The 268,454-nt window shown below is 39.8% G+C and overlaps 12 protein-coding genes across 78 annotated transcripts in view; 4 read left to right on the plus strand and 8 right to left on the minus strand.

Annotated features, from left to right (window-relative positions):
* LOC111246312 (chitin synthase chs-2-like) overlaps nt 1-13,954 on the minus strand; it is a 20,820-nt gene extending 6,866 nt beyond the window's left edge. For all 3 annotated transcript variants that reach the window (XM_022795683.2, XM_022795684.2, XM_086985351.1), the window contains exons 1-19: nt 13,858-13,954; nt 11,207-11,508; nt 10,854-11,035; nt 10,113-10,328; nt 9,792-9,935; nt 8,309-8,450; nt 7,438-7,568; nt 6,929-7,163; nt 6,216-6,405; nt 5,917-6,013; nt 5,406-5,495; nt 4,885-5,020; nt 4,418-4,517; nt 3,770-3,947; nt 2,696-2,906; nt 2,201-2,401; nt 957-1,211; nt 644-783; nt 109-273 (exon numbers count right to left, since the gene is read on the minus strand). In XM_022795683.2, the coding sequence (XP_022651418.2) occupies nt 109-273; nt 644-783; nt 957-1,211; nt 2,201-2,401; nt 2,696-2,906; nt 3,770-3,947; nt 4,418-4,517; nt 4,885-5,020; nt 5,406-5,495; nt 5,917-6,013; nt 6,216-6,405; nt 6,929-7,163; nt 7,438-7,568; nt 8,309-8,450; nt 9,792-9,935; nt 10,113-10,328; nt 10,854-11,035; nt 11,207-11,508; nt 13,858-13,889 (3,147 nt within the window). In that variant the 5' untranslated portion in view covers nt 13,890-13,954. The remainder of the gene's footprint in view (nt 1-108; nt 274-643; nt 784-956; nt 1,212-2,200; nt 2,402-2,695; nt 2,907-3,769; nt 3,948-4,417; nt 4,518-4,884; nt 5,021-5,405; nt 5,496-5,916; nt 6,014-6,215; nt 6,406-6,928; nt 7,164-7,437; nt 7,569-8,308; nt 8,451-9,791; nt 9,936-10,112; nt 10,329-10,853; nt 11,036-11,206; nt 11,509-13,857) is intronic.
* Nucleotides 13,955-16,119: 2,165 nt separating this feature from the next.
* Nucleotides 16,120-30,692, minus strand: LOC111248313 (uncharacterized). 2 transcript variants are annotated; one of them, XM_022800438.2, is made up of 2 exons: nt 29,586-30,692; nt 16,120-19,920 (listed from the first exon to the last, which is right to left on the minus strand). In XM_022800438.2, exons 1-2 carry the CDS (start codon nt 29,780-29,782, stop codon nt 19,419-19,421), a joined length of 699 nt encoding a protein of 232 aa, XP_022656173.1. In that variant the 5' UTR covers nt 29,783-30,692; the 3' UTR covers nt 16,120-19,418. The 2 variants fall into 2 exon arrangements, with proteins under 2 accessions (XP_022656173.1, XP_086841502.1); XM_086985376.1 differs by lacking the exon at nt 29,586-30,692 and adding an exon at nt 20,810-21,573.
* Nucleotides 30,693-32,060: 1,368 nt separating this feature from the next.
* Nucleotides 32,061-70,519, plus strand: Galphai (G protein alpha i subunit). 3 transcript variants are annotated; one of them, XR_002672522.2, is made up of 8 exons: nt 32,061-35,334; nt 54,161-54,203; nt 60,772-60,913; nt 63,057-63,251; nt 64,989-65,181; nt 66,338-66,606; nt 67,305-67,635; nt 67,739-70,519. XR_002672522.2 is itself a non-coding variant. In XM_022800435.2 (7 exons), the coding sequence occupies exons 1-7, from the start codon at nt 35,217-35,219 to the stop codon at nt 67,413-67,415; spliced, it is 1,071 nt and encodes a 356-aa protein (XP_022656170.1). In that variant the 5' UTR covers nt 32,061-35,216; the 3' UTR covers nt 67,416-70,519. The 3 variants fall into 3 exon arrangements, 1 of the variants encoding a protein (XP_022656170.1); XR_002672521.2 differs by having other exon boundaries at nt 67,305-67,514; XM_022800435.2 differs by having other exon boundaries at nt 67,305-70,519.
* A 5,546-nt stretch (nt 70,520-76,065) lies between these two features.
* LOC111246253 (uncharacterized) lies at nt 76,066-172,951 on the minus strand. Of its 13 annotated transcripts, none has more exons than XM_086985368.1 (11): nt 172,812-172,951; nt 115,083-115,196; nt 106,143-106,374; nt 80,997-81,230; nt 80,486-80,752; nt 79,871-80,256; nt 79,266-79,554; nt 78,816-79,012; nt 78,324-78,506; nt 77,744-77,919; nt 76,066-77,290 (listed from the first exon to the last, which is right to left on the minus strand). In XM_086985368.1, the coding sequence occupies exons 2-11, from the start codon at nt 115,137-115,139 to the stop codon at nt 77,077-77,079; spliced, it is 2,235 nt and encodes a 744-aa protein (XP_086841494.1). In that variant the 5' UTR covers nt 115,140-115,196; nt 172,812-172,951; the 3' UTR covers nt 76,066-77,076. The 13 variants fall into 13 exon arrangements, with proteins under 13 accessions (XP_086841494.1, XP_086841496.1, XP_086841493.1 ...); XM_086985370.1 differs by having other exon boundaries at nt 172,808-172,947; XM_086985367.1 differs by lacking the exon at nt 172,812-172,951 and adding an exon at nt 170,759-171,898.
* Nucleotides 82,291-102,783, plus strand: LOC111246254 (uncharacterized). The gene is made up of 10 exons (XM_086982585.1): nt 82,291-82,436; nt 83,459-83,612; nt 87,082-87,151; nt 89,010-89,291; nt 96,505-96,627; nt 97,000-97,193; nt 97,850-98,155; nt 101,002-101,092; nt 101,239-101,395; nt 101,638-102,783. Exons 1-10 carry the CDS (start codon nt 82,291-82,293, stop codon nt 101,936-101,938), a joined length of 1,824 nt encoding a protein of 607 aa, XP_086838711.1. The 3' UTR covers nt 101,939-102,783.
* LOC147756811 (uncharacterized) lies at nt 121,232-144,448 on the minus strand. 2 transcript variants are annotated; one of them, XM_086985377.1, is made up of 3 exons: nt 128,024-128,176; nt 124,961-125,130; nt 121,232-123,795 (listed from the first exon to the last, which is right to left on the minus strand). In XM_086985377.1, the coding sequence occupies exon 3, from the start codon at nt 122,619-122,621 to the stop codon at nt 122,022-122,024; it is 600 nt and encodes a 199-aa protein (XP_086841503.1). In that variant the 5' UTR covers nt 122,622-123,795; nt 124,961-125,130; nt 128,024-128,176; the 3' UTR covers nt 121,232-122,021. The 2 variants fall into 2 exon arrangements, with proteins under 2 accessions (XP_086841503.1, XP_086841504.1); XM_086985378.1 differs by lacking the exon at nt 124,961-125,130 and having other exon boundaries at nt 121,232-123,483; nt 128,024-144,448.
* A 355-nt stretch (nt 172,952-173,306) lies between the features above and the next one.
* LOC111246257 (uncharacterized) lies at nt 173,307-201,656 on the plus strand. 29 transcript variants are annotated; one of them, XM_086985381.1, is made up of 8 exons: nt 187,965-188,201; nt 188,328-188,397; nt 188,756-189,153; nt 189,314-189,672; nt 190,173-190,236; nt 190,486-190,601; nt 191,095-191,349; nt 191,596-193,846. In XM_086985381.1, the coding sequence occupies exons 3-4, from the start codon at nt 189,061-189,063 to the stop codon at nt 189,647-189,649; spliced, it is 429 nt and encodes a 142-aa protein (XP_086841507.1). In that variant the 5' UTR covers nt 187,965-188,201; nt 188,328-188,397; nt 188,756-189,060; the 3' UTR covers nt 189,650-189,672; nt 190,173-190,236; nt 190,486-190,601; nt 191,095-191,349; nt 191,596-193,846. The 29 variants fall into 29 exon arrangements, 18 of the variants coding, with proteins under 18 accessions (XP_086841522.1, XP_086841521.1, XP_086841514.1 ...); XM_086985383.1 differs by having other exon boundaries at nt 187,968-188,131; XM_086985388.1 differs by lacking the exon at nt 188,328-188,397 and having other exon boundaries at nt 187,964-188,262; nt 189,314-189,502; nt 190,956-191,349.
* Nucleotides 196,627-215,687, minus strand: LOC111246252 (PAN2-PAN3 deadenylation complex subunit PAN3-like). Of its 11 annotated transcripts, none has more exons than XM_086985358.1 (9): nt 211,554-215,687; nt 210,236-210,653; nt 207,509-207,582; nt 204,969-205,904; nt 203,170-203,468; nt 202,562-202,808; nt 201,313-201,582; nt 200,862-200,993; nt 196,627-199,666 (listed from the first exon to the last, which is right to left on the minus strand). In XM_086985358.1, exons 2-9 carry the CDS (start codon nt 210,459-210,461, stop codon nt 198,929-198,931), a joined length of 2,922 nt encoding a protein of 973 aa, XP_086841484.1. In that variant the 5' UTR covers nt 210,462-210,653; nt 211,554-215,687; the 3' UTR covers nt 196,627-198,928. The 11 variants fall into 11 exon arrangements, with proteins under 11 accessions (XP_086841484.1, XP_086841482.1, XP_086841483.1 ...); XM_086985356.1 differs by having other exon boundaries at nt 210,236-210,769; XM_086985357.1 differs by having other exon boundaries at nt 210,236-211,179.
* Nucleotides 215,688-216,455: 768 nt separating this feature from the next.
* LOC111246251 (uncharacterized) lies at nt 216,456-223,759 on the plus strand. The gene is made up of 9 exons (XM_022795541.2): nt 216,456-217,248; nt 218,004-218,194; nt 218,745-219,640; nt 219,954-220,341; nt 220,682-221,104; nt 221,320-221,880; nt 222,116-222,496; nt 222,795-222,935; nt 223,108-223,759. Exons 1-9 carry the CDS (start codon nt 217,044-217,046, stop codon nt 223,183-223,185), a joined length of 3,264 nt encoding a protein of 1,087 aa, XP_022651276.1. The 5' UTR covers nt 216,456-217,043; the 3' UTR covers nt 223,186-223,759.
* Nucleotides 223,760-227,972: 4,213 nt separating this feature from the next.
* LOC111246256 (BTB/POZ domain-containing protein KCTD5-like) lies at nt 227,973-242,135 on the minus strand. Its single transcript, XM_022795551.2, has 6 exons — nt 239,027-242,135; nt 233,704-233,812; nt 233,125-233,171; nt 232,610-232,769; nt 232,322-232,425; nt 227,973-231,982 (listed from the first exon to the last, which is right to left on the minus strand). The coding sequence occupies exons 1-6, from the start codon at nt 239,249-239,251 to the stop codon at nt 231,953-231,955; spliced, it is 675 nt and encodes a 224-aa protein (XP_022651286.1). The 5' UTR covers nt 239,252-242,135; the 3' UTR covers nt 227,973-231,952.
* Nucleotides 242,136-248,838: 6,703 nt separating this feature from the next.
* Nucleotides 248,839-251,261, minus strand: LOC111247907 (stress-associated endoplasmic reticulum protein 2). Of its 3 annotated transcripts, none has more exons than XR_015325022.1 (3): nt 251,101-251,261; nt 249,788-250,053; nt 248,839-249,441 (listed from the first exon to the last, which is right to left on the minus strand). XR_015325022.1 is itself a non-coding variant. In XM_086985398.1 (2 exons), the coding sequence occupies exons 1-2, from the start codon at nt 250,833-250,835 to the stop codon at nt 249,856-249,858; spliced, it is 213 nt and encodes a 70-aa protein (XP_086841524.1). In that variant the 5' UTR covers nt 250,836-251,004; the 3' UTR covers nt 249,786-249,855. The 3 variants fall into 3 exon arrangements, 1 of the variants encoding a protein (XP_086841524.1); XR_002672310.2 differs by lacking the exon at nt 251,101-251,261 and adding an exon at nt 250,821-250,973; XM_086985398.1 differs by lacking the exons at nt 248,839-249,441; nt 251,101-251,261 and adding an exon at nt 250,821-251,004 and having other exon boundaries at nt 249,786-250,053.
* Nucleotides 251,262-253,607: 2,346 nt separating this feature from the next.
* The window catches only part of CNBP (CCHC-type zinc finger nucleic acid binding protein), a 40,171-nt gene continuing 25,324 nt past the window's right edge, over nt 253,608-268,454 (minus strand). For 8 of the 9 annotated variants that reach the window (XM_022800872.2, XM_022800869.2, XM_086985281.1 and 5 more), the window contains exons 4-5: nt 261,648-261,832; nt 253,608-261,244 (exon numbers count right to left, since the gene is read on the minus strand). In XM_022800872.2, coding sequence (XP_022656607.1) covers nt 260,971-261,244; nt 261,648-261,832 — 459 coding nt within the window. In that variant the 3' untranslated portion in view covers nt 253,608-260,970. The remainder of the gene's footprint in view (nt 261,245-261,647; nt 261,833-268,454) is intronic. The other variant, XM_086985282.1, reaches the window with a different exon arrangement.

Here is a 268,454-nt window from a genome sequence, read left to right on the forward strand (position 1 = left end):
AAGCCTTACTATAATTTTGGAAAGGACGGAAAAAGGCTGTTGCTAATTTGGTAAGAATCATATCTGCTTGACTTGGAACAGATATCTCAAACAAAAGAACAGACAAACCCTAGGATGTAGCAATGCGGTAACAGTGAAGCTGATACAAAGTGTTACAAAGAACATAGCGGAGGGTGATCCCAGCCCTTCGTCATTAATCTGAATCACGATACCCATGAGTACGGCTGTCATCACCAACGCATACAGAAACGAGAGGACCTGTGCCAGAAAGATCTAGAAACAATATCAACTGAGGTGAGTTGTTAGAGTTTGAAAGGTAATGCTGTTAAACCATAGACTTGATGAATAGTCCATGCGATCGCTTCCTTATACACATGTACCAGGAAGCACGAAACTGTCGTTCAACAGTTTCAGAGTATGCATTTTCCGTCTATCAAGTGACCTTTTGTTTTAAATGGCCCAGGTACTTTTGCCCATCCTATATATATATATGTATATATGCAACTATTACATGTACAATAATGCTATTGCTGATATCGAGCTTCTCATCTGGCTAGCCGGATTGGAGATATTTTCGTGACTTCTGTTAAAAGTAGTTTTCAATTAAAGAAGAAGAAGAAGAAGAAGAAGAACTATATTGTACCTGCTTCTGATCTTTACAGAAGAAACATACGACAACGAAGAGTAATACGGGAACAAGGTTGATGAGCATTGCCTTATAGATGGCAATGGAGAACACTGTTACGAAAGAGCCGACCATCATCATAAAGATGTTACCTGGGCCTGCGGGTAAAGCACCAAAAAGCATCAGTTTAACTTGACCTACGTAACGTACACGCTTATCCGTAAGCCGTAACAAGCAGCGCAGAAACAGAAATCCAAATATGAATGTACTTCATTAATAAATCGCTTGTAAATCGCGCTTTTCAAGCGTAATTTTCGTCATGCATACTCACCGATAATATTTCCTATCAGAAGCATAAATTGGTACATAATATACAGAACGGAGATGTTCGCATTAATTTTGATGGTCTGCTTCGCTGATAACAAGAGGTCGACAATGTTAGCCAGGGTAGAAGGGCCCCAGCGGCGTCGTTGCCTGAAGAAATCTGAAAATGATTCGGGCGCGTATGTGTGGGCGTCGGAAGCTGCACTGTACTCGACGCCATATCCCCGCTGCAAGAGAAGCGTACACAACCATCTGTCCTCGCCTGCTCAGCGACAGCAGGTGGCAGCCGGAGCGAACGGCAGAAATACAATCAACTTAATAACATTTCATCCTTAGAATGCTTAGTAGTGTATAATAGAAAATACCTACCGTTTAGTTTGGAAAGCGATATAGGTATCTAGCCTTATTTAGTATATGTTTTGTGTGAAAGTAACCGGGAAGATGACAACCCCTCCTGGCCTAAAAACCCTCTAGAACCTCAAGCTTTTCTAAATGCCAAACGCGATATGCTATAGGGGGCACTCTGAATAGACATACGTAGCATGACTGAACTGCATACTCGCTCTTAAGCTGACCATGCGAAGTTGAGAACTGATTTTAAAGTTTAGACAATTAGACGCACATACAGATACTCAGCCTATAATTTCACTTATTTAGTGTTCACGATGTGAGAGAAAACGCTTTGAGATATAATGCGCTCCTTATTCGGGAATCGGTCAACATCTTCGAGTACTGTCTTTAGCCGTTCATCGCACGTATATCGTGATAACAATAACGTAAATAGGACATATGGGTACAAAACGCCTAAACCGTGCTACTGGCCTTTTACTCTTGTCAAATTAGCTAAGCAATATGACAGAAACAGAGAATTTATTACTTCGACTCGCTAACAAACATTTCGCTATGTTTCTAGAGTAAAAGCTTCACCTAGATAACAACCTACAGCGCGCACAGATAGTTCAAAATGTATAATTTCGGGCCCTATTGGATGAGAGTCCTCATGATGATGGATGAGAGTTCGGCTCCCTGAACAGTACGAAATAATACTATTTACAGATTGAAAAAAATCTGAGTAGGCCAATCTTGCATCGAGCTAAGCCTGTGGTTGTTACCACCGCACTAATTAGAAATTTTAGAGAATGCCCTATAGTCAACAGAAAATCCCGCATAATTCAAGCAATAAAAACCGAATGGTTACATTTGTTTTCTGCTGACCATAGCTTTGAGTAAATGCGCGTTTAATTTACGTACCTTGATCGTATTGCACGTAATGCTGAGGTTCCGTGCACTCTGTCGTGTAGGTTTGCATTACGCCATTAGCCATTAGAGCTTCCGCACGGAACAATGAAAAGCAGCCAGGACTACAAAGGACACAGCCGAAAATATGTTCGGTAGCCTTCTGGAGCCAATGGCCTACTGCGTACTCGAATTTTTGGTACCATACAATTGGTCCTGCTCAGAATAGAATCCAATTAGTCTATTAATCAGACGCATATTGCCTTCTTGTAGGTTTTTCTCCTATGCGTGCTTTATCATATGTATGTAATTAAATCTATTAGAAATTTAGCAATGATCATTTACTAATGCAATATTGTCGTATACCTTGTCTCGCTAACGTAAGAAAAAATGAGGTTCGATCCAATTTTAATCAGCTTATCCAAAAATTCTAGCCAACCACTTTTAGTATGACATCGATTGCGGTGTAACGGTTTTCTACGAAACGTTCCTAGTTTTTGTTTGACTTACCCGATCCTACGGGATGAATCCTTCCACAGGCAGCTCCAAGTGAGGGATTATTTTTCATCAAATCAACAAGCAGTTTGACGGCGTGAGGCCGAAAGTTAATGTCTCCATCCAATGCTAGTAGAAATGTATTTCTAGATCGAAGCTTCTTTTGATAGTCATTGAGACTTAACTTGTGGAAGCAATAGCCAAGTAAATAATACATGTACATCACCTGCGCAACACGACCAAAAGCACATCGATTACTTTATAGATCGCATCTTTGTATACGAACCAGCCATAATAGCTGAGTGGTAAAAATAGAATGTATAATGTTTTATTCCCGTTTCAGGCACCCCAGATCTATATAGGTTAAAAGATTACGTTAAACTTCTGCTACGCTTAGGATAACGTAGGTGAGATAAGGAGTCATACGCGCCCGATGTATTCATCTAATTCAAATGTTGGCGCTCTAAATCAGTTGCCGATACTAACGAAACGTCGTACAAAAGATCGAAAAAAAGATGTTTACCTAAATAGGGCTCATCGAGCCGTTTGACAAAAAAGATATAGCTAAGACCCAATTTCTAAGATAGTATTGTAAACGAAAATGCAGGGTGGGCATGCTGCGCTTCTCGGAGCTAATTTGCATTGTCGTACGGGAAAGTTTAAAACTATTGGATATGTATATGCTGCCCCAATCTTCAGGTGCCGACCGAGGGCCCGTACGGAAAAAGTCGTTTGCCTGAACATGTGAGGCAATTTGGACATTTCATCATCTTTCTGTCGTCATATTAAAACACTTTCTACGGCCGAAACTGGGCTTGACTGACAACAAGCCAACATTATATCTAGTTTTAAAAAACGGCGATGTTAGCCGCTACTGCGCGTTTGAAATTCTAAAGGTACTTATTTATTGAATGCGTCATTCTGGTGGGCTTCTGATGTCAGGGTTGTCCTGCAATCGCACCCCTTCACCACTTCTGTAAGGTTTTTCAACGCGCAAAATTTTATAGGTCGTTTACAATTGAAGAACTGAGAAAGTATACGTCGAAGGAAATCCTGTGTGCTATACGCGATTTCTGCAAACAGTATTACCTGACTCCAGCGCTTTCGAGCTCTAATGAGCGTCTTATCTTTAAGGTGAACGAAAAGACGTGTCTTGCCGCTCAGCTGATACGAATTCAGAGAGGGAAGATCCCACTCTAGGCGACCCCCATATGGCGTTGACACCTTTTTAGGCAGCTTGATCTTTGTGGCCGCGCCATATACCTTGCTGTGAATGACAAGTGTACACATCATATACAATGTTACGAATCAGACCTTCAACACCGTGTAAACCGCCGAATTTTATTAGAAATATTATTATTATAAACAACTAATCAAATTAGTTAAGTGTGGAATATACAATTTTTGTTCACATATTGAAGACCTGTAGAGTCACGTCGCCGACGACGACAACAAAAACAAGACTGGCGGATCTGGGTTTACGTTGTATCATCTGAACTCTCATTACGTGAAAGGATGTCGAAGGGGATAGTCTGAGCTTGATATAAATATCTTACAATCATTCATATGCGAGCGAGCAGTAGATGGTATACTGGCAAAAAGTATGTGCGTGCCGTAAATACTTGCAACTGTAAACCTAATTTTTCTTCTAACTCCACAGAAATTTTTAATCACATCGTGTTTTTGTTTAGGTTTTAACGAGTACGATTATACACAATGCAAAGCGGTTTGAAGCACCTGACTGCAACGTCCATGGCCGTAATGAGTGTCTTCACGTATCGATTCACCCTTCTCACACCGTCGGTAGTCTCAAAGGCATCGTCGAAAAGAATTTCCGCTAACGAGACAACATAAAAGCTAAATGTTATATTGACACTAAAAAAAAAATGCGGGTATTAACTCTTACTACGACTAACGAGTTAAAAACATATTAAAAATCATATAACAATCGTTGAACAATGGACAAAATTTTCGCAGAAAAATCCCATTTGAAGTAACCTATATTTCTACGTATCGTATAGTTGTGAATCTGTACGATGAGCAAATACTTTTAATCCGTAAGAGTGAAAACGTATTTACAACTGTCATTAAACCGATTTTTTTTTTTTTTAGCATTTGTGTATTTAAAGTTAGCGGTGTTAACTTTGAAATATTTGAAAGTTTTTTTTTTTCCAGATGTATGTGGTCGTCTGATCGATCAGTACCTTCAAGCTCGTAGTAGTCGGGATCGTTCCGTTGCATACTGCACTGATCAACACTCATCCTCAGCACGCTTTTTAGTAACTGTATCATTTCCGCCTCAGTTTCATGCCACATCGTCGCACACGCTATGATACGAACCTGTACGAAGTTCGTTCATGTATATTATATTATTGCGAACCATCTTGACAATACTGGTCATTACTTTAGTGAAAAACAGGTGATCGCTAGAAAATCAAAGAATCTCTCATTAAATGATAACAAGTCAAGTCAATCTAGCCGGCTAATACAAATAGGACATGTTAAATCCAGTGGGCACGTATCCTACTGATTTTCGGTGATGACAAACCTGGTCTTCTTGATTAATTACGCACAGATCTTCATAGGTCAACAATACATATATATATATTAGTACTCAATATAAAAATATTATTCCAGTCAATATAAGCAATGGCTTTCATACGATGCGCCCCACTACGAATAGTTATAGAACACTGAATTGTACAACAAATAAAAACGCTCTTACAATTGAGTGATCCGACACATCCGGAGAATCAGCTTCGACAAACTTGGAATATGAACATATAGATCTGTGTGACGGCTCTGGATCGGTCCTCTACCATTGCAATTAAACCGAATAAATATAATGAAAGATATCAGTACCTCGCTATCTGTCTCTGGAATTTTACTTATTTAATCTTATTAATAGCCTTAGCCTCACTGTGACATCAAAATTTTTGAAAAAATCTGTCCTGAAGGACAATAGTTTCGATCTGTTCTACCTTTTTACAGCTACTTGTAGTTAATGGTTGGGTTTTTGATCGTATCTTTGCTGATTAATATCGAATAGAAGGTCATTGTGTACAGAGAAAATTCAATTGTAGTATAATCTGTCCATTTGGAAATATGTTTGCTATCCGGCATTGTCGTTAAACCTTGCTACAAACGAATGACATCTTGCAACGCTAAGTGTTTTTAACTTAAACCACTAGTATCCAAAAAGACCCTATGCTTTTTAAACATTTTATTAGACACACCAAACCACTCTCTGTAGCCGTAGGGTCGTCTCTTCGTCGAAATGCCATTATTGATTGCTCCACGCACACCGGACAATAGTATGAATTCATAAATAATCTGCGGAAATACAAGAACAGAGCCATACATTTATATATATATATATATATATATATATATATAGTTAGTGAATATTCCTCAGTTTTATAAAATGCATTGCTCATATCACAGCCTTGAAGCTTGCCGTATATATAAATGTGTGACAAACACTTTTTGTACTCGATGACGAACTTCGATTTGATATCACTGGAACAGAACTTACTTGGAGACTTTTGCCATACGATGATGCGCCGATCTCCATATATATGATGTCATTTGCGTCTGGCTGAACAGCCACAAGAGCCACATCCAGGTGTATTTGTGAAGCAGAAACTTTTCGATGCTATCGTCGGGACCTTGTGGAAGGCAGTTGTAGAAGTGCGACCCGGGCAAGCCCATCGTGAAACACGAATCTGTTTGAATATACGATAGTAGCCAGTTAAGTTAGTTAAGGTGCCCCCTTTAGACTTTAGTTTAGGTGCATAGGAGATCGTTCCTATCCTAAAGACACTGAATTTGCAAACAGCGGGTAGCAAGTATTGCACTGGTGCTTCTGCCAATCAAGTATTCGATTCGGTTTGAAATCAGCTGTTGCAAGCAGCTTGGAGGTTCGAGCCTGCAGCTATAACCATACGGATCACTTAATGTACTAACCCGAACGTGTCACCATACTTTTGCATATATTGCTGGCCGATTTTCAATCATGAGCGTCTCACAGCTGCCAGCTCTGGAGTTATCGAGAGAGAGCAGTTATTGAAGCAGACAAATACAGAGGTTTGGTCTCGTAGACACGCAGTTCCCAGGCTTCTTATCATCTTCGTGGTTTGGAAATACCTTGTTATGCATAAAAATGCTTTGTACGAATGTCCAGAACTTTAGCGAAATTGGTTTTGAACACCAGGCTCGCTATTGTCTTTGTAGGGGAATTCAACTTACCATCCGCTTGTAACGCACAGAAGAACCCAAGGACTCCAGTTGTAAAGGGCACACCCAGCAAAAGTGGGAAGGCCATCGAAAAGTGTTGAATACCAACTTGACAAGCGAAGGTCGAAGCCGAGTAGCACAAGTACGAGGACAATACGTGAATCAGACCAACTAAAAGCGGGGTCCACTTTGGGCTTCGGATCTCGCCAACAAGCTTTAGGCTTGTTTTCACACGCACCGGAGAAGTCTTCGCTTAAATAGTTGTATGGCCTATATTAGATGAGTCGCATAAGCAAATTCCCCTGAATAAGGCTCATTTATAAGCGTCGTTTCAATTAATCATTTCAATAATATAATATAATAATCAATAGTATAATAATTCATAACTTTAACAACCTAAATAAACATGCTCCAGTGCCTAAACGGGACCTCTATACGGTTTTGTAGTGCATAAATAACATTACTCGACCCCTTGTAAAACACATCTGTATTAACATTGTATGTACCAAATCAAGACTAACCTCCTTTTGACCGAGGAGTGTAACATTTGAAACGTTGAATAAAGGTGCGAAAATCGATTCTTCTTCGTTTAACAACGAGTTTATATAGATGTCTGTTTCAAAAGCTGCTACCGAAAATCCGTGATACGCATCTAAAAATAACGGCAAAGCAATCTCATTTGGACCAGTCATGGTATAAAGCCTTCTAACTACTAGCGTGAGCATACGTAAGCCAATTATCATGTCGTTTAAATGTACCTAAGAAAATTGTCCATAGTAGAACAAAAATATATGCGAAACTTGGAACGGTTTGCGCCTGTCAAAGATTTTGTTGTTTTATGGTTATGGGTAGTAACAAAATAGTGAAATGATGCTCCTAGATCGGATCATTAGGCCTGGAATCTGGTGAAGCTCTATATCGTAAACTGGGGTCGAGGAAGTGACCTTTCCACTTTCTCAAAATTCTTAAAGGTAATTCGTTGTGATGTGGGGTTGCTAAACGCTAGAACTTACTGTCAAAGCTTTCGGGTTCGACCTCTAGCCTTCAGATAGGTAAAGTTTTATCAGTAATACCATGTATCTCACTGAGCAGCTAATTGTGCTCTGTATAAATGTTATTACATTCTTATTTTTTACCCAGGTATTGTATAATTACGAAGTTCCGTTAAGCCTTTGCTAGTTTGAAGCGAATAGGCAAAAGGTATGCATAGAAACTGGCCTGGTATGCACAGACATGGGGAACTACATTGTTAGTACTAATAGTAATAGCGTTGAACGGGTTAGTGTGTATTGACAGAAAAATGCTAGTTGACGATTTCACACAACAGCAGTAAAAAAGGTAGCTTCAACCACAAGAAGGTAAGTAGAAAAAACGATAATGACTGAGACATACCAGGAAGGTTCGAGAAGAGCGCCCCGTAATCCGGTTCCGGCTGCCAATACGAAACGCGCTGCCCGGTGATAGCTACGGCGACGATGAGAAAGATGAAGCTTTTCCAAATCGCCAAAAGAATATTTGTAATCGTTTTGCTAGCCTGAGAAAAGGCCCAGAACGAATGAAAGGAAGTTTTAATATGTTCTGATACTGCGTTTTTTTGTGTGGCCTTGCATACCGACAATAACTAGCAGACGTTTCTATGCTACGTGAGGGAACGTATGAAACAGTGAGAACTTCAAATCACTTACTTATTTAGCAGATATTTCGCAGACATGGGAAACACGCCACAAACTTTTTTCTTTTAAAAATTTCTTAGCATTATTAGTTATAATTCTTATGTGAACAAATCCTTGGAACCATTTATCTAGAGTATAGCAAAAACTAAGCTCCATCGGCACTCTACCCAGGGTCGCCTTTGTTAGATTTTTGTGGGACTGGTTGTAACTCCACAGGCAGTGGAAATAATTTCAGGCTGTTAGCCTGTTTAAAGGTCCTGCCTCCGGTAGAGGCTTAAGCTATTAGAAACCCAGTTGCAGGTCTAGCGGCATTCCTGTCGGCTTTTTTCCCATTTTGCTGAATCAGCTATGATACTTTATTCAATACATCGTAGATTGGCCTAGATTTTGCGAAAATTTTTACATGACCCTACAATACTTCTTTCACAACGGCTCAGCCTTTACAAAAGAGGTGTGACTACTTGACACCACTTTTACTAATATATTTTTTTTAGGATGTCATCACTTATAATCGAGCTGATTTTAGTTAACTCCAAAAGATGCTTGACCTAATAAACGAAGCAGAGGCCTGTCCTTCGACGGACCTCTGCAGTAATGATGAAGACGCTCTTTTTAGTAAGTCGTTCTTGAAGGCCTGATCATGTGTATAATTATTTTTAAAAATTAAGTGGTGAGAAGATCTCTCAACCTCCGCATCTTTAAAGATGATCTGTCTAACTTTAACGATATATGAAAAAGATCTGAGGTTTTTATAGGCTGTAAGACATCTGCGTCTTCAAAAAAATAGTTCTAAAAATCTAACTTGAGATTTCAGCGTGATAACATATGCATTTTCGCGCCTTTTTCGAAGAATATTTCTCGGGGCTTTTAAAAACCATATGCCGACTGACAACAATCGACTTCAAGTACCTAAAAAAATGAAGCACGTAAAATATTTTCGGCATAAAACCTTTTGTATAATAGCTCATTTTCTAGGACAGTGACAATGAGTAGCAACCTGACGAGTCTATGAGTTTGTTTTAAAAAGAGCCAACTTTCTTCTAAAAATAGCGGATGAATGCGTTCTTGCTTCGACACACATTACCAAACCGTGTTTTACATTTCATGTTGGTTAGCACCATCAGGCTCTAGATCATACTAGTTCCACCAGCGTTCCTCAAATACCATAAAAATATACCTGTGAAACTACAGCGTACACATACTTGTAGGTGTTCTTTGAACTCCAGTAAACGTGCGGTAGCTCCTATAAAGTTCTCCCACCATCCGCAGGATATTAGTATAAGAGAAAATGGCAGACCCCACAGGCGCTGTGGGTCTAATAGAGCCCACGCCAACAGGCCGGACAACTGCAAGAATATGCGTAAAATGAAAATAGACCTCGATTAGGCGTGAGGTAATCTTGTTATCATTTTTCTTACCATTTTTTTTTTTTTTTTACAAATTACTAATATGTATGTCATGCAAAATATACATTATGTTTAGTAAGCATATATTATTTATTTATCTACTTGGCAATCACTAACCTGAAATATCACTACGACAACTCGAACCACAATTTCCCAGACGGATTCTAACGTAAAAATCTTCTGAAAGCACTTGCTATGACAGAGCCGTATCATGGCTGGTACGAAGAACACACAGTTAGCCAGCATGGCTCCATGCACAACATTTAATTTCGGCAGAATCCCAAACGTTAGCCAGGCGCATCCGAATGCATGTAGACCCTCCATAAAGAGCGTCTGTGGCAGGTAAGGTTAAAGGTTGTCACATTTTTATTATCTCAGTCACTGGCAGTATCCGCGTTTTCGAACCGGAAAAAACTGTGCCGTAATAATATCAGAAAAATTTGGACAACTGATGTTTGTCGCAGTTGAATAAAAGCCTATCTCCAAAAGGCAAACACAAGTTTCGCAAACGTTCCGTCGTCATATCCAGCGCACACTCGAACACGATTTACGTTCATTTTTATTTTTTTCATTTTTCGCATGCATAAACTAATACGCGTACATCGCATTCTAAGTTACGCACGGATTGTCTTTAAAATATACCGTACACGACCCATTTTTTTGGCTTGCTCTGTTTTCAAGTAGTGGTAAGTCGTCAATGGCCTTTTGCTGTAACCAGAACAAGTAATTTCCTAAAAAACCTAGGTCAATGATATAACTTAAAATGAGATAGGCGTGTACCAAGGTAAAACTTTTTTACGCTAAAATTTAAATTAACCGAAACTGCGTTGGAAACTAGTCGCCATGGTATCTACCTACCAAACCGAGGGTTGTTGCAGAAGGCCAGATAATTGGTTTGAACAAGCATAGCTTCACCGAAACGAGTAGTTTCAAACATTCGGGAGTAATTAGACACAACAGTAGCACCCATGTCCATACAACTGCTTGAAATTTGTTGGTGCTGACCGAGAAGGAGTTATCCTTACTAGAAGGACTAAGCCCTAGTAAAGAAAATATACCGTTAAAATATATTTCAATTTAGGCGGGCAAATAGAAATATGGCTGATTCGATATCTTTGTTCACGAAATCCTTTATTGTGAAATTTTTCATTTAAAAATAGAATTTAACTTTTCAATGCGTAACTTAAGCTCACACATTGACACGCTCCTACCTAACACAGATTCGCTGCATACGACTCTCATGGGAAGTGAGCGGTTGAAACTTTGATTCGTTCGGTTGTAGTATACTACGTTCATCATATTCTCTCCATGAGGGATGTCAAGTTGCGAGACCATTAGCAAAAGAGACATTCGAGAGGTTATTGCCGAGCCAAGTATAATGACAAATGTGACAACAAAGCTAAGGGCTTTTATGACCCGTGTTGTAGCCTCAGCACAAGACGAATCTTCAGCTTCGTCAATTTCTACATGCGGTGCAGGCTTGAACGCGTCTACCACGTTTAGGGGTTTGTACCTGAAAAAAAAATAGGGCATTTTTAATTGCAGGATAAAAACGAACATTTTCTGTTTTAGACCTTTAGCCTTAGTCATTACTAGAGAACCAGGTTGTCAGGCTTTTTGTAAGATAACAAAATCGTATAATGACAGTTATTTTATTATCGTATATCCCTGATGTCGCTATTTTATCACATTTTCAAATATCTTTCAGCACATATCCGTATCTTTCCCTTTCGTTCCGTGCTGTTATTATTTTTTATTTGTACTTATTTTTTCATTGTACGGCTTATATCGTTACGTAAGAATAATTATGGTTCCTAACTTTATATGACAAATGTTTCACACTTTCCCGTTAAACTCTTTATATTTGTCCCCAAGGGGCAGTCATAAAGCGATTTGAGTCATCCTGCTTCTTTTAACAAACGAACGTTCGTTTTAAAAACGAACACCATCAAAGTTCAGGCATCTTTTTAGTCGCGCATGGATTAGAAATTCGACGGAATATCTAAAATAATAATAATAGATATGTAAAATAATTTTCGACAACAATTCCAAGCGCGTGTAGTGTCGGTCATCAGTAAATTCTATGGATTGGATGCTACTTCTAGGTACGCAAATATCATCCATCTAATACTTCCGCGAAGGTATCCGATACTTCTCGGATTGATTTGACAGTAGAGTAAAAGAAGATCGTAACGACTGAATTTTTATACCGCATCAACAAGATTACACTAGTCTTCAACTAATCTAGAGTATAACATATTTCTGAATGTATCAAACTTCAAAGTGCAAACAAGGATCCTTTTGCATAGCACGATTAGCTCTTCTTGCGGCAACCCGTAAACATGTCTTTTACATGAGCAACGGGTTCTCGCACAAGCAGCAGTCAAAGCTTTCTTGGGAAGCCATTCGAAAAGATCGTAAAGAGATCGAAAGTTGCCTTCAACTATAGTCATCATTGACCTTTGTTGCTACAGATATAATTTTTTTTTTATGGACAATTTGGATTTGGCGAAAAGGGTATTAGCATTGCTACATTTCCCTGCAGCGCAACTCGCGGATAAGTCAATATTTAGACTCTTCTAAACAACAAAAAAACTTTGAGACGGTATGCGGTCCAGGATCACACTCCGTGATAAAGCAGCACTGGCAAAAGATTCCAGCGAAACATAATTTCGTATTTAATTAACAAAAGTTTCGTTTGTGGGCTTTTCGAAGACACCTATTGCAGTGCGTAATTTTTGCCCTATAAAGCCCTACTATTCGCTGCATATTTTTTTATCAAGTTCATGATAAACAAAAGCGGGTAGCCGAAATCGACTTACACTATCGTGCTATGGAGTAACTAATTTTTCTCATGTAGATAGGTAAGGCTTGCTGGTTTATAGCCCATAAGTGTTTGCTGGTAAGTACTCAGCTTGCCAGATACGGCGCATTGCACGCCGCACATTGTCCGCCCTCTAGACTATTCATAATGTTAGAAATTCAATTTGTGTATTTGCTTATCTCTGAAACTTGTGAAACAGCAGAACAAAGCATTATTTGATAAGATGAATTTACAACTCTGCGATTTTCTAAACGTATGCTTTACTGACGTAAAGCATGCGCACGTAATCCTTGTTTTACTGCCGCAGTATGAGTACGTCACGCTTCACATCTCTCTAGAGTGGGAAATAATTTCGCAAGCTAAGTGACACAATACGTTTTAGAAGTGAAATTAAAAAATCGCGATAATTCTTACAAAAACATGGCTGAAGAGAGGAAAAAAAACGCGTATAAATATACCGAGCCAGTTAACCGCGTCAATCAGTGCGCGACTTGACCTTGTCCACGAACTGCTATTATTTTTTCACCAAACATTACCGTTTGCGTAATGCATGTTAGAACTTTCGACATGCTGATGCACTTAGCGGCGGTCTACAGTAACTAATTTTTGTGAAAGCCTTAATTAATAAGCCTTGGGTGGTGCCCAAATACTTGAATGTAAATTTGGTTGCCAACCTTTTCAAGGGCATAACCCTGATCCAAATTTATCGGCCACATCAGTGTCAATGATGTGATCGTTGCAACCCGTTTACACATGTCCGGCGAAAAGATTCTCCGCTAGGAGGACGCAGATCGCTGCGGCGCATGAAAAAGGATTTGTTGTCTCCAAGTTCGTACATAATCTTGCGCGTTTCTCGAATGACAGATGTTATCAATACAACATTCAGAACGCTATAAGCACCAACGCGATATTCTGCTTCATATAAAGCATTTGCAACAGTTAAGTCGATGAATAGCTATGCTTTTTTTGGTGATGATTATATTTTTAACAAAGTGAACTGGTGGGTGAGCTTTTAGATCAACGTAAAGGCTAACTTACCTCGAATTAGTCTTGCGTGCTACAGTCTCCATGGTGGTTTGCCAGCGATTAAGACACTGAAGCAAGCTTGTACGACGATTTAAGGAAAGGCCCAGCTTTGAAAGGGAAAAGATTAAGACTTTAAATGTCAGTCAATTGGCAGATTTGGAAGTTAGGCGTGCTACGTGTACATGCTCTTACATCGGATTTCGTAATATACAAAGCGTCGAAACAGGCTGCGTCATAATTGCAATTGACCACAGGACATTCGTCTACGAAGATCCTTCCTATGTACCATGAGTAAATGGGATTTCGGAGAAGTGTAAGATGCTCGTATGACAAAATCTCATTAGCTATTGAATGAGGCGCATGAAAAACAAAGTTACGTCCTTATTTGTTACTGTTAAAATCATCACCCAAGAATACATAATTTATCCGGTTTATAATTTCTATAGCGCAGAACCGTCCAGCGTTGTTCTCGTGCTTTTAATGAGCATATGCACGTACTGAACTTTGACACCTGGCTAAATAGCTCTGATCTAGTTTATTTACATACAAGTGGCTAATCAGATTCTGCAGCCCTCGTCAACAACAACAAGATTGTTGTCGGATCCTAATAACATAAGGTAACAGTCGACTCGACAAACACCTCTTATATATACGTATACCTGTTCAAAAAGTTGATTAATCAAGTTGATAATCAATACCTTTTAACGATCTAACTTGTGTTCAACTAGATTGAAAATGTATTATATAGTTCAAATAGTATGGTAACCTAGTAGTCCAATAAGGACTCGCAGTTGAAAGAAAATCCCATAACACGCTTTGCACAATATGTCTCAATAGTGGCATGCGTGTAGCGGTGAATTTTCGAGATGGGAGAAGTAATATTATGTAAGGTTTTTTTAACTTATGGTAGCTTGTCTGAATGTATGACGATATTGACGATTTCAAGTAGATTAAAACTCCACAGATGCGCAACCATCAATTTCGGATGAGAGAGCTTTAAGGTAATCTCGGTAGCACTTCATCGTAACTTCAAAAATAGTACTGTCCATTTTTGGAGATATATATACTTCAGAATCAAATTATTGTACGTTGGGTATGCTTTGTGTGTATTACTTACTGCAGGTTGTTTCAGCATAAGTTATTCTTTCGATTTTTTTTTGCGTTTTGTTTCTCTTTTTCGATGCTTCAATTGCTGATCATCAATGCCATTTACTCAAGAAAAGCTCCTGTGATCGTTTCGTTTACATGAGAAAATCTTACCTTATCCAAAAAATATCTATTTATTCTGCGTGTGACGATAACTCTATGTCTAAGAGGCATAGGACATCGAACCATTACTTTTTTATGAAGTTACTCGAAGCAATCCTCGTCGAAGTTGATAAGCAAAAGGCAATGTAAAGCTGAAGATGCCATCTTTGAAGTTAGCAAACTACGTTTGAGCAATAATCTCAGCCACTATTTTCGCCGCACACTACTTCTGTTCTCTCAACTGATGAAAAATAATAGGTCGAAAATTCTGCTTTTCCTTTTTTTTTTACATAATATACTCATCTTTTCCGTCTAAAATCAAAGTAAACTTGGCTAATCTAGACATACTGAAGGCCAATTTCCAACACTTAACTACACAGAAACAAACAAGCAGAGGACGAGAAATAATAAACAAAGACTGATTTATGAAACAGGAACAAACGGGTGACTAAATGGTTTCATTGCTTAGATTTTACAAGCCATAAACTTATTTATGCACTGTTTTTCGCGGATACAATATTCTTGCTCACTTCACATGTACGAAAAGCTCTTCATGGAACTGTTGAGATGTAAATAATAGGAACCAATTCAATAGAACTAATTATTTTCTAAGATACCTCTTATATTATTAAAAATCTTGATATCGTAAAATGTCTAGCAGTAAAACACAAGAAACAAATCTTCACGTAGACTAATGCGGTTCAGTGTTATACGTCAAATGTTAAAGTTTTAAATTGCCCTAAATAGTTTATTGATACTGATTACCTATGACCCTAATTCGAGCGCTTTTGTGAAATCTATATTTTAATAAAAACATGCTGTTTGTTTTTAGCTCTCATACTGATAGCGCTAAGACCTATTGTTACATAGAGAGGGTTTACTCTCAGCCTAGCAATAATGCGGAACGTGTGTTAACATTCGTTGAAAATTGACTAAGTTTGAAAACTTTAAGTAATTCATGTATGAATCTCAAGTATCATCACATACGTACGATAATCTAAACAAACGTACGAAAATACAACAAGCTTTGTTTACAGTTATCTATAAAATAACTTTATTTCGTCTTTGTTTGTTCCCCACTATAACTCAGGATTATACTTATATTGTTAGCGTAAGTCACAGTAATAGGTGTGGGTACACATGATTACTTTGTTACATGTCCGGCCATAGATAATGCACGCAAATTCCGAAAAAATCTAAAATTGCTCAAGAGAGTTAACGAACTTTTCGATATATATATATATATATATATATATAATGTATGTATTTACAAATATTCTCGTTCACTTCGAGAAATCCCCCTCAAACTATCGAGCCATAAGCGACTCATCTACACCGACGTTCGCTTGATCTTGTAAATCACTGTTATTCTTATTAGTAATATAGTTTATATAATAACATACTTGCGGTCTGTTTTCACCGGTACACAATATGATATTCTATTGTAAACCCTTGTATCATTAGTATGCTCGTATAATATAAGGTCTAATACGTTTACTACCTCAGAATTTGTCGCCCAGATAAATAAAATGATTGTGCGCCAAAATTTCATCGTTCACAGTGTCATATAATGTAATGACCTTAATTATGGTATAATTATTTCGGCACATGTCTCAATCGTACCTACGTAAGTACATATAAATATGAAATTAGTATTATCCATTGGTTCGAGCAGATATGTTGGCAAGCTCATCAATACCGTGTGTATTTTTTTGTAATGCCGCAAATGTACAGTTCGCCATGAACTCGAATTTCGTTATAAGGAAAATCTAGCATTTTGGATAACACATCTGTCCCGAATACTTTAACAGGACACTGATGTTGGCTAGTCGTATTCGAATTTCCTAAATGAAACATGGAAAAGCAGTATGATCCCGCTATCCAGAGTCCTATAGCCAGATATCGTGCCTTGCTCAGTAATTTTACCTGTAACATAAGGCATTTCACGGTAGGGCGACAAACAACTCATGTCTAGGCTGATGATGACTATTAACTGCAGAATAAATGCACTCCTAGACAACAGCTCATATCGAACCAACACATTTACTGGCCCGATCAATTATCTGGCGGCATTAATAGTTAATTAATAATTAATAGCTAGACCCCGGGGGAATTTTATTAGGAATGAAAGGAGACTGCAGTCTATAATCTTTACTATTATTTCAAGCGAACAAAAATCGACAACCGCAGTAATAGAAAAAAATAATTCCTTAACACGTAAAGTTTTTCATTTTCATACGCAACGGGTTGTTGCCCATTTATATGGCTTATCGTTTAGTTTTGGCTCAGACGTGCATTGAGAGACAGGCTTTTCCTACTTACATAGGCCACCTTATTCGAATAAGAATGGCCATCTTGACGTGACGCTACCGCCTCACACTTAGCTAAAGGCATATTGAACAAAGCGCGGTATTAATTGGCCCCGATTTGTTTCGAATGGGTTGTCTGTTTAGGTTCGAGGAGCGTCGCGCACTACGCCTCAAATCGATCAGTAAGTGATCAAGGGTTAGCACTGCTAACTGGCTGCAATGTCCGCAAGTTTACCAACCGATATTGTGCGCGCTTTGTATGTCTCTTCAGAAATCGGAAACAAAAGCAGACAAATTGTACTGATTCGTTTACGCTGTTATACTTCAATATCACTTATTTTTCAATGTAACGGTTATTCCCACGTTGCTGTGGCTAATTGCATACGAAGGTCAAAATTCTATGCCGCCAAAGCTGATGCTATCTATCCACCCATCCCGTCTGATGAAGGCCGTCACAGACATAGGTACCTGATCACTAGATCACAATCGGAATGAAAGTGTCACATTTTCAGGTATCTGACAACAGCTATAGTGCCGAATTGAAACCATGTGACCATGTGCTGCGTTTATATTGACTCCAAGGTGTGGCAATTTGCGGGTATCAACGCGGATATCAGTTCACATAAGCCTTAATCACCCAAATCCTGCTATACGGTAGTAGCCGAAGCTTACACGAGATGGCCGTACTGAAGCGGAAAGTAGTTCACGGCTGAGTTACACAATCGGCGTTACCGTCAGTGGAGTAACCCCCTTGACGCCTAACCCTAACAGTATCAGGTTGCTTTTGCGCTAAATACGTAGATACGAGATAGACGTGTAACATCATAGGAACGCATTGAATCGCGTTCCATGGCCACTGTTGCAGGTATAAGGAAGGATGCTCACGAAGGGTTCAAAAGCGTTCAAACCTCTGATGGCTCATGAGTCGATGAAGTTATTTATTGACAGTACAATACCGTTATGCACACTTGTCCGCCAATAACAAGACTTATACGTTGAAGCATAGTGCGCAGGGGGTTACGACAAGTGACGGATGACAATTCGAACAGCTTTTTTTTTTTTTAAAAGTCATACTGTTATTTATCTTAGGTCGGCCCGTGATACCAATGATGTATCTTTTCCCGTTGCCATGCACAGCTTTCAGTTGCTGGTAAGTAGTGCCACAATGTAAAGCACTTGAATGGGTGCAGCCAGGTCAAACAGCACAGCTGGCGGAATTTTGAAGCATTGTTCAAAGATGTAGAATCTCCAGGAATACTTCTTGATCCTAGCTAGCACTTACATGTTGAATCTACCATGGAAGAGTTATTGAAAAACTACAATGTACAATATCAAAAACAAATGGATTTAGCAAACACCTGACAACAAAGACCACGTCACGATAACGAAGTATTGTGTTCTAAGGGTTCGTCTCTAGAGTTACACATTATAACGTTATTATTATTCGCTTGTTTCATATTTTATCGTCCTGAATTCGAGCCCTTGAACGTCTAACTTAATTCCATATTATTATTGTTACGTTTCTCAAGGCCATCTATGTACATATAAACATACTTTGTGGTAAGGTAGGCCACAGTCGTACTTTCTTTTGCAGCGCTTTGCCAAATCTAGCTTATTAGTATTTATCAGCTACATTAACTATGAGTCGTATTCGTACTCATAATGTCCTGGCGTCTTCCATTACCAACATCTAAAATGTCATACCGGCTATTGGATTATCGCCTACATACGCCACTTTTTTTTTAGCTTCAGTGTCACTCATTATATAAGTATTGGGAGTAGAAAATTCCTCTCTTTATATACAAATATCCCTCTTCATGTACTTGATTATCTAGAGAAGCGCTTAATGGTCCAAAAAATTTCCTCGTCATGTTGGGCCAACTAGAGCAAGCAAACGCTTCGTTCAGAACAGTTTAACAGCTATGACATATCCCGGACAGACAAGAAATAGGCATATATATATATATATCATACGCAGTATCTCCAACTATGTAGATGATTTCAACAGTCGTCATTCTAAGCGATTGTCGTGATCTGAGGCCCATGATGACCTTGGGATTGGGTCCTTGGCGGCGATGGCTGCATCTGGAAGCTCTTGTTATCGGCTTCAATCTCCTTACGTAGATGTTTACCATCGACGAATAGAAGTACACCGGCAAAGTACTCGACCAGTGTACCAATGACACCGAGTACGAACGACCATGACAGGTAATTGTGGTCTGGATCGGGCATCCAATCGCGACCATCACCCAGAGCGCCAAACACAATAACAGCAACTGAGTCGAACACCGCCGAAACGAGAAGAAGGGCAGCTGTCAGCTGCGTTAAACGCAACTCGAGTTCGGCTGGCGCGCACAAATGTACGGCCATCAACACCAGCGACGCTAGAAGGAGCAAAGTGAAGCCAATGGTGAACAAGGTTTGTGTTGCAATGAAGAAAGGTGGCTCAAGAAGGTGACGAATAATACGATACTCGCGGTGAAAAATCCATCGGCATCCGCTGAACTCGTAGTCGTAACTGAAATTCAGACGAAAAATAGAAAAAATCAAGTTAGCAATAATAACCCACTATGATATTGGTATATATATTTTATGCTTCGCTTACGCCAGTGGAAAAAATGATACGTTTTCAGCTAAGTTTAGTACTCCCTCTTGATGGCAGAACTTTGTCCTCTGAGGTGATTAACTGCGTTTAAGATTCGCTTAAGATAGTCATGGCAATGTTGTCGAGGGCATCATCAACGTTAGAGTGTCCACAGTTCAACAACTTGATTCTATCTTGACACTATTACAATAATTTGTAAAAAAAAAAACATGGTATTTTTCTATTATTTACATAGACTTCAATCGTTTTGAATGACGCGTGTTGACATTAATTGCGGAAAGGCTTCTCTTCCTCCTTGTGGAGACCATCATATTTCGTTTCCTCAACGATCACAGTATAATTTTCAGTTTGAATAGCATTTGACGAGCATCGCTCTGTGCAAAAATGGCTATGTAGTTGGTGCGTATTGACGGTGTTAAGAAGACGCCTACGTTAGCGTGCTATAACTGAAATAGTAGACAGAAAAGCGTTCCCGAGCATTCTACCTTTAGACGTATTCCGTGTTCGTAAATCGACTGAGAAGGTTAGGGACAGACCAATACGTCAAAGAAGATTATCAGATATTGTGATGTTTTTTGGTAGACTAGAACGTGAAAAAATAGCATAAACCTAAACCTTTCTCCCTCCGTAGCCTACCATACGTTCGTTGTAAGGGGTGAATTCTCTGAGCGCCGAGACGTTCACGATTAACAATAATCCTTGTGACACGGTAGGAAGCTATTTCAACAGGGGATCGTGCGTTGATTAAAAGAAACTAGACGGTGAACTAAAATTAGAAATTAAAATGATTTGAAAAACTTACAAATGCTCGAATGTTCCATCCATATCGCAGTCGCCTTAGTAGACTACAGCGCATATATAATTTTTCGAAACGAATCTCGCAGTCAGTCTTCGTTCAAGATTGCTCGCATCGCACAAAACAACTCAGTGTGGACACTTTATGGACAACTGATGATACCTGCGCCTTATACTTAGAAGTACGCGTTTGTTTACAAAATCAACCCTGTTGTTTCGAAGCGCCACCACAACTCAACGCCATCACTGCACGATGTACTTATATATTACGCAAATAAAAGCAGTGCGAATTCATGGCCATAGCACATTGTATCGATCCAAAGATTGCTTGTGGTTGTGCGATTTGTTTATTATGGGAACGGCGCAATGTGATAACAACACGATTCAATAGCGTCAAATCTGCGGTCCAGCACGATGTCAACTAACGTGTAAAAAAAGGGTTGTGACGCTAAAATGCGACGGACGGAAGAATAGATCGCTCGGCCGCTTTTTTTGGAGGCATCTCTCATTCGGAGTGGAAAACATTGACTACCGTCTCACGGCAAAAACTGTTACGGTATGCTTGACAATCAGAACAAAGGCGCACCTCAATCCCAATGGACGGACCAGCTGACGAAACTGCGAATATGCGCGTACTGATTTCCTCCTGTTGTTGGAACGAATCCCACAAAAAGTTGACATTGCTTTTCTGTTGCATTTTCCTGCTAACTTCTTTATATACATGCAAGATAAGTGATGGATAAAATATGACTTTTTTTTTATAATGGCGCATTTTTACATATTTGTCGAAAAGCAACAAGCTCAACTCAGCTGCATACACTGTTTAAATTTGGCAGCCACTGATTTGATGCTTAAGCCTGAATCATATGGGTGTCTTACCAGAGGGAGGAAACGATGCAGAAGTGCAGAATTTAAACACCGTCTAATGTAATCATTTTGATGTTGCTGCTTATAGAGCCTTACAGAACTGAAGCCTAAATTGTCCCTAAAATGCTAGCCGCATTGACGATATTATTCGAATACTCCTGCTTAACGAACAGACACATATACATTCAGCAGACTTGGAAAGGGAAGCGTACAATTACTATATCTGGTCTGATGGGTGCTTATCCAAACAGGTCAATCAAGTTACTTGTCTTATGAAGTCAATATATGTAAGAGATGCCGGAATCATCTGAGCTCCAAAGCAGCCGATACATATTCGTTTATCAATACCTGTACAAGCATACGCAAGAAACTCACAGTGTACAACCAAGTCGCGGTGCCTATGTTCGTCGCAGTCTCATAGTGTTTTTTAAAAGGGTAATCAGATTAAGAACATACTGCTCTAAGACACGTTGTTAGTGATTAGCAAGACTAGAATTCATTGGCTAAACTTCATGCTTTTCATCATTCAAATAAGCGACCTACAAAGTATAGAAAGGCAAAATTGTCTAGCGAGCTAAGCACATATGCCCGAAACGGGCGTTAATTCCGTTACAATTAAGACCACCTTCAGACGTACCTCTTAAATGGACAAATGAAATCGTAAAGAAAGGAACAAATGTCCACCCACAAAAAAGTTTTTAGTTTAACTCATTCGAGTGCGCGCGAGCCATTATAATTAGAGGTTATTCACTAATGGCTAAACGTAATCTCTACAAATGCTAGGCACCGAGCGGTGTTTGACTTCATAAACAATGTTGGCAAGAACTAAATACATTAAAATGCCTTTTGAGGACCGTGAGAAAAGATCACAGGTAACTGTGCCCCGCCATCATAAATAGAGCTCTTCCTTAATACAGCCCAGTTTCTTTACGTCATATTTTTTTTCTATTCGTTATTTCCACTGAACATAAATCTGCGACAAAAAAACCGTTAGCACACAAACTATAATTTTATCAAGTTAAAGATAAGTTTTATCGACACCAAGTCTTTATACAATATAGTTCTTGCTTGAACTCCAAGACTTTTAACAGCTGATGTAATCATTCGAAGAGCTTGCGCAGCAGCGCGCGTAGAATCTGCTACATTGGATATAAAGGGGAAACTTGCAACCGAGCAGCCATTATTGTCTACGACATCGAACGCAACAAACGTTGCCTCATTGCCCATCTGTATGTTGCGTATATCTGCAGCAGTTGTACAGCCACAAATTTACTCTCTTTGATCCTCGTCGTAACCACCGGCGAACGCCGAGATTAGGGTATGGAGTAAAGCAAAAAAACGATTTTATGATCAAGCTCAGTCCAGGAAAAAAGTCTTCGATAGAAGTAGCGCGCGTATATTTATGATGGGGATTTATTTTGCGAGAGATCCTTTCAAAACCTAGAATTTAGTTTGGGACATAAGTCTACAAGGAAGGGAGCGATGAATAAATTCTAGGTCCCTACAAGAGTGATCGAGATTGCGGTCATGGATACCTTAAACGTTGATAGCTAATAATATAGTTTGGTGGCAGATAAGTTAGTGAATTGAGCACAAATTTAGATAAAAATAGATTAAAAACAAAAGCGTTAAATAGAAATAGTTAAGAAAATCCCGTCAGAACGACTGATGTAAATATAGATAAATTGTCAACAACCAAAAAATACAGAATTATCTAAGTAAGTTTGATTTGCCTCAGAACTTAACCTGCAACCTATTTCCTCAATTGCATTACTGAGACAAACTTGTCAAGTCCATTGTGTCTTTATTTGGCGCGTGATTCCACTCCAAGCGTAATTTTATAAAGAAGAATATATATGCAAAACTTAGGTGCAAGTATCTAATCATTGTGTTAGTATAGAAAATCCCATTGTAAGGCTCGTGAAAATATAGGAACCAAATTGTATGATCAGTTTCAGCTCATAAACTAAAGTGCTTTCGCAGATTCGGAACCGTTCAGAAACGGTTAATTGTGTTTATATATAAGATCCGTACAGTTACACCGACAACGAACTTATAATTTACGTTTTCACATGGACCGGTTCGAGCCTTGTCGAACCTAGAAAATATTAAAGCTCTATCGAGAGATCGTTATATATATAACAAGGCTCGATACCGATATCGATAATATCCTAAAAGTCTACAAACACGCAATAGCTGTCTGCATGTATAAAATTCAATCGGCATGTCTGTGATTTACTTACGCAGATCTCTATTTCTATCGAGATCGAGGGAGGCTGATGTAATATAAGCAATAGGTCAATTTAGTTTTATTCTTTTGGTACATAAGAGAACAATCCACTAATAATGAACAAGTATTTTCAATAGTCGAGTCAACATAGTTTTGTGCTCTTTACGGTTGATTTCATTTTTTCTGTTTAACACCCAGAAGAATATTACATTCAGTCTTCCTTAACGACCAAGTGAACCTTCCTAGCCTTGGCTGAAAACCACTTTGTTGCCAAAAATCCATTAGCATTACTTGTTTCATCTTATCTATTTCAGTATATTATTAGTAGAGGTACAATTAACTAAAGCGTTTTTTGACTAGCTAGCGTATTAACATTATAACTTTATCATTGAACATGCAATTTCGGTTCATCTGAAATTTTGTCGAGATTCGATATATATATATATATATATATATATATATATAGCATTATGTATACGGAGAAAGTGAAGTTTGAGAGAGGAGATTAATGAAAAAAGTTAGATTAGGGCAGGCTTTATTGGTAACCTTTGTTTCACTTACTGCACATGTTGCTAATTGCGAGTGAGACAAGGACAGATGTTCATGCGCTTTACGGAACATCTGGAGGTCTCTTGGGAGATTTAACCAAGACAAAAAAAAAGATAGCAAACCTTACTGAGGTGTATGATAGATGCATGAACGCCTCATAACTAAGACGCGCAGCTATTTAACTATTGTTAAGTATTGTTTTCCACTAAGAGTGGTAATTAAGGAATTCACTCCACTGATGAAGGTATATTACGCTTTGTTACCTTCATGCTCACTAGATAGATAAACGCCTGGGTTGCGTTCTCTTCCTTATGTTTTCATACGCATCCGTTGGTTAGGAAATGACTAAGAGATTGAGTCAATTCGTTTCGGAAAAGTGAATGGCATTTGCAGTATCTACAGTACGTCCAGTATTTTACTGATAAATAAATTAGTATTTCGTATATCCACATATATATTGCATAGTCTCAATGGGAGCTATCCAGGAAATCGCTGAAATATACTTGGTTGTCCACCACGGGAAACGCATTTGGCAATTGAGCGACCCTCGACATATATTTTATTCAAAGAACGAAAACGGAACCTTTTATCAGGCCAGTGAAACAAAATAGTATTATCCCACTTAAGCTTCTCCCTGAAGCTATCGTAACTAACTGAAGATCCTTCAAAGACTGAATCGCAAAAAGACACGGAAGAGATAAACTAAATTGTAGTTCCTTCTCTCTAAAGATCGTCGTTCTCTCTGCGGTCACCTGGATCTTTGACCAGCGAACAACTAGCTTTGAAAGCGCTAACCTCACACAGGAGTTCCAAGTGACAACCAGAGAGTTGTTACGCATTTGGGCTTATGTGCAAGTTTACTCCTAAGATACAGGGAGTTACAGCTAATCGAATCGGTATGCGCTAACTAGAGGTATGCTACTATGTTGGCTTGACTCAGTCTATCCGATGTGTAGAATTGCATTTCGTGGCTACAATCAAACCGAAGTAATGCATAGTTATAGCTGCCATCTAGCGCACAGCTTGCATTCCTCAAGAGAACAGGTAAAAACACAGGAAAAAATGTTCGCCAAGCGCTTAGCTGCTGCTTGACGAGGCAAACCTAAGGATTTTCTGAGCATTCGCGACCCCTGCGGAGCCGCTTGCTCCTCTTTCTACTCAACTCAACGGCTGCAAAAGGTGACAGACAGGAACACGGAGAGAACCTCTCTAAGAATGTGCACAGGACTGTGCCCCTTCACACACATTCAGATTGCATGAGGTTGTACACAAGCCTTATTGGCGCCACCAGATGGCGTGTAAGAATTTCGTTCGCCGAGGCAAACTCAGTCATCGAACAAAGAAATGAGCCTTCGATGTTTAAACGCTATTTCGCAAGGACATTTTGAATTCGTGGAATGTCTGAAACAAGTTAGCCTCAAGCCTAGTTAGTCCTATGCAGAAGCCGGACAAGAATCTTTCTTAGTTCATTCGTCTTACCGCTGGTGCAAGTAAGCCCCGTCGCTATACAGCTACTCTATTTTTTAAATAATCTGTATCTGCTTAGTAATATATCTAAGTTGTATTTGCTTTAGTAAATAACTTGAACGCAATTGCTGAGCACACTGTATCTTTAACGAAAAAATTGTGTTCTATTCTCGAAGGAATATACATACTAGAACTCTACTGCTTTCATGCGACCGAAACGTTAGCTTTATGCAACGAAACTCGTTGACCTAAATAATCAGGTTTCTTCTACTTATTCTTTCTGATATACGAAGTCGTTCACGTAGCTCGACTAAGACATATGAACTTCTTTTTTGTCGATCTAAGCGGGACACTAATAAACACAAGCTTATTTTGTCTTGAAGTAACAGCATTTATTCATCTATATTGCTGACTTAAATAAGTTGTGCGGACATGACAATAACCTAGATAACGCCTAAAAAGTGAGCAAAATCCAGGCTTTTAAAAAACAAACCTTCAACAGAATTTATTGGCTATGATTAATCTACATGGACTCATAGTGGATGCCAGCGTATTTTACTTTTTCATTTTCCTACATAAAAATGTCGAATTGGTCTCGGCTGCTTTATGGCACTGCAAGACATTTCGATGACGTGCTCCATTGCGCCCATAGGCTACCATACAGATCCACTTCCTTCGATCTGATCGGTACCAAAGTGTTGTCGATGCAAAAAAAAAAGGTATCGGCCAACAAATTCGCGCATCTAAGGAAACTACATATATTAATAACAACGTAAGGATGAGTTGCTGTTGGAGTCGCAGAAGCTCACTCGTTGCTGTTAGTGAAATATTGACATTTAATAATACAACTCGACACTAGCAAAACAACTGATTTTGAAAACAATTAGCTTCTTAGCTCCTAAATTAGTTTTGGTAGGATAAAAAATACTGGCATTTCCCCAAACGTGTAGAACTTCTTGTTTTCGTTGGAAAAAAAATTGAATATTGCAACATTATTTGTTGATATTGGTCTCAAAGGATTTGTTTGCACCCTATACATTTCAGGAAAGAGATCACAGTGTCAGTGACGTACGAAAACAGTATAGCTCCATATATGCGTATAGTGCAAAAGCAGTTGGCTAACAATTGTCCCAAGTCAAACCATAAGGTAGCATTACTTTTTCTAGGCGATAAAAACAACATCACGTCAAACGTTTAACAGATCAGGTGAAGGATTTAAAGATTCCTCAGTGGCATAATAGTCCATTTTAAATATGATTAATTGACCATTCCATAAACAATTATAGGAATATTAGCATCTGTCATTTTTTATTGCCATATTTTACCCTAAAGTCGGTTGTAGATACATATGTTTAAAGATAAGTTGGATAATAAAACCTTTACTATATAGCACGATCAAAGTGGATGATTTTGTGTTACAGTACAAAGAAATGTTTTGGATACTTTTCTTCAGAGCAAACTACTATCTTTGAATATATCGTCTACCTACGTGTCCTACCTAAGTCAGGCATCTACCTAAGTGCTGTCACAATACCAACTAAAATGGTATCTCCTTAGCTTAACTGTGGTTTAAGGTCAACGTGCTAAACCTAAAATAGAGAAATAACAATATGGAAATAGCACTTGTTGCCTATAAAGGATACGTGTTAACGAAGCAAGACGCAATACTCCATTGGTTTTTTTTTGTATAGAATTTGTATAGAATGCAAACGCTTCACCTATTTTGCTTCAATTATGTTCTAAACGCAGCTCACGTTACCATCGCCCTTATCACTGTCGGCACAAGGAAGTCGGAGATATTATCCACTTACTTATCGAAATTTATTCGTGTTATGTTGTATCTATAAGACGTCTGTCTACGAAAGTACAAAACAATTTGGAATGAAATAATAGTCAAAAAACGTTTGTGACCGGACTTTCACTTCAGCTTCGAACACCGAGGTAAGCATTAGTTGTCCCTGATAATATTTATATCCAAGGTACTTTTTGTTCGTTGCACTGTGTTTCTCCTTGAAACAGTGACCTGTTGTACGTGTAAATCATCCTATAGGTCATTGTCTGTACTTAATGGAGGTTATTATATTATATTAAACTATGACGACGATTTCCATTGAGTGCCCTGTTGAAACGAAGCACAGCTAATGCAGTTCGGATGTACCAAATATTACATCTATGCCACCAAATGCCCAACGTTCTCAAATTATATCAAATACCTATAAAAACAACGTCTACACAAGCCGAAGAAGATTGTTCCATATATATATATATATATATATATATATATATATATATATATATATATATATATATACATTGCATGTATTCCTCAACCTCAAACTACACATTTTTGTTCTGATCAACCCGTAAAGAATCGTTTTTCCGATAAACCCAATTCGCATCAGTAATTACTATACACAACAATGGAGCTGTTTGATTACTAAGTTTCATCTGTTCTCACTCTGGCGGGTCCAACATATAGTCTAACTAATGTCACAAAATTTCTGAGATTAAGACAGCCAAACGAGAATTGTTCGTGCTAGCCTCATACCTCAAACATCAATCAAAACATCATCAGGCAAGGCTTCACGATGATTCACACTTATCTCTCTATTAGACAGTTCAACCATCGAGTTGCTCTCTGTTCGCTATTTATATGAATACTGTTGGTATTAAATCGAATATATAAATTCTTCTATTTTTTTTTCTTAGCAATACATGTATCCTGTATTTCATCACCTAGATGAAAATATTTTAAAAAAGTTTTCCTCACCCTGTTGAATAATGCGATTCATATAATGCATATTAAATAATAACAATAATAATCAAATAATAATAAACACATTTAACCATCTGGAGCTTCTTTATATCAGCTTCGTTCGGCTTTGCCAATTTATAAAGAAAAACATTTTCGTTCAATACAGCACAAATACATTTGGGTGTTTACGCAATCTACACTACAGGCCTGGTGCCAGCAATGGTCGTATAACAAGACGAGGAAGTCTGCATAAACTGACGCCAGCCAGCGAGCCTGTACTGTAAGCCGAAAAAAAAAAACATGGGATGAAGGAACGACAGCTCTTGATTGCACTGCCACAAAATGCTGAAAAAAGTATTATATCTTTTAAAATTGCACAGGCTATCATTTTTTGTCTTGCTGGGCCTGCCTGCTTAAAAATAACGCTTCGACGTTTATTCGACTTGCTCAACTAGTGCTAGTTAGAGTTACAATATAGTTTACATAAGCTCCATAATTCACATGCTCTGCCGTTCTCTTTCGGCTTTTTTGTCGATTCTACGAAATTTATATAGATACGTATATATATATGCTAGGCGTTTCGTATGCAGGGATAGATATTGAAACTGGTGTCCGTTTATGAGGCAAAGAAAGTATGAGGGCATAAAAAAGATTACACATTTGCTTATGCTTTTCACCAATAGCGCTTACTGGGATCAACCTTTGTCTTCTTCAATTTATTTTTATGCTGCAATTAGAATAAGACTCATGAGTAAACAAGGAAACAATGCATATCACATTATATTGAGCAATCGAAGACTGCACTGACCAGATGACTCACAAGAACAACGCAAAAAATCAATTGCGAATTCAAAAATGATACTGTGTCTAAGTCGCAAATTTCAACAATAAGTTACCTCACTCGAAATTACTTACCGATAATGCTCATCGTAGAAATTGTCGAAGCATGCTTCCCACAAACCGAGCCTGCGGAACTTTTTCCCAGTAAGATTTAGGCCATCCGAGACCAACCAATAAGGCGTACAAAATGAGATTGTGATAAACACTAACGCCACTAACGCACATGATGAGCCTAATAGCGAATATTGCGATTTAGCACTGTGATACTTCATTCTGTCTCGATCCTGTTTACAAAGAAGTATATCTAATTGTTTTTGATTATATGTTGCAAATTACGACGCACTGGAACGCGTCGAATAGGAAAAATCGTCACCCGTTTTCACCAATTTGCTTCGGACAGTTTCGAGTTGATTTACTTATCGTTACATACAGCTAAGCATTCCACAGCGTGGCATACACAAAATTTAAACCACACTCACGAGATACGAAAGATTTCTGCTTCACACCGATCCACAATATGTGCTTATTTCTGCATTTATGCGATAGAAATCGGTAGAAATATTCAGTTGTAGATGGTTTACTAAGCCGCTTATGCGCTATGCACTTGTTCTCCCGGGGCCCTCAAAGTACGAGCGACAGTCCAGTCACTGACGAACGAGTCAGTTGGATCGACTTCCTAAACTAAAATGACGTTCCACAGTGAACACCTGAATTCGTTTAGGGTTTTGGATGCGTCGGGATATCATTCAGATCACGCTAGACTGAGAGAAATCTGTTGGTTAGCTAAGGCGCTCGCACACTCCGAACAAACTGCTACTAAACAGACAGCCTACAATGATAGCAACAGAACAAAAATTGAAGTCTATGTACCGATCTGTGTGCGGACTTTACAGATCTGAATAGACTGCTGTAACGGATTGGCCAGATAATGCTACGATTACAGTTTGTCGACCGTTGCCAACGTTACGGGAGGGTGAGATCCAACGAAACCTGTTGAACGGCGCAATCCTGCCCAACTGACTAAACGGTTTTGCTGAAATGAAGTAACGCATTTCTACACTACCCAAGAAAAACACGAAAAACCCACTTAGTTTTCAAAGCCCTTATTCATTATTAGCCACTCGACAAATTTAGCGCGTTCGCGAGCTCGCGTAGAGAGACATTCGGACTCGAATGACGATCTTGTTTTCGCCACGCAGGTCTGCCCTCTCTACTTGGCCGTGCCACGGCTGTACCACAGGCGTGCCACACTGCTAGATACATGCCATTCGGTCGGTGGCATCCCTTCGGACTATCACTGTTTACTGATATTGCGGTGCTGCCACAGTCATTAGGAATAATGGGGCAGCCATAAAAAGAAGTGTTGTTGGCAAAAAAAATGTAAATCAGCAATTCGAACGATTGCGTTTAGCGGCACTCTACCAAGGCAATGGAACGATGAAGCGGCTTTATGTCTAACACAGCGAGCTCTTTGACACTAGCAGAGATAGTCATTGTTGCCTGAGCGGTCTACATGGCCACGTGACGTTTTGAGCGCGTACTGCTACAACGTTTTTTTTTTGACCGATTATAAATTATTTCAATCTTTCAGTTTTGTTCGAATAGTACAAACTTTTGGGAAGTACTGACATTGCTAACTAATTTTCCTTTCCGTGATATTCCGCTATCGTTTGCCTTTCGGCTAACGAGGGAAATACACATCAAGTCGATACATCGATAGATATATCTTCAAACTCTTGCATCGCACGTTGGATCGCTTAGCCTTCGAGCTTTGTTATAAACAACTTTTTTCATTATTACTACCGATATTGTGCATAAACTGCCTTTTTTACCATTATGCATATGACTCAACGATTGCCAGTAATACTTTACCTTACCGCATTCCACACACAGTATTGCCTTTGTATGTTAGTCTCCGCGTGAACATTTACCAAGCTGAAAATTTTTATTTTCAAGCTACGCGCCCTTAGCAGAAGAAACCTGCCAGATATTCGCAGCAAGTCTTTGGTTACCTATGACTATAACCTGATTGAGTCTCATCTGAAAATAACGATAAATCGATGACGTAAAGGGTTTGTAAAGTGGTAAAACCAAGGTTAGTGATATAACCTCTATCTCTTGAACAAACGATTAATGTTGAGATTCTTGAAGAAGTTGGACAAATAGCACAGCGATCGACATGATTACCTGACGACAATGTACAGTGTCACCTTAATCCCGAGCCAGATCGAGGAAAGCACGATCGAGCGATCCATGTTTATATCCTCTAGATAAGTTTTTCGGCTTCAAACGATAAAGTTCACTGTGCAAATAATAAAAATAAGTACATCTATACTATAGTAAAATGTGATTGTTGTGCATTATATAATTTAAAAGACGCTCAAAATTTCCGATTTGCTCTGTAACTCCTGGTAACCTAATAAACGGTATAGCAAGCGCAGAACAGTTTAAACAAGGAACTTGCCAAACTTCAAACTGATTAAATTAATCTGGAAAAGATAAAGAATTATCGGTGATCAACTTCACGACGTTTATATATGCGTATATGTATATATAGACTCACGAATTATAACGATCTCATTTGTTTGTATTGTGTTGTCGGGATAAATAACATACTTCATGGAAAGTATACCCTACTCGATTGTTGTTCCTATTCATATCCTCAATTATATAACGAGGGTTTCACTGGTACAGAGATTTAACAATCCCTATCGATCATTTCTGATTAATGTGCGTTTTTTTGCTTAATGCATGGCACTAACTCATCATCACAAATTATAATAATCCTGCTCTAAAGCGTTTACGCAATTCTGGCCCCACCAACTTTTTGTTATCGCATTTTTGTCATTGCCAATGTTTAATTTCAATGTGACTGGTTTCCTGTTAGCCTCTATGCGTCCGATTTTTTCTAGGCGGAGAGACGTCCTGTACATGAATGAATACCATCACGTGTGTGGAAAATGACTGTGGATGGAAAAAGTCTCCATTCACCAAACGCACAAGCTTTGAAGCTTTCTTTAATTCATCCTATCAGCGTTTGTCGCTCTGGCCTCATTCAAGTGCTGTGCTGCAGCCGCTATTAGAGCGTCGTTCCTCGGGACGTACCATACTGTGGTACGCAGTTTTAGCGGCGGGCGGAGCGATACATGTGAGCCGGTTCCCCGGGCAAAATGGCGCGGGTAGGTAGGCGACTGCTATTCGCTCGAAGTTTTAAAGCAGAGTGATGGCGGGTTCGGCGGCGGCGGCAGCGGTTACGGTGGCAGTGGTAGCACTCGTCATAGCAGTAGCAACAGCAGTGGCCGGCGAGATCGGTGCTCATAGTGGCGATCGGTGGAACTACATCGAAGACAGAAACAGAGAGACGTTGAGAAAACGACCGGTAGGGCCTACTGCAACGACGAAACTTGCTTCTTGTCAGTGAACAGTGTGCCCCTCAAGCGAGCAACTAATCCAGCAACAACTGCGGCCACAACAACTATAACGAAGCAATCCTAACAGTAACGGCCCTTGCTGGCGATCAGTTGCCCCACGGGCAGCTGCAGTAAACACAGCAGCCGAACGAAGAGAGGGAGAAAAAGCCAGGCAGACACGCATTTGCGCACGCAAATATCCACACCGAAACGTAACTGCAAGCAATAGTTTCCAATCGTAGTCTGCAACAGTTTGCCGGTTGGTGACAGCAACACTGCCGCCGAGTCTATTGCGAAGTGTGTGCTTGGGGGCATTCATCGTAGCATGTAAGCTGTGATGACGGGCGACGTAAAATGTGTTTTTGCTGGTAGCTCGAGCAGCAACAGCTCAAGTCGTTGCAGTAGAAACAGTGACAACGGCTGCGGCAGCCCTTGGTGACGGTGATTAGCGCAAGGCGGTTTTTCGCTGGTGGCTGTTTCGCCGCTGATTTCCGCTTCTGTCGTTGTCGCTGTTGTTGCCGTTGTTGTCGTTGTTGTCTAGAGTGTTCTGTGCCGTTGAGCTGCGTTAATTCGTTTTTGCGCCTCGGCCAAGAGCGCTGCGTCGAGTTTACCGTTGCCAACTGGTCAGCGGCGCCTGCAGAGGGCTAGCAATCGTCTGATCGTTGACCAACACACAACGCTGCATGTTCATGTAATAGTCAGCAAAGCGCATGTTAATGTGGATGAAGTTAATTGCTGGCACAACAATATATGGTCTCTCCTGCCTGCTGACCGTTAGCTGCGTGAGGGTACGTCGGTGTGGAGGAGTCAGTCGTGGGTCTTCTGTCGTTTTGTTGTTGTTGTTGTCATCGCTTGCTCGCTTGTTGACCGCTTGAGAAAAACGCCAAAAAAGCAGCAGAACTTATTGAACATAGGTTACGAGTGAATGTTGAAGGTTGTTCCCCACAGTATGATGGTGTGAAGGCCGTTGTGAGATATCATCGGTACTCAGCAGAGGAGAAAGGGCGAAAGAAGAGGTGCTGTTCAGTTATTCGTCGCTCACATTGGCCACCGTCGTTCCATCAGCTCGACGAACATCCGTAGAGATCGGGTAGCAACGAAAAGTAAGAAAATCGTTAAACGGTAAACAGTATAAACGATTTACACTACCGTTACGATTGCTGTCCCCGTGGCCAATTCTACTTCTACTGAACGTCTACTGAAATAAAGCTGTGTGGCTTTTGTGAGTACTTTTCATTTGCATTTTGCCTTCCTTCTACCCGTTGTGTACGGGTTCGTTGCCTTTATCATATGACTATCCCGCTACCGTAACTACTCCAACGAACATCCCCTTCAACCTCCACGGCTATTACTCGTTGGAAAAGCTTTATCGGCTACAACAGCATAGGCCGTTGCACTGCAGCCTCGCGCATTGCTGTTTATTAGTAAAGCAACAGCAAAAAGGAAAAAAACGACAACGACGGCTGTTTCGAACAAAACAAAAAGTACGGGACTGTTCTTTCCCAAGTTAGCAGTCTCGGCCAGTAGTGACAGAACGAGAAGGAATAGGAAGTTTCGTTTTTTAGAAGATTAAAGATTTAGCTGTTATTTTTCGGACTGGAGTCGGCACAACGTGACCTATCGAGTCGCTCAGCGGTATCAGGAGACCATCACCCGGCAGATACTGGACACGAACGAAGTGTAGTTTCGCGATTTGCTAAAACTACGAATTCAGCAAATCAAACAGCAACAATGACAAAGAAAAACGAATATCTCAACAGGCTATAAGAAAAAACAATTCTATTAGACTTGTTGAATTAATTGTAGAACAAGGGCTGAAGATTATATGATTCTCCAATAATATAGAAAACAACACCAATGGTAAATTGAAAGATCCATCTCTCATTAAAACCCAACGAAATTATCTAAGATAACAGTGAGAACCGTCTCGTTCGATAAATTCCACATTGCTTTGTTGTAAAAGACGAATCAACGACTGAACAGAACATATTATTTGATGCTCCTCGTCCATCACCATAATACAAAACGTAACTGCACAATGTAACCGGTCAATTACGGAAGGCAACAATAAGAATCAGCAGTATATTTACTTAAGAACATATATGCAAGTGCGTGTGTCTGGAAGGGAAAACAAACGAATGTTCTAATCGGTCTCTCATACCATCTGAGTGTCTAATTATACTTCAGCAAGTTGGCAACGAGAAACATAATTTCACTTAGGGTAACCGTACTCTTCAATATACATCAAAGCTGTGACAGCCAGCAGCAAACTAATATCCCCTAGACAACAGCAACGATGGGTTGTGCGGTGAGCAGCGTGGACAAACAAGCGGCGGAGCGTTCGAAAAAAATTGATAAAGACCTCAGAGAGGACGGTGAACGACAAGCGCGAGAAGTGAAATTGCTGCTTTTGGGTGAGTATTTTTTCTCTCTCTAACTTTTTCAAACTGTTCGAATAAATATGTACCACGTGTTATAGAAAGATCATTTTCTTTTTATTCGAAAGCACTTGGTACACAGTCGAGTATCCGTGCGTATATACATATATCCATGGGTAGAAATATACACATAATACCGAATATCATATTTTTTTACGAATATACGAAATGGTAACTATATATGTGAGGGACTGTGTTACCCCGTCCACGTTCCGACCTAATAGTTGCTGTAGAGAATACATAAATCACGGCTGACTTTTAGCAGTTTTTCCGTATATATTGAACCATCTCGAATCTGAGGTGTGAGTTTTACAGAGTCTATCTTTGAAAAGGCCTACAGTACAAGTTGAGCCTATTTCAACCCCAGGCCGAAACCCGCAAAGAGTGGACTTACATTGCGGAGTACATTTTTAATGTTTTTCTCCATTAGTTTCTGATTGTCCGGTTTGTTGCATCAAACGATGATATGCACCTACGATGCGTGTGCTCCTGGTAAACATAGACACATGCAACACACGTGCTATTTTGACAAGACGCTTGCGGCCACCGTTACTACCATGCAAGTGTTGTTCCATGCGTGAGAATTTGCACACAGTTGCGGTAATCTGCCATTACCGTATTTAGTGGGATCAGAAATCAAAAGATATTACCAAAAATTGCTTTTACTTTTAATGTAAATTAACTCCACGCCGGAATTTGGCTGTTGTAATCTACAGAGCGCGCTACCGAGGCTGGCTTAATGCAGTTCGGCAATATTAACGGTAACCGATATCCGACGGTCCTCAGCGAACTAGAGGTTAACTAGTCTGCGTCCGCCGTGTCTGATTCTTGTGTTAAATCAAGGGCGACGCGCTAACCTAATCGATTACCGGGCACGCCGAATTATAAAACAGAATAAATTGTTATATTAAGTATATGCCCAGAGAGAAGTGTGCCTGTATTGAAGTAAAATAATTGAAACAGTCGCAAATTAAAACACAAGTAAGTGACACTTCATCCCTCCATTTTCAAGCATTTATATCGTAAACCATGTATGTCACATACTATTCCGTTTCTTTCCATTTTCTACCGTAATTAAGTAACTTGTATTCTCATTGTATCTACTCTTTCATAGACATACATAGTTATAATGACAAATTACAATTTTAGTAGCTATCGTAATTTTGATGATTTTCGGTTAGGCTTTGCTACAGAAATCCTAGTTGACAACTTCTCATGAGATGCACAGGCAAATCGTGAGAGGGAGGAGAGGAGAACGCGCAGTAAATGAAAATAAACCTAACGGAGGCTGACGACAGCTAGAGATAACGCCCAGATGTCACGTTACTTGGCTGTTATGGGCATTGATAATGTTGTTGTTGAGGGTAATAGCCGTAGAACGAGCAATGTATGCCGCCTGTTCGCCCACTAACCTGTTCAGTCCTGGCTGCCCCATGCGACCGCGACGATAGCGGTGGCGACCACATGTTGAGGCTAAATAGGTTTGCAACAAGAGATACTATATGGTTTGTGTTGTCGAAGTGGGTGACATATGCTTACAGTGCCTGCTGATCTTCTCATTTTGCCAACCATATCATTAGCGAAATTTCTCGTCGATTAAATAATATGTTCCAGCCCATTGTCATACACATATGTAAATACCAATAGTGTGATAGCAGCAATAGCACCAAATGCAGTCGCACATGAAACGATTCTACGTCACACTCGTAAACAAGGGTGAACATTGAATGTCGACGTCACACTACGCGTTTACGATGATCGCGATATGGTACGAAGACCACGAATTTTGATCACTAACATTAGGTTGCATAAAGTGTGTCTTGAGATGAATTTATCCTACCCTCCTCTTTAGGGGCCGAGCGGACGGAAGAGCGAGGCATTGTGAACGATAGTAGGGTATGCGCGACAAATAGTTTTTGAGTCGGCAGGAGTCTAATGGTACCGCTCGCTTAAAATGATTAAGGATCGGTGAGCAACCCCAGCCATTGGAGGGCGTGCGGATATGTGACAGTACCAGTAAAAACAGTATTGAAGAGGATAAAACTGGTACCTATTTAAGAAGTATTTAATGAACAGCGTGCAACAGAATTGCATTTAGCTCTATAAGTTAACGACTGATCAAGCAGGTCTTCTAAAATCGACACAGGCTACATACAATATTATTTTTTGTCGAGGTGATATAGAACAACTGAACTTTGCTGAAGTCCAGGACAGATTAACACAGATAGAAAATCTGTAATTTTAGGTTTACGCCAGCTGGCGTTCTTTATGGTATTAGGCTATGAGCCGATATATTCCAATAGAACGACTAGCGACATCAGCTCGAATTAAAATTCATACAACATGAATAATAACTGTATAAGTGGATGTGCCGTCATAAAACTAACGAAGTGCCGGTAAAAGTGGGCCGGCGAAGCTCACAGTTGATACGGTAATGTCTAGTAACATTAGGGAAAGGGCTACGTTGAACAGTTTATAGTAGAAAATGAATAATCAGTATAGTATGCACACCGCTGTTACGCAATCCAATCGATGATTTTTTTTTTATCACTGGCTCCTTAGTGTTGGTTTTAGTGAAAAAAAACTGATGCTGATGCTCATAACAGTATTGCTACCCAGATTGTTTTTGTGAAAAAAATTCTATTACCGTTTCAGCGGAATACAGTGGAAGTACAGATATCTAGGTTATTTTATATCTGCTCGCCATTTTGGCAAATACGCTACAAAAGCGGACCGTTTAAATCTAGAAACGTACATGCATACTGAATCATTGTCGTTTAAAGTCTGAAATAAGAATGTATAGCAATAGAGGCACAGTGCATAACCTAAAATCCAGCAGAATGTTTTTTGCTCCATCTCGGCCGTAACGTGAGCATTATTTTCTATTTTTGCGCGAATTTTTTTTCAATTATTGCAACTTTTTATCAGCGTTTACGTTACTTAGTATGTTTTCGTATTTTTCTGCATTGCTACTAAGGCAAATTTCTAAAAAAATCTAGAAATTGAGGTTTCGTTAGAGCATGTAATAATATCGACGAGCTGATAATCATCATTTGGTATACCGTTTTGGGGGAAAATGCTTTTAAAATTTTTTTATGCTTAGTTCTCAGTCTACAGAAATCACACCGAAAAACAAGAAAAAAGTTTCTGCACGTTTGGTAGTCACAGTTTAAGCAAAACATTCTCGCTCTTCATCATTTGTTCAACTCTGCGCCTATTTATACGTTGACGTTGGTTTCCACTACATTTATGTGGTCAGGGTGACTTAGCGATTTTGTTCTTGTTAATGCTGTTTAGGAGGCATTGAGCAGAGATGGACATAAATACTGAAGTGATTACGTTGAAAAGGCCATTGGTTATGCTCACTCGTACGAAAGAATGAAAGGAAAAAATACGCGTGTAGCGGTTTCCTTTTGTTTTTTTAACGAGTAGCAGCGTTCAGATAATGTTCCTATCAGTTGTTCGCATTGCGCTTTATTCATTACGCTTCATTCGTTGTCCGTCTCCACGCACTATGGTTCTTAAAAACGAAAGTCTCTCAGTTTTTTTTTCAGCTAGTGGGTCATGTGAACCGCTTAGTTTGCTGGCTAGTACCGCAGCAAAACGGCAGCCATGACAGAAATGTACTAGTGCATAGGGCGATGATGTTGGAGGAATTTGCCCGCGCCTAAAACGCTGGGTGGGCAGAACTTGGGAGGCCATTTAGACCGAGTTCGCTGCTAATCACTGAATCTTTTTTACTGGCCATACTTTCTCTGTAGGTGGCGCCATTCTTCAGACGAGTAACCGAAGACATGACTGCGCTGAAGGCACCACCAATAAAATTACTCTTCGCTTTACGTTAAATCCCTTCAACACGTTCCGCATAAGCAGTCATTATTATATGATTCACCTGATGCCGTATCGCTTTCTTTTTCACGCAGCCATTCAATTACTCGCACGCAGTATGTTTAGCGGTTCGGCATTGGCTTGCCACAAGTATAGGCTTAATAATAAAAAGAAAGAGGATCAACTAAATCAGTTGTCTACCTTTAGTCTACCTCGAAGACCTATTTCCACACTCCATTAGTCTCTACGGCGTTTACCGTCCTGGAAATTTTAGAATTACCGTACGGACAAAGAAATAAACTGAATATTGTAACTAGTAGACATTCTGAAATCCTTGAAGACACATATGAATTAATCATTGTATTGTGAAATAGATAGTGAATAAAGTAATGCTAGTTTGCTCATACTACAGCCTCTACCGTCGGGAACTTAAAATAAAAAATACGAAAAATATATGTAAACTATACAAATGAATTACTAACAGAGTTACACAGGTTAAAATAAAACATTTATTGGCATGATAGAGTATTTCTAAAAGCGGGTTTTTAGAATCGAAACTTGCTAAGACTACTCATGTAGAAATAAAAGAGCTGACGGCAGAAACCTTGTCCACGTCTGTATTAGGGAGATACGATTTCTGTACCAAATACGGGAACATCTATATATTTGTAAAAAAAGTGACCAAAAATATAGTAAGGGCTGTAACAACGAAAATGGAACGCTGGATTTATTCATATATTGTAGATTTATTTTCCAAATTTAAAAAAATATTACATTATCAAGCATGTAAGTTTTTTTTACAAAAATTATAGCAACTTCCTTTAAAAAAAAGTTAAATAAGCCATAGCCCATTAGATTACAAGTGATTCTGAGACCATGAGAGAATTTGAAGTGTCCTACGGGAAAACCTTAGCCTTGCCGATAACAGACGCTCTGTAGGATAAACATCTGTTGGCCAGTGTACATATAGAGCATTTTCGTCAGGGTTCTAAAGCTCTTGCTAATTTTGGCGTTTATTTATACTTTCTTAAAATCTAAATCCGGATGAATTTGGGAATATGAAATTTTATACTCTAATTCCTATTATCTTAAAGCAAGACCTGACCGAGCAGGACTCGAGACAATAATACTAACAATAATAACTAGAAGAAAAGCGTTTTTCTCTAGATTCTGCTGAGAAATCAAAATAAACTGAGTTTCTACAATCATGCTTATCCAAGCGTATTTATTGGGCGGCGCTTTACGCCGTCAAAGCCCTTCGTTGTTTATTTTACATAGTAATTCAAGTACTTTGATTGCTAGCCACTACTAGCCAGTGCGGTTTCGTATAACTACTGCGTGTCACTCCTGGTGCGCCTATATCTTGGCAAAAGGCTATGGTAGGAGTTATACTCGTAGTGGGGTACATGTTCGATGAGTCAAGTGAAATAGTTAGCTCCCACAAGGGACGTAGGGCATGGGGAGATTTCGGTGCAGGTGTTGCAAGTGTAGCAGAAACAAAGTCGTTGCAAGCTTTGCACATTGGTAGCGGCTGTCTGCCTTAGAATTCCATATGGCAGTACCACGCACCAGGAATCGTCGGGATACCTTTTGACAAGCTGAGAAGGTTCCACGTCTGCAGGTGCACTCTGTTGCAGATTGGCTGCATGACTCTATCGGGCAAGTCCTATCGAGGTGAAAACACAACTTGCACAGGCAACACCGGCTGCATAGTCAATAGTGATATGCCAGCAGGTCTGCATTTAGACGTAGCCAGTTTCACATAGCTTCTTCGAGTTCTGCGCATTCTTCGATGGTTCGTTGCCATTCGCTTAACTTCGTGTTACCTTTACCCGTTTAGCTTAGTGGCAGGCGAAAAAAACTAAGCTAACGTACACTGGGTATCCCTTTGTTGCTGTAATAGCCGCATGGCAAGCATTGCGTTTGTGGTCTTAGCAGGGGCTGTGCATTGGCTCATGTACATTGACGTGTCCTTCTACGCTCCGTCTGGCTGTGTATGCTGCGTAGTGTTCGCTGCACTTCTAACAGTTTACCGCGAAAAAAAAATTACGAAGTTTGCGTCTTGTAGGAGCGAGCACGGCATTAAAGGCCAGTTGGTTAACTGGGGAATGCTACTTTGCGTCGCGCGGGTCCGAACTCTGTGCAGCGATATCTCCTCCCCATCGTCCATATTTAGCATCATACATGGTTAGGTACACATGTACGCTCGCACCTATAGAAGCAACTGGCTGCAAACAGACAAGCGCATACACTCGAACCGTCTTCAGCTGGTTATCGTGGGGCGAGCCTGCGATACAGATCGATGAAAGGACTCTGGGGTCTGCAAAAAGGCGAAACACGAGAGGGGCACCGAAACAGCACGAAAGATAGAAACTTGCTACAGACCGTATCTTCGGAGTGAAGCAGCAATAGCACAGCCAATGGTAGCCAACAAGCAGGATCGGGGTGCTAGTGGTGGATGGAGTGGTATAGTTCCCCTTAGCGCCTGTCACTATTTGTATTAATACTACGATTAATAGATAGTGCCAATCCGCTGCCGGAATTGTATGCCAGTGATTGGAACGAAAACTATTGTAGACGCCCTTCAAAGTAGCAGGCGATAGAGCGAAGCCGGCGCCAGGGCTTCGAGAACAACAACACTAATAATAACAACAACAACAGAAGCAGTCGAACCAGTGAATAATAACACGATAACCGAGGACAGGTGGCTTGGACATATTTGCTTCCATCCCATTTCGAAATGAACGGAGCTACGATACATTGCATTCACGAAGTGAGAACGCTTGGCACCTTGCCGCTTTTATCAACGTCAGCTTGATTGCGACCGTTTAGGCTTTTTCCTATTTAGATTCATCTGTCAACATTAGCATAGGTGATTATATTTGGCAACCTTTCACAGTATCGTCGATTTTACTTTACTCGTCGGCAAAAAGTGAAACAAAGCTTGAATTGTGAATGACGTTTTAATGATAAAACGTCATTCACAATTACAGGCGTGCCGCTGCTGGTAGCAGAATGATGTGTTTTTGCTGTATATTATTATTATTATATACTGAGGCGAAACTTTTATATAGATACAAGCAGGGATATGGTACGTAGGAAAGAAGACATTACGACGAGTCCCTTTAAGACGTCGATCCAGTGGAGGTCGAATGTGTTCTGTTAATTGAAAGGCATCGAACTCTTCTCGGGTCGCTACTTAACCAATCGTAACGACAGTATGACTCTAAATTGAGACCATATTGTTCCTTGAAGTGAGATCATCGTGCCTTATTGGCTGGCGATTAATGTCAAAAGAGTGAACCAGAGGCAGCAAAAGGTTGACGTCTCAATATTTTTATGAGCCCTCAGTATATTTCACAACAGTGTTTTCAAAAGCCAAGTTTCATTTCCATCAAATAAAAGTGCGCCAGCGCCTGTCTTTATGTTTATACTCGTCTAAGCGGTATATGCTTATCTAGAATTACAACTAATGGCTACATGTTGTAGCAACATGTATTCAATTAACTGTCATCATTAAACGTTAAACAGGGAAGTTGAGAAATGTTCAGTCTTGCCGAGAGAAAATTTGACATAAATTAGACTAGCCGATAGTTACTGATTCTAAGAGGAGGTGCGCGCTTTCTGTGGAGGCTTAAATATGCTGTTTTAGAAGTTGGTATAGGGCCGAATTTGATAATTGTGCGGTTTACCACAAGGCTGTGGACGATTTCGTTGAGTCTTGTCTCGTCATGGTGATATACAACGTTCTTTTGGTGTTATTTGCATTAATGTTATTCATGTAACGAATAACTAGTGTATTTGCTAACGTTGTTTATGCTAATAATTCGCAAAGCTATTATTCAATCCTAAAGCTAATTATACCTGCTAATTTAGTTTCTATGTAGAGAGTCAGACAATTTCATTTATCACGCTTACGGGAGCTTTACAATATTTCGTAATAAAATAAGAATGGGGCATGCAACATACGTGAGTGTTAGAATTATTAGTGTCTGCGTTTGTTATGTTATGTTAAGGCATGGATATTTTGGAAATTCTGCTGTATAGGATCAGGACAGTATGGTTCACCACATCTTCGAAGAAAGGGAAGTTCGCTTTAACCTGTAAAATTTACCTGTTCTTAAGGTGTACACGGATCTGAAATTTGACATAATTTGCGAACTGTAATGAGCAATACATGAATGAGTTAATTTTTTTTTTATAACAACTAGTTAATTTCGCATTTTATCGAGTGTTTTTTTTTTTGAACTATAGTTAAGCCAAATAACCGCAGCTTGTTCTACCACAGCTTGGTCTGCCGCAGACTTGCATTTTCTTAAACAAACTGAAAGCAGATTGCGTTTTGTAAAAGTTACCGCATTAGGTCGGCCTACGTGATTGCTCTAGGGGGTATGCGGGCCAGGGTGACGCGATGCTATATAGGATTGCATCATGTAAAGTAAGGACAATGCTGTCAATTGTATATTCGATAGGCAGATTTAATGAACCTTTGTCTCATATCGTTGTCAACCTAGTATTTATCTTCGTATGCATACATATATCAATGTTAACGAAGATTTTATATTTTTGCCCATAATGCCACGTGTTGTTATCAATAACGCACCATAGATGGTTGCTTTTAAAAGAAATTGCCATAACAGACTTCGTATAGCTCATCATTTACGCTAAACAGTATCGATGACCTCATTGAATGTAATCAAAGTATACAGATAGAAATGGTTATGGATCATAACAGACGCTGGATTATTTTTTGCATCATAAGCATACATAGGCAAGAAAGTTGCACAAATTTTAGTACGTTCACATTGGCTTTGGAAAACGGGGCGCGCACACAGAGTTCCCTACTCACTTTTCTGACAAAATGTATTCTGAGTATGGCGGTATTCACCTCATTTAAAACCCAGCCACTCATAATACTACGTATTATGAAGTTTTATTACGTAAAACTTCATGTGAATCTTTTAACTAGCTGTTAGATAGTTTAACAGTTAGTGATTACGACGTATCGTTTTCTTTAGCCATAATCTTAACCCTTTCTGGAAAGACAAGCATTTTCTCTCTGGCTTTGTTCATTATATATTGGTTCAAGAAATGGTCGCTGTTCAGTATAATAGATGATTCTATAAGTAGGAATAGTTAACAGGGACCTTACTGACGATACGTTTGTTATAACATGTGTTGTTAAGGGATAAACAGTATTGATGTGTAGATATTAGAACTTCAAAGAGACCTATTAAAAGATTCGATCGCAGTTGACATAAGATGGAAAACGAATTCATATCGGGTAACCTGCGCCGTGTGTAAAACAACGAAGTTGTCGAACAAAACTGATTGTAAATGCCCGCGAGTAGAAATCCAACTTACGTTAAAGAATTCGAGACATCTCTGATTGACGAAAAAGCGAGCAAACTATATTCTCATAAAATATACAAAATAGAATCTATCTGATGGATTTTGATGCATTAAATGAACGCACATAAAGATACTTGGCTGTATGTTCTACTCATAAGAAAACTATATCTCAGTTAAGCTGGACTCAGTTTTTGCAGCGGGGCGCTGTGGGTCCCGATGCTAAAATGGTTTTAAATCGGGGTAACGAATTTGGAATAGAAATGATTATGTAAATCAAAGGTAGATTTCGGACTGGGCTCAAAGCGAGGTGTGACCTCGGATATACGTACCTACAAGCGGTCGATAATTTGTACTTCCACTAACCTTAAGATTGTTTTTCTTTGAATCAATGGTTCTGCTATTTCGTTGGAGCTCAGAAACACACTTGGGATTGCAGTATCATAAATCCGTCGTCGACCGTGGGCGTTGTTCGTTATGTAGATTGTCTAGTGTACCATCTGCTCGTCAATTTAATAGAGCTAGTAAATTTAGGTTTTGGAATTTGTAGCGGGTACTGTATCAAAAACTGAGCAACTGTAAAGCAAAACGCAATAAACAGACGACATAGGACCGTGTGTGTGAATAATAGCAACAGAAACGAGAAAGTTTTAGATGAGTCAACCAAAATTCGACGAATTTATATAGAGCATACGTCCAAATATATACTACAAGTACGCGTATTGTTCTTTGTTATATTGAAACGTGCTTCGTAGTTCTATGCGCCTTTTCACGTCGCAAATGGCTCTTATTTAATTATTCTTTGTTTCATCGATGACAAACAAACAGTCAAAATGCAGCTTAAAAAACGATGTTTTCGTTTTGCTTACCGACAACCGGCTCGCTTTCGACCGTTATGGACCAATTTGGAGACTGGCGTTGCCCGGAAAATGCTTGCAGTCACGGTGCTAACCAACCATCCCTTCAGAAAAAGCTCGTAAAATGTGCGTCTCGCTCTCGATCGTTGCAATGAGCAAATTTCATGCGGCCAGCACGTGTTTCTGAACAAGGCCGTGGAACGGAGCACTCCGGTGGAGATGAGCAACGACTGTATCGGGCAACGGTCGCCGCTCGCTGCTCGTTTGACAATTACCGCAGTCAAGGGCAGTAGCACAAGCGACAGCACTCCTTAAAGCAGTCGCTGTAGCTCATTCTTGTACAAGTATCATTTTGAAATTGAAAACATACTATCGATCGCGTTAGTCAGCGTTTCTTTCGCAGTAAGAGCATGTCTATTAGTGATTCTGAAGAACAAAAGCACAACCAGAAATCGCAGACCACTTTAGTCGTTTTGCAAATGCATTGTAAAGATGCCGTTGATGATGGGAACGGCAATAATGGAAGGTGAACTGTTTTATTCGTCGTCTTGATATCGGATACTATCGATTCAAGTAGCTATACGTTTGGTAGCTGATCGTGAGGAAATGTCGGATTACTTGCCCACACCATGTCACTGGCATTTCCTATATCGATTTGTTGCCTACCGCATCAACGGGCCTAAATTGAGGAAAGTACTTAAAGGCCTAGAACCGAAAATTACGAAATTTATACACCTGATATTTTCATTGATCGCGGACATAGTGTAAGTTATAATTACAAGGTGATACAATGAAGCTTTAGAAGTTTAAGCAGCTTCAGAAAGACTGGAGAGTTTTCAGATTATTATCTTTAGATAGAGCCGACAATCGAATATTTCGAGTGGTGGGTGACTTGAGCAGCTATGTCACGACAAAAGCTTAAGCAACGTCAGCAAAAAGGGGATTACGAGGAAGCCAATGAGCGGCGGTGTTTCTTCGAATATCACCAGGCAGCATCCTTTCAAGCAACGTTGACGTTTTTTTTTATGATAAAATATTGTTTGCTAGTTTAAAAATAGGCATGCGGCGCACACAAATGTTTCGATCGTTTCATTGTAGAAGTACCTGTATCGGTATATTTTCTGGGATCCCCCTAATAAGAGTACATGCGGTCAATTGCGTTAACCCGTTGCAGTTCACGCTAACACCATGCGTTTCGAAAATGTAGAGTTTTTTGAGCTATATAAATATCACGCTTACACAAAGCGTGCTTGCTAGGTGTGATCATTTACATAAAAATCGATCCGGGACGGCGTGAAACGCAAGATAAATATTTCATGTTCGCTTATAACGATTGAAGCTGATAGCTTTATTGAAACGTTGCCCATATCAAAGAATTTCACTTATTATAACATTTGTAGGAAAGCCTCTAGGCTTTTACAAAAATCTCATGACAGGTACCATCGAGTTCTCGATTGTTTTTGAGGAGCTTTGTGTACAAGCGTTAATGTACTCATTATACTTTGTCAAGTTCTTTCTCGATGACAGATGTTGCAAAAGAGTTACCGCCAAAGGCGTTAGCCCTTTCACATGTAATCGGGCTATCCATTTTGATTTACAAGCACACTATCTATACTATCTGGATATGGCGCATCAAGCCAGGTTTAGCGTTAGGCACGATGAAGCTTGCCTTGAATTTTATAGATCGGTGGTATCATAATGACTATTTTAGGTATTTGGGCGACGAATACATTCGTAATAATTTTGTACCGATGGCTTAATTGCAATACAGGTTTCAGCGATGCTACTTATTCCTCCTTATTCTGAGCATCGTATATTTACATCAGTATACGTTTTTCTAAATTTGATTGTGTCCATGAAACTCGTTAGCTGTTTTCTGATTATGCTGACAACAACTGTAGTCACAATCCCGTTGATATATTTTGATCATTCGGAAGGTGTGCTGGAAAAGTGTTAGCGTGTATATGCTCGCGATTCGCTAAGCACCGCCAGTCGGTAACGATCCGTACTGGTATTTAAAATCACGGTTGGAAAGCTCAACCTGTCGGCCGGTTCAGCGAAGCTGGGCGGTTGCCGAACTCCGAGACTATTTGTAATTTCTATACCATCGGCAGTAGCTGCGTATGCCCAGTTGTAATCTGCTACTATTATATCTAGAGCATTGGCACGCGTGTTCCGACTGCTTTTCCATGCGCATTAACCGTTCTGCATCGATGTGCTTATTAGAGTAAGGGCCACGAGGTTTTTTGCACATAAAAGAGCGGCACCTGAGTTTCTTTGCGTACCGGTTACGGGGCATGGCACACTTTCCATCTAACCCAAACGTCGGTAATGGTTATGGCTAAGGGATTTATGGTGGTAAGGATGCTGCTTCCTCAAATTCCGCTTTGAAGTGACGTTCACCACAGTACTATATTTATCTCGAAAACCGATCTGTTTTCACAGGCGGGAGAGAAAGAAGGGAAGCGTGGGGTCTGTTGGCGCTTTCTGGCCGCAACCAGTCTCTTGCTTCTCGATTGGCAGATGTCCTTAGTGGGGCCTGGTACCTTTTGGATTTGTCCCAGCATCCAAACCCAGCACACAGTGCCTCTCACCCCTCTCCTGCGCATCTTGGTCAAGAAGCAGCAACGGCAACAATCTCAGAATCAGTGCCATTTTAACGGCTTTTTTTTAATTTTAGGTGGATAGCATAGAGCCTAACGTCGAATAGACACCTTTTATACAACATCAAAGCGCGGGTCCCTCGGTGATTACTTGGTAAAACCAGTGACTGAGGTGTGATGGAGGTTTATGATGTTCTTTATATCGGGATCTGCAAATTTTAGCATTTCGGTTTTCGCCGATTAATCATAAATAGAAATTTCATAGTGGAAATAGGAATATCCGCAGGCCGAGAAATCATTCGTAATGCATATTCGGCCTCAACTTGATTATCAAATAAAACTTAGCATTTCTATTGTCTAGGATTTAGTCTAATAAGCCTATTACTTACAACCAGGTTCAGTTCAGAATAAACAGACTGATGTTATGCTGCCTGAGCGATTCCTTTGAGTTAAGTATAAGTTTAACATCTACCCGTGCCCCTCCCCGTAATAGCTTAGTCGGTAACGTATTTATCATTACATGTTATAATTTAAGTTTGAACCTGGTCATAGACAGATTTCGTTTGGTTCCACGAGCCGCCGTCCGATGGATGCCTAACGGCGATGCCGGACGTAAAATTCGAAACATAAAAGAAGTCTACTACATGCTCGAAAATGCAGCAGGCCTTTTTTAGACGTTCTCTCTTCATACCTGTAATCGTACTAAGAAACGATAGATTCAAAATATTACTTTGACAAAACTTTTTATAGGTTCTACTGCATCGGAAAATACGAAGGAAAACGCAATGAAAAATGTTTAGTTGCCTGTGACTAATGTGGTCGCGTCCGCATGTGCTCCTTGGCCTATGTGCATGTTTAGGGGATCCCACTAAGCCTTCCGAAACGTCTTAGGCACCAACCGAGCCATCTTTGTCCCGTGCACTCGAGACATCCGGTATTTGCAGGGAGTTATAAGCAAACGGTCTTTCCCCCGAAGAACGTCTTAATCGATATCGCGAGAGCACTTACGCACATAATTTTGGGTTAGAAGAGCGAACGCTAATGCTGAGACTTACGTCCCGTTGATTATGCGCAATTAACAGAGGAACACGTACTCGGATGATCTCGGGCGCACCTTAGACGACGAAATGGTGGAAGTCATGTCAGCCCGCGCGCAACTTCAACCAAACTGACAACAAACACAGGTGTTCCATTGAATTGATAAAGAATAATAGCAACAAACGATGAATCTTCGTTTGCACCCCTACCCCAAAACAGTCGCATTTCTAGTCTTCATCATCGCGACCAAAAAAATCGCGGCTAAGCAGTGTAAACGTCTGCTCGAGGTGCAAGGAGCGTATGCAAGGAAATGCTTCTGTGTTGTTCGAAGTGCAATGGAATAATAGAGGTCCCTTGTAAGACTAGCAACGAAGCCGATTCGACAACCGACCAAGAAGGCAAGTGGCATTCTAGGGGTACGCTCAATGTTAATATTAGGCTGATCGTCAAAAAACAGTTTACGAAATGTTTGGATATGTGTGCTCTGGAGAATGAACAACTGGCTACTGTGACGCTCCTACGTTATAGAGTAGTGGTGCACGAAGAGCAGATATCGAACTTAAAAACGATAAAAAACATAGGGACCGGTGACGGGAATAACAGTAAAACGCAAAATATTTCTGAAAACCGACAGCGTTGTGCAGCCTCTCGGCCCCGCCCTGAGAACGATTCTTCTTGGGAAGAAGTCAACAGTTAACCGTGCGGCGTCGAAAACGGACATCGATAGTGTCATGCGTGAAGCGGAGAAGCATATTAACAGCACCGACGGGCCGGTTGCGGCGTTTTTACAGGCTGGTTCCCATGCACGCATAGAGTTTGAAAAGAACAAATAGTTATTCAGAAACATCGCGTCCTGGATCAGAAGTGTATTCAGATATGTGCTCTTCTTTTTCCTCTTATACCCAGATAGCGAAAAACGATATTATCGCGAAAAAAGGAAGTCAATAAAAGGTGCCATTTTAAGCTTTTTCACTTTCTATATTATAGCGCTCGGTCGTCGAAGGTAATGTGGCCAGAAAGATTGCCTAGAAAATTGCTAGAAGGATAATGCCTTTTCGAGCCATGAGAATCCTATCAAAAGAGAGAAACAGAGGCTAGAAGATGTTCATGCAAGGTACATAGATCGCAAAAAAAACATGAGGAAACCTGAACAGCAAATCCAGCCAGTTCAACCAGACTCTCGGAGCCGAACGTTCCAGTAGCTTCAAAAAAACGCCAGAAGAATCTCTCGTTGATGAACCACCTCGGTAAGCTAGGAAAAGACAGCCAAGCCGAGCAGGCGGACTACGGTTTTTTACCTTCTTCCCAATGGTCGAGAACTTTGTAACGCAAGTCCTAGCAGCGCTGAAACTGACGACTGAAACGCTGGTCCTTATACGCCAAACTGTGAGTCACCGCAGCCGCTGCCAAGGTCAATCATCGAGCTTAGAGGGAGGCCGAATCTTAAGGAAACGCTAATGATTATACAGTGGAACTGTAAGGGGCTGTTGTTTATGTTATTACTATTATAACTATGATGTTTCTTACCTTGGAAGCCCTTAACAGTATACACATGCTTATGATAGCAGACTTGGGCAGTTAGGTTTTTGAACTCACCGCGTTTCTATTTTGTGCATAGCCCGCTAATGAAGAGAAACAGATTAGGCCGCTATAGTGGAGGCATCTCCGTTTTCTACAATAATATATAATAGCAACTAAGTCCCGTAATAACCTATGTTCGGTCGGTCGATTCGGAACGTATGCACTGGTGTGGAAGTTCGTCAGTAGACTGGAAGCACTCTTTTTTCTTTTTGCCTCTGTTTCTGCTCTCGTCATTGATTTCAATGCCCACCTCAACCAGTTGAAATCAAGGCGCATTATGACCCTTTTAGACATGCTTGTAAACTTTGGTTGTTGGATAGTCAATTCTGTTTCGAGACCGTATCTCCTAGGACATGCAGGAATTTCTGTATCATCAATATATTTACGACTAAAGTAACTACGGGTAGGGTGAAGTCTCGGGGTGAGAATCATTTGTTGTTAGAGTGCGCAGGCATTCGTACTCACAAACCAATGGCAACAGATTTCACTGATCAAGCCGCACGAGCTCGGGCTGTCAAATGCTAGGCTTCATCACGACATCTGGATGCAAACAAGCTCCCGGCAGGCACCCACGAAGTTCTTCCTGTCGCTGAAGTGAAAAATGCAGAAACTTATACGCATTTTCTCGTTGAAATTCCCTAGTCTGTAGTACAACCGTTCCGTCTCTCTCGAAGCATAGGGCGTTGTTTAATTACAACTGCAGCCTTGCCCGGAGGGCATAAAAGACCTTCAAGTCGAAGCCTAAGTTCTGCCTTTTAACTTCGTTTTTAGACGAAAGATGTGTGCATTACAAAAGTAACAGTATTTTGAACGGTTGGAGACTTATTTGACCACCGATGTGGAATGTCAATTACACAAGTGGTTGACGCACCCGGAAATTCGGCAGCTTATCCATTAGCTCCTCGTCCCTTATAAGCTACTTCTTGAAGATGTTTGTATCAAGAGATATGATAAAATGCGCGGTGGCCTTTTTTGCCGCAGCGTGGTGGCGAAGAGGGTGTTTCAATATGATTCAATATCCTTCAACAAGACTTCATGGTGCGGAAACTAATGCAAGGCCTTGGCAGCCTACGCAACAAAAAAGTCAGCGGTTTAGATAGGGCATGCAACGCATATTTCAAATGCGCTGTCATTCTGGCCCCCTGCTGGACGGCACTATGTAGTAAATGCTTACATACCGGTGCACTGTCAGCTCAGTGGAGAAGTGTCATCCTATTAGTGACTCCAAAAAAAGGGCGATTCTACTGCCGTCATGATGATGGAGAATAGCAAAGAAGTGTTTTTCCGGCCTGCTGATTAAAAGACCACACAGCTAACTAGAAGGCATACATGCGATACAAGCAAAGTAACTTGGGTTTCGTGGAGAATGTTCCAACGAAACGGCGCGCAGGATCATGGTGTTGGACGTCAAGAAAGCACCAGTCACGCCGCGCAGTGTGCTTTACGCGGCGTTCGTCGACTTTAAGGTAGCTTTTGATTTGGCATCCAGGAACAAGCTTGTGCTCACGCTGACCAAGATGGGTGCCCCTATGACTGAACGAAACTTCTTGCTGTGATTCTACAAGAAAAAAGTCACTATCAACGATGAAACAGCTGAACTCTCACCGCTCACACAGACAACCGACCTGGCTCAGGGAAGTAACCTAGGCCCACTTCTAATCTCTATTTTACTGAAAAGCCTCACTGATCAACTACGAGAACCGACAAAATCGGTCGAAGGCATTTCGTATGCAGATTTTAGTAATATAGGAGTTGAAGAAGTTCCAAGCTCCATGTGGCTCCATGCGGCAGTTACAAATTCGGGCTGACCGTAAATCTGATTAAAATGGAAGCAGTGAAATTCAATAGAGCAAGGTAGACAGCAGCCATTTACACCTTGTAACTCGTCAGGTTGCCTCACCCTATGTAAACCAAAAACCGTGCTTGGAGTTGCTCTTACCCACGAACTGCAGGAGTTTTGCTGTGTACGTCATCGAAGGATGCAGGGAAGCAATGTTGGCCGCATGGGCGATCAGATGGCTTCATGGCTTGTCTCTCGCAACCGCTCTCGACTTGTTCAATCTTAAAGTAGCTTCGATCACGACGTATCGACTAAGCGAAGATCTTACATTGAAGAACTTCAAACAACTAAATCATGTTAAAAGCTTCGTCCTCGAAAGAGAATTGGGATTACATATAGGGACTCGAAATCGCCTTGCATGTCTCCTCATTGATTCGCCGCTACTCTTCGAAAATTTACATTGTTAAAAACTGAAGTTCGTGGGGACCTCGTATGCGATAAGAAATAACGAACAGAAAGGGACGAATTTGCTAAACAAACACTTCGTTATTCACTTTGCCGTTACATCATGGACTTTGCAGTACTACTAAATTTCCACGATACATGTAAGTGCTCCTGATGTGGGGTAGATATCATTATGGTAGGACACCTGGCAAATTTTTCAAACTAGTTTTATAGGCTCAACCTAATTTTTATAATGCAGACTCTTTATAAATAAATATAAAATAAAATATAAAAATAAAAAAAAATAAGTCTGATACTGGCATATTGTGGTGTTGAGTTGTATTTACAAAATTTTGTATGTTGCTTTTGATTACTACAGAAATTAATAAAAAAAAAGTTTCCTTGATAAATAAATGCGAGAGATAAAAAAACTCCACTATTTTATCCAACTAAATTAGTAAAAAATTTGCTTGCGTAATGTGCAAATATTTGCCCTTAGCGCTGTTAGAACGACATATGTTAAAGAAGCAAAACAATGCGTTGACTTTGTTCTGCTTCGTCTTTAATTTCGATCCAACCGGCTTAAAAGACAGCCCCTCTCACGCATTCTCTATTTGAAAAATCCAACCTTTTTGACAGCCTTCATAGTCACTATATGTTATATATATCGATGTGACTCCGCAGCGGTATACCCTCTTTCAAAAGCAAAGGCGGTAAGCGGTAGGCCGAAAAGACGTCGGTAGAAAAAGAAATCTCGCAATTTAGTAGTTTATTTTATCATCAACAAACTACTGGATGTGCTAATTTACTTTGGCGAGGGCGGTCGGCAAATGTTGTTTTAGGGTACGCTAATATTACCTGGTAGTCATTTGTCCTGCGCAGCGTAAAAGTTGGCCAGTGATAATTATGCGATTCGCGGTCTCGCGATCGAGTTTTCAAAATTTGATAACGAAAGAAAATAAGACAGGGCTTTTCTCATTTTAAAAATAAAGCAATATCAACCCTGCATTGATGCATAACATTTTTGGAGGCGATTTGGTGGTTTGTCTGCAGACGTACTTCTGAGTTTATAAAATGACAAAGCTTATATTAATTGAAAGGCAACAATTACGTATGCTTTTCGATTACAGGTTGAAGCTTTCATTACAGATGGCGAGGATATCACGTACCTCATAAGTATTTTGTGTAACGCTATGTTTACTTACGAGTCCTATACTACCAAAACGTGGATGGATAACATAACTTATCTACATAAGCCTTTAGATATTCGTACAGTACATGCATACTTGATAACCTAAATCTTACTTACGCTTTGTTTACAGGCGCTGGCGAGTCGGGTAAAAGCACAATAGTAAAGCAAATGAAGTAAGTACTATGTTAGCCCACAGGCTAACATTTATTGATCATAAACAATGAATATTTTGTACCACGATCTATGCACTACTATGTATCTTACGATGATAAAGGTCCTGTAATCGATAATAAACATAATAATAGTAATAAAGAAAGACTAGTTAAACAGCATATCTCTTCGCTCAATGGGACGTATTTTCTTCTCATTTACAAACGTTTCTTCTTAGTGCGTTAGGAGAGTTCCTCATATTCAAGCTATCTTAAAGCTCTTTATCCAAGATTCATCTATCAGTAAGTGTTACAATTTACAGCCTGCAAAGATCGTAAGGACGGTGCTAGGTGTAGGTGATGATGCCGATGACTAGCTGGGTAGTCAATGAGGCTCTTAGCTCCCACGCTAAATAGAAGAACCTAACGTCAATCGTTTGTTGTTGACCGTTGCTGCTAGTCAGGGCTTGGTCGTCGCTTCCTGATTGATACCAATTGATGGATGGCTAATCGTTCGTGTTGCCTCATGGCTCAAGCCAAGCCGCAAGAGATTTCGTGTTAAGCCCTCCCGTATGGAAACACTTCACACCAACTAGCCACAACCGCTAGCTGATTCGGTGGCTGGGCGTCAAAGCCGCGCTCGGCATGAGCTGCATGTTTGGTTAGTGATTGATATCGAAAAGCGACTATAGCCGTTTCGGAGGAAAGCAAGCGTGTGGGGTAACCGGATAAAGGGAGGATGAGACACTATGGTTTCGGCCGTTGAATATGTTCTGTTTGACAGACTTGATCATGCAGCCGACGGCGGCGTAATGCGTACGAGCATACACAACCATCATTATTTTTCTCGCTGTTTGTTAGTTAGCCCACTCGTATTCGTGTGGGCGATGAGTAAATTCACCTAGCGCCTATCTGCTATTTGCACGACTCTACTATAACATCGCTTATAGATGAGCGATAACGGGCGCCTCCGTTAAGCTTGGCCATTTGGTAGTGAGTTTTACCGGTAGTAGTACGAGGACGATGTAAGCTGTACAAAACTTGAGGTTTATGTTTGAAAGCTTCAATGTGGATATTTGGGAGTGGTCGGATAGAATAAAAAGGATGCAAAACAAATAAATTCGATTCTGTCTTTTGCAGAAGGGGAATCCTTTACAGTGGAAGTTTTCGATGAAGAGAGCAATAATGATTCGCAGTTCTTCAATATTAGTGATATGTTGTAATAGTTTCGATTGATAAGCGATTTCTTCGGAGGCGACACAATGGAATCTAAAGCAACAGATTGACGATAGCTCCAGTGGGAGCATGATCTTAGCTGAAGTCTTTGTGGAACTTCAAAGACCTATACGTACCTTAGCAGGTATAGGTTTAGCAAAATGTTTCGACTTCATTTCTTCAACTAAATGCGATCAAATTTCTTATACAACCAAAAAACATCTTTCTCTTACATGTTTCGGTGCGCTTTAATGGTCCATTGCTGAGAGGAGACTTCTAACATCGTCTCGTTTGTAGCCTAATTGGTTATGATTGGCAGAAGCAAACTATTTTTATCCATGCTAATGTACCTAGTCCGAAGATCAGTGTAGTTTACTGACTGACTGACTTTATCAGGAATATCACTTCCAATTGCTCAAGGGTGGAAGAGTCGAAGTGGTGGTCAAACCTTAGCCTCTACGAAGACAATCGTGCGCCTCTGTTAAAATCTTACCAAGCTGATAGCTGGTATCTTGTCGAAATCTGCTGTTGCACTTAGTTGTCTGAATACAAGCTTGTTCCTAATAATCGGATGCACACAGCTGTGAAAAATCATTATTCATTCAATGCAGTTGAAATTCTACTGCTTGGAGTTGATCACGAGAGAATGAGTACTGTCGCCGTGCAGTTTTTCATCCTTCAGATGAAATTTACCCGTTGTCTTTGCCTGTAACAACTTACTTCAAATGGAGTCCGGCACAGATTCGCCTTCATTACTTCTATAGATACACCTTTTTTGTACGAAGGGATCAGTGAAGCGCACGACGGGGTGTACTGTATGCAGCTAATCAAAGTAAGGTAAATGCACAGTAGAACGAAGCCTCGTTATTGATAAAGACGGTCACTCCTAGCACTTATTAATTGCAGTAGTTTGCTGTGTAAAGGTCTTACATATGGAAAAAAATTCTACATTAGAGGTTTTTGTTCGCAGCAGTAGCAGTTATGCCGTCGCAACAGTTATTAAATACGGACACCTATGTTGAAATCGTTTCGACTTTTCTTGCTAAGAATTACTTGGCCTTTAGTTGCACTCAGTCATGCTTCAGAAGCTTGCCAATTGGCAAAGCCAATAGTATAACTTCATTGATTTTCCCTAAGTCCAAGATTGTGGATGCAGCCAGTTTATCCAAAGACACGCTAACAGCAGCTGTACAGTTCTGGACGTCCCAAGAATAACGCTCTAATGGTCTCAACTAGCTACAACCCGCGCCGTCGCATCAGTGAATACCTCCACGCATCCGTTCAGTAACAACCGCTTATTCAGCAGAATCCTAAATCTGGTGAAATTTTCTCGATCGCGAGACAGCGAGCGAATTGGATCCAGTGCTGAGCCGTAGAAAGAGACGATAGAGTTCAAAAAGATGAAACGCCTGATTGCCGGCGCTGCTATCCGATTTCGCAACAACGGTATCAGGCATATGCGGAGTCCTCGGATAGAAGCCTAGTGGAGAGGCCTTGGGAAAAGCACGCGAGCGAGAAGTCCACCTGTACAGGGAAAACACAAATCTCGAACAGGGTGACTCAGTGTATGGCTGCTTATGGCGACTCTTAGTTGAATGCGAGAGGTCGAACACTATTATCTACATGGGTCGTTTGTTTGAACCTCATTCGAGGGTTAAAAAGGCTTAGGAGGGTTACTACGTCAGTGAAGAACATTGTGCCCTTCTGACTGATTTCAACATTGGTCGAATTTGTCCTGTGCACCATAACTAATTTATGCAGGCACTGAAAATGTATTAGATATAATGTGCACTTGAAAGGGTATAGGTGAAATGTTGGAAAATAAACATTTCTTTTCGGATAATAGCCTTAATATAATAAATGAGATTAGCATTCTGTTCTAAGATTTTCCCTATCTCATAAGCCAGGCCTGGATACTTAATAATACACTTCAATTCCTTTAATGATATCGGGAATTAAAGCCATAGTGACGTCCGTGCTATCAATAAAATATTATTTATCACTTTTTTCTTTCTGGTAGTTGTTCAGAACTCCGACTTATGCTGCTCATTTCCGCGGGCCGTCGGGGCTTTTCGGTTTAGTTCACTTCTGATCAACTATAAATTACAGTTAGTCATTAAAACCGTTAATGATAATAACGAATAAATCACCCAGTCAAAATATCTTCTGACTTAGATGAGAAAATGGCTTTGAAACGCTGTTAAATTCTCATGCTATGGACATATTTGAAGGCATCCTCTCTTCGAAGGCAACAGTTAAACGGTTTTATAATATCATTGCATAATAACAAACAGATTCGCGCAGAAACAAGAAAGAGTACAACAGTATTTGCTAGAGCGAACATATCGTTCCGTCTCTGTTCGGTACCGCCGTTCTGATCGAGTTGGCGCGTCATCAACATCGTCGAAAAACGAAAATCTTTTACGAATATTCACACTACGTTGCTGCCGACGGCCGCCGCTGCAACGGCGCTAAATAGCCACGAGCTCCGTAGTTGTAACAGTGATAAGGATGACTATTTCAACATAATGGTGGCGGCAGTCATGACTCTAAAAATGATGTAGTTTGTGACGATTTCGATCTATTATTAGTTGTTGTAATAGAGCAGGTGGTGGCAGCTGTATTGTGACAAGGTTAGATATAGAAGAATATCGAATTAAGTATTCGAAGCATTACTTCGAACCACCGCCGTAGGCGCTGACCTACTAGAAACTGACGGTTGCGACCTCTACTGACCTGATTGAGCAAAGGGGTTTACGATACGTTACAAAATCGATGAGCGAGATCAGACAAATCGATACCACCGACGGTAAGGTGGAAAAAAAAAGGTCACTTTAAATGGAAGATTATTGCTATCATTATTGTAGCGTTTTGGTACCGTCATATTTATCACTGTTGCTGTTTCTTCGGAGCAAACAAAATATACGTGCGCATCAGAAGGCTTTTCTGATCGACTATCCGTCACAAGTGAAAGATTACAATCCTCTTGGGGAGTACATCGCGATGATAGTTAGTACAACTGGACTATTTTTGATGGTGATAATGGTCTCTGGGGTTAGATCGTCGTCTGCCTCAGTTGTATCGGGCTGTCGGTGTTCTTCTTGCTGTTGCCGTTAAGCTCCGTTCTCGCGGACAACTATTAGTTCCACCATTGGTTGAAATAATAAGACGAATGCAGTACCGATGCTTACCTTCAGTTTGCGTCACGTTATAGAAGTTCGAAATAGGAAGTATCAGGCTATACGTAAGATAATTTAGCTGCCTGTAGACCAGTCAGTAATACCACATTTGAAATAATAAGGAAACCTGAGGCGATAAAGCATCTCTGAGATCATATGGATGCAAGCAATACTATAAGTATAAATAGATCTCAATCAGATCAGAGCGATCGATAGGTGATACTCGACAGTCTATCATCAGTGTAATAGTACTATAGTCGGTATTATTATTAGCTTTTTGCGTAAATGTACAATGGATCATATTATTACGTTCAAGTGGCGGGCGGGGAGGCTAGCATAGGCGAGTTTGACCATGAATGGCTATTGAACACTTAGACATAGGATCGTGGCGCGAACAATCGAAATCCTTAAGGAAACTAGTGATCAGACGTGTTCAATTGAATCTGCTTGGGTGCATTGAAGGCAACCATAAAAACAGACGCCGGAATCGAGGCAGCAGCAGCGTACCCGCCTACGGCTCACCTGGAAGACCGAATTCGAAAACTGCGGATGTTGTTAGCATATATAGAAGGTTGATGTTTTAGGGCGTAATAAGTAATTATAGTTACTGAATTCGAATACCATGCCTCATATTATCGCCATTAACTTTGCAGGTCTACTCAATTTATTTCCTCATCATATATGGAACAGAGGTTTTCAGAAGCTAGAATTGACATTTTCTTTTACGACCGAGCCTCTCACCTGGTCCTTCTACGGTAGCGAAGTATGAAAAAGGTTTGCGCGACACCGACTTCATCATCTGCCCCGGCGAGGCTTGCTGTCATAATTGAGCTGTACATTGTCCCGGGCGATTGCAACAAAAGCAGCCCTGACATGATTGAGCGTGGTCTTTGAGATCTACTTGATACCAGCCTGATCTCGATATCCCCCAAAATACCTCTGTAATCAGAAAGTGCTTTAGTCAGCAACAGGGGTTGCGTTATGGCCACGAATTTTGTAACAGGGCTACGAGTCGCATGAACTAAAATAGTTCTTCTCTCGGCTTAAAGACGGGTGGGCGGTAAATGGTCGCGTTTGTGTTAAACGAGGCTCGTTGGTTTTGCTTAATTGGTACTAATGGCTGATCAAGCAGACCTGCTTGAGGACAGCGAAAGCGGCTGGAGCTAATCGAGAGAATTGGGTATTTAGGCCGACGAAGCTACAACAGCAGGCAGCACAACGACTGCGATAACAGCAGTGGAAGTCACGGCGATGCGTCGCTGGTGATCTGAAGCGACTGTCGAATGCTATTCGTCTGTTAGATCGTAACGTGAACACGTAAAGGTAGTTCCTTCATTCAGCCGCACTCTGTTTCTCTTAACGCTTGCCAAATAAACGATCGTGTAGTGAAACGGTTACCTGACGATTTCGACTACCGTTCAAAGACTTGTAACAACATTGTCATCTTTCATCACTGGAAAAGCCAGTTACGACATGGAGAAATCCATTTCTGTGTGCAAAAAATGTTTTGAAAATTTTGTCTTGCAGATCATAGTCATCAAATGGGTTATGGAAGTACAAAAATATGTGGGACAAAGCTTAGCGTACTTGTTTACTGAAGCAGCTCAAAGGGGTACATTGTTGGTTATAAGGTTGGGGGTGTTTTTTAGGTAGGCACTGTGCGACGTGTCTTATATTTGTAAAAGTATATGCTTTCTTCTTGAATAATACAGCTAAGGGTAAACTCGTTGGTGGATATTAAGAATTAGTAAGACTGTGTGACGAATCACGATACTTGTTATTTACTATAGGACATATTTAACCTAATTAAGTTTCATGATAGTTCAAAATAGGTATACATAAATAGGTAGGTATATATAAATCCATTTTAGGTGAACTGACTCGCGCAGAGACGTTTAGTCGATTGTTCAGCCGAACAACAGACCTTAAAGGAAAAAGCTGCTGTATTTTAGATAGGAACTGTTTGTCTGGAAAAATAAGTAATAGCTTCTCTCCGCCTCACGTGAATCTACTCAATCTAGTTTGCCCGTAGCTGTTTTTTTTTTCATTTTTGCCGCGAAGCCATTGGGCACACGGCACTGCATAGGAATAGCAGCCGTAATGTTTGGAGACTTTGCTGAACGGTACTGGCGTACGATTCTGGTTACATGCCCAGTTTCACATATTGACCTATGCCGCCTTTTTCTCTTCTTTTTTAGAATTATCCATGAACAGGGTTACACAATCGAGGAGTGCAAGCTCTATCGTCCAGTGGTGCACTCGAACACAATCCAGTCATTGGTTGCCATTCTTCGCGGCATGGCGCAACTCAGGATCGACTTCCGGGACCCCGCACGCGAGGTATACCTTAACACTGATGTACGGCTTATTGCAACTGAGTAGTTAGCGAGTAAGTAGTTCTTATTTACCGCTGCTCGTCGTTACTTTTCTGAAGCCGTCCATGATGCTGGACCCGCTCTCATGTACGGTTTAATCACGTAGATGTGAGTGTACTTAACCTCAAAATCAGTCTAACACTACAATGGACTAGGTAACTCATATGATGGTGTTATACTAAACGAATAAACATAAAGTGATCGAAGTGGGTTCACAGTTTAACTCCACCACTGTTGGTTAAGTACTTCGTGACATTTGACGTCTGCTCTCATATACCGTTAAGCGAAGATCTAGCTAAGTAGAAATTACCATTGGAATTTCTGCAGTCTCTGAAGAGATATCTGGACAGTTATGGTAGGTTAAGGCAGCTGGCTCATTCGATCACTTAATGGATGATCACAGCAGCATAATATGACGATTTTGTCCTTTGATGGTAATTCAGATACAGAATGTAGATGCGGCAGTGCAATTTTATGGGGCCCGATTTAGATAGCGAACGACCGATCGATGCTGCCGTTAGATCTCATAGCTGAAATCCTCCACCGTCGCCGTCAACAGAGACATCAGACTAGGTAGGATTTTTATAGTCGTAATCTGACGCAATAAGTTTAGTCTTCGAACGAGACGAGCTAACCTGATGGTAAATCAATTGAATAAATAAATGACTCTCACAGTACGTTCTTTTTACTGGACTCACAATTGATAATTATAATACAGATCTCTGAAACTAGCAGAACCGTCCTCAAAATATAAAAAAAAATCAGAGGCACTATGCCATCTAAAATTTTTGCTACCATTAAATCCCGAATACATTGTGGACTCCCTATATCTTCCTGAACAACTCGTCGTAGCCCGGATATGTTTGAGAATTGTTGTACCGTATCTGTCACGTATCCATACGCGACGGATTCATCGGATGTTTTTATTGATCATTCCTTAGAAATCTCTTTTACATCGGGGATGTATCTCAGATATATTTTATATATATACAGCTACATTGTTATAATTGTACGTCAGTAATATATACAATCTTGCGTCACGATCTATTTTTTCACCTTGCATATTCCACGTCGTCAACCTTTGGTTTCGTAGTTTCTTTCATTAAAACCGATTTGTCTGTTTTTCTGCTTGTTCTAATTCTGCAAATTATTTACCGATTTTTTTTTCTTTACAAAAGCTCGAACCTGCAGCACCTAAAAGCCCGACGTGCCTAAGAGGCGATTACTTTGTACTTGCATATAGATTAAACTAACGAAGCAACGAAACCCTTAGAGTCTGCTGAGTTGAGTTAAAATAATTGAGCTTTTTTTTGTATGAGCTATAACACCTGTGTGCCTGCGTGCTAAAGGGTTATTTTATGGTCTCACTATCTATGACGGCCTAAAGTTCTTTCTCTTCGTCAATATCTTAGGAAAAACACATCGACACAGTCTGCCGTTCAAATATTCTTTCATCGTCGTTCTGTCAACAATCTAACATAAGCTGTAGCTCGTTGGTACTAAAAATTGCATCATCAACCTTAGATTAAAATTTTTACGTTTATTACTACCATTCATAGACATTTTTAGTTGAGCTTGAACAGCATTGTTTAGGGGAAACAAAGGACTGAACACAATTACAACATAGCACTTAACCTGGCCACATGGTTTTGTTTTATAGATAAGTAATGATCGAGGATTCGTCCTCAAATTGATAACACCCTACCATTACCTTTTTACACCTCAAATATTAGCCGCGCACAGATGTAGGCCACGTAAAATATTTAGTTTATATTTGTTATCATATCTATTTTAGTTCTTATCGCCTGATTTCAGTTCGATGAACGTTCTAGAGAAGAGCTCATATTGCTGATGGAGCCTTCCTGCTCGCTTCTAGCCGATATTTCCTACAACAGATCTGAGTTCTACCTAGAGAAACCTACTATTGAGAAAGTTGTTGTGTTATTAACCTAATTCTCAACACGTTTAGAGGGGCGAACTGTGATATTTTATGGTACACTTAGAATGAATACTACACGTGTTTGTTAATAGCAGTTATATTAATTAGTGGCATATAGTTGACGTATGCTATTGGTTTCCTCATCGCGTTTTTGTGTTGGTTGGCGCAGGACGACGCCCGTCAGTTTTCAAGCATCGCAGGTGCGCCAATGGTGGGCGACTGTGAAATCGGACCCGAACTGAGCGTTATGATGCAGCGGCTGTGGCGAGACGAAGGACTCCAGCTCTGCTTTCAAAGATCTCGTGAATACCAACTCAATGATTCTGCAGCCTACTATCTGAACGCACTCGAACGCATTTCACAGGTAACAATGACAACCTGCCATTCAGTCTGACAGTCCTCTCGCTTTTACGGCAGGCCTGCTATTATGGCGGTTGGCTAGCGGAGTTACAGAGAGAAATAAAAATAAAAAATATAGAAAGGTTCTAGAAAGAAAGGTTAAAGAAATATGCAAAGACACGTAGAGGGAAGGATTATAGGAGAACAAGAAGAACGAGACGCAGTTACTTTAGGTACGTCGTTTCTTCTAAGATCGACTAGCTACTTTAAATGCATGTATATGGATAAACATTACAACGGTTTTGCCTATTTGGCCTCTTGGAAAAGGCAGGATGAACCTTCCCAACGACTTGTCGACCGAGTAATTAAATCTCATTTAAGCTATAAAGCATAAATTCAAGCGTTCTGTTGTAAAGTCATGCAAGTCGCATTGAACTTGCCAACTTTTAGTCTTGCTAGCTGTTATAAAGTCCACTTGTCTTAAAGGACAGGTTGCGCCTGTTGACGGTTATGATTTCGGTTTTCATTTCGAAGAACCTTTTACACGGTGTTGCTTCGTCTCGTGTTTACTTAACAGACTCTTTTACTGTGGGACATGAGATATAAATATGAGGAACGTGTTCTGTCAACTCAGTGAAGACACGTATATATATCGACTAGCTATATAAGAAATAGTCAACTCAGTACCTTTTGTTATGGAGTAAGTTTTATAGTATTGCACGCCACGTAGGGTAATGTGGAAGCTTGGATAGAGTTAGAGAAGCTTTCTCATAACTTATATTAAATAGAACTGAGTAAAGGCATCATTAGCCCTAAACTGGGCGAGGCATTCGAAGTAGAATAGCTTTCTTAGTATAAGTTATTCTTTTCAAACAAAGTTAGCCGAAACGAACAGATCATTTAAAAAGATAACCGAATGTTGTTTAAGGCGTGCGAGAAAATGCCCACTGCTCTTGAAATTTGCCTGAGACGTTTTATTCTTCTTTATTTATGACGCAATTATTAATACCAGGTCGAAGTAGAGTGTTTGCGCAGACGTATCATCTAACACACACATAGCGGTGCAAAGATTACCCTGATCAACGACTGTCTGGCGTGCGTTATGTATGCTTGAATGGATTTACTGTTAAATACTGTCCACCATTATGCTATAACTGCGCATGCGCGGAAAATCTATCTGCTTACATGGTCGATCCTTGCGCGTACCAAGGTAACCCGATTGAAACCCTTTGTCGACAGTTTGATAAAGAGAGACTGAAGTCCAGTGCACCTAATTGTGTGTAGTCGCGACTCGCTCATGCTAGATGCCAATAAAAGACTATGCAAACAAAGCGAGGTAAGACGCGGCAAGAGAGTCAAATTGAAACGCTTCAAGTACACGATGCGACAACCGATACAAATCGCGAAATCATGTATGATGATAGTAATTTATTATATATCGATTTTGGTCAAAGTTCTATAGTGAGATATGAAAATGTACTGATATAGAATGCACAAAAGAAAATATGTAAAATGACAAAGAATCTTACTTTTGATGCTTTTGTGAATTTTTTTATCACCTAAAAGCATAATACTAATGAGTGAATTAAGCAGTCCGATATAAATCTTCAATGAAGTCCAGCATGCCGCCACCAACATTCTTTCTTGTTTTTCTGTGACTAAGGGTCTTTTCTGGATTGAACGGCGGAAGGCTCACAAAAATTTTGTCCTGCTTTGCAGAAGTGTTACAATATCGTCTGTCTTCGGTTTATCGTTATTACAGCGCAACTATATCCCGACCCAGCAAGATGTCCTGCGAACGCGCGTCAAAACAACGGGAATCGTAGAGACGCATTTCGTTTTCAAAGGGCTTCACTTCAAGATGTTTGACGTCGGCGGCCAACGCTCTGAGCGCAAGAAATGGATCCACTGTTTCGAGGGGGTTACTGCCATTATCTTTTGCGTGGCTCTATCAGGTAACTTTAGGACCAGTTGTATAGAAGTAGGTAGCACTTTATATACTTACTACTACTATACTATACTATATACTTATATAGTGCTAGTGTAGGTACACTATATAGGAATCCGTCAAAGGGCTTACGATGGAAATTGAGCGTACGCAGTTTTTTTGGTACTGGAAGCCAGCCTTTAAAGGTAGCAGTTCACTAAGCAAGTGTTCGACGTATAGCTCAAAAAATTTAGTAAATTCCAGGTCAAATCAACAGATTGTCCTGAAACAAAACTGGCGAAAACAAGTGACGCTACTACTACTCAGTATACGTATTGCAAATATTACAAACTCCTATATGTATCTACTTGTTCAGAAGTGCTCTTTGCTTACTCTGACATCTTGATAGTCTACGGTTAGAGTAATATCTAAATATTCGCTTGAGCTGTTCGTCACTGTTTAGGTCACACAGAATTAACTAGATATATTGCTATACGTATTATGAGAAGTCAAACGCCCCGAATTCAAATCGTGGTGTGTAAATAGAAACGGAATCATGATGATACTTTCTCATTAATATTACTATTTTTTTTTAGGTTATTTTTTGCGATATGTGTTATTAGTTAGTAGAAAGCAGCAATCATCTTTTTTTGTTGAATCTAAGAACTCGGTTACGTTCCGGTCCATTTGTTAGTCTTTATTCATTTTTTATGAAAGTACAAGCACAAATACTAGGCACATCGCAGCAGGCAATCTGAGTAGACAAGGATAAATTTTTTGCTACTCTTTCAGCGATGCGTGCTACTATCTGATCGGATCAGATCAGTTATTATTTCCGCTTTATCGATTGCAAATACCATAGCAGATCAGCTCATAACGCTAGCCAGTTCGTTAATAATGGCCGGAGCTTATACGCAAAAAGTCATATATATGAATTATCGTATATGGAGTGTTTTGTTCCCAAGAAATTTCACATTGCGAAACAAGGCGTCCTTAAATATAAAATACATACTTTAATTTGGGCGGTAAGGCTCAGGTTGAACGAGTGTATTCCCCTAACGGTCTCAACAGTTTTTTCTAGCATAGTATTTGCAAAAGTGCGACGTTTTTGTTCACCTTCCTTTCCATTTGTCTTGAAAGTGGCGTAACTCCATAGTCTCTTCTGTCCCTGTCCGATTGCGCAGGGTATGACTTGGTTCTTGCCGAGGATGACCAAATGAACCGCATGGTCGAATCAATGCGACTGTTCGATTCAATTTGTAACAACAAATGGTTTACACACACCTCAATCATCCTGTTCCTGAACAAGAAGGATCTCTTCGAGGAAAAAATCACTCGTTCTCCACTCACGATTTGCTTTCCCGAGTACACGGGAGCGAATCAGTACGATGAAGCTGCCGCCTACATCCAGATGCATTTCGAACGGCTCAATAAGCGACAGGACACCAAAGAGGTATCTAGCAATTGATCTAACTACAAGTTGACAAAACCTATATTGCAACAGAATTTAAGTTATCTGTTTGTATACAGCCAGTTTACCTGCACATTATTTGTGATTAATTATTTGACCGAGGCCTAATTATCAGACATACATAGCTAAATAACTATATTGACAGTGCTAGTACTAAAACATAGACCCTTGTAGGAGCATTTCATTAAATAAATAATTAGTTATTTGAATTATATGCAATATGTAGTAGAGTAAGATACATTGTGGCATGTGTAAGCGCATCGGGCGTTGTCGGGACAGAACAAATCTAATAGTTCAATTACTCTTAGAGGACCAGATACTACGATTGGCCAATAGACGTTTTCCACGTTTTGGGTTTGAGCAATGACCAACCCAGACTTGTCGATATGAATAGAGCTTGTTTCGAAGTTACATTCTAAGGTTGTTGAAAGCTGTCTCGTGAAAATAGGTAACAAGAAAATCAAAACACCGTATAAAGTTTTATCAATAATAATTTTATCCAGACTTAGCCCGTTAGAAGGTTGAGTCGGCTTACTTCTGATGAAAATGCGCGAGGTTGATGTCAATGAGGACTAGATTTCATGCACCAGATGTCGGCAACATGTCAATGCTATTAAGCAGTCATATTGTATAAACGTGATTTTGCGGTTTTCTGTATTGTCCTCCTTCGTGTGTTTTAGGTGTACACGCATTTTACGTGTGCGACGGACACATCGAATATCCAGTTTGTATTTGACGCTGTAACGGACGTTATCATTAAGAACAATCTTAAGGACTGCGGCCTGTTCTAAGAGGCGGCTCGTATGAAGGATTCAGAGCTACGATCATAATCATAACCAGAACGTCAACAACAACGAGAATAAGGGCTGCCATTTTGAATAGATGAAGAGGTTAGAACTATTTCCATAGCTAGCACTTCTTCAACAATGACAACGAAGGATATTCAATTAACTGTCAACAACAAAACGCGGGAGCAGTAACGCCTCAATTGATTAAATGAAAATGAGAAAGGTAATCGCAGAAAGTACAAATGGTCAAACCTTTCATTTATTCTTCATTCCCCGGATTTGACAATCTGAACCCTCTGTTCATTTGGTTAAATCACCTGTTGCAGGTGGAAAAAAAATTGGTGCGCCCGAGGTTGATCGACAGACCGGACCGACCCTTCGATAAACAAGTGATTTATTTATGTGTAATGCAGGCTTACTAGCAGTTGAGTCATCATTAAAAAATGTGCTTTGATCCTAGAAACTTGTACCAACTAATCGTATTAGAGATAACAATAACTTACAAATTAAGGCGTATCGTTGATTTTCGAAGGAACTTATAGAGATTCTGCGAAACTCAGGATGTGTATACATAGCTGGCAATGCTCGCATTTACTAGCTGCAGCTCTTTCTGTGTCTAGTCGAATACCTGCAGCGGCCTTTTAACGGACAAACGAGATACACACGTACCGTTTACTGATAAGCGCAATACGGCATGCTAGAGGAAGCGTGTTATTATGGGTAAAAAAAAACACTAGATTTGGATCTAACTTGAATGAGTCGCACTTTGCCGTAAGCATAATTCTTGGATTTTTTAAGCGATTGGCGCCACAGGAAAAAGCGTTTGATATCGACTGTCATCGTCATCAGAGCTTGAGACAGTGATGATGAATATACGTTGATTAATTGGAGTGAAATAATCGAATGGAATATCAATAATCATTGACAGGGCCTAATTCGCAGATCTGCCTGGACGAGTATGGTGCTCATCCATACATTGACTCATCGTCCGGCTTTTGAGTGTGCCATTTTTGATGTCTGCTAATATATATAAACACATCCCCCTAATCTACATATGTGTATATGTATGTAATGTTCTGCCTTAACCATAAAGATCCGTGCATACATCGACAACAGAACAACATATAATAAACTAATCTTGATTCACTTGAAAGCACAGCCAACTTTTGCAATACCACTAAATAGTTTACGAGATTGAAGATTGCGGCAAAGAGGATGTGGAAGACATCTAGGTACACAGTAAAGATTATCATACTGTGAAAAGAGACGATACTTACATCCGTCGAAAACGATGTTACGAAGAAAAATAAGGACTTGATTTCGATATTGTATTATATGGTATCTGAATTCTGAAGATTAAGACCAGTCGCCAATAGGGAGAAATAAAGGATCGGATACCCCTTGTTGAAGAGGTTCCGCCGGTTACCTTGCTGGTCAGTTGTCAGAGGCATCTATAATTAGCTATGAAATGTGGATAGCTTTGACGAGCTTCGGGCCTCCGATAGGTGTATGATCTTTTCGCATTACAATTCGTAGTGAAGATTGACTGTAGTACGAATCCTTCTGTGAGGTTGGCTTGTCGCTTGTGAGTGCCACTCCCTCTCGTTGCACCCACCGTTTGAAATAATAATAACATTGATTATATTATGACGTTACTATTTAGGCAAGTAACGATGGAAACGTTGCCGCCATAGCATTGCTGTAAGAAATTTCTACGAACAAAATGATGACAACAGGAAGAGAAAATGAAGGACAAGAGCTATATAGCGTATGGTAAACGATTATTGTACGTTAAACATTCCTATAGTCACACTGGCACGTGATGCTGGATGCTCTTAAAAAGACGTGTCTGAAACATTAGGACAAAATCGTCTATAACAGCCTCTAATATTGTTGACGACAAACTGGATGCACTGAAGTATTATGGGTGAGCAAACGAACAGATGATGTGAAAACACTGAATAGTGGACATTTCCGAGAAAAGAAATAAGAAAACCTCTAAGCTTAGTAGAACGAAACGTATGTATAGCCAGTCAATACAGAGTGGCATGAGCACGTTTTTCGCCAGTGAAATTTTGGCCAATTTCCCCCGACCGTAGGGCATTTTAGTTCGGTTGATACGAATGTAAGCTGACGAAAAAAATTATCATCTACAGTGCGGATTAGCTGTGAGAATATAATTGCAGCTGAACTTTTCCTGTAGACTAATTTAATTACTGCTATCTTGAATTGTTATAAGCGACCGTACCACTTCGGTAAGGCAAAAGGAAAGGCTATAGGTACATAGATTGCGAAAGGAAATGTTTTGAAGAACTCGCGTTGACGAACCGGAAAAAAAGAGCCCCATACTTTTCTTCGAGTACGAATCTGAAACCTGTGAAAAAGCTGTCCATGGGGCATATATGCTGTGGTTCGATCGAACTTGCGATGTTTTAGTATTATAATTACAAACTCTTTCTGGAAGCCAATGGACGTGCAGAACAGGGTTTATCTAGACATTGTGAGTGACTATGATATCTCAACAGCAGTATGTAAGGTTATTGTAAATTCGGCCGTTGATCTAGGGTAGGGAAAAACGTTATCCATTAGTTCCAAAGCAAGTGAAAATAATGCAAACATATAATAATTATATTTGTCACCGTATATATGAAGCATAATCGCCAATAGAAGTGTCAAAAGACAAAGAGGGACCTGCTGGTGAAATGGGACCAATTTATTACTACAGGTATACTATTATTAAATATGTATGTAATACAGGTTGTCGCAGTGATACGAAAATGCATAGCAATAATTTATTTATAAATGGCATACACTTTATCTGAGGAAAGTTGAAAAAACAAGGTAGCTGTGATATTCGTGAAACCCAGGTGAGGAACTCACTCATAGCTCCATCAACGCAACAAAAACTATTCACACTTAACCAATCGAGTGGACTTTAGGAGTTTTTCTTTACAGATATGGAAGCAGGAAACTGGTTTCAGCTTAGAAGCCAGGGCCCGTGTTCGAGCATGCATATTCAGGTACATCTCATTCGACAGGTGTGGTAAAATCCTGTGCGGGATGTTGAAGTCAATCTTTAATATAATAAAGCTGGAGTCAAAGGAAAACTTTCCTAGCGCCATATGCCAACGCGGAAATTATGTAGGTTTAATTAGGATCGTAAGCCGTCATTCTTTAAGAGCTTCCGAAGGCACATTTATCAATTTATAGGCGAACTTGTAGTAAAGTCAATAATAACGGAACTCAGTTTTCCTTGTCAATGCTCTTTATACGTTGATTGCAACATTGGACCGGTTCCTTGACTACTAATTAATACTTCTCATGTCATATGTATTTGGATACCTATAAGCTGGCACTGTATCTAGCATCACCTCGATATATCTCCCGCGTAGAAACCACTTAGGCTCGTTTACCAGCTAACCTTAGGTAAAAACTTCCTGCTGAGTATCAGCAATAATTTTCCTATAATTTTTCTTCTGGGCTTAGGAAATTTCAAATTTCAGACTCATCCGTTTTGAATAAACTCGTCATAAAATTTTCTAACGTCCTCTGTTTCATTCATATTTGCTCATGAGGTCATTCATGACAGGGAGGTACTCGGTGTAGAATCGCTTTAATTGTGACACCCTGAAAGTGAGACAAGCATAACGGACCCGAAAAGCGATGATGGATGCATATAGCTAATATACATTAAAATATGCAAAACGAACCAAAAAAGGGGAATGAAGAAGAACATCGTGCACTGAGTTCCTCGTGCAGCTGTTAAATGATTCAACAAAAGGTGACGCTGTCAGCTACCCAGAGATATTACGGGATGAGCCGAATAAACACAAGCGTAGCTTAGTAAACATGCGTAACCTGCGATAGGTAACACTCTTTCTGCTAGGTAATATTATCATGTTATATGCACTATAAGTATCTACTCAAGGGCAAAGGTTTCTGGCGGCTCTCTATTCGCATCAAATTGCTTTATACTGTATTTTCCTGTACTCTTTGGCTAATAATCGATAAGGATATAGTGGCTTATAAGTTGTCATAACAACCAAGATGGCAGAAAAATCAGGTTAAAACTGTGTACGGATGGACCCAAACTATCGTTAGATATTAGATCTAATAGAAATTCGATAGAAATTAGACCAATGATATTTCATACACATTTGAAGCTAGCGGCCGCCCCTATATCAAAAACGAAACGTACGGATTTTTTTTATACGACAGCGGTCGAATCATAGAATTATGTGAAGTCTTTGTATCTAATATATATATAAATGTTTGGAGGTTTGCATGTAGTATGTAGAAATATGTATGTGAATAAACATCTTGAGTTATGCTGAAAGAAACACAAATCTATAATAGAAGAGGGCTATAATTCAGAGGGTTGATAACGGAAATTGATACACGGTGCACGTGGAAAAAAACCTTCACAACGAAGCAAAGCATGCACTGGCCCATCCGCACGATATCAATCACCCCGGGTTCCCCACCAATCGAATCTCTATTTCATTAGTCAGTACATACACTTAGCCAAAGGCGCAGGCCGCTACATATATCTCCTGAGTATTCCCAAATATATATATATATATACGTAGGAACAACAATGAATTATAAAATCCTCTTACCTCCTGCTATACAGCGGAAATATAAATACGAAACGCATAAAACATGACAACAATTATGAAGAGGATCCTGGGTAACTTCTTAACCAAACGTGCATTACCGCTTAATATAACCTATAATCGAACCTTGTATAATAACAATGACACTGGCAGATACACTGAACACCGAAGTAGTAATTATACAAAAATCTTGTTGTAAGATGTTGAGCTTGAATTACGACGTGCACCGGATCATCGTGTAACTTGCACGTTTTTGAATGAGCCAACATGGAGAATCCTGCTCCAATATCGAAAGCTGCAGGAGGAATACGAGGAGTTAAGTGAACGTGGACCAACGATGACTATACTAATAACGATTAAAATAATGATAAAAAATATGAGGAGCATTAGTGCGGCGAAATATTGCGACGGAGACAGAGCTGTGACGATGTCAAGGAATCCGAAGACAGCAAAGGAAGGCTCACTTCAGTAAAGGAAGAAAAATAAATTATAATAGTGATAAGGAGAAATAGATATTTATTGAAGAAGACCGACGATTTTGCGACTCAACGATGATCGCGCGGAAGAAACTAGGAGGGGCGGCAGCCAAGAAATTATTGTCTCATTTTAATGCGGATATTGATTAAAGTACAATAACGATATAATAAACGTTAACAAAGAAATTGACGGAACAGGTGACATGAGCAAAGATGTGAATAAAGCTTTCTCAAGACAAGCGACGACCATAAATGCGTAGTTTTCATTTATATATTGATAAGCTGATTATATATAATATAAGAATTTTGTTAAAAACTCTTATATAAAATTGTACTAACATGAAACTTACGAATGGTTTACTTTGATTTATTAGGGGTTATAATACTGGCTGCTTGCATATCTGCAAATAGCCGCTTTAGCGGGCTATGTTCGCAGCATACGTCTGCGTATGACCTACTTCGCGGTCAATGGGAGCCCTTAGTATGTGGCACGTCTATAGGGTGTGGCTTTTCTGCTAACGACAGTACATAGCCGATGATACTGGCAGTGCAGTATCGTGGATGATATTGGAATCACCCACGAGCACCCGAGCGCCGCCATCGACCTCTCGCAAGACACACATTCCGATCTCCCATCCTCCGTCTTCCGGCGCCGATTTGGCCAAACCCAAGGGTTTGACGCATATGACGAACGAAGATTCAACGATGTCGCACTATGCCTTGGACTATAAGTAAACTGTCAGTAGTTATCGTAAATTCGTCTGGCTACGCGAAAGGATGGGTTGACAGATTGCTTAGGAGCCATATAGGACAACCGCTCTCATATTCATCCTATTTCAACGACTACTCTGAAGACGCTAATAGAATCAAAACAGAGAGCTTTTCCTTTGCCGTCGGCACTAATCTCGAAAACTTTGTGGGCACACGGCTACTCTTGCCAGTAAGATGTACTCTTTTATTTCGCTGGGCTAATCATGCAGGCTCGTGATTAGCATTTAACACATGTGTTACTCATTTCTATAACGAAGCTTTCCGGAGTTTCATGCAGATTAGTCCCCATCCAGTCTCCAAAGCAGCAGCATATAATTATATAAAGGTGAAACTTACCACTTGAGAGTGCTGCTTCGAGGTACCAAAATGCCCCCACTGATTCAAAAAGGTATCTAAAACTCAAAAGAAAGTTGCCTTTGTATATCCACGCGAAACCCCTCCACTACATTCGTTAATACCTTATTCAAGACCACAACAAATGCATTTCCGCAGGGTCCATTAATGTTAAGTGTTATCATCGGCGATACGAAACGCGCGCGGACGTCTGCCGAGCCCGTTCTGGCCAGTGAGTCACCGTCGTCTCCAGTAGCGAACCCGAGCCTACTCCGTTTATCATACCTGGAGTCCTGCTGGTCGCGCCAGCAGTGGAAGCACCGCAATGGCCTGAATGACTTTTCTTTTTCATCTAGCGCTACCAGTAATTTTAACTTGAAGTCACTTTTTCTTAGGCATAGCATTAAAGACTTACTTCCATTAGGAGTTCAACTGGAGTGGGCCTCATGTGAGGTTTTTCTGATCGACCTACGAAACAACATTGCTATTCCGCTTTAAAAATAATATGTTATTTTCTGTAATTTCCTGATTGTCCGTCATTTCTTATTTCTCTGATATTGTTATTGATATTTGGTGGTAATTTCTGTCAATGCTGAGATTTAAACCGACGTAACCATGGCACCGTATTGAAATAGATGATCAATAACTTCCTAGATCATGCCTCTTACACACGATGTGTACTTGCAGAATATTCCTACAAGCTAGAAGCTGCTTTTTGCGGATAACTCTTAGCTAGGCCTTGAGTGGCGCTTATGTAGGTGAAGTGTCGAAAAACGATTTCGCTTATGACGGGCCTAAATAGCTGGATCTCTTGCCTTAATAACTAATCCAAAGGCCAGCCCTCACAAGGGATAGTGTAGACACGGATTTCAATTGTAAAACAGGCTTGCTGGACACAGTCCAATCGTGACAGATCGGAGGGAAGAAAGTGGTTAAGAATAGCCCTAGTGATATTGTGAGAAGAAACAGGTGGCGAGAATTTCGAGCTCCGCGGCACCTGTTTCAAGGGCATCCTGGTCGTCTGTGTCTGAACGCGCCTCTAATAAGCTACTCGATGAACAAACTCGCTCCACAGCCAGCTATGCAGGTTGTTATATTTGTTTTAGCTTGTTTTCTGAGCTCGATCCATGTCGCCATTAAATGCAGCTAGTAACGGAATTGCGAGTGAATCTCCGCGATCTATCTACTTATATATTTGTGTACTTCCGTAAAGTCTATCTATAGGCACGTACGTGTGATTAGCCATTCATAATTTTACCGGAAACCTAGTTTTCACTAGACTAAAAATACAATTTTCTCATGGCTTGGGCCCAAATCGCTGTTATGTACCTCTCGATACCGATTCTAAGTAAAGGGATAATAATAGGACCTGTAGATTTATTAAAATGTTAGGTGAGCTTGCAAAACACAAAAAGTATCCAGCGGATTTACATTTTCAGGCCATAAGTTTAAATTTTGGAGTGTGTCTAGACGATTTAGTTAGCCCTTAGAAAACCTTTGCTCCAATAATTTTGGAATTATTTAGAATGGCTTTTTATGCCATGACCTTAAGCACGTAAGGAAATTTGTGAATGGATGACAGTTGACGCGCTTTCTGCATTTGCTATAATAAATAGTTTGTGTTTACTTGGTAAAATGGCCTGGGTATCCCGCTAAATATAGCGGATTAATGCATGCCCGATGCGACAGGCAGCCCACCAAAATATATCCCAATATAAGTGTACATCCCGAAGATATATATAATCCTGCATAGAAGTTAACTATAATACCCCACTATTTGTAGCCTAAAGATTATAAACGAGGCTAAACCTTTCTAGTGTAGGCCTTCACGCTATTCGGTGGCCAGCTCTATTATCAATACCTTACCGAATTCAAGTATTATATTATTAGATCGCCGTCGTATATTCTCACTGTTTGTTAACTAGCACACGAATTATATAGTAGGATTTCGCGATTGGACACATGCGTCGCCAAACATCAAATTCCTGTATTATTAGTTAACTAAATCTTGTTATAATGAGATATAGAGAAATGCGTTAATTGCCAATGCTTCAAGTACTAAACAGAGCGGCATCTTGACCTTTAATACATAGTGCGTTATTGTTGGTTTAAGATGAACACGCCACGTTTGAACACAGTAAGTCACCATGGATTTGCAAAAAACAAAATTTCCTACGAACACGCAAATTGAAAAACCTCAAGACTGAAGACTTTGTCCTCCAGGACTGAGTTTCATTATTGTCTATTAATAATATAAGTTCATGAAGAGAGTCCACAACAAACGTGACAGCCTATTTCCTTAACTGTTCAAGTCGGGTTCTACGTAATGTCGAAAAATGCGTAAATGTTTGAAAACTACAAGTATATTTTCATGATCAGTTTACCTTACTGTAGATGAGATTCAATCATAACATATGTTTTACTACCACGTCAAGATCTTTTAATGAGCACATGAAGTTAGAATATAATATACACAACAACTTTATTTATTTAGATGCTATTTTTACAGAAAAACGTCACGGCCTGTACAGTCGTAAATGCAACAGTGTTCTATTAAGCATTTCCACATATGCATTTATTATCTTTTCTCGCTCCAACATCTTCAGCCATTTTCACAGATTGTGTAGACAAAATAGTGCCAAAAAGAGTGTTTACTAAGGCACTACGATCGTCTGTCTAACTCGACGCCTCAATAAGGATCACCGCATTAACGCTGGAAGAGAGTTCTATATAAAGTTACATTTACAATTGGTGACTTGCGAGGCTTTTTTGGGCCAATGAAAAAAACAACGGCTAGCAACGGTCAGTGCTCATAATCATAGTAAGTTACTAGATCACCATCTAGAAAAATCACCAAATTGTCTTTCAAGTCTTTGATATATTTATAATGATGCAATAGTGGATCAACAGGTAATGTGTCGTATAACGACAACTAATAAGCTCATTTTGAGCAACTAACTCTTATAGGCTAACAATGTTGGTCTTATCGAAATCATCACTGTCACATCGAACCACCTCGGACATATGATGTGAAAATTACAAAATCTCCCCAGTTTGCCATTGAGTTTTGGCAGTACAAAGTAACTTTACCCATAAAAGAAAGTTGTCCACCACAAAAGTAAGCCCACCCACAGCCTGACTTGAATTAAAGGAGTGCACTTGAATAGCACTGCTGAAAATATGTAGAGGCCTGACATATTTCACTCAGCGATAAAATCACTTGTGATTACGGGAAGTTCTCTGTCTTTTTCGGTGACATCCCTGCTGCATCTTTGCATTGGAATGCATAGCTTAATACGTCCACAATTTTAAACGGGGCTTCACGAAAAGCAACCTGTGACATTGATATAATAGTAATATGGTAGCTCTTTACTGTATCACAATGGAAATCAAGTTTGCGGGAACCCCGTTCCGTATACTCCAACGTACTGAATTCTCCCTAGTCGACTGTATCCACCGCGTTAACTGCTACGCGTTGCCGTTCAGAACAGTAAACTTTGAATTACGTTGAATTAAGTTATCTTGTTGTTTACGGTTCAGTGAAGCGAAATGCTCCGATTCGAAAAATCGATCCAAAACTTCTTTGGACTTTGAGGGCGAAGAACTTAGTCTCTCCTCTACCGCTCGATGTCGTTGTGAAATCCGACGGTGCTCTGATTCGAGGGCCTTTTTTCGAAGCCATCTGTAACAAAGTGAAGACAACCAATGTTTGAAGTGATTTAACCCAGCTACACAGAAGCCACCTCGTATACGAAAGAATCGCAAATAAGGGAAAACGAATCTCATACAGTATTCTATAAAAAAAAAAAAAAAAAAAAAAGGTCTCATCAAAGTAAAGATAAATCATTCGTCTTGCGGCAATCACTGCAACCTAAAGTAATTGAATTATTTATTAGTAATTAATATTTTTATCTTTAACTTTTATTACTACTATTTTACTGTATCATAATATCCAGCTGAATGTATTATAGGACGGAAGAAACTTCGACGAAATGAGGGGGCAAAACAGTATACCGAAAAGGTTATTAGGAAAGGACACATGGTCCGGCTCTGCCTAATAGCAAAAAATGTTGCCATCGAACGCTAAGAGATGGCTAGCAAACCAGATATATGAGCTAATGAACCCTTCGTTTACCGTTTGTAAGCCTGCTGGGCGTCTTGCCTGGTGTGCTTTCTCTTAAATTCTTCGATTTCGATCTGTTGTAACTTCTCTTGAAGCTTACGCTGCTTCTCCTGCATATTTTTGCCTTTAAGCCACGTCAAGAACGTGACCGTTGTGTTGGAGTTTGCAGTCGCTTCATTCTGACTCTGCTAGCAATATTAAAGTGAAATAACAATTGGTACATAGTTTATTATACGGCAATAAATCGTATAAAGTTCATTAAGATCGGCCTCTAAGCTACCTAGATTCCTGCTGCATACGTCAATGACCCCACGTACATTGTGCAACGGATTAAAGTGTACATTTGATACAACCAGATATAGATCCACATATTTTGTGACATTGTCCGTATCTACATAAATTAATCGCATCAAAATTATCTCTACTGTTAAACGATCTAGCGTCAGGCGTAACAGTCAGGCTCACATGTAATTAGCTGATTCTCATGTACTTGTTGCCTGTTTTAAAATGCAATGCGGCACCTATTGCTAATAGGCCTACATAAAATGAATTAGGAACGTCAAGGATCCACTAGATGTTAGAAGGCGTCTACCTCGTTCAGGAGAGGAGGCTGCGGTGACAACGTCTTTTTTCTGCAAGAAGCTGTGGAATTAATCGCGGCCTTCTTGTTATTTTCTATTTCGGCATTCTTGTTCCGGAGCCAAGCCTCAAACGTTTTTTGAGCGTCTTGTTTCCGGCGGCGCTTTTCTTCCTCTTCACGACGGGCTTTCTCCTCCTACAGAGAAAATTACTTTGTTTTTTAAATAAATTTCAAAGCACTAGACTGGAACAGCTTGGGATGATATTAAAATATATGGCGTACGACGTATGGTCTCCATTCAGAACCTGTTTTTATTTGCTCGTAATGTAATGCTTAAGAATAGAAAGACAAATGGTTCACTGTCTCACATCCTGAAATAGTAATGCATGTCTTTTCATCAATATATATGTTCGGAATTAAATTTCAATTAGAACCCACTTATTGGTCATCACTAAAATAACCTTAAATTTTGTACTGAACCACTACCCAACCACAGCATCTGACCTTCTCCCGTTTAGCTCTTTCGCGTTCCTGCTTCAGTTTGGCCTTTTCCTCAGCGGGCAATCCGTATCGACTATTCTCATTACCAGTATACGCAGGAAGCTTTCGTGTTTCATGCGCAGGAGTCGTTTCTGAATTGCTACCGATTGAGCTCGCAGGCCGAATCTGTTGGTCGGCACCGTTGGCAGCTGGAGTTGAATCTAGCATGACGATGGGATTAAATATGGACATAGGGTTTTTTTTATAACGTATTGTTCATTTTCATTGTAAAACGCCTTTGCGCCAGGTATGGATAGAAGCAAGTACAAACGCAACGCTGCATGACGCATTACACGAATTACGTCCATTTGAATGAAAACTTTTCATCATTACGACGTTAATGTATTCTAAGAATATAGGCGTATTTGTAGCGACTTTGGATTAAGTTAACGATTAAAGAAAGAGCTGGGTTACTTTTTCGAACGAATCTGGTCGGGCTAGGTGGAAAAGCCGTAGGACCTGATGCTGGTGCTATAAGACGACCGGCCACATTCGTATCACGTTTATATGAAATCGCAGATCTTTTAGGCGTAGCTGTAAGCGATTTGTTGGCCGCCGACGATCTGGTCGGTGTTGGAGAAGTAGGCAACTTAATTGCAACTTGTGGATATTTAATCGGTAAGTCTCTCGGAAGCAGACGTTCCACAAAAGCCTGCTTCGCCATATTCCCCTTATTATCATTCGACGTATCTGCTGGAGGTTCCTGCAAAAAGATTCAAGTGAAGGTTCCCGACACTTATATAATGACACTTACAAAGCAACCTACGCATAATACATGAACATTTCTTTATACAGTAAAGATAGATAGAAATCCTTCTAAAAGATACTGAACTTCGTTTCCGTGGATGAAATACCCAATTTGAACTATGCTATAGATAGACTTCTTAAAAATCTTTGTGTGTACTGAACCTGACCTGAATGTTTAGAGAATCACAATGTCAGCTTGATATTGCTTGTAATCTTGCAAATAATTTCAAGCTGTTACTTTTATTTGCGTGTAATAGAAACATAGAACTTACAGGGGATCGGGATGCGCTTTCTACCTTGACGTTGTCGTCCTTCGCGACTTCGATGCCGTTTACCAAAACATTTGTTGTATCCCTCCCGCCGGCCGTAATTGACGTTGCGAGATTGCAAGTTTCCACTGAGCTCGTTGAACGGTCTTCTTCGTAGACCGAATCAACTTTCCCGTTAGTTAGTTGTGCTGGTTGTACTTCCTGATCAGCACCGGTCGATTCCTTTATCGGTTCCTTCTTGAGCGATTCCTGAATCGCGCTTCGAAACTGACTTCCTAGATTTTTAGGCGCATCGCTAGTTCTCTGATACTCCGGACCTCTTGCGGACCGCTCTCGTAGGTTAATGATTTTTTTAGCAAGCTCGAGATCAATATTTCTGTTGTGTTCTACTGTTGACCGTAATGTGTAAAAATAATAAAGAAAAAAAAACAGGAATTGCCATATGAAGGTTCACGTCTTCTAGCGTTTTAGCATGTACCTATACGGTTTTCTAAATTTTACATTTAAGGACAATTAGGTCAAAATAAGCAACCGAATTCCAAAATCTTCCCAAACAGGCTATTGATACACTACACTTGTGAATATAATACATCAACAGGTCTACAACAAAATACTTACGGGCGGCACATGTAGGTGTTTCCTGTGACCTTCTAGTCGCGGTGTCCATGGATGTGTTGTACTCGCCCTTGTCGGTGCTATTTTCTTCTTTCGTTTCGTAATCAGAACTGTACCCTTCCTTTTCATCACTTTCTAAGCCGTCGTTTTTTTTTGAAGGACTTGGGGTTCTAGGCATCTCAACAATGGGGGACGGCGTCTTGTTGGCATAGTCAACAAAGTCGTCATCATCCGATGAACTGAATAGATCAGACTCGTCTGACTGGTTGTCTGCGGTGTAAATTCAAAGCGTTTCATACTTTATTAAACTTTATTCGTATTGGAAGAAGAAGCCCGCCATCCTGCACAAGCTATTGAATGAAGTAGTTGTTTTAGATTGCTTATTACGTCTCACAAGATATCGATAAAACAATTAAGGTACATCGAGAAGTCGATTCTATTTTTGACTATAAACAGGGACAAGATAAGCTGTTTCTAAAGTCAAAAACGAACTAAGACGCTTTGTTGCCCATACCACCGATTTCTGAGTCATCTTTGGGGAACAGCTTCATAAGGTACTCTCTCTGAACCTGTCGCCGCTCGTTAACATCAAGGGTAGGCGTAGGGGAATAGCGAAGCACTCGATCAACCGGATTATCTGCGAATCGCACTCGGCTTTCTTTAGCATTTGGCAGGGGCTCCGCGAAATGCACCGTGTTAACTTCTCTCAGACGAGAGCTAATATCATAGACGTAATGATTTTGGAACTCTGCAACGGAAAGAGAATTAAGACAGGAAATTTTCATCGTTCAAGTTTAATCACTAGCACTAGTACACTATAGTCTCTATTAACGCTATAGTTTAATTTAATCACAGTCCTACCTTTCTGTAACAACGAACTGCGCCCAAGACATGAGATTCTAACACCAACGTCCAAATGGTCCCATCGAATCACGGGCTATATATCTTTGCTGGGGTTTGGTGCTGAAAGCTTGAATAACTCTGTCCTAAGACGGAGATATTTATTTAATTAAATACACCCGTACCTACATTTGAAACCCAATACCTGGCCGACGAGGCTTAACAATACACTTTGCGAATCCACACTTCGCGGAAGACTCTTTGCAAAAGGATTAAAGCCCAACCGGGCGGGGTGGAGTGAGCTATGCCTTTTCCGAGGAATTCTTTAAAGTGAAAGGAAACAAGGGACTACAATCCTTTGATGGCCCAGAGAAAGGAGAAGCTTGTCGATGGTCGAGAGCAACGATATCCACACTGTATACGGCCACTAAATAGATGGTTCAACAATAAATATTTTGAAGTGAGCTTGTGTAAACATACTACTCTTCCGGCAATCCCATCGCTATAATGCATGACGTCATTTCGATGCTCATATGCTATCCAAATTTAGCGATTGTCCTTAGGGCGCTTACTCAAACCGCACAAGTTCAGAAATAATAAAGATCAATATTTAATATTACAGGCGACCATCACCATAAACCTGAATCGCGACAACAATCTTCTTCTTAATAATCTAACAGCATTATTTCCGAACCTGACTTATTTCTTGTGTATATAATGAGAAGGGGGAACCAGCTTGACTTGTCTCCGAGCGCCATGTTTATCGATGACGCTTAAGACAAAAGCTTGCGGCACGCCCTGAGAAAGGAATAACAATAGTCAAAGAACAGCGCTAGTACCGGCGCTCTAGAACGTAGATGGTAGCATCAGACCTGTCCAGCGGGCATGGCCGCTCGGAGGATCGCTGCCGTCCCGCTACTAGCGCAAGTGGACGACAAAGCATTAAATAGAAGTATAGTATTCCTCAGATGGGTAGAGATCTTTCATCTTCGCAAGGAGGGAACGATCTCTGCCCAATGGAAGCGAATACCCAACGAACCAATAGCAGTGAACGCTTAGACGCGGACGCACAGGCCAAGTCTGACGAAGTCGCGCCACGGCGTCGTACACACAAGTAAACCATACAGCATTGCCAAACTACACCGTATCGGGCTGTTTGCTGCCACTCCTGCTATTACTCTACCGGGTGCCGCTGTCGCTGCCGCGAGCCCTGAGCACGATTGCGAGTTGGTATTTATCCGAACGCTTATGTTTAGATTCCTGAAGGTGTATTATTAATACCGACAATAGTCTATGCTTAATTCGCCTAGAGAAATATTCTTTTAGCGACTAGCGACCCTTTCGTCAGTTGGCCTTGCTCCCAGTGAACTCATTACAGAGAGCGTTTACCTTTGTAACGAAGACAAACTATTCTACGGACAGCGAATATAGTAATACGACGACGGTGGCCATTCGATATAATGAGACGTGTCTCCAATGAACAAATGACGTATGTAGATAACAGCTGTTTGGTACCACAGTTAGTGGTAATAATTAGCACTTAGTTAAAGTGCTAATTATACTGCACTGCTAAAATTTTAACGGGAGATAGTAAAACGATTCAAGGTTTTTTGAGGTGTAGGTACTTAGGGCAATTTTTCGTCCGTTCCATAGCTCGGTATGAAATTTAAATCGATCACGTCGTTTCCAATGAAATTTTTTAAAAGAAACTAAGTGTTTATCGTAATAAGTCTTTTAATGCTCCGTTCTCGCAGGTCACGCCGGTATCAGCTTGATGCCGTGGTGAAATATATTAGCTGGCGAAGTAAAGCTGACATGTGCTTTTGCAAGCACATAGCGCACTCAAAGTAGATACTTTGGTATGTAATTGACTTATAACAGCAGTGCATAGAGAAGTGCGAAACTTCTCTAGACGGGGTATGTTCCTCCTCTAGTGCTTTACAATCACTTCACTAGAAGTATTTGCAGATATGATACGAATCTATACGACAAGTGTTACTCTTCCGGCTCTTCCCGCCGAAAAGCTTTGCTTACACTAAACGTGGCTGCACGGCTACCATGCCCGTGGCAGCTGATACCCGTGTAGCTACGACTACAAACAAGCATTTCCGAAAAGCCCTCGCCCCATCGCCATAGAAACGCGACGGTAGAGCCTTCTGGCGAGGGACCAGGACGTCTGTCTAAAACGGGCCTTCACTCGCTGGGCACTGAAGCGGCTGTATCGAGGTTCTTAGAGAGCAGCAGTCAGCGCCCCGCAGCTGGAGAGCCTGCTCTACTTATGTGTTTAAAGGTCGGTCCTACTCTGTTTGTACCCATGTTGCTGGCCCATAAAAACGTGTTGTTACATAGTGTTAGTGAACAGTTACCATTACTACAACAGCTATTAGTAATGGCGTTCGGGCTAGTTAGGAGCATTAATTCAGCCTAGAATCTATATAGATAGATACAATCTAGTTGATGTGTAGATATGTGGTCTGCTATATACGCTCATGGGTGCAGAACTAAGGAGACCTTGATAGCCGAAGGGGTTGGCTTTACACTTTTCGTTGGCAGATGACAAACAGTAGAGGTTTACGCTGCCGGCAGCGTCACACGTACAGCACCCCTGTGGCATCACGCAGGTGTATAGTATTGACCGGACATGTTAATTTGTGAAAAAACTGGCACAGCAATAATATTAAGTCGTTTAGGGAATTATAAGAGATCGCGAATACGCTCGTTTATGTTTTCCTGTATTGGAACTTTGCACGGATGGAGCGGTGTAGTGGCAGTGAACTAGGTTCTGCGGGAGTTTCTAAATGTCACCGACTACCAGATGAGTGCAGAATAGGTTCTTTTGCTAGAGGATTGCATCCTTATAGTACAGCAGTTTCCTCTACAACAAAGTAAGCTGCAGAAAAACAGCTTAACAAGCTTTATCGGCTTATTCTAAATTAAAGTCTGGTTGGTCATTGTCTGATACTGACAGCGTTTTTGTGTTGATATAGTTTTTTGGCAAAAAACTTTATAAAACTGTCTATTTGAAATTGCACAAATTTGCACCTGGTTCTAACATTGCTTTCGATTGCATTGGAAGTTTTCGAATGTCCGGAAACTATATGAAGAACCGTCTAGATTTGTCCAAGGATAAAGAATTCCATAACAAATAAGACCTATTTTCATAATAATAACAGTAATAGTAATAAGGAAGTAACGGTAAACAGTCTTCTGGTGTTGTTACACATGCATGTTTTTTTCGCCATGACTGCCTTCTGATTGCATTGTTATTATTATTATTAGGGTGTCAAAGATGATTTTTCATGATTATTTGATGAAGTACAATAGCATCGACCTAGGTTTGGAGCAGTGCATAACGGCAGTGTCGAACATACTTTCACAGAGCTCTGACACGTATTCGCTGACAGTAAACAACAAGACAGATGCGCCTACTATCCAACCATAAAGTTATTTCTCGATAGGCGGAACTTACTATGTTGCGATATACAGAAAGAGAGAGAGACAGCAGGTCCACCCGTGAAACTTACCAGCAGCATGAAAACGTTGCGCCGCAAAAATAGAAAAATGTTTTTAGCGTTATTCACTCGGCTATAAGCTGCCCTACTGAGTCCGCTTATGCATGAGTCCATACATGTTCTAAATCAACAATTTGCTTGTCTAAAAGGCAAAACAAGCAGTGATCACGCAACCGTGTCAGGTCTTGACGACAACGCGATCACTGTCACTGAGGGTACCTAGGGCTTATTCGGCGGCTAGCCAGAAGTCTCAAAAGGAGCAAACGCCAACAAATAACGAATTGCAAATGAACAAAAAATGGTCTACCCAATTATCCAGAAGCTCTTTGCCCTCAGCGATAAGCGACTGTTGTGGTAACAAGCGATTCCACAAGATTTTAGTGGTTTTTATTTGTTTTCACAGCAAGAAATAAGGTACAGTTGATACTCCAAATAGTAATTTCGATTAATAGCTAATAGTTATTGAAAGATATACTTGTTACAGAAAAGGATGCATTCTGTGGGAATAGTAACTTCGTTCGATATACCGGTTTATATATAGCATACTTTAGGCAGTTTCACTGATTTTTTTCTTCATTTGAAAAATATACAGGGTAAGCGGAAAGCATGCTTCTTCGTGTGTGCATTATTGTAGTTAGAATTTTTTAGAAACAGCTTTTCCTTTGGCAAACCCTTTGGCTGCAGTCAGCAAGGATACATGTGAACCAAGACATTTGCATGCTTGCAGGGTCATCATAAATTACATAGTTTACAGAGGATTGCCTTTAAGGTGGATAAAAAGCCACAAGCAAATCAATGTTTGCTTACCTTATGGTTACAAACAGTATCGACCATAGGCCCGACTGAAAGTGTGTCTGTAATTGTAGTATACATACAGTTTCTCAAGCAAGGCTTGCGTTGTTTTCGGGGATAAAATTACTGTGTTTTTAGCTTGAAGCCTTAACTGGCCTGCTGTATTTTGGCCGCTATATGTAGCACTGTAGTCTCCGTTAGTCAAAACCTCTTAATTGAATGCATGCTTGAAGGAAACTCTGTCGTAAACTAACAATATTAATTCAGTCAGAGGAGTACCAATACTTCAATCAAACAGATCTTATTCCCTTTTATGTGTATAAGTAAAATAAGTAAAGTATATATAGAAAATTATGAATAATAATTGCAACGCAGGTTCAACATAAAGTATATATATATATATAAATTTAAATTTGGGAAACTTTGACACGGCCAGTGGCTTTACGTGGTTATGGCTTACGGTTGCCATTATTCATAATTATATTTTGCATTTATTTTCAAACTTATGTACTCGATGTGGGACGCAACCTGTAGGGGCCTCCTGTATAACTAGGTTATGCTTTCTGGTTAGGCATAATCACACCCGACAGAAGCTTTTCCAACTTAAAGAAGTTCTTTTGTCCGGTTTTAAAACTGCTGTTCCTACTCATTTTATTTTAATACTTCAAGCTGAATAATTTCTGTGTACATAGACATATTTATTAATCTGCAGTTACTATACAGTCATTCTGTATGTTTACACAACTGTTCTGGTGTAACAAACTATACTGGCTGTAAATCGTTTCCTGAAAGTTTAAGAGCTACTGTTCAAGGAACTTGAAACACAAATTTCTATAAATTTAGATTTTTTGCTAACTGACGGTCCTTGGTACAGACCGTTCTGTACTAAAGAAAGGATTATAAGACAGTTTGTCCTTAAAGCAAATCCATGCGAAGAGAAGAATTACATTTTACTTCGCGGTAGCGTCCAAGGCGAGTGTTTTGCCAATGCAATCCCGAAAGGCTCTCCAAAATATTTCCCTTACGCGAAAAAGTCTTATAGCCAAGGTTACGTATGGTAGTACATTCTTGATAGTTCTACCATAATTCGTGTTATTTGGTCGTATACAATCTATTGATGTTAAGAGTTCCAGTGTAGCTAGTTTGGAGCTGACAGGCAGAAGGGTCAATCTAGCTGACAACCTTCTTCGAATGAACGGGAAGCCCTGTTATTTTCATGTTTATAGTTGTGTTATTGGATTGATAACCCTTGAAATTGCCTTTAGACACACATCTTCTCAAATTCCTTTCAGCTAAATCATAACGTACGTGCATATTTCTTTTCTATTATTCAACAATTTAATATTTGAGAAGTTTGCGCGATAAACGTAAGCCTTACTGTATTGCTTTTTTATTGATGCAAAAACAATACTTTAAAGGAATCGCACTTTTTTCATTTCTAAATCTACCCTGAAGGCCAAACCTCCGGTGAGATCTAGCGCGCTCAGTGCTCAGCGTATTTCGCTTTATAAGCGAAAACTCATATGTAAGTAAACAATATTTTATGCGGTGTATCTTTACGTTACACTAACAACATAGCTACTGACTGCCCTACAAACAATTATCGTTTCGCTTTCCACAAATTTTGGCTAGAAATTGACGCATCATCCTCTTTGTAGATGGAGTCTCACGTTAGTAAGCCCCAACGATGCACGTATTTGTTCTTTTTCTACTTAGACGTAATGAAAAAACGGCACTTAAACCTTGCTGCGGCCACTTACTACGAATCCACCACATGGTAACTAGAAGTTCCTCTCAAACACGAAACGCTTAGACTGATATATATTTCTGTTCCTACTTAGTTCTATGGTTCGTAGCTACTTAGTTAGCTGTCACTACCTCGAATTATTACAGTTGTATGACAGTGCGTTTTGCGTCACTTTTTTAGACACGTCCTCATAAATCGTCAGTAGACAGCAATGCACGACCATCGTCTCTGTGATCTGTGTGCGCACACAGGGCTAACTCTGTGTATGTACATGTAGATTTGTTTGGCTGGGCCCCGTTTTTATCTTTCCTTGCCAATCGGCGTAACGTACCTTGCGAGACTCGAAAAGGTATCAGCTAGGTGCAGTCCTCTGTCCCCGTAGACTACTTTTGCTGTGTGTTGTTCTTGCGTAAACGAGCTATTTTGAGAATTTCTATACTGGTCACTCCCAGAGTAGATCTGAGCAGATCGTTTAATTCCGTCAGTCTTTCTCTTGCCCCTTTCTTTACTTCACTCTCAAAAGGCCTTTATGGTGCGACAGCGTCTGAATACACTCTCTCTAAAACGATTATACATAAATTCTATGCTTGTTTCGTTCGTTATGCTCGTATGGGTATTCAGCTGTCCCTTCACCTGACGATAATGACGGAAGAAATAGCATATTCTTTTCGTTTTTTTGATTTAAGCCAATAATCAGCAGACCTCGCCGTCTGGCACGGGCCGTCGCAGTAACTAGCAACATAGTCGATTGTTTCTTCAGGTGTAGCAAATGTAAATAAGAGTGACGTACATGACGCGTGTGTGGGGTTGCTATAGAAACGATCTGTATCTACAGTACACAGAATCTTGAAATGATGGTATTATTGTAATAATTATGTAACACGGTACCACAGTAGTCTTACCAGCTTTACGTTAGACATTTCAGGAGACGCACCGAATTCAGTCTTTAACTTAACACGCTTCATGCATAGAATATATGTTTTTAGGGCTAACCACATATACGTATACCGCGGTGCAAAGATACATCTGCTCTTACGTATTACCGACCTCACGGCTACGACAAAAAAGGACCCTTCTTTTTAAGATATAAGCAATATGAAATATTTTTCCTCATTTGTAATTCGCTATGTGTATGGTGTGATTCACTTTTTTTGTCTTAATATTCCTTTGCAGATGTCCCAAACGTATGGCGAACCTCCGCTACCGCAGACTTTTTCGTATATACATACGCTGCTCCTGCCAGTTAATTTCTATCTGGCCTTTCTATAACTGCACCGAAAAGCCATATATCCAGTCTCTTTCAAAAATCCCACACATGCATATTTGCCAGTTCGGCTCGCAGCGATGACCTCGCTGACACGTAAAACAAAATACGGTCGTCCAAATTCTACTACGCCTGTATCTTTCAACCCTATATCTATCACAGACGATAATTTCCAACAGTCTAAATGAGGACCTTAATCGAAATCTGCTAGTAAATTGGGAATGAATCAGATGTTTTAGCATGTATGGGAATTTCTGCTATCATAGGCTGTGGCCTCTGTAAACTTCAATCAAATTAATTCCAACGTTTGCTGTCCTATGTTTTAACTATATTACCCACTTCCCGTTCGTCTCGTGATTATGGATGATTCAGCGGAGGGAGAAGTGGTTCTGCAGTTTCTATGGGCTCACGTTGAACTTCTCACATATTTATCGCGACTGTGCCCAATACCGTTGGAGTCATTTGTGTGTTTGTGCGCCCTATTGGATCGAACAGCCGTTGTGGAAGTGGGCGTGCTGTTGGCTGTGATTGCAACATGTTTATTTGTTATACGGCACCCAGAATGTCATTCACACATTCGGGAAGCGTTCTCGCTGCTGCCACGAGCTATTAGGAGCATCCGACAAAAGTTTTACCTCAGTATCATCAAAAACGGTAAGAAAAGGTGAGACGAAGTCTCAATGTAAATGTATGTGACACTACCTATCATACGCATATGTACGTAGGTTGACTATGAGGATAAGCATATTAGATTCGTAGAGATACAAACCTACAAAATGGCAGGAAAGAAGTTCAGTAAACCGTTTCGTTTAAAACGATAGTTTTGTTAGTAGTGATAAACACAGTTATCTACGGCCTGTGTGTTATCTTTTGTCTTTCAAGTACGCGAGTACAAAATACCAAATAAGCCCAGATACAGCAGTATTCCTTCGCCTAATTTAGAAAGGTTTAAAAAAACAACTTATTTATTTTGCCTAAAATGAAAACGCATGCGGAAGGTAGATACAGGGCGACTTAGCAATCGTTTAGTCAATTTGAAATCTGCATAATTGAGTCGTTTCTTAAAATGTTTAAGACAAGCTGTGCTTAATAGCTTGTAAGCCCAAGAACGTCTCAACAGATTGTGCCTAGCGTACATGATTAGTCTTCATTTCTAATAATAATTACACTATGATTTTTGCTTTGTCCTAAACTATTTCTAAATTAATTCGTTTCAATATCTTCGGTGACGGAGTGCTTTAAACGAAATGCCTGATTTTTTTTCTGTGAAGTAACGCAAACAATTATTTTTATGTATAATATATACCACTTGGTCGATCTGGTCAAGTCAATTCATGTTCAATGTCCAAGTTTTTTTTAAAACAAAATTATTTTTGCCCAAATTTCAACATGTATTATTAATATTGAAAAGGCCCATGACTAGAAGTTCTAAATCTTTGTCAATATATTCTATTAAAATTGCGTTTATGGATGGTTAATTGCAATAATTGAGAGATTTACGTCAAAAGTAGCAGAGTTACAAAAACAGGTAAAAGAAAATTAGCGTCATGACTGCTTAATTAATCTAGTCAATATTTTTGAATAATTTACCCTTGACCTTCGCGATTTGTCCTTGACGAATGTACGTCTTCTGCTATTACCTGTATAGACTATTACGACTCGGCTGTAAAGATCCTGAAACACATTTAAAGTCTAGGCGACCAAGCGCGGCAAACTGCATGGGAGACGCTATTAGTGGTTAATATGAGGGTTAAGCTTCAGTCATTGAAAGAAAACGCGTTTCTTTTGGCAATACGATAGTTAAGAAATAAAGTCCTGGTTTCGGAGCTCATCCCACGACGTAGTCGACGCAGTAAATTTCGTTTTTGACAAGGCAAACTAATATTTCGGTGACTGGATAAAAATAAAAAAAAAATCACCAAAAAACCTTTACTTAGTTAAGGTCGCTGTCTACCCAGCCGATTGGCTTTGTTGGAGTGTTGCTATGGAACTTCACGTTGCTGCAAAAAACCTCAATTAACAAATTAGTACACATAAATTGAACGTGCCCATACCGGGTACGTCGTAGCCCTTTACCTAACACCAAACGGAGATATGCTAAGATACTCGATAATGACTCAGTTATGTTTGTTAGAGTATTAGAAACAAATTCTCTCCGGCAGCAAACGACATTTGGCTGGAAAGTAGTTCGAAGCGAGCGAAAATCAGAAGAAGCGCATAATTTGGTCTCAAAAATCAACACCCAGTAATCAAATTTTTGTTCCTCGAATGCCAGAGCGCAGGGAAAATTCACCCAAGATTAGTGAAAAAAATTAGACAAGGAGGCTTTAAGCAAAATACAATACGTGAATGGTGTAAATGTTTTAAAATGAGGAAGTACCAAATACCTGGATTCGAAGGACAAGGACGAATGAAGGGTTCTATCGACCGAAACTGGCATTTTACATGTAGCGTGTACGGAATTCTAGCCAAAATACTCTGAGTAGAAAATTTGAGAATTTAACTCCAGGCTATGTGCAGATGTTTGTGTCGTCTTTCACGTGCAATTTGCGAAACTTTAATCAACAACACCTTAAATGTACGATCGACATAGACAAGGCGTGGTTCAGTCTTTAGCACTAACTGAAGAACGAGCAGACGATACAATGACGCTGCGCTGGAGCTTTTGATCGAGTTCGAAGGAGCGTCAAGTTAGGGTGATGCTAGTACTTAAAATGTACTTGGTGATATTTGGTACAGTAAATGTAGCTCACTATCTCGAGTTCATTGAGAGGCTGAAAAACCGTTGGCATGGCAATAGGAAGTACGCAATCTGGTTCTTTAGTGACAACGCCAGACCTTATCATCATGCCTCAGTTATTTCCTGGCTTCACCCGATTATTCTCCTGATCTAAACCCAACAATTGGTGGGCAAGCGTGTGACTATCTAGGAGCTGACAGAGCGCTGGGGTAAGTGTAACACAGATTAAAAAATCATCATTATAGCTCAATCAGTTCAAGGTCCGACGAATTCAATGGATTGGGACGGCCCCATGTGGGAATGCTAGCTTCTTGCGTTACTGCTCTGGCAAGGCTGTTTAATTCTGACAAACAGCTTGCCCAATTAAGATCTAATAGAAACATATATATCTACATAAAACTGCTTTACAACCCGAAGCTTTCGTATTATCGTAAATTCAACTGTACGATTGTCATACAGCAATCCACTAAACAGAATCCGTCGACTTTGATGAACTATGAATCCACAGCTTTTTACTGCCTGAGATGTATTAAGTACAATGTCCAGGGACGCACTTCCTAAAAGCAAAAAAAAATTCGTTCAGACAAATAATTCTTTTGTCCAAGTCGAAACATTTTACACGGGCAAAGAAAGGGCAAGTTACCTTTGATCAAGTGTTGATATCAGAACGCTAACACTAGGTATTTGGAAATTCGTATCCAACAGTTGACGAGTTGCCAGATTCAAGTTTTTGTTGACGTCCACAACGAGGATCCGAAACTACTGCTGTAACTTAGAACGGTGTATCGCGTACGATAAAGAATAGACATATTTTGGTTTAAGATTTGAAGGAAGGTGAATTTTTTGAAGGTAAAGCAAAGTAGGGAATAGCGTAGGGGTAATCATTGAAGATTACCCCTTATTGAAAGGAGATCGTTTTCCTGCTTGGACTCAATAACCATTCGTAGTCCATTGGACGGGACGTCGTTGTACGGATATGCACGGAGATTTGCTTTATTGAAATACTTCGCACGATTTTGAACAACGTCATTATTACATGATAACGTGATTTTTCTGCTTCTATGGACAGATATTTTTTCACCACTTCATGTTGATAGATACGATAATTCTGTCTAGTTCTATTGCCTGCTGTAACATACTCGACATAGTGGATCTTCGTAGATACACGTCTAAGTGTGAGAACCATGAAGTCTGACTATTTCGTAAATACGTGTCCCGTTCACCATTCTCGAAAAGTGCCACCGTTGCAACACGCCGACAGAAATCTTTACTCCAGACCACACGAACGCCGCGCAATTATTCAAAACAAATGCACCATTAAATATGTCTGTTGTTATTCAGTAAAAGCGACGGATTCGCTGAAAGCAACGCTGAGCGTACATGCTAACTTCTTCTCGTTAGCTTTGGCTTCAGAGATATGTTAGCTTCTCCTGTGTGTTTACATGTTCCGGTGAAATAATAGCTCGGACATTCAGGGCACACTGCGCCTACGTTCAGTGGTGGTCTATCTAGGCAGGTCCATCAACGAAAACAATTTCTATCTGGTGGTTTCCGAAAAAAAAACAAGTTCTAAAAAACAAGACGCGAATTTCTTAGTAAATTAAATTATAACATATATACCGCCCATTTCTCGGTCGATGACTTCTAAGTCCGTGCGGCGGACCGAAGTGGGCTCGCCTTTAATCACTATATAGTTAGACTTTGTTGTAGAATTGCAATGAATCTATGAAGACTCGATAAAAATCATTTGCATCGTAACGCTCCTTATATTGTACCTATACGCATACAGACGTATAAGTAAATGCTCTTTGTAAGAATGTTGTTCAACAAAAGCCAACACTAGTTAATTAACAAAATAATGAATTTCGCAATATGTCTGGCTAGTCACATGGCGCCTTTTCATATCGCCCTAGTTCTCCCAAATGAGAGTCTGTACTCATGCACATAATGCGTAGGCAAAAAAATGCAATTTTCACTAGTTGAAAGAGTGGACGACGAACACACATGACTCATATGGGATTCTGGATGCCGTGAAAGAAGGTTCATTCCATAAGTAACAATGGCATAATCTCTACGGGACCTGATCTAACAGCTATAAATCAATTTCACGACCACACGTAGGTATTTCTTCGTGGCTATATTAGAATCAACTTAAGAGTTTAACAGTAGCGGATCCTTCATTGACTACGTGTGGTCAGTGTTATAACTTGTTGGATGAGGTCAATGTAACTGTCATCGATCAACAAATTTCGACTGGCCTCTAACTATTAGTGTAGAATAAAATAAAGAGGCTGTTGTGCGGAACAGCAACTGCCAACGGTCAATATTAATCTTTGGATTCTCGACACCCGTTGATTCGACATAGCAAAAAATCGCTTCGGCCTTGTTCAGCCTTCGCCTGTTTGCCGCGTCTGCGGTCAGCTGACAGAGTTGCGAACGAATCCATTGCAACGATCTAAAAGACGAATTTGTCAATTGTGTCGTGGCCAGAATGGCTCTTCGTGTACCCATCTTTAACATGGTTTTGCTATTCGAGATGGCTACCCCAAACAATCATTTGTACCAAATGGGCATTTTTATTTGCGATGTCATTCGATTTGTTATATGACCAAGTTTATAAGCTTTCGACTTAGGCTGAACTCGTTCGACTTTTCTCTCTTTCGTATGGATATATCCCTACGCAAAGCATACCCAGATGCATAATTGACGTTGCAGAAAAAACAAGGTTTACGCGTCTTACGCCTACAACTGACTTTCTTCACGCCCGTTGCTTCGTGAACAGGTTTTAATAAAGTGAAAAATAATTAGTCTTACAACAGTCAAAGCGTATCGTATATCGAGTACGCAGCGCGTCGTTTAAGCCCAAGTCCAACTTGTTTTTTCCCGAACACATCAACGTTGCGCTTCCAGTGTTATTAGCCCCTGGCTCTCGATGCAGGTCCCAAAGCTCGCCAAAGTCTCAGGAGCACATCGGATGGTTAGCACCGATCATCAGATGGTAGTAAGACAGGTCTTTTACTTGAGTGCTCGATATCGCTGTTTCTTACAAGCTATAGCAATTAATCACACGTTTTGGTCAGAGATAATTACCGCAGAAAGATCCCTCCTTCTGAAAAGCAAACTTATTTAATGCTGGTATATATCTTTACCTCTCTGTCCCCTATAAAAACCGTGAGGCCTTATTGCGGGAGTTACTTAGGAAAGGGACCAGGGCATATCTGTGGCATTTAGTCCTCTGTGAAAATCTGTAGAGGACAGGATTACATTGTATGAGTTTCAGTTCCGACGTTGAAGTATTATGTGGCATAATTTTTCCTTCGACTATTGGCTACTCAGGCTTACTGGACTTGTCTGGGTTTTTCTCGAACAGATCCGTGAAACGGTACAGTAGGAATATGCTGTAACAGCCATTCTCCAACGCTATAGGCCCATAGCCATGTTTACCGTTAGATTTTATTAAGATTAAACAGATAGATACATGGGAGGTTACTCAACTTGAGCTCCGTTTGCCTTTCTAACCCTCTTATAATTAGACTTTTGCCATTTTTCCGCCAAAGTTAGCCTTTTCCGAACAAACTCCTTGGAACCCCCATATGACACTTAAAACCTCCCGAAATGCTTACGCCAGCTTTACGTTTTCTATTTAAGCGGGTTCGTTGCCAACAACCACTGCCTACGCTGCCAACGCGCAGTGAACATTCGTCATCCGTACTTGCAGGTACTTGCAGCACCCTATGGCATACAAATTTGCCAGAACAAATCGGAGTGTCTTCAGAACTAGGTCCGTCATCTGGATGTAATATCGAGCATACCTTTTAGGTAAAACTAAATTGCTTTGAAGCTCGTGACCAGGAAGAAGATCCACGTGAGTGCGATGGGTTGTTGTTGTTGTTGAATTGGCTGATAGAGCAATAAACTTTATGCGGGCCTCTGCACGCGACCGGTGGCGAACGGAGCGCTGCCAGCAAATAAAAGAGGGAGAGGGTAGAATGGGCAGACAGGAAGAGTCGCCGCGCAGACGACTATTTGAGGGACGGTCGTGCAATATATAGTGTGTCGTACTCGATCGTATCTTGCCGACGCCAGGCGTCTCCTGCTCAGTGTTGTCGAAGCAAACAGGAGAAGCGAAATTTCAACGTGAGGGCTAGAAAGCGCTACGTGAATAGAAGAGCTCAAGGCAGTAGTTTTTGGCCCACAGTACCTAGGCTCTGCTATTGTGTGCTGAAGTTGTCAGTGGTACGACGTGAGAAAAAGTACTTGACGTCAGCTGTCATTAGCCGAGTCCAGAAGTAATAAACAACACCACTTGTAGAGCACTGATAATGCGATAATACGTCGAATACGTGCGGGCATCGGTACTCTTACAGTGATGTGTCATAACGTCGTGTTACAACAAATCTTAAATCAATCGAAGTGAAAGGCATGGTGGCGGCGTCAGTATACGGTCGGATTCTGCTGGGTAACTTTTCCAGTAGCACAGGCTCTTAGCAACCAAGTTCGGGAAAGCTTTACTTCCACGTACAGAAAGAAAGGTTGTGAATCTGTGTAGCACATCTCAGTAATACTTGTTGTTGTTGTGCGAGTGGAAGAAAGGCGCGAATATTTGAAAAATTGTAATTTTAGGTCTTTTCGTCACCTGCCAAAGCCCAAAACCCGATCAATTACATTCTAAAATCCATTTTGATATAACGAGGTCGATAGTTGATATAGAGGCGATTTTCGGTGAAATTAAGTCTCGTTGCTCATGCAGCTCTCATTTACATACAACCTAAAAAGTGTGGAACCACAGAAAAGCGCTGAATATATTGTCATTATACAGATTACATCGTCGATAAATATCGATGAGCTCAGTGAGTCAACACTGAGTTGAATTTCAACAGTATCTGATACTGAGCTTCCATACGACAAGTGCAATATTCAAGATTGAAACAACGTGGAAAGGGTTCGGGGTGGGGGCTAATCGAGGATGTCGAACCATTGTGGGTATCGTAGCCACATCGTCTTTTCTATCGCTAAATCTAGTTTTTACGGCCATTTTGCCAACGAGTACCGCGTGCGTTAACACGCTTGGGTCGTGTAACGTTCAACATGTCTGCTGCGGTGCTCCGTACGCTTCTTTGCCGCCAGCATCCGTGTGGTCGCCATTAGATGAGGTCGCTCGACTTCCGGCCGTGAATTATAAGGCTAGGGAGCTTATCGCTAAACTGCTCAACCATTATAGAAGAGCTCATGCGGACGCCGACAATAAAGGCGAGTTCTAAAGCCGATACATCATCATTATAGAGAATCTGGTCTTGTCAGATAGCAATTAAACATTGATGACGAATCTGCATCATGACCTCTTACGTTACATAGATGTTTAAAATCACAAAAGTAACAACGAATGTCCGTCAATATGAAAAATCAATATATCTTTTTTTTTGATCATATGTAATCTCATATTTTAACCTGACGGAAATTAAAGTACACGCAATTACTTTTGATTTTAAACAATTTGTAACTGGAACACAACAGTTCTTGGAAAGTGTTATTTAGAATCTCCAAGCACCTCTAGTTTTCTCTATAGTGTATAGCGTTTGACTTATCGACTGTAGTAATGGGTTGATTGCTTTTTTTTTCTAGACTGCCCAAAGCAGTCAAATGATGCCAACTGCGTACAGAAAAGTGAAACAGCTGAGTGGGGCAAGAACGACTCCATGACAGAAGCCTTTGCCATGCAAGGACACCGTGCACATATGGAGGACAGGTTTTGCATGCTTGCCGAACCAAAGAGGGACCTCTACCTCTATGGAGTATTCGATGGACATGGTGGAAGGGTATGTGAAATCACCTTTGTATTCGATACTGTTATTGGTTATTTTTTTTCGCATTTATAGAACAATGTTTAAGAGGTTTTTGTAATGTTTATGAAATCTATTATCTAGTTGAGGGCAGAACCGGAAATTCATAAAAAAAAAATTATAGAAACGTCGCAGAATAAAGCTGAGCTAAACAAATATTTAGTGCTCTCGATCTTTTCTGGTTATGCTACGCTGTCCTCTTGGAAAAGGTAAGCCTATTATGTACGGAGGTGTATAGTTTTCGCTGATTGACCTAATTTCTATTCTACTAACGCTTTGGCTTAATCGGTGGGAATTGCTAGCTTCTGTTATGCCAAAAACTGATTGATAAGGCGCAGCATATATTGAAGTGATCACATACAAACCCTGCATAACGTATCCGAGTCGATTAGCACAGTTTTCTATGGTACGATAGCTAAACCGGTAGGTAAATCCAGAAATTCGTACTACGCTATATACATGTTTCGTGCTCGAACGTAGTGGAAGTACGGTTATGTAAGCTTTCATAGTCCTATTGAGAAGAAGTGTTGAAATGAACATTCGCGTAAGAACTGACCCATACATAAATTTCTTCTTACTTGTTTACTCGTCGGCGAACCTGCTATTGACTAACTACAAGTGATTCATTACAGGCCGCGGCCGATTACACAGAAAAACAGCTTTTTCCTGCGATTCTCGAGCGGATCCGCCAGTCAACGGACGAGATAGACATTGCATCAATGCAAGATATCTTGCGACAAGAAATACTTCGAGTAGATGAAGCGTTTATTAAGGAGTCGAAGAAAAAGCGTGACTATTCCGGCACGACGTGCCTTGTTGCCGTCATCCTTGGGGACACGTTAATTGTAGCTAACGTTGGTGACTCAAGAGGCGTGATGGCTACAGATAAAGGGCGAGCTGTACCGCTTTCCTTCGATCACAAGCCGCAACAGACTAAGGTATTGAAAAGTTGAATTGAATTTGCGCTTTAGATCAGAGCTGTTTGGTCCAAAGTAACTTGTGCTTAATTTACCTCCTGTATTTGTTCAATTAACTTGGCTTTAATCAGCCTTGTATACACTTTGCATTCCAGAACAGTGCAATAGATACCCTGCAGGCATTTAGCATTGTTTTCGTACCCTTCATTGTATGTAGCAATTTCCTTCAGTTCAAGAACTAATTTTTCTTGTGATTATCATTATTATCGAAGCCACGAGTAGTTGATGATTCCAGTGCAAATATGCCAACAATGCCAACGATTTGTTACAATACAGACATAAACGCGTAAATACAGGACACCTTATATATATATCTGGGTTTGCTTAACTCATAGTTGTATCATGGAAATGTCCCATTTAAGCGTCTACTGATGCCAAATACCTATGGTAAAACTATGCAAAATGGAACATTCTATAGATGTGCCCGCCAAGGTTACTACCAATCTCTAGCTGACAATCGTCCAAGAGGCGTTGTATGGAGCTGACATCTGACCTATCGAATAGACGACATTGACGGACGAAATCGCATGTCAGTTACAGCGATTTGTGTCAGTTGACTGGGTAAGATAAGTGATCCATATATTTTTTTTGATACATCTGTAGTAGTTTATGATATGGGTTGCAGTTAACCCCCCTCTAAAATATTAGACACCTACGGCTAAGTGGTGGGCTTGGTAGGTCGCCTTTGGTCTGTCCTGGCGAATATATATTCCACATCTCCCAGGAGTCTATTAGACAGGCATAAACATGTTGACTGATGCGTGTAACGGCTGTTACCCTCACGACCTTGCTGTAAACGAGTGAGCCTACATATCTTCTCGTTGACTTTGCCTGGAAGGCTCGCTGAAAGGACCGGATCTGCTGGCCACCATTGCTACAGTGTCTATGAGAGCCGGCGTCCCTTTCGGTGTCGTCTGAGTGGCATCTCGATGGCTGTGGCTAGATTCTGATCGAGTTGCGGCAACAGTCTGCTATGGATTACCATAATCAAAAACAATGGCTAAAAGCAGCCTGTATATAGACAGAGACAACCTCTGTATAGTTCTATTGGCCAACCTTGACACCTAATGTTCGTAACGTATTCCTTTGTTGTTTAATAGGTGGCATATTGTAGGTAATATACTGTGTACCAGAAAGGACTTGCAATAATAGGCATCTTGGCCTTTAGGAAGATCACTAACGACTGAGTATCGCTTGACGATATGGAATATTTTGTTTTATGTGCGTCGCTCTCTATACCCCTTTGTTTACTGAAGCCTCAATCAAACTATCGATCTCTCAGCCCGTAATGCCAGCAACTGCCCTGTAAAGCCATTATAATAATAATGTTAAGGAATTGCGCTAAGTTTTGTCTTACCTATTATAGACTAAATTCTTAATTGATACTATACGAGGCAGAATCGTAAAGCCAATACTGTATAAAGGTAGACTTCGGTGTCGATACGTGCACACAAACACGAAGTTTATTCTACCGAAATTCGCGCCGGTGGAATAAGCTCCCACATAAATTGTTAGCATAGATATACACATTTTTGGTGAGCTAGCGTCCAGTGATAATTAATGTAGCTTCGTCTAATTGGGTTATTGGCGTTACACTACTAGAGCATCGTAGCGTTCTCTTCGTCGTGATCATACATGAAGATCCTCATAACTGTACCAGACCGGAAGGATAGGTTTGCCTACAGGCATTTTATTTTTTTTCTGATCTACAGCTCTTAATACTATATATTGATCTTCTGGCAAAGTAAAACAGAGTTCAGCGAAGTTTGCTTCGTTTAACATGAAGTCCGCCGCTTTATAGCTGCCGTTCGAGCAGCAGACGTAGATGACGCGGGTTCGATGTACCTACTATAGTGGAAGCGAAAGCGATGTATTGTGCTTTCCGACTGTGAACGTACACACGCAACCTCGTGACGACAGGACACTCGGTAAACATAATACGTGCGCACGCTTTGTTTTTAAATAACGAGTCATATCCACCGCCAATATATTCTATACAAATTATTAGTATGAGCACGAAACATTCTTATAATAGCATTGCATTTAACGATCTCTGTTCTCAAACTCGTTACCATTAACTTGATGAGTGTCTTCATAATAGTCCAGCTATTGTTGGGATTAAAGCGAACGTGACCTGATCTTAAGAGTCGAATAGAAATATTTCAGGTATGGACACTCATTCCGCTGGCTTCATCCGGTATCGTCTGATTGCTGAAATTTCGGTGAACTGAAGTTCAGTTACTACAAATGTTTGATTTAACCCCTGCAGACTGGTTGTGCCGATATTTTTAAGTCATCGTAGCGTGCCGATACGGCACAAATTATATGTCATACATTTTTTGTATGGATCTTTGAGCTGTTGCAATATACTCGCTCACTGACGCCATCTTGAACTAGCATCGATCGCGGACTTGAGTATTTATTTCAGGAATTATCATATAGTTAGTAAATCAAGTACTGCGCCGTATTCAATTTATTCGCCAGTAACACGTTCCACTAGTTTTGCGGTTAAGGTCAAAAATGACTACAATGAGAAATTGGCACCGAAGACATTCTGATCAGCTAATTCACTGATTAACTTTTTTTTTAATTTATCGCTTTATAGCTGTTTCTGAATTGTATCCGTACTTTTTAAAACTATAACCAGTCGTAAATTTGTTCAGTATAAACTGTTTGATCGATTAGAACACAAATCGGAAAATTTTTCTTTGGTAACTAATCCTGTATTAATAGCGGTAATGATTTTGATCATAACTGTCTGCATTCGGAAATCATACACAATATCATTGATTTTTTGTTATCTTCAGGAACACAAACGTATTCAAGACGCTGGTGGATTCATCTCCTTCAACGGCGTTTGGCGCGTCGCAGGAATCCTTGCTACCTCACGAGCTATTGGTTGGTAAACAATTGGCTAATAGGTTGCTGCAAAATATGACTTTACCAAACGTTTTAATATTTGCATTATATTGTAGAACACTCATCTTACCGAAATACGTACGTATAACGGCCTATTTAAATTGGGAGTTCTGGTTACGACGCAGGTGACCATCCATTAAAGGACCGCAACCTCGTTACAGCTGAGCCAGACATTTTGACGTTCAATTTAACACAACAGCAGGGATCTTTTATTGTTCTCGCATCAGATGGTCTTTGGGATATCTTTAGCAATGAGGAAGCGGTCGCTTTTGTGCGGCAACGGTAAGCGCACAGCATCATATCGGCTTGTCTAAGAAACATTCTGCTATATAGTAACATGCTTGTATTCAAATTAATATGAAAAGCGTATCCTGTTTCAAAGTTACCACTGAAATAACTTACCAACATTTTCACCTCCCTAACTTCCCAGTTCCAGTTCAACCAAACAAATAACCCTACCGAACTGGCTAAAATTTATGCATCGATTTGCGTGTGTGGTTCTACGCCATCTTGTGTTATTCCAGATCATCATTGGCGGGTGCCGGAAAGGAGCTAGCAAAACGAGCCTTTGAAAAGGGCTCGCAAGACAACATCACTGTTCTGGTCATCGATTTAAGTAAATATCCTCTGCTACAAAAAATTTTATCAAAAAAGAAAGATGAACAGAATCGCGTGGCCAAACTTCAAGCCCAGTCGATGCTTGCCGCTGCCAGGGAACGTGCTGATGAACGTGCCGCGGCTGCCGCAAAATCAGCGACTTTAAGTGTTATAGCGGGCGGTACCCTCGCAGATTGCCCCAGTGGACCAAGCACTATATCAGAGTAGCGGCGCGAACTCCCTAAGCCTAACTTGGGGCTCTACGATAGCATTTAAGCCTTCAATTAGCTCAGACAATACTGGGTTATAGGTATAGAAATCAGACAGAACGAGATCGAAGGGAAGTTACTCTTTCTGAGCGTGTAAAATAGTTTGTGCTCTTTAGGAATCGTGCGCGTGGGTGCACATCATCTTCGCCTTCCGGTATTTTCCAGTGTGCCGGTACATTGTTACTGAATACGGGGACTATAGGGTATAAGGGGCGGAAAAGATGAGCATAAAACGTATCAATGCGAGTACTGTATATGAACTTGACTGTGCAATGTGAGCGTTGCTTTGTTGAGTTGGTTATACCTGCCTTGTCGGCATTTAGGCTGTGTTACAGATAGACAGAAATAACGTGATCGTGGTAATGGTAGTGGACAAAGCCGGTTTTTCAGCCGTCCAAACGGAAAGCAAACATGAAAAAAATAAGTTAAGATAATAAGATAGCGGGATACAGGCAACACACATGAATTGTACCAGCTACTGTGAGTTACTGGACACTCGCCAACAGGTAGAATTTGTCCTCGCTGTAGAGCGGAGCAAAAACAATAGGTTTGTCTTTTCGTTAGAGGTATACGCTTACGCTGTGATGAAGCGGAATCGATATGGAAGGAGAAGACAATGCTGAGTCTGGCTGAGCTTGATTTACTGTTACACAGTTATTTCAACAACAACAACAACAGAAAAGTAAGCATACCACAGAAAGTCTTCTGAGCAAAGTCCACTGTTGTGTACAAAATTGCCGAAACAAAAAAAACACATCAAAAGGACGCAATAATAAAGTTTGTTAGTTATTGTTTTTACCAAAATATATGTTATTATTCTATATAGTTCTAAGAATCAAAAATGCAAGGTACACTCGTTCGAGCCAATATGGGCGCGGAATGTGATCCCTCAAGATTTAAAAAACAAATATAGATTTGTATCCGATCATTGGTCATTATCGCCTCTTAGTTCAGACGAGAACACATATGATCCCGTAAGAGACCAGAGCAATCTGCTCAGCGGTATAATCGCCTATGAAGGCAAACCCAGATAAATTTGTTTTTAGAAAGGGACCGTTCATGCCGTGTTGATATTGTTTCGTCGGTAAGCAGCGCCGCCAATGTACCAGCCATGTTTCGCCAATGACCCATTAGGTTGTGTAAAAGAAACCTCGTTCTAGCCATCTTAATCGTATTGTAACTTTCACAGAAGTGAACACATTTTCATCAGTGTGTGGACCTTCGCTTCTTAAGGCTTTTACCCATTTGCTTAGTAGTAGATAAAGGAATGCTTGGGCTGTACGCCCGCTGAGGCAGAGCCTCCTATTAGAGGTTCGTTGGAGTTAACTGGGTTAGCGAAGCAACATGCGGCAATATCATTTGGCGGTGCCCTTGCCAAATCAGAATTTTCTTGCCACCTTCTAGGTCAGACGCATGAGTTGCTTTGCGTAACAATTTCCCCGTAGCGCTTTCCTGGAACTGGAGTAACTCATAGTGTAACACTTATCACACCATGTGCAGAGGTGCAGCTTTTAACTAAGGATATTTCTTCGTGGCATCGAACTGGAGAAATCTATTCTGGTTTGGGCTGAGGACTATGTTAAAAAAATCAGTTTTCCAGCGCCGGTAACGATCTTGTATAAAAATGACTTTTTTTTTTTAACGTACAAGCAAGAAAATGCATTTTTTTTGCACTTGCTTAGTCTATGGGGGTTTACTTTCTTTCGTTTTCGATTTTTCTTAGCATGTACAAGCGAATGACAACGGTCATCTGGCTTGCCCTTAGCCGTGCAGCAGCTTTTGGTCAATTACACCGTAATCTTAAGGAGTACCTACAATACGTCGTCGTACGCTCCTCGTAGCTGTACGTGGCAAAACTTATTGTTTGAATCGATTACAGCAAAACGAGATAATAGTAATACTTACTCCACGTTTAATTTCTCTAACATTTTTTTTATGGAATCACTTTTTCTAGTACGAAAACGGACCGAATAATTAAAGCAATCATCCTCGAAAATTTCAGTTAAACACAATCAGCAATACGACGGTAGCGCCATTTGTCTCCAACGGGAACCTTCTACTTCACCTTATGAAGTTCGAACGAGTCTAAGTTCAGCACTTGGTATGTGCTTAGGAAAACTGCGTCGACGTATAAGGACCTAATGAACAAAGGGAATATGGCTTAACTGATGCTGAACTTCTTCCATCGCTGAATTTCAGTGGTCCCTTCTTCGAAAGGCGTTGTTATAGCCGTTTTATCTCTTAAGCCTCTTAAGAAAGCTTAAGGCAAACAGTCTGGAGAAATTGGGTCAGTTGGAAGATTGCTACTGTTATCACTTTTTCTATTACTTAGATTTTCACCGACGAATCAAAACGTACCTCCATCGAGATTCGAACCTGGACCGCCTTTATGTCTCTCAGGGTGGTAAGCATACGCGTTCGTGGAGACATGAATTCAATACTTGCTTTAACCAACGGCCAATAGTATCCCTATCTCAGCTTTTTTTTTTCTGATGTAAATGATGAAAAAATTACGGAATAGCAACAAGAAACCCTTTGCCTAAACGAAAATTTGAACTCAAACAGATGATAATCGCCTTAAAGTACAGATAAGTTCCTGTGTCATTCATCATTTCGTATAAGATAAGAATTAATTGCACAGCGGAGATGCATAATAAACTAACTAGCTTTTTACAGATTACCTAAAGTTTAAGTTACGCGAAGCAGAATGGTATACAGAGCGCCTTCATAGCCACTACTACTGCTATTACCCACAATTCACATAGGTATATGACAGAGCTATGCGAGCCGAAACCCGAGTCTACACGCTGGCTTATTTTTTATACGAATAAACTTTCTCCATTGACACCGTTACAGAAATCTCTTCAACAATGTCTTTTTATTATAAAGGTACTTATTATATAGCATCGAATGAAGCATGTCCTCTTGTCACCCTGCGTGACAAAGTTGTAACACTTTTTGGAATGGACATTCCAAATTTCCGCCATTAATAAGTTGTAATGATCAAAGCCGCCCGGTTTTTACGGCATTTGTAACACATTTCATATGAATAAAACAAATGAAGGGTTGGATATTTAGAAGAAACGTATTGGATACAAAAAAAAAAATATTCTCCATTCATTCAGAGAAATGCGCACCCCGTAAGCGGGAAATGTACTTCCAATAAAATTGGTAAGTGGAAATTTAAATATAAGTGGAAATTGTTAAATAAAATTTAGTGGATTTCTGACGGCATAGCACAATGATAATGAGCGGCGATGAATAGTAAAGCCGTTATTCGGGTTTCATGACTTCGAATATGGCATCGCTTATCATTTAAGTAACATATGGATAAATCCGTGATGTGCTTGAAAAATGCTACGGTTGAAATCATCGTTTTACTCATGCTAGCTTTGAATAAGGAAAAGTATTATGTCGAACCCAACTAATGTTTAATTATTCGTGAAGAGCTTCTTTTCGATTCTCTATGAGCCGCTCCGCAATTATATCAGTTATATAAAGCTTCGATGCCGACTTATTATCAAGTACCGTTCTAACATTAGGCTCCTATCAATCGCAGTCTCTGTTTAAATTTAGACAGGAACTTATCTGCAGTTGTTAGTTCATTGGAAAGTTATTAAATCCAACAGATCTATTGGAAATTATGCGGACTGATATTATAAACCTACATCTTAGTTATCTTTCACGCGCTTGGATTCCTACTTTCTGGTAAAGTAACTTTCTAGTGAAAGAAAGGCTAATTCCTTGATCACGGTTTGCTGGCACTGTTGGCACAATAATTAATCATGATACTCAGTCCTAGTATTCTTAAATAAAATTCACACCTTACCGGCGGTTTAGCTTTTACGGGCTGTATTTTGATGTTCAATGATTTTCTAATGAAACAGTATCTAACCATTTGCCAAGCTAAAATGATTTTATCCATAAGCAAATTAACTTGACAATTTTATGTAGTGAAATGTTGCTGAACTTGATCACAACCCATCTAGTTTACTAAGGTTCGCATGACTTCATATGCCCAGCTAATACTTGCTGTTGTCTTGCCAACTGTCTGCAAGCTGTCAAGCTCAGTACTTCGCCTTTGTCTTGCGCTCTCAAGCCATTGTTTTCCTCTACATATGAACCCTGCAATTAAATATAGGATCACTCTCCTCATTACTAACCGTAATCATCTTCGTCGTCGTCATCGTCATCATCATCTTCGTCGTCGTCGTCTTCGTCGTCGTCGTCTTCGTCGTCGTCGTCTTCGTCGTCGTCGTCGTCGTCGTCGTCGTCGTTATTGTCGCCATTCTCATAGGTAACGGCATCTGCCGGGTCGTCGTACTGCAATAAACCCGGCCGCGTCACCAAAGAAGACACCATATTGTCGTCCCGTCCAGAGTCGGAATCACCATCCTGTGATAGAACAACAACACAGAGTCAGTACAAACCAAAAGTCAATTAAATTTGAGCGTGACACAAAAAAGACCACAGATTAGCTCAACGACTTGTCTGTAGGACGTACTTTGATAGTATAAATTGTGCGACGAAGGCACAGTATCAATGTAATTGTTGGTAGGACCGTGATGAACGTAATTAGGATTATGGGGCCTAGACCTGTCCTTTCTTGATCTGGCTAACTCATGGCCAAGCATAAAACGATAAGAAATAGAGATAATCGAAGGCAGAAAGTTACAGATGAAACATGGAACTTATGTATGGAGATGTATCGCTAACTAAAACGGGATGAAATTATACGACTCGTTCAGAAACTTGCCTGAAAGGATCATTAATCACTCGTTGGATCATCTATTCAGATTTCAAACAAGTTCGATATTTTTGAGAATCAACATTTTGTTGAATATAAGCATTCCTTGATGATTCCTCCTTGAAGCATTCCTCCAAGAGCTTTATGGCTGTACCGAAAGTATTGCACACTTCATTCAAAGCATGTCTCGTCTGACCTAGTTCCGCCGATTTTCTACTGCGGTACATCAACATATATATGCGGCAGATAACTATTCTGCTGTTAACTTATTTTATTTAGATATTAGATATATTTGGTATGACTTGTTTAATGATATTTTGTCATTAATACATATGTGTTTCAGGATGAGAAATGCGCGCATGTCTATTATACGCGAAGCATTGTGGGCACTCGATTATTTGTTTTGCGGAACATTTTTAGGGTATTTATGGAGTTATCATGGAGGTACAGTGTTCCTGGGTACCACTCAGATGGTTCAGCAGAAAACGGCTACTAGAAGGATCATGTGGTTGCACCTTGATCGGGTTGTAAAACTCAAAAAAGAAGCAGGATTTCTAGTACCATCGCCTGGTTGTAATACCAGCTAGTACCAGCACAGCAGCTTTTAATAATAGATGGTTTTAAGGAATAACCTGCACGTGATAGGTAAATAACATGACAGCGGACTACAGCAGGTACAATTGTAGCGATGTGTAGACTGCCAGAAAAAATACAGCACGGTCCTGGTAGATTTGTGTCTACGAAAGCTCAGGTGAGAACTACAAAGATGGACGTGTGCACAATTAATAGACACAAAAAGATGTACGAAAAGGGATACCTTCGTGCAACAGAACCTGTGTGCTTTGTTTTTAGCAAAACGTTTGATGCCGGGTTGACCGTAGCATCCTCATGACCAACAGTGTTATTTATTCTCAGTAATAAAATACTAAATTACTATGCCACTTGAACAATTACAATCTCTAATACTAAAATTGCGTCATTATTAGACACACACAACGATACCTGACCGATAACCTCGGTTCGTGTATATTACCGGTTATGTCTAAACTGATTCATGTTCAGGGCGACATCAGATACATGGAACCCTCTAGTATATTTCTCGTAAAGGCTACCACATATTTCGATCCTAGTAGTATTATTACACACAAGCGTATAATCAATAGGTTTAACCTTAGTAAGTCGAAAATTCGTTTTCATAGAATCACATAGGCTGTACAGGGTTTGGTATATCGAGAAACGCAGACCTTACCAATTTGGCGTTCCTATCTTGGTCACGCATTTAGAAAGAGACAAATGAATGTGCCATGGAATAGCTCAAATGATTGCTGAAAATCTACCTGTCGTTTTTGTTATCGGGAACCATGGAAACAATGAAAGGATCGATTTATTAGATGCTCACAAATCCGATAGATGATTTGCCCTTAATACCTTAACTAGCGGATACTTCTACCGTAGGTAAATTCTCGTTCCCAGTGGGTTTCTGTGTGATAACTAGAACGACGAGATTCATAAGGGCAGAATGACCAACCACTAATGGCTTACGTCTAATTTAAATACTATCTCACTTGAAGTACTTACTTTACTTGAAGTAGAGTATCGCCCATATGGAGATCAACCTGTTCTCATGCAATGAGCTAAGCAGTGCCTTATGAGTGAAATCGACTATCTGAACTCTATTTTACTAAGTATTTTTTTTCGATCAGCAAGTATATATGGCTAGCATAGAGATGAAGCTAGAACTACTTGAGTGGTTTATTAAGTCGCAGATACCGACGTTAGCTAGGAAGATCCGAATCTTATCTTCGGATTACTATCTACTCCACTCTGCGTTTAGCCCAATACAATGCGTGTAATGAAACTTCAATGACTCCCAGTCTCGTGTTATAGATCGCCAAATGGCGAAAAGCGAGCACTTTATTTTTGAATTTTGTTACATTATCTAAAAATAGCATAATTGCCATTTCCTCGAGTTTAAAGAAGAAACAATTTTAAAGACAGATTTTTTAGTTTTCTTTCCAGCATCTCCTCCTTTATTGACCCTTGCTAATTGAAAAACGTCCGCATTTATTTGGAAACGCAGCACAAGCAGTATTATTAAACCCAAACGTACGTCTACCTTCGTTTATTGCAGAGCACATTAAGACGTAATTTTCTACTGATTGGTAATGAAAATCTATACGTACTTCCTTAAGTAACTCCCAGTTCTTAATTTACCAATTTGTATGTATTCTATACTATGCAATACCACTCAACCCTTAACTGTATGTGTATCATTAAAGCGAACCGACAAATAAATCGATTCTCTTTAATCGATGACAGAAACGTCATCCCGTACATTGTTCACTAGCCTAATACAATTCGCCTTCAACTAATAAATGAGAAATATTAAATTTATTTGAGTTTAATGGAAGCTGTTTTTGCGATGTCAAAGAAAAAAATCTATCCTATTAATGTGAGCAACGTCAACTACGTACAATTGGACCCGATAGCTCAGTCTCAACCTGAGTGCGACCTCGATGCAATACAGACATGTTTCCAAGCTGTTTTGCGATTAATGATATTTTGGGTGTAATAAAATGATTTTTTTCTAGGTTCTGTCTTCGCAACGTTGTACGCGTATATTTTCAAATGTTTGTTATCAAATTTAGACCATTTACGTGGACTACACTGCAAGCCAGGGACAGGTGTAAATATGTGACATATAAAAAAGAAAGGCCAGCTGACATTTGGTCTAACTTAGATGCTTACTAGCCATGGATTCGGTCACTAGCAGCTTCGAATGGCTAAGTCTGCGAGTGACACTTGTAGGCAAGGCTCGTAGATACGGTTGTGCAAGCCTCTAGGGAGGACGCCGGCTTCGAAGAGGAGAAAGACGAGATTGAGGTGCGCAGAGGGACTTTCCCGACACAGATGAATGGATTCCAAAAATGCCCGACGCCAAAGAAAAAGGTTGCGTGATATGTAAATTTTTCGATAGAATTTTTAAGAAAAAGGAACCCCGAGGAATTTCACCGTATCTGAGATGGTGTAGGGGTGAGCCTCGCTCCTCTCCGGTTTCCTCCTTCATGTCTTCGTTTCTCTTCCCTTTATGGAACTCGCCGAACTGATACTTGGTAAGTAGCAGTTTCCTGGCTCGTGTGTCCCTTGTCAGCAGTACAAACGCTAAATGCATAGTTCGCTTGAGTCTTAAACTAGTTTCTGGAGGCAAGCGGTTTTAATGAATGACGAAAAATGTCTGGCCATTTAGAAAGCCATCAACGAAGTGCAGCCGATAGCCTTTTCATGCTCGGCGGCTTCGATGGGCTACACTGTGCTGTAGTGATCGCCGCCCGACAACAAATTTCTTCGCCTGTTAATTTACTGAACTGAATCGTTGCACATAATCGAAAATTTCGGTAATATGTCAGTGACAACTTACTAAACGAAAATATGCGTGATCAAAAAGCACGAGGGGGATTTAATACGGCACTCTTTTGAGAAGACTATCGCCTCCTTTGTCGCGACTACTCTACTACCAGCTTACTAATGGAGTATTAATTTACCCGTGTATGCTTGTAGCCTCGCTTTGATGGATTGTATGCACGACCAATACCACACCACGCAAGATATGTTGACGTGAAAAAGTGCCGCCGGCTCGCCATCAGAATGAAACAAATGAAGTAGCCTCAATCTGCAGATGAGTACCAATACATAATAGATATAAAAGAGACCGAAAAGAAAATGATACATTGATATCATAATTCGTGGGATATCTAACGTAACTATTTCTTTTAGGTCTTCCCGCGAAAAGCACCAGAAATAAAACATCTCTGGAAATGTATATTATGTTACCTGTGACAGACAATTGCATCCAGGCTAGCAGTAATCACCGGTTAATCAGAAGAACTGATTTTGCCAACTATAATTGAAAAATAATACGTACACGTTATGTTTGCCGTTTCGTGCATCAATAACTTTTTTTATGTAACTGTTGGTGACAGAGTAATCTGAAATTCCCAATTTCGACATCACAAGAACGATTACGACAAGGTCCTTCAACATCAACTTAACGTTTAGAACATGACGCTATAAAATAGCGTCATTACAAGCCACACTATAAAAGCACAGTTATGTAGCAGCATGGGTAGACTTTTGATTCCCAAAAGTAGTCACGAAAGAGAAGTCGCTTCTGGCTATACTGGTCGAAGCGTTCTTTTTTGGCGATTCACGCTAATAGGCCTCTTCATCGTTGCTATCTAGTTTGTTACTGCGGGCAACGCTAAACGTCATAAACACTCCCAATTGCTTCCGGCGTGGTACTCACTCACAGTTATAAACATGTTCAGCTTGTCGACTTTCCAGAAAAGCTGGATTCAATACAGCATCGAAAACTCTCAAGTAACGGTATCGTTCATAACGAGATAGAAATAGGAAATAGTGGTGACGAAAAATACATCTTACAATAGCCGTGATTCCTATGAAGGGTGAATAAAGCGAGCGTAGTATGTTATCATGACAGCCTACTTAATAGCAGTTTAATAGGTATGGATAGCCAGTTTATTATTACGCAAAGTGAAGATGACACAAAGTCCGCACTCCACTGAGACAAAACTATAATCTAAATAAGAACTTACTGAACTAACGTTAAAATCTCTATTTTGTAGTGCGGTGCAATACTGTAGGGTGTTTTCGAGGGCCGAGCATTATCCTACTTTAATCGTTCAGGTGCTTTTTGAAAAACTAAATTCGAAGCACTGCCGTGTTAGGACTAATTCGAAGAATTGATCAAATGTCGCTGTACGACAACGGTGCGACGGTAATAATTTCGAAAATACGAAGCATTTCTTTATCGAGCATTGTCGTGATTACAGTTGAGAGTTGCATCTCAATATGGGCCGAGCTGAAAACATTCTACGATTCCATCCGCTAGCAAAGGTGAAACAATCCCGCAATGAGTTACCGAGTTGACGGGCAAATTTCATAACATAGATAGGTTGTTCGATATTGCTATTGACATGACAGGTCAACATCAACTTGTGACAAGTATTGATACAAAGCCTCCCCAAAGTCACTCACTGCTTTGAAGCGGAATATCAAGTTTTGTCTATTGCTAATAATATTACGTCTGTTAAGCGTGAGATGAAGAGCAAGTAAGCTCTCACAACAGGAATGATTGGCCTACTGATAATGTGCGACAGATGCTTGATCTACAATGTATTTGTTGTGGATGCAGAAAAAGAACACGAAAAATGAACACAGATGGCAAATTCGGTGTTCGGCAAAATGTTTATGTGTGTGACAATCCTGAAGTATTTCTGAATCCGGTCGGAATTGCCCGTGTTTTAGCCACACAAATAATGCAAGCATAATTTAAACGAATGCAATCGCCGCGCTGTCTCCCGGGAAACCATACGCCTCGTTTAACCTATCGAAGGAACAGACTGGACTCCAATGTACGGGCCTAGAGGTTGACGATTTTTGCTAACCTCACTTTGCTATTGTCAATCCGCTGTGTCTAATGGCAAACGGGCACCGACATTTCAAAAAATCTTACCGTGCTTCACGATTGGGCCCAATGTAAGTTTCCGTATTTATTGGTCTCCTTTCGTATGGCTGTGTTAATTTAGAATGCATCTATCCATATGCTTGATTCATAGTTCACGTCACTAAAGTTATGAATTTCAAAAAAATAACTCCAATGTACAAGGCTTAAAGCGATTTGCTCACCAATACACGGCTAAGGACGTTTTCTCAATAACAGCGCACAACGAAATAACACACACAGCGTACAAAATATGGCTGTGCTGTTACGGAGTGGCAAACCAGCTTTGTAAATAAATTATCGACTTGAAATCCTGGTTGTGTGTAATCATCACGTTATGCACACAGCTTTAATTTTCCGCTTTGAACACTGACAGAACGGAGGCGGCATGACCCTAATTATAGGTCCCGTAGTCTTCTACCGAACGACGATAGCCCAGGTCGAGAGACGATCAGTCAACGAAAGACTAGGTACAAGAACGAATCAGTGATTAAACGGTACGGGTATTGTGCCTTTGGTCTTCGGACCTTCGAATTTCTGTTAAGCCGATGAAGCTAAAAATAGTAGTAACGGAATTCGCCTTTGACGAAAGCGATGAAGATTCGTTTATGAGGAAAAGAACTCGTCAGTATTGTCGTCTTCTTGCCAAAGCCGTCTCAGTCGGTCCGAACGTTCCGCCCGGCGAGACGAAGCTCGAAATGATCATCAGCAAGCCGGCAACAAAGCTCAGCACCGCGCTCCTGGCGATGCTACGGTAGCCCGTATTACTCCAAAAGCTTCGCAGTTCGACAAGGCGAATCGATCAATATTAAATATTTAGAGGAAGTTTCCTGAGCTCACAGAGCGGCAACGTACTGACATCGGCGTTGGAAACAACATTGGGCTTCAGGTACGATTATGGGCATAGCAAGCAAATGACATCGCTATTGAATAATTCTGAACTACACGACATAATTCGGTTCCTTGACAAAAAGAGAATATTGTTAAAATACAAAACACGAGTATGACTTCTAGCCATGAGCGTACTTGAGTTGGATAAAAAATGGAAACAGTATCCGCCATCTTATACGAGTCATATTTACAGTAATTCAGACCTATCCAGTGATCGACTGATGTTTCAACCATAACAACGGCCTATGTCAGCGTTTATTACGGGTGAAATTATTGCCTTCAACTATTGTTGGATTATTTGAAATCGGCACAATGTGCGCGTACCATTGTATTAAGGATTGGATGTAAGTCGTAAGCATGCGGTGAATTTTAAAGCGAATAAAAATGATCCAACTCTGTAATCACAGAATAGATCTTTACGAGCGATTTCTCTACGATGAGTGTTTTTCCAGACTTTGTGGGTGTCACGATGACACCGGTGACAGTAAACGTCTGCAATTCTTAACAATGATCATATATACATTTCGTGTCATATACATGTCATAAGAGAAATTGGTCACTAGCAAAAATGTATTTTTGTCAGAAAACTTATTAATCAGAGTGGAGGTTCATCCGACGCGAAAAGATTAGGTAGGAGCTGGCCTTCGCTTAAGTTTTGAAAACGGCGTACTGTTTTTCGCCATGATGAATAAGCTGTTCTATTATAGAAAACTCGTCTTCTTCTGGTATCGAAAATAGCGGATGAATGCTACGACAAACAACCATCAAAATTTTTCTGAATCTGGACACCTTAGTCAACCACATCAGAGTATACTTTAGAGGAAATAGACTTATTGGGTGATGACACGTAGGACCACATACAGCAGTCTACTGTGAATACCTGTATACATTAGTTGAGAACCTTATCTGATCCCAACTGGCCATACATACTTTAGGCTTACACGGAGGATCATGACGTAAATGGTGCATGGTCTTCGTCAGCTGAACTCGAACTCAAATACCGGCTACATAGTATCTTCGGAGTTCTCAAGGGTAAGCATTTTATGTGTATGTGTAATGTGGTTTATGATGGTCCATGTCCAGAGTCCTTTGGCGGACTTACTCCGAATACGACTTTAATGAGCGATTCATTTTAAGGGGCGATGCGATTACGACTCTGTGAAACCTTTTAGGGCCTGCGCACTGGAGTCACCTCGAACATATTTGAGATCAGAATAGAAAATCAGTATCGTGGAAATCATATGAAATACAAGCTTTGTGACTATTTGAAGTTGAAAAACTACTGAAGCCGTCATGGTAGCTGATGAGGTAATGATCTTTCGGCTGTAAACATGAAAACTCGCAACTTTTTGCTCCGTGGTATTTTTTTTACAAAATTTGTTCTTCACTGACCCTGTCCAGTTGAAAAAAAGCTCGACGAAAATAACGGTATTCATAGGAAAAATTACAACAATAACCGTACACTTCACCGGTAATATGTTGTAATCTCAATAGGACAAAACTGCCTCATCTACGACAATCGTAGCAGAAAAACGTATAGTTTAGATTTTTCTGATCGCTGCTTTGACAGCTAATTTAGGACAACCTATTGTTTCCAACTCTCCCACTTTTGCGTAGATCGATATAAGTACGATAGATTTTGACTCTTTAACCAGGCGGAGCAACAATACTATCTCGTTTTATTATGAACAACAAATACCGATTTTCTAACTACTCTTCATGAATATTTGCATGTGGATGGCAAAATAACACCTGTATAAAAAATAAATAGTCTATAATTAATGATACAAAGAAGTGTAATTTTTTTACCGTCACAAAACGCCACAAGTGAATTTAATTACCACAAACCGATGTCCGATTATGAATTATGCAAAAAAATATGCTTTAATATTATTCCGCACATGCTGATTATAAAAACATGTGAAATCTTATTCTTATTTTTACCATGCTGAGCCGAACGAGATCTGATGTGAACTGTGAATTCCCAATCATGACGGACATTGATGGCGGTCATACAATAATATACATTCAATTCTCAGTTCCTTGCAATTTCACTTCCTGCAAATGAAAAGTGCATACAATGAGAACGTCGTTAGTGTTAGCCGTTAGAATTTTTGAAAGTTCGCGCCATTATTTTTTTTAAACTAGGGACGAAAGTAATGATAGAAGTAGCTCTAGGCGATACGCTGGGTTATTTCTTCAACAAATATGAACTTCCACAACAATAGTAAGGCCCAGGTGAATTCGAAGCCTGAGTGAAGCTTGAACCACGTCTGTTGGTCCTGTTTAGAGGCAGCGCGCGCGCTAATGGCGACGTAAAGAGGCGACTCTTTGCCACATAAAAGTACGCCTACAGCTAGGTTACAATAGATCATAAAAGTCACACTATGATACTATTGCTAGGTTGTGTGTGAAAGTGGGAAATATTACGTCATTTGGAATAAGCAAGTAGGCTGACAAAACGGTATTAAGGCTAGACATATGTTTCGACCGAAATATTACTTATCATGAGCACGCTCTAATACTCTCTATAATAATGGTAATAATCGAAATATCCTACTACGCTCCAACTCAATTCAACACTTTTGTTCGAATTATAATAATAATAAAATTAATACGATAACAATCGTCGTTTAATCCCATTACCGCGGCTTTGTTTACGAAAGAACCGAAGGTTAGGTATAGGACCAATACACGTGGACACGGTGCGAGAGAGGGTGGTGGTCGCTTCGTGCCAGTCTACTAGAAAGATGTACAAGTTTACGTCCTTCAGAACTAACTGAAATACGTCACAGGAATATACTTTATTTACTGCATGGAATCGCGTGCGTATAGTTATGCATGTATAAAATGTAGTTACACAGCCTTCCTAGACAAAACTACGCAGTTGTTCGTGGATAATCGGACGCCTATCACGATTACATGTGCATCGAAGCCACTAAGTGGAACAAAAATAGTCGATTCGTCATAGATGACTGCGTACGGCCTCATCGAATTGCACGTCTTTGCTCGTGTCATTCTAAGTGAAAATCCTGTTTTTAGAAATTAAACATAATTACGCCTTATGCCTTGTTATTTTGTTATTCGTCCCTGAACTGCATCAGGACCACATGGAAATGCCCTGTATCATCGCAATTATTAATTCATTGCAAGATTTCATCGTTCATCTATGGGTTCGGATAAATATAGGACCAGAAATAGGCTGCACAGATACCTTATGGAGCAAACGAACCTTGGAAATCGATTTCATTCTAAAGTGATTTTAGTATATATTTACACTGGAAGTTTACGTTATTCCAGCTCTATTGCAGGAATGGGTTAAAGCTTCCTAACAAGCTTAACTGCGGTTCTTTGCATCGCAGCGGTCAGTAGGAAACAAACCTAGTTAGTATGTTCTTCGAGCTTTACGTCTGGTAGTTACGCCATCAGCTGCTACTTAAAATAGCTAGCTTCCAGTCAAAAACAAAGAGTGTTTACGCCCGAATCCGAATCTCGACCTAAAGTTGCGCGGCCTAAAGTTTAACGTCAAAACAAGTTACCCATTGCCCTATCACAGGAAAAAATCTAACTAAACAATTAATTAGTACTCTATTATTCCCTTCTATTATATGGATAATTTGTACGCTCTCTTCGTTTACTTTGTCAAGCCGAATCGGCCTGCATTCGTCGTCTTAAAACGCCCGCTTGTTCACGATTACGATCATTCCAACTTTTACTATTATCCAATTACTTATGAGTATTGCTACTCGACCGCGATTATTATATTGTTGACGTCTTCTCAACTGTTCATCCGAGGAACGACGTATCATGATACATTTTGCTAGCAAGCAACTCTGTTAAGATGTATGGACCGAACGGAACCATCTGACACGGATAGACATTCGGAAGCCCGCACAGAGTAGGTTCGTATTCTCCTAATATTATCGAGAGGGGAATTAAAGAGGGGGGCCACCCCTGAAGTAAACTGACGCTCGCCAAGAAAAATCGAAACGGACAGCCAGTTCTGGGACGAATTGTGAGCAATTGCCGACTCAACGCATCACTCAGAGGTCATGCCGCCATGGTACAATGTGCCACCGCCATTGTCAGTAATACGTGGCTGCTGGTGAGGACAAGGCACCGTTAACGAGTCAATGATATGTCAATGAGAAACTGAGGGTCGACAGCCGGCGGAAACTACCCATAAGTACCCGCCACGCACACCTGACGCGTCATACGGATGATATCTAACGGATCTGTTGCTCCTCTATTCGAAAAGGAGCGGCTGAAGGATCAACTCAGATGATCACACCGTATGCTACACTAAAGAGCAAAATGCTGGAAGAACGTTAAAAACGTACGGATGCAGCCGGAATGGTGAGACAAACAAGTCTGGTTGAAACGAAATCCATTGAGTTGATACTACTCAAACGCAATATCCTTAATTCGAGTTAAGTCGACAGAAACTGCTGCTTCCATGGTTTTTTTTTAACTTGTAGAGACTGCCGCTCCAAATTTTCTCATTAATTCATATGGTAGATTTAAAATCGCTTTTGGCATACGTTCGACGAATTAGTATAAGAGTTCATCATCTCAATATATGAAAACGTTTTACAGATTGTTCATTGGACTAATTATATCACTGGATACCAAAAATTGCTAATATGATGGTCTTTTTTTAAGGGCAACCTGCATTCATCCTCACAAAGGTATTCATTCAAGTCAGCCACGGTAGAAGTATGACTACCTCATTCTGTGTTCATTCTGAACTAAATAACTATTGATTCGAACAATGTTAGCTATTTTTTTCTTGTGTTTACATGAGCCGTTAGGCAGGTCTAAGACGGCAAGTTCAGACCTCTTCAAAGACAAACTTTAGACATGCTGTAGGTCCAGCATATCACAATATCCCAACCTTAAACATATTAAAAAGTAATGCGTCTTCACTAACGACGAGTTGGCATAACAAAGCAAACATCATAATCTTCCATCCTTAATACATTTTTCCAAAGTGGGCACGTTTGGCGTATCGTTGAAAGCTTCCCATTTACTACGTAAGAGGCAAGCATATCCTCTATCATCTTAATCGCCACCTTAATTCATCTTAGTTTACACGTCAGTAATGATCAGGACATCTCTTTTTAGCGTGCGACTTAATATTGATTTTATAACTGATGGTACGCGCTGGCTGCATCGTTCTTCGTACTTTAGCTTTATAAGTTCGCAAATACTCTCTTCTACAAGGATTCTATAAGCCACTTGACAAACTTTTTGCTATCCTCAGCGTTATATAGCAGCCCCTACTCAGTTGCTCTAGGTAACACGGACCTACCAGTTCTCACAAAACGAGAGCTTTGCTTTCATTCTTGCAAACCGTGCTACGGTAATAGAGAAGGTGCCGTACAGAACTACGAGCATACAGCATGTGTAGACATTCTATCACTCTACGAATGTAGACAAATCAGTATCCTTTCGTCTGCAATGAAAAAACAAATGAGTATTGTTTGCCCACTGGTGGCATTTAGAAAGTACTTAGCACATATCATATTTAGTTGTTTTCCAGTACCATTGTTTCACCGTCTACTTCAATTTTCTATTCCAATTCCGCTGCGGCCATGGCGGTCAGAGCTTTCAACATGAAACAGGATAAGCGTTTTGATATTTCTCTCGTGATTCAACTACGAACGTCATGCTAACATTAGAGTTCATTTTCTAATGCGTCGTTTCTCAGTTCTCAGAGTAGCCGTATGCGTATACGCAAATTGTTTCTGACCAACTTTGACCGTTGACCTTCTTGGGTCTGGGTTTTATTCATGTCAGGTTCGCCGATGCTGATTATTGTGAGAAAGTAATATCCAAGCAAGCGAAACTCTATGAGCATAGGTGGGCAAGTAGCGAAGGCACGCCAGTCGCCTCGGGTCGATGGCCTAATTCACTTCCCACACCCGAAGGCCCCTCACGGTAGGTGATTAGCATTGCCGCCCCCCACACTGGCTTCCTCCAAAATCTTCCGTTTTTTTGCTTCCAAATCTTTTCCCCTTTCGTGAACTACGATTAATTCACATGAGCAGTTCCTAGTTTGACAGATCGCCTAATATTCTGTTAAAAGACTGCTGGAGCTGTTTCGCTTTGCGAGAACCGTTCCAACAGAACTGCTGGTAGCTGCCCAACCGTGTATTCATAAGAAACCTGGATAATGACATGCTATCATGTCTACCGATATGTGCAGTATTTACGTACGATGACACACAATCTAGCGGATGATGATGATGATGATGATGATCTAGATGTAAATGTATTACTAGTCATCCGTATATTTATTTGTACTTAAGAGTGTTAGTAAATTTCTCGAAATTTTCTAAAATTGATGAATCTTGTTCTGCTTTTATAGCAGCAACAAATGGGCCTAATCAGAAAGATAAGCGGACCAGGTATGTCTGACAGAATGGTAGTATGTTTGCGACATCTCTGTCGTAAGTTGCTTCTCTAAGTTAGTCTGTGAATTGTCTCGAAGCTCTATGAATATGTAGCAACGCACGATTAAGGAAAACCACTTAAATCGATATGTTATCACGTATTAGAGTCGAGGATGAGTTTTCTGATTACTATAATTAAACATAATAACACACTTAACAAAGGAATAAATATAAATTGTCGAAACAAAACAGAAGTCTAATAACCCCCCTCATGAGGTACGATTGTATCGTTTAACTATAACACTTATATCCTATGTGTATGCTGCCGTTTCGAATAATGTCATGCTCTACGTCGGAAACTAAAAAAATAGACGCCAAAGGCTCATATATATATATAACAACACCTCTTAATTCACTTCGTACAGTGTGTCAGTGGGCTCTATACAACGCAGATTAACGCAATATTATGGCACTATGGGTAAGTTTATCGATGAGGCGTGGTTGACATCTAGAAGACACCGTTATCAAAAAAAAAAATCGAAGTGTGTATATGATTCTAAACAGCCCCCAGCCGATGTTGGGATTATGTACCATTACGGAGTATATAAAATACTAGATTAATTGATTTGGGCATTTCTATATGAAATTATCGAAATTATTAGTGGCTGAAATGCTTTGTTAGAAAGAAGCTGTTTTAGAAAAAAACAAAGCTGTCTTGGAGTATGAGAGAATGAATTCAAATAAATCCTTCGAGAGCTGAATACCCCTTGTAAATGGTCAAAATGAATAGCTAAAAGCTACATTACAGAGAACTGGAGAACCTTCAGGACTAGTACATACTTTTTATATATATATACTATAATTATTTTCCAGCGGAAACCAAAAGTATCTGATTATTCTAATGTTATTTAGTGTGCGCTCCTTCGTTCACTTGGTCACTGATAAATACTCACTAAAAAATTTCTCGTGTAGATCGTTCTCAAACGATTTTTCAGATGCCAATTGTTCATTCTCAGAATTTATCTTGATGTGTCACAACGTTTATGCACAGCTATCGAAAGCATTCATCGAACTATCACCTAAGGGACAGCTCTGCAAGCTCGAGCCTATGATTCCTTAAAAGGATAGCAAATGGAGGCGAGTTGTTCCGCACACAGTGACGACGGCGCTACGAGCAGAATTTGTCACTTCTTTGTCCCTATTATGATATTATTATTATTATGATAGCAGGCGGATTTTATAAATAATTCTGAGTTTACAATTTTTTTTTTGGATTTTGCCTCTTTTTGTTGTCGATGATAATTAGCGAATATGATTTTTTTCGACTTGTTGTTTCTAACTATCTCTTAATAACACTCTGGTCCCGTATGTTGAAAAATGTCTCCTACTCAGCAGTGGTACACGCCAGTGCAAGAAATTGAGCCCTCAAAAATGTTTTCCTTTTTCTACTACGTTGGTATGAATAATATGTCGCTTTATATAATTGCTTTCATATATATACACACGCACATATATATATATATATATATACTTAATTCGATTTATAAATAATAATATGTGAATAACTAAGCCTATAATTGATTACAGCGGTTTATGCAGGAAAAAAGAACAAACTTTATCCATTGTCAACCTCTGATATCAAGAAATTAGTTTCCAGTGTCGAATTTAAGCTACATTTCGAAATTAAGAAAAAAAGAATTGTTTCTTTAAATTTTTTTATTTATTAAAGCACATCATTTACAGTACTAATGGGAAACGCCTTGTTGTGAGTGATACATATATTTGTATGTATGTATATATATAGATTCTGTGAGTATATTTGTTTGTATATAACGTAATAAATAGATTAGTACGCAGGTCATCCTTTCACTGCTCCACCTTCTCATCTTTGGTACGTATGCACACATGTTACATAACGGGTCCCGATACCGGCGGCACGTCTCTGTTTTGGCTTCAAGCAAACATCGTAGTTGTTTTATTCGTTCTATACTTTAAAAGAATTAGATAGCCAGTACAATATCTGTTATGCTAGAACACGTTTAGGGGGTGGCGACCAGTGCTCTAAATGTTCGTCTTGTTTTTTCATCGTTCTTTGCTGAAAATACGGACAGCGTAATGATTTTATTACGTTGTAGCTGGGCGCCCATGCTTTGTGGATCTCCTCTGCTTGTTTTCATCGGCAGGTTATATGGATTTCCTGCAATCGAATTTGTGGTGATTGTTGTTGGTGATTCTTCTTAGGGAAGTATTAAATACGGTCACGACAAGCTTAATGATCCCATACACAGACCCCTATATGTAATTACTTCTCAACTGCTAGCAGTTCTAGCGCAGTACTTGATGCGTATCAGCTTCTGAATGTATCGGATTTTATCTGGTACTCCGCATATATTGTATACACATCAAAGTCATAACATTCCCAAACTGTTCCTGGGGTGCAACCTTGCCTGTAAAAGAGATCGATTGACGTTTTCACATTAGATCATAGTCATGAGTAGTTCATTACGTTTTCTGCGTCGCAAAGCGGGGCGCTATCACGAAACCAGCGGAACAGGGGCGTGCTCGGCCGATCAGTTAGTGTAGTTTGAAATTTCGTGTTGTCCTCCATCCTGAGCACTTCAACGACTTCGTTGATCGATACGGATCGCGGCCGAGGTAGACGACCTTCACTTCGTGGAGAGATCTCTGGATCCGAGTCATCATTCTCGGAATCGCCGGGCAGCGTCTGCAGACCCTGATTGCTACCCTTCAAAATAGGTCGAGGTATATCTATGCTTCGGCTGCGTTCGACCCCAGGGATCTGCGGCAGAGCCTCATCTGCTACTTCAATGGTACTTTCGCCCGGTAGATGAGGCTGTTTCGCTTTCCGTTTGAAAATTGCACTAATAAATGACGACATTGGCGATGATCCGAGGGAGCCATGCAGGCCTCTTAATCCGCTTTTTGATGGTGAAACCGATAAACTATTACATTTGCGTTCAACAACAAGTTGACTCCGACTCGGCGACGCACTAACTGAATGTCGTCTAATTGGCTGACGTTCCGAATATACATTCAACTTGTTGTTGACGATCGGTACAAACGACATGTCGTTGAGCTCGCTACTGCCGCGATTATCGTCGGTGAAACAATTGCCGCAGTGACTTTTATCACTTCTGCTCCTTGTACGACCGATATTTTTGGTATTAGTTCTAAAACGAAGCACAAAATTGTCGTAATGCGTTCTCTCGAGTTTCGAAGGAGTCTGTGTTTGCTATCCGTGGTTCCTCGTTGAATGACGTGGTGAAGACTGAGTTTTCGTAATTAACAATGGAGATGGCGGCGACGGTAGCGGCGGCAATAAACACGGTTCTTTAGGTGAACTGTTTTGCGCGAACTGCGCCGATGCTTAGCGCCGCAATGAATGTTGCGCTTGCCTTTTGATTCCTGTCTTTAGCGAGTGTCTTTGATGATGGCAGCGACTCCTTGAGCGGCCGCGTGGCGGTGTACCGCTGCCACCTCCTCCCCTCCCGTCGAGTGGAAGCTGCAGGCGAGAGCGTGGGCTTCCGCGGCTTTTTGTCGCTGTTACTTTTGTTACCGCTGCGTCTGCGGCCATAGGGCCAACGACTAAGGCGAAGAAAATAGCAATTGTTGCTGCTGCTGTTATTCCACACGGCTGAAGTGGAAGAATCCTTGTTCATCGGAAGACTCTTGCTGCGGCTGACGATGTTGATGATGGCGCCATCCAGACGCGGAGTGCGAACGGCCACTGCTCCTGACATTTAGGTTAGCGCAAGTATCTGGGCCAAACCTCGATAAGCTACAAAGTACTACGTTGCTGGCTCCGTTGCCTGCGCCGTTGCAGTTGCCGCTAGCGTCGCAGATGGGTCGGCCAGCGTAGGGTTCCTGCGAGTCGCTTGGCGTCTTCGAGTAGCCAGCAGTAGTGCCCTGATGGTGATGGTAACAAGCTCCTGTCGAACAGTACAGTTGACCGTGGTCAATAGCGGCAATTGTGATTATTCACTTCGTGCATGATCTCGCCTTTTCAACGTTTCAAGGGCCACATGATTTTTAGCGCAGGCTGATGGTGAGGGGACGCCATATTGGCCCAAACGCTAAGAGTTAGCAATTTTTTGGTACTATTCTTGCAAAAGATGGTGCTGTTGCACTTCCCGTTACCAGACACCATAGTGATGATCATGATGATACTAGTAAACATATTGCTGGCACGGTTGCTATCGATTAGATCTGGACATCACGTACATACACGATGATGATAGGACCTTGGACAGTATGGCAAAACACAACACAACAGAGCAGCATAAAGTATGTAGTTAACAAGCCACACTTGAAACAGGACGAGTAGGACTTATCAATGGTCCAGACGATCAGTCATTTATTCTTAGATTGTTACCATTAAGTTAAAGACACCGTGTTACAATATGCTTTCACCAACGACACTAAGATAGTCATCATTAGTGGCACAAACACTGCACTTTAGAGCAAGGGCTGACCTTCACCACGTTGATTGAGTCCTCTATGTCTCATGTACAGACAGTATAAAACCTATACAAAAGATAAGAACTGCATATGTATTAAACATGACAAGAATCTCCCTCCCGGGTCAACGTATTTAGATCAACGTATGGACCAGGTCCTGCCTGACAGGTTACTTCACGACTTTTTATCTTGAGAAAAGCTGGCCGATACTTAATGATATAATGTACGAAAATGCATATGCGATTACTGCGGCGATAGGCCGTTCCTAAGCTGTTTTTCCAAGCGACTTTGATCTCAGTCGCATTTGACTACTTGGAGGCACAATAACAGCAAGAAATGCGTGTTCAACACGAGCAGTAGGAGCCGCTTGATCGAAGAACGAAAGCAAATTCCACCGTTCGTATCCTCGGTCTTTCGGACTGCCGATGTAAATGTTAACTCTGCTCTATATACGCTGACGGTGGCGGCCCTGCGTGTCGACAAACATCGACTACATTGAATCCAGACCCCAGCTGCCATGTGCCCTGAGTGCGCTGTTGACGAACTCGTTAACAGCTGAGCCAGTCTAGAATGCTAGATAACGGGTGCAGGCAATAAGCACGAGTGGGGGTGTATGGCAACAAAGCCGCCACTGATCTGTTGCTAGTCGAACAACCTATCGAGGTCCGCTAACTCATCTAGCCAGCTATCGGGGTCAGCCACGCAAGCTAGACAATGTTTTTACCTGAAGGGCAAGCGGACTGTTGCTTAGAAGCCTTCTCCGTCGTGAACAATCGTAACTTTGTGGAGAAACCTTTTGATACCCCATACCTCCTTGCCCTGTCTGTCCCAACCTTCTTTTTGCTACATACGATAGCTGACGACTCGCGCAATTCAGCCGTAGACAAAAGAAAAATGTATGCCCCATGGCCCTAGCTCCCATCCGAAGCAACAAGTGAGTATACGAACCTTGCTATTTGTGGCGTACTATAAACTTTCTTGTATCTCCTTCTCTCTCGCGTCCTGCATCTTTCATGTTCTCCTTTTGTGTGCAACTTTGTCAGCGTCCTCGTTGGAGCCGCCATCGATGTCGCCGCTGTCAATATTACCAGCGTAAACATGGGGCATGATACGGTAACCTTTGCATCGATATATGAAACCGTTATTTTGGTACCGGCAATAGTAAAAGAATTATCACATTATTTGTTCTGAAATTCCTTCGCGCTTCGTATCTTTAAAAGGATGAAGGTCTTCAAAGAATGATTTCTTTTTATATTTATTCCTCACTCAGTGCACCTAGACGTCTATGCCTCAGTGTGCCTCTGCTCTGTGTTTGGGTAAACGAGTGTAGAATTGCAGGTACTACAAGTTCGAATCACGAGCCTAGAAGCTTACGGGCTCGTACGATCGATGCAGTAACGTCAGATGAAGTACGGCATCGTCAAGATCAACGTAAATCGGCAACCTAATTCCGAGGTGAATGACGGTCGAAGGAAATGCCCAGATATAGAGAAGAAGGGTATAGAACACTTTAGTAGTCTACCATGAGTAGATGTGAACGTCCGCGACCCCGTGATTCGAAATAATTGCTATTGTCGCTCCCACGATTTATATTGTGAGGCAGTCACCTGTTGGCGCCTGAGGGACAAAGCGACAGGCCACGTTACATTAGACGCTGAACCTCGTGATGAGAGCAGGACCGTCTGGCAGGTACCCGACAAACCTAGTTTGAGCGTACGTTATGCTGATTGACGAAGGCCACATTGCAGGCTAGCCACATGTAATCTTTTTGTGAATTACCTCGCAAGAAATTATGTTGTATGGCTCGATATGCTCTTTTTGATATTGGGATATTGTACCATTGAACTATTTTTTGTATGAATTTTTTTACTATTAAAAATAAAGGTAAACGAATTAAATTTGATTGCATTATTTTTTTCATAATCGCAGCTTACGGCCAGCTATTTTAAACTTCGATTAACTTTATCGCCCAATCAATGGATTTCATGTCTACGATGCTTCGTGTGTGACTATCATATGGTCGTTATGTTTATAATCTTGGCCATTTTATTTTTGAGAAAACAGCTGTGGCGTGTTATTATGAAGCTATCGAGTGCTACTTATGGAAAATTCAGTACAGCAGAAGCCAATACAGAGCAGCAGTCAATAAGTACATGGGTTCATATCGCCTATAACTTTTAATTTATCAAGGAGATACACGAGTCCTTAAAAGTCAGATTGGGTAATGGCCTTTTAAACATTAATTATACCTCTAAAAAATCTATGAAAGCTAGTAAAACATTCTAAGGAACTTAAATCTTTAGCGTAACTTGCTTAGTTGTACAGGCTGGTGCACCGCTGGTATCGACTGGCCCGGGAAAGAACGATCATTTATGCTTGGCCTTATTGTAGGCCTTTAGAGCCGCTTAAAGATTTTGTACATTTATGAAGAGAAGGCGGGGTAGCAGAAGACCTCTTGTAGCTGCCATTGTTTAGTCTGTAGTTATTGCAACGCCAGCCAAGGTGCGAAAAAGAAAAGTATTTATATTTTTAACCAAACACAAAAGCCAGTCGTTCAGATATTAGGTCAGGTTGTTATTAATTCTGCCAAAACACGGCCTGGCTTGGCAGCGATGACGTCAGCTATGTAGGCAGTGACGTTATTGACGCCAGCAGAGTTGATAACACGAACGATAACTGCATTGAGTTCGTCTGTTTACGTGCTTGTTGCTGCTGACATTCGTCACGTCGTAAGCACGCCGATTTACAGCAGTAACGGAAACGCTTGAACGTAAAATGCTAATGTCGCGCTCTCATATGATACATTATATATATATATAACGATGATGATATACACATACATAGGCAGGCCAAACCTAACGCCTTACCCATTTAGCCTCCTTACTCGAGTACTAAAGGTATAAAATTGGCTGTCCGGAGCTATTCAGTAGTGAAGCGGAAAGAACTCTAACAACCCCTAAAAGACCCCAAAACACGCGCGCACAGAAAGCACACGCATTTTAATCTAGAGATTGTAGTCGGAGACAGATCACAGCCACTCAGTTCTTCCGTTTCAAATCTCGATGTGCTACTACCTTCTCTTTGGCTTTCAACTTTTCGATCTACTTTTTCAAAACGTCCAATATTTTCATTAATTTGTAACAAATTCTATTAGCGCTTTCATATTCGGGAGGTCAAGGCTGAATCAGTGAGCGTTGATTTTTAACTAATTTTTGCTTTTTTTAAGATAATTTTGCCTTTACGTTCATTAGTCTCTAATCACAGTCAATACAGTTACAGATAGCCAAAGATCTGACGTAAACCTTTTACAGACCTTGTCTACAAAAGGTCTCTAGTTTTACGTCCGTTACCGCCGTGATGCATTTCGTCAGAAGGCTAGTTCCCAGCACGAAACGAAGCGTGTTTACGCTTTTTTCAAATTTTCTCTGTTGGTTCAGTTCTCTAAATAATTCTAGATCAGCATAATGTTAGAAAGAGAATAGGATTAAGCATTGTTCATAGCAATGGTCTGTATTTGTCCAAACAATGATGGCGTGTAAGTAACCAAAGAAAAGATATGGCTTGGTGAAAAATTACAAAGCATAGCAAAAACTCAACGTATGCTGATCGCACTTAATTATTATTATTATTATTATCTTACTAATTACTATTATCTTAACATTGAAATGTCGACTGGGAAAAGGGTGTGGCGTGCTGTGATCAATCACGTCTCTATGGTTACAATGGCGACGGCCGAACTGATAATTATCATCATGTCACCTTATGCAACTGGCCTTTGTTCGTTTGTTACTTCTACCGAGACCGCATGATTTGAATGAAAGGAAGAAAAACTCTGGTATCATCAAATGCCTGATAGAAACAAGATTCACAAAGCATCCGCAGGGCGTGTGAAAAGTGCTCAGCCTTACGAGGCGATGTGGGAGACCATTGCTAACAAACAATATTCGAGTATTGACCATTATACCATAACAAGATAGATCAACGCATCTCAAAAATTAACAAAGTACTCACTTCGGATGAAACACACTCGTATCGCCTTTAGACTAACTCTTGGAAACATTTTCCAGCGTAAGATTGTATCAGCTCTCTGAGCTGCATCTTCGATTTGTTCTATGATTTTTCAAACATTCATCTCTCTATACTTATTTCAGCTACGTGGAATAAGGACGAAAATCACAAAGAGCAAGATAGGGCAGATTCGAAATTAATCTATAACTAGAAACGAATGTTTTAGCAAGCGATTCGGTACAACCGATAAACAAAGCCGATTTAAAAAGAGTGCTACTGTGTTTGTATCAAGTATACTGCAAAAAATTATCGCCTTTCTAGGCTAGCTTACGTTGTATTATGCATGTGCGATAAATCACAGCTAACTAGGAGGCTGCTTCGACTAATATGCGAACAACTGTGCCTTCATTTCAATGTGGGTAGAAGCAATAATACCAGTCGGTTATTGCCGGCTTATGTGGAAATTATTTGAAACACTGTAGATCTGAAACTGACATTTCCCCGATTTATAATCGAACTTTTCTGCCTTCTACAAGTTTAAACTTCCAGAGAGAGCTACTCAAAGGATTTGACAGAGTACATATATAAGAAACAAGCCTAGTGTTGTGTCTTCAGCAATATTCTTTCGGTGGTGAACTATTCGTCGACTTTAACGGAAAACGTCGCTTCGCGTAGACACTAGCTCACACATCAAAACACCGATCACGGTGATTTTGGATTTGGAAGAAGAGCGCATTTCGCTGCCTTTACTTAATTTATATAGCATCACCCCGGCTAAAGCGGGCCCTCATTGGCTACAGCCAACGTGTTCATTATCACAATGTAGTAACTGCGTAAATTAAATTCAGATAAGCATTTACAAACGTATTTATTACTTAGAATCGAGACAAAAATGTATCGATTACATTTAATTTGGCTGTGAAGAATAGGCACAAAGTTAAGGTACTTTACAAACTAATCGCCTATACACTAAATTGATTTACTATGCTTCCGTCTGTCCAGTTCTGCTGAGTCTGATACGCTCAGCAAGGAATCGCATCGTTATATTTTAAGGTTATTTAATTTGGTCTTTAGTTTCGATTTGTCATTTATGATAATGCTGTTTCCAGCATTTCTACGATGCTTGGAAGTATAGTAAAAACGATTATAATACGCTTATTCAGACTAGGGAATGCAAAATGTCGGGCTTATGCCATATGTAGCTGGTGACATAGAATGCACCTAACTCAGAAAGCATGCAAAAATGCTAGTGGAATGTAGTATAAGTACTTTGTCGTCAAACTTCTAGCAAGACTAACAGATATCTGAGTTTCCACATTTGGTTAATAATTAATCTACTAGACATTTTGGGTGTAATGTGTTCCGAGGGCCTACTGTCTAGCATATAGATATAAAGCCTACTAGGTAGCTTGCGTCCAATTTTTCACACTAAAAACATAACCGTTTCAAGTTAGGCTTTTCAGCTGTGTCATCGAAGTACCACAGGCAATGGGGGATGTATTTAAAAAGGCTGTAGACGTTTATTCAAAGTCTGTTAGGTCACACTCTTATATGGTTAAGACAGCATCTCTTGTAAGGGAACGCTAAGAGATATTTATTGAGAAAAAGCATAGAGTATCAGAAAAACGAGCGCACAAAAGTCACAAGCCCTGTTCATATAGGATCGCGACTAGCTTACGCCTTGCAGGCCTGCGTCGCCCCTGTGAAGGATGCCATAGAGCACATACGGAATTTAATTACCGACGACTCGATTAAAAAGGAAGACGAAATGGCATACATTTGGATGGCCGACCTGGTAACAACGCTATAAAACAGTTTTAAGCTCGGTGTTATATATTGAAACAAGAATTAGTTGACGATTTGTGTGCGCGGATATTGTAGGTCTGTGTGTTCAGGATGGCCATTATGGTTCGTTGTTTCTTTTTTCGTTTGGACATAGTTAAGTGCTCCTTAACGTTCAGAAGCACCCTCGTGGCTAAACAAAGATGGCGTTATAATTTCATTCAAGTCACAATATTATATTCTTTCCACGATCTCGAGGATGGGCTATGTCATGTAACAGAAAATATCTATTTCACACCTGCTTTACCTCATATTTGTTTTCTCTGCTAGAAGTATAGAAAACACTTATTTTTACCTTCCGATATGGTGGTAAAAAAAGGTGCAAAAATTCTCTATATATATTTATATCAATTGTACTGTAAGAAATGATCGCCATCTTTAAGGCCCCACAGAAGGCTGATACTTGTGACTTAAACAAAACGACGACAACAGTTCTATAGGGCAACAGAATAGCTTGCCAACGGTATGTAATCCTTAAATATAGAGAATACAAAATAAAAACAAAAAATGGGGCTCAATAATCATAAATAGACTTTACCAGTATAATATATAACGCTCACTAGTGGAGTAGATAGACACACCCGATACACCACTGTGTCCTTGACTTAACTCGATAACGTATTAATTTCTTGCTAGATACGAAATCGTAAAGCACTTTGCGCAGTTAGTAAAACTGTAGATTTACTTTTGCAATGTACGTACGGTCTATAGCGCCTGAGAATCGGGATTGTTCCGTGCATTGATTCCCGTCATCGACAAGCGAGATACATAGCTCTGTTCCGGAAGGAAGATACAGGTTAACAAGCAGTAAAATCTAAAACACTTTGAATTAACTTAACTAGTTAAAAATATAGCCAAATAAAGATATAAGTTTACCTAAATATAGTACGAAGATGCAGAAGAATTGAACGTCAGCCGCTGTTTGACAACAACCAACAAAACCTTAACTATTTTCTTTGTCGAGTGTCTTTACGTATGACGTATCGATAGATCACACAAAAACTCGCAGCACCTTTCAGACTAATAATCCATTTGTAGATGGTATTGAGACAGTTTGTACATAGGCCATTCCACACGAACATTACGCTTTATAGTCGTAGGCTGATATATCGTAAAGTAATTTATTGCCGCTTTATCAAGGTCTGCTTAGTCGATAAACGACATCGGTGATTTTGTACAGGTTGTTTAATCATCTCCGGCATTCCTTTATTCAATCCTTCGCGCGACATCTATTCGGGGGCGATTCCCTATACACTTTGACAGATTAGCCCTTCCAATTTGCCCAGTATTTCCTCAACAATAAATCTCCATGTTTTCTTCTATTCAATGGTCACCGATCTTCAATGATCTCAGTCGGATCGTCACAAAGGTGACAAATTAGTTAATAGAACAAAGACGGCGTTCGGCTGGCCTCTTTGTTCCTCTATTAGGACTGCCTCTTTCGTCGTAAAGCAACGCGTCTCCCCAACCCTTTCCGTCGTTTCTGGACGATAACGTACGAACGGCTATTCCAGTGTGGCATATACGTTAGTGGTTTGCGAGTCAACGTCTATGCGTTGCCTATTGACTGAAACGAGCAAACGCTTCCGCCAAAGGACCTTCTCCAGTTGGTGTTCTTCTGTCTCGTCAACTATCAAAACGTCGCCATCGTTATTGTCTCATTTATTTAGTTCGAGGCTTATAGACGCTGCGAGAGAGAGCAGTGTACGATTGCAGCAGGGTATGAGGTGTTATCGCAAATAGGACTTGTTTTTTCGGATTTCAGTCGTGCACATGCAAGACGTGCACTCGTCCATGAGGCGGCGTTGATGTCTCTCTCCCTCATATAGCAATAGAATCTAAGCCATAGAAGCCAGGGGTCCCTCGACGCTTTGTTATCTAACTGTAACATTAATACAACTATTTAATTGACAAGTAAAGTTTGTGTAGGGTCATTTTCTAATAGCTTCCAAGAAATGTTTTCACTGATATTAGCATTCATGTTTATGCTTTGGTTACCCGGCGGAACGTAGAAGGCGATAGTTAAGTACGACGAAAGCCTTCAGTCGTCAGCTATTGACAATAGCAGGCCACAAAGCACAGTGGCTTTTCAGAGCAGGTATATTAGGAAGTTCCAGCCCAGAACAGATATACGCTGTGGCTGGAGCTCCGGAAGGTCATGAGACTGTCCAAAGCGACATTCCATGAAGTTTATAACTATTGTCAACGACTCATTTTGAACGCTCCTATTAGTTCAGAGATTCGGACTTCAGTTTGACTTCTGTAACTTCAGAGGTTGTTGTCGGTGAACTTGGCGTTAGAACACGCTAGCTGAACGTGCTTGCCAATATGATGTTTCTATCACATACAAAATAGGCTTTACTCAAAGCTGGAGGATAGGAGTGGGATTCGGGGCTGGCAATGAGATAGCAAATAGGCGTCACTGTAAATTGCATCTGCCTCCTGCTATGGATAAATCTACTGTAGTGCTAAATCTAATAGGCATGCGAAACATGCATATAAAAACGTAGTAACTCGTACTATTCGTTTTGAGCGAATAATAAATGAAGTTTGATAGGAATTTCAACAAAGGACAACTAAAAAAAAATGCGCTGCTTACGACTCAAGTATAGAGACATTGTTTTTAATCAGAATGTTTATTTTCTTGCCAGATCCTTGGCAAAGATCGGGTTCAGTCAGAACCTGCAACCTATTACTGACAGATTCTTGTGTCGTTTTATACAATTCGTCTGGTAGAGTCAGAGCGGCATGACATTAGCCAAATCCATTATAAGTTAGACCATATTCCCTCAAAGAACTAAATTGGTGATCTACTCTGCGAGTACAGACGATATACAATATGCATAGTAAAGAAGGTAGCCCGCTAAAGGAGTTGCCAATAATGATTATCCGTTGTCATCTCTTTACGTTAACACGTACATAACAGAACATAGATTTACAGTTCTGACGACGCCCGACAAAACGGATAGATCGCTCATCCTCAAGGTGGCACTCGTGATAGTTTCTTCTTTTTTGTGCTGTTACCTCATATACGCAATTCCTACACGACTGCTGCAGTATAACTAGCAAAGTTGAAGATTTAGAATATTTTTATCAATACATTTAAGCATACACGTCCTTGCCGCTATGTTAATTGTTCTATGGTATAGTTACCTACTCCTGTTGGTACATTATTGTATAACAATACACTTTAGGAATATACCGTCTCTAAGCAGTTAGCTCGCTTCGTTGATACGGAAGTTATCGGTAAATTGAATATGACGGATAAACAGTAGTAGCCTTCTTTAGGCTTCTTGTTCATTGCTATCCCATATTTGGTGTTACCGGTTTTACTACTATTTTTACTAAACTATGTCAATAATGAAAATACTTCCTGATTAGTGAAATGCATATATACGCTTTTGGGTAACTACTTATTTCTATTTTAGCATTTATTCAGTTTATTCGTCTCGGGATGCGTAAATCTACGCAGAAGGATCTTTTTATAGGTCAAACACTAACCCGCATTCATTGTTACAATAAATTGATTTTAATTAAAAGTCAAGGTCTTTGAAGGCTCCTGTCTTTTCAAATGAAAGCTTTTTGTCACTTGTGATGTTGCTCATGTTTAGCCTGATACATAAGGCTAGTAAGTCCTATCGTCTCATGTGCATGGGGCAAACAGGGACCCCATTCATGGCGACCAAGCGTATATGGACTACCAGCTATGGTACTAACCAGCTATATGGATATTGAAGTAAACAACATACTAACCATATAGAATTAATCTTCCTTTAAAAATGTATTATTTAACTCAACGAAGTTGGTCAGTTTTTTTTTAACAACAACAACACGCTAGTTACAAAGCATTTTACAAAAGACACAATAACCGCTCATCAAGTAGCTCGCTCAACGATTCCTGTACTTATATATGCGCCACTAAAGTGTAATAGCATAACAATGTCCTTCTATTCACAGACGTTGATTACCCCATTCAGCTTTTCTTTATGACGCAGTTCGAACTGGGTGGCCCCGTATTTTACGTGTTCATTGCCAACGGCCGACAGACCCATCACTCTCTACCCGCAACCAAGTTTATCTGTCCTATTCTAGTGTATCTGCACGAAGAACGAGATTCTAGTCTAGACGACGTGGATAAATATTTGACAACAGAACGTTCGTGGCTCATCCATCCACAAATACCCTATACGTCTGATGCTGACTTACCCTTCCGATCCTCAAATCAAATTAGTTCATGAAAAAAAATCAGAAAACGTCACTATTATTCAGACAAATATGAATTCCTCCAATATTGCTTCTTGCCAATAATGCTTGCAATATTGCTTCTTGGAGCGTTACCGACAATCGACGTTGGTAGCTAAGATGTAAGGGTCGCATCTGCGCAAAGAACATCCTGAGTACTTCATAAGAACAATGGTCATCTGAATATCTCGCCATTTTATGCTTAGAAAGCAAGACGTTATGTTCTGTGAGAATCGTCAACTTATTAACCCTATTGTTAAACGTTGTGCGTAACTTTGTTGGAGATTTTTGCAACGAAGGGTTGCCGTGGTCTCCAATAGAGAAACCGAATCGTCCCACTCAATAGAGGACGCCTGAGTAAGTGGTCTTTATCCAGCTCCTGTTTTGAAGACAGAAAGAGGACTCACATAATACTTCATTCAATTATGATAACTATGAGCCGGAGCTCATTCCATCAAACAATGGACAGCATCTTCCGAACAAGATTTACTGTATTGAAACAAACGGATCAGGCTCATGTACACACCTTCTATTTGCGTTTCGTCATTATCAAGCGGTCAAGTGGCTCAGGGTGACAGAACGTTTTGTTGAAACTCTATGGTTCTATTTAATTTCCATTGAGGTTCCATAACGCCATTATGGGCTGTAGCAGAAATGCATCTTTCTATCTAATGATATTGAATCCCTAATGCTCTCATTAGTATGGTTCATTTTTTACAATGCTGTTTGCTACGGAAAAGTAACTTCATGCTGAAAGCGATCTGAGCTGCAACGACGTCTAATCGACGGATGCTGCATGTAGATCCATCCATCAGTTTAAGACAAAGCTTAACCGCAATAAAATATTATGACAAAAAATGACAAATATATAAACAAGGTACATGAATTATATCAATGCTATGGAATTATTTTAAGTTGCCATCAACAAGTTATGCTTGACGCCGTTGCCTCCTGTTGTTTTGATTACACACAGCCTTAAGGTGGGTGAAAGGGTGCCCCTTTGTAATGCTATAAGCCGTTTATCGGTTAATTTAAAGTAAATCCACGTTTGTGCTTGGCTGCCTGATATGGCAAAGATTAAAGCTCTTTTTTTAAATGTTCAGGCTCCATATTATCGAAAGGGATAAAGCAACACCAGTACGAGATGGTCTAATATAACAGGATGATTTTTACCTGGTCATGGCAAGAAAAAGTTTTGGTAAATACGCTTTTCATTTTTCATAATAATACCGCAGGCTCGGTCGTAACACGTCCCAACAGCAACTTTCACAGGAGTTGATGAAAGTCAAAAGTTGATCTGCGCCCTCAGCCAAGATATATTCTCAGTAGGAATAGGCCCCGGAAAATGCTCAATTGATGCACGTTTTTTCTATTCATTTACGTGGGCTGCGCTTACAACCTACAGAACACTATATCCTTGGTGTTTATCTTCTAAGCTGACAGGAACTGGGCTTTGACTCTTTGGAAAATATTATTTTGAAAAGCACTCTCAGACGATAATGACTACGAAGAAACGACTGGCCGTATATAATTAAGTGTGTGCCCGCATCACTGTTGCGGCGTGCCAAATCTAAGATCCGTTCTACGACAGTTTTTCGCTTAGAATTTAGTGGGCTATCTTGTTGTCTCGGAACACTTGTTTTCTAATATCCACTGAATTCCTGTTTTTCCGATGTGTTAACTGTTCGGCCGCTCTATGGGTGTGCGCTATTTAACGTTGGAAAACCTTTTAGCACGAAGTATATTGTTTAAACTAGCTGGCTCTGCACTATTATATATGTATATATATACGAAGCATCATACCGTTAACAGGCAAAGAACATCGCCAGTGTCCAACATGCCCGTGTATATCGAAAGTATTGATACTTACATCGAAATCGAAAACTTCATTCAATCTAGTTAACCTGAAGGAGCAACAAAAGTTGACTTTTTGACCACGTCAAAGATCTAACTTAATTGATCATACATACGCAAATCGATCGTTTTATACATATGTGTTGCGTTTAATTAAACTTAACATGTCAACACTGAACAGATGATTAAAATGCTTTTTTATTTAAACTCATGTCATGTTGCCAGCGTGTACTCTATTTTGGTTGTAGGCTGCCGCGATCCCTATGTCAAGATAGGCAAGCGTCCATTTTCAATGAGAAAACTAAGCTCGAAATGACCGTGCGGATTGTGATGTATCAATGATCTGAAAAATCCCCTGACCCTGGCTAGATCCATTCGTTTATATCTAATCCCAGTGAACTTACTTGTTCTAGTTGCCGAGCTAGATTCAAGTAGCTTTGGCCCGACTGGCCTTTCTCTGGCCTACCTGTACATCAACGGCCGAAGGATAGTGAATTCAATTTACAGTAAACCCACTTTCTCGGACCAGTTTATGAATGGCGGAAAACGACACTGAGATATTTCTGTTTCCGCATTTTGTCCATTCAGTAAAAGAGTGACGAATGGCGCGCTCTGTTCTCTGACTGAAGACAGAAGCTGTAGCACTGATCTCTCAGGTGCCTGCTGCTCAGCCACGATCGTAAACCTAAAACTTCTTAAAATCGAACAGATTGTGGTGTTTTCACGATCGGCCGAAGCCATCTCCGAAAGCCACTTCGAGACGATCGGTGGGCCAAGAGAGACTGTCTTTTTATCAGAAGTTGTTACCGAGTACAATGGGAGTTCCCGGTGGTAGAAAGAACCACCTATAGTTCGAGACAGGCGGGTTTCAGCGCAGTTCCAACTGGATATTGTGTGCTACAAAGCCGCTAAAATTAAGTTATATCTGGCCTGTTGTTGTTATTGTTGCCGTCACGCAGGCTCAGATGAGTAAACACGACTGCCACTAACCCTGACCGAAAAGTCACAGGACATTTCCGGTATGGCTATTGCGGTACAGATTTCGTATTGAGCATACCGCTTTGGGTGATAATGGGTATCAGAGAGTGCCCTGTAGTTCACCATTGGTATCTGCGGGGTCAATCAGTACGAGAAAGCCCGGGGGTGTCGTCTCTTGACTGGAAACGCAATTCAAAGTGACAAGTTGTGCATTGCACGAGTGGTGCATTCACTCTAGTCTGTTGGTCGACTGGAGCGGTAATTTCGTTCTTGCCCGTGTTAAGCTCAATTCGGTGAACGTCGAATAATACCGATGACGTTCTTTTAAGTCAAATATAATGTAATAGACGTATTGAATATAGCCGAAGACAGAAGAATAATCGATATTTCTCCATAGTCCTTTTATTGTAATCAAGCGTACGTCTACCTGCTGAACCAGCGCTATTCTTATTCAACTTTTCGCTCCTCTAGGCCTCAATAAATTATTTGTCTCATCGTGTGCTGTTGTGAGGATATAGTTGAGCGAGGTTGAAGCAGTCGAAAGCGGTCCAGACATACTCATTTAGTGAACCCTCAGCTTAGCACACTTGGAGCTTTTAGGACTTGTCCTGATAGGCTTTATGCTGATTTCTGCTAGTCAGAAGAGACGCTTTCCACTTCGAGATACAACAGCCGTAGTTCGAGTTTCAGTTACGCATCTGTGTTACGCTAAAGCATGGCCGGAATTAATTACGATACCCTTTAATATATTACGAAAAATTACACCGAACTGAATTCATATAAATTACTTCTACGCTATGATACGAATTGCCATGAATGATATAGTAATCAAAATAGAAGTTGGTGGAAAGTTGTACACATTTTGCTTCTTCGAGTCCTCGTAACCATCAATGTATAAAACCAGACGTTGTGTTTCACTGTTGTGTTGGTGACTGTTGTAAGTTGTAAGTGCCAATCACTGAGCTGATTAAACGTACGAAGGTGAAATAGATATACCACGGTCTTTACTTAATTTAAAGCACGCCCTTCGTGGGCCTTAGCTCTAGCACAATATATAATTTTGCAGCTTCGATTGCATAGAATCATATGCCCAGTCCTCGAAACGGATAACTTCAATAATGAATCCATTTTAAATGTAACAATATCGACATGTTTCGGACACCTAAGGTACTTCTTTTAGCGGATAACCTCAGTTTGAAGCCAATGGACATATCTGAAGGGGTTAGCGCCCAGGGCAAAATCGCTATCAGTGTAAGTTCGTGTTTTAAGGCGATGCGCCACAATCCTCCTCTGGAAGGCCGTGACGAGTCCCAAATGGAGCTAAAAACCTATAAGCAGTTGCCTCGCTCTTGGGGTACGTGCATCAAAGGCAGATTCACTGTACATACAGGCGCGAGAGCATGAGCTGCAGTATTTATCGGTAGCGAGAAATGATAAACTATTTTTTCGGCTGCTTTCAGCTTGAGAGAGAATGTTGTTGTATGTTGAAATTATAATCGATAGCTACATGTTTCGGAGCATCTTCTCGTAGCATATTCCGTGAAGGGATACGGCACAATGGGTCCAACAACAAAGATTGCCACATCACACGCTTAAACAGGCGCCAAACCCACAAAATGTTACATACATTAAACAAATATCTCTGGTGTACGCTCGGTAGTGGGGTTAAGCATTTCTGCAGAAAGCCAGCTCCAAGCGTGGCGAGTGGGCCGTTTCGAAACAGAACAATCCTACGAATTTCTAAGTTATCCTTCATACCATTATGAGGTCTGCCATGTACTTGACCGCCATGTAACCAGGGCAATTAGGCTTACTAAATGAGCTAAGGCTGCCAACTAAGGACAAAATAAATTTCGAAAATGTATTACCGTACCGCCCACGAGATAGGGTGATATTATATATAAAAACCAAACAACGAGAACAGTGGAGGTGTGCCCAGACGCAGATAATTACAGATCCTATCTTCGTTAGTCATCCGAATGGGAAAAAATTAAATTGTATCTGTTTCAATTATTTTCACATAGTTCTAACTAATAAACTGATTGATAATTATAATATAGTTCGAGATGAATACGAAGACATAAATACATCTGCGAAACAAATAGAAGTACAACATTCGTAATTACCTACGCAGCTGAGTCAGAACCTAATGCATATTCTATAGCTTGGAATCGGCATATTTTACACTTTATGCTCGTAAATACAGAGATGAAAGTACCTACTCTTTACGAAGCTGTTATTGCTATTACGCTCGAGTCATTGCTTTTCCAACAGCTATGAGACATTCAACATAGAGCAAGCACCGGTTGCCCTTCGCTACGATTCCTCTTGACTCAACAACCAGACGCTCACCCGCCTTTGGTGTCGCCTTTTTCGGCCCTTGTCTGGACGGCCCTTTCTCTCTGCAGTTTTTCCGAGGTCGACTTTTTCCTCGTTTGGGGGAGGCCACGGTCAGTCTATTAATTGCAGTGTCCTCCCCAAGCCGTCCTCTTCCACAGACTGTTTCGTAACACTTCGAAAGCACGCGTCGCAAGTAGCGATGCATCAACGGGTGGTTACATAAGTTGCTTTTCTTGGGTTCAGGTGAAACGCTCTGCCCATCAACACACCGAATCCACGACATTTGCACCAACGCAAAGGTTCTGTTGTCTTTTCCTCGTTCAGGGAACTCATAAGTTGTCCCAAATAGGCTAAGCATCTACAATGGTAGGAGCAGCATCAAAACATCCGACGAACGCGTTGAAGAGGGGAAATATACGTTATGTCATGTGGAAATGTGTTCCGAGATGGAAACGAGACGCGAATGCAGATCCGTTATGCGTCATAAGCGCACGTCAATAACAGGAACTCTCATCTTGTAAACAGAAGAGTAAAACGTTCTTTCGAAATAGCGTGTCCAACAGCTGCTGTAAGCCAATAAAAAGGCTCTGGGCGAAAGCGCTCGTTGAGTATTCGCAGGTGTCTCGTGTAAACACCCGTGACTCTTTGGGCTTGTAGTTTCTAAGGTTACCTTTTCTTCTTTGATGACGCTTTTAAGAATAACTGTTATTAATATTATTATCGCAATGATAGTTGTTACATAGGTGCTCGAGTACAATAAGGCAGAAATAAAGGCCGTAGTGCGTTTCTGATTTGTTTCATTCCGATCTCAAGGCGCAACTTTATGTAGGGCATCGTTATGTGAAAAGACAGCGTGGACAGGCGACATGCTCGCCGCGTGTAAACCTAAATAATTTAAAGGATGTAGTAAGACCTATAAGGACAGTAACGTGGTACGCAAGCACGTAACGCGTGCCGGCACAGCAACATAACCTGAAATAGTTACATGTAATGTATTGCTACGCCTTGCTGATATACCTAGGCATTCTCACAAAACAGGCCATACTTGGCGCCTTGGATGTGCACATGAAGATAATAAAAGTGAAGTGTACCACGAATTCAAAGAATAGTCGAATTAGGTTTCGCACATATGGTGTGTAGATCTCAATCTAATGTTTTTGGGGGCGCATACGCCCAGGCGAAATATTTCATTAATTATCAATATATAATGAAGTTTTGCAGAAATCGACATGTTGAGCCTAGTTCCGTGTTTTCAAAGGGTATTGGCATTATTATGAATTATTACATAAGCATGACGCGACTCGCCACCATCCTGCAGGAAACTGTCGTGGTAGACAGACGTTCGAAGTCGAAAAGTTTCAGCGCTTAGAGAATCCGACATATATCAGCCGGTTTCTATGGAACGACTCTGTAATGAGTATACTGTACTTTATTAGGATGAACAGCATGGGCCACACTGATTATTAGTAAGATTGTAAGTGAGGGATGGCATCGAAGTGGAGTAGTGAAGGGGTACATCCTGTAGGATTTTTTGATTGAAATAATAATTATAGAATACATCTATATCTACTGGTCTATGCAAATACACATATTAACTCGAACGTACAACGACAGATAAAGCAACTGTTCTGCTCTTTGCTGACTACTACTTAGGTCAATTTATACGTTTTCCTATAAGCACGCATATATAAAATATCCACGCTATAATATAAGCCGTCCTCTTAATTGGCGGGAACCATAATGTAAATACGTGTTACACATTGCTTTAGCAATAGTTTGTTGTGTGCACCTTTTTGTACATGTACTCCTCTGACGATTATTACTAGATGCTCATGCGTCTCAAAGCGTCTAGCTCCCCACAACCTGTGTGCTAGTCACCATTCAAATATCTCTGTACCAGCAACAATTGAGACGGCGTTACCGCAGAATTTTGCCTTCTACTAGTTGAACTTGAGTATGGACAGCTGAATGGTCACTCGTCGCTCCGTTGGCGCCTGTGTCTGTGCCCATTTTGAAGATACGTCATGTTTCTCTTACCGGGCTAACATAACATACGACGAAATGCTGGGCGTACGATTAAATCTATGAGACAGACACGTGATGCTACACGTCTTTGCCGCTGTGAAATTATCTTATATATCATATTTATCTTTCTTCTCTTTGTTTTAATCTGTTCTCCTACAACAAAAGTGTTTTACAAAGTCCATTTGTCGTGGAGTGAGATTGAGCAATGTTCAACTCTCTGATTCGTCAATTTATCGTCGTATACGTAAAACAGCATAAAAGAATGCCGACGATCACTAGTGTGTATATATATGTATATATATATACACACACATGTATGTGTATGTATATATATATACTACAATGATAACACCTCAGGTCAAATTCAGTTTGCGCCAAGAGAAGCATATTACTAATACATAGAAAATATTCTAGACATAAATAAGCAGAATTCGCCGATATTTTTAAGGCAGCTGAAATTCATGCAGAGCTTGTTGTTTTTAATGCATGATATAAATATATTAACAAAAACAACACAAAAAAATTATACGATTGCTTGTGGTTCTGTACACATTGTCGGCATCGTCTATACTCGCCTAGTATCTGTACGGATCTATGTGAGGTGTCTGCCTTTTATGGCTGAGGACACCGCAATTCCTATACGTTTGTTTCTTATAATATGACCAAAATGGAAGCGTGGTTATCACACGCCGCACTATATGGTCCTCACCATTCAATGTGATCATTTGCAGCAGAAATAGAAGACATAATAACAAGCTATTTCACTGTATAATCTAATCCCGTTGCTAGTGGCAAAATAAATCAAAGCAGGGGGAAAAATGGCCGAGGCGACGTCTATGCTGCCAGATACGCCATCCACGTACGATTTTAAAACTACTAAACTAATAGCGTATCGGACGACGCATCGAACGCTGCTGCCTCGATGACCTGCCGACGCTGACATGCGGCAGAACGATGAAAAAGGCCAACTTTGTTATATATAATCTACTGAGCATAATCTAGCAACTGAGTATAATCTTGTATTTTACCATATTTTAACCTAATAATAGATAATAGTAATAATAAACAAAATCTAGGTAACAGACATCGATGGAAGGTCCATGGGGCATGATAGGATGCTAAATCGCACAAAACGACAGATGTCAAATAGAGGGGTACAGTATTTCAGTGGAAATTCACGGAACAGATCTACAATGATGTGGTGACACCGTCGCTTTGTTGGTGAGAGCTGGAATGGTCTCATACCGTAAAAGGGTTATGTGGAACGTGATGCGTAATAAAAACGTACAATAACATGTCTATTTTGCCGATGAATCACTATTACCAGATAAAATTTAGAAACGATGCTAGCCGTTTTCGGTGGAGCGAATACCGAATGTGAAGACATTTGAAGATCTTCCTGAAGGGTAGCCTTGTCTCACTGAAGATGTGAGATTGCTGAACAGCGATATATTGATATCTATGGTATGTTACGGGTAGAGTCGTATGGCAAACTCTTCTGGACAAAGAGCAAAACACACAGAAGCGCCAGATTCAAATGTAGTTTGCTCTTATTTGAATAGCCATACTAGGGCAAATATGGAGACTTTGGTGAAAAATGAAGCGATTTACTTTCCGAAACAACAAAAAATCCATACGCATTCATGGATAGGATAGAGCTAAGACCCACGGATCTTGGGTCGGTCCGGTACTAATTCTATTATTAAGTTCTTTTCATTGCTTTTGGTACGACCAGTACCATTACCAACACTGAAACAGCTGTCAATTTTTACGTTCGACGATGGCAATGATGCGAATAGCTCTGAGCCTATTTCGTTGTAATAGGAAACAATGTATTCTGTATTTATATCCGAACGTCATGCCGAATAATACGAGACTGTCAACGAGAGATTTGTTTTTAACTCGACGCTGAAGGCAGCACGAGCTCTCAAACACAATAACACTTACTCTATTGCTATCTTCTCACTTCCCCGAGAGAATTGGATGTGTTTTCATTTTAGAAACAATGTTGCAGACGACTATAGGTTCGGAGAGATTTTTTTTCAGACATGGACAATTACACAAAACTGTTATATATATATATATATATATATATATATATATATAACTGAATTGTTATATTGTATATAGCACGTCCCTTTTCATCAATGAAAAGAAGTGGTCGTCAAAAACCTAAAACATCATTTATTTATTGTTCTACTATTATAATAATCATTTATACTGCTTAAAAGATATTTCTCGGTATTCTCTATTGTACAGGCGATTCGAGTCACGATGATACATCTGCTTATTTTCCCGTGTGTTCTATACAGAAAAGCTACTGGCTAGAAAAATCTAGCAAAAGCTCGATTATCCCAGGATAAAACATGATACATCCCGTCATAGACGAAATTCATGCAATACGTAAGCCAAGTACGGCCGTAAGGGGTGACACCGATCAGCGTTAGCGATACCTTGCCTCGACACGGACGCAGTGACAAATGAGAGAAATTCCTTTCTTTGGCAAAATCACAGCAAAAGCCATCGATCGAATTTTATTAGTGCCTATTATATTTCTGAGGCCTGGTTTGTACAACATCGCCAAGGCCTTTAGAGAACCCACAGATTACACATTTGACGATCAAAAAATAAGAGGGTTCCTTGTGGCGACAGAATCCGAGACTGATTTTTTGGCAGTTCCAAATAGCCCATAGGCCAACGTCGAACTGCATTGTTAACCTGTTATTTCAACGTATTCCATTGCTCTTGGTATTTAATACTTCCTGTCTTAATATTCGCTCTGGTTTATATAACCTGGCCCCGTTAAATACAGCACGAACTGTGCTATTGAGTCATTACATCGTACAAATCTGATTATATGAATCTGGATATATCTGTGTTGGCATAGCGATACTTTCCTTTAGTGTTCCCATATGTACACCTTCAAAAAACTATATAATATTCCTGTTGTACACAACATGACAAGCGTTTCTTTGAAGGTGCATTTGCACAGCCGCAGTTCGCCCTTGTCGCTTACTAGGCTTGCTCTATGATTCAACAACCCGATAATACTGTTTATATATTAGTAGGTTTTAGCGTCAGGTAATGGCTTTCTAGGTATCGCATTATAATCAGCATATTTATAGACAAACGTAGTAATAAAGAGCAACATACATTTTTTATATTGTCGGCATTGAGATACAAGGGACCTTTTCCGAGGAAAAGTAATATGCAACGATTTGTAGAAGTATGCACGATGCAAGTTCCGACCAATCAATGTCCAAGCTAAGTTGAAGTTCTCGGTATGAGTTTGGTCCTATCAGAGCATTAGCTTGTCACGTGTTTAATCCGGTTGGCACGCTATTCTATCCAAGCTTTGTCTGTAATTGTCGCAGCAGCACCTGGTACATTATATGTATATATACAGATGTATGCTAGAGGCAATTAGATCGAATATATTGATTCTCTGTCTGTGCCAATTAGTTGTTCGATTTTGGAAAATAAAGTTCACAGATTTGTAATACTGCCACATGCAAACGATATGATCATTACTATATTATACAGTACTCGTGCATTAATATTATGGCACACCTAGGATCCTAACTATAATTTAGAACGTTTCGTGGGGCAATCAACGACAAGGAACTTTTAAACCCCACAGGGGAGCATACCATTCGATCGGCGTAAATTAGGCTAGCCGTAATTGAACGACATTCGATAACACCAGAATTATACGTACATCGTGGTCACATCGTTAACGGCTTCGAGTACTTTTAGCGGAACGGTAAGCACGTAGTTTTAAATAAACAGGTCGTCATACGTATCGTCAACGCTCTACGCTAGCCAACGTGATCGCATGATAACATTGCGTTGAGTGTACCGGACGAGCATTTGATGAAGGCAATCAATGCACTGAAGCCCAAGAGTACCATCAATTTTTTTGTATCTCTGATCCACTTAACAAAACATAATATGCACGTAGTCTCAGTTTCTCTAGTAACCACTCACACCATCAGGCCAAACTGAAAAGTTTCCTTGAGCATGCGCTAAACGGAAGACGTCAAAAAAGGCTTAACATTTAACATACACAAAAATCTGTAAATAATATAAAACAACATGTCTCTGACATAGCTACGGCCTCAAGCAATCATACGAAACACCTTTTGATATATTTAGCCTATCATTCAAATGGCGCCTCAATTTTTAATCTATAGCTATCCATTAAATCGCTCTACAGTTGCCATTTAGAAATCTTAGTTCGCTACGTGAGAAGGGCTGCCCTTCTCGCCTGGTCGCGTGGAGAGGAGACTCACTGTCACCAACGGCTCGATCTGTCTGGAACTTATGCTTTTTACTGAGCATCTTAGAGGGGCGATTCGTATTAGCTAGAACTATGTATTTTACAGTTAGGGCGCCATTTTTAACTTAACAGTGGCTATATAACAAGTTGATATTTAGCAATTACGAAAGGTAACGCAGAATAAATAGTTTCAAAGAAAAGGGTGAAAAAAAACAATTGAAAAATGAACATGATCTTATTTTCTAAAGTTTTTGAACTTCTGAAAAATCGTTCGGTACTAATCGTCAAAAGCTGTATCACTGACTTAATAACACCACTTCGATTAGCACGAGCACGGCGGTAATGGATAATGTTATAGGGTCTCTAGTAATAATGAGACGGCCAATAATTAACACTGCTGAAGTGTCAACTGTGGACCATTATTTTTTTCACCGTTCACAGCTCAGACAGATGAAATCTACTATTTATTTCTAGCGATAAAGTGCAAACTTCGTCCCCGTCAAGGCATCACTACTTTAAACTCAGCAGCAGGAACCCCATTTATATATACATATATATACAGTATACAGATGCGATGATTCTTCGAGCAATGCACGTTTGCATAAGCACTGAACACAAATCACGATGTTTACAAGAGGTGCAGTTGAACTTACAACTTAACGTTTTGTAGGTTTCATATAATCAAATCAACTTAAGTCAAAGTTAGAGAGGTCTATTGCCATAGTGAAATGCTGCCAAACTATTCAGTCGCAACGATCGACTTTATAAACGTACGCTTATATTGAAAATTAATGTACAACTCTAGTACCCGATATTGTAAACTGAAAATACTGCACTACGGTGCCCAGCTTCTGGGGACACACATATTAGGTGCTTAAAAAAGTTATCAGCGCTTAAAAAAAATCCTTGTTTTTATTATCAAACATCTTTTTATAGTCGTTTTTCCATTTTTCCGACAATCTCTTTAGTGCAGATATCCCGGGCACAGAATTTGTGACACGTGATTTTGACATCTCTCCATTGAGCCTTATTTAAGGGCGTTAAGAGACGAGACATTAAGGTAATTGGCCGAACGCTACGAGAAGAATCTGTTACATCGAACTTTTCAGCGACAGAATTATCTTTGGGACTCCCATAAATAGCATTCATTCATTTTTATCTGGGCTTCGGTAGTATGTGTGCCGTTATCGTAATCGTAAAACATTGTAAATCTTTGCAAAAATTTTACGCATTTTCATTCTTCATTTTAAGTCTGAACGAAATCATTTCAACGATCGTAGCGCATTTACTGTTGAAGTACTGTACCTGAAACATCAGACTTTACAGCCATGTAGCTAGGAAAAGCGTCAATACTATCCATCTATCTATCTATGTATCTATCTATTTCTGTTGCACGTGATCGCCGCAAACAGGCAAAAACGATCGATCACGACTGTGCATCTCTTCTTCTTGGATTTTGTGTTTCTATTGATTGGAGTCGCTACATTATTCTATCATTCGACATCAGTAAGTGCTTAAAATTGTTTTATTTGATAACGATATCATATTCGACATGGTCAAGATTGGGCCTTGAAAAGATAGTCGAAAGCAATTAGCAAAAATGGCCTATTTTTCTCAATGTACAATGATTTCAGTAAGACAGTTGACGAGGGCGACGCCTGTATACATGTCACCCGCAAGGCGCCATAATAAACTTATGCTTACCATTACCACAAGCCGACATATTGTGATTTTGAATATCGCGCCACTTAGTTCATTTTCTATTAGTCACGCGATACGGTAATTCGTAGGTAAAACGAATGCTTTTGACGCCGATTTACAAACAACTCGGCGCTGCTCTTATGACTGAGTAACTGGCTTAAATGACTATTAAAACTTTATGTCTATTATGTTCGTGAAGGCGACCCGCCACCGTCTGCTAAACAAACGCTGCCACTACCGCTAGCTCAATGGCATTGACACAGCTATATATGTAGGTATATACACTAGAAGCTACACTCTTTGCCTGATTTCTACATATCAGAAACCATTTACTATAACTGGAAGTACTTGTCATGCTTCTTCATTACTGGGTCAGAGTGATACTAGGTGAATTAGTTTCGCCTCATAGAGTTGTTACAGCTTATATATAGATTCCTCTGTATTGACGAAAATGATTGATAATAGTAACTGTTACAAAGGTTCGTTACGAAATCGCTGAAGCGTCCCAGCTCACTGTATCATCAATACCCATCAGTTAACGAGATGACTGGCAATAAGGCAAATGTATTCGGTTTACCACTCCCGCTCCAGCAATGTGTACATGTAGTATAACGTCGTTCAAGCAATACGCACGCCTCTGATCAAATTCGGGGTGAGATGCGGGCAAAACGTAAACTCCAACAGCGAATCAAGCTTCGTGGCTTTCGAAAACTTTCCTCTTTGCACCCTAAGACTACATATTCTATTGGTTTCTAACTGAAACAGGAATAAACCACGGATCTGCCTTGCCTCTGAAAAGTGAATAGGCCCAAATTTTTGTGCACGTAACAGAAAATATAGTATTTCGTACGCAGTACGTCATGGAAAATACGTGACGAACAGTGAAAACTATCGCCAAAATCAAAAACATAGTCTTCGAAATATTCGTTTCGTGTATGCATTACGCGACAATAACTCCTTTCTTAATGGGCAGCCATTTTAAAAAGGTCTTCATTGTCGGACAAACAACAGCTTCACCACAGAATGAATCAACGTCGGAATCAGTATGGAATGGGTAACGTATGAATGGGTACATTTGGTAGCGTCAGACGGATGGACAGGGTCCTGAGCAGCGTAAATGCAATAACAGGATAATGTATGAAACAAAATAATCATGAGCGCAATATTTATTGGGTAATATCTCTTCGTTGCAATGATGTGCATATACTTTTACATTTAGCAGACCCTCTTGTCTTTCGCACTCGTAGACTTCGGCCAGTGGCAAAGTCGGAGAGCATACGCAACACCTGTATTTTAAGCAGATCGAAAGGCATATTGCTAATAGAAGATCTAGCAGCACAAAAAAAAGCCGATAATAATATTCCGCTTGAGATATCTATTATATCTGACGAAATCTGCTAAACGAAAAACGAGCGGACCCTAATCAATGGCTGACAGCCAGAAGTCTAACCTTGTAAAGGAAGCCCTATATTAGAAAGACGTGAATAAGAGTGTGAATTTCTAATCTAGGAGTAGGCTTTGAAGTATTTCATCATGAAACTTAGACGATCACCAATCCTTCAGACAACGAGTGCCCTAATGAACTTTACTCCCTTTCCCATTAGTACTGAAGAATAGAGAAGTTGTCTACTGAAAAGCGCAGAAAAAAAAAGTCAAACCTTTACTTGTGTACAACTAGCAAGAGATACAGATTCTGACACACATGGATTTCAAATCGCACTCAACTATTTATCATTCGCTACGTGACCTGCTAGTGGATAAAGGTCTCTGGTTTTTGTCTCAATTTGAATACGAACAACTTCTAGCAGCGTTAGCATCTGTAAACTTGCTTAAGCTGTTTAAAACCACTTGGCAAACTAAACATTTTCATTGCTAATTTACACTTATCAGCTGACTGAATGTTAGCAGAAAATAATAAGCTTAAGGACAAAGATTTCGTTTAGTACTAAAAATCGATGCTTCATAATTAAATTCGTTTCTCGAAGGTTATTTAAAATACCGGGTAAGAAGGCCTGCAGCACAACAACAGGTTCTTATTGGTATTTTAGATAAATTGGGCGGCTAAAGTCCATGAAAGATGGACTACATATCGAGATCTTAAATAAAAGAGCAGGTTGCTTGGATCATTACAGCTTCCATGTCTTTTTGTTGGTACAGTTTGGACAATTGTACAGGTTTTTTTTTTTTTAGAGTACATCGTATGCATACGCAGTTTGTAATCCATTGTTTGCTTTTCTTTTTTACATTCTGTGTTTTCCTGACAACTTTATAACGCGTTTTTCGAGGAATCCCGTATCGAACCGACAGAGAGCTATGTGTTTCGCGGCTCGTTGTTCGACCTGACGTCTGAAAGTATGCTTAGCTCTTAATAGCTCAATTTTCATCAACTTTTAAAATTCCTCCTTAGCGGAGGGGACTAGTGTTTTTACCAATTCTTTGATAGATTCTACTAGCGCTCTCACATCTGAAAAACGGAACCTTGCCCAATAGGTTTTGCTTTCCGGTACTGTGTGACATCTTTGCTTATAAATCCGTTAATTCTCGTATGCAGATGCTGTCGGAAGTAACCAATATTTGTTGTAAATATTTACCGAATCTCGTCTTTTGAGACCGCATGGTTTAAAAGTTACTCAATCTTTCTCGATCCTCTAAGTAGCTCAGGACAACTGAATACATTACCCCATTATAATTTTCGTACAATTTAAGTGAAGTGAGAAGGCCGACTATAAATCTGATAATATGTAATAAAGAAGCAGCGGGGAGGTAATTAAACTGGTTTTATATTTATCAGGATGATGATGCAGATGGTGATAGTATTGGCTCCGTCATACGGATCCAGGCGGCCAGGTACGTCACGTCTAATCATGTCAAGGCCATCAAGAGTAATTACCAGCAAATTCTGCGTTGGCCTAGTTTACCTCTGCTAGTATTTTAACACCCGTAAAAAAAATAAAAAGGTGGATTGCTATCATGGCAAAAATGAGGCGATAAGGACAAGGGACCTAGTAAAGTTCTACGGCCCTTCTATCTGCAGTACGCGCCACCTGCTGATGGAGAGTGTAAAGCTTTGTTATTGGTCTTCTGCTGTATTTTCGTATTGTCCCAACTTTAAATCATGCGCATAGACGCACACTGATAATACGGGTATATAGTAACTGCGGACGCGGTTTGAGTGAAGTGGTAGTTAGTACTTAAACAATGACTTTACACATCTGACAAAAACAATTCTGTTAAGTGCGTATTGAGTAATAGCCGAATAGCGGAAAAGATACATATCTAACAATACACGTGGTACGTGTGGACAAGATAGATCTTTAAACTTGTATTATATTTAGGGAGATGTTAAGGCGACGTAGAGAAGCATCTGCGTTTTGAGCAAGCACAAGCACTTTGACAAGAACAATGAATCTCTGCTTGTACAATAAAATGGTATTTCAGTCAAACAACACTTCTTTACTATATCTTGTCGTTCGCGCTAGAAATGTTTTACATTGCAATTTTATACTCCTAACTTGAATTGAGGGCAGAGATCTTGACAAAATGGCAAGATTAACCCAAGCCATTGCATGTCCAGACGAGTTCAACGAATCGAGCTGATTTGCAGACTCTATTGGTTCGGAAAAATTCTATGCTAAAGATATGTGAAAACAAATGATTCATTGTCACACATACATGTGTATATATATATATATATATATATATATATATATATGCAAAGGAAAGATACATAATAAATGTAGATATTTTTAGAGACACAAAAAACACATATAAATTGATATGCCGCACTGTCGATCGAATAAAACTAACTGGCATTATTAGGTTTACGGATCACGCCCTTGATGTAACAAAAACAAAAACGCTTCTATGGACAACAGATAAATTCTTGTCGTGCAGTGTTTGTACACTACACTTAAGAAGACGCGAGATAATTCAGGTTAGAAAGCAGACGAAATTACATTTAAGCGAGCTTTCTGAAGTAATTCTTAGCGGCAATCTTATATGTAGAACCCACATACACAAACACACACACAGTAGTGGTAATAAAGGCTCGATGTGTGCTAAAACCTTCTTAACATCTCGATGCCAAGCACGTAACCTAAAAAAAAAGGCCAATCCACATGCTTAACACTAAAAATATACAATTAATGTGAGCCTGTAAATCGAAATGTATGCATCTTTTCGTGCTTATTTAGGTGCCTGTGGAATAATCCCTTCGTTGTTCACGAAAAAGAAACCTAATATGGCTCAGCAAACAATTTGGGAAATTTGCGTTTTAGGGCTAATTTTGCTATCGGAATTACCTTAGATTGCAGTAAGATGCTTGTGTTTGCATCTAGTTAAATGAAACATGCAGACGGGATCCATCAGTTAGGAAGTAAAGCGGATCGTACCTTCCTCAAGGCCACCGATTTTTTACTTCACCATGAGAATAAGGTGTGCGCTATCAATACTGATAATGAACTACAAAGCTAGCTTGAAATACATATTATTTTGGTTCATGTACATACGCCTGACAAAATGAGTCATTGTATGATAATACAGTAAGTAGCCTATCATGCGACCTAAGCGAGGTAGCTGGTAACAGCCACGGGTAGCAATTACGTTGCATGAACAATTATGACAGACTTAAAAATTACAGATACTCATTGAAGTGGAATAGTTACAGCGCTTGATCTGCGAAATCCTACTCCCTCAATCCAAACCTGTGTAAAATTATAAATGATCGATTTCTTAATGAAATAAGTCACTTTCGGCGAGTTAATCGAAGGGACTTATTTTCAACAATAAATATGTCTATGTTTTTGAGTACGGTAAAATACCGTAGGTGATCAGACCGTCACAGAAAATTATTACGGTCAATTACGTTATACAGTCACTGTGGACGTATGTTAATCATCGCGGCAGGATGTATAAAAAAAAAAAGAAAAAAAAAAGAACAAAAATGGAAAAACACACTGCGCCCAGCCGCACGTCGTATCCGCTTCCTACAGCCAGACTCTATCACACTATGTATTAATTAGAAGAATATTCTACGTATAGTGGTATCATATCAATAATATTTTACAATATAACTGTACGCTAAATTTATAGATTTTTATATGTAGCGATTAATAACTGATGATGAACGATGAACAGCGATTGGTGGCGCTAGTGGTTAGCTTTGCATACAGACCTTAACATCCAAGCGGCCTACGAATATTTTTTTGAGTTTGCGGTATGGCCTAATTTGTTTAACAGTAGCAGAATGAGGGAAATTATCGAAGTTCGTATCTGTGAATGGAAAAATGCTTTTTCTATTTTTGTATATTTTAATCTAATTTTTAGAATATATTCGATTGCCTACACAAATATTTACATATATACAAATGTTTCCGATAATGTTAACGAAATGAATTAAGTTCGCTTGTTCTATTTAGGCAGCAGATTTAAAACATACTTCTATTAAAGGAATTTTTTAAGTTATTCAAGTACCTGGGAATGAGCGAGATCTTTGAAATCTGTTCCCCTGTTTAACACTAGACGATATGCGTATATCTAACAGAAGCCCGTCCGTAGTCAATCTGATTAGCTGGCTAGCTATAAGTGTTACATTTTCAGAAGTTGCAATAATAGAACTTTGAATGTTTAAAATCTTTTGCTCAGTTAGATCTTTTTAAGTTGACGTAAAATCTGTACACGCGCATGACAGACTCGGTGGATCAGCAACTCTTTCTATTTGTCACCCACGTAACGCGCCGCGAATCTTTTCATCGACGTAATGTCAAATTTTCCCAGCCTCTACCGTACGACCTTGTACCGTGAAACATTTCACTGTTCAGACACTAAAATGACAGTACTCTCATATTTGTACTGTAAAACGGCGCACCGATACCATATTCGATCGTCTGGATGTAAACAACAAATGATAACATGTTGCCGCCATCCACAAACTTGCTTAAATGATTCGATAATGTCAGGCTGACCATATGTCAGTAAAGCCACGCCACGAAGACAGAAAGAAGGGGATGGATGGCTATACAACGGAGACATACATACTATCATAAGGCAATATAATTCGTTGAAGTTAACTAACCGTATCCGCTCTTTATATTGGTTACGAAAATGTTTTCCTGTTGACCACAGAGAAGTTATCATCTTCATCATAAGCCTTTCTGGTTTATCTCATTTCCATTTTGTCACGGGAATCAGCCGAGATGTTACCCACGAGCCAAACTGCGTATTATATATATATATATATATATATATATTATATTATATTAATGAGACAGAAAACGACCCAGCATTTTCTCTTTCCGTAACGATTGTATAACTTTGTCTTACACGCATTATTCCCATAACCGCCACAAAACTTGCCAGAATGTCAATAAATATAATAAAAGGGAGGCGTAAATAATTAATTCTCACTCTTTCCGAAACAACAAGCACTACTGGACGAGTGTAGAATAAAATCGATACTTTTGTTTCATACGAATTTTACTCTACATTGCGAACCATACCGCTATGCCGCAGTCCACCGTCTGAATGGTGACGTCCGTTTCCAGCTCACCGCGTCCATATGTAACGAATAGATAGTAACGTTCTGAGAGTACAAGCCGATAGACAGTTTGGGTTTTGCTAGCGTGAGCTCGTAATAGCAAAACAGTTCGTCGTTACACAATCGAAACCGTTCGGATTAAACGCTGCTTAACAGCCACGAATTTCCTCGATGATTAGTCGACCGTAACGGACTGAGATTACGAGAAGGTTGTTGTTCGGGCTTGTTTCGGCTTCCCTTTGGACTCTTTTTTGTTTTCTAGAGAAGCGTTACCTATTTACGTAGGTAGATATTTTCAACGATTTAGATGGATATAACTTCAAAGTTACACTTGTCTCCAGATAACGCTGAATGTTCATCGATGATTCGACTGGTGTACCCGATGCCAGTGTCGTCGTAACCGGCTTCCCTTTGCCAAAATTCGCCCGGATAAGTGATGCAACTTCAGCAGACGAAAACGTGTTACCACATCCTGGGGGCTATTACCTTTAGCCTTTTTCTCTCACTCTTTTTCGATTGATCGCTGTCAGTGCGGTTCAGCAACATCGATGCTGATTGGTCCGCGCCTACGATTACCACCAGTTCTATATTGCCGCAACGTATTGCATTTATACTAGAGACTTAGATGGACTTTTGCGGGCGCGTCGGTAGACGACAATCGCTGATTAGTTAGCCAAAGCTGTCTTTAATCTAGATATGTGATGTAACCACACTACATCAATAAAACGCGCACAACATGATTATGGTGACGAACAGATTCATGCTGCTGGCGATCTACGCAGAGTGCTCTATGAATATTATTATAGGAACGTTAAAAGCACAAAACTTAAGACGAACCTCACCCAAGGGCAATAACCTGATTCAGATCGATGCACGCATCGCACCTCGGGATGCGAAACGCGAGTGCGCCGACCATGTTGATATACGTAACTTGTGTTGGTCAACTTTTCTATTGGTAACGCTTGTCTGTCGTAACGACAGTCCTAGCGTTGTTGGACATCGATAGGCGGTGGCAAAGGCCACGAATGAATCCATTTTGGCACTGGCGACGGCAACGAACAAGCATTTCGTTACTGATGGCGGTACGATGTTGACGTGAGTGAATTTCGACTTCGCTGTGGGTACCTACTGCTTGGACAATCTGATATTATTAATGTTAATGAGAATACTGGCTTCCAAACGGATTCAAACAGACGAGCTAACAGAGCGTGGTAGGGAGACGCGTACTTACCGCTTTAGGATAATTAAGTTTTGTTCATTTCATGATCGCATAAAGCTTTTTTCCATTTGTCTATTATTTGACATGTGGATGAAATAATAGGAAAGGCAATGGATCTTTTAAAGGTATTTCTTAGTTTAAGTTGACAGGAAGTGGTATCGAATGCAGGTGGTCACATTATGGTAACAACGGTCGTAGCATAATCCAAATATTTGCTGAGCATGTAATATTACGCGTTTGCCATTCTTATTAAGATAGTACGTGTCCTTTCAATGACAGACATCTTCCCTTCGTGTGTAGCAGTTCGTAGTGATGCTAGCTTGTGGGCAAAGACGTAGTTAAGTTGATGCGTGCATCAAGACATTGTAGTCAAGACGTACGTGAGATACATCTGAGTAGTAATAACGATGATTTGGTAGATTTAACTTCCTTTCAATACCCGACTGTAAGCTCTTAACCAAGCAAACACGTATCAAGGTGCAATGGTTGTATATAGCCGTGCCAAGAAACTGTGCTTGGGTACGCGATGGCCGTTACGATACGTCAATTTTCAGGTGGCAAATATAAACCAAGTATATTCGCCAAGTTCCAGAGGCACCAGCGGATAGCTATAGGATACATTACTCTTGATTTTGAACTATTTGATTTCAATGATTCTGCATCATTTATTGCTTCAATGTTATAAAGTCAGTATTTTTTTGTAATAATATTAGAAAAAAACAAATGTTCATTGTAATTAGATCATCCAGAAATTTTGATCGAATCACTTTTTGAGCTCACCATCTACTACATATAAGTTTTTAGCTTTTATTTTGTATTCTTAAATTCTTATCCGTCCCTAGTTCACGCCCGGTAGTTAAAGCGTTATGCATTACTTTCGAGGATTGGGTCCCAGCACGCAACTGTGTCCATGCCGGGATTCGAAGCCAGACGCCATCTGTCCCTAGGCTTAGTAAGCTAACAAGTTTCCTGCTACGGAATGCCTAGTTGATACCGACCATTGTTTATCCTTGGGCTCTAAATGAACTAGCAGAACTTTTATGATTGCTTGGCAAATGTCATAGGACTTCCTCAACATTGGAGACGCAGCTAAGCTCTACCGATAAGACAACTGTTCGACTATTCTACTTTCCTATTATAAAATATAAACATGTCCTCTCTGATTTGTATGAACGTTTCATTTTATTCCGACGGATTATCGTTCATTTGTGGTCGTATCTCTGCAGGGCAACAGGGGATACGCGAAACGCGCCTCACATTTTTTGCTGTCAAAAATCACGAGAATACTGTCCTATTTTTAGCATGATCGTATTTATGGTTTTGTTGCTCTACATGTCTCTGGAAATGTATAATATAGGTGCGTATTATACACGAGACGCGTAGCGTCGAAAAGGAGTAAACAGCGCCATTAGTGCCATATATGCAAAAATTCCCGTAGCGAGTGCCTACTGAGAATTTTTACACATAGCTAATTTCATAAAAGTTTTATTATTATTGTTGCAATCGGAAGCTATGGGGGATACTTGTGAATTTAAAGGAAAATTAAGTATGCTTTATGGGGACGTTCGAATACACAAAAGGTCAACTTTGCTGAGACTAGGTCGAAAAACAAAGAAGCACAGCCTGGCACACAAATCCAGAATTTACCTTCTTGGCTAGGTAATACCGTAGTCATTAGGTTGTTGGTGCGTCGTGCCTTTCGTGTCTTTTTTCGGTTGCCGTAGTAATTTATCGCGTTTTTTGAATGAGCTAAGTTTACAAAATTATTATCCAAATTTCAAAGATTGATGGAATGTTCTTAGTAAAAAAGAGCTATCAATTTCTGAGCTCTGAGTGAATGTCTTTAATATTAGTGATTTATTAATTTCTTTCATATAAAAATGTGTCTAATAGAGACGTGATTACCCTTTGCCACGTTGTCAATTATGACTGTTTATATAGCAAGATAATGTATCCAGCTACGGTCATATGGATACAGCACACAAAGAAATCACAAAACCCAAAATTAAGGTGATAATCAATGTTTAAGATCACTGGAATTCTTGGGCTCTCAATAGTTTTTCCGCATTGGTCAGCTTATGTTCGAATGTTGAATGGTCGAAACAAACGCATCGGCCGGCTACGAAACGTAATGTAATTACAATTTTTTGTTTTTTTTTTTAAATTTTCTCGCTAGTTTTATACTAAATATTTTTTTATAATACTTTCAGCGATTGTATATTTATTGCCACATACACATTTTGCTTTTCTGGGGTTTAAACCCTTCACCGCTGTTACCTGGCTTGACACTCGGGGTCTGTGCTGGCAAAACAGGGGGACCAGGATACCCTCAGGCGTACAAGCAATCCTATGTGCATTATAGATTAGCAAAAACAAAGCCTTATTTAGATAACAATAAAGTATGTTTAAAAAGTTCTACTATGTGCAAGCCACGGTGTATTTCTTAGAGATACGATTGTCGTACACAGTTTACTGGCTTTAAGCAATAGCCCGTTTTAAGCGGAGATATACCCGTATTGTAGCATCTTGGTAGTGCTCGGGCCGTTCTCTTTACTAATAAAGCTAACATTAACATTATGTTAGTTTCCAATCACCAACAATGACTGCAATGGCATGCCGCAATCTGGTTACTGTTGAACGATGCCGCCGATGTTAAGACCAGGAGAATCAGCTAAATTACGTAGAGGTATTTTACTACAACGAAATCGTTCCTAACTATTACAGAACTATGAAGTTGTAACAACAAATGGGTATTTCGGGTTGATTACCGCAATTCGTAACTTATTTAGCAACTGCTGCCTGCTCCAGACGGATGGCCGAGTTTTCTAAACGAAAGTCAGCGTAACAGAACATCTAGCCATCGTAGGTGTCGCCCCACACCACATAACGCCGTTCGTACCAAAAAACCGCCACAACGAACCCTCTGCGTCTCATTTACCATCGAAATCAGCTGAAATAGCCGCAGTAGCTCCGCCCTATCAATGGCAGCGAAAACGATCGAAGCAAAACAGGATAGCGTCGAATCGTTGTTGGGAAAATTCGTTTATTCGCCGGCAGTTGTTGGCATTGTCTCTGTCGTCGTCGTCGGTGTTCGATTTGTTCGGTAGACTTTGTTCCACCACAGTACTAATACGAACATTACCGCTAACGCCGTTCTAACTAATCCGCCTTAACTCGTGATTCGACCTGCTGCGTGTTTGTCTATCTGCGTGTATCTATGCGAGTTTCGATCCAAATCACATAAAAGTAACGAGGCTCTCTGAAGAACTGTCACTGCACATCAACATTTATGTAGGTATATTAGGTTCTAATGGCCACTGAAGCGAGGAACAGCCTCTTTGTAAACTAGCGTATAGAAGTTGTTTCTACAGTGGCTCCGCTTGTCTTCGAAAATGGTTCAGGAAAGCACCTAAAGAGTTAAGTCGAATTCGAAAATTTGCAAATGGCGGGTCATTTAAAGAAAGCCATTTGCTTCCCAAGAAGATGAAGAGCGCTGATGGAGGAAGATTGTTATTACTAGTTATGTTAAATGTTAACTGTCATTATTACCTCTTTATTACGATAATGAAAAGAGATCAACCCGATAATTAACTGAACACAACTATAATCACATTTATATGAATTGGCGCTTGACGAAATTAACCTCACCGATAACATAGGAATAACTGTAACGTATATTTCTAAGTTTGAAATGATGAACCATACAAGATAAAAACAATTAATAATAAAGGCTACCGAACGAAATTAAGAAAACGGTCTATTCTTCATTGTTGAGAAAACTGCTAACGATCCTAGTACTGCGGAACATATTTAGAGTGATAAGAGAAAACATATCATAATTTAGTTGATTAAGCTGCTACATAACAGATTAGTCGTTAGTATACAAGATTTAGTGGTTAGATAAAATTTAGCGGACAATTTATAATATTCAACTAAATAATTCTATAGAACTGTGATCATGTTATTATAAGTCATAGATTCAGCAAATTTAGCCAGCTAAGCTAAAAAGATTTTTCTTTTATAGAAATATATCCACAAAAAAGCTAGAGCTAAACATCTGTGGATACCGTTTCGCATATCAATAAATAAGAATAGAAGCATATCAACAGTCACCTAGTCTAGTAATCTTTATGAACGATAATCATTGTTGATTACTTGGGACACGTATAGAAAAAACTACACGTTTTCTGCAAAATGACCTAATGAAAAAAATCATTAATTGATGTCAATAGTCAAAGTTAAGTATAAAGACACGGCAATAATTTCTATTGGCAGACACCAATTCTGTTTACTGAAAGCACGTCGCATGTGATTTGTGAAATGAGTTTCTCCTGAATATTGAAAAAGCATCGATTCTATGATCCCTTAAAAGACAACCTCCTATGCCTATTAAGGGATTCCTCCTAAGGTTTATGTAAGCTAAGATAAATTAAGGGAACGAACCGTTACGAAATCGAGAATTTCTCGTCAAAGTTTCCCTATACCGAAATAGTAATAACAGGAAACAATAATCGACCACAAAAGTGTCCGCGACGATGTACGGCGCTTCTATAAGGCCAAGAGTAATGATGTCGACAAATAGCCTCATTTTCCCATTTGTGTTAATTTTCCGCCAACAAACCAATCAATACCCGTCCGCTTATTTGAACAAATAGTAGCTGGGAGCACATCGAATATAAACGCGTGATTTAATCCTTACCAATTATTCGGGTATACAGATTCAGTACGGCAAGAAATCATAAAATACTACCATCACGGAATCATTTCAACCGGCGCACTAAACGCCGTAAGCTCAGCTATTCACCAAGCTTAAGCGAAATATTAAATCAATTTTCATTTATTTAATCAAATCAAAATATTTTAATCAATATCTTTATGTGAGGTTTGTTTAAATAATACGAGAAGTATATCTTCGTGGAAAGCACGTACAGCAATAGTCGCCATTAGTAAGTACAACTATAAATAATAGAAAAAAATTCCACCTAATTATTATTTACTATAAATGAATATTAATTGAATAATTCTTATTTACAAAATTCAATGCTTGAGGCAACTATAGAGCTGCTTAGACAGTTATATTCATTTTTTAGATTGAACTTGATCCTTCAGACGTCTCTGCATGGTCTCCCGTCTGAGTACACTTTCAATCCACCGGCTAGACAAAACGTTCGGTGCTTTAAATGGCGTTCTGTAAGTACGGATTCAATATAGTTTGTTTTTTACAAATCTATGTGGTGTCTGATACAGGTATCTGTAACCAGAAGCAAATGTTCAAAGCAGACCGCATTTCAAAGATAACAATGTCAATAAAATCGCATAGACTACAAGTTCAGGATGTAGAGATCGCTGATACAAATCAGGCGGACAGAAAACATGTGACTCATAAGTAATCGACATGGACTTATGAATCGATTTTTGCGTCAAGGTAGCTTCACGTTCATGTATCAGAAATACTCGGGATCGCCGAAGTTCCTGCCGGCTAAGAAACGCTTTGCGATTTCCACAATGATGCCTGTCAATGAAGGTAGTCCTTGAACCTGTGTTAAGGTGTAATCTTTTTGGAATAAGGTAAACTGAGGAGATTTTTAATACAAATAGCGCAGCCATAATTATTATAGTAATATTGTCACATTCGATAGATGGGAACAACAACAGAAGTACATGATCGTATCAAAAAAAAAAAAACGATCATATTTGACGAGGAACAGCCGTACAACGTGCGTCTCCGTAGATCGTATCACCTGTGATAATGGAACGTACCCTGAAGAAGGTTAGAATATTATTCTACATTGGTTAGATTCTACACAAATTAGGTGATTACACAAATTTAGAAATAGCTAACTTAAGTAGGCGCAACAGCGTTCGGTAGATTAACTAGTCAGGTCAAGATGGGTAAATCTTAGACGCAAAGTCAAGCGCGAGAGGATCTCGGTTGACTGTTTTGCGGGGAACGGTAAACATCCACAAACTACAGCTATAAAAGCCCTTCATCCTCTACGTAAGTTAATTATACTTTCTAACTGCATTCTGTGAAACGGCGTTCCCAAAATGTTTACTTAAGATTGATTATATACGTTAGATAAACTAGTAGCCCTTTTAAGTGTACTTCTTTTGCAGAAATAACATGGTGTCTCAAAGCCTCGTAGAGCGGGAAATTCGTATACCACTACGAGTGTGTCTGTCGCGATATCTGACTGAGTTTAGATAAACTCCTCCAAGTATTCTAGTGTACTTATACATTCTATTTGTACGCTGGTTCAATCGCTACTGAATTCTAGACTTACGCGTATCGTGACACGTAGATGTAATACGAAAAATACGTTAGCTAGTGTTGCATACCCAACGAACTTATCGCCGGAGTGTTAGTTCATAGCGACGCGCGCAAGCAATCTCATAGTTTCCAAAGTCGAACCATCGACATTTGAACACATAGATATTTATTTATAATTTGTGAAAAACAACTTTCGGCGGGGCAATAAAAATGTGTCTAGTTTTTTTTTTTTGAAAAAAAAAGTTATCCGTTTATGACTTACGTTTCCTCTTAAAAGTGAGACAATAATCTCTCTATGATCGCCTACATACTATTACACAGTGAAATATGAAAATCCCGAATTCAATTATAATGTAAATAGCTTATATCCACTGTCCTCATCGATGGCACGTCCAATAGAATCATCTACTACAGAACAGACTTTTTCACAAAGGATATTACAACTACGATTGCATTAACGCTGTGTTTGATTCTGCATTTCTTTCAGACTCGGAGCTCATGAAAAATTAAGTTTTCAGGTATTTTGCAGTTCTCAAATATGGCTGACCACAATTGTTTCTTTAAGAGCACAAATTGACTTCCGCTATCCAAATGGATGGCAATTTTTTTTTCACCGGCTTACTTAACCTAGTGCGACGTTACCTATACCACTGTTTTATAACAGGCTAGATTTCTGCATCAGATTGCACCTTAGGTTAACGTGACATAAATTACGCATATGAAATTTGCTGCATAAAATTGTGTCTTTCAATGTTCATAGAATCCGATGTATTTTTTCAGTGAGCACCTACTTTGATAAATATATATTCATACAAGATAATGCAACGTACTACACAAATGTATAAGCTTCAACGATAGAGCTGCATGATAGCCGCGTCTTTAATCAGAACAACGCAGGTAATAGTTTCAGGTAGACACCACTATCAACGGATCGTCAAGCTTGAACGTCTGAGGAAAGAAAAATTAATTTTTCGCCAAAAAATTATTTCTTGAACGACCCTTTACATCATAGGGTAAGGTAGCATAAGGCTCACGATCGACAAAAACACAACAAATGATCGAATCGCCACCTAAATGCCGATTGGTCAAAATCCAATAATGATCTGTGTAGAATTTACTCTCAGGATTATGTGAAAACCTCCGCATTTATAGTCTTTTTATGCGGAGTCACATTGCTTAATTTTGTTACCGTTGATGAGTTGTTTGAAATAAGGTATTCTACTCACAAGCTTTTGTTCCTATTATTTCAATACAACGACTAAGATTTTTTTATTTAGCCAACCCAGCCATAGCTTAGTACAGTCGATGATTCACAGGTGCATGACAAAGCTTAAACTAGAATGAATCTAAATGAATTCCCATCTCATTACATATTTTGCATGAGGTGGGCATAATAAAACTTTGCCTATATCTACTGAAGTTAACGTGACCGAGAAGCATGTAATCAAATCGCATGTATGTCCTAAGACTTTACCGCATTGTTATCATGGACTACTTGCGACTTGAGCAAATGGAAGTGATTCATGGCGATGAGCAGACGACAAGGAAGCCATATGCAATCGGTTGCCATATAGGTGCCAATAACAATTGCGTCCTACAAAAAGCAAGGTTGGAAGTCTCTGTTGTCGCGTGAGGGCGTACCGATCAACCTAATCGTATCAATAAGCTGCTTACGTAAACTGAATGCGTCTTTAACGTCAATCAACTAGAAAATACAGCACAATACTGTTCTCCGATGTCCTATACGAAGCCTAGACCTTCTTCTGAAAAGTTGTTGCACTCGATGTTGTATCATTACGATAATGCGAAAAGACACACACATAGTAATAGTAAGTTTTCTTGACAGCAGGTGTTTATTTGCTGCCAAGATGCTGTTTATTCGATAGAGATAAAGGATCACTTTTTTTCTAATGAAAGAAACGCAGGTTTGCCTAAGCCTATAACGGTACCGTAGGCTCTAGCAAACACTACCAATTTATTGCCTCGTTACTCACGAAGCAGCCAGTACTATTCTCTGGTATATAAACTGTCAGTTATTTTTCTACGTGGATATAGGTATTAACTTCAATAGACAGCAGTAATCTCTGGAAACAGGTTCATTAAAAGAAAATCAAAATATGAACTCTCTTTCGCAGTCCTCGTAAAATCGATAATTCTGTTTGAAACGCCGCAGTGTTCTAAAAGTTCAATCAGTAAACTAAAAGAAAAACACTAGCTGCTGTTAGTAATCGAACAGATCAGTCACCAAATCGAAAAATACGCCCGTCATTGTATACGTGAAAATGGGTGATTTTATTTGAGTTTCTACTGATTATCGTCTGCCAGCGATGTGCGCAAGGAACAAACAAAAAAAACATCAAACCATAATTAAAATAAGTCATTTCGTTTATTATAAACATCCGCCCAAGCCTCATTACTATCATGGCTCCACTCTGTGAAAACGGCTTCTGACGGAGTTGTTATCGGTCCTTTCTAAGCTTCCTTGAATAATATCTGACAGTGAGGTTCTCAAAACACAATGTATGCTAGCAACGGGGTGCACAAAAAAGGCGCGAACAATCCCCACCCTGCAGTCAGATATACGAAACGTGAAGCTATTTGGAACAGTTTACTTTCTGCATCTGTTTGCTCTCATTGGCTCAGATGCATCACGCCAGCTGTCTGGCTGCGAGATGGTTATAAAGAAAAAAATCTGCGATAATAAAATTTAAAGGGAAAACAGGTTTGGACATGATTAGGTGCATCAAGGCTACTTGAATTTTCATCTCATACGTCTGACGGATGAATTTAATAATGTCCATGCTTGCCTCTAATTGTAAGAAGGTAGACGTGCGACTGGTCATCGTAGGACAACACCTACTCGATTTCATCGGAATCTACAGTCCAACAAATTTCGATGTCGAAATTTAAACCAGATTCCCCGTATATCACTCGATAAATGTTCCATATGTATCCGTATTCCATCTTTTTATTTGTTCTGAGCAGTATTATTGGCCGAGACTTAAAATGCCTCCATCTTGGTCTCCACCATTGAATAGTATTTTTTCTGATATGTGACTGGTATTTTCTAGTAGGTTCTATCTTAGCATCAACAAATTCTGCCCTGATTCAATTTGATTAGGCGTTAGGGTAGAATGAATAGATTCAGAAATATGCAGAAATGTATTTAAATACGTTTCCTAATTATTCTTTAATCAATCAATGCTGGGAGATGAAAAAGAGAATCCCGAATGTTATCGCGCATTATTGTTTGGTGCTTTATGGTAGGTAGGCTGTGTTCATCTTCTTTCTGCTAAAGGGCCTATAAATCGAGTGGATCGAAATCGTAAGGAGTAGCAAGTAACTGGGAATACTAGCAACATAGCTTCCTATCGAAGCCTTAATACAGGCGCGATTCAAAAAGGACATTAGAATGTACAGGAAGCTGAGGAACTCACGCCTCACGTGAGGCCCGTTTCATAACAAAAAAAATCGTCTACATGGGCGAATGTGAAGTAACTTTGCTGTACTCAATTTTAATTACCTTATGAAACTTCTAGTTATCGATTTCAACAACAACTCGTACTTTTCTACAATATTTGCTAAAGTTTTAACAAAATAATATGTATTATTTAGCAACGTCTATAACACGCGAAAACACTAACTTACTAGAGAATTTCAGCTAGAGAATCAAGTCTTTCAAACAGGTTTTATTTCTTTATATGAAATCTGTATTATTTGCGTTTGCTTCTTTGGAGGTTCGCAGAATGTATATATATATATATATATACATATATATAGTGCAAACACAGAAACTGATTAACTATACCAAGTGTTAAAATACCGTCTATATTTGTGTTGTTCTGTAGCATCAACTAGCTGTGATTATAAATATTCAACGTGTGATAACCCTCAGTCATTGTACTGCACAGTAACGATAGCAAACAGTTCGTCATGTGATCGGCTAGCCATCTACCTACCATTTCTAAGATGAGAGTTCTCCCTTTAAAAAGCGCAACAAGCATCAGCTTTACAACTTGCGACCAACAAGCCAACAAGGACGACGTAGCCGTTCTCGAGAAACGTAGGGTCCAAGGAGACTGTTCTGTTAACCTAGTTTGCCTTCACAGGGCGGATGGCCTTTCTAACAGGTTATGTAACCCCTGTAGCCGGATTGGGCCGCAGGACTGTTGTAACGGCCTTATGATTGAATAATATAAGAATATAGGGGGTCCGTTTTTCTATTATGCCGTTACAGCGTTTTAAAGTTGCAAGGTCAGTCGAAAAAACTAGCAGAGAAGTGAACAACGTCTCCACAAAAATAGGCGCCTTTAAGGTCTATAGATGCTTTCTGGGCTGCAATGGCATTACGCATCCATCGGATCCATTCAACGTTTACAAGCCTTAATAGCCTGTTTTTAGCCTTAGTACAAAAGACGGTTACCTCTTGGACAAGAGTACAGTCATATCTTGTGTGGCGAAATTGCGCTTGGAACAGAGGCAATTATGCGACATCCATTATGTCAGAGAACACTGAGGAGGGTCTTCTCACAATGCTGTAATATCAATAAAACAGCGTACCTTTAGGAAAAGTCCATTTTCAGAAAGTGTGAAGCACCACTAATGCGTTACGTTACGGTTGTGAGAACGTATAACTGCGCTAAAAAACTGATAATACATGGTTTACATAGAAAAGTAGATTCGGAAGCGTAGCCAACGTAATTCAGATTTACGAAGTTATTTATGATTTCATGCCATCGCTCATATGCCCATAAATTTGTTAAGAAAGTTCTTAATTTCCTAACTTCCTCTACCTGTATGAACATGCCCTATAGATTGTAACATGTGTAAACGGAGGCAAAAACTTTGGTGAATAAATGTGGGAAGTTTATAGCAGCCGAAAAAAATGAAATCCCACTTTAGAATAAGGCAGCTTTATTAGCACATTGTTCGATTGTAATTTTTCACTTAGGATAGGGATTTTAAACAGTTTCCTACACATTTACTTACACGCGCGTCGTGTTAACGTCATGTTTTGTTATTAACTTCATGAATTACTTTTTATAAACTTGCGACGTCATTACTACAGGTGTGCAAATCGCTCAGGGTTGGACTCGTGAATGCCTGTAGATTTATCGCTACGGTAGATTTGGGCGATGTGCCGAAATGGCATTCATATTAAAGACTTACCTCTACTAAAATACATCTGGCTTGAGATTGATCGTTATTGACGCGAAATCGTTGAATGTTGAAATGTAATTCCTTTTTATCCGAGTTATACACAGTAACATTACTCTCGTTACTTAAGCAGGGCAGCGCAATATGTCGAAAAAATTATTCCAATTTTACTTCGTCTATTCAAATATACGAAGCTTAGATAGACCCTTCTTCTAGACCATTTCGGGCTTAACGTGTTGTGTGCATATTTTTCCATCGTCGCTGGTCTTATTCGGCCCCTCTGTAGTCTTTTCTAGGTCATAAAGGATCTGGACAAATTTTTATACTTTTTTTTAAATATTTTTATAGTCTGCATTCGAATTCGGGCTATGAAATTACTCTGATTTTACGCGCTTTTAGAAAACGCTTTAATTCGCATTAAACAATTTTAGGGAATCCATAAAATTCAGCATACAGAGAAACAGTCTTCACTATGTAACTGACATCTCTTAAAATCTATGCAATATTTCCACATTATAATACAAAGCGCAGTTCAAGTAACATATTATAGATATCTAACGTTTTTAAATATGTAAACTGCTAAAATCCTTGACGCATATGACGAATTGATTATGAGTATTTTGGCTCTCCAGCGCAAAGAGTATGGACATTTCTACGCTTTTATAGTTAACGTCAATCATGGACTAAGAGTAATTTAAGATCTATAGTTCATTTTACGGGAAGTGGTCAGAGTGATAGCGCGTATCAGATATAGTCCAGATTGCTTTTTCGCACCAGTGCGCGTCACAGAGCTCCGATCCATTGCGATTCTGTTTTGCTATAACAGGGGAAAAATCAAATGTATTATAGACACGAGAACTTGGCCTAACTTCGAAATGACTTTTCGTCAAGACCTATTTTCATTCACATTCACCACAAGTTGTACATCTGTCCTCTCGAGCAGCCTATTATGACATCTTTAGCATTATATCGTGGTAACAAGCATTACTATGAAATCGTTCTTGCCAAGTACTGACCTGGGCATCGCGCGGCTAGATAAATATTCTTAATTAGGTTACGCATGTGTATATACCTGGCAAATTTAGTATAGCTTCACCTAGTGAGTAATGATATCAGGGCATAAGCAAACTACTGATATCTAATCATTCATATCCTACCTATAATTGAATCATTTTGGGTTGATGTTTCGAACAAGTATATTAGCTCATCATTCATAACAGATCATTGGCAACCAAAAGGTTTAAAACACTTTAAGGTCGGATATTTAGCCAGAGTTTAGAATATTACGACAATATACACTTCGGTTTTCAGATCAGCAGAACATTCATCTACAACATACGCCAACAACATATGGCATAACCTGCTCTCCCATAAAACATGCATTTAGCCAGTACTAGGTCTTTTACCTACGAATAGAACACCCACACCGACCTCAACTAGCAATCGAATGTAGGGTTCACTGCCGCACTCGGCTGAATTCACGGCATCGTACATGAACGATTAGTTTTTGCAGTAACCCCTATCGTACAAAGCACTGCGTCCACTTTCTTTTCATTCAGTATTGTATTGTTGAATCTAACCACGAATGGATCGTAATTACAGCCGGCTAGCGACATTATGCATCATGCCTGTGTAGATAGCTTTGTTAATTACGGCATGAAGCAAAGGAAACAACTTTTGGCATGTAACGCTTGCAGGGGTTACGCATATATGGCGAGTAGGCTAGATATACGTAATCTAGCCTGGCCGCCTGAATAACGAGGCAGCTACTGCCTTTGATCTTAATTATGAACGTATAAATGTGGGCCGACCTTCAGTAACTACGATCTGTCAAATGCGTCGAAACGATAATTTTGCTAATTCTATATTCTAAATACATATTCTAATATATATCGTCATACTGTGCTCTTATTATTACTTAGTAGCGCGAATCAAGGCATACTACCGAAATCGTCTGCTAGCCATTTTTTTGACGGCTGTTTTGGCAGTCCACCGATTCAAAATTGATGAACCTCGCACGGCGTTGCAATGCGTTCATCACATAGAGCGTCACACGTCAATCTTCCATAATTTCATCTATCAGGGCAGGCCTTTCTCAAAGCGATCAGTTCGTTAGGACATTATGGCATTGTTTTAAGGGGTCGTTCACCTGACAGTCGTGCTATCGTCTTCAGTGTCATCTCTGGCAAACAGAATATCATTAATGCTGTTAAGAAAATATTTGTCCAATACTCCGTCGCTCGCCAGCTTCCGACCGCTAAATCATTTATCAAAATCGATCTGATTTCGTGTCAAGTTGGAGCTGCTGCGTTCACGATGCCTCAGATGACTACGCCGTATCGGTTCTGTTTGTAAATACGTATAATCATGAATGACAGCAATAATTTACCGCGCATTCAGCGTGCGCCAGATCCCACGTCGACGATCATCGTCGCTTTCAAATCTCTACCCGTTCAACGAATGTCGTACGCTTTACGACAGTCCTCGACCTGCAGTAACGTTTTCCATAGAGCGACGGCGTGATTTAAAAGTGTCGTAAGAAATATAGGCGCGCGTTTCGGTTTGCAGTCAGCGTGTAGTTCGCGCCGCAGCTTGTTTGCTGCTACTTACTCATTATAAATGTTATCTTCTATTTGTGTTCTGGGAGGCTTTTTAATAATACTCTATTGAGCTGATGACGTTATCGGTTATCTAATCGTGAATCGATGATGTTTTTCACTGTGGCTGAACAGAGCTTAAAAATCTTCACGATGTTTAGAGACTATGATAGCAACGGCAAAATTATTATATTATTAGTATATTGTGTAATTAGATTTCTAAATTTTTAGAAATTTTCTAAGATTTCAGTTAACTATGCTTATAAAAATGAGAATATTACTTTAAACACAACCTGATTCGAACATGTACAGGCTAGATTTAGGCTATGTTATACTCGTGTGTATAAATCATTATCGTTAATCGGCAGCAAGAAACACTGCAGTCACTCTAACAAAGAAGGACGTTTTATAATCTATAAGTTGAGAAAGAGCAAAGAAAATATACTTATAGGATAAGTATGTTTTCTTTGTTCTTTCGCGACAAACGGTGCATGCTGCGGTATATATAATAATACAGGAATCAAGTTATTACTATTTCAGAGGGATGTAGACTTTCATTTTTTCTAGTTCTTCAATATGCTATTGCTTCGGTATGAAGCAACGTGTCAGTAGGAACACGTGGTAGTAGTAGTAAACTCTGAAAAATCAGTGAGAACTTCACGCGAATATCGTGTTATAAGCGGTGGTTCCATTACGAAAGACAACTCGATGATTCAATAAATGTTAGGTTATAAAAGTATTCAATAAAGGTAAAGGTTAGGACAAATGTTTCAGTTATTGAACGTTGTCCGATAAAATCATAAACTGCTTTAGCAATTTAATAACTTATTTTTTTTTTATTTAATTTACTAACAATGGTTCTGTATTATTTATTCCATAAAAAAAAAACAAAAAACTAGAACCATCATATATGTTACATGATTCATGCAATCGATGTTCAATATGTTCGCTTTAAATTAAAGCAGGCCAATGAACGAGTTGAGTGGCGTAAAGAGAAATCCATAAGAGGATTAGCTATTAGATTACACTTTTTAAGTGATATATCTGGTTAATATGTTGTTCAAAAAGCGTATCAGCTTAGCACCGCAAATAATATCAATAGAATCTCGCTTATAAACTAAGTAGAGAAATGTATCCATGTAAGTTTCACGATGCTTAAATATAATGTCGTCTGTCATCGTGTGTCACAGATACCGGCACTATTTCGAAAGCAGATACACTCCTTAATTTGACAGGTCAGTCCAATGCACTTGAACAAAGCGTAAGCGTCTAAGCAAAATGTTCGTTCACAGATAGGTAGCACACAGGAAGCGGCCTAAAGGACATGTGGTCCTAGTATTATGCAAAGCCTTTGAAGCTAATTTAAATGCTGCCACTGCCCAGGTGGATTGGAAAATAGACCAAACACTGTCGCCTTTACTACCCATTTCAGATAATAAATTCTGTTTGGGTGCGTAAAAATCATTAGCTCCAAATCGCTAAGTCGTCAATGAACGTCAATAGAAATAGACCCACTTTGATCACCCGCAGTAGATGTGAATGGCTTTTGTTTCCATTTTATGTGTAGAGTAAGGTTGTCCGGATTACTTAATGAAATCATCCAAATCTCTATTCACTACAATCATCGTCGGTACCATTAGAACTAAATAATGTTTTTACTGAAATTTTTCTCCCACTTGACTTGAATTTGGGCCCTACCTTGTCTTACACAGCTGATCAGCCAACTATTCTGAACAATTGGCTGAGTACGCCAGTGCGTTGAAGAAGCACACATGGAAATCAACCATCACCGGCCAAACCAGATGTCGTAACTATTAGACACCACACACTCGCGTTAATTTACAATAGGCAAATCAACCGGAGTCCATTTTTCCGTTTTGCTCCCTCTTACAGTCACTCATTCCGCGCCCAGCAGAAATAGCCGTAACAAAAGCAGCACCAGCAAATAACAACAAACACTCAGATAAATAGCTTATTGGCGTACTTTTCCTCTGTTGTTCTCTTGTTGTTATGTGTGTACTGTTCTAGTGTGAGATCCAGTCGATAGACCAACGTCACACGTGCAAAAGGCCTCTTCCTGTTGCCGATAAAAATTGCAGTAACACATTGGCCTCGTATACACGTTGAACGTTTGCAAAGATCTTGTAAAAGCTATACACACGGACAGAAGAAGCCACCAGCTATACACACGAACAAAAGAAGCGTAACACCAAAAAAGATCGACATCAGAATACCGCACGGAGCACTAATGTTACATCTTATTACACAACAGGCGTAGGAAACACGCTTTATCGAAACTGAACCTTTCACTCGTTTTCTTCCTCTTTGCCTATCTGGCTGTCTTCCTTTCTACGCGAGTACTCAGCGGTGGTCGCCACTGGAGACGATAACTACAGTAGCTCTAGCTCGCCACCCGCTCGTCATTGTGGACGGCTTCCAGAGTGAGTCTGCCGCGTAACTAGCTGCCCGGCTGGGTATTCAAACCGACGGGCAATGGGCAAATTACTAGTAACCCGTTAATACGTGACACAATAGCGTGCAATAGCCAGTCTAATCTATTTCATGGTATGCGATAGGATATGTAGGAAAGTTATCGGACTGACACGGGACCTTTAGATAGCAGCACTACGCTCGGGGTATAGGTCAGTGTGGAGTCGGTTGCTGCAGGTTGCGCCGACAGCTAAACAACCAGCAGCCGGCTACTAGGCAACGGGGCCAAGCGCACAAGGCGTATTCTGCTCGAGGCCGACCAAACGTGTGCCTCCCCCCTCGCGAGAAAGTGTCCACTGCACCCCCTTCTGCCCTTTTGAACAGAGAGAGCGCGCGCAAGAGAGAAAGAGCGAGAGAGAGAGAGTGAGAGAGAGAGAGCCCCCGGGAGCTCGGTCAGCACTGGCGTCCTTACCTTGGCAGCGCGCATAGACAATGGGGCTGCCAACTAACCAGGCAGGCGGGTCGATAGGTAGGGCGCAGAGCTCGCTACAGGCGATAAAAGTGCACTAGCCTAGAATATAATAAAAATGGCCGCGGCACCTGACTGGTGGATTACAGTATGTGACCCTTTCCACTGACGCGTATAGCCTGAGTTGCTGACGACCGATTACATAGGGGCGGTAGCAATGAACAATCTGCGGTTGATTTCAGGCTGGCTTTCAGTTATTGTCGCCGGCCCAGAACGCTTATCTAGCTTATCAGAATGATTGCCAATAAACGAAACATCGATGATATCAATGGATACTGATGGCCGCTCCTTTTAGCCGAGTACAACGAAGGTATATGCGATGCGACACCGATCGAATTGCGAGACGTTTGTTAGCAAGCCAACTCGCTGATCTGGGCTACGACAGGTTCATCTAATTATAGCTTAATGTTGAACGCAGATGTTATATGACATACATAATTCGTACGGGGGTATTATTAGAACGCCCAGCGTATTAAGACCGAACAGATGCCATCAAAGACGTGCTGCGCTTGTAACGTGTTAATATCGTTATCTAGACTGCATCAGGGGGTAGAAAATATATTAGTTATAAAAACTATAGATGTGATAAGGCTACATATACTTATGCATTAAATTCGTTTTTACCTTTGGTCACTTCTTAAGACAACCATAATCTATACTTCTCCAAGCGCAGAAGCACATACAAGACACAATTTCGCATCGTAACGCAGTCCTGCCTTGGCCTGCTGGTAAAAGTTTGTACAGCATAAGTAACAAACGATAAGTGATGAAAATATACATAGACTTACGCACTCAGATTCACAGAGTCGGATGTCTTATACGATAGAGAGGACCCATTTTCACGAACACTATCCTTTCGTCGGCTCTCAGGTCACTCGTACGAGACATAGCCCAGTGATAATTCCTACATTCTCCGCCACCAATTAACGGGATCTATATACAATACAAATAGATCGGTGTCATTCGAATATGTACAGGTCGTCCTTTGTTGCAGTTCGTTTCTTCTTGGCTATTCTTACAGATTCCACCAGATATCTTCAGACTATCTTAGCTACATTTATAACTGCCACCAAAGGTTATTGCCGCGTGTCGCCACGCTATGTTATAATACAAAATCATCGTATTGTGTTTTCTCTCTTTGTGCTCAGCTTTCGATCATTTGATCGAATAACAGACAGATAGCCAGACACGTTGTGGACTGTGAAGAGTCTCATGCATCTGCAGTCAGCTCGAACGCTGTCAGTTTGAGCAACGTCGACGGTGACGTTTGCTGCCGGCTCTGCTGGTTAAGAAGTGTTCGATGTTGCAACTGCGCCTATATAGACTGGAGCGCCGTAAGGAAAGAGTGGATGTCAATGCTGCAACGTAAAAACACGCATGGATGAACGGGCAGCATACAGAAGCAGACGTACCGACAGATCCACGGTAGGAACTTATCAAATGTGTTTGTGTGACTTGGTCGATAAACAGCAGAGGACAAACTACTACGTTGTAGTTATAATAGTTGTATCGGTATCCGTTCCTCTGCCGAGGCAACATGGCGATGGCAACGGAAATAGCAATCTAACTGACAAAAATATCAACTAGAGCGATTTCAACACGTTTACTGGTTTTCACTGGATGTTTCTACCATCCGTACCCAGCGGGTCCTACGCCCAAAATGCCGAGTCCCTCTATAGCACTTGGGCTAGTGTTGCAGTAACGCGTTCGTATAGTAAATTTAGCATTGAGACCAGCAGTAGACACACCCATTTCTTTATTACAAGTTAACGGTCAAATGCTTAACAGCTTTAGTATCGAACGAAATACTTGAAACATTTACTTGTTTCTCTGATTAACCATATTCTCCCTCACGTGCTCTCATTGATTATCGGGTGCAGCAGATTGTTTTCCGGCTACCCTATAGACTAATGCAAACTCTGGGTATCTGTTACCTATAGAAAAAGAAAACAAAGAAACCTCATGCATGTTATGCATTGAGCTTCGCGAAGGTAATTCAGTCAACACTGAGTGCTAGTGATCAGCTTGCTTAATAAGGTCGTATTTAGTATAAAAATTATTAAGGCTCTTGTTTGTGGTTGTTAGTCCTGAAGCAGTGATCATTCGTTAATATTAACAGGTATCATAGCATTTTAGGTATGGCAATTGCGTACAGAATAATTTAGCTGCCTTATTTTGTTTATCCATTGCTTCATTGAGAGCGTCTACTGTAGCGAGATGATTCTACTTAAAAAACCGCTACCGATCTGCTTTGCGTTATCTCGTATTATAGACACGATTTACGTCACTTATAGGCGCTGAGGTATTTTCAGCGATTCTCAATTTTTTTTTTTTTTTGCTATTTACGATTTCAAGCAATCCATACTGTAAGGACATTATTATTGTATATTTAATATATCTTAATAAATCGTACTGGTCAGCTTTTCCAGCACATGAAAAATTACCAACCTATTTTTTTTTACCTTGGGCCTGTTACCCCGGATTGATGCTGTCCGTTTTCTGGCATCTGCTTCGCCTACCAACCAAAAATATAGGAATGCGTATACAGTTCCATAGATTTTCTTTTTCTGACGACATATATATATATATATATAATGGACACGGTATTTAGATTTAAACAAACTATGGTGGGCCGTTTGTCATAGAGGGCATGCGTTCATCATCTACTCTCGCCGCCAGAAAAAAAGCCAGTTTATTCTAAGACGAAAAACTTGTCATGATAAAGAACAGTACGTCATTTACGGAATTTGAGCAAAGGTCAGCTATTGTGTACTGCCCTCCTGCGGGACGAACCCAAGCAAGTTTATAAAATTCTTGAGGTACCTCAGATCGACAGTCCACAGCATTGGAAGTGCTCGTGCGGCTGCAGAAGGAGCAGGTGCTAGCACAATATAGTAGAAAATTGATGATAAAAAGAAAACAAGGCTGACTTGAAAATTAATCGATGCCCACCAAAAAAGAACTCTTTTTTTTGGAATTTTTTTTTGGATCGGGACACTTAGGGGGACTTAGAATGCCTTGTCACGAGGACCTCAAGTGTACGCCAAACTCAGAAGTCAGATAGCTGTTCGCTGAGGATGATAAAATCAAGAGATTTTATCGATACTATTTGCTTCTCAATTCCTTCAAAGAACAAGCAGCAGATGCGCTTCGATTCCTCTCTGACGAGGAAGTCGTTATTATTGATAGAAAAATTCACCATTAAGGGAAATAATTTCTAGTTTGCTCAAAATCTAAAGGATATATTTAAAATTGGGGGTAAAAGCAAATTTCCGGTTAAAGTTCATGCTTTGTGTTTGGTATCCAATGAAAGAGACGTCATGTCGCTATACTCCTTTCAGAAGAACCTAACGTATAGCCAAAAAAAGTCTATCTGCATATTCTACAAAACGTTTGCAATTAGCTAAACTGTCTAGAAATAGACAATGCACCAGTTTATCGCAGTCGATCAATGCAAGGTATATTGTGCGCCAATCCTACACATATGGCAACCGAAGAGCCTAGGTTTGGATCTATTGGATTACTCTGTAAGTAAGCGTACTGAACGAGGATTACATAAGTCTCAACGTGCTAACGTCAACTCGCTCACACGTGCGATCAGGAAAGATTTCATTCGTGCGTTCGGAGAGGGAACATTTGAAACAAGCCTGTGACCAATTTTGGCCTGAATTGAACCTTTATTCTAGATATGACCGTTAGTCATGAGACTTATAGAACATGCAAAAAAAAATGTTAGAGAATTTGTTTTCGTTTAAATAGAGCCTAAAAAGCAAGTCATAAGAAACGGTCTGGATGTAAGTGCTCCACCCTTTATGCAAGAGAAATCACTTCTGTTAAAAGCTGCTTTGAGCGTTTTAGCCATTCCATTACACAGCAGTAGACGAAAGAATAAACGTGAAGTCAAAAGCTCAAAAAGTTTGGATATGCCTAGGCCATTTACGTCTGTCTGCAACGTTACGCTGTGAAGGCCGCCGTGGAACCAATTTCATTCTATTCTACTGATTCAAATTTTAGCGCTGGCAAATAGTTACTATGGTATCTTGTTATCAGGCCGTTTGTTAAAGCAGAACTCAGATAGATCCATCCACACCCACACATTGGATAATCACCAACTGATACCAAATGTGGCATGCTTCCTTTTAGCGGTCATTTTTTCAGCGAACATTCTGCGGCGGGTTTTGATGGAGAATTAAAGTGGGTTCAGCTATGTAGACCTCCGTAGTTAAACCTCACAGTTCAAATTCGGGCTCATTTAATATACACAAAAAAAGAATTAGAAATGAGACTCATATTAACTAGTTATCTATCACTAATGAGGCACATTTTAGAGAACGAGATTAAAATAAACTTATTAGATAAGAAAACATTTCGGTTGCTTGTACAAATCCCTGCTTTGATGCTTCTATAAACATAGCGCGGTTGTCCTCTTGAATCGAAGTTTAGATAGAAAGCATTATCTAGGCATATATGTATGTTAAGCAGAAATACACGGTTTTTCAATTTAGTTCACCATAAAATAATCTTTGGCCCGACACTGTTAAGCTAATATCTTGTTAGATTTTGTCAATTTTTATATTAGTCATTTCCCAGGGATAAGTAAAGCTACGTATAAGCGTAGCCGCTAATCTTATTTATAGCAACAGCTTCTTGAGATCCCACACGTTTTGATATCCACAGTGCTTGATACAAGAAAGCTGGTTGTCATGCCATACCCGAGTTAGCTATGTTCTGATCATGCGGATATACCTAGTAGCAGCTAGATGTATTTGCATATGTCATAGATCCGCCTTCTTTTTAAAGCACCTCACCGCTAATTACCATAACGCGTTTCAATATAAACTATTGAATTAACCACCAGTCAATCTCTCCAAACCTATAGCATGAAGGTCATTACATCTACAAACGTACGTCAATAACAACAATTCATTTCTGAGTTCCTTTTACACATGAGTCGCGAAACCGGTGTTACTATTAGCTGGATGAAATCTTTTTCTTGAAGACCACCCAGTGATTGTCCCTACTTCCATATTTAACGTCGAGTTTAAAATTCATATGTAACGAGCGAGAAAACTCTGCGACAAATTGTTCGAAAGATTAAAAAAAAGCTTTGTGCGGTAGGTGCGTAAAGGGTAACGCGACCTCACTTTTCCGTCGTGGTCTTCTAATACGAAGTGCTGAAGTGTTCCGGAACAGGTAGAAAACGTTTTTAACAAACACCAGCCATCGAAGTATGGTTTGTGTCGATTAAATCATACTAGCATTGGACGAGGACGATAGTTAGCCATGTTTCTTTTGCTTATCCTTATGGATAACGAAGATTTTTAAAATATGCTAAAACACGTTCGAGCTCGTGTTGACTTATTTGGCGAAATGTTCCCAGTCGTACTCATTTTGCCGACTTGCTGTTTTACTAAAGACAGACATATAATGAACATAAGCATATAATCGTTTTTATTATACGTATTGCCTTTGCCATTTTGAAATGTGGGTTTCGCAAGTGCAATATGTACAATTCGCTTTATATATATATATATATATATATATATATATATATATATATATATATATATATATATATAGGACACTTCTGCGTTCTCATAGTTTGCTGATATATAGTCGTTTGGATCAAACTACCGTAGTGGTGAACTTGTCATTCCATAAGACTTTTAACTCCCAAGTACAGCGTGAAGCAGGCGTCATGATCGTACCGAGAATTACGGTTAATAAATAAGGCACACTAATTTATCGTTGTTGACTTTACGAACAGAGCTTAACGATTTGCTCCAGTTATTTTATCAGCACGAGCGTACTCTCACCATATTTCCATATTCCTCGTTTCACCAAATCGCGACAAAGGAGTCTACCATGTAATAAAAGATCTGCATTATACAATCTGATTATCTGTTAAAACTGTGAAGCGTCGAAGTAAAACACCTTCTTCCCTGTAGTGCACGATGGTGGTGTTTGACACTGATGGATTATATCTAATACCTATATCATACAGCATAGAACCCATTGACGGCGCAAGACTACTAAGCTATTCTGTCGCCTTTTTAAAATCTAAAAAAAGTACGCGCGCGTGTTTGTGTGCCTGTCACTTCGGGCACACTCAAGCTGTCCTGATTTATCACGCCTCAGCGTCCTGACCCGGAGATCTAATATTGGCCGTGAGTCAGAAACGATCTTGGTCTGCCCCCTGAGCCGAGAACGGTACCCAACGGTAGGTTGAACTCTATATAATACTGTATAATACAAGGTTAAAAGCAATCAAAGTCATGGGAAACGAGATACCCAAGGCGGCGTAACATGCAGATAACCCTATATCTTCTAAAACAGCAAGCGTGTCCGGGTGACAGATTAACGGCGGGCAAGACGACCACACAATAATCTAAGTTCCGATCTTGCGGCTCCTCTGTTGAGGGATCGTGTAAGTGGATAAAAAAAATGCTAAGCCTGAACACTACTCTAGCAGGGGTGCATTGTTAGAATGGCGGCGTAATTCTAGAAGTTGCCCCCTAGTTCATTAGAGGACGTTCTGTTTTTTTCTCACTCACCACCACTCGGGCACGTGTGTTCACGTTGGAAAAAGAAGAAAGGCTCGGATTTTATAATTCATATGTACGCTTTTGGTCTAGCGGACGTGCTAGCCTTCCAATAGAACGTAGAAGCAGATAATGTGTTTCTACCTACAGCATCGTCATACTATACTGCCATCGTGTTGCACATTGTGTAGAAGATCGTTGACGTTCTTATACCGCTGAGCATCTCTCCGTAGATAAAGTAACATCGAGACTTCAAAAGATCTCTGACATGTAATAGGTTTTCTAATTCTCATGCACAGAAAAATTTTACTTGGGGGAAGAACTTTGTGGTTGCGGTTATGACTGGCCTCTGTTAATGTGAGGGTGAGATATCTGCGAGTCGAAACAAGTTATAGATAATAACAAACTACTGTTCAGCTTAAGTGTGTTAAGGACACAGATATGTACTCAATCGTAACATTATCGGTTAGAACATTACGTTCACTAACTCATAGTACCATATTGTTCCATAGACATTTTGAGTGGTACAGAAGACGTTCCTGGTATTTGAGTATAAACATGTCAGAGACATGTTTATCCTTATGATATAGATAAAGGCTACTGTGACAAATAACAGGTTTCTTCTTTTCAGAAGAAAAGCTCTTCTTTATTATTAGTTCAGCTAGGCATACCAAAGAATTCATTTCTTGAGGTTTGAATCGCAGCTTGATATAGAGATTACATATGCAGTGCTTCCTGTTGGACGTGTTGCTGACATCAAGTTGCTTTTCTGCCACGTCTTTTATTAAAAAAAATGTCATCTCTCTTCACAGTAACCAGTCTGAATTTCTGCTACTCACAACCACATCACATAGCTGCGATGGGAAGAATCCTGTAAAAGCGAATTTTATGGGTTGTTGGGGAATAAAGAAAGTTAGGGAATATTAGGGAGAGTGATCATGGCTTATATCAAAACAGTTCCAATTATGCTTGCACAATATGCTTTTGCAGTAATCTTGATGCTTGCATGAATTTGAATTAGAATAGTTGGTTGTTTTTAAAGGCAGGGAAAACATACTTATATATAAGCTGGAACTCGGCAGAGTTCCTTAAAATATCTATTTACATATGACAAGTGATGAATGAAAAAGTTTTTTATGGTTTTTAAATGAGTTTTAGCAAAAATTAAGTACTTGGTAAGTGTTCCTCTAGTAGTTTTTCCTCTGCATCTTAATAAGCACTCCAATGCAAAATGAATATGAGAGCAACTTTCCTTAAAATTGTGTTCGGTCAAAAAATATGTAAAAGAACATCTATATCTCACCCTCGGAAATCCTATTGTATATATCTAAAATCTATCTTATGCGGCTCACCAAAAACAGGAAACTAGGTAGGAATATTAAACCTTGCGTCGTCGAATCTAAGGTTTCTTATTCTTACGAGTGCCGGGTGTAGTCCCGGGTGAGGTGGTTTGTCATTCAGGTTTTCGAAAATAAGGCCTTTAAGGCTAGCAACTTTTATTTAGATGTAGAGTATGGCTTTTCTTTTCCAATGAAGACGCAAACCATTGCTTTTGCCAAACGTTTTCTTAATTCTAAGAGATCTCGCTCTTAGATAAAGTCAATTTACACATGAACTGGCTTACCAGACTGATTCCCGAAAATAACCGTATGATACCAAGCTATTAAAAAGGAGCCAATATAAATCGTAGTAGTTGCATTATATACTTTACTGATATGCGAAACAAAAATACTATAAAGAACATACGTTGCTTAAAAAAAATTAAAATATACGCTTGTAGATTTCAGTAAAAATCCTTTGTATTTGACCGGAAAGTTTAATGAGTAGCTAAGTGAGCGTATTCATTTAGAGTTCAACGTGCAGTATCACGTCAACGACTTGTTAACACTAATTCTAGGGTTTTTTTTTGACAAAATATCAATTTCGTTCAACCAGGAAAAATATTGGTCCTACATCGGCCTTCCTGAGTTAGATGTTTTTATGGGCTTGCCATTGTCACTAGCGATTAAATACAGCAGACAACTACTTTCGCTACGGTCTCGATTCCATCATCCGCGCAGACACATTCTGACCGCTATGGCGAGAAGCCGTACCATGACAAGGCGGACAGTTCCGGAACCGACCAGGGCAGTTTTACTTTGTCAACGCAGCCAAGTCTACGATAGAACTAGATCACAGGGATCGCTGCTTCAAGTCCCGCTAATGGTAAATGCTATACAACCTGTGTGAATAAGTTCACTTTGCCCTATAGTTTATTCTTCATGTAGTGATGCTCCTGTAAGCTAACGCAGTTTCTAACGGCGGCGGCGGCGGCGGCCTATGATATGTGGGCAACAAAATCTAATTATTACTAACTTGACATTTATTTTTACTTGTTAAGTCAGGAACGTCATTGATGTAACTTGTAATGTTAAATCGGCATAGTATACATTATGCTCATTCATGAATTTCTGTCCCTCAATGGTCAGCAACACTTCGGCTGCACGTACAATCCATACAGTCGTAAAGACATTCGTAAAGACACAAAGATTCTAAACGTCGATTTCCGGACGGAAGTACGGTCTGCATATACCTCCAACGCCTCTTTAATATGTCCAACCATCAAAAGTAGCTTTAGCCCTCTCCTTGTTTTCTATTCCGTTACATTTGGTTTAACAAAACCGAGACTGTCTTGTCAACGAATCGTTTTTTAGGCAGTGAAATAGAAACACACGGGTCCGATCACTTACCTTGAAAGAACGTACGTTCAAGTTGACAACCTTTCACTGTCTATGAAAATATATTTAGTTGAAGGGTCACTCTCGGTCCGTTAGAGAGAATGTCTCAGATTGCACAATCGTCTAAACCAATATAAAATTTTAATAAATCCGAAAGGAAGTGATGACGATAATGGGGACACGGAGCGGTTCAAAGGTGTCTTTGTTACTCCTTGCAATCCCGTTATTATCATTGCCAGTCGCTACGGAACAGTCAGAAGGAGCTTCTTTTTTCATCGTCAGCAATATAAGAAAATTATTAGCAGGCATTACGAACAACGGCTATTCGTCACATGCATACACACACTGCGTGTTTTGTTGCCTCTGTCAAGTGCTGAGATTTGTTGTTCTGAGCCACAGGTGGGGACCAGATGGAGCGCAAGCAAACGTTGGGCCCATGTCGGACTTCACTGGGAGAGGGAACTTAGAGCTGACTAGGAAAGAGGTTGCCATGAGGATCTGGTCCAGGAGTAAAAATGAGACTGTTAGTAGGGCGGGAGGTGGAAACTGGGTCAAATGGCCTTGGACCTTAGGCAGGAGAGAATCGGAGCTAACACATAGATAGGAAGAACCACAAAATAATGCGCATGTAAACTGGCATTCAAAACTAAGCTAGAAGTTATTGTCATAGAAATGTACAAGTCAAAATTTATGATCACGATTTTTAGAATTTCTCAGTACAATTTCAATAAAGCGTTTGTGTTTTGTTTAGTAAGTCCATAAGCTCCTGTTATGCTGAGGCGACATAAAGGCTATGTAAAGCTTTCGTCTGCATTCGGCGTCCTGAGAAGCCAACTTTTAGACTTATAAGTGTATAATTGTGTGTAGTTAAATTCAGAAGTCAGGAATATTCGAATGTGGGCAAAAAATCTTAAGGGCCTATTGCAAGCAATTTACGAGTTAGCTAGATTTTGAAGGTCGGAGTGTAGTTAGAACCACTTGTGTTGTAGTCGTAGGCCCGCAAAAAACACTAGGCCTTTTTTCGTAATGGAATTTCTCTGCTTTGTTTATGAAATCATTTTCAGGTAAATTCTCGACAGATTTAACCGTACTCTCCGATATATTATACATAATCTGCTACTTAAGCTATTTTCCTTTTTGGCAAAATAAATGATCTCAAGCTCCCGTCCAGTTTGATCCAGTAAGTGATTTTTTCTTCGTAAAATCCGAAAATATGGAAAAATTATAAAAATAAAGGAATGTCTTTGTCTCATGCTATCGACGACTTATCAGTATCCATTATGTTCCATTAGACAAGATATTTAGCGGTGAATTATATGTACATATATTGAAGTTGTCTCTATTGCCTACAGTGTGGCGTAGAACTAACTGCACGCAGCCTTCTTCGAAGAGGCAGGTTGTATAGATTGCCTTCATTTAATTCGCAGAAAAAACGAATATCCATACGTTCTTACACTCAAGAAGGAAGTTTTGCGTCTCGATTCTGCTCCGCTACCCGAGTAGATCATGAACCAAATAGGCAGAGAGCAAAACAATTAGAGACAAGAAACGAGCGATATGACAGCATTTTCACAGCTCTACATTCAGGAGCGTCCGATAACGATGCTGATGACGACGAAGGATTTCAGAAACAAATTAATACCTATATATGCAGGCGTATGTATATACGTTAATGCGTAGAAATTGATATGTTTTTCTTTTTGTTAACAATATGTGCAAATGACAGCCGTTAACTCGCATCGAAAACATAGCCCACAAAATGTAAGTTATGTTGGATAGATGGCGGAGGTATGGTATCAGGTCGTTAAATAACCGATTGCTCATACGCGTAGCGGCGTGACTGCGTTTTTCCCTATCGGAATGCTTGACTGCGTTCGCAGTTGTTCGAAATACTGAACACTCCATGCAGGACTTCGCCGCAATCTGCTAGTTCCGATTTGTCTGTGTACAGACCGGGCTTTTGCCAAGGCAATCCTTATTAATGCGGTGAAACGGGTCTACTATGAAGGATGAGGACTGTATCGGACATAACAATGAATAAATTAACGATGCTATGATAAGCGTTTACGAACAGCGCGCCAAAACGCCACAGTGGTACGAAGATTTTATTGTATTTTTTTTTTTCATAGTTATTCGCCCAAAATCAAAATTAGAATATGACCTTCGACGACTACTATCTGTCGTGTTATTTTTTAGCACTAATATTTTTCCTTGAATTAAATTTAATTAAATCACTTCTTCTTAGTTGCTAGTAATATTTATATTGATATTATATTTAATATTACGCTTAACTATTATAACTTCTTAAAATATTTCATTACAGAGAGTAAGTCACGGTCAATAGAAGTGCTAAAAAAACAGTGGGTAGAACACTCCTATACGGCTTGTGCTTGTTTTTGGCTTACCATCGCAGCTACGGGTAGGTAGCTACCAAGCTATAAAGCCAGCGGTTTTAAAGGAGATTTAAAGGAGACGGAAATGCACAATTTGTATCCGGGAACTTAATAGTAAGTATGTTAATAAAGTGAATATATTTATCGAGCTTTGCGTCAAATGCTACCGTCAAACTTTCCTTCCGACCGGCTAATTCTTAGAGAAAAATGAAGTATGTTAAGACCCGATTCCGTAGCTAGGCCACCTCACGTGTTTCTAACTTCAGCAGCCAAATACAATGTGTTTGTTTTAAAACTCAAAACTAAAAAAACTTCAAAACTAAAAAAAAAAAAAGACGAACTGCGCGATAGCAACGAACAGTGCCGCTTGAAGAACACGCATTGCGTACTGGGACACTAAATGGAAGTAGCGAATTATGAAAAATCGTATGCAAACATTAACAACTAAGTTGTTACATTATTCAATGCTGTTTAGGAGTTGATTAGGTTGTTGTTTAATGTCTATATCGCTTCACGCTGGAACTTAGACCTTTGGACCAATACACTGGGCCCAAGATTTGAAGCATTTATTTTGGTTTTCGTATCCTTGAGACAAAATACGTCAGGTAATTTTCATAGCAAATAATATTACATATCGGTAAACTTACGCATTCAAGCAGCTGAGGTTTCATGCTGCTTTTCGTCATCACTACTACAGCGGCTCTGATACCACGCCAGTCAGTCATCTAGTTAAAAAGGATCAATTCCGTAACACTAACTCTGACTATAGTCTGTGGTTCGCCTGCGTGCCGATTACGTAGAGCAGCACGCGCTGGAGCGTTACTCATAGCCGCTAAAAAAAGATATTACGGCGTGCACAGTACCTTAGCACATTACCGCGTGCCCATGCCATTACACGAAAAACTCAAGCGTTTGAAAGGCCAACCTCAGACTGAGTATATCATTAAAGCTAATTCGCTGAAGTAACTTTTCTAACTATCAAGATAAACCTTCTCGAAAGGAACAGGAACAGGCGAAATTTAAGCCTTTATTTTGAAACAAAACCTAGTAAGGGGAGAAACATTACTGATAGCGAGCCGCAAGTATCACAATACAGAGTCGTCTTCAGATTTCGGCGATATTCATACGAAGATTATCCTTGCGTTCCGAGCAGATTCAAATGGCTAACAGGCATGACAGCCATTAGTTCTCTATATTAATATGGGTTAGCATGACGTCACTGTACAACAAATGTTGTTATGTGGACTTTCGGTCAAATGGCATAGACGAGCTGTAAAAACGGCCAACAACCCCTGGTACATATTGTTTTGTAACTCACTGCTCAACCTCATTATTAGATCACAGCACAAGCGCCACAGTTGTCAGACGAAGAAACTTTTATTGGGTTGTGTGCCAATCCTTGGACTAAGAGGCAAATTTTAGTGCCTCTGTGGCAATCCCATACTAGTTGCTGTATCGTTTTGGGCAGATATTGCTCCAAAGAGCTCAAATTTTACAAAATATACCAGCTTCTACGGTTTCTACAACGCAATAGGGTTGCAAACGCTATCAATTACACTGCGAAACTGTGAAGGGATTAGATCTGGCGTTTCTCTTTTCGGAAGCCTAGACAGTGTAGCCATCCTCGTGTTAGCTGAAACCTGGCAAGCTATTCCTTGTCATATACCGCATTTCTATTCTGTGCACGACCCTGCAATAAAGAGAAACGGCGGCCTGGCAGCTGGCCCTGTGGAGGCATATGTGTGTTTTCTGCAATAATGAAATAGACGACCTAATGTCATGGCTGGCAGAGAATAACGTCGTTACCTTGCGCGAACCGCGACAGCGTCTCGTAGCAGCCTATGCTCGGCTGGTCGATTTGAAATCAACGTACGTGGTGGTCGAAAAACTTGTCCATAGTCTTGAAGCACTCTATTCTCTTTCTGCTTCTGCCTCTCCCATGACCACTGCCGGCGGTTTGAATGCTCGCTTCGACCAGCCTGTTCAACGTTTACATACTGGTACACTCCCAGCCCAGTGGGGAGATGCTATCCAATCAGTGATCCCAAAAAAGAAACGACACTACGCGGTGTTACTATGACGGGGAATGGCAATGAAAAGTGCTGGCTATGAGCTATTCTCCAGGTTAGCAAAGAGATAGAATAGCTATTTAAGAAACATACATATCCTCTCAGCGAAGCCACATACTACAAAAGAATATGTGGAAGATCCTGTTGGCTGATGATGTCAAGAGACTACTAGCCACGGCCGAGCAATTCGCTATACGTAGTGTTCTTCAACTTTAAAGAAATCTTCATCATCACGGTATCCAGGGGGCGAGGTTCTGCTCAGGTTGGCTGCGGTGAGTATTCCTACAAATGTGCTTAACCTTTTGGCTGCGGTCCTATACCGCAATAACTATTGATGGCGGAATGGGCGAGTCTGGTTCAGGGAGAGAACCTAGGCTCACTCTTATTCTTCGTTTTGCTGGAGGATCTTCCTGATCAATTAAAAGAGCCAAAAAATTAGTCGGAATCATCTTGTATGCAGATGACCTAATGATATACAGATCGAACAGGTTATAAGTATAGAAAGATTTAGTCCGGCTTAGCGCAGCAGCCACAGACTTGGGACCGACCGTAAACCTAATCAACATAGAGGCGATAAAGTCAGAAGAAGAAACAAGATGGCGGCCAATGACACTCTGTAGCTCGCCAGATTTCCTCTTGCCTATGTAAAGCGGTTTCCGTGTCTGGGGGTTGTTCTTACCTACGAACAGCAGGAGTTTTACTACCCACGTCACCGAAAGATGCAAGATGGGCGACCAAATCACCTCATCGCTCGTCTTTCGTAACCTTTCTCAACTTATAGGGTCTCAAAGTAGCTTCAACCGCAGCGTATACAATACGCGTCATATGGGTAGATTTTATAGTGGCGAACCTTAAACAACTATTACGTGTCAAATTTCCTCTTTAAAAAAGCATTGAAGCTACACATAGTAACCCCAAATCGCCTCGCGTATCTCCTTATGTTTGATGATCTACGTCATCGCTTTGAGCTTCCAGCAACGAACGTTTTTGAAGAGAAATCTTAGGAATAGAGAGCGGAAATTCGCGAGGGTTGATGGAGAGTTCTTTACTTCAAGAGGGACGAACCGGCTAAACAGACACGTCGTTACTCATTTTGCTATGTATGGCTTCCACCAGAAGCTCTGGACACAGACCCGACGATGCGTGTAAATACTCCACGTGCGTGAAAAACTGTGATATATGCCATGCCATTCGATACCTCCTTTGTACCACCTTTAGGACGTCTGGCAAGTCTTTCAAACTAGCCTTAAGAACTCAGCAAGACCATATAGCTCATATGACGCAACCTATTTTTGAATATTTCTATATGCCTTCTCGAATATTAGGATATTGTGTTGTTGACCTTTACTTACGAAGTTTGTATGAAGCTTTTGATCACTACTAATGAACATGAATAAATAAGAATTTGATAGTAATTGAAGTTGGCTTGGTAACTTCATAATTTCTGGTAAGCTGGGCTGAAAGATTTGCTTCATTTCATATGCGTAGAACTTCTCTGATGGAGGTATATTTTATACCTCATGAATAATTTATAAAACTGTACGGTAAACACACTCGATTTATGTTACTCGAATCGTCTGTCCTTATCATTTACCTGAGTGGAGCCTTTAAAGACGCCTTGACTAATAAGGATAAATGAAATAGGAACGCTTGTCCTTACTATAGCTACATGTTACCTGCTTTCGAAGTATGTGTACTTACGATTTAGTATTAAAACACAAAGAAATCTATAAGTAATCCCTAGTTAGAGTCAATGCCCGATAGCTTGTCCTTTCTGGAGGTGACAAAATGAAGTGGGCTCGAAATAGGTTGGGGCCACAACAGAGTACTTACTTCCCTGTAAATCGTTATGAATACTTATGCGCTGTTTATCTTAAGGTTCTCTTCCATTCAATTTACTTGGGTTATATTATTTACCTGGGTGATATCTGTACTATCCCGTTATGTTTTGTGATAACTTTCGATTGTTCTATGTATTCAAATTTCGTCTAAGGTTTTCATTTATTTAGAATACGGATGATCGTCATTTCTATAATTAAATTATTTAATCATACGGCATGAAATTATTCTTTTGAACAAGCGCAGTATCCACACAGTGCAGATTACAAAGAAGAAAGCTAGTGAAGGTAATTTAATAGAACTGCCCCTACTACTGAGAATGTTTCAAAATTCCCTCCTAATGCCAGCTACGTGGAACATCTGTGTACACATTTGACAATAGACTATAGCAGACGTCAAATATGTGCCATGGGAACGGGCCGACGCTGGGGCGCGAAGTCGGTTTCTGCGTCGTATTGATATGATGATTACATTAGCCCGGTTATGGTGGATCGTTTGTTTGCCCAATTCAGCATTTTGGATGCCTGCCTCTATGATTTGGTAGATTCAAATGTAGGCAAAGTCCGTTCAAAATCGAAGCATGCATTGAGTAGAGCGAACTCGTATGCGTCGTTTACATTATGTATGTTCTTCGTTGGTATTCAGTACATGAGCTTCATTTCATTTACCATTTTGTACCTAAAGTAAGTTGCGTTTTGTACGTTTGTTAATAGTAGCACTGTCTTTAACTTATTGGTTTAATACTTAGATATAGTCAAGACGAACGAAAAACATCAAACCTAGTCCATCGTCCAAGGGGTTCGTTGATCCAATCCTATGTGAGTGTTATTAACTCTCTCGACTAATTTTACGACTAATTTTTTTTTATCTTTTATTATTGTTTTCCTGAAGAAAAGTCATTTGTCCGAGAAATTTCAACTTTATTGAGTGACAATATTTACACTAAAACCTATTGTCATTTTTTTTTTATTTCTCGTTAAATGAGTTCACGTCGTCTGTCTTAGCTTATATAAGCTTATTATATATTTTTCCTTCGTTATTATAAGCTTAATATATATTTTTTCGTGATTTGATATCGAGGACTGCAAACCTAAGGCAATGAAAAAGGAGATTGACTTTTACAAGGCGCAAAAGGGGCACGTTGACCTCAAAACAGTTGTTCTCTTTCCTTACCAGTTGGCCATGATTGATGCCCATCTTCAACGTTCCGATCACATGGACGTAATTAAAATGTGGCCTACTGCTACCTATCCTACCTACACAGGTGCTACGTACAGGGAATTTGAAATTCTGAACATCAGTTATTAACGAACGATAATTGTGCACCAAGTCAGACTGGACTGAGTATTGATCTGTATTAGCGAGATGCGTTGGCCGATTGGCAGGGATATTGCCCAATTACAGTTAAAAATGCATTAAAGTTTACCTCGTCACTCAAAAGTGAATGAACTATGTTTAGGACATGTAAGTCAATAGTTTAAATGTACCGAGTGCAGCTCAAGCAAAACAATCGTAAACGTGTAAGCAGTAATCTGCAACAACTTAGTGACTACCTGGAACAACGAGGAAAAAACGTACGTTCTGTAGCTAGATTTTCTACATAACGTACCGATAGTGACAATTAGTGGATTTATATTTAGTATGAACCACACAAAGCAAGATACTTGCGAAAAAAAAAACAGCCATATTTATATTTGTACTTGTTACCACATTCTTTACGCATATTTCCAAAAGGTTACATCGGTATCACGTTCCGGCCGATGGCAACTCACTCTCACGGTTTCGGCCGAGGAGGTGCAATTGTCATGCAAGACACATGTATATCTGGAGTCGTTGTGTGGCAAACCTTCATGCAATACCTGTCGACTACTGTTCTTTCTGTGTCCTGGTGAAGCTTGCCTGTGTCAGAAACTTCAAAAGGATGTAAGCAGCAGCGAACGCCGAAAGCTTCCCGCGTACGCAATGAAAAAGGCCGAACGCTACTGTGACATTATGTCAACAGATGCCGTTCCTGGTGGTGATACTGAAATGGACTTCGTCGTCTTCAGTATCAGGAACCTCGCTATGTGACTCGCAATAGATTCAATAACAAGGCGTGTACCACGATAGACGACGCATATATAAGAATATAGGCATAAAAGCTTGGTACAAAAGGGCGATCTGTCTGAGCATGTTGAAAAAATCTCATCTTCATGACGATGCTTTCACTGCAATAGCTTTTTTTCTTTTCGTAAATGCAAAAAAGAATATACAATATGCGACATTACATTACAGATATGCAATATAACTTGCCCAATATCACAGAATATTTTGCATCATCAATATATTTTAGTTAATTTTTTTCTCCGGTTTGGCCAGTCTCTAATTTTCTCAGATTGCTAAGGTGTGAATAACAATATTTAGGTTTAACTAATCTTGAAAAGCAATTAATTCGCAAGCTGCTTCGGGATCATTCAAAGGTTGTTTGTTATCAGAATATAGCTAACGCATTATCTGAACTTGAGGTAATCTGTTGGGGGCGTGTGATTTTATTGAATGTTTACGGAGGTGTTTAATCATGCCCACAACTTTCTGTGACGATCTGGATTTACAGATTTCATTTCAATTCCCAGAGAGACACAAAAGCAACGGCCTTCGCCAGCGAGCTTCCATTCCTTGTTAAGTGAATCAGGAATTCTTAAAAACAACCAAGCTTCACTTAAACACGTGAAGCGTTTCTGGTCTCATAAGCGAATTAGAGTTATAGGCGATTTTGTATTATTTCCTGTTTTCTTTAGCAAGTTTTTGTGATCTCAATGAGAATATTAGGCATAGGTGTTTCATAAATTTTGCCCTGCGCATTACGCGGGCTTAGTTAATGAGGCATCCACGTTATAATTCGTAGCTTCTTTGTCTGTTAAATTTAGAAACAAGTGGTGGTTTCGGTTCGAATCCGTTTAAGCTTAAGTACCGGATGTGAAACACGTAAAAACAATTTGCCTGTTGAAGCACCATAATGGATGGAAAAATCACGCGCTTGGAGGTTAGTGACTTGAGTCCGCTACATAAGCCTTGTAAGCGATATGTTGAAGTACGCTTATGATAGTGTTTAAAGTATATTTCTTCAAAAAAATCTTATTAAGGTCTTTTAGTAGCGCGTAAGCATGCCATTCAGACGGATCGACACAAGTTGATTTGCTCATCGCATTTTGATCGGTGTGTAAAAAATAAGTTCTGCACAAACGGGTTTCCATATTTTGAAGAGATAATACTGTTTTATAAAATGTCGTTGCATTTGAGTTACTTACATATCTGTCTTGTCACAACTCTTTACCAACTTGCATCTTTAAATTTTACTCTTTAACGATTGCTTATTCATTTATGTGCAAATAACCAGCTCTCAAAGGTCAAACGACTCGGTAAACCGCCCCATAACATCTCGTCGACTCAGCTTTCTCGTCGCGAAGTTATCACGGTTTCGTTGAACGACGCCGATACTGCCACGTCCACAAATGATCAACTCATATTTGTTGCAGGTGTTGTGGGTGATGTATTGAATCCGACGGCTGGCTACTCGGTAGAAAGCACACTTCCGAGTCCAGGCCAATCTACGACATGAAAGCGACATGCGACTATTCGCTTAATCCCACCCGGAAATGTGGCCAATGACCAGGGTTTGGACTCTAACATTCAATACAATTGGGCCTCCAACGTCAGTTTTGTCACTGAGCTCTATCGGGATACAGCAACTACTACAATGGCCGTACCGCAAGGATAGCCACCAAACACAAGTGGGCTGATTCCTTTCAATTTTCTAACTGATAAAATTATAAATTGCACTGATGGCTTCTATGTATCGTTGGGCTTTAGCCAATACGGAGTTATACAACTTAACTGATTTTACGAGAGTAAAAAACAACATAAATTGATCAAAATTACGTGGTCTACACGAATGTTACTTGTGAGGTACAGTTTGTAGATGCGAGACTCACGATAACTATCCAATATCTTGTACATTGACACTGTGATGCTTACAGCTTCAGTAATGGGGTGTTACCAGATATTTTCGACTCACCTCCATCTGTGAGCAGAAGTCCTATTTTCCCGTTTGCCGCCAACATCCTTTCATAGACTTTTGCGCCAGCACCAGGTCCCCATGGATTTGTGCCTATCCAAAGTCTATCACTGCCTACGAAGAGTATATCATCGCCGTTTTGCGCTATTGGAACCGACGCGGTAACTTCATCTCTTATGACTCTGCCCTTCCCGTGTAACACCCCTATGCATGATTTTGGAACTGGGCAGCGGTTCTTAAACATTTGTCACAGGTGAGCATACTGATGCAGCCGAAACGGTGTGCGTCTAACTCAGCATACAGAAACATACAACTGTCTTTTTAACCCCGATAGGAAAACTTACATAAACACGATGCCTGCGTTGATGCTCGCGCCAGCCTTACCCTGCTTATCGAACAGGAGTCCCGGGTTTATGTATTTCGAATTAGCCCGGAGTAGCTTTCCAGCTATTTTGATTCTTGTCAATCCTGTTACCTATGTACAGTTTCCCCCTAGCAACGTTTCGGTACAGCCGTCACCCCTAACGTGTGCAGTGGTCAAACGAAAAACAGAGTCTAATTTGAAGAGAAATCGCTACGATTTACGGTGCGATGATAAGGGCGTGCTAAATAGCGTTCAAAAAAAGAGGTGAATCCTTGGTAAAAGGTAAAGGCGTTCAGCAAAAATTTACCAAACTGGCCAATCCGGCGACCACGTCCATTCTCGTAAAAATAACATCGATGTAAAGGACTACGAAAGCGAAGATGAGTTAATCTTCTTGAAATGATTATGGACTGTCTACAAAATTTACTCTACAAATTTAGCTTAACGATTTTTTAGTGTTATCTTCCCTTTAAGCCTTTTGACAACAGCCAAAGGTTAACTTAGTTAGTTACCGCAATATTATTTTGTAAGTATTCCAGTAGGGTTGTCGTAAAATCAAGACTTATACAAGTCGCCCCGGTTTCCCTAAAACAAATTTAATGAAGCTAACTTGAATGAAAATGAAGATAGATTATTTATAGATAGGATTGCAATATTGCTGTAAATATTATCGTGCTTATATGCGTTTCGTTACATCCAAATATATTTAAAAAAAATTCCATATTTAATGAGAAGAAAACATTTTGAGGACGTCACGAACCGTCAAATCTGTGTATCAATCCTTTGTTAAGTCATACATTTCACGCAACATGGACAATTAGCAACAAAGTTTTCATTTATACATGAAATAATTCTTGTATTACCTGTCCTACACTCGCTGTCGTTGTTCAACAGCACGCGCTGTCGTAGCCATAAAGCGCATACAGTACGTGTTAAGTCTACATGGCCTGACATAGGTGACATAAAAGGCGTAATCCCTATCGACACAGCGAAATAATGTTTTGTTATTGGCAATGTGTATCTTAAATTGGGTTAGAAATAAGCAACACTAGCAGGCCAAACTGTTAATTGTTAGCCATTTATTTAGTGTTAGCGGACCAGTACAGCGGATTCCCCGATTATAGTTGTGTTGTACTAGCTTTATTAAATCAAATAATAAGCTAAGATTATACGTGATTAAATGTAGAACAAAACCGATTCCCCTTATTAGAACTACAGGTTCAATGTACCAGACTGATTTCGATTCGAAGCATCATTGTCGATCAGCCAGCGTGGTTAATAGCAAATCACCGTACTTATTTTTTTATAGTAGTTTATTGAAAGAAGAGTAATAGTAGAGTAGTAAAGCATCCCCAAGCAACGGAAACGATTTCTGTCTTTTGTTTTTATTTTCGCTGCGTATATCGTGTTCGTTCAACGGAGTCTTGCTTCAAGTCGATAGATTGTAAGGAAGTCGACAAATGGCTAAGCGCTTGACGACGACTAGATTTTTTTTGTTTGCACAGGGGTGGATTGCGGGAGTGCAATGTCTTGGAAATCATAGAATTAGGCAGTAAATGTCTAAATGCATCAATGAGATCTTTGATCAAGCCGACCGTTATGACTCGTTACGGTTCACGGCAGGGGATAGATAGAATCGACCAGGGGCTAATTGTTCACCCTCAAGCTCCACAAGTTCAAAACAGTTGGGAATCCATTGTTATACTTCTAGCAGCTTCATAAAGGTGTGATTTATCTTACTATAGCTAAAGTAAATGTTTTAAAAGTGTCAAGGTAGAGAAGTTGGCTATAGGAGCATTTCTATATGGCATCAGCATACCTTTACTAAATAAAGATTCACTTGAGGTCATTTTTCAAGATACTATTATTTTAACGCCTACATTGACTATGATTAGTTATGCTAAATTTCTAGTGTTAGAATCTAATCGGGTAGTTAAGTGAGGAAGATGCGGAGAGGGATATCTGTAGGTTGCGTAAGTACGAGCGTACTTTTTATTACTAATCAACACGTCCTAACAATACAGCTAAGGTAGTACGCATCTACTCTAAGGGGATATAAAAAGAGCCTTGTGAAAACAGTGAGCAAGTTTAAGCTAAATGGTAGATGCGTACTCTCTGTGTTTGGGCTGTTTCGCCCCTAAGCTAGCCTGATGCAGTGTACATCAATTCATTGGTACAATGTCCAAAGTACGCAACAAGGAATGATAAGTCGGATTTTTTAAGTAAGTAACAGTTTCACCTTGGATCACTTTAGCTTACCCAAATATCACTGTACCTGTAATCAAATGTAGATTAGTACAATATACGGGAATCACCATGCAAAAGAAAATCTATTTATTTCAACTTGAAATAAAGGAAATCAACACAGATATAATCCCCCTAAATAATAGCTCTCCGTACGGAACTTTGTTTTGTTTGTATGAGTAATACAATTATTAAATGGTAAAATATTCGTGTTTTTAAGTGTAATTTCTGAAGCGACCAAGCGGTCTTCATATCTTGAATCTCGATGTCTTTACTAGGGCCGCTATTTAAGGTTTCGTTGAAAATGTAGCGCTAGCTAATTCAAATGGTTTACTACCGCCTATATTGAGCTAATCTACGTGCATTTGCTCAAACATAATTTTGTACCTCGAACATTTGCGACCAAAAACGAAAACGTTCAAGTATCCTTAGCTTAGGCCTAAGCAATTCAACTGCTGGAGGTGAGCACGGTAGTTATCAACAATCTATTAGCTCCTCTACCTAAAACTGAATAAGCTTAAGTAAGTAAGAGGTTTTGAAAGAAATTCTGCCACAGTAACTAAGCTTTTTGTTTGCGTCTTTTGCATAGCTCTATTCGACAACAGTCGCGTATTTAAGATCACTGCAATCGGCATCGATATATACAGGCCTAAATGTAAGGTTAAATAAAGATTGTTATGCGTGTATGGTTATAGCAGTACGTTTAACAGTATCAATGCTCTGTGAAAAAAAACTTTACAGTTGTATCATTTTCAGAAACATGCGTAGCATCTAGATAAAAACGGCAAATAAATCGAAGAAAAACTCGTGCTTCTGTTACAGCTTATACGTTGAGATCGATAGTACTTCAATGATCACTTTTGTCCTAAGGCCCTGCGATGCTTTTATCTTTCCGGTTGGGTTCCTACATCACGTAAACGGCCAATGTCAGTAGCACCAAGAAGAGTGAGACTGTGCGTTCTATTATGAAATTTCTATTTTTAACTTTATTTATGATTCCAACACATGTTGGCTATGATGTCATAATTTATCTACGTCACAACTACGAACGAGACGAATACAATGATACGTGCATAACAAACACTGTCATTTACTCGCGTCATGTTCCGTAGTCAAAACGCAAGTAAGCAAAAAGCATCTAAATCCAGCCGAGCTAACACATAGTCGAATGGCAATACGTAGGTACTGCTAACTATTGGCCATTCGGAAAGACATAAGCGAAGGCGTTGGCAGACTGGAACAAGTGGACTTAAACCTGGCGTATAAATGCTATTTCCTTTTGTTATTGAGCCCCGTCTCACAATAATGTAGGTATGTATAGTTTAGTTTTAACAGTTCATTCAACCGAGCTCAAAAAATATACGTGTTCAGATAAACAGCGCATTATGAATATATCATAATGGCCTGTCGAATGGGACTACTTTTTTCTGTTGCAGATATAATATTATAATCATTACTTTTCTTGAGGTTTCCAAATACCTGTAAGCAGCGCTGATGTTAGATAGAATCTAGCAAGATCCATCTAACCATAAAGCAGAACGGATCGATCTCTAACGAAGGACTATCATCGAGTTAAATAAAATAGACGTAACTGCTGTTGCATTTAAAAATATTATATAACATAGCGCCACTTGTTGATAATAAAACTTGTACATAATGTGCTGTGATTTAACCAAAAAATGCGCAACTTTTATATCATATTCCAAGCACTTTCTTATACGGCTCTATGCTTATAAAATGCTCAACTTTATCTACAAGTCGCCGGAAAGAAAAAATAAGACAAATTGTCTCAAAACCTTAGTAATCTTTTACCCCACAAGCCTGGACCCAGAAGATATCCGATATTCTTTTACGTCCATATGTGTGCCAAATACTATTTGCTTTTGAAGACCTGTCTGTCATTCAGCCGTTTTGTTAGGTTCAAGTACTAACTTGTAATATCGGTCCTTTTCATGTCTCATTTTATGATCACTTGTTAGGTATTGCAGCGATGCTAAGTTTTATTTTTTTTAAGCTAGAAATCTTTGGACCAAAGTAAAATGCTCGTCTTTATCTCATTATCCTACCCACGGAGTTATGGCGACCGCTTAGCTGGATGTTTTGGTAAATAGCCATGCTTAGTAGCGCTATTGTACGATGCAGGTTTTCACAGTCACTTAACAGTTTGAGAGTTTTTTCTTTTATTGCATTTTACCCTCTTACTATTTTACCAGATGGAAAATCAAGACTTCCAAACTGTGAAATGCATTTTTTAAGCCGTCAATAGACTTTTTCCTTACCCTGCATATTCTAGAAGTGACAAAAAAGAAACGGTATCTAATCACGCGTCTTTCCTATTGGTCTCTTCCACATGCAACTTGGTAAACGACGGAAAAACATATGCCATTCTTTATTTGTTTTACTGATTTAATAAAAAGATAAACTTTATTCGCGTCTCCTCTAGTTTCTTCATTTGCATTTTCTGCGGTATTTTTCCTATTCCCGACATTGAGTTTCTCACATTATTGACAATTTTTTCATTCCTTTCATTTTCACTTTTCGATTTTATCATTTTTTATCCACGATATTTCGTTTTCACCTTCCCTCTTTATATCCATATTTCTCGCAATTATCCTTTACTCACCTGTTTTAATCTCTACAATAATCATATTACAATGATACACATGTACATACAATTTAACGTTTCTCCATACACACACAGATGTCAGCAGACGACGTTCGGAGTAAAAATTTAAAATCGCTCTATGTTTTCTTTATTTGCGATAGTTGTTGCCGGAATTTACTGTAACGTACCTACTCCATCCCCCCTACCTATAGCCAGTGGTGTCGTCCTGCCTTAGTCTCATCGTCCGTCGTTCTATAAAGACATTTTTTTCAAGCTTGACAAGCGTTCGCTCGCATTTGATTTTCTATACTATACTAGCATGCTATTTTCGGTAATTTTTGCGTTGGCAGGTGCTTTTTTCATAGTGCCAGCATTTGCCTCGGGATAAAACACATATTGGCCCCGTCGGCAATAATAAAAAACTTACCTCATAATGTTAGATTTTAAAATAAGAATGGTGAAGACCATCGGTAGTTTTGCCATCGCTGTTATCTAGTTATCACTATTGATATTTCTATTGGATTCTCGTTCATCCTCTCAACATTCTTTTTTTTATAGGGTCAACTCTTTGGGTCACTAATTCGCCCTGTATCAATACCTTATGCCCTACCCTGGATCGGATTTCTTCCATTTTCCTCTATACAAGAAGTGAAATATTTGCCAATCAGTTCGGCAAATAGTGTTCGCACTACAGTGAGCGAAATTTTTGCTTTTTTATTTCTTTCCATCATCTTTATATATATATATATATATATATATATATATATATATATATATATATATATATATATAAGCTGAACACAATCGGCGTGTGGTGCTGGTCTTTTCAAATGCAATCTGTCGAAAAGGTCCTTGCACCTTATCTGGATGCGCCACATGAATTATACACACACATCTTGGCACATTGATTGCATTTTCTGCGCTCAATTGTTCAATAAATGACATTCAATTTTTGTTATTTCTATCCTTATTCGTTTCTGCCTTACACAATTAGACACCCATTCCGGTAACGTTGTTTACAGACGTTTAAGGTATGTCTTTTCCGACCACGATAACTTTCTCGTGACACCGTTTTATCCACTCCCCCACCTAACCATTTATCCGCTCATCATCAATAGGTAATTCACATTATCCATATATCGTTCTTCAAGTACGTACACGCTTTTATACACTGCCATCCTTCAATGACTTTGTTTGCTTTTACATAACTTTGAGTCTGCGACCGTTACTTTGGTGATCATTGTTTATAGTAACCGCTTAAATCGTCGTATTTATAATCATCACTCACCACAACTTCTACATCGATGACCTTTAATAATTCCATCAATTTTGTCGTAATGCTTCGTATACATGTAATCTCGTAATAACTCTATATCCACTATGAGTATCTATATAAGTGTACGTTGTTTGTTACGCCTCCTGCTTTGTCTTTTTTTATCTTTCAAGAAAACCCAAACCATTGAAAGTCTTATTATCTTCAATATTATACTCCATTTACAGAGCTATTAGTATACATATATATTCTATGCTATTATCATTACTAAAACGCCTCTCACCTGTCTCTCAGAAACCGCATATGTGTAAGTAGTTTGTACGCCGAGTTAAATGACCTTCCACTTCTTTTGCGAACTCCTGTCTTCGCTCAGTCGCCATTCATTCAACATGTCGGACCTCCTTCTTTCAAATACACAGTATCGCTCTTGAATGAGCGCGAAGCGGAGACCCTGCAGAAACTATTACGGCCTGCGACCAGCTGTCGCGTCCCTGTCGTAGGACCAATTACTGAAGAGGCAAAGTTTTCAAGCTCTGTCACGCACTCCTATATTTCCATTTTTCCCGCTTGTTGTTATTATTATGTACGCAATGATTATAATAAAATTATTAATACACCAAAATACACACCTGTCACTCCCCTACTTTTGTATTATCATCTAGACGAGTACATTACCTATTGGGGCAACATAACTCCCCCATACGAGATACGCAACAAAACGTAAACTAATGTGCTTGTTCTGTCGACCGTCCCTCAGCTCGTTTCTAAACCCTACCGTTCAACCCAACCTTCCTCTGTTTTTACATTGCTTACTGCATCTTATCATAGATTTCGCGAAATGCCGATTCAATACAGCGCTTTAATTCGGCGTAGCTCACAACGAGGACGTTCTGTTCGTCGCGTGAAACCAGACAGATTTTGTCCTCTACACCAGCGTCAAGCTTGTTTAGGCACTGCACAACATGGGCCATATCTAGCCAGGGTTGGCCCTCCTTTGTGCACTGGTGGAAAAGAAAGTCGCGGAAGAGCTTCAACATATAACGGTCGCCAGTTTCACTCCACGTCGTATCAATATTAAGTTCTGGCCGTTCGTTGATCGCGCCAAGCTTGACAAGTAGGCGGAACAAGCGGCTACTATCAACCTCTTTCGCCAACTCGGCTTCAAGGACGTCGCCACGCATTTGCGCAGCGTCCAGTTGCGTGTAGAAACGTGCTCCAATCATTGGCATAACGTCGTTGATTGAAGACACTCGTGGCGGCATGCTAAGTAGTAGCACAAGCAGATTGCGCAGATCAGATGAATAATTCTTAGTCACCAACTCCATTGACGATTCCACAAACTGATACGCAGAGGACGAATTACACGCCAGGCAGAGTATAAGTCTGCCTAGGTGAGCTAGGTCTTCTTTCTGATAACAATGTACCATTGCTGCGGTCCGCTGGTTTCCAGCTCCGCCGCCAGCTTGTGCAGAATCCAATGTGATCACGTCTACAATGGCAGCACAATTCAGCCGTAAGCGGGACTTACCCGCCGAGCTTAGCAGTACCTGAAATACCCCAAGGGGCAGAGGTATATGAAAAATCATGTCAGAATAAGTTTCATTAGTGCTCAAAAAAATCCTACATAAATGTAACAAAAGTAAATTCAAATGAAAATGGGAACACTAGTTATTTAAATATATAATATTAAAATGAACAGCGTAAAAATCTATTGTGTATTTATATGTAGTTGTGTAGAATAAATATGCAGCTTGCGATATATCTGCTATTATTATTACTATAAATTCTAACTATAAGAAAGTTATTTTGGTAAACGCGCTAAGCTGCACGTAAAACCCTCGTTAAAACCAGCTTGGTGCGTGTAGCTTTGATAACTTTTATTGTTTTGTCATTCCGTAGGTTGTTATTTTGCAGAGCTTGAAAATGGTCTAGTTACCATACTAAGATTTTCTAGGTCCCTGAATATATCGAATTTTGCTCTAATTTTTTGCCTGCGTCGATGTTTTCTTTAGGATACGAACGCCATATATCAGAACAATAGAAAGACTCAAGGACAACTAAATCGCTATGTATTATAACACTTCCTTAATAATAAATAAAGGAAAATCATGCTACACATTCAACGCCCGGATATACTCAGTACTGTATATGGATTAAGCACATATTCAAGCTAAGTTTTTGCAATTGATTTTAAGTTTGTACAAGTTTGAAAAACCACGATGGAACATTCGTCAAATGCCTCAGAAACTGGAAACCTTTATCGGCTATTTCAATGCAATCCCCAACTCCCCTTCCATATGCGCTAGCTGCATAGATCTGCTTTTTCTAAATCCTTGTTGGTTACATCTAATGATCCTCTTTGACGAAGATGATACACGATGTGATGGAACGTAATATTCTCAATGATAACACACTAATCGGCTCTCGGGCTAAGGAGTTTTAATTGTCAGCTTGGGATTTGTCAATGTACGTGTTTAACAAGTGAATGATAAGAACAATGAGATACAATTCATAATCTAAGTGCAGCACAGCATGAAGAAACACAGCCGGAGCTGTTACAAGCTTTTTGTGGAAAACCGAAGAGGTGCTATCCGGATCGAGGCTGCATTTGAGGGAAAAGTCCTCATTGATTATAATCTATTCAAATGTGGATATCGAAGAATAGTCAATCTTCTCTCCATCATCCTTGTTCTGTTTCGCGAATCGAAACCTTCACTATAAAAATAGTTACGGTGCGTTCACCTTGCTGGGATCGAGGCATCTGATGGCAAGATTGGCGGCATGAACGGTGCGTAAAGCCGAACTAAGTTGTACAACGTATGTCCAGATGAGGCTTTCGGGTAGAAGACCGTGACCTTGCCGTAGCGAGCCATCCTGAATGGAGAAAAAAGCAAACAAAAGAAGTTAGTACTGCGAAAATAAAAATCTACTAATCAACTGTATGTCTTAAACCATTTGAAACAGTTACGCATTACGAACTTTACAATGGATAAAATAGAGATTCAATATTGGAACCGGTGAGAAACGTAACTAGTGATAACCTGATGTAAAAACTTCGTTCTCTCTCAAAGGAGAAGTTTGGTTAAATAAAGTGTCAAGGTCATTGAGTGCCAGTACTATTTGGCTACGAAGAATACTTGATAAGCCTATTGCCTGAAGCCTTTAACATAAAGCTCTTAAAGGTGGCTCGTACTGGGTGTTGCTGAAGGCCGCGGCCACCGACTCGGTTCTTTGCCTGTTGCTGGCCCATGCCGTTGTGAGTTGCAGGCGTTGTATTGTAGCCACCTGCAGCGCCGGATGCCCCACTACCATTTCCTGCTCCCGAGGCCCCCAGCCCGTTGAAATACACCTGCTTCATTGTCTGCGCTCCCGCAAAGAAGTCGTATACGAACACAACCGAGTTGTCGCCAAACGCTTTCGTCGTGAACAATTCCCGTAGTTGAACGAGGTTTGAATGTTGAATCTAAGAAGTCACAAGAACAATAAAATCAAGAATACAATTGTGTATTAAAATCAAATATAACAGTATCAAGTATATTGCAACTTGGTGTCTTCATTGATTTACAGAATATCATAGTTTCAAAATATAATTAGCACCTTAGAAAGCAAGAAAAAACCGGCGGGTTTACATATTTTCAATAAATTACACAAATATTAGCGATATTCTTACATAGAGCATAATCTATGCCATGTTTTGAGCGTTAACGAGCTGCCACAACAGTTAGTCATGTTTTGTTCGCAGTTCAATCAAAAGTGTCAATGTTTGCTTACCAACTAAATTAATTACTATTCGTTAGCGTCACAACAATTTGTAGACCGGGTACGAAACATCTACTGAACGTTTCATGAGGGCCCAGTTTTATCGTTATCATATTTTTGTCATCTGTCGGTGTTCGGTTTTCGTAACCTCTGCCGGCCTTGATCTAAGCTTAATCGAATTAAGCAGCATAGAAATCACACAGGTATTTTCAAGGACCTACGTGATTATCAGCAGAGCGCTGGATCACATTGACTAATCCACATTAAAATTAAGACGTATTTTTGCTGACGCAAGCAAATGTCCGTATTGCGTTGAGTTATCCTTTAGGATACTCTACCACATTTTAATGTTGTAGCACCTTTGCAGTCGTTGTCTTGCGTAAAAGTTCAGCTAAAAAAGAATCTCTGCGCATACAAAGCGTAGAGTTGTGGATCCAACATTATAAGAGATCATTGATCTAAACTGGAGAGGCCGTCCCTTTCATGCACAGTACTCATGTCTGTGTGTGACCGAAAAGGTAGCAAAAGCAAGTATAAAGTATATAAAGTAATAAATAAAAGTATATAAACAAATCAGCAAGTATTAGGCTCATTCAACCAAGAACATGTCGATGGTAAACTGCGTCAAATGATTCCATTACGAATACACATAAAAGCGCTTTTCAAAGAAGTATTCTTCTCACCTTTTTCCAGTGATCAATAATTTCAATGATCGTCTTCGTCGAACTAAGTCGAAAGCCATGTATCCTACGTAGACAGTAGACGAGTCCGGTTTTAACGTTAGTTGCCCTATACACCGAGGTGACGTACCCGTAACAGTGGCTCTTATTCACCTGAGTCTCTAACGGGCAAATATTCGTATACGCGTCGATATGTTGTGGAAGATCAGGGAAAAACTCTGCGTTTACTCGTGAGTTCAACAACGCAGCCCTGTACGTCACGAGTGTATGTTTGCATTTGGGAGAACGTTAATAAGAAATGAAGTTAGATCTGGATTAACGCATCCTCAATATGGACAATCTTTAACTATAATAATATCAAATCAGTCCTATACATATACATTAACTTTTATTGAAACCAAATCTAAGTATCGCTCCCACCATCTGTTAAGGTCGTCGCCGTCGTTGAACGAGCTCCATGACATTATAGAAATCCAATATTGGTATTGTATTTTTGGTAAATTAAAATGTAAATTCTTTTCGCGTTTTTTTTTTGCTTTCGGCATATTTTTTAGCTTCTTCTGTTGAAAACAAGCTAAAGCTAACCAACAGACTATTTTCTGAAATCTCACCTACTAAGAAGTTCTAGACGCAGTTCATCGGACATGAAAAATGATGGCGCGTTGGCTTTCGGCTTCATATGTTCGACATGGGCGGGCGGACCGGGAAACATGTGAAACGCGGGAGGTATCATTTCAGGGGCTGATGCAATTGGTACTCCACTTGCAGTAGCCAGACCCCCAGTAGCTGCAGTAGTCATTTCCGCGACAGCCGTGTCTGGTGTTACCCCAAGTGCAGTTGATTCACCTCCGTTTTCATCTCCGTTACCGCCAGCCGGTTGGTAGAAGTAGGTTGTACCTCCCAAAGATTCCTGCAGGAAACACAACATAAATTAGCATCAAGCAGCATGTCTACTTTAAGAAAATTACTGCTGATTAAGACGTAACAGTACAGCATGCTGAATAGTATAAGAATAACGACATGATCTCTAGCTATCATACAACTTGCTCGTCTGCACGTTAAAAAGCATACACTGCTTTAATATGTTGATGATCTTTCTCGGCAAAGAAACATACGAAGGCTAAATTGAATTAAGATCAAATTACGAAAAGTAGAGTAATATATTTTAGCCAGAAAAAACCTCTACATTCTTGTAACGTGACAGTATTTGTTCGAAATTTTATTTATTTGACACATCGCTCTAATAGGTAAAATCCCGAGGCTTAAATTAACATTGCCATAGCTTAACAGGGGGTGTAATTCCTATGTTATGCTTTTCTTTAATGGCGTCTAAATGAAATTCCTCTGATTGTATGCGGATATTTCGTGCACATAGATTTTTCTCCGCGACCAAATAAAATCTTGCCTATTGTGGCGCTGCAGTGCAGTTTCATACGGGTGCAAACGGCCTGAATTTCGCAAACTGCGTCATACAGTGAGTAAAGACAAATGAACAGCTCGACCCATAGATAATTTGAATTTCAGAGAAGTAACGGATTGTTGTTTCGCAATATCATTAATATTAAAAAAATCTACCGTTATAGATGTCATCAGTCAGTTCCTAGAGAATATTTCCAATTTTTTCTGTAAAACGAAATGTAAATGAATCATAAAATAACAGACAGATTTTTTTAGACTACTAGAATAACGTCAGAGATATGCATTACAAAACATATTCCAAGAATAGAAGAAAGTGTCTACTCAAGACACATATAGTCTCCGACAAAAAAGTGGGATCGGTTCTACACTCGTCCAAAGCGGCATTGCGCCTCAGGCGTTCAAATTTCTGATAGAAGTAGCTTTTAGCCAGGCAAGAATAGCTGTCGTATTCAAATTATTCAAGTATGTTTTAATTGCAAAACTATACTGTCTACTATGGTTTAACTATAATATATCTAGTAGAGAATATAGAAGACGGCGTACTGTGTAATAATGTATACATAACGCATAACAGAAAAGACACAAGTATTTCTTCTACGCTCTTTAAGAAAGGTTTTCACTGAGGACTGGCTATGAAGAATAGACCCTAAATTAAAAAACCTTCGTCGAATGAGGCCGACCTAGCCAGACGTCTCATTAACGTGGTTCCCCATTGTATAATCAATTTTTATGTAGTTTTACCCGAACTAATTACGTTATCCTATTGAATGAGATGGAAAAGGAGTAATTTATACCCATCATTAACTTCACTCCTTTTAACTTTCGCAAAGAACAACTATAAAAGCATCTAAAAAGATGCCTTTATAGAATATTTATTCCTAATGGCCCTTATCAATCCTGTGTTAATGGAATTTTTTTGTACTGCTTAGAAACGCAAATAAAAACTTATAATCATATATCACAGTAATAGGTGAAATCTAGATACACGTACTTGATACATGCCCGTGGGAGTAGCATATTCCCCTCCGTTGACGGTTAGTGGCGAAGGATTCCTTATGTATGACCTGCGGGCAATCACTGGCGAATTGTCAGGGCTATCCCGATCCCTTAATAGGTGTCCAGCGGGACCACTTTTGCTGAATGCGCCAATGGGCGCACTCAATGAGTGTGTCATAGGCTGGCTAGAGACATTGTTTAGACTCGACGAACTGCCTCTTGATGAAACCGGCACGAACTCCTGAGCGTTGACGTCTTGCATGGAGAGGTTCGATAGCGACGTGGCCAACGGAGCCTCCTTAGGCATTCGCGTCGCCTGGAGCGGCCGTAAAAAGCCGGCGTTAGAATTAACTATCGACGCATCGGCTCGATACCCCATCGCCGAGTGTGGCACGTCGCTGACCACGGACGCGGCGCGCATTGGCGAGCGTGTTGTTTGCACCGGACACTGCAATATAGGACGATACTCTAATTGCAAGGGAGCCAACCTCTGTAAACCAGCTTCAGTAACAAGAAACGGAGTCCGAGAGGGAGTTGGACCCGAAGGAATGGGGTAATAATATTCACTAGCGGGGTTCCTCACAACTGGCGTTAGACCCTCTGGTTGCTGTGGTTGGTACAGATTAGAGGAGCCACTTGGAACGTAAACAGCATGAGGGACAGCCTGCATTTGGTACGCTGTTACAGAGGAAACTTGCTCACGAAGACCTGGCTGTGGTGGCAAAACTTGTGATGAAGGCGGCACTAATTGAGGTGGTAACGACGCCGGCGGTGCCGATGCCGACGGTGGTGGTGGTAGGGGCAAAGCAGATGGAGGGGGAGAAATAAAATTTGCCATTTGGCCACTTGGGTAGAACTGAGCCACTTGGAAGTTTCCAGGGGCATAGCCTGGAGGAGCAACTTGACCAACTTGACTGACTTGGACAGGCGCCTGCAACAAGGCTGATCTTAGCAAATAATTTCCTCTGCCGATTTGTGTTGAATAGAAACAAGCTCATTCACACGAACATATACGCAGACTAAAAAAACACAGATTCACAACACTTTCTTTCACGCACACAACTACATATGCTCATTCAACTGCAGTAGGGACACTGTCTCTTTATTAATTAATGATGCAGTAGATGTTTTCCTGATCTGAAAAAGCCGAAATGGAGAATGTCGCAAGTACAGTTGCCCTCAGATGATAACGTACAGGACAAAACAAACAGCTGCCGATAAGACCAAGTACCATGTACAGCGTTACCAATAAATCGCGTGTTGCAATTTAGCTATCCAAAACAAGTAGAAACAGATACATTGGTTCAAATGAGCCACCTCTGAAAGGAAGCCACAGACTGCTCCTGGGAACATCATTCAATTGTAATAATCGATTCAAGATTTTTATCAAGTATCTAAATAATGGCAGTATATATACTAATAATAACACGATCTAACTGGTAAACAGGTTACGCCATTGTAGTGTTGATCGCACAGTCATCATTGCAGCCATTATTTGGGTGACGGGTGCTAAGGATCATTAGATCAGGTAGACCTGCCACAGTTGTGCCAATGACCGTAAGACATATGAGTCTCAAAATATTAGCTTTGAAGTTTATCTTATTAACAACTACCTGCAGCGTTGTTGGGCGTACATTTTTCAAAGCAGTACAACTAATAGCTAACGACTGTGGAATCTAATTTTCTATGCTACGTGTGAACCAGGAGAGTTCAGGTGCTACGTGCGCTACGCATCTAAGTGACGAGTAAATCGAGTTCATCAATGACTCAATGAACATGAACTAATAGTACATATAAGGAGAATGTGCGTTCAGTCTGTACTCGGTTCCAAGAGATGGACCTAGATTTGAATGACAATTTAAATTTGAGTTTCATGCATGCGTCCCATCTGTCGCGTGGCTAATGCTGCCACCACTATTTTAAAAGAGCCGCTAACAACTCTATCTGTCGATTTTTAACCTGAACAAAGTAGACGAAGATACATATGATTTTTTGTGCTGTACGGTGCTGCCATTTTTTTAAAATGACCCAAGGATCCTAGGGAATCGTTATCGACATGTTTTTCGAGCTTGACGCTTTCCAGTGATCGTTATCATGTCTACGTTGGAGGCACAACCATTGGACAGCACATCCACGTGCAATTCTTAAGCACCACCTTAATAGGACAATGAATGTAATACAGAATGAAGATATCGTACTGTTATCGCACCTTTGTCGGGGGGCTTCGGCATGGTGGAGCATTGTACCGTTTTCGGTAACAGCAACGGAAAAGCCCGTACAGGACACTTTAGAAAATAATGTCATTAAAAGCAGGTTATGAAGGTATTTGTATGTAGATCATTCATGGAAATCTCATTACAAAACATCGGTTACAGTAAGTTATACAACAAATTAAACGAACACAATAAGGAGGAAAAGTGCACGGGTACGAATAATAAAACTGTATAGAAAGAATATGGAATAAGAAATATATCAGTTAACGGCAAGACAATATTGCATTTCCGAAGAGTGTAACATTACGAAAGCAACACTTACGATGTAAGAACTGAGCTTGGATTCCGCGGGCAAATCGTAGCCTGTGAACAGAACCTCCTCCGATAGCAGGGAATCTGTGGCACAATTGACGAACGATAGAAAAATCATCAGCTGTTAGCCAGACGTGAGAATACTTAAATGTATCACTTTTTTTACTTGTTAGTATTCTAGACAAATGGTTTTCTTTAGAAGAGTGTCAAAATGAATGCATTGCAAGTGCGCGTCTACTCTATTTACATACTTTATAAACTGCTCATTAATTGCGAATACGACTTTAACCTTAAACTATAATTTTACGGATTTCTTTAAAACCGTGTCATATGAAGGTTTTGTATTTTTATTCAGCAAAAGCTAAATAAAGCAACACCGCGAAAAATCTACTTATATGTATACGCCAATATATTTTCATGTTAAGATCTCCTTTGATAATTTCAATCTGTAGACATTTCACTTAAAGCCTCGACGCTATCAGAAACGTCGCTAAAAAATAATCCATTTGGACAATGTGGTAAATTAAATGACTCTCATACACAACGATAATGTGCAATATAATATGTAAATAGGAAACACCATTCAATATAAATGTTCTGTATCGACCATACGATTTCGGCGTTGAATAAATAGAGAAAAGAAAAGAAAATAAACAAATAATCGTTTTATAAACGAGCACATAATAGAATGTGTGTAACTGGTCGTAGAATGACACAGCCTTCAGCTCAATAACGATCGACTAACCTATAATGTCAATTCGCTATGAAAAGGTCACGTGAACCGTACTGAAGCAAAAGGCTGTCGTCGAAACAACAAACTGTATTTATACATATCACAACTCGAATTTCCGTAGGCGTTATCATCGTATGCTGCACGGGCATTAATATACAGATGATATTAAAAAAAGCCTTTAAGAAAGTAGACTGTGTTATAAGTGTGTTTAAACTGCCGCCGTGTCAATTTAATGGTCGAGTATTACTTCAAATAATACACACGTATACTTATATTGATATTTTCTGCTCACATATTTCAATAGAACAGACAGCACAGCTCAACCCAGTAACATTCTCCGACGCTAGAGTATTATGATCTAAACCGCCATATCGTTCAGACTAAACGTTTTGAGAGAATCATGATAAAGTTGAATCAGATAATACTAACCTGTCTTTCTCTTAATCCTGATGAGAACGAGTTAAACCCTACCTTAATTTCCTACCCAACCATTGATAAGTCTTCGCCAGCTTGCCCTTGGAACGGTCTTATTTCCTTTCTAACATTAAAACTAATATTTGAACCTAGCTAAGGTTGTTGAGCACCGCTGAAAGCTATCATGAGACATCGTTCGGATATATATATATATTACTACCGTATTATTATAATACAAAAAAGGAGATGTGTTCCAGTTCGGTTCATCAATGAATACATCTTACGTGCAGTGAAAACAGACATAATTATAAAAACACCGAATAAAAAGCAATCAGTGCTGTCACCTGTAAGCATCTAAGGTTTGTGGCTCTAAAACTGTTAAGAGCATTTCGCGCCTTCACCCTATTTTTCTTTTTTCTGATCCTTTACCGTTTTCTATTGTTCTTGGATAACTACCCGTTCAGCAGCAGCAGCAGCAGCAGATAGCGAGCACTTTGTTCGCCGGACTTCGCAACAACTCACCAATGACGTCACTTGTACCAGCCATGGGAAGGGCACACCCTATTAGAACTTTGTACCATTTAGTGGTCAGCTTTAGGTAAACTTGTTGGCCATTGGTCTGCGGCTTATTGCTCTGTTCTAGAGCCCATTACTGGCATCATCAATTGTGCTTACTGTCTCTTGTTGCTAATGTTGTATCACATAGACACAGGTGCTGTTGCCTTCGGAAAATTCCGAGGTGAGCACTCTACATTAAGGAAACAGTGTTGCCGATGTCTTCGTCGGCATGCTGTTGCTGTCTATGTGGCGACCATGTCCAATGTGCGATGGACTTGGCCTCCTTCAACAAGCCACATAAGCGGTCACCGAACCGTGGGTGGATAGAAGATCCATTCTACTCGCTACGGCATCAGCAGTCCAAGTCTCTGTTAGACAACAGCAGCAGCCGCGTCCCCGGCGAAATGGAAATAGGCATCCGCCAAAAAAACGTCGACAGAAATTCGGACAACTCTGGGCAGCACCGTAGCCCACCGTTGGCAACAAAAATAACGAAAGCCTGTGTAGAGATGACCAAAGCGAAGAACACCATACTGATGAATGTACATAAAATGTATCGTTGGGAACTTTGTTAGAACTAACTGCATTTCCATTCAAATAACAACCTATTAACACAATACGTAACTTCCAAACCTTCCAAACACAATTCTTTCTGTCTAAAACTGTTGCCGCTCTCTTTTAAGCTGCTACGGGGACAATATGGAAATTATAATGTTATTGATGAAAGTTGACGCTACATTAAACAAGAATTTGACCGCGCCTTACCACCTGAAATCCTGACAGTTTCTTAAGGTACCCAGGTCACCCATACCAATAAACGAATATTTTACGCACCGTACCGCCCTCAACCATTGCTTCACACAGCCAACCTTTAGGTTTCGTACGTAAACCCCAGCTCACATGTCCCTATGCTTAATGGTAGACAAACCCTTACCACTAAGACAGCACAAGAACGACCCTTCGTACCAGGCGTAAGAAGTGTTCAGTGACCTCTTAGTCCGTTTGATCGACTGCTCGTCACTATTGACTCACCATTGTTGCTGCCTTGATTCGGCTGCTGATGGGGTGACGAATGGTGCTGGGAATGCTGTTGCTGCGAGTGAGGCGGTGGAGGCTGATGTGGCGGCCCATGTTGTTGTTGTTGTTGTTTATTGGAAATTCGGTCGGGGGTTCCATGAATGAATTGGCACTCGTTGCCGTAGAAGCAGGTGCCTCCCGAGGCGAAATAGCGGCACACGGCCGTCGACTTGCTGCTCATCACATCGGCGACTCAGTGGCGGACTTCAACACAGCGGGAGGGATACACAATAGCACGACCACTAGCAGAAACGATAAGTATGGCTACAGTATTGTTGACAACGACGGCCTTTGCGTAGTAGTAATAATCGAGTTGGTGAGTTTTGCTACCCCGGCGTTGTGCTTGCTGACACGCCACCTTCTGTTCCACCCTCTAAAAGATTTACACACGGACGTTTGCGTTTACTTCTTCGTTTTCTATACTTCTTTCCTTTCACGTCTTAACGTAGGGGACGCTCACGGTATGACACTACCACAACGGACGTCACACTAACACCATCCAATAAAAATAGACACTCTTTAATATCTGCTAGAATTTGCAAGCCAGACCCTTTTTTCGCATGCTTCTATTACAGCAAAATGGTATAATTAGATAATGCTTGCAGGTCTTCGAACAGGTTCCAAGCTCAGGTGGCAGGGCAGGTCCAGTTGAAAACTACTATCATCGAGCGAGAAGTAGCTGTTATTTGTACTGGCTATAATGATGACACTGTTGATTAATATTTTCAAGTTGCAACAGTGACTGTGGTTGCCGTTGACGTCAGCTGCAACGACGCCAACGTGTTTTTACTGTTAGCACACCAGTTCCGTTTGCCGCCAGAGTTAAACGGAAAGGTTGTCTAATTGTTAGAACAGGCACAAGTGAGATCACCAGACTTGAATTGAGGTCGAGACAGCGTCTGTACAGTAAACAGGTTTTTTAGGTTTTGTGACAATTGCTGCCTTTCGCATAATAATCCTTTTATCTGCGTAAACTTTCTCGAGCAGATGGTTTGCTACTTCTGGCTGGATGTCACTTTCGTTTAAGGATGAAGTTACTTTTGATATTTCTAGTTATCTCACTCACAATCGTTTTCTATTTCTCTATATATTTTCAATGTAGAATTTTAACGCAGTTTCCTCTCACCTGCAGTCACCTGAGTGCTGCCACAATTAAAACAATATCAACAATCGTGATCGCCAAACATAGAATTATTTATGAGGTGGGGAAGTTTAAGGCGGCCACTAATCATTCATCACACTCTTCAGATATAAATGAAAAAAGTGCCCTTACTTGACATTGAGTTTTCAGTTTGACCGCCGCTCTCTCTCTGATCGGATTAACTTATTGAATCACAGCGCAGAACTGACACTTCCCCGCGCCGGCCGCGGTCTTCTCGTATTGATGTGATTACTCCGTCGCAAATACTAACTGACACCAACTCACTACCAATCCTATAAAAACTAGATTCTTTTTAATTTAACATGTACGTAGCAAATTTGATAACGTGGACCGATCGCTTCTTTTAACCTAGGCGGCTTCAGCCAACGTTTGTCATTCTCTTCCAAATGTCTATTGTCGTTATTGTTATTAATGTTGCTACTGCTACCGTTTGTCTTCTCACATCCCGTAGGTACACCATATATCGTATGTACTAATTGACAACAAAGTATATCACTACTGTTCTGATAGTCGTACCACCAGTTATTAACTGATGAAGTACGCGACCCCTGACACCTAGCTCAAGAAACGATTCCAAACATTGCCGAGATTGACACTATAGGGCGAAACATAATCATCCCGTTATATCCCTAGTTCTACCGTGGAATGCGGTAACACTGCTCACTTAGCACTGTCTCTCGTCGTGCTAGTACGAACTTCACAGCCTGCTGCTCGAAATCATGGCGAAGATAATTCGAGTATCGACACTCGCTGGTGTCCGAACGGCCCGCTGTTAGCGATATCAAGTCGGTTGTTGGGTTTAGCTTCAGCGGCAAGAGCATCGGTGTCGGCGTCACCGCAGACGTTTTCGACTTCACCAGCCAGTCGTCGCGGCTGTCCGTCCGTCTGCTTGATGGGGTAGTAGACGTCAGGGTTGTCTCCGAAGCTACGGTTGCAGACTGGGATGAGTTTCGGCAAGCAGCGACTCGCCGGTAAAGCTGGCCACGGGTACCGGACACGAACCGGACAACAAACAATACAGGGGATTGGACAGCGACCCGACAGGATCACTCGTGGGGGCAGAGAGAGATCGGAGGCGAAATATGGCCGAAGTTCAGTCTATTCTCTTCTGAACGGAGACGCTGCTGATAGCACCAGCAACTGTGGATCCGGTTGGAGTAAAGGTGCTGATATTGGTGGATACGTGGGTACGACGTTATCCGGCTTCTGTGTCATCTGCCCGCGCGGCAAGGAAGGTGAGGTCTATTTTTTCTACGCGTTGTCGGCTTGCTGACTGCTTTTTCAGAGTGCGTGTTTACGGAATTAGCGCAATAGCGGATGTCGGATGCGTTCGTAGCTCACATTGCTCTCGGTTATGTTGTTCTTCTTGTTGCGTTTGACGCCGTCGTTATTTGCCTTGACGCGGCAGGAACAATCGCGCTGATGCTGATGATCGCTATTACGATAAGGTCGACGATAATAATAACGTAGAATCACTCTCGCCTGCACGAGAGGATGGGGAGAAAGAAAGTCACACGCAAACTATAGCATTGAGCAGCAAGATAATAGTCGCTAATGACGATCGAGTGTTAAGGAAGAGCCGCGTGACTACATTTTTCGTAGGTGCTTTTCGCAGGCGCCTTTGGCTGTTGCTGTTGGGACTGCTTTCGTCAACTACCACGGATATTCCTGATGTTGCCCTTAAATGTTCATATTCAAGTTATTTAGTTACTTTCATTATTACTGTTATTATTATTAGTTCCCGTGTGCCATGTATTAAATAAACTTTTCGATATTATTAGTAGTCATCGTGTCGCCGTCGTAGATGGCTTTAACTTGCAGGATGCGTTCACATACGCAAATCAATTTTTCCTTATAACGCCAATAATCTCCGTCGCTGAGTGCCCTCGATCCCTCAATAATGTTATTTCACCCGTTTTTTCCAGTTGTTATTGTTAGCTAAATGGCGCAAAATTACAAAGTCCATATCGCATTCTGAAGACGATTCTATGATCTTCAGTTTGATCGTATCGGAAATAAGCCGTGCCTTTCCAGTAATGCCCTCTTGTCGGCGTTGTTCACGACGCTCCGGCTCTTCCGCTAATTTATTTTTCTTGCTATGCGCTGCTTCTGTATCCTCTCGACACGTATGACATGCGAGACCAACATGCACGTAAACACGACCTACTCACAGCGATAGCTGTTACGAAACTTAGTAAGCACATTGGTCGATATCACCGGTCGACATAGCGCATCCAATCAGACATGTATAGCGCTGCGAGACAAATCGTCAGACTTCCTTTTCCACCCAGGCTTATTTTTTCTTGATTTCTTATACGACGCACACACCCAGACTTTTCAACTTGGCCGGCAGTCTTACGTTACACGTATCGCACACAACACGTAATGAACAGCTCAATAACACGACAAAAGACGAAAGCTGACCCTTTTGTTGGCCCCAGTCACTGTTTACTGTTGCTCCCGCCCCAGTTGCCCCTTTAACGCTGTTAGCTGGTTGGAAAACAACCGTGTCGCAGTATTATCGTTTTGTAGGCATTTAATCATAACCTCAACAAGAGCATTCAAATCGTCGGATTGTATTAATGTGTTGTCTGGTTTTCATACGACGCTACTACAAAATCCTGATGGTTTGCCAGGACCACTGTTTTGCCCCTTTTGTTGTGGTTAGGCTTTAAGCTCGTCTAGGAAATCATTTTTTCCTTCTGCGATGATAAAAAACACATTAACAACAACGGCACTACCGCCAATAACATCAGCAACGGCACTGGGGGACGTCCTAGCCAATCGAGGCCTGTACAGAACAAAAACCCTGTTGCTGCCGCGTCTATTGCCGTCACTCACTTACGCACTGCTGCTTACTTGGTCAGGACAACTATGCTGAGCTGAACTACAAATTACGCCAATTACGTTCGTCGACGCTGTCACAACGAAGGCGGCAGCGACAGGTTAACTCTCCCGTCTCGCCCTACCAATGACAGTGTATCACAATACATACACAATATTATATAAATATACTATACAGATAGATAAACTTGATTACTATGACAGCAATCGTTGTTGATCAGTGGTGTTCCTCCTGATGTTGCCGCTGCCGGTGTGTGTTGTTGTTGATGATCTTTGTCGTTAACAATAGCAACAACAGCAAAGAAACGATCACGCACCCACACAACAGTCACCGTCCGCAGGTATTCAGTAAACGAACAACAAAAATCGCATTCAACAATAGGGGAGGCTGGTTTGCTATTGCCGTTGTTGGCTAGCTAGCCGTTGTCTATTTGCAGGCTGTTGTAGCGCGACGGCGGCGGCGACCGCAGACGACTGCTGCTGCTGCGACGGACTGAAAAGATACGAACACCCGCGAAAATCTGAGCGAAACCGAGCAAACGAAAGGACAGCGCCTGAACAGAGATGATAACGGCAGCAGCAGCAGCAGCGGCAGCCGCCGCAGGCTTTGTTGTTCTGTTGTTGTTATGCTATTGCTATACTCTAGCCGAGGGGTAGCAGGCAGTCGGTGGACGCCCCCGCTAACAGCCCAACAGTGTCAGTAAAAACTATAGTTGTACTAATGCGAGTAGTGTTCGTTTTCAGTCACGCTGTTCTATTCGTTAACGAAGTCTGTGTCTTGTCGGTCCGGCGAACTAGTGAGTCACCCAGCCAACTGCTTTTCTGCGATATAGGTAGCGGCAGCGGCGGGGGCAGCAGCCGCGTTGCTGCCTATGCGTACAAACAACAACAACGGCGGCGGCGGCGGCGATGACGACGACGACGATGACGACGGCGGCGGCGGCGACGACGACGACGACGACGACGAAAACCAATCCGAAACAAACAGACTCACGGACCGACAGTAGCGACGGCTAGTGTCAGTCGCAACCTCTATCGCTGCTGATGCCAGCGACCAGCCGATCTCTGCAAACAACAGAAAGGCAAGAACGCACCGCTCGCCCGCTAATCAGAAGGCAGACAGACGACACATTAGTGAGTCGTAATGTCGCTATCACGCCGACATCATCGGTAACATCGCGACCACTCACGTAGACTGCCTAATGGAAATGACGATAATATAATGGCCCATAGAGCAGCAATGAACTCATCTTCTCTTTCTTGTTTTTGTTCCTTTCGTTAGCCAGCCCGTCTATTCTGTCCAGAAATCGTTGATTTATAGTACTGCCGCCACCATAAGTACTGGAGAAAACGAGCTCTGTGTAGAGAGCTCAGTCCATTTGCTTTTTGTTTCTATTTCTGCTACTACTCTACACAAGAGATACAGCAGTGGCCGCTATTGATGATCTTGCTGGTGGTGTTTATTTTAAGAGTAAATATGCAGCAGTGTACGGCCTACGAGAAAATCAGCCAGTGGAGTAGCTCAGCAGAAGAGACCCACAAACAGAGGGGCATGAGATAGTGATGATATGTGTCTTGAGAACGCATGTGGCGACGACGGCGAATATGGGCCGCGGGGGCGCGATAAAATCATGTGAGATCGTTGACGCGATCGATAAAGTGGCAATACTTTAAGAATGATAGAAAGTGATTGAGGCTGTCTGATATCAACCTTGCTTGAATAAGCCAAATTAATATGAAAAAGCGTTGTCACATCTTTTGCGAAGCGCGTCACCGCCGCACACTGACTATAAAAAGTTTGTTTCGCCACGGGCTAATGCTATGGGAAATGGTACATTAGCCCCAAGGCTCCGATTGGGTTTATCTGCACTAGCAAAAAAATAAACAAAATATCAATAATTGGTTCGTAAGTGTTAAGGGCGGCAAAGATAGCCGCTTGATGAGAAAAAAATTGGACTAAGCGGAACAAAATAGAAGTAACGCACCATGCGGCAATACATGAAACGACAAAGGACTTACGGGTCCCTTATTGAAAAATAATCAATGAAAAAATTCGGCCAATGACTGTAGATATCACTATACGTTTTTATATATAGATATAGAAAATTGAATAGCTACGTATAGCGATCACGAAATCGTAGAATTTAACGGAAAAAGTTATGTTCGAACAATTGCTTCATATCCTTGATTAAAAATTGTGCGTTTGTTTTCGAGGAAATGTTCGTCTATTCCGGAAACAAAGCCACACGGATCTACAACGCACAGCTATAAAGAAAAACACGAGCTTCCCAAATTAAGAATTTTATTAAAAGAATGTCCCGCGTCACCTAAACGTTATTATATTCCTTCAACCACTGTCATTGAGATCAGCAGCAGTAATTTATCCTAGATAGAATACCTAGGTTGTCACAAACAAACAAAGCCTTAAGTAAAAGCTGTAAACCTTCTAAACTTGGTCATTTTATTGATCCAAAAAAAAAAATTCAAATTTTCGCGCCATTCCCTTACCGCCACGATAACTACGCGTTGGAGAACTTTTGAATCCGAGTAAACGCGGCTGCCAGAAAGCGTTACTGAATAGTGAATGCGCGGCTTCGCGAGTGAGAAGGCGAAGCTCGTGTCGAAAAGGACCACGCAATTTAGCCCGAGCCGCCGAGAACCAACCTAACGAGTTTACTATTAAAGGGTGCTCATAGCCGAGGTTTATGTTTGTGGAAGTCTTATTAAAATAACGAGCCGACTAGTTTAATCGTTACAATGCAACGGTCCAATTTACAAGTCATGGTTCGTCCTCGACGCCTTCCGGAAGGTGCCCAGCGCGGATCCATTAAATTGGACAAATATGGCAATGAAATTGAAATGACAAATAATATGTTCCAATATGATGTCGTGTTCGAGGAAGAAGCAACTCAGGAAGAAGTTTATGAGCGTCTGAGAACTGCAGTAGAAAAACTCGTTGAAGGTACGTCGATATATTGTCGCATTGATAAAAAAAAGCTTCATATCTTTTTGGAAATGTAAATTTTTGAAAAAAAACAATATTTTCCAAAAGTTTATTGAATGCAGCTGATATCGGAAATGCATAGATACTGTATATTGTTTTTCCATGTACAGCAATCGTGTTACAGTTAAAACAAAGAAAGTCAAAGATCGTTGGCCGTTAAATCCTACAGAAAACTTTGGCGACTTTATTTGTTCACTTGAACTATTGCGGACTTGTGCCGGGATTTTTTAGGTAGATTGAGACTATTCGTGCGCGTTATAGTGTAGACTTCTTGCATATTATGGTTGCTATAACCTTAGGTGGCTATCGTAGAAATTTTCTGATTCTACTTAATGTTTGCCAGGACAACCGTTAGAGACATTACAGACTGAACGAAATTCTGAGCTAGACTTGGGCCTGTTATCGCACTAGCCCTGGGCTCTTAATAGTCATTTATCTTACATTATAGTAGATAATACAGCGTGTCACATTAATGCAACATATTAATACAACAATACACATAATTGTTTTGGATAAACAAGCTTTGGAAACAATTATTTGCTTGACTGTGGGCTTCCCGACATCTACGTGTCTTGACCCAAATAGACGAGATATCTATCAGTAGTTTATTCTGATAGTCCGTCGCTAATTATTCCATTTTGTGTTATGGCTAAGATTTCTAGTAAGGTTTTTGATTCACATTTGAGAAATGAGATGAGTTTTTACAATTGCAGGCTATTGTGTGGGAATCCTTGCATACGGCCAGACATCGTCTGGTAAGACTTACACGGTTGGTACAAATGGCGTAGAAGAATGCTACGTGAAGAATCCAGGTATTATCTCACGTGCCGCGTCCGATATATTTCGCCTTGCTGTTCCACGGGATGAGACAACACAAATCAACGTTAAAGTAACGTTCATGGAGGTTAGCGTGCCGCCTAGGCTCAATAGGAACAGGGTTTATTAATTTTTGTGCTGCCCTAGTTATGGAGCTAGCCACGATAGTTGTAGATATTCAGCATTGTTTACGTTCTATCAAACCGAGTTACTTCTAAATAGCGTATTAGGCTGGTTGTTTCATTCTTCGGAGATCCCCTTGGTACCGTTACATTTAATATGCCATTTCGTGCTAATATGTTCTTCAACTTTTTAGCTTTAACGTTTAGTTAGGTGCGAAGCGACACAAGATAGTAATTGGAGATTACGGTAAGTGATGGAGAATCGGTAATAATAATGATTAAGTAAACAAACAGTGCGATTGTTTTTCGCTAGTGACCTCATGAAACTTTTCGATCGCTTATTATCATACATTAAAGTTAAAGAAGTTGTAATGGAAATCTGTCGCGTTACAAAGAAAACTTGATGGGCGTAGGACGCCATAGTGGAGAACCCAGTTATTCAGACTGATTATTCTATTAACACACTCAACTTACCAATTTTACCACAGTCAATATTTTTTTAACATATGATTTCAGATATACAATGAGCAGGCCTTCGATCTTCTGCACGTCGACGACAAAAAAAAACCCGTAATTAAGAAAGTTAGAGATGTTCCTCGAAAAGATCGACCTGGTGAACTTGTCACAGATGTAGAAGGACTGACCACCGAAGAAGTAGCTTCTACTCAGGAGGTTATGAACGTTTTACAACGTGGATCAAAAAATCGACGAGTTGCCGCAACCACGATGAACGCGAATTCCTCGCGATCGCATGCGGTCTTTACAATCTTCGTTGAGCATCTAAATGACGAAGGTGAATCGACGCTTGCTTCAACCCCATACCTTCAGCTAGTAGATCTTGCAGGCAGTGAAGTACCAGAAGGTGATAAACTGACGATGAAAGAGGGTGTCAACATTAACAAGTCATTGTCAGCTTTGGGACGCGTTATTATTCAACTCAGGGATCGTTCAGGCCATGTCTCATATCGAGACTCTGTTCTAACACGGGTGCTCAAACCGCTCTTAGACGGAAATTCTATTACAACGCTAATTGCCTGCATCTCAATGGAGTCCTGTAACGAGGCTGAAAGCAAGAAGACCCTACATTACGCGCAACAGGCTAGAAAGATTGAGATTTCGGCTCAAAAGGCTCAAAAGGCCATCACCCGAGAGGAGTTCTTAAAGCTCAAAGAAGAAAATCGACGTCTCAAAAAACTTTGTGCAAGCCATAATCTTGATCTCGGCGATTTGGAGATGACAATTATGGAACTTGAAGAGGACAAAGAGAAGGAGCCATTTGCAAATGCTGCCAGAACTGAGGAAATGATTCAAATTCTTTTGAAGTATGAAATGTCAACGAAAACAGTAGAAATGCTGCAAGAGAAATGCAATCAACTCCAACGTCTTGTAGCGACGCTATCAAAGGAAACCAGGTAATTTAGCTACTTGGGATGAGCTCGATAATGTCAAGGTATCATTAAAGAAAACTACGTTATCGGGATTGGGAACTCTAGGCAATCCATTCAAATGTACTTAAAAAGAAACAATTATGGTAAAACTATGCCGATTTTAAATGGACTTTCTATTATACTATATATAAAACCAGCATCAGTTGTAGCTGGTCGGTATCCGTAGTAAGTCACAGTACAGTTCAATCTGCAGTATAGTATGACATTTTACTTTATAAAACAGAGAGGTTAAAGTATTCACAGAATATTTGTACTTTTTTCATATGCTATGATCTAGAACTACTTCGATTGCGGGGGAAGTTTCTTCTCCCAATCGGACTTTTAACTTGAGTGGACCGGAGCAAATTAAAGAAAATGGTAATCATACTGATAATGAGGCTATGGAACCCGAGCCCCGCGATGAACTGGCTTTAGTATCAGCATTGTCTGTGTTAGATCAAGACTACAATGAAAGCGCAAGTCAGCTGAAGTACTTCATTGAGATGCAGAAAAAAAGTGCACAACTGGAGGAAAAAGTTCTTGAATTAGAGCGACAGCTCGAGGCATCCGAAGCCGAAAAAGCTTCTACAGCGAAACAGATGAGCGGCTCGAAGAAGTCATCGGCAGAATTTAGGGAACTACAGAGCAAGCTTGACTCTCAGACGGAAAAGAATCGTGTGTTACAGGCAAGCATACATGTGGCTATCTATTCAATAGATACGTCTAGATCAAAGGATTGGAAATATATTTGTGTATCTCTTGTGTATGTTCAACATTGATATGGAAGAAATTGGGTGAAGTTAAACATTTAAGAGCATACCTAGTATTGTTTTTTTTCTATAGAGGAAAAGCAATTATTATACGTTATATTTGGCCGAATAATTACTGCCCCTTTTCGCTGTTTGTATAAAGGAAGTTGTTGTAACGAGGGGCTGAACTACCTTACGATATTGCTACCACTTATTGATCTTACGTAACCCTGTATATTTTGGTGTTCTTTTTCTCTCATCTACTACAAAACAAAAGGAGAAGCTTTCTCAATTGAGGAAGGACCTAAAAAGCTCACAGGTGCAAAATGAGACTATTGAGAAATATAAAGCGAAGGTGGAATCAATCAACCGCGAACGAGTGAAACTCCAACGAATGCTAAAAGAACAAGGCAAAAAGAGTCAGGAGGAGATAAAGCGACAGAAGCGAGAAATGATTGCTCTGCAGCGCCAACAGCAAAAAGCTGCTGCTGAACGTAGTAAACTTGACATGAAACAAGCTGCGGAACGTAAATGCCAACAGCGGAAGCTCGAACAAGCACTCGCAGCTAAAGACCGTTTGGAGATGTTGCTCAAACGAAAGACGGAGAACAGCAAATCTGCCGCGAAGCAGCAGTCGGTTTCGAGCAAGAGCAAGATGGATTCCACAAACAATAACATGAGTGTGTACAGCAAAGTAAAGGTAAGTTTGAAGGTGGTAATTACACACTTGATAAAGTTGTATGATTATAATGCTGTTAACATTAGTATTATGATAATGATTCTTGTGCGAAATAATTTGTTCCTACGTGGCCGTTTACGTTAAGTAGAAGACAATGTGTGCTCATAAGGTTCAACATAGCCATATCGACGCGCACTGCTTTCGACTTTTATTGTACTATGACGTTGCATTCATAGGAAATGGTCGACGACGAGGTAAACATGGCTGCTACCCGGGCGCTGTCGACCTTCTACGTTGATGACTACACCAAACAGATTCAGACATTTGATAGCCGCCTGGCAGAAATCGAAGCGCAGCTTGAAACTAGCGATCTCACTGATAACGTCCGACACGAACTCGAAGACGAACGTATCGACCTGGTAGAGAAGCGTAAAAATGCCCAGTTAGTGCTGGATAAAAATCAGGAAGTTCAAAAAAGCATTGAGAGTTGTGGCAGACTTCATGAACGTTTCAACACTTCGTACGATGCGCAGCTCACGGTCAAACTTCTGGTGTCCAAATGCGAGAAGCTAGCGTACCAAGCTGCTGGGTATCGCGATGAGTTAGCCACTCTTAAGGAACAGCAGCAACATACGATGCAGCTGCTTAATGACTGCGAACACGAGAAGCAGCTCATCGAAGAAAAGTACGCTGCGTTTATTGTTGAAACTGGCCGTGACGAGGGCGACCTTGAGAAAATCGAACAGGAGCTCAAGGATAAAAATGCAATGATTGATGAACTGAAGAACAAACTTAATGTAAGTAGAGTAGGAAAAATCGAGCAAGGGTAGTGAACTATGCAGATAGGTTTACATGGTAGAAGTCGTTTATTGTATGCTAGAAAGTCATTTTTTGTCAAAAATAAGCAGCTAATCACAAAATACGAGCATGTGTGTCATGTAATTTTATATGTCGATAAGCTACTTGTGACTATTCAATGGATTGATTTTAACGATCATTTAACGGAGTGATCCTATTAATCGCATTTTGTAGACGATATCTCACGGAATGATGATTCCGAGGTCACCTTTCACTGTGGCACCATTGAACCCTCGACGGGTTCCTACAAATGGACGGAGCGTAGCGGTAAGAAGGCTTGATGCGTTGCGCTTTGATGACTATGAGACATCTACACTATTTTCGGAGGATGAAAAATCGTTCGCCGATAACAAAGAGACCGATCCCGACTGGGTCGCAAATACGTCATCTGAAAGACAGCGTCGAGCTAACAACTGCACGATGTCCCATGCCAATACATCAGGAAATTCAACCACATGCATTACTGAACCCCGTATCAGAAAGGCGGTCAGAAGCAACTCACAAGAAGACAACTATGAAGGCGACAACGAAAACGAGGAGCCCCCGAATAAAAAAGTAATAAATGTAGAATAACAGAAATCATTTGATTTAATCTACAACAAATATATATATATATATATAGTATATCTACAACAAATATATTAATGGGATTTATAGAGGGTAAAATGACAGATTATACTTTTGGTAACTAAAGAAAAGGTTGTGTTACCTTTTTTTCTAGTTCGTTTCAAAGCTGGAGTTAATGATGCTGAGTTGTGACTAAACGTGAATAGAAACCTTATAAGCGTGTCATTAGATATTAAACCGTGTGTGAACCCCCATGTGTTGCATATTTAATCTCCCTTCCATTCAGAAATCTGAAGGAGCTTCCGCATCCGGAGGTTGCCGTTGCAGTGGAGGCAAATCATGTCAGAAATGCAAATGTACAAAAGCCGGTTCTACCTGTTCAAGTTTATGCAAATGCGGTGCTCAGTGCTATAATTCACCCATTCAGGTAGGTTTAAGAAAAACATTGTTAGACAACGTTAGGTTTTCACATTTCGACATTTCTATTGGGGTACACTATTAGAATGCATGGAAATAGTAAGAATGTCCTATTTTAATCATTAAATGAGTGCTGGTGTTATGTTTACTTGTGTATTTTGTTGTTCATAATTGAATTTCAGACTGACGACGTCGCTCAACGAATACCCGCTGTGATCTCAAATATGATTGAATCCGTAGAAAATCACAAACTCTATTAGAAATTTTGAAAGCACCCATCCCGCTAATCGGGCTACTTTCCGTCCAAAGCAGCCCAGAAAAACTGATGGACTCGATCGGTTGATTAAGGCCACCTGCTATTTTTCTCTTTTTAGGGGGTTTAATCACAGTCATCGTCGAAAAGAATCATTCAGATTCACCATTTGATGTAGACAGTGTGGCTTCATTTGATTCTGCTGACATAGTTGTAAATATTGTACATAGATCGATGGCACATGACAAACGGAATAAGTCACCGTGAAATGAAATCTGCTTTTAGTTGGGACTTGCGCTGGTACCCGATATCCATTTTGAATTTTCGTTGTGAGAACATGGACATTTTTAAGTACATAATAATATATCCTCAACATGTAGCGGAGGAGGACCGATAAATACGCGACTAAAAAGAGATCGTTGATTGAATTGAAAAAAAAAGGCCAATATCGGTCAATATAAAAGTAATGAACGACACTCAAGAAGAAGCGTCCAGTTGAGCAAACGAACGTGTCATCATAGATATTTCTATTTGTTTGGCATATATATACATATAAATATATTTATATATATGTTAAAGTACTTTGGTGTTGTATATATATATATATATATACCATATTTAAGTCCAGGATCGGGCAGAGCTTAATTCGTAATTCCAGTCAGTGTATGCCAGGTATAGTTTGCGTTCAGCGATCTTAATTTAAGGATCTATCCTTTATTTTCTTGCATAATAGATGACCCGATGTGTTTAATTGCTCTACGAAGCTTCCGACATTGAGTTATTGTCACTAATACGTTATTTGATCGTATTAGCGTTTGCTTGGTAATGGGATTAGCGAAATACTCTTTATACTATTCGTTTTCAGAGCTTGCATTCTAAGGTCTCAGACATTATGCTAACTGTGGATGTTGGTGACGTGTGACATAAGGGTTTTAGTTATTTTGGTTACGGTAAATTGCGGTATTTATTAAGACGTCGTCTGAGAGGTAGAAAGTAGTACGATCAGGATTGCAAGACTCAGTCTCAAAATGCTTCGCAGTTAGGTGGGTGATTTAGAAAACGGTATTTAAATAAAACAAAAAGCCCATCATGTAATTAGAACACGGTTTTTGTCACAGCGTGGTAGGAGGAATGGGCGCAAGAACATAGATATACTTTTTAATCACTATCGAGTGCTTATTTCTAATGAAGTGTTTTAGTGAAAATATTGATCCATTGTACACTAACGCCCACAGGAGTCTGCATAACTTAGCTGAAAATTAAGAAACTCCATATAAGAAATCTAGTTAATCCGTGATATTAGACGTTCTTTGAAATCTTTCCTGGGCCGCTCACCAAAAATGATTTATTCTGGATTTTTTTATTATTATTATATGTCGCAAAAAAACGCATTTCGGCCACATTACTGCTAATTTGGTTTAGACTGATATTAATGCTTCTCTTTCGTGATAGGTGTTTAATCAGTATTGTGATTTTAATAAATCAATTTTCGGTTTTGTTCCGTCGCCAACCAAAAATTAGATTCATGTTCTTACACATTGTTTAGACTTGCGGTTAGCTGATTTTTTTGTTAAAACAATTGTAGGAGCTAGAACATGATCAGATAGCTGGTAAACGCGGAGCCCCTAAACACGCCACTTAATACCTACAAAGGTGGAGTGTTTAAGAGCGTAACCATCATCACGGAGACTCAACTAGAGAACTGGTTTACTTGACAACACGATCCACTTTACAAGTCATGCCCCGACTCCTTCTGCAGGGTATTCAGTACAGATTCGTCAAATTAAGTACATATGGTAGTAAAATCAAATTGGTACATAATAGATTTAGATAATTAACTTAGGACGAAATCTATGCCCTGTTCGAAAAGCTTATTAAAGATACGTTAAGATACTACATTTTTCAATTAGCTTGCGGTAAAAAAAAAATCTTTTTAAAAATTGGGAATTGCAAAATAAACAAAATGTTTAAAGATTTCTAAGGTTGAATTTGAAGACATTGAAGATAAATATACCTATTAATGCTGTGGGTTATTTTTCCAATAAACAGCAGTACTGCTACATTTAAAACGGGGAAAATAGAGAACCATTGATCGTTGCATCCCCTAAAAAATATGTTGCAGTTTTATTTGGTCATGTGGACCATCGCATACTTGTGTTGAATTTTTTTCGAGATAGATGAATGCTATTCGTGCACGTGCTAGTGTTAAATTCTTACATATTATGCAGGTTATAACCCCACATAACTATTTTAAAAATGACTTTGTTGTTGTTACTGTGTGTACAGACAAACCGTTAGGGAAATCATGAACTTGATAATTTGCTGTTGGAGTAAACAGCGTCGAGATACCGAGCTATGAACCCACACACAGCCCAATTCAGTGTCACTACTTTGAACTATTTATCACGATAATTTAGGGCGCGTAATAATTTCAAAATGCCTTGTGTTATGATACAGGCTCTTTAATCGGTGGGCTTTCAGTGCTTGACGACAAATCTTCAACACAACTATAGAACTCTTTTCAGGGTCTACGTTTTTTACTTAGTCAAACAGCATATACTTTATTATTGTAATAGTATGTTGTTTATTGAATACCTGTGTGAACTTTGAATTCATGACTGTATGAAGTACAATTATATAATTTTTCGTTCTACTTGTTGATACCAATTCCAGGTATTATTGAGTATCAAATTCATTATTTAGGACATTTGGGTAGTCTACAACTGAAAATCCTATTTTGAGACAGTTGTATTGTAGCGAAGAATTTGATTATGGATGAACATTTAAAAATAGTAGTAGACCTTTACAATCGTGTAGAAATAATGGCCTACGACAAACGTCCGACTGGACTTACATGGGCGGCACAAACAACGCAACAGAATGCTGTGTCGACAAATCTAGGTAGCATCTTGCATGCTGTGTCTAATATATTCTCCTTTGTGGCATCGCGAAGTGAAACGGTGCAGAGTAGCGTTCATGGAATTCAGTCACTAAATTGTGTAAGTTAAACACAAACGCGCTCTATGAGTTTTACTGGTGCTTTAGATTAAATAAATAGTGTTGTCCATGATGATGCCTGTTTATATAATAATCAGCACACTTTTTTGTTCCATTAGACTAGCTATTCATGAGTCTGATCTCTCATCCGATTTCTTGGAGCATTCTTAGTCCCCCTACATCTGCTATGCCATATTACGTTGGTATATCCCTAACCATTTCAAAAGTTCAACTATAACATTTATTCAGGTATGGAACAATTCAAGGTAACACGGGGTTCAATAAGAAATAATGGGGAAGCGCTCGTAAATCTGTCGCTCTGTTTAAAACCGTCGTAGACCGCTATAAATGTCTAAGAATTCAGTTAATCTCACTATATATATCCATGACACATCTGTCGTATCATTGCACATAGTAAGTAGATGGCAGAGTCAGTATTAATAGGCCTAGGTATTGTTAGAGCGGCAACGATGAAGTATCATTAATTTATATTATATTCTATAAACAAAGTATAGTTCTAAATCTAAAGAGTCATTACTCCGTACAATGTGCTTCCAAATCTATAACGAACAGGCCTAGAATCTCTTGACTAAAAATTCGTAATTAAGAAGTTATGGATATTTTTTTATAGAAGTAATCCCGTTGAGCTTGTCACCGACGTAGACTGACTACCGAAGAAGCCACCTCCCGGGAAGTTACGTTCTAAAACGTGATTAAAAATAGAAATTGACAATTCCGGCAGCCCCAATTAACATGGATTTTTCCCAGTCGCATGCAGTTCTTAGTTTTCGTTCAGCACCTCAATGATGAAAATAACTGATCGAGCGCAACGTCCCGACACATTCAGCTAGTAAACCTCGCAGAGAGTGAAATGCCAAAGGGTGATAAAATGGCGATGAAGGAAAGTGTCAAAATCAACAAGCAGTTAGCCTTATTCAGCTCCGGGATGCTGATAGCGCCGCGTATCGAAACTCGGTACTAAATGACGTTCCGAGGTCGCTTTTTGACAGAAACGCTATCGAAAAGATCATCCGGACGAACTTGTCACCGATTTCGAGGGACTGACCGCCAAAGAACTTTTACCCAAGAAGTAATGTACGTTGTAAAGCGTGGCTTAAAAAACTGACGAGTCTTTGGGCGATCGCGTGCAGTTAAAACCGGGCTTGAATTAATACGTCGTTATAGCGACCAAGTTGCGTCTTCTATCCTGGCAAGCATCTTTTGAGCTATTGTCGCGCACGTAAGGACATCCACAAGAAGCCCATCTTAGGCATATTAATTTGACATTGTCTGCGCATTTATGTATATTTAGGCCAATACCAATCGATATAAAGAAAACGACACTCAAGGATGTGTCCCGGTAACCATGTGAAAGTGCCATTATAAGCAATGGGAAGGTAATTATCGCTTAAACGTTGTATGATAATGGCATTCGTTTCGAAAGTTGCTCGACGAGTTACTGGAGAATTATTTCTTGTAATTCACATTTTCGCAGCTTGCTTTGGAAGCTCTCAGACCTGTGCAGAGTGCGTCTACTATGTTGGATCTTGATAATGTCTTGTAGTATATGATGTATTTTTTAACAGCATTTAGCGTAATCGTTAGAAGCTTTAAGTGTTTTCACAGCTTATTATGCTCTATTTTATTGAACATAGGACATCATAACGATCTAAATTTTTAACAGTTGCTCTAAACGCTGCTAAAAATTATAGATTTAATAACATTCGCATAACTACACTTTTAAATTAATAAACTTTGTGTTACGAAATGACAAAGGCTCAATAAGAACAATGGACGCTAGGGCGACTTTTATGGATCTATTTACTTTTTAGTCAACAGTCACTTCTTTCGGAAATGTAAGGTGTTACAGCGCGTGCACATACCGTATTTGTAGCTCTTATTTCATCCTCCGCAATGTGTAACGCCTCGTTCAGTAAACAAATTAGTTCTTTTAATTTATTATTACTTTTAGTTCTAGCAATAGGTAGTTAACAGGTCTTAAAATGAGGAAATTCTTTCGAAAATTCTCCTGGAGGTTAGTGTGCGGCTGCTTGTGATTTAACTAATTTTTCGGAGGAAAGTAGAGAAAGAGTGAACAGCGAATCTTACAGAAACCTGGCGGCTATGAAGGATCGATACATTACTCTTCGAGCAAATCGTAATTAACTACTAGATACATCCACAGTGTTGCTTTGTTACCATCATTGTTTGCTACGGTGCATTCAACGGTGGAGATGCAATGTATCTCGCTTGGTCAAAGGTCAGTTATGCTGAACCGTCCCAAAAAGAAGTATCGAAATATAGAACCCCGTTGATAAATATTACATCATTATCATATGCAGCATTCGCAGCTTTTTGGTAAGCTGTACTTCAGTTTACCCTAATCATCGTCACCATTGTAATCTGGTGTGCATTGAACTGTATTTACCGATCGCTAAGGTAAGGTGTCTTTGTCATAAAGAAGTAAATGTCGGATGTCATAAGTTCGAGATTGCATGACCGGCTGTTGGGCAGTAGGTTTTGTTGCTGTAAATAGCATAGAGAGTATTAATAATGACAACTATAATAATACTCATGGCTTCGCTGTGATTTCTACCATGAGTAATTCTAGTACTAAGAACTGAATTTATTAGTCAAGTGTTTTCATCAAGATTTCATTGCTCAACATTGTCAAAGCCTAAAACATGAATTTTTCGGTAACTCTAACTGAAAATCAATCATTATAAGTAACGATTTTGATACAATCTGTTCGTCATGCACCATTCATTTCTCAGTAGAGATCCTAAGCACTAGACACGTTTTGCCAGTCTAGCTTGTATTCCTACTTTACTGGTTTTGCGGTTTTCCATCACACTATAATTAACAGCAATATTAACCATATTTATATGCGTAATAAAAACATTGACAGTTCATACTTAATTAATGGTTACAGTCGTAATATCCGTGTTCTAGCAGTAGCCGTCAGCACGTTTTTCTAGCATATCTCACATGTAAATGGTAAAAGGCAGGATAGTGGCCATTGTTGAAGAAACAGTTGCCAAATTTGTATCTGCTGGAAATAAGGCAAGTGAGGTATAAGGGTCACCGCCGTAGATCCTTCCACTCATTCAAGTAGAACAAAAAATCAACCCTGTACAGGAGAATGACCCGAGCTTAGATTGTTGATGAAAGGTAAAAAAAAGATTAAGGTGAGATAATCGGTATCCTAGCAAAAGTAATGTAAAACCTAGTCTAATTCGCAGTATACTAACTGTTGGCCCAGAAGTACTATTTTTCCTTGTGTTTTCTTGTGAAAAGCTCGGACCAGTTATTAAGTAGCATGTGTCTGAGTTAAAAGAGAAGACATTATTTGAAGACGCTTACACATATACCCATCGCACTATGCAACGTGAGAGTAACCCTACGATGATGTTACATCAGGTTCGTGTTGAATCATGTACCGGCTTATAACGAGGGGGGCACCATACTGAAGTCGGATTTTACCCCGCCCACTTCGACGGAACCGAACTCGTCATTCTCTAGAGTACTTTTCTTTTTATCGGCTGATGGATAAGCTACGTTTAAAACTGCGCTAAACAATACGGCATTATAGTCACACTCACAGATTTCTAGTTGTGCAAACCCACACAATCTCAGGCTTAGCCTCATTCGTGCATGAATGAGGTTAATTTTATTATTGCAGATGGTACCGTGGAATGTTTCCTTATTTGTTAGATACGTATATCTTGCGTAGTGCGTTTAGAGGCAGTTTGTCAGAACGAGTCAAACGCACTCCGTCGATTTGTGGTTTCCAGAAAGGCCCATTCCAGCTTAATTTTCAAAAAAACAACGATTCGAGAATGTTGAATTTTCAACGCTATCGAATAAAAATGGGAAGCATATTTTGCACAGAGAACAGCAGATATGACGCGCTTCATGTGAATTTCATGTAGATTAATATACTGAGGCTTTTGCCGCTATAATCACAATACTTATCAAGTATTTCGTAAATGAAATTATGCAATCAATTACCATAATCACGTAATCATTCAGCTTGTACATTTGTTTTTCTTAAATATTAGAATATTGTTTATCACTTCTTTCTCAAGACGTATTCCTACTGATGTTACTTCATATATGTATAAATATATACAGGGTTTTCAATAACTACCCGCAGCTCATTTTTTGCTTACATCGCGGTACAATTTCGATGATTTGATGCGGCTTAATAGTGGGTTCCTTTTAGAATAGATTTTCATTGTGAAAATCCTCTCGCCCTTAATGAAATTAATAGTAGGTTTGAAGGAAATCTTTGTCAGTGTAGACTAAAAACGAAATTTAAATTTGGCAAGTAACTTTTCTCCTGTATATGCATTACTAGAACTTTCAGTCCGTGGCGTCATTTCTTAATAGGACCAACTAATGAATCGTGTCGCTCATTACTATAAGCCACTCGGTGGTCGCTTAACGATCGAATTAGCTTTCCTATACGGATACGGAAACATTTTTATATTCGCTTAACGAGGTAGTAATAATAACAATAGTTAAATTGTCAAGATAATCATCTTTAAAATAAGCCTTCGTCGCCTGTTTAGTGGCAATCTAATTTTTCGTTAAGTAGGTCGCACTCAGCCAAATGCAAATAGCCCGAATCCCAATATAAGATGCTTAATTCTTCTTTTATTTAAAAAGTTGGCGAATGTAAAAGGCCTTTGAGATTATCATACAGTAATCCATCCGAAAAACATAATCATTCAATAATTATTATAGACTTGCTGCAATAGTTTTTAGACTTTTCATATAGTCAACAGACAGCCACCATCGTTCTCTTCATCGACATTTTTTCGCACGCCTTATACTGTTGTCCGTGGATGGCTCCTACGTGAGCCTCGCATGCTTGGAGTCAGATTCTTTTCGCAATGCGCCACATAACCAGGTAAAGGACCGAATGGAATTATATTTCTGCCGTTCTTTATTAGTAATTACATCTCACATCACATTTGTTGTGATGCACAGATAATTATAAATCGAACGAGATGCAATTATAATTATTCGGTCTTACGAAGAGCCCACCAAGAGTGATCTTACCAAGCCCAACCGTTAAGCAGCTGTTTGCCTGACGCGGGCACCGATCACTACGGTTTTCGGTTTATGCCATGTACAGACGCCTCCTGTATGATTATATTTACTTCTATACACATACCATTATCTATTCGGTACAAACGCACTGATTCAGCTACCCCCAAATATACAATGTCCAATATAAGCGCAGTCCAAATTGTCCTAATGTTAATGAGTGAAGAAGCTGACACGTTAAAACGTCGCTTAAGCATACATACATTGAAGCCTTTTCGGTTTTCTTCGGCCATATTCGTTGACATTCATTTCGTTGCCAATTGTCTAACTATTATCTTGATTTGGTGCTCTCATTATGCTGGAACCTCTTCGTGTACCCTTAAAAGTGCCGGTGTCGCTAATGAAATCGATTCAGCTGCTAGATAATAGAATATGCTAGTAAGTCATATGACTCTTGTAAGTTATTCACAAGTCGTCTCAACACATGCATGTGTCTTCCTGGACGTCTTCTTTTCGTTGAAGATAAAATAGGCTCGTAAAATCGACTATTTGTGTGACCGCGCAACCAACAGTTGGTGGCTAATCCAAATATCAGACTGCTGTAGTAGTCCTGCGCAGGAAGGCGATCCTGGGATGTGCAAAAAAAGGCGTTTGTCGGTTTGAGGGGAGTGTCGCTTAAAGCCGCCTCGAGTGTCGGGATCTACCGAGATCCCCTATCGGAATCACATCCGTGCGGCTTTCTGCTGAATAAGCTAAAACACAAAAAACCGGTTGAACAAGCTTAGCAGGCATATTAAAGTAGACACATTAATTCCATAGAGCTGCATGTCTTTTTGAACACTTTACACGGACACCTTTTTTTAACATCCTGTATTGAACTAATCCACATTCGAACTTCGCCTTTGGAAACAGACCGTCTTCTTGCAAGTTGTCTTTCCTTTGTTAATGAATCTCAGTAATTAATTCGATAGAGTGTAAGATTCATACGTTGCAAATTGAACAAGATTTTCCGTATCGAAAAGGTATCTTCCTTTTTTCAATACTACATGTTGCAAGCTACATCGTGATATTTTTCAAAAAAATATATGTACCTGCGCGCGATCCTTCCCTTCGAGACCCTGTGAATTGGCGCACTCCCGTGACACCACGCAGAGAAATTCGGCCTGATCGTCCGTCCCGTACGTGTACGACGAGCCTGAAACGTTTCGATTCAACAGGACACCACCGTAAAAAATTAAACTAATACGACCTATTAGTGATAATCGTAGCCCCATACCTATATGTGCCATGTTTCTTTCTATTTTTGTTGCCCGAGGTGTTGGCTTGACGTTACCAGCTAAATTACTTTAAAAAAGGCTCAATAATAATACAATTATTACCGATCGGAATGAGTTGTTCAAATTTCCAGCCGTCACTCATCGTCGACACCATTTGCGTGAGTTCATCCTCGTGGCACTGTAGTACTCGATAAACGTGTTTGTGCCCGTCAGATGCCAGCTTTGTCTTCGAGTTCCGATCTGCTATTGCTTTCTTGAGCATCTAGAAAACGAAGTAAATTTATAGAAAAAAAGTGAATTAGTTACTGCTCATTTTATTGGATAGACCCACATTTTAGCGAATTACTCGACTTCTACAATACGATATTCTTATTTGTTTCAGCGAGCCCAGTAGGTTGCTTGTAGTCAGAAATTCTTCTGGCCACGGCTATACCAAATACTTAAAAGGCTCTGTTGAGATATTTTAAAAAAGAGCTTTTGTATAGATATATAAGGAAAACTGCAATATTTGCTAACATTTTGCACAAATGATATTCTAAATAAAGATGACATAGATAAATGTCATGATTCTTTTTAAACTGATTTCGTCAATTATAGTCTATCCACGCCGAGCTTACCTTGATTAGCTCCGTAATATTATAAAATTCAGCTTCCTCGAGCACACCTACGGGCCAGATTTAGAAACACGCAACAAACGAGAAGATGTGTTACTACAGCGCACAGCTCCTATCAGTAGTCGTGATAAGATGCCTTATATTATAGCCAGCATTTATGGGATCACAATCTGCACATGACGCGATTGCTAATTCGAAACACATACATTTACTTTTGGTTAATTCTTTATTCCTAGTCATCATTAATTTGATCTACTTCCTTGACAAAGCTCCAGATTGTAAAGCAAAAGAACGCTGTAAAGCGATTAGAGGAGTATTTTGCTAAAAAAAGCTTCTTTGAGTCGACTAGGAATAGTTCTTTTAATTTACTCTGCGAGTATTCATGTTTTATTTACCTTTATCCACTTGTTCTAAGGACAACACAAAGACTGCAATTTTCGAAAAACTGTGGTTTTCCTAAAATTTTAAAAGAACAACGACCGTTGGCAAACTTTAGGCTTGATGGTAACAACCACTTGCTTAGTAAAGTCAGATTCCTATTGCAATAATGTTCGGTATTACGACTCCATAATCTGTACATACCTTCCTCAGAGAGGTTCTTCTCAATAATGAGTTTGCCATGGCGCAAGTAGTTTAGGATAGGCCCAAAGTATGTAGGGTCCCTGTCGATCATATACGCTCCTGTTTCATCCTGTTAACCGAACATGACAGTAAGAAGTGGTGAAATTTACACAGGTGGCTGCGAAAATAAACATAGTCTTCCTTCACTAGAGATTGAATTATAGTTCAATGTTTTCTGATGTCTATTAAAAATCAGTAGTAAAGAACCATTATTCTTTAGTTATCAGTTTTGGGCATTTCAAGGCAATGAAAAGTAAACATTAATGCAATGAACAATTTTGAGTCATATCAGACAACAAAAAATCAAGCTAGATGACACAACAAAAAAAAAAGCCTAAAGCCCACCCAGATGAGTTAAAATCGAAAGAGTGATCTGGATGTTTTGAACGACCTATGCAGAACTTTAACTAAGGTTTTCTGATTTAATAACTTTAATTTGAATGCGCTGAACAAATAAATGAATATGAATGAACACACAGATGTCTCAAGAACTCGTTTTGCTTTATTTATTCATCTTGAAATACCCGCCTGGCTAGCATAACTTACCAAAACATAATATGTATATATAAAATATTAAATAAATTCGACGTATTGTTACTTCGCGTGGTTTATTGGTAAGCCATGTTTGCGACAGTACAGCTGTTCTGACGTTGTGCAGCTGATTTAGTTCACGACTACATATATTAATACTAATATTTTAATTATTATGGCTGAGCTATTAAAACTTGTCTTAAATGAATGAAACAACAGCACAGTGAACAGGCATGTCACATGCCTTCGCCTTTATTAATGTACAATGTGTAGTCATTTGACACACTCAAACCATATTAGTTGCTCATGAAAAAAATAAATGACATCATTTCAAGTAATCATCGGAAGATGCTTGACATCGCCAGCTAGCTGCTTTATCCTCAAAAGGGTTAGGGCAGACCTACAATTAAAATCATCAGCCAACAGTAGCACTTTAACTAGCCAGCTCCTTACGAGCAAATTATTGCATCATAATTGTTTTCCTGTTTTTACCTACTAGTGCATATATGTGCATCATAATGGCAATGTTCTAAAAGAGGCCATTTCGAAGGAAACTCTTACAAAAAGCAGCAGCGACAAATTATCTTACTTAACAAAGTTTATCTAAAACAGGCTTTACAATACACCTTTTGGTACCACTCATCTAGTTTCATCGTTCTCTTTAGATCCCTGGTTCTAGACTTACTGATGTGTCAGCCCAGCAACGAAAACCGATAAACGGACGGTTGGGAAACGGGAATGTCCCTCGTTATTTCTGCCGTATAAATGCATAACAGCTTATTAGCATAATACAATACAACGTAGCTAGGAATGGCATTGCACATACATTGTTTAGTGCCAGAAACAGCAGGAACATTCATGGTCCAGAAAGTAACTCGATGATTAGACAACCAAATCCAGCCAAAGCCGGCTATGACTAAGTATCGTCCCTATAGCCGGGCTTGGTCTAGTTTCGAACTCAGCCGAAACTCCCAGAACGAAGAAGGGTCTTTAATAGCATAAAATTCACATCAGTGTATTTCACCCTTACATCTAACCATTGCAATAGGTTGTCAGGATGTGAGCACACACAAACAGATGTTTCGACGACCACTAAACGATCTGTCGTCGTATTTGCTCTAATGAAAAAGAAGCCATTTACGTTTACACCCGGCCTATGATACTATACCACTTTATTTATGACCAAGTTTGAGTATGTGCATACTGTGACCAAAAACACGATTTAAGAAAGTGGACGAAGCAACCCAGATATATTTGTGCATTTGTTTAGGCCGGCGGGAACGATCAGTTCTGACACAGCGTCAATCAGAGAGAGAACGCTGACAACAAACGGTGCTCGTCTGCGTATCCCTGCGAGTGTGCGTGAGGGTCGCTGGCAATACGGTACATAGACTAGCATTTGGTTAGTTTCTGTTCTCACGCGCGCCCATTGCTCTTTCTGTAGAATGGCATTCCGCGCCGCGCTCATCACCACCATAACCGGAGCCGTTGACGTACGCCCCACTGACGTTAGCAGGCTGTGCAGGGTCTCAGCATGGGGTGTGCGTGTAGCAGTGGCAGAAATGAAAGCTGCGGCTGAGGCTGAGGTTCATTGGTGAACTTAATTCGATCACTGGCATAAGGGTCCCGCAATCGAGGCCTTTGGGCTCTGGGGGTTAGTGACTGCTTGCTATGGCCTGTTGGCCGAGAGAACCGAAAGGGGTAGAAGTTGCTGAGAATACTACAAATACAATAACTATCTAAACTCATATTTAGTTTTACCACCAAAGAGTGACAGTGGTGGCAGTAGCCGTGCTGGCAGTGATGGCGGAGGAGGTGACTTCGATGTCCGTATAGGGACAAACCTTGCCAAGCCGCCTTATAGAATCATTTTGGGAATTCCGTTAGCGTTCAAACTTCTCCCAATATAGTCTGCGCATATATCCGAACCCATACACATTCACACAGACAATCAACGCAATACTCTGGCACAAACAAGCGCTGAAGGCGTTCTTTGAAGAGGGAATAACGTACGATGCTTCAACCACAACGACGATAGAGACTGTCGACAATCCTGTCATCTCGCACAGGAAATCATAAATAGCCGATTCGATCTCATTTCGCCCTATCCGCTGCCGTTTGATGTCATCAGAAGCATGTTTGAAAGGGCTAAACAACGCCTTGGTCGAGTGGCAGCATGGGCGAACAGATCCGTCGACATTCGCATAAAAAAGAAGCACAGCAATCCCGTATTTTTACAGTATCCTGCAACGACTTTCTCAGTTGCACAGGTTACCTGCAATGCTTTAAATGTCTTGATTTAAAGAATATTTTTGCAAAGTGGGCGCCGATCTCCAATAATCGAACGAAGCATATATGATAGACTGTATGAACATAGATCCTTATAGGTAAATTCCAATTCTGCATCACATCTGACACTTGCAAATCTCTTAAGTATACTTAATACAGAATGTACAGTAGACAGAATTAGTAGTTTGTTGATCAATACTCTAGGATAATATCTCGAACAAAGGCAACCAAATCATCGCAGCGAAGGCAGGAGATTCGTGTTCAGAATATAGGCCCAGATTAGCTGTAGTTCAATGTCTTTACGCTGGACGAATTTACACAAAAATGATGAACTTAATATTTTCCGAAATCGACGATTTATATTGTTGCCAGCTTTCATTCGGTTTCTGAAGAGTTTGAAAAAGACTTCCATGAAGCAAAACAGAACATCCACTCCACAAGATCAGATTAAAAAATTTGAAAGCCTATCCACTTGGTACAAAAAGCCATTTTCGGCGACACTGTTATTTTGGTGCAGAAATTGCAGCTGCTTTCAAGAGGAGCCTCTTAATCTCCAATTGTTCAGGCAAGTCGCAGCTATTAGTCTCACCTTAACATTTTACGCCTTCTCCGGTTGTATTTTTTTTGACACTTTTGCAATCTTGAATATTTGGGAATGTTTGCAGTCACATCGCGTAAGCGCGCTCACAAATTACGTTTCTGTCGAAATATGCAAATAATTTTACAATGATACAAGTAACTTTTTCCGTTTTCGTACAGCTTATAAACGGATGACATTTGGTTCCAATTTAGCTCGAATACCTTATGCGTTGTATTTATTAAACGGAGATAGATAAAGCGTTCTGTAAATAGACCAATAAAATAAAGAATGTATGTTTAGACTATTGACCAACGACCAATGAACAATCGATATACTAGATACTTGATACACAATTTAGAAGCAAACGATAACCGCTGACTACACATAATCAGCGTACTTCTCGTTGGCTTTATTCAAATGAAAAGGTAAACATTTCGTCAAGCGACAGTATACAACGGTTATGAAGTACTGGAGAGAGAAGGTCGATCGTGGATAACTATACTGTCGCTTGCCTACAACGGCTAAAGAATCTATATTATACAAAATAGGGTATCAGAAAGAAAACTGTCTGCAAAACAAATGGTAAGCTTTAAACAAAGATCATAAAGAAAAATATAGTATATTCTTCGGGTACATCGCATTGCGAACTTGCAAGGAATTAGGTTCAGCGCATGTTCAACCAAAATTGTCATCACAAATAAAGTTGATTTCTCGTATTTTAGCTTTTATTAAGGTACTGTTTTTCTGCCTTTTTCAGGTACTGTAGCCTCGAACTAATGGAAAAGTTTTTATAAATCTACGTACTGGTACAAAGCAACTGGGATACAATTAAAAAAGCTTACAATTTCGTACAGGTCTTCGGAGTTGAAATTCTCAGATGAGTGTTTTGCTTTTTAGTAACCGACAAATCCATTGCTTACAGAGTAAAAAAATGCTTTCGCTACGTTATATATTGGACATAAGGCATTTAACAGTATTAGTGGTGTAATAAGTAATTCTTTGGTTTTCGAACAAGTTGACGATATGTCAGCTGATAGCCGTTATTTGTCATTGCAGAAAACCACGCTTAACATGTGTATTACAGATACACAGAGAGCAAAAAGGCAAAACGCTATATCTGGGCAGGCTTTGGGTACTCCCTCTCAGTAATGACAACTGAGAAGCAGACTCAATTGATACGAGAAGAGTTTCTTTCTTCCGTATCTTCCTAGTACACACTTTACACCATCCCTTATGATTACATTAGTTCACTCGTTATTATATAACTTTCAGGTTGTAAACTGATAAGTTGAAATATATCAAGTAGCCTGCGATTAACGTTTTTACAGTGATGATTAGTTGATCTTAGAAATTTATTGGGTGACGGCGAAGCCGGAACCTAAGTACGTGCAGGCTCACGGTACAGGTATCCTATACAATAGCCGATATATATAATGTTAGATTAGATAAGAAGTTAACAATACACGATATAACCTAGGGTTCTCAAGAGATCACGTGTTACGTTTTCAAATTAAATACATGTACGTATATCTTGAAATTGAAAACGTCTTTTGATATCGGGTACGTATGTGTCGATTTACCCAAAAATTTGCATATATTAAAAAAAAAAACAGAAAATGTGTTCCACTATTAAAATTTGCAACTCAAAAGACGTAAATTGATTATAGCCTATTGCAAATAGTCTGAGCTCACGAGTCAGCTTCTACTTGTTCTTATAACAAGTATTCACAGCTTATTTTTTAACTCTTCAAACATATTACATTAATTATGGTATGAACATATATTAGGCATCTACTTTTTGTAAGTCTTGCTCAGCCTACTAACAGTTACTTCTTTCTTTAAAAAATTGCCATTACAGTATAACCTGGACGTTAGAGGGCTTACAGTGTCGGAGTTAAGATCAGGGTCGTCCTGACAGAGTCTGTAGAGGAACGAATTTGTATCCCTTGCCAGAGTTGTCTTCGTCGTGAGGAAATGCGTTCCACCTACGTTTAGACGCACCCACTGAGTCGAATTACGACGACCCTGCTGCATTTGTTGCTGTTGCTGTTGTTGTTGATGTTCCTGTTGCTGTTCAGTTCGCGATTTGTCGCTGCAATGAAAATTCATCGTTGCTACTATTGTACGTTCGTGTATTCGTCGTGCGTCCTGCGTCGTTGTGCGCGTTTTCTCTCCAACTGTACACGGATAGCTCAACACACGCAAATTTACATAATATCACATCGAATTGCGCCTTGTCGTGGTCGTCTTCGTCAAATACACGCTTAAACGCTTGCACACCTCTACAGTTGCGCACAGCAGTAACTGCCACACTAGTGGCCGCCAGGTTCATGTACTCCACTTACATCGCGCAAGAATCGCTTGCACTAAAAGACCTGTCGTGAGAAGCTGAGCTATCTGTGGCGCTCAGTAAAAGTAATCTAAAGCGTTATCTACGTTCGTCTCATCCACCTTACAGATCCGTTTCAGACAAAAATCCTCTTGCTTCTTGGCTAAATGGCTTGTCTGGTAAGTTCTCATAAGCAGATAAGACCTTCAAATACTAACAGGCCAAATATTTCTCCGCATTAGTAAGGGAGGCAGCGAAAACGTGAAAGATAGGCAATATTTAAGAGGTAAATGCATCAGAGATATCTGTTGGAGATGAATTTCCGCTGAGTCCGACGTTCGATATCTGGTCAGTAAGCAAATGATTGATTCAAGGCTGTGGTTGTAAACGTAGTTTATCAACTTGAAGATTTAACAAGGTCCACCAAACTAAAATTGCGCTCCATTGTAATCGCACTATGGTTACTTGGTATTCGGTATTCTTCTATTGCTATCGTTTTACTCGGCTTTGGCACAGTTTTGTAGCACTTCACAGCTTCAACAAGCCTACTGACGGCGATTTCTCCGAGAAGGTTATTTCGTCCTTCGGCGTCAGCACGACCGTTAACAGGAGGAACACTTTCAGATGTTTCAGATTATGTCTGTACGCTCTGTGTCTTGTCCTTTTTATGTATTACTTTTTTTCAACGCTTCTTTGTTCTTAGTTACTTTTATGTCAGGTGCAACCAATCAAATAGAGCGTCAATTGCTACTAGCATGAAAAATCGAATAACGCCACTACTACGTGTTCGTCCCTCTGTCTATACGGCAACGGAAAAAGGTATGAAAAAGGCTAAATTTAGCTAAAGTTGCTCAAACGGTTCAAGGAGCCGTTTAACCGATGACCATCGTGGTGTGCACAATGTAATCGAATGAAGAACGCTTTTTTTCCGATCTTTTATTATTCCACCATTGGTGCCATTTGGCGCTCTCCGATTCTCTGTCGTTCTGCTTTACGCAGATCCAGCAGTGAATCGCTTCCTTCGTCCTTCATCTATTGATCCGTCTGTCTTTCAAACGGTGTCTGCTTAGTATCCAGTCACACACTCGTTGTCAATGGCAATCGTAATAGTACTATTAACAGTCAACCGCATATAATATTATACTATTTCGCTATTATTGCTTCTGCAGCAATACGACCAGCTCCAGGAGCACTTACAGCCACACGCGCTTACAAAACAAAGCTGTGTCATCCATCCACCTTTAGTTTTCGCTCATCGCGATACACAATGCTCGTAATAATGCGCTTACTGCTAACTAATTAGGATAATCATAGCAACAACGCAGCTACCCAACGAAAGAAGAGTGACGAACAGTAAGCAGTTACGAGCGCGATGCAATACACATAGCGACGAATATTCTTTGCTATGGCAGTAGAAGAAGCAGCGTCAGCCGCCTGCACTAGTGTGGATGGTATACCATTACTTTATCTACCACGAACAACTACGATGGCGAACGCTGACCGGTTCACTTGCCGCTTCTCATACTCACTAACAACCTGCAGCAGGAACACGCTGCCGAGAATAGTCTTCAATTGTCCTTAATCCGTCAGAAACAGTCATGATGCACCTGAAACGACGAAACGCTTCTAACGGCTTTGGCATTAAGAGCGAGTGTAACGTAGAAGAAAGTGGGGTGGCAGGAGGATCAACAGAAGCCAGCGGCGGCAGCCGTTTCAGGACAATCGCCGCTGCCGCCGCAATCGCACGAGACACACTAGTCCCTCTGCCACCTCTTCGCTATCTCTGTTGTCATAGGGTCAGTCACTGGCTTCGTCATTACTATAAGCTAGCCAGCACGACAGCACGCACTCACTCGTTCTCGGCTTCGTTCCCCTGGCGCGATGAGCGACTGCCCCGCAGAGCACGACGAAGTGTCGGCGAATCGCTCGCTCTGGTCGTAGCGGGCGAACCAGAGCAGAACACATACAAAAAGACTGAGAGAGCACCTAACAGAGAGAGGGAGAACCTAACAGAGTGGGAAAGAATCGCAGCGCGATACGACACGACGACGTTGACGTCGATCGCCGCTACAGCCGACGGCACAGTGCCTACCGTCACCTTGTGGCGGTATCAGTGCCTCGACAGTCCTAAGCGCAAAACAACACAGCAACAACAGCGCTACGAAAGATACAACGACGTGTCTACCGCGCCGCAAGTAACGTTAGACACGATAGAGCGCACGATGGGACAAACAAACGAGCGAACTGCCTAATGAACGAGTAGTCAAGGACCAGCAGTGGATAGAACGATCGCTACCGCCAGCAGTACGAAAAGGGACGGTAGCAAGACAAAAGGCAGCTGGCGCAAGTAGAGAACACGGCCGTTGGTAGAGAGCACATACGGAAAACGAAAGAAAGAGCGAGAAGGGCTGAGTGCAAACGAGTAGAATACAACCCAACGCAACACCCGGCCAAGCAGACGCAAGGAACAGGCAGCATGACTATATACGACGCGCGGCGGACTGGAGAGCGCGCACACGGAGGTCAATAGCGGTGGGGAGGGAAATAAACAAAAACAACAACAGCCAACGACAAACTGATGAAGAAGACGGACGTTAGTGGCTCTACCAATAGCAGCCGAAAAGCCACGGAAAGGTTGAGGATTATTAAGAACACTGGATTCTCGTAGCAACAACGTGGAATAGAGTTCTTTAGACGAACCGCTTCTGTTTTTTTAGTTCTGTTCAAAATGCCAGACGACAATTTAAAAGAGAGAGGAGGAGGCACGAGCAAAAGCGAAAAGGAAATTAAGACTGGAAGGTGGAGATGGGTACGGGAACTGTTGTGGAGAGTAGAAAAGTTGTTGATACGACTGCTAACAATTATGAATCGTTTGAGAGAAATACGCCCAGTTAAATGCGCTCAGACTCGTCTGGTCAATAAGTTACTATCGATCAGTTAACTAGTAGCAGTCATTCGAGAAGGCTTATGAAAATTTGCCTCAGTTTAAGTAAGAATATTCCAGTAAATGTCGCAAGGGTTCCGGGTGCGCTCGATCTTAATATGGGTGCACGGATTAGTCTCCTTTGGTTACATGTTGCTCTACTTTAAGTATAATTGCCAATTTTCAACTTCAATACGTTCGTCCAGTATCGTGGAAAAGTATTTGCCATGTTTATTTTCGTGGTAGTTTAAATATAACATTCAGCGAGACGCTTTACAGTTTTATCATAAAGGGCATTCAGTAAAATAAGTATCGATGTGATACAGATTGATCTAAAATAATATCGTAATGAGAAAATACGTAACAAATAACATACTATTGATTTTCAAACATGAAATCGACGTATTCATTGAATATAGTTACCTTAATCTTCATTTAAACTTTGAAATACCTGAAACCAAGGAAATTTAACATTTTTTACGGGAATGTTAGGATTGATTAAATGAGATAGAGCGCATTGTGGGCTTTGTAACGAAAATACTTTCTTAATTCATAACTTATTCCCCGCTGCCACCTCTACGACAGGTTTCGATGAACCGTAGAAACAGGCGGCTTAATACCAGTAATCCGAAGAGGCCGAGCTGTCGATAGGATCACCATATTGACTACCTTTACTCGTAATAGGATTTTTGTTCCAGCATAGACCACCTCATTTCCTAATATTTTTTTGCAAAACCTGAAACTTTATAACGTCGATACCTTACAATACGCAGTAATACTTTTGGTACGGTGGGCACGAGTTTCGAATATATACATGAGCCCATCAGCTAGACTCCGCTGTTTTGCCATAAGCGAGATGTCAAAAACTTCCCCTGAAGTCTAATGCAGCACCTGTTTTGTAAAACTACAAAAATAAACAGCTTTAAAATATAAATTTTTCGTACATTTGCAACTACTCTCCAGCAAATTTCAAAAGAAAAATGAGCTTAGGCTCTATTAAAAAAGAAGCTTCCAGGAAAATGTGTTCGTTCAATCGGCTCTACTTAACGTAAGGCTTTTTTCTAGGCTAGAGCTTTGATGATTCATTTGGTAGTAACAGACAGACAGACGCACTGAAACAGGCCTTTAATAGTAGAGGGCCATTCGCGAGCTTCGCCCCAGATTATTTTATTACTGAGCGCATTTTACCCGTGTAAAGGTGAAAAGTTAATTATATTAAGAACAGAGGTAAAATTGAACGACAATTAGCTGTTCCCTAATAGGACAGTTAATAACTTCTTCCAGAATAAAATTTAAAGGTAGTTTATCAAGTAACATACGCTGAATACAATGTTCACAGAAATATATATTTGATGATATATCAACGCGGACAATGCTGGTGGATGTCTTGAACGAACTGTTGTGACGTCGAACGCTGGTGCGGCGCTGTTATTAGGCGTGGAAAACGAGAAAATAGTTGCTGGCGTCGGTTTCTCACTAACGAAATTAACATCACTATCTATGAAGGAAATCGAACTCGTTCTGTTGAGAGAAAATACTCAATCATGCTATATCTTATCTGCAAGTCTTACCAGGATGAATTTCTAGCGACAGATCAAAATTCGGGTTGTCAAACAAGCAGATAGGCAAATGGACACAGACGACACAGATGGACCACTTGGTCTCACCCTCGCGTGTTTGGTGTTGATTGATTTAACTAATTTTGTTTTATTATAATACATCTAGCCTAAGGTAAAAGTATACCATACAACAACAATTATCCCGTTTCAGCTGCATCGCCCACCTGCTCCGTTACCTTTGGGCAGCTGTTTCATCAGCTTGTTCTAATATAAATGGATTTGATTTGCGTCACACCTAACCTAACTCCCCAGTTTGTCTGGATTGCTTAGGAAGTCTCTCAAAACAATATTGGCATACATTTTCATCGATAAATCGATACGACCAATCAGATTTTTTACTTCTTCCACATCCAAATATTCATTGTAGCTATATTTATAGCATTTTTACTCAGCTCGTCAAGAGTTATTGACTGATAGCAAGAAATACCTCTTCTACGTAAATGTAATTTTGTCAGAATTTTTTAAAGGAAACTTTTTCTACACACCATAAAAGGGTTCGAATAATGAATATTAAAAAAGACGATTTTAAAAATGGATCCTATGCTGTAAGTGATGTACCCAACCAAAGAAAAATTTGATTAGCGTTCCACCTCACCAAACATAAGTTATACCTTAGTTGCCAATTTTTATTATTAGTTATGTTGTTGTAATTCATTTGAAAAATTGCAGCACAGATCCCGTTATCTCGTTGTAGGTATCCCGTTACGGTAATTCTATGTTCCTAATTCAGTCAATTTTTCAGTAACATTCATCCCGTTGCAGTTATCCTGTCCCACCTGTCCCGTTCTTCCGTCGACGAGTTCGAATGTGTTGTCGCCATGCTGCGGTCATCTTATCAGTTTCTTCTATTATTTGACTCGTATTACACTTTACTTCTAACCTAAGCTAGTGTTCTATTCCAGACCTAGACTTTTAAACGTCCTGTTGTATTAATTTTAGCATCCCCGTTGCAACTCTCTACTTACAATGATTGTGTTTTTTTGATCTAGTCAATTTCTTGCTTTTGGTAGTTTGGTGCAGTTATCTTATTACTCTCTTCCAAGAGGGATTTGTCATTTTTCTAGAACGATTTCGCTTTTCCATCAGGATCTCCTAATAACCATTTTACCTTCTCGCAATTAGTCCGATTACATGTATCTTATTACACGCATAAATTACTGAGCTCCATTCCAAAATTGCCAACATAAAAACATAGAAATTTTACTCAACTCTTGCATTATGTAAAATTTACCTTCAGCTGACACGCGACACCACTCTCAGACCTTATTTTGCTGTGCCAATCTACGTTATTTTTGCTCTTCAACTGCAACAAAGTTATAACTTTGATACGTTACTGCATTTATCCTGTTTTCCCATTTCATCCTACTACATGGAAAAAATATTTATCTAGTTGAGGCATATGAATCACATATGCCGAGATGGTCAAAATTCCTATTCTGTTAGCTCTTACATTAATTAGCCCCATTCTGTAGGGAAGAAAACTGCCCTACGGAAACAGCAGTTGTGCTTGCGGACCTAGATAGTTTGTATGTCATTTACTAAAGGCGTTTCGGCAAATGTCACCACTTTACGATCGAATTGCACAAACCTGCATAATCAAAAATTGACTTGAACAAAAAAAACTACTTTTTTAAAATGCAGTTCGAGAACTCTGTATCGAGCTAACCCCGATTGTCAGTTCGTCGAAATTGTGATTACGCTATATGGGATGAATAAATAAACTGTTTCCCGCAGGAAATGGTTATTCAATCGGTACAGCTTTTCCGAGGATGTAGTCTTAGGGACCTACTAAGAATCAGGCCAATTCAACTATCTAATGGAGTCTATTTGGGTCGACCAGATAGACGGTTTTAGTATATTCAATTTATACCCATAACAGTACAGAGAAAATAGACTAGACGGACTGGTTTAGCTCCGCGCCGAATCATTCTGATTCAATCGATTCGGTTTATTGGTATAACACATAGCCTAATACAAGCTATGAAATAAATCGGCATCTAACCTATTACACTTTTGGAGTGATTTCGTAAGTTTGTTCAATATGTTCGCCGAGCGCTCAGTCGCCTATATATTTGTCTCGCTCGTGATACGTCGATTTTTCGTACATTCCTACAACGTGATTAAGATGTTTTTAATGATTAAACGGCTCTTAAACTTCATTTAAATGGCTGATTTAATTTAGATGGCTGTTTTCAAAATACAAATGAATAAGACCAGTTGTTGGCTGATATCTAACGGACGTGCACGAACCGTTGAACGCATGTGACTCTTAATGAGCACTGCGATGTTTAGAGTCGACTAGTCTGCTAATTCCGGACGTTACCGAAGCTTGAGGGTTTTTTAATTTTGTTTGCAAATGTTTTGTAAAAACATTTGCATATACTAAATCAAATGAGGATTAATTTTGTTGCATGTTTACCTAAGTTTGAAAAGCGTTTTTCATCATTTTATTTATAAAGTTACATGAATTACGTTAAAGAAAGACACAAATATTTAGTCTCCGTCAGTATATGAATTCCGTGTCACTAAAGCTTGAGGATTCTGTTTATCGCTTTATATTCGTCAATAATAAATATTTATACATGTTTTTCAATATTTGAGTGTTTTGCTCTGAAAATAAGTAGAAATAAAAAGAGAACATTTTCTGTCTAATTAGTTTGGCATTAGCCGTTTCAACCTATCGCTTGACAGTTATTAGCAGTTCGTTAAAAAAAAGACACTCGAAAGCGCGAAAGCAGCTCAGAACGCATTTTCTCTCTAATGTTATCTAGGTAAACTGATATGATATTAGATGTACGGTAAGAGCCACACAATTACGATATTAGGCTGTTCTGACAAAAGGGATACGTGCGGGCTTTGCTCCATCCTTTTTAAACACGTTCTACTTTATCTTTGCATAGATAAAAGATTAACTGTGATAGAGGTAGCATCAAGTAGCTGTGCGCCATTTCAAAAAGGGTATAACCACGAACTTGCGACTTCTAGTAGCATAGACTAGTAAATGGACTCGCGAGCTTCGCCTCGCGCCTGTTTTGTTATTGATTTACCTAATGTAATTTATTGATATTACATTCAACCTAACGTAAGCTACGGCATATATCAACAGTTATCCCACTGCAATTTTCTAATCCTGCCTAGCCCGTTACACTTTGTAGTTATTTGTCGACTTAGTTTAATATGCACAAATTTGTCTGGTACCGGACGAGCTATCTCTCGACCATAGACCAACAATAACCCGTCTCGTCTCCCGAAGCTTTGCAGCGTCGGTTTCGCTATTTCCTAACAGTAATGCAAGAACGTCCATTACGCTGTAATTACTCTGCTCCGCGTGAGCCGTTCTTCTTTCCGTTGGAATATTCCAATAGTCCTGCTGCCATATGGATGTATTATATGGCATGGATTTATAGCCTCATGTATTTCGTCAGCTTCTTCTGATATTTATGTCCCGCCCAACTTAGCATATTACTCGAATGTATACTAACACTTCCACAGGCGCCCAGTTCTTGTTTTTCTGAGACCCCGCTGTATCTGTTCAATGACAATTTTTCAATACTGTAATTGCATTCTCGTACCCTGTTCCCGTAATGGCTGTTGACCTTGCTGGAACGAATGAACCTCATTACTACGTTGCAATTAATTCGTTAATTTACCATACTTAATAACTTTCAACTAAGCCTAGCTTTAATATTTTTAATATGAACCTAAATGAATATTTCTCTTTTTGCATATTGAATGCTAACGTCCGACAGTGCATAAGACGACAGGTTATACCCTTTTACAGTTATTTCACACTTTCCATTATATCTCTGTTCTAATTTCGATATTCTGCTGTATACATCCTGTTCCCCTATTTCAGTAACCCTACTCCTAGAAAAAAGTTACATAATCGAAGAGTATCGTATGAAAAGTTTATCGCAGAGCCTTTTGTTATTATTATTTTAGAGTACTTTAGACTGTTTCCGACAATATAAATTTCCGTCGTTCACCGATAAGCCTAGCATACAGTTTTTGCTAACCTTTTCAGCTACGTTGATTCCAAGAAGAAACGGCAAAACTGCTACTTAGCTAAAGAATCAGAATGGAGATGTTGCTGCATTCTTTATTTGTTAATTAATATAAGCAACGTCTCCGCTAACTTTTAAATTCGCATTTTACTAAACGGAGCTTTCTCTTGTTAAGTCTTACTTTTTGAATGTAAACACGTGCCTTAGATGTCACATTTCACGCAAACACCAAAGCCACAAAAATATTTTAGTGACAACTGAGTCCTACAAGAATATGCTACTTTAAGGCCATATATTTTTGCATTCAATCATAATTTGTGTTTTGTGTGGGTTCGCAATATAGATTCGCAGCAGCAGACATATGAACCTTGGAAGCAAATATGGTTTTCACTCTGGTCGGAGAAAATTAAATGGAGCATATTAGCCTATTATATATGGACCGGAAACTCGTAAAGCGAAGCTTCTTGACCATGCGCCATTACTCTCTAGCTACGTATTTCTATATTTACGGACCTATATTCTCCTATAAAAAAGAACCCGTAAGGAAATGTCCACACGGATTACTTAAGCCTCAAAAATAATCCGCCAAGTGTAAACTATTCTAAAAAAACAAGTTTGGTTACTTTAGCATATGTTTCGAATATGGATATGCGCGAGCTGCTGCGCGTAAGCCTACTTTGTTTATGAGGCGAGGCACATCAAGGATTGACTACCAGCCATTAAAGAATGCTCTGCAGAAAATTGAAAGAAGCCTATATGTAAGGTGATAACTGCTGCTCACGCTAGCACGTCACTACAAAACCGTAACAAAACCGCAGACATTAGTTTCTACGAACATACGTCGTCAACTTTTCATCTTACATTTTATTTTTTTTTTCATAATATTACACGTACAGTTACTAATATCGCAAACACGTTCCATAATTATATTAATATTGTTTAATATGTATATAAAATGAACAAAACGAGCGCTATATTACGATACTTAGTATACATTTACATAGATTGGAATCCCGATCAGTAAATTACCGATCAAGGTTTTGGGATGAGTCGTCAAGATTCATGCTCCTAGCGAAAAACACTCGAGGTTTTGAGACTGTCGAAGACCTTAACTCACCTCTCACTGTACTGGTGTTTTCAGGAACCAATTTCAATCGTCGCCCTCGTTTTTTAATGCTAGTCCACGTTTCTGTCAATTTAATGTCGATGTGAATACATCGGTTGCGGTGAGCCCCCCTTAAATTGGTGTTAATTCAACTTCATATCTACCCAGCGGTGGATAGGCCAGAAATAGTGTGTAGCTACCATCATTAATATTATTTTGGCAATGCTCCTCTGGTAATAAAAATAACGCGGGTATCATCAGGTCTTTGAGCTGCTTGGCCACAAAGTGATAATTTTATATTTTCACTGCTTTTTTTTACCTGCGAAACGCAGAAAACGCAATAGAACAAGTGTTAGATATTGCAAAAGACGAGAACTTATAGCAACATTTATATGTATTTCGGTCGTATATTTTTGGTACATAAACTAAAAATTCGATAATTGTACACGTATGCAGACTAATCGAAGTATGGCTTAGAACGTTCATCTTAGCCATATAAATCTACATGTTTATTCACATGATAACTTCACATGTTCATTAGAACGACGCGTTAGTTCCTAATTCAACTTTAAAGATACATATACTGGCATATATAGAGTCACATCGTACATCACAGAGAGTCACAAAGTAATTTTTTTCAATAGCTTGTTGATTTAAGTACTCACAATTTGCTCTGTGCGGGCTGATGGGAATTTCAAATTGATCTGTCGTCGTTAGAACTATAACAAATTTCCTAGAAACCGGCCCGAATACTCTGGATGATCTGGAAAATGGCGGATCCACAAACAACGAACAAAAACAACGCTAAGAGCCAGGGGCCAACGGGTGGTCGATCTTCATTCTGTTTCGTCGATTTTTGCACGTTTCCGCGCTGCGTGATGTTTTTTGCATGCTTCTCTGAAGCTGCTCGCATTCGGGGAGTGGCGACCATCTAATCAGATTAAGCAGGGGATATATACATATACCGTTATTACCGATACATTTCTATTTTACAACCCGTAATATTTAATAACCTTTCCCACGTATTTATTTACCATCTTTTCTATTTGATTTATTAATTAACCGAGTAACGTTGGCCTCGCGTATTACATAACCATGTGTTTAAGTCTAAACAGAGTCTTTGGGGACTTTGTAAAGTGGCTAAGCGGTAATCTCAACTGAGCTAAATTTTGTAATGAAGCAATACGCCAAGCCAACGACTTCACACTTTGTTGTAGAATAAATTAACAAGACTAAACATACGTAAATTTACAAACACAGTACATTTGGAAGTAAGACATCCTCTAATTCATCCATAAGCAATCATAAAGACAATTCCAGGTGACGTCACTATTTAAGCTAATTCACACTCACTATCTGTTTATAGCACTTATTTGATAAAAACTAATAGCTTTACCGTATTATGCGGCAGAGATATCTTATAAAAATATTACTGCTATTAAGATTTCGTTATATTATTCGAACAATGTCGGCAGTACGACTACGTAATCTTTAATCTCACAGAGTTCGTATCGGATTATGATTAACTGTACGGTTAAGCTGTCCGGTTAAAGAAGCCCGGCAGAGAAACTGCAGTGACAATGCTTCGCTCTAGCAATTTCCAAAATGGAACAGCTCTGCGGCAGTCTACGTAAGAGTAACGACATAAAAACTACCCATATGGAACCTCATAAGATTGTTATTATGATTTCAAGCCACCTGCCACGAACTCATTGCCACTCGGAAAACGAGTCCACTACAAACAGACGTCTCTCCTTCCCACGCAACATTTACTAGAAGGCGATGGCTCGCCTAAGTTTGTGTCCATGTCACCGGCGTCGATTACACTTGTAGCTTTGGCTCGCTCAGTACTCGTCTACATAGAACTATAACATAATGTTATGGGCGGATACGCACGAAATCTGTCAGTTGCCAAGAGAAAAAATCATAAACAATATTAACGATTATCGACAGCAATGAAACAATAAAGGAATCCCACCGTGTGTGCCTTGTCGGGTACGTCTGACGCTTTAAGTGACGACGATCACTGTTCAACGATTGAACGAGAACAGAGAGGATATAGATGATCTGGAGCTGTGGAGCTAAACCACGTCCTATGGAATCATGGAACAAATGGACACGTCAACGCCGAGCCGGCAACTGCATGAACGCATGCGCTGACACGAGCTAATGGCGCCAAAATTTGAAATCGGCCCACAAAATAGAAAAAACGGAAATTTTTCGGGATACAGTTACGCTCGACAATGTGCGACTGTTTCTCTGACACTTACGAATACTAGGCTTATGTGAGCTAACAAGACGATTTATATTATACTGGCGAGCCCTTATATGATTCCACATTGTGTTATCCAACAAGGAATGCAAGAGAGGGGGAACGGTTCAGTATGCAGATAGAGCAAAAAAAATTAATTGATACAGTATAGTGATTACTAACTTAATTTCTCTGGTTACATATATTTTCCTGAATAGAACTTCGACACTGCAAGCACGAAAGGTAATATCATGTGTGTCGACAAAGTAAAAATAGTTATTGCTTGAACCACAGACACTGCGAATTGATTGGAGTCAATTTTATGGTACAAGTTGTCACGGATTCTATCTCAACTAGCAATGGTTAACTAAGTGTCATGTGCCAACAGTGTTGGCGAATCAAAATTTACATCTTACATGGAACCTTTTTTAGCTAAATCATTCAAAATGCAATCTTTGCTCAGATCTTTTTTACAATTTTAACATTAACAGAAAATACGCCGTGAATAGCATTGAGTAAGGTTATAGGCTTAGTTAAGGAAGCTTTAGGTTTAATTAACCAAGAGAAATTATAGAGCCTTATTAAATTCAGCTACGGTGTTTAGCATAACATTCAATTAAACTTTTAGGAATAGGCTGCTATTTTTCAAGAAGCGTATGACTACTAAGCCAAGAAAGCCATGTAACTATCGATACTACAATTCCTAATCAGCTAATATTAAAAGCTTTTATATCGTTGTGAAAAAATTTAATTGGAAATAAAGCGTCAATCATTTTATGCAACAAATCTCACGACAGCATTCGATGACTCGTCTAACGTATCGCATAACGTAGGTTCTAACGACATTTAAATTCGAATGGTTGAATTCAGAATCCAAGGTTTTAACAATTACATCGTGGAATTATTCTTTGCCTTAAACGATAAAAAGAAGCACTGAATGCTTGATTTTGAATATTTGATATGAAATATGATGGGGTTTTATTTATGTCGGTAGTTATATTCGAATAGCTTGCTAACATAAGGCATACACGTGTATTAAATATGTACCGGTAAAATACACCAAATGCAAGTATAAATATTCAACTCTTACGTTGTGTTTATTCATAATGAGTTACCTTTATTGTATATCAGTGAATCGAGTTCTATATTTCTATAAACTTTAAGTAAACAACTAGTGAGCGAAATTTGATGGGGGTCACAACACATAATATATAAATGGCGTTCTTAGAAATTAATGGGCTTTTAACTATGCGAGAACACCTTGTGATGAATTTGAAATTTTTCAGAAAAATCTCACTAGAGTCTTAGAATTTAGAGACTTTTGAGACTAACTTGAATCAACCTACTTATAGAAATTGTTAGACAAATTATACTCCGAAGTTTGCTTGGATCCACGATTTTCACCTGAAATGCCCCTTAAGAATAGAGAAACAACTTTGACGCACGTCCTTGAAAAACTTGTCGTAATTATCACTTGTGAATAACAGCGCTAGTAAATAAAAGGCTCCATCAGGTAAATTTCAAACCATATAAAGCCAAATACGAAACCGGTGGAAATGAAATATCCTATAGTTGAAGTTGATTAGCTTAGAAGTGTGCAAATTCAATGTCACCTCTCGTGGTCACCTAAATGGAATGAAGAAAGGAAACTTGGTGCACACATGTATATAATAATTATCATTTCAAATACTGATAAAAAAAAACTTGTGAAAATTATTAGTTTAGCTAGCAATGTAAGTAACTCTAAATTTTAGATTTTTACTAGCTATAAACATATCAATACAAGTAGGTTTATGTTTTGAAAAAGTCTGCAAAAATAAAAAGAAAATTTACGGACCAAAAAATAAAATAGACGTAGTAAAGAGATGGTTCAAGTACGCTAGCAACATTAATTTTTTTATTGTCGTTATTATAGTTTACTTTTTAATCCTTACTTGACGTTATGATTCTACTCAGTAAAATTATAGCATAGATGGTTTGTCTGTCCAATTTGAAAGTTGATTTCTTACCCTAAGTCTGGTATAAGTTTGTGTGTCGCTGAATATTCACACACAATCTGAATACAGTTTTTTGTTATTAAGGAAGCATTTCTACGCGATTAATACGAAATATACACATTATCGGCGTCAGTTTCTTTAGTATTGATATAAAAATCATTATCCAGTTCTAATAATATTGATAATACGAGTAGTAATGGTCCTAAAATCTAACCTTTTCAATGAAAACACAGGCCGTTGTAATTACCAAATTATGTCATTTTGTTGTTGTTATTATTATTATTGTTATTAGTTTTACTGATCTGTTTCCTTTTCTGTTCTCTCAATCCGCCACCGGCGTCGATTATGTCCAAACACTTTGAAGTCATTCTTTTTCTCTTTCCCTTTCCCGGTAGCTTCCAGTGATCCTCAGCTGTTGTTTACGGTGTGGCGTTAAGGCTGTCATCATATGAACGATTAGACGAAGGCATCACAGGAAACGCTTTCCGTCTTCATAGTGTGTTTCATGTGTTGTGTACCTCGATGCCTGACATAGCGCTTCATCTTACATCCAGTCTTCAAAGCTCTGTGTAATTAAAGCTTCATCTATTATAATCCATTTACTATTAGTGCACTTAATAATTGTAATAAGTATAATCTCGTCAATCATTGTAAACACGACCCAACATCTCATTTTCATTAATAACTGCCCTCCGCTGTCTCATTACCAATCGTTAGGTATATAATAATTAGTGATAATCATTACTTCATCATAAGAGTATTCAGTGAAATTACGGCTCCTGCTTTGTTTTTTTCTATGATTCTTTCTTTTGCTCTCTCTTTGACGCAAGCTATTTGTTGACAACCAACACCTTCTCGTGTCCCCTTATCATTCTATTATTAGAAATATTTAACGAAAACAAATCGATACGATTCAGTTACTCCTAAATCGCTAATGAAGTGCGGTGCACAGGATCGGCATTGGGTGTAGTTAAGACTGATAGTTCCATGAAACTTATAGGATAAACAAACAGCTGTTGGAAAATGCTATCTCTCCAGCGAACAAGCAACTGTTGATAATAGTACTCTAGAATAATGAATCGTAATGCGATTTGATGGAAAGTCGTTGGTGGCGTAACAGCGCGAAAATGCTGCTGAAAGCACTGAATTAATCATCAAGTGCAAGCCTCAGGACCTATGCTTGAATGCTCTTATTATTTGTAGCAGTGTTAGCAGCTTAAAGATCAAGTGACAATTTTATCTCTGTATTTTTCCTCCACTTTATTTGCCTGCTTTCGCGCAAACGCTCACAGACCCATCTGGATAGATTCGGTCATGCACGTAAAGAGCACGTTTGGGCGGATACCTGCGAAGCAGTTCTTCTCAGAGGTAGCTTGCCCCGTTCACATTGCAGTAATAATCATAAAAATAATGATGAAACTCATATACGCAGGTGAATAAAGACATTAAACTTGCCGGCTGTCGTACTTTGCAAGCAATCCTTTTTTTGCCTAAACAACAATTCGGAGTTTAGACCTATTAGACGGAGAGATATCCTCCGAATTCTACACTAACGTTTACTGTTTCACTTTACTAAGACCGTTACTCAAAGAATGTCGGCTTTTTTTATAGATGCATACTATTAATTCTGCATTCATAAAGAAAACTCTTTGTGATCTGTAATTGCATCATAGCTAAATGTTGCTTGCTGCCTACAAAACCCTAGCTATTCTATTTAGTTATACAATTTATATAGTCTTGTGGTCCCTTGTTATGGGACAAGTGGATTTTCTTTTCATTATCAAGCTTACGCTGTCCCAGAAGTCATTAATGAGTGAGTTTCGAAGTTATATACGGATTCTTAGTAGAGATTCTCGCTTCTCCTTTTTAGTTCGTGAATGACAATGATGATCGGTAACAATCGGTGTTTGTTGGAACACTACATTGCCACATTCGGTCATGAGTTCTTTACCATGCTATATATTTTCTTCTTTGTTTATTCGTGTCCTTAACGAATTTTCGCCCGCCGAATTATTTACTTCTTCTATTTGCGATACCAGCGACGTGAATTTACCCCCCACTTCATGCTTAGATTTAGGTTAAATACACTCAAACTCGACAACGAAATGCAGATTGCTGACGGCAAAGTGTCCCACCTCCATGATGGCGAGGAGCTATTTAGTTAAACATAGAACCTAGTCCAGCTACTGACAAACTTTGTGTACTACTTTTATATAGTTAAGTCCGTTTAATATTTTTTTTTCTATTAATGATATTCAGAACGATGGTCCTGTAGGGACAGTTAGGCAAAAATATCGAGTGCTATACTGCGGTCGCACAGTTACCGCGTGTTATACGTGGCAACTGAGGGAGTATTCACTGTAGCATTGAAAGCTCTTATTGCTGGTCAAACCAAATATGTCTGTTACATATAATTTCTTTAAGTGTCTTTCCTATGTTTTTGTGTTAATAACACAATTTTTGTTGTTTTTTAGGGTCGTATGGGAATAGTTTCAAATGTTTTCCTTTTTTATCGGATATTTACTCAATATTGAAAAAGTTAAAAATTTAGAATAACATAGCAATGCGAGATCTACGTACGCTTTCGTCCTTGATCTCACAGTTTTGCTTCGTAATGTAATTCTTGTTTGCTTCAGATGTGCGACTTACAATTTATATTAAGCATCTATAAAAAAAAGACACTAGACAAATTAATTTACATTACTCATTCGTTCTGAATCTACGTAAGTTACATAGGACGTGATGGCCATGAAAAATTCGCATTTCGATTATAGGTTATGAATCCCTGTAATCATTTTATAACTTATAATCCCTTAAATAGGTGTGATGCGTACATTCAAAAAGATGGCAATCTGGTTTTTCCTAAACAACTAATACGAGATTCGTACAGTCCGTTTACAATAACTGTTTGTCTATATATGTCATTCCTATAAAACAATATGGATAATCATATGCATTTAATATTTTAGTTATTGTATTGTTGTATTTGAATGCTGGCTCATTATCTATCATGGCTTGCAACCTATTTATCCACAGTGACATTAGTCAATAGGTACTAGCCGAGAACAGTGCTTATTTACCTTTTTTCGATCTAGCCTATTTTGAATAATGGCTAGTTGTCTTTTATAGGAGTATGATGTGGTTACTCGTTCTGATCACGCCGTTTCGTGAAGTCTAGCTAGTTTTATTAAGTACAAAAAGCATCATTTTATCTTTGAATATATTTTGCCAAATGGAAAAATCGCGTGAATTTGCGGTACTGAAAAGCCAACTCTCGTCGTCTGGCTCACTGTTAATCATTGGCATTTTGTTGCTGTTGACGTCATTGATCCCGGCGGTGAATCCACAGCCCCTCGAACGGACATTCATCATGTAACGATTAATATTTATGATTAAGCGGGTTTAAACAACTGTCGCCGTTTGCAACGGTCATCAACAATGTCACAATAATACACATTCATCAATATTTAGTAATAATAATGATTCTCCTGTGCTTACTTTTATTAAATTCCCGTTTCCATTTTTAACGGATGCAGTTTCGAAATAATTCCCGACTGACACGTGCCTCATTTAGGTGTTACGCTAAGTAGCTTTTTACTCTTGGAAGAGATTGTGTAAGACAGTCTTCTGGATTTAAACCCGGATTTTATCTTGATGATGTAATAAAATTCGTGTGGCTGCCCAGTTCATGCTCACATGTGTGTGCACTAAATAAAACCAACCAATGTTCTGAAAATCATCGTTATTATATGAATTTGTAGTCAACTTCTAATGCATTTATAACATTATCGCATAGCTTAGCGTGTGTATATAGGTATGTGAGTGTATCTTTATATCGAGGTACCATAATCAATAAGCTGTATCAATACAGCTGTTTTTTTAGTATTTATACTCTGCATTTAACATGGATATCGACAACACTCATATAATATATATATATATTATAATAATATAATGTATGTCTTAAGTTAATAACAACAATATATATATATATATATATATATATATATATATATATATATATATATATATATATATGTACATAGGGTGTTTAGAATAAACAGGAATAAAATCTGTTGCGTGTTTAAGAGTTCCATATATAAATCTGAATAAAAATAGATAAATGGACTGATTCCTTACATGCACCGACATTTAGATCTTTTAAGGACGTCTTTATTTAATGTTCAACTGCCATTCCTTTGATCACGGCTTCAATTCGGGCCCTAAACCGCCTATAGGTCACTTTTAAAACTCTCTTTTAGAAATTCGCGCATGAACCAGTAACCCTGAGTAGAGTTACATTAGTATGCACAGAGTCGTTGAAGTTTCGCTCAGACACGTCAAACACAAGAAATCGTTTATATTAGGTCCAAGGAACCAAAAGGTCTAAAAATGCTTCACTATTTAGAATAATCTAGACAAGCAAAATGGCGACATACTCCGCTCTTGCAAGGAGAAGCTAATTTTGACATTGATGTTCAGCTTCTTTGTACCTTTTTGAATAACTTTCGAGCTTCTCCAATCGAATTCTTAGTGTTAATCTTTGTTTGGTTATACAAAAATCTTCTCTACCGAATTTTGCAACAACTTTCATTTCGGTCAACCCAGGAGGTTTCGTCCAACGCGGACAATAGCTATCATATTCACTCAAATAGTATTTTTCTTCCGACATAATAAAACTTATATTCTGCATAAAAATTCCCGATACAGCAAAGAGCCCGCCAAGATTTGTCCCAATTGATTCCGAACACCCTATATATATTTTTATATAAGTACATCCATATACCGCATCGTGTCGCTCAAAAAATTTGTTCTAAATTTTCACTGTAAATCATGTGCCTGTAATTGGCGTGAAGGGTTTCGAACGACTTTCTCGAACAGTATATTCTCTTAATATATATATGTCGACTAGTAAATCTCTACGGCTAATACGCGCGTATATATATATCAATGCTACATAGTCGTTTTATGCAATAATAATTTTCAATTTCTGAGAGTTTACGTCTGTACAACAGAGCCGGCTTCTCGGTATCACTCAGAGTTGGCGCCTCATTTAATGCTTCGCCACTTGGTATTACGATGTATTAGCATTAGTAATACGATGTTATAGCCATCGTCATGTTCTCTCATTATTTTGTTAATACTATGAATAGTAGATCTCTCGTGAAAAGGTTATACATTTTCCTATTTTTCATTTCTGTACCTAACAACAATAACAACATTGACTACCATTGGGTGTGCTTTAATTAATCAGTGATATACAAGAATTGACACTAAAGAAAAAACTCATCAAGCACCACCATTATAATTTCAAATATGAATAAATTCAACTGACATTTCAAGTCGGAAGTGTTTTGACTAACTTCGAAAAATAGGTCACCTTAACTATATATATATATATATATATATATATATATGTGCTCCTAGAATGAATTTAATCTTTATATTCGTATGCCGTGATAAATTAAAGAATCTGGAAACAAAATACAATTATCTAATAAAGGGTGGCTGAACGTTAAACGTTTAATTTCTGGTAAAAACAAATAAAAACTTGAATTTGGATTTGTTTATTACATCGGAAAGTTGCAATTTTTTTTAACGAATTCCCACAATATCGTTCTAATAATGCCCTAAATGAGATTGAAAATGCAAAACGTGTTAAAACATCGTATTTTCCAATCGAAGCCCCATTGAGTAAGTGAATATTACGACGTTAGCGAGATGATTAAGGACAGTAGCGGTACTTCGAATTTGCTTTCGAGCGGCATTTTCGAATTTACCAGTCGTGTCATACCGAGACGTTATGCTTCACGCACGACAATCATTGAGAATTAGAGGACGCCCATTATATATTAAAGAAAAATTGTTGTATTGAAATTTCGTTGCTAAGTATGAACGTAAAATATCACAACTTAGTAGCATATACTTTCCCGCATTACTCAATGAAAGGCGAATTGGCTTACGCAGTTTGACTTTTCTGTCTATATTTGTATACACTGAAGCATGTACTACACAAAAGTTACGGTCATTGTGAGGGGCACGTTACTTGGGCACACATAATGAATGAACGAACCTTCTATCATTACAGTTGAAAGCCACGTGAAAACGTTGTGCGAAAGCCGCCAGGGAGGTTGAAATCAGATGCAGTGACAACATCACCACGAATTACACGTGTCGCTCCTTACGAAACGCTCTCCATTCAATTCTAATTAAAGTTGCTGCCTACACTGTGTGGAAATACCACTAATATTCAGTCATAAATCAACGAGGCATTATTCCAACCAATAACAAGCACAGAATTGACAGGAGCCTATGTGTGACGATTCGTGGACCGTCGAACAATTGCCTTTTTCAGTCCTAAACCTTTAGATCTTCAACCCATATTAATATATCAATCATTATTGTCAACTAACTGATCTGCCGTGTAGGATAACTATATTTCTAGACCCGGAGGACATCTGATAGGTGGGGATCCATTTTCTTCAGTCGGATCTAAGTTTCATTCCGACTGATTTGTGTACTTACTGGTGAAAAAACTTGTGAAGACCTTTTACATGTACCACCTCTGAAGAACCGCTTTTTTCTATATATTCTACTATGAACTGTCTAGTACCTTCCTTACCACTTGTTTAGGTCACCATCTCATTGTCAAATACTTTTCGTTCGTGCGAGCAACGACCATCCCGGCTAGATTGTCGTTAACAACATATTTATCTACTGACTGCATCCTCAATCGTTTTACGTCTCCATTTTTGACTTCTCTTTCTTTGATTTGCGTTTTTTTTCTGAGATGCATCATATCTTAGGTCTCAGTTAACAAAGATTTCAGTCTGCAAGCTTTTTCTGTGGCGATCACCAAATACAGAGCAAGCTACAACTGTGCGCATGATGATCGATAGAAACGCCAGCTTAATGCGTATGCTTTTCCACTAACTTCAGGAACCCAGGAAAACCGCGAACCCCATTTGGATGGCAGCACTAACTGAATATTTAGTGTATGCTTTGGTTTGTTGTGTTTAGTAAACCTGCCAATTTCGATTTAAGTTTCCCAAAAGTTCTGTCAAGTCCATTAGCCGATTTGTTTAAGCGACTGGGGTCAAATATGGCCGCGCAGGACAGGAGAAAGGTTGCCGTTATGTCGCTCACTATCTGCTTTTCATCACATCTGATTGGATATCTTGCAATCAAGTATCGTGTAACTCGGTAAATCCATGTATCCTATTCTTTTTTAGACGCATCATTGTTGGCAACAAATCTCCATTTGCCTCGTACCCCGTTTTTTGCATGGTATTGATGTCAGCATCATCATACATCTCCAAGTTACCATGTGTCGGTTGGAATAGTATCGTGTGGAGTAGTGAGAGTTTTACGAATTCGACGGACCAGCCTTCCGGTGCGAAGTAAAGGCGCAATCCCTAGAAACCATTGTCTCTAACGCGTTGTTGTTCGTTGGGTGATTCTACTTTACTGGGAAAATGTGCACCGGCCTTTTTGGAAAGGGACGTGAATGGATAACATCGTTCTCATGACCGCTCCTGGGCGAGTGTATCTGGCTGTCTCTCATAAAGCTGTAAGGGATTCTTCTGTACTATCTAGTCATCTAGTTATCGAGATGATGTTCGTCAAGGTGGCTGTTATGGTGTTGTTGAGCCTGGGCGATGTGTGGTGGTGGGGACGCATGAGGTCCCTGGGGGCAATCTCTGGCTAGATGCCCTGCCCCGCCGCACTGGTAACAACAGCTGACTCCACCCGTACCGCCAATGCCTCGATCGGCTGATCCACCGCGATCCCCACGAGGTCCAGGGCCACTTCCTACGCCAAGCCCTGGCGACCGTCGGCTGCAATGGCGCGCGATGTGGCCTCGCTCATTACACCTGCATATCCATCCGTTCAACATCATTACATTATTCAATCACAAATTAACATTTGGTTAACTAGTCAATTTTTGACTAACTGCTGGCTTAGGTCACTGCGTTTTGTTACAATGTAAGGTAACATGTAATACCAAGTGAAATATAACATACATATAAACGGGGTGTGAATAGGGTCAGCTAATCGGCTGAGTGACTGCGGTCACTTTGGCAAAAACCTGTTCATTGTTATGGAATACGCTACGGCTCTAGTGAATCGCCTTTACTTGTCTTAAGCACTTCATCCAAACTACATACATTGGAAAAAGTTAGTAAAGTCTCTCCTTGTTCTATTGTTACATGAGCAGACGATTTTATGCCGGTTGCTGATGCCCCATTGTACCTAGCATGCATCTAACTTTCTTACCGGTAACATACATCTGGCTGACCGTTGTCGCTTTGACAGTCTCTTGAGATATGACCGCTTTGTCCACATATGTAGCAGCGTCGACCGTGGGGACATTCACGGGAAATGTGGCCCATTCGGCCGCAAGCAAAGCACTTTTGCCCACCACGGCCTCCTCCTCCCCCGCCTCCACGCTTCGGACCACCCTGAAAATCAAAACAAAAGAATTCAGACTGTGAATATGATCTATAGTACGGAGGAAAGCAATATGTTCTGTGAAAAAAACGTTTACGTTCCGTTCCCATAAAAATATGGTAACCTGGTGAATTCCTTATTTGTATACCTAGGAGAATGATAGCCAATAATAATGTAGCGACCTTTAATCCTTTTTCATAATTATGAAGTGGTAGTTTTTCGTAGCTTTAGGTTTAATAACGCTCATAGACGAGCTTCTAAACCATTTCATTATGACTATTTGATTGTCCACACTATGACATAATTGGTTTAATGCATATACAGATCTGAAGGCATAACGCGCATTACACAATTGGCATTTTAGGATTTTTATGTTTGATGTACGCATCTACAAGCAGAAACAGATTTTTGACAGTAGAAATTTGCCTTTAAAAACACGTATTTGAAGACGATTATTACGCGACTTGACTGAGTGCATATACACGAACGAGAATAGGGCACTTCACAGGCAATTGCCTATATTTGCTGAAATCACAGTATCGAAAATAGCCAAAAATACATGTTCCTTTCTGTGACTTTGTTGTGCTATTTTGTTGTGTTTAGCCGTTGTACATTAAAGAAATTTCTATCGACACATTGATATTATCAGAAAATCGTCGGCCGAAAAAAAATGGCAGATTGGCTTTAGGGAACAATTTGAAAATGAGCTGCTGCGCTGCATGGAATTTCAAGTTTCCTCCATTTTAGGAGAAAACTATTATTTATAAATTCGGCTTAATACCGTTCACGGTGGAAATCTTAATGACGCATATATGTGAACTGAAATTAAACACCAAATTCTCCACATTTTTCTTGAAGCTTAATGATATCGATGAAGGGTGTAGTTAGTTCGTCCCTGGGATTATTCGCACGCCATGCCCACGCATATTTGCATTATCATAAAACACTAGTTTAAATAAGCTCAAAATTTCTATATTGCACATAAATCTTAAGCCGACCAAATATTTTATTGAGTCATACCACTATTACACATTTAAATTCCAATATTTATATTAAGTGTTACATAATTCATTTTGCACGAAAAAAAAATACAGTATTGTAGAAATGCACGAACAATAAATACAATAGCGTTTTGGCTCGACGATAATACAGGTTGATCATTTATTGTACAAATGAACGAGAGCAGTCACCAATAGTGAGCATATACGTATATAAAAATAAAATATTGGATTATGCCTTCTTTGTCCGTATTATTGAATTTTTGCGCCATGAACCGAACAATCCAGACGCTGCATGTCCAAGAACCTTGATGCGTTGCTTTGAACGAGACCGCCAGACCTCATAGCAGTATGCACATTTTAAAAACAAACAAACTCCTATTATTAGAACAAAAAAGTCGACACTCGTATTGAACCTATTTGAATGCTATCTTTTATATTGATCAATCTAGTCCTCCACTCATCTAAAAAATCCGATCTACAGATTGATCCATTCACTTCAAATAAATTACTTACAATTGTCAACTTTTCACACCACAAACAAATCGAGTTTCTTCCACACCAGCGGAAACAGAACGCAGCTTAGCGCGCCAGATTATGTTTTGTTTTCTTCTTTTACAGAAGGAGAAACTTATTCAATGAACAAGATTCTCCCGACGGCGAAGCTTCATTTTTGTATGTGAAAGCAAACATTTAACGCTATTTAGACACACTATGACTAATCTAACAACACCGAGTAAGAAATGAGTGCATACAGATCCTTCCCATTTCTACCGCACAACGTCAATGACAGCACTGCGAAAATTTGAGACACTTCCATAATTTATGTACCGGTTTGGGGGTTATGTTTAGTCTTCCAAGCGGCTCTACATTCATATTCAGTTAAGTTGTAATGGTAGTATCCCAACACTTAATGAGCTTAACTTATCTAAGAACGGTGTTTGTATTGAATCAGACAGACTTACCGCATCTCACTTATCAACTAATATAGATTTACTACCTACACGAACAAATTAAGACACAGAATAGATCATTTTTACGTGCGTAGATATATATTTTAAAGTACTCTCGTCCAATGGATGAATGCAGCACTCGACTTTGCCTTTTTTTTTTTTTTTACCTGGTCTTTATCGCTCTTTCGCTTTTTCATCTTAGTCTCTCTCTTCATTATTACCCTCACCATTTCCTTAGTCGTCTTGGCCTATTATTTGAATCCTTCATGACCGAACTGCTGTACCTCAGTGTACAATTCTTTGCGTTTCTTTTTAATGACGCTTATTCTGAGGTCGTTTTTCGTTGCCCCGCTTGCATTTTGTTTTTCTTTTCGCTTTACTTGATAGTAGCAATAATAGCCTTTAATAATTTCTTTTACTCGATACATTGAAGATATATCCATACCGTTTCCCCCCGGCATCATGCCTTTGCAGCTGTAAAGATCACTACCAATTTCCCTGTTCCCCTACATACAACAGCAATTGCTTGTTGTTCCAATATCTGCTCGTGTACGACACCGTAGTTGAATTAGCAAGCCAACGTTTCCCAAAATCAGGGACGTTCTCTGCGTTCGAAGCATCTGCTGAGTTTCATATCACCGTGTAATCATCACCATCGTAATCGTCTTAATTATAAGCCGTTAATAAATGTGTTAGCTTTTTTTTTGTCTCTTCATTTAATCCCATTTGATACAATGCTTTTATATTATGTGTGTCCCCTCGCTTCGCAGATCATCGCCACTGCTTGCCACTCTATCGTCGGTACTTTTTCGATTTAATTTTATACAGTCACGTTTCTCTGAGTGTTTTCACCTGAATCATGTGCAATCCTGTTGTTTCACTGTTATTATGCTGTTTTTTAGTTATATTCCGTGAGATCCGAGAAAAAGCTTTTACGAGAGCATCTTTTCCTCATGTTTTCCTCCATGCCTTATGTTTCGTGTTTCTGTGGCGATCTTTGCTTATCATACGTTTATTGAAGATCAGCGTTTATCTCTTTCGAAAATCATATTCAAGTTATTTTTATCTGATCTATTGCACCATTTGATATTCTGTCTACAATAACAAACAGATAGGTTGGGTGTCCCAACCCAAAATTTAGGTTGTAATCAAACTGGATTACCCGCTAAGCCACAAGTGCAATCACAGTCGTCGTGTCCTCAAAGAACACAATGCGTTGTTTCCTTTTTGAATTTTTTTCATACCGTCGGCGACACCTATCCTAACCGTTTGAATTGACAGTGCCGCTCTCTTAAACCACTGTTCAAGCGGACGATTGTTACCAATCAATTGCTTTTCAGTGTTTCATGTGCTGCTCTGCCGTCTGTATATTTAACTTCAATGCTTTTCATTAGTACAGTGGTATCATCACAATAAAGCCAGACAGATTTGCCATATTCTATAATAGAAGAAGACCAAAGTATAATTTTTACTTATGCTATTTCATTCGATCAGCATTAGCCTTTTCTGTTCTGGAAGCTTTGTTTCCTCTTTTTTTAGCTGGACAGCCTTTTATTTTGTATCTTCTAGGACTTCTTTATCGAGTGCTTCATTTTCTTTGCCTTCTTTCTTTCTCTGGATGATTCGTCACCTCGAAACGCTATAACAAGAGACGCTCAATAGTAATAATAATGATTGTACGCCTAATAACAATTGAAGCTGTCTTTATGTGTTCTGAAATAGGTCACCTGTAATTTTTTCTGCCAGTTGTCCGCTTAGCTATGTTCAAATTGTCGACGTAATTTAGCCGCTAGTAGTGTAATTAAAATAAAAATTTTAATAATCAGTAGCAACTTTTCGAAAATGCTAAAAACAGTTGTAGATGTCGGTGTGTGTGTAAAGGGTGTTTGCTCTGTGTACATGTTCGGGTGTGCATGGGTGTGTGTATATATATATATATGTGTGCGTGTGGACGTGTGAATGTAAATGTGTTTTTGTATATGTGTGTGGGTGTGTATTTGTGTATGTCTGTCTTCCTTTGTCTAGTCAGTCAACAACAGTATACTATTTAGGTTAGTATTCGTTTTATATCTAGTAGTTTTAACACGGACAGCCCCATTATTTTTTCTAGCCTTGCCACAATCTTTATGTATGTAAATATATAATAAAATTATCCATTGCAATTCTCTGTCAGGTGCATTATAGACCTTTTTTGTAGACGTCTTATATTTATACTTTAGATTCTACTATCCTGAATGAATAAACAACCCGAGTGTGTCCTCCCGAACTCCTTTCTGTCATTTATTACAGCCTCTTTTTCTACAAGCAATAGTTATAACTCAAATAACAATAAACGCGGCGACACGTTCAAACTGTTTCTTAGTGTCATGAACCCGGCTGTGGTTCTTTGTTACCTCAATGTCCTGTATATCCTCTGTAGATGTGATAAACAATTTATAAAACTAATTTATGAATTCATTGCGCAATCAGTTTTCATTTTTATCAATATCCAGATTTTCACTGTTGCATTCTCTACCAACAATTCAGTAGAATAACTGTCTAACTTTTATTTGAAAACGCTAATTTACTGAAGTCAACGTTCAAGTGTACATGTCGAACTGATCGAAAGAAATCTTGAACCAAACGAAAGTATAATCAAATCCTTGCCGCCCAAATTATTTGATGCCATCTGTGTTGCAATTCATACCGCTCGTTGAGATTTACCTGGCGTTACAATTTGTTATTACATTGCAACTACTGCGCCCTCGTTGCTACAGCCCAAGTTAGTATTAATAATAGTCACCCTCATGTTACGTTCGGTATCGCTATTAGGCATTCCGTCAGACAGATGGCTGGCTTCCAGCGCGAAACGAAATCTGCCTGTTTGTGCCGTATAGGTTCGAACAGTTGTCACCTAGCAAGAATGTGTTCTTAGGATTAGTACAGCCTTTTCTGTGCCCACGCTCATTGGTCTAGTTACGAATCCCATAGACCTCCTAACAACAAGCTGACCTGGTGGCATTGTTCAGCAATCAAATCGGAGTTCAGTATCATTTGGTTGACCGACAGATAAAAAGCTTTGTTAGCGTAAATATCAAACATAACGGGCGTGGGATCTAACACGAGAATCGACACAGTCTCATATGAGCACATCAAAATCAGGCACTCACTGGCGGGTCACACTCAAGATATTAATGTCCGCGCTAAATCTATAAAAACAAAGAAGACACGAGCATTACGTACTGGGCATATTGCAGACTAGCGGCTGCAAAGCCAAGTCGCTATGCACCAGTTTATGTCCAGTTATCACATTTTTAACTATACTCGACTAGTGTTTTTATTGTCATTTCTGCTACATCGTTACACCGATTTCGACTTTTTTTAAACAATGTTCAACCAACTGCGAGCTAGGGCGACGTGGGCATATATCTGCGAGAGTGTAGTTACCCTAGAAACGGGGAACTCTATAGAATAAGCAGGCGCAACGGGCTACTGTGTTTACTATCCTTTTGAAAAATACTTCCCAAGAACATCAAGATAACATCGTTTGGCCTGTTTGACCCGCGAACCTCATTAGTTAATGCTACTATTTCTATCCACCGTTATATGCACGCGTGTCACACAAATGTCACCATGGTCCAATATGATATGGACATGGCCACGATTATGGATTGATAACGTGGAACAAAATCCCTCGTCTCTTCACCGGAATTCGATTTTTCTGGGTTGAAAAAGGAACGGAAATTAAATATTTCCGAAGCGGCAAATTCGAAACCCAAGCCGTCCATCTCGACTTGACGCGCTTTATCTCTAGGGATATCGATTATCTAATAGGATTAACAGAGTCAAGAGACAAAACTACGCTAATTTGTGTAAGTATTGCCCTGTACTTCGTTTTGCTAGTTGATCTTTATATGAAGTTTTGAACGTGGTTGGTTGAATGTTTTTCAATTGTATTTGTTTTTGTATAATGTTCGTGTGTTTGTGTTTACAGTATCTATGTGAATGTTCACTTTGTTTCTCATTTCGAAATAAAAAATCAACAAGTAATAACTTAGGGCCATTTCGGGTCCTGTAAACTCCTCTTCAGCCGTTCGTTTGTTCAGGCCATGGTCGTTTGCGCGTTTTGTACACACCAATATCACAAGCCACTGCCGCTACGCCGTTAACGTCTCTTATTGAAGTCATCAAAGCTCCAAGTCCTACCAATGCGCAGTAGGATAATAGAGTAATAATAATAATATTATTTAGACAGTTTCTAGATGCTGCCATCAGCTAAACAACGTTTACATTGCTAATTACTGACAGCCAGCGTAACCTGCCAGCACATTTGTACCGAGGTTTTTTTGGGAAATGTTTCTTTTATTACGTTGTTTGTTTCTGTTCGTATTGCGAATAATAAAAATATCACCCCTTTTATTTGCTGTCCAGCCAATTTTAGCTCTAATGAAGCGTAGAGATGTTTGCGTGTGTTGGGTACGGATATTTTCTTTATAAGGTAGCATGAACGACACCGTCATGTGTAACGATAGCCATATCATCATCACATATGAATATATACGAAGATGTTTAATCATCGATAATTTTCTGCTGTAATTAACAGCTTTCATCCAAACAGTAGTAAAGTTGGCCTAAGTTGAAGCTTTCTGCCGAAGCTTCCCCTACCCCGTTCTAACGGTTCATCATTATTAGTTATATATATA

Source organism: Varroa destructor, unplaced genomic scaffold (genome assembly GCF_002443255.2).
Source record: "Varroa destructor unplaced genomic scaffold, Vdes_3.0 BEIS01000003.1, whole genome shotgun sequence".
Taxonomy (NCBI): Eukaryota; Metazoa; Arthropoda; class Arachnida; order Mesostigmata; family Varroidae; genus Varroa; species Varroa destructor.

Coding starts and splice junctions, on each gene's coding strand:
- LOC111246253 (XM_086985363.1), bottom strand. CDS start 110,367: ATGGCGAGCCGGCGGCACTTTTTCACGTCAACATATCTTGCGTGGTGT. Junction 80,257..80,485: donor AACACCTACATGTGCCGCCC/GTAAGTATTTTG, acceptor TACGGTCAACAG/TAGAACACAACAGAAATATT. Junction 77,920..78,323: donor AGCCTCCTCTCCTGAACGAG/GTAGACGCCTTC, acceptor TAATATTGCTAG/CAGAGTCAGAATGAAGCGAC.
- LOC147756811 (XM_086985377.1), bottom strand. CDS start 122,621: ATGTCGTTTGTACCGATCGTCAACAACAAGTTGAATGTATATTCGGAA.
- LOC111246254 (XM_086982585.1), top strand. CDS start 82,291: ATGGGTAGAGATCTTTCATCTTCGCAAGGAGGGAACGATCTCTGCCCA. Junction 82,437..83,458: donor CCACGGCGTCGTACACACAA/GTAAACCATACA, acceptor CCATCGCCATAG/AAACGCGACGGTAGAGCCTT. Junction 97,194..97,849: donor TCGATGGACATGGTGGAAGG/GTATGTGAAATC, acceptor GATTCATTACAG/GCCGCGGCCGATTACACAGA.
- LOC111246252 (XM_086985358.1), bottom strand. CDS start 210,461: ATGAGCAGCAAGTCGACGGCCGTGTGCCGCTATTTCGCCTCGGGAGGC. Junction 202,809..203,169: donor CGTCTAGAACTTCTTAGTAG/GTGAGATTTCAG, acceptor CGTGACGTACAG/GGCTGCGTTGTTGAACTCAC. Junction 200,994..201,312: donor GCGGCCTTCAGCAACACCCA/GTACGAGCCACC, acceptor TTCTCCATTCAG/GATGGCTCGCTACGGCAAGG.
- LOC111246257 (XM_086985384.1), top strand. CDS start 189,061: ATGTACCGAGTGCAGCTCAAGCAAAACAATCGTAAACGTGTAAGCAGT. Junction 189,154..189,313: donor TGGAACAACGAGGAAAAAAC/GTACGTTCTGTA, acceptor TATTTCCAAAAG/GTTACATCGGTATCACGTTC.
- LOC111248313 (XM_022800438.2), bottom strand. CDS start 29,782: ATGAAGTATCACAGTGCTAAATCGCAATATTCGCTATTAGGCTCATCA. Junction 19,921..29,585: donor TTCTACGATGAGCATTATCG/GTAAGTAATTTC, acceptor TCTGAATTTCAG/TTACGACTACGAGTTCAGCG.
- LOC111246256 (XM_022795551.2), bottom strand. CDS start 239,251: ATGAATTTTCATTGCAGCGACAAATCGCGAACTGAACAGCAACAGGAA. Junction 233,172..233,703: donor GAAGAACCTCTCTGAGGAAG/GTATGTACAGAT, acceptor TCTGGCCCGTAG/GTGTGCTCGAGGAAGCTGAA. Junction 232,770..233,124: donor ATATTACGGAGCTAATCAAG/GTAAGCTCGGCG, acceptor TTCGTTTTCTAG/ATGCTCAAGAAAGCAATAGC.
- LOC111246251 (XM_022795541.2), top strand. CDS start 217,044: ATGCAACGGTCCAATTTACAAGTCATGGTTCGTCCTCGACGCCTTCCG. Junction 218,195..218,744: donor TTAAAGTAACGTTCATGGAG/GTTAGCGTGCCG, acceptor ATATGATTTCAG/ATATACAATGAGCAGGCCTT. Junction 222,497..222,794: donor AGGAGCCCCCGAATAAAAAA/GTAATAAATGTA, acceptor CCTTCCATTCAG/AAATCTGAAGGAGCTTCCGC.
- Galphai (XM_022800435.2), top strand. CDS start 35,217: ATGGGTTGTGCGGTGAGCAGCGTGGACAAACAAGCGGCGGAGCGTTCG. Junction 35,335..54,160: donor AGTGAAATTGCTGCTTTTGG/GTGAGTATTTTT, acceptor CTTTGTTTACAG/GCGCTGGCGAGTCGGGTAAA. Junction 60,914..63,056: donor TCCGGGACCCCGCACGCGAG/GTATACCTTAAC, acceptor TGGTTGGCGCAG/GACGACGCCCGTCAGTTTTC.